Source organism: Leucoraja erinacea, chromosome 33 (assembly GCF_028641065.1).
Source record: "Leucoraja erinacea ecotype New England chromosome 33, Leri_hhj_1, whole genome shotgun sequence".
In the NCBI taxonomy this organism is placed as follows: domain Eukaryota; kingdom Metazoa; phylum Chordata; class Chondrichthyes; order Rajiformes; family Rajidae; genus Leucoraja; species Leucoraja erinaceus.
The window spans coordinates 4,274,817-4,563,174 of record NC_073409.1 but is presented as its reverse complement, the minus strand read 5'-3'; the positions used below and the strand labels follow the sequence as shown (position 1 = coordinate 4,563,174).

General features: G+C 42.9%; 2 protein-coding genes across 5 annotated transcripts; one reads left to right on the top strand and one right to left on the bottom strand.

Moving 5' to 3' along the window:
- Nucleotides 1–50,084: 50,084 nt before the first annotated feature.
- On the top strand, nucleotides 50,085–220,767 carry mef2aa (myocyte enhancer factor 2aa). The gene is given in 12 exon segments (XM_055661052.1): nucleotides 50,085–50,208; nucleotides 121,974–122,162; nucleotides 128,719–128,922; nucleotides 186,003–186,134; nucleotides 193,221–193,394; nucleotides 193,396–193,447; nucleotides 195,748–195,801; nucleotides 206,426–206,595; nucleotides 207,989–208,012; nucleotides 211,040–211,145; nucleotides 211,689–211,815; nucleotides 215,367–220,767. Coding segments are annotated over 11 exon segments (1,410 nt in total). The 5' UTR covers nucleotides 50,085–50,208; nucleotides 121,974–122,108; the 3' UTR covers nucleotides 215,680–220,767.
- An 11,098-nt stretch (nucleotides 220,768–231,865) lies between these two features.
- lysmd4 (LysM, putative peptidoglycan-binding, domain containing 4) lies at nucleotides 231,866–249,910 on the bottom strand. Of its 4 annotated transcripts, none has more exons than XM_055661051.1 (3): nucleotides 249,783–249,910; nucleotides 236,756–237,042; nucleotides 231,866–233,855 (listed from the first exon to the last, which is right to left on the bottom strand). In XM_055661051.1, the coding sequence occupies exons 2-3, from the start codon at nucleotides 237,029–237,031 to the stop codon at nucleotides 233,295–233,297; spliced, it is 837 nt and encodes a 278-aa protein (XP_055517026.1). In that variant the 5' UTR covers nucleotides 237,032–237,042; nucleotides 249,783–249,910; the 3' UTR covers nucleotides 231,866–233,294. The 4 variants fall into 4 exon arrangements, with proteins under 4 accessions (XP_055517026.1, XP_055517024.1, XP_055517022.1 ...); XM_055661049.1 differs by having other exon boundaries at nucleotides 249,696–249,854; XM_055661047.1 differs by lacking the exon at nucleotides 249,783–249,910 and adding an exon at nucleotides 240,148–240,256.
- Nucleotides 249,911–288,358: the final 38,448 nt, after the last annotated feature.

Genomic DNA, 288,358 nt, shown 5'->3' with positions numbered 1-288,358 from the left:
TTTCGTAAATCTTTTCTGTACCCTCTGTGCCCTTTCCAACTTGACAACATCTCTCCTATAACACGGTGCCCAAAGCTGAACACGATATTCTCAATGTGGACTCACCAATGTCTTATACAACTGCAACAAGGCTCCCAACTTCTGTACTGAGTACTCTGGTGTTTACTGATGGGCCTGTGTCACAAGAGTCCATTGGATGCCTCACCGTCTCCTCTGCTTCTGTCAAAGCCTAAAGTTTTTAAAATTTGTAGTTGTGAAATGTAAACGTCTCATTAACCTAAGACTTCATTCTTGGTGACAAGTTTGCCGGCACCATCACTTCGAAGAAACTGGACCATGTGATGAGATAACTGTTGCTCCCACTGGCTGCTGAATGATCTGTTGTTCTTTGATAATAACCACACGTTTTTCAGGTTTTCACAAGGCTTGCTAATCAAGGGGAGCATCTCTGTGTCGGGCTGAATGTGAAACAGCCTCGTAGAACATTGAACAACACAGCACACGAACAGGCCCATTGCCCCACAATCTCCATGCTGAACAGAATGTGAAGGTTAACGAGTCCCCTCTATGACCTATATCCCTCCATTCCCTACATATCCATGTTAAAATTAAATTTGTATTTCAAAGGGCAGCACGGTGGCGCAGCAATAGAGTTACTGCCTCGCAGCGCCAGAGATCCGGGTTCAATCCCGACTACAGGGGCTGTCTGTATGGAGTTTGTACCTTCTCCCCGTGACTGCGTGGGTTTTCTCCGGGTGCTCTGGTTTCATCCCATGCTCCAAAGATGTACAAGCTTGTTGTAAATTATTTCTTCCCCAGAGGTGCTGCCTCACACGCTGAGTTACTCCAGCATTTTGTCGCCTTCTCTCTTCTTTGTGTCTCTCCTGCACCCCAGCTTACACACATTTCTCTCACTATCCAGCCCCTCATGCCCCCCCCCCTTCCACACGTATCCCTCCCTCTTTGATAATTAACTCCTCTTCTCCTAACCGGACACCCTTTTGTCTCCTTCTCATCTCTCCCTCTGTGTTCACACATCTGCCAATCAAAAAGCCCCCCCCCCCCTTCTCCATCTATCACTTGCCAGTCTTTGTCCTGCCCCCAGCTTTCTCTCTCTCTCTCCTCCGCCCCGTTCCCCACTAAAATCAGTTCCGACCCAAAATGTCACCCATCCCCATCCTCCACAGATGCTGCCCGACCCACTGAGTTACTCCAGCACTGTGTTTTGCAGCATCTTGGTCAGCATCGGGAGGTTGGGCCGAAGGGCCTGGTACTGTTTCCATGCTGTACGACTGCAGTTCCTTGCATCTTTGCTCCTCATTGATGTTGTTTTGACCTCCGACCAATGCTCACAAGCAAAAGAGGAAGTTCACTTGCCAGCCATATCCAATGACTGCATTCAGACGATTTAACTAAAAAGGGTAACTTGGCAACTTGCCTCCTGAGCAGGCCGAGGATAAGGCAAGTAACGTTTCATACTTACTGTTAAAAGGTTAGACACAGTACACCATTTACCTACTTCCTTTCTTGGTGGTTTGGCACTGTGTCGCTATTCATCGTGGTGGTCAATGAGAAGATATTTCACTGCCTGCATTTGTATATTTTATTTCCAAAGCACTTGAGGGAATGAGGCAACCTGGAACATTCATCAGATTCCAAGAACCTTTTCCACAAGCTTTCTTTCTGTGTGTAATAAAACTCAGACTTTATAAAACTCAGCTTTAGAAAGCTTACTTTTAATGCTCTGTTTTATTTATGTTCTTTTTATTGGCAAATCCGTAAGTACAAGAGAGGCTACAAAAGACATAAGAGGCTGCAGGAATCTTGAGCAAATAAAAAAAACCCCCATCGTTTAGGAGGAACTCGGCAGGCCAGGCAGCATCTGTGGAGGAAAAAACATTTTTCACCCAGAGAGTTGTGAATCTATGGAATTCTCTGCCTTCGAAGGCAGTGGAGGCCAATTCTCTGGATGCTTTCAAGAGAGTTAGATAGTCTTAAAGATAGCAGAGTCAAGGGATATGGGGAAAAGGCAGGAACGGGGTACTGATTGTGGATGATCAGCCATGATCACATTGAATGGTGGTGCTGGCTCGAAGGACCGAATGGCCTATGCCTGCACCTATTGTCTAATGTCTATTGTCTCTTGTCTAATGGCCAGATAGCATTTTCAACTGTAAATGCAAGAACTCACAGTATGAATTCAGGCCAAATGCTACTTTCCATTGTCACATATTATCAAACACAATCTTTCATAGACTTTTGAACCTCACAGAATATCCACACGATTGTTAACTCATTCGCATGTGCCCCTGTGAACACAGTTCTAAGTAATAATGATAGCGGGTGACAATTTTTCTCGTGAATGTGTGTTTGTTTGGTTGACCTGGTAAATGGTAAACTTGTAGGTTAATTGGCTTGGTGTAGATGTAAATTGTCCCCAGTGTGTGTCGGATAGTGTCAGTGTGCGGGGATCACTGGTCGGCGCGGACTCGGTGGGCCGAAGGGCCTGTTTCCACGCTGTAACTCTAAACTAAACTCTTGATTCTTGGCTCGTGACACTGGGTCGAATTTACAGTAAACTCCACACGGACAGCACCAGAGGTCAGGGTTGAACCTAGAATCTTACTGCACGACTCCAACTATCGCAACATTCGCCTATTTCCTTCGCTCCATAGATGCTGCTGCACCCGCTGAGTTTCTCCAGCTTTTTTGTGTAACCTATCGCAACATTCATCTGCGTGGCTTTCTGTGAAATGTATGCGGCCCTTTTAATTTTATTTTTAAGGAGGCAAACTGCAGCACCAAACACCGCTGAAAGTATTAAATTATTGCACAAAGATAGCGTTAACACATTTTAGTTTCTCTCCAGGGTGAAGCTGTTTGTCACTCCTTGTTTAACTATTTTTGATAAGAAAACTGGAAACATCACATGGTTTATTTGAATGTCTGCACTGAAAGCTAAGATGTTGTCAAGTTTTTAAGTCTTGGTTGTGATCCAGGCTTTTATGATTCGGTCTCTAGTGTCCATATCTTGAGAGCATTATTGATCGGCTTGGATAAAGTACCTATAACTGTGCCAGTGAGTGAGCCACACAGAATATTCAAACTCGAGGGACTGCATGGTGGCACAGCGGTAGAGTTGCAGCTTTACAGTGCCAGAGACCTGGGTTTGATCCTGACTATGGATGCTGTCTGTGTGGCGTTTGCACGTTCTCCCTGTGATCATGTGGAGTTTTCTCCGGGTGGCTCCGGTTTTCTCTCACACTCCGAAGATTAATTGCCTTCGGAAAAATTGTAAATTGTCCCTAGTGTGTGGGATAGTGCTTGTGCATGGAGTGATCGCTGGTCGGCACGGACTCGGTGGGCCGAAGGGCCTGTTTCTGCGCTGTATCTCTAAAGTCTTTCAATTCTCAGTATTGCGTTAATCCATTTTTTGTATTTTGGGGGAACCTCTTTCAGGAATATACATGCAGTCATTTTGGCTGTAGTTGCAACCTAGTATTCTTGGTTAAATGGAGAGTAAAACACTTTTGGCAGTGTTTAAATAAATAAATAAACCATTTGTCCCTCTATGCACATCATCATAAAATCCTTGCATTTCCCTGTGTTTTGGAGAAGATATAATGAGAGGAAAGACTTGTTTATTAACGTGTTAACAGAGTGGAAATTACCTGTATTTCGAGAGGGACAAAAAGTTAATTCAGTTATTCATAATCTGCCATGAAGCATATTCAAACTATAGCTATTCATTCTGTACAGAAATGTCCAAAAGTACCATCACTTAAAACCAGAACCGAGTTTTAAAAACCAATATTCGAGTGTCAAAACACATCGCTGGTCTTTGCATAAACACCATAAAACTTTTACTGCTAACTCATTTCACTAACCACATCAACAACAATATGCTGATAAGTTGAATGACACTATTCTTAACACTGTCAAACATTCTGTTAAATGTGTCAGCTTGCAAAAGCCAGAAGGAACTTTCAGGCTTTTGCTGTTATCTGCTTTAATGCAGAAATTTGCGAGTAAAAGGAATCGTCTCAGCAATGCCAGTAAATGGCGCTTTAAAAAAAAAAGTGACACGCGGCGGGAAATTTGTCGTCAGTTATCAGCCGACTTTCAGGGGGGAGAAGGTTAACATTTCAGCCGGTGGAATTAAAATCAAAAAGAATTGTGAGCCAAAAGTTGCAGAATCCCAGCTCCTCCAGAGTAAGTGGAGAAAGAGGAAAAAACACAAAGTGCTGGAGTAACTCGATACATCAGGCAGCATGTGTAATTAAGAAACAAGAATGAGGGGTCAGCCATTTAGGACTGAGATGAGTCCCACACACAACTGGGAACACCATTTATTAATTCATTAAAAACAAATTCAGTTTAAGTTTAGTTTAGTGACACGGCGTGGAAACAGGCCCTTCGGCCCACCGAGTCCGCGCCGACCAGCGATCCCCGCACATCAACACTTTCGTACACCCACTAGGGACAATTTTTACATTTACCAAGCCAATTAACCTACAAACCTGTACATCTTTGGAGTGTGGGAGGAAACCGAAGATCTCGGAGAAAACCCACGCAGATCATGGGGAGAACGAACAAACTCCGTACAGACAGCACCCTTAGTCGGGATCGAACCCGGGTCTCCGGCGCTGCATTTGCTGTAAGGCAGCAACTCTACTGCTGCGCCATCGTGATCATTTATTGCCACGTGTACCGAGGTACAGTGGAAAGCTTTTGTTTCGTGCTAACCAGTCAGCGGAAATAAACTCATTAGCACTTTCATTGATTGGCATGAAGTCTCCATTAATGTCAGAGCTATTAGTTGGCAGTAGAGAATGGATCAAATTCAGTGAAATTGCAAATAACTTGTGCAAGGATAAATATTTCTCCTGATACCTGAAAAAACAACAACAAATTCGATGGAATAATTCTCTCAGCTGATAGTACAGATAGCACATAATACAGAACGAGTCCGAAGAAGGGTCTCAAACCCGAAACGTCACCCATTCCTTCTCTCCAGAGATGCAGCCCGTCCCGCTGAGTTACTCCAGCATTTTGTGCCTGCCTTCCATTTAAACCAGCATCTGCAGTTCTTTCCAACACATAATAATTAGTACACTCCGCTGGAACTTCCAGGTAAAATAACTTTTTCAGAGAAAGTACCTTGAGGGTATAGTACAGAAAAAAATAAGGATGCAGATAGCTGTGGCGCAATTGAGATAACTTCATCAATAAAGTTTTGGACTTTGGTAGAACATCACCCAAAATCGTTAAGATAATAGTTTCAAGGTTTCAAAGTTGGTTCATTGTCACATGTATCAATTAAGGTTTAGTGAACATACACAAAAATGCTGGAGGAACTCAGCGGGTGCAGCAGCATCTATGGAGCGAAGGAAATAGGCAACGTTTCGTCCCGAAACGTTGCCTATTTCCTTCGCTCCATAGATGCTGCTGCACCCCGCTGAGTTTCTCCAGCATTTTTGTGTACCTTCGTTTTTCCAGCATCTGCACTTCCTTCTTAAACACAAGGTGCAGTGAACATTGTGTTGCCATACTAAATGAAAACAGCAAGACGCACAACCACATTACAGTTAACAAAAACATCCACCACAGTGGATTCCACTTTCCTCACTGTGATCGAAGACAATATAGTTCAAGTTCGTCGGGGTGATCGAAACCCCAGCGTCGGGGCGGTTGAAACTCTCTCTGCGGCTTGGAGCTCCCGAGTCGGCCTCTACATGTCACTGCCGATGTTTTTTTTCCATAAGTTCCTGCAAAGATTTGCGCAAATCTCGCACTGCATTCGGATGATGCCAATCAGATGTGTGTGACAGGAAGCTCAAGGCTGTCTTGAGGGGAATGTCAGAACATCACTAAGTCGGGCTGGAGCTGAAACCAATTAAAACCCAGAATGTGTCTCGGTTACAAGCCCTTCTGCTGAAAGCACTTCCCAAAATTCTGCGTTGTTCACGAGTTCAAGTTATAAGAGTAAAATTAGGCCATTCGGCCCATCAAGTCTACTCCACAAATCAATCATGGCTGATCTCTCCCTCCTAATCCCATTTTCCTACCTTCTCCCCATAACCCTTGACACCCCGTTCTAATCAAGAACTTGTCTATCTCTGCCTTAAAAATATCCACCAACTTGGCCTCCACAGCCCTCTGTGGCGATGAGTTCCACAAATTAACTACCCTCTGACTAAAGAAGTTCCTTCTCGCCTCCTTTTTAAAAGAGTGCCCTTTAATTCTGAGGCCATGACCTCTGGTCCCAGTGGAAACATCCTCTCCACATCCACTCTATCTATGCCCTTCATTATTTTGTAAGTTTCAATGAGGTCCCCCCCCCTCGACCTTCTAAACTCCAGCGAGTAGAGGCCCAGTGCTGTCAAATGTTACGTAATGTGTAAGTATATTTTCACAAATAAATTTCAAACTTTGCAAATGTGATCATTCTGAATAATGTAATAATATATATATACTTATGTGGTGAAATTTGAGTGTCCAACAGAAGTCAAACACTTATACAGGAAAAATTATGCTGCAAGATTTTGATGTTGGAAGATTATTACATTAGTTTTGTTTGGAGATACAGCATGGCAACAGGCCCAAGGCCATATCGATCACCTGTACATTGCTTCTATGTTATCTCAGTTTTGCATCCTACACACTAGGGACAATTTACAGAAGCCAATTAACCTACAAACCCAGTACAAACCTACAGACTCTGGGATGTGAGAGGAAACTGGAGCACCTGGAGAAAACCCACATGGTCACAGGGAGAGCGGACAAACTCCCACCAGACAGCACCCGTAGTCAGGATCGAACCCGGGTCTCTGGCGTTGTGAGGCAGCACTAACTATAATTACCAATGACCAGTGCTGCACTAACTATAATTACCAATCTAAAATGCACTTTTGTGGAATATTTCATTTCATTCTGTATTAGAGGTCGCGATTTATTCAATCTGGTTTCCTTTACCTTAATTTCTTCAGAGTGAAAATTCGTATACATACTGAAAATCATACTGGATAAAAAACCATTTTCTGGATCTTCGAATCACTGTCAAAGATGATGTTTGTCAGACTTGAGATGGTGGTTGTGGATCATTGAATCATTGTTGACTGTGTGGTGAAAATATGTTAGGTAAGGATTTCTCAGGATGTTAACCCAGTTTTGAGGGAAGTCTGACAATAGACAATAGGTGCAGGAGTAGGCCATTCGGCCCTTCAAGCCAGCACCACCATTCAATGTGATCATGGCTGGTCATTGACACCTGTTCAAATCAGGTTGTGAAATTTATAAAGAGGCAAAACGCAGAATGCTGGAGGAACTCGGGGTCAGGCAGCATCTGTGGAGGCTATGGATGGATGACGCTTCAGGTCAGAACCCTTCTTCAGGCTGGAGAAGGATCCCGATCCAAAATGTTGCCAGTACATTCCATCCACAGATTCTGCCTGCCCTGATGAGTTCCTCCAGCATTTTGCGTTTTGCTCAAGATTCCAGCCTCTACAGTTCCAAGTGTCTCCAACTTAAAAACGACAGTATGTACTGCGCTGATTTAGGTTGAAGCTTCAGTGTGCTGCCACAATAAATCCACCACTGAGTTTGTGTTTTAGCCAGAGTGTTCTGGTAGTGGGGGGAAGTGGATGTTTAATATTGTTGATGACTGCCAATAAAACACTTCCACTACACTTCACGCTGCCTCGGCAAGGCGAGCAGTATAGTCAAGGGCCAGTCTCACCCCGGTCACTCCCTCTTAGAAACATAGCAAATAGGTGCAGGAGTAGGCCATTCGGCCCTTCGAGCCTGCACCGCCATTCAATATGATCATGGCTGATCATCCAACTCAGTATCCAATCCCTGCCTTCTCTCCATACCCCCCTGATCCCTTTAGCCACAAGGGCCACATCTAACTCCCTCTTAAATATAGCCAATGAACTGGCCTCAACTACCTTCTGTGGCAGAGAATTCCAGAGATTCACCACTCTCTGTGTGAAAAATGTTTTTCTCATCTTGGTCCTAAAAGATTTCCCCCTTATCCTTAAACTGTGATGCCTTGTTCTGGACTTCCCCAACATCGGGAACAATCTTCTTGCATCTAGCCTGTCCAACCCCTTAAGAATTTTGTAAGTTTCTATAAGATCCCCCCTCAATTTTCTAAATTCTAGCGAGTACAAGCCGAGTCTGTCCAGTCTTTCTTCATATGAAAGTCCTGACATCCCAGGACTCTACTCCCCTCTCCCATCAGGCTAGAGGTATCGAAGTGTGAAAACACAGATTCAGGGACAGTTTCTTCTCAGCTGTTATCAGGCAACTGAACCATCCAATCTCCATATTGTACATATACAGGATAAAGGGAATAAAACACACATATAATAAACATAATACCATAAATTAATAAATCAGCAGTTTTAAAATGATGAAAGTACTTTCAATTCCAATGGCAAAAGTCTAAATATTCAGTATCCGAAAAAAAAATTCACAAGCAAAAATGTAGTTTCCTACCGGGCATAAGTCGAATGAAAAACTCAAAGACACTTGGAGAATAGTGCTTTAGAATGAAAATAAGATTTGTCTTAATTGACAAACCAGAATTATTTGTTAGAATATGGTCTCCATTTATTGAATTCTTGAAAAAGTGAATTGGTTTAACACAAGATCAGTGTTGAAGATTGAGTTTGGGAAACAGTTACACTTAACATCTCCTGGATCTATCTCCACTATTTTGTTATTTGTAATTTCTTTATTCGTCTACTTGTTCTCTTTATTAGTTTATAGTTTCACTTATCTTTTTCTCTCTTTATCTTTATTCTTTAAAAAAAAATTCCCCCCAAAAAATATGAAGCTATGTAAGAACTCTGTAATTAAATTGTCGTTTGCTATTATTTGTACACATGCTTAACCATATAACATATAACCATATAACAATTACAGCACGGAAACAGGCCATCTCGGCCCTACAAGTCCGTGCCGAACAACTTTTTTTTTCCCCTTAGTCCCACCAGCCTGCACTCATACCATAACCCTCCATTCCCTTCTCATCCATATGCCTATCCAATTTATTTTTAAATGATACCAATGAACCTGCCTCCACCACTTCCACTGGAAGCTCATTCCACACCGCTACCACTCTCTGAGTAAAGAAGTTCCCCCTCATATTACCCCTAAACTTCTGTCCCTTAATTCTGAATTCGTGCTTCTAATGAAAATTTTTTTTTTTTTTTAATAATAATAATAATTTTTTAAACAAGGTTTGTGGAGTGACAAGAAACATGACCATTGTGTTGAATAGTAACTCAATGTATTGAAGACGTTACAATTAAAGGAAAGCGCTAATATTTCTTACATTGAATAGTTAAGTGACTGAGGCAGTGCATCAATGTTGTATAAACTTCCCATTTTATTTTCAAGAGTGAGTGGGGAGAACAATAATTTTCCATGCAGATTGTGAAATCTGCCAAGTCCAAATGTTCTCATCCTTGAACATATTTTCCTTATCAAATTATTTCCACGGTGTTCCACTTCCTTGTTTTGTACTGCTCCCTAAATATAGTACAACGAATGATGTCATTCACATCCCTCCCTTGTGCCTCAAATAATCCACTGTCCTTAAATAATTAGATGTCAGAGCTTTTCGGTTTCCGCGCACGTTCCAATACTTTTAACCTGTGTTGCCATTTAAGTCAAAAATACTTTCTGGTAAACAAATAACATCAGCCGTCACTGTCTGAAGATTCGAGGTACAAACTCTCGTTCTGTGTAATTAGTGGAAGTTTTTGACATAATTGTATCTTTGCGCTGCACTCGCTTGTCAGGGAAGGGAATAAAGAAGGTAGACAAAAATGCTGGAGAAACTCAGCGGGTGAGGCTGCATCAATGGAGCAAAGGAAATAGGCAACATTTCGGCCTGAAACGTTGCCTATTTCCTTCGCTCCATAGATGCTGCCTCATCCGCTGAGTTTCTCCAGCATTTTTGTCTACCTTCGGTTTTCCAGCATTCCTTCTTAAACAAGAGAATAAAGATGCTGATTCTGGTACAATGTTGTGGAGTCTTGACCTATAGCAGCATTCCACAAGGGGGGAATGACGGGGGACCTCATTGGAACTTGCAGAATAATGAAAGGCTTAGATAGAGTGGATGTGGAGAGGATGTTTCCACTGGTGGAAGAGTCTAGGACCAGAGGTCACAGCCTCAGAACTAAAGGGCGCTCTTTTAGAAAGGAGGTGAAGAAGAACTTCTTTAGTCAGAGGGTAGTCCATCTGTGGAACTCATTGCCACAGAGGGCTGTGGAGGCCAAGTTGGTGGATATTTTTAAGGCAGAAATAGACAAATTCTTGATTCGAACGGGTGTCAAGGATTATGGGGAGAAGGCAGGAAAATGGGATTAGGAGGCAAAGATCAGCCATGATAGAATGGCGGAGTAGACTCGATCCATCACTCTATCTACACCTTTCATTAAGTTTCAATGAGGTTCCCCCCTCAACCTTCTAAACTCCCGCGAGTATAGGCCGAGTGCTGTCCAGTGTGCATCGTATGCTAGTGTTGAGGGTAGTTTTACGCCCAGGAGCAGCAGGGGCCTGGGATTCCCACGTGATGGACACAAGGACACTGTCAAAGCCCCATCCTGCTGCTGCTCCCTTAGAAGGAGATAAGCTCAGCTGCCCTGTGGCGGACAGAAACCAGTGTGATAGATTGGCCCCCTGCTGACTGGGATACGTGACGGCTATCGGCAGCTGCAGCCTGGGCAGATACCGTGGTGTGAAACCCAACACCATTGTGACCTCTACTTCAATCACAGAGAGGGACTGGTCTTGCTGTGTGGTTGCAGCTGTGCCCGTGGCATTTGGCAGATTTCTCTGACGACCCGCTTGGTGAAACATGACCTCCCTAACGACTGCCCCTCAATTAGATCGAGCGATTAAATTTCCACTGTGGATTGGGCCCTGTGTTCAGGTGTCTTCTCTTCCCCCTCCCCTAGTTTAGGTATACAGGGTTGAAACAGGCCCACCGAGCCCGCGCCGACCAGCGATCCCCGCACATTAACACTATCCTATAGCAATGTTACAAAATTTTGAGATTTTAAAAATCAAGTCTGCAATTTATCCCATCAGATAAAGCATAACAATAAGTTTAATTTGACACCAAATTCACTTTTATATCTCAAGTATTAAAAATGTTATGGCCATTTTCATACTCGGAAATTAGCATCTTGTTCCCTATTGATTTTCAATGGACATTACAAAAAAGCGGTGATCTTGGATAGTCAAAAGCCCATTTCTTAAGGAAAGATTAACATTTTTAAATAGCCTAAGTGTCCAAAGATTATTCACAAATAATTCACAATATAACATGATTTTTATATCTAATTTACATTAATTTATAGGCCAAATGGAAGGAATTTAGTGTTCAATTGCTGTAAATAAATGCCCATTTAAATCGGCTTTCTAGTGGGTTCATGTGAACACGCTGGTTTAGAACGTTGACATCGCGCTGGATTAGTGCCCTCAAATGCCGAGAAAAATACTGCGGGATATAAAAAGCCCAAAATGAACTACTCGCTATAGATAACTTGATATATAGGGTTATATATATGCCCCATTTAATGTAAAAATAAGGTACATACCTTTAATTGTTTGCTTTATAAAACCCTGGGGCTGCGAGAGGTTGCGGAGTGAGACAGTAATTTTAAAACTATTATAACTATATTATCGAGGCCTATAAAACTAATAATACCTTTTGCGACCGGGTCTTGCAGCGATTTTTCGTTAATGATTTACTAGGCTGAACATCTGCGATTAGAACAGCCTAGTAAAATTCGTGTTTTAAACCCGCCCCCTCCAAACAGCGCCAAAATCGCAGACATGGCTGTGGGCAGATTCCCAATGACGATTCAGGTAGGTTTTATAACATACCTATATCCTACACACACTAGGGACAATTTACATTTATACCAAGCCAATTAGCCTACAAACCTGTACGTCTTTGGGGTGTGGGAGAAAATAGAGGATCTCGGAGAAAACCCACGCAGGTGACGGGGAGTATGTAGGGTAATGTTAATGTGTGGGGATCGCTGGTGGGTGCGGACTTGGTGGGCTGAAGGGCCTGTTTCCGCGCTGTATCTCTAAACTAAACTAGACCAAACTGAGGCAATCATTCTTGCAATCCTCCTCTGGATCCCCTCCAATGGCAGCACATCCCTCCTCGGATATGGGGCCCAAAACTGCTCATAATACTCCAAAGAAGGGTCTAGAACAGAGACCGTTACTATGATCTCCAGGCTTGTGGCCTGATCTGCTGAGTTACTCCAACACTTAATTTCTTTCTTTGCTCAAGATTCCAGCATCAGCATTTCATTTCTACACACTCCCAGTCTGTGCACAGTTTACAAGCTGCACTACCCAACTGACTGGTTACAAAGAGTGGTGCCTAAAGTATGTCCTCCTGTTATCATTGAAACTGCAGGCATTTTCTCACTCAGCATGCTGAACTAAATGTGGATACCATTCCATATCAACCCTGCCCCAACCTGATACATAGAGCATGGATATATGTTCTTCAAGCAGAAATAGGCCATTCAGCCCATCATATCTACTCTGCCATTCAAGCATGGCTGATCCCCCCCCTCTCTCCCTCTATCTATCTCTTCCTCTCACACCCAGACATGGAACAGTCACAATGTTTGTGCTGAATACAATGGCAAGATCAACTAATCTGCAGATACCAGATATTTCTGAGTATGTTTCCCAGGGACCAGCAAATGGCACACAGGTAGCAGAGTCTGCCATGTTAGTACATGCAATAATGGTCATGAACAACAAGTAATATATTAAGGGTGTTGTTCTTTTAAGGATTGAATCATGCTGCTAACTGCTGGGGCTATAATGATGGGGGATAAAAATCAGTGACAAAAAATCAGGGCAGCACAACGGTAGAGTTGCTGCCCCACACCGCCAGAGACCCGGGTTCAATCCTGATCACGGGCGCAGTCTGTACGGAGTTTGTACATTCTACCTGTGACCGCATGGGATTTCTCAGGGTGCTTTGGTTTCCTCCCACGCCACAAAGACGTGCAGGTTTGTTGGCCAATTGGCTTTGGTAAAACTCGAACTAATCAAGAATCTATCTATCTCTGCCTTAAAAATATCCATTGACTTGGCCTCCACAGCCTTCTGTGGCAAAGAATTCCACAGATTCACCACCCTCTGACTAATAAAATTCCTCCTCATCTTCTCCCCAAAAGAACGTCCTTTAATTCTGAGGTGGTGGCCTGTAGTCTAGACCCTCCCACTAGTGTAAACATCCTCTCCACATCCACTCTATCCAAGCCTTTCACTATTCTATAGGGGTGGAAGATTGCAACCTTCACGTGGTTTCGACTAATGCAATCAACTTGACGTGCACATATGGAAGATTAAATAGAAGAAGTTGTCCAACGACTTTAAGTTGTGCACGCTACACGAAAGAAGAAGAAGTCTATTCTATAGGGTCCTTCAGAGGTGACGGCTGCTTGAATTTGACACCAGAGTGCATTCCATGCTTTGTGACCTGCAGTGGCGAAACTATATTTGTGAAATGGAAACATAGTTGGCAAAGGGTTAATTGCAAACACTCCTTCTGCCTCACTGAACGAGGAATCAGCTGGTTTTGTTTGTCACTTCATATTCCGGAGACTTCAGGAGAATTCCCAATTGCATTTCTCCTGTAAGAACTTCTACTTGTGGGAGCACAGTAAATAGAGATCTCTAACCAAGTGATGCAGTTGTATATCGTTGGCTGAATTCCAGACAGATCTCAGTGGAATTCTGTGACCAGTGGAGTATGCCGTTTTATCAAATGTACAGCTATGTACAGAAATTCCACTAAGTGGTTTGCTTAAATCTCTGCCAGTGCAGAATAATGTTCAGCAGCAGAATCAGACAGATTATGTTTAACAGATATGTTTACGTTTTGATGTCCATTAAGATCAAATACATTTTCAGATGACTAATAAAATATCCACTATATTTATTATTCTGATTCCATGTTTTAAAAGGAAAATAGGTGATGGCGAGGACTGGGGATGGTGGCAGATACAGTGGTGGCATTGTAGATATTTTCGGATTAACTCATGGATATGTACAGAATGGAGGTATATGATTATGTGCAGGTAGATATGGGGTTGGTCTTGGCATCATGCTTGGATCGGGTATTGAGGGTTGAAACATAGAAACATAGAAAATAGGTGCAGGAGTAGGCCATTCGGCCCTTCAGCCTGCACCGCCATTCAACATGATCATGGCTGATCATTCAACTCGGTATCCTGTACCTGCCTTCTGATGCCTTTAGCCACAAGGGCCACATCTAACTCCCTCTTAAATATAGCCAATGACCTGGCCTCAACTACCTTCTGTGGCAGAAAATTCCAGACAGAGATTCACCACTCTGTGTGAAAAATGTTTTGAAGAGCCTGTCCCTGTGCTCAACTGTGTAGGAAGGAACTGCAGATGCTTATTTACACTGAAGATAGACACAAACAGCTGGAGTAACTCAGCGGGTCAGGTAGCATCTCTGGAGAATAGGAATAGGTGACGTTTTGGGCCAAGACCCTTTTTCAGACTGCGAGTCAGGAGAGAGGGAAACGAGAAATATGCAAAGGTGCATAGAACAAATGAACGACAGATATGCAAAAGGACAAATCAAAGCCAGCATGGATGATCAAGGAAAGGTGGAGCCCACAATGGTCTATTGTTGACTGTGGGGAAGGTGATAACGAGTGATACAAATGGTGAAACTCAGCAGCACAACAGTGAAACTAGTCTGATGACTAGTGTGGGGGTGGGACGGAGAGAGAGGGGGTGCCAAGTCAACTTTACTTCTCAGATACACATACAAGATGTACAGTGAAATGAGAGTGGCAATGCTTGTGGGATTGTGCAGAACAACAGAACAGAACAGAACCAGTATTTACATTAAAAAAAAGAAGACACAACAGTATTTACGCCCTGGTGAGATCGGAATTTACAGTCCTGATGGCCTGTGGGAGGAAACTCCGTCTCATCCTCTCTGTTTTCACAGAGTGACAGCGGAGGCGTTGCCTGACCGTAGCAGCTGGAACAGTCCGTTGCTGGGGTGGTAGGGGTCCCCCATAATGTTGCTGGCTCTTGATCTGCACCTCCTGGTGTATAGGTTGTGCACAGAGGGGGGGAAGTGTAGTTCCCGTGGTGGAAACTACACTACTCCCTGCAAAGCCTTCCTGTCCTGGGCAGAGCTGTTGCCAAACCAGAGAGAGATGTTTCCAGTTAGATGCAAAGGTTACTTGAAGTTCGAGAAATCAATATTCATAACAATGGGTTTTACGCTGCCCAAGCAAAATAGATACTAGGTGCAGGAGTAGGCCATTCGGCCCTTCGAGCCAGCACCACCATTCACTGTGATCATGAAATATGAGGTTGTATGTTGTATATTGTGTGATAGACATTTATCCGTCTAATCATGTTCCATATCATTGCAACTTCATGCTCTGCAGCTTCCTCCCCAACCAACATCCCATCTCCTCAACCTTGCAGAGCTTATTTAGTAAGTTTCAGGTCTTTCTCACCTTTAATAGTTTTTTCTATATAATTGAAAGATGGTGATTATTCCTAGCCACTGATTGGATTAATAGAATGATGCAACAGGGAAACATATTTAGTTTAAAGTATTGTGCGCAGTTGGGTCATAAGGTAATAAGTGATAGGAGCAGAAGTAGGCCATTCGGCCCATCGTCTGCGCTGTTTAATCATGGCTGATCTATCTCTCCCTCCAAAGTCCATTCTCCTGCCTTCTCCCCATAACCCCCGACACCTGTACTAATCAATGAGTTCTGGTTGCCCCATTACAGGAGAGATATGAAAGCTTTGAGGAGGGGTGCCGGTTTACCAGAATGCTGCCTGGATTTGGGGGTTTAACCTATGAGAGTGGTTGGACATGAGGTTAGGGGGATATCTTCATATCCCTCCGGGCATCTTCTATTTCCAGCGACAGTGATATTCTTAGCACTCTTTGCGTGACATGGAAACGCCGGAACTTTGGTGATGTTAGACTTTGTCCACCAGGCACTGGACTGCAAATATTCATTTCTCCAAGGTCCCTGAGAGCCAGCACATGGATGACTTTCATCTGGTCAGAAGTTAATCCCAGGTCCCTGAAGCAAAATACCAGCATCCGTCCCACTGCAAGGTTTAATTCACCCAGCACTTAGACAACCATTGTTTACAAAGAGATTAAATGATCCAGTTGTGGTGACTTTGCTTTGAGTTGCACAGCATCGAGACACTGCATTTATAAATAGCAAAGTAACTGTCTAAAAGTATGCAGCAAATAGAAAACATTTCAAAGCCTTTAATGTGGAAAATCCAACAACATCGACAATGTCTGAGCCAACATGCAGCTTTTTTTTTAATCACTATAAATAAATTTAATTTGTAATAAAAAATATATATCAAATGCAAAATGCTGCAAAACTCTTAATACATTCTATAAATGTCTGTACATTTAATATTATTTTTACAAGTCTGTACATTCAATAATGTCCATACATTCAATATTGCTTCTCCTCACGGCAGTTTGTTAGTTTTGGAGAAACTGTGTGGAAACAGGCCCTTCGGCCCACCAGGTCCGTGCCAACCAGTGATCCCCCCGCACACTAGTGCCATCGTACACTTTAGAGACAATTTACAGAAGTCAATGAATCTACAAACCCGCTCGTCTTTGGAATGTGGGAGGGAACCTGAGCAACTGGGGAAAACCCACGCGGTCACAGGGAGAACGTACAAACTCCATACAGACAGCGCCCGTAGTCAGGATCAAACCCGGGTCTCTGGCGTTCTAGGGCAGCAACTCTACCGCTGTGCCACCGTGCCAACCTGGAGAAGCGAGAAATTTAATTCTTGCTCTTTGTCGTAAGTTGGAATTTGTCGTAAGTCTAGTTTCAAAGATACTGAAGAATTTTGCTTTGTCATTTGAAAGTAAAATCAGAGAGGAAAAGTAAACACATGTATTCAACCTCCTTTATAGTTAGTTAAAAATGGTCGCCACACTACAAATGCAGGCAATCTGAAATTAAGATTCATGCTGGAAATATCAGCGACTGAGGATTGATTTGACTATGGCTGCAAATGGCTGCCATCTCATGCCCATGACTGCTGGGGAGAGATAGATATGGATGATGAGGATTAAATCATATCAGTTTTATTATTATTTGAACAAGTTCAAGAATAAAGAAATTACATTATTTTATCACTTTTTCTGAGAAGGATAAAAATATGTTAAAGAAAGTTGCAAATTAAAATTATTAACCAGATAAGGGAGGCATGTTGGCGCAATGGTAGAGGTGCTGCCTTACAGCGCTTGCAGCACCTGAGACCCGGGTTCGATCCTGACCACGGGTCCTGTCTGTATGGAATTTGTACTGCCCATGTGGATATTCTCTGAGATCTTGTCTTTCATCCCACACTCTAAAGACGTGCAGGTTTTTAGGTTAATTGGTTAGGTGTTTGTGTAAATTGTGTAAAGACTGGTGAGTCTCTGGAACTCTGCCGCAGAGGGTAGTCGAGACCAGTTCATTGGCTATATTTAAGAGGGAGTTAGATGTGGCCCTTGTGGCTAAGGGGATCAGAGGGTATGGAGAGAAGGCAGGTACGGGATACTGAGTTGGATGATCAGCCATGAATATTGAATGGCGGTGCAGGCTCGAAGGCCGAATGGCCTACTCCTGCACCTAATTTCTATGTTTCTATGTTTCTATGTCCCTAGTGTGTGTAGGAGAGTGTTAATAGGCAGGGGATCGCTGATCAGTGCAGACTCGGTGGGCCGAAGGGCCTGTTTCCGCGCTGTACTCTTTGCTCTATTCTAAAGGATAAATGACCAGTGTAAGGCTATAGTGCTATAGTGTACTAATCATTGATTATAATTGTATACATTGATTTATCTTCAACATTGTGTTCAGAACAACATCAATAATTTGCTGTTCGTTAAACAATTGGAAACGTTTATTTCACTACCTCCAGACACCATTTTGAAAAATTCTGTCCAAATTATTTCAGTAATGATGCAGAGCTCTTGACTACATCTATAATTCAGTGTCTTGTGAAACAATGGCCCAGATTTTCAGGCACAGCCCTGCTGCCCCTAATAGCAGCCTGAACTCAAGTGGGTCAGATGCAGTGGGCTTAACTTGTTTGCCAAAAACCTTCTGCAGTTTAGCCATGAGAGAGAGCTTTGAGGAAAATCTGTAGATGCACTGACTCGCAAATGTCTGATGGGTAGTCAGACAGCATAGAAACAGGCCCTTCGGCCCAATCATCCATACCAACAAAGATTCCCCATCTACACCAATCTCGTTTGCATACACCTGACTCGTATCTCTCCAAATCTTTCCTGTCCATGAATCTGCCCAAGAAGGAGCTGCAGATGCTGGAAAATCGAAGGTAGACAAAAGTGGCCAGTGAAGAATGGGCTATTGTAAAATAATGGACTCTTACATTGCTGCTGTAACTCAAGGGGTCAGGCAGTGTCTCTGAAGAATAATGACTAAGTGACGGTTCAGGTCAGGACCCTTTTTCCCCTTGATTCAATCACCCCCCCCCCCCCCCCCCCCCCCTCTCACCTGTAATGGAATTAAACGTTACACTATCATCAGTAAACTGAACACACACTTCTAACCTCATGGCGAGAGGAAGGTCAGAGAATGATTTACAGGGAAGTGGACATGTAAAATACTTCTCATTCGTTTGGAACAAGATCAAAATAACCAAAGACACACAAAGCTGACCAGGCAGCATCTCTGGAGAATGTGGATAGGTAACATTTTATTTCGGTTCCACAGATGCTGCCTCAGTTACTGCAGCACTTTGTATATTTTTTGGTAAACCTGCCTTTACCAAAAAAGAAGCAGTTTCTTGTTTCAACATAAAACAAACAAATATGTGCATTACTGTTGATTTAATCAGGCCATCAGTCACCCACAGGATAACAAGGTGCCTGGGCTACTCAGCCACTATCTATCACACAGAGGAAACCATCAAGTGGTTAAGGCAGTTCACCAGCAAGACTGTAAACAACTAATACGCACCTCCTCAAGATTCAAGATAAATCAGCTTCCAAATGCAAGAGACTGAAATCTGATTGAACAGTGGCAGAATAACATTCTTACTCTCAATTCAGCAAGAACAAGGAGCTGAGTGTGTGGGAAGGAACGGCAGAAGCTGGTTTAAACCAAAGATAGACACAGGAAAGCTGGAGTAACTCTGCGGGTCAGGCACCATCTCTGGAGAAAAGGAATCGGTGAAGTTTTGGGTCAAGACCCTTCTTCCGACTGAGCTGTTTGTTGGGGAAAGCTGAGGATCCACAAATCTGTCTTCATTGACGGGCTGGTGGTGGAAAGAGTCAACAACTTCAAATTCCTGGGCGTGCATATTTCTGAAGGTCTGCTCTCGGCCCAGTACATTAACGCGATCATAAAGAAAGCCCACCAACACCTCTCACTCCTTAGAAGATATAATAGATTGAGTAGATAGACACAAAGGCTGGAGTAACATCAGCGGGACAGGCAGCATCTCTGGGGAGAGGGAGTGGGTGACGTTTCGGGTCGAGACCCTTCTTCAGACTTCAGTGGATTGAGTATGTTGACGAACACGCTCTTCCACTTCCACTGGTGTATGATGAAGAGCAGACTGTCTGGTTGCATCAAGGCCTGCCCTGGCAACCTGAATGCTCAGGAATGAAGGATTACAGAGAATGGTAGACACTGCCTGGTCCATCACAGGTATTGACCACGAAGGGATCTATAGGAGATGCTGCCTCAAAATAAATAGCCAGAATCATCAAAGATCCACACCATCCTGATCACGTTCTCCTGTCACTCCTACATTGGGGAGAAAGGTACAGGATTTAGAAAACCATGACCACCAGGTTCAAGAATATCATCTTCCCTAATAACTAGCAGACAACACTGATCAACACTAACCTCAACTATCTTTAGTTAAACTTAAGAGCCTGTTCCATGTAGGCAATTTTTTTAGGCGACTGCAGGCAACTAGGCTGTGGCAACATGGTCGCCGGGTGTCGCCTGTACGGTCGTGAGTCGTCTCCTCAGTCGCCCAAAGAGTCGTATCGTCTTTCTGGTCGCCGCTGTTCATGGTGAAACATTTTTGTAGACAGTCGGCAACAATGGGTTTGACGCCAATGAGCGAAGCTTGGTAGGCGGCGCGGCTCTGGCCAGCAGCAGCCTCTGCAGCCTGTCCGCGTTTTATTATTTTTTTGTCTGTGTTTTTAATGTAGTTTTTTTGTTATTTTATGTTGGTCGCCGTGTGGGGGGATGGGGGTGAGGGGGGGGGGGACTTTTTGAATCTCTCCCTGCACTGGAAACATTTTCTCGTCGGGTCTCAGACAGGTCGGCCTCCAACAAGCGGGGACTCTGGTGGACTCACCGTTTGAGCTGGCCGCCAATGAGCGAAGCTGCTGACTGCTGCCGCCGCTGCTGCTGAGTCGTAGGTGCTGTTGCAGTTGCACCGGGAGCCCAGGTTAAGACCGCTTTTCGGGGCTCCTGCAACGGCGAATGCTCCCGCCCGAGTTGCGGGGTTTTCCTGTTGTTGCCTTAAACTGCCCCGCGCGGGGCTTCCAAAATCCTGCACGGGCGGCGATCCCTCGCCACCGGCGGGGTTGAAGGATGTGGAGCGGGACTTAATGATTCTATTTCAAATTTTATGTCGAACTCGCACCACCCGGCGTGGCTTTAATGGCCGGGGACAATCGCCATCGTCGCTGGCTTTGACTTTGACTTAACGGAGAGAGTGCAGTGAGATAAGACTATTTGGCCAGTCGCACAGCTATGTGATCGTTTATCTAAAAAAATAGTCTGGGGTCTATTTGTGTGTATTGTATGGCTGGAAACGGCAGACCCTTAAGGACTTCACTGATGTAGGTGCTGTTTCGCCAGGTTAATGTTATGATTCTAATGTCGAAGGGGGGGGTCCAGTCGCTGGTTTTACGGTGACCTGCTACGACTATGACAGTAGCCGGCAATCGTCTAAACATAGCCTAAGTGGGACAGGCCCTTAAGAACTTCACAATTTTGTTATGAATTGGTATTGTGGTTATTAATTTATTGAATGATTGTTAATTATATATAATACAATAATATGAACTCAGATGCTTCTGTGAGTAAGATGAGTAATTCCTTCCCTTAAAGGGATGTAGATCTTGTTATTTCTCCACACTGGTGGAAAGTGGAAAGCAGATTGAGCTATGATCTTATTGCCCGAGGTATTTTGGGGTCCATTCTTGCTGCTATTTCAGTTTAGTTTTAGAGATATAGTGCGGAAAACAGGCCTTTCGGCCCACCGAGTCCATGCTGACCAGCGATCCTCCACACTTACACTATCTCACACACACTCGGGACAATTTACAACTATACCAAGCCAATTAACATACAAACCTGTATGTCTTTGGAGTGTGGGATGAAACTGGCGATTCCAGAGAAAACCCACGCAGGTCACAGTGAGAACATGTAAACTCCGCACAGACTAGCACCCGTGGTCAGTATAATATTCGGGTCACTGGCGCTGTAAGGCAGCGACTCTACCGCTGAGCCATCTAGCCGCCTCAATTTCCTGTGTTCTTAATTAAAATTGTCTCTCTGATCACAGCCTCCCTGATGATATTTTCCGTGTAAGATCATCATACTCCCTAAAAGAAATTTGCTGCCATGTCTAAGGTTGCTGCATCAGGGCAGATTATCTGCAAGAATGCACCTGGGTGCATCTGTCAATTCAATGCTGAGCATCATTTTCATGAACGAAAACATTGTATGAACTTGTTTTTGCAAATGCTTTGAAAGCAACCTATCAGAGCATGGAAACAGTTCTACACAAGTCCCACCTGCCTGCGTTTGGCCCACCTCCCAAATCTGTCCTTTCCATGTACCTTACATTTTATCTCTATTTGCTTTGTTGCTATCTTCTCCCAGCCACCGATGATCGATTCTACATTTTCCTTGATCACCATTCCCTTTTTTCCTGTTTTCACACCTTACACTTTCTTATCTCTGTATCTCCCTCTCCCCTGACATCAGTCTGAAGAAGGGTCTCGACCCGAAATGTCACCCATTCCTTCTCTCCATAGATGCTGCCTCACCCGCTGAGTTACTTCAGCATTTTGTGTCTACCATTGTTTATCATTGTGGTCTCACAAGTGAATTGATGTTAATTTAACTTGATACGTGGCCTGAAGCATGTTGGAATATCAAATTACTTCTGGGGGGGTCATGCAATATCCTGAATATTACAGCTTGAATTAACGAGCAACTTAACTCTCTTTGAACACTTTGACATATAATCTGACAAGATGTTTGCTCTTGTTAAGCTGAAAGACAAGCAAAACATGCTGGAAGCAGTCGACTCTATGGGCAAATGGGCCTGGCTTGGATGGAGCATCCTGGTGGGCATTGTCGAGCTGGGCCGCAGGTTCTGTTTCCGCCTGGTGTGGCTCCATAAATGGGTAGCCAGTATCAGTTGTGCGAACAGACGCAAATGTTTCCTGTAAGTTTATTTGGAAGAGGAGTAGGAAGAGATCTAGTCACCCATTGGACTTGTGCTGTATTCCATAAGGTCGTGGCTAATCAAGCCTTGGCTTCTAATCCACTTTTCCAGACTGAGGTCTGAAACATCACCTATTCATTCTCTCCAGAGATGCTGCCTGACTTGCTGAGTTACTCCAGCATTTTGTGTCTATCTTTGGTGTAAACCAGTACCTTCAGTTCCTTCCTACACATTTTGTCTACTTTTCCATCTCTATAATCACTGATACCCCCAGACTCCATAGAACTAAGGAGCAAGTGCTGGAAGATAGGGATGGGTGTCCATGGGTCAGCATGGAGATAGTGGGCCGAATGGACTGTATCTGTGATGTTCGGCTCCAGGAATCAATTTCAATAACAAAAAATCTCTTTATTCTGCTTCTCGTGGGTGTGTTTGAACTGCAATATTGTTTTCTTTCCATTGGAATAAAAATATGAAAGTGGGAAACTCAAAAGTGGATCAAGCAACGCTTTTAACAATGCACAACTCAGCTTGAACTTCCACTTGAGTGAAGCACCGTTACTTTGTCGCTGGCTAGATTCAGGCACTGAAATGTCCAGTGATTGACAATGCCACCTGCTCCAGGCCTCAAAGACACACCAGTGTCATACAACGAATGCTAGAGATGCCTGGTTGTATTTAGGACAGCCACCTATCTGTCTCTCTTGCTATAATTTATCCTAGCTTAAGTACAGAAGACAGTGAATCGGGCCTTAGTTTAGTTTAGTTTAGAGATACAGCGCCGAAACAGGGCCTTCGGCCCACCGGGTCCTCGCCGACCAGTGATCCCCGCACATTAACACTATCCTACTCACACCAGGGGCAAATTTACATTTGCAACAAGCTAATTAACCTCCAAATCTGTACGTATTTGGAGTGTGGGAGGAAACACATGCAGGTCACGGGGCGAATGTACACACTCCGTACAAGCAAGCACCCGTAGTCAGGATCGAGCCCGGGTCTCTGGCGCTGTAAGGCAACAACTCTACCCTTACGCTATCGTGCAGCCTTAAGGGAGAAAGGCTCCATTCAAAGCCAGCTGGCTTGGCATTGAAGGGGAATGCCTAGGCACCTCACACAGCAGCGCCACATCAATCAGCATTTTCGTGAGGGAAGGTACAGGCGAACCATTTTTATGCTTGTATTGTAAAATACTAAGAAAAAAACAGATCATTAAGATCTGATGGCTGTTTGTCGGGTTGGAGGCAGGTGACTAGTGGGGTGCCTCAGGGATCTGTGTTGGGTCCTTTGTTGTTTGTCATGTACATCAATGATCTGGATGAAGGTGTGGTAAATTGGATTAGTAAGTATGCAGATGATACCAAGATAGGGGGTGTTGTGGATAATGAAGAGGATTTCCAAAGTCTACAGAGCGATTTAGGCCATTTGGAAGAATGGGCTGAAAGATGGCAGATGGAGTTTAATACTGATAAATGTGAGGTGCTACACCTTGGCAGGACAAATCAAAATAGGACGTACATGGTAAATGGTAGGGAATTGAAGAATACAGTTGAACAGAGGGATCTGGGAATAACCATGCATAGTTCCTTGAAGGTGGAATCTCATATAGATAGGGTGGTAAAGAAAGCTTTTGGTATGCTAGCCTTTATAAATCAGAGCATTGAGTATAGAAGCTGGGATGTAATGTTAAAATTGTACAAGGCATTGGTGAGACCAAATCTGGAGTATGGTGTACAATTTTGGTTGCCCAATTAGAGGAAGGATGTCAACAAAATAGAGAGAGTACAGAGGAGATTTACTAGAATGTTGCCTGGGTTTCAACAACTAAGTTACAGAGAAAGGTTGAATAAGTTAGGTCTTTATTCTCTGGAGCGCAGAAGGTTAAGGGAGGACTTGATAGAGGTCTTTAAAATGATGAGAGGGATAGACAGAGTTGATGTGGACAAGCTTTTCCCTTTGAGAATAGGGAAGATTTAAACAAGAGGACATGACTTCAGAATTAAGGGACAGAAGTTTAGCGGTAACATGAGGGGGGACTTCTTTACTCAGAGAGTGGTAGTGGTGTGGAATGAGCTTCCAGTGGAAGTGGTGGAGGCAGGTTCGATGGTATCATTTAAAAATAAATTGGATAGGCATATGGATGAGAAGGGAATGGAGGGTTATGGTATGAGTGCAGGCAGGTGGGACTAAGGGAAAAAAGATGTTCGGCACGGACATGTAGGGCCGAGGTGGCCTGTTTCCGTGCTGTAATTGTTATATGGTTATATGGTTATGATGCAAAATTAGAATGATAAAAGCCACTGACCATATTGGTGCAGGAATAAAATATTGTCATATACAAAATTTAATTCTGATCTTAATCTAATGTATCGTTTCTAATACTTCACAACTTTATACGTTATAGGAACAGAATTGGGCCATTCAGCCCATCAAGTCTACTCCCCCATTCAATCATGGCTGATCTATCTTCCCCTATCAGCCCCATTCTCCTGCCATCTCCCCATAACCCCAACACCATTACTAATCAAGATTCTGTCAATCTCCGCCTTAAAAATATCCATTGATTTGGCCTTCACAGCCGTCTGTGGCAAATGTCCAGTTTTACATCTAACTGGCACAGATGGATGATTATATTACTTTCTAGCTCTGCAGATTATGTATTCATATCACTTTGCAATATTTTAGTAAACATACATTTTAAATTATTAAAAGTTTTACATTTTGTTACAAACAAACGTGGCAGTATGCAACTCGGAGTGGACCAATAAAATTAACAACAGAACATATTATTATATATCCTGTGTAGTGTTTGTTCACAATTTAGTTTCCTGTGTTCACACTACAGCAAAGCAGAGCCTAAGCCTGGAGCTTCAATGCCATCTCAGAGGAAGATTTTAAACTGTTGTCTGTGTGTGTAGGTTTTGGTGTCTGTGAGTGAGTGAGTGTGTGTCTGTCTGTATGCATGTGTGTCTGTGTGTCTGTCTGTATGCATGTGTGTCTGTGTGTCTGTATGCATGTGTGTCAGTGTGTGAACATGCACCGAGTTTGTTCATATCTATGTGCATGTGTGTGTCTGTGTGTGTCTGTGTGTCTGTGAGATGATTCAGTCCAGGAACTGATGTCATTTTCCCCATGAATAACCAATTTACATTCTGGTTTAATGTTTGACCTTTTAAGTAGAAGTTCAACGACTTTGCAGTCTTTCATCATTTACTTGTTTTACAAAAGATTCAAGCTTGAATTGGACTATCTTTGTCTCTTAGATGAGACAATGTCAACATTTACATGCATTTTCCCATACAACCTGCGTAACTCTTATTTGGATGTCCCTGCTTTGTTATTTTGGTATCCCCGTTTTATTTATTTGTAATATAGCTGAACAAGTGGCAGAGTTGCTGCAGCGGTAGAGTTGCTGCCTTACAGCGCCAGAAACCCGGGTTCCATCCTGACTACGGCTGCTGTCTGAATGGAGTTTGTACGTTCTCTCTGTGACCGCTTGGGTTTTCTCCGGGTGCTCCGGTTTCCTCCCACACTCCAAAGATGAACAGGTTTGTAGGCTAATTGGCTTGGGAAAATTGTAAATTGTCCCTAATGTGTGTGGGATAGTGGTTGTGTGCAGGGATCGCTGGTCAGAGTGGACTTGGTGGGCCAAAGGGCTTGTTTCCACACTGAATCTCTAAACTAAACTAAACTAACCAAGATCAGCAAAATACTGCTGTTGTATTGTTTACTACAATAAACCATACATCAGTGGCCATGCCATATTTTAGTATGAATAGAGATGTCTAAGTAATTTTCTCTTGCCTTCACTTCTTAGCTTCTTCTTCTTGCGTATGACGTGCACAGCCTAAAGGACTTGTTCTATTTGAGAAGGAACTGCAGATGCTGGAAGATCGAAGGTACACAAAATTGCTGGAGAAACTCAGCGGGTGCAGCAACATCTATGGAGCGAAGGAAATAGGTGACGTTTCGGGCCGAAACCCTTCAGGGTTTCGCCTATTTCCTTCGCTCCATAGATGCTGCTGCACCCGCTGAGTTTCTCCAGCAATTTTGTGTACCTTTGTTCTATTTGATCTTATTTGTACATGCCAGGTTGATTGCATTCGTTGAAACTTCCTAGCTCCAAGACTGTAAAGAGCTCACATTTGTTTCTTACATGCTGTTGCCTTTATCACCATCTCCTCTTTCCTCTGGCACTAATCTAACAATGGTCTCCCATACATTATTTCCCTTTCCTTGCAGCCCCCCTCCACAACACTCTTCTTGTCCTGTTCATCTTTAAGATTCACTTCCTGCTTCTTTGACCCACTCACCCCTTGACTTAACTTAATTTCCTGGCCCCATGATAGCTGACGCAGTTAAAAGCTTCCTTCCACATGCCCAGTTCCCTCTCCTGCCCTGAAGTCTACTTCAACATTGTCAATTCTGCCTTCTTCCTCACGCATCACTCTGGGTGAACAAGACCATGTCGAAACCATAAAGCATTGTTTGACCCAAAACATGGACTTCAAAAACCATCTTCCGTCATTCATCAGAGCTGCTTATTTGCTGCGTGGTCTAACCCTCTGTTAATCGAGTTTCTCCAGCATTGTTGTGTACCTTCTATTTTCCAGCATCTGCAGTTCCTTCTTCAACACCTCTCTTAATCTTATCATCTTTGGAAATGTTTATCCATAGCTGCACGAAATTCCGATATCGAGTTTGTTGATCTGACGACGATTGAGAGACAAATTGAAAACCGGGGAATAAATAAATAAAACCCCTCTCAATGCCAGATAATGCAACAGCAATCAACATGTAGAAACAAAGAACTGCAGATGCCAGTTAATACACAAAAGGACACTGCAACTGCTAGAGTAACTCAGCAGGTCAGGCAACATCTCTGAAGGTCATGGTCTGTGTCAGAACCCTTCTTCAGACATCAGAGTTTGAAGAAGGATCCCGACCCAAAATGTCACCTCTCCATGTTCTGGAGGGAGGGAGAGATAGATCGGCCTGTGAATGGCGGAGTAGACTTGATGGGCCGAAGGGTTTAATTCTACTCCTATCACTTATGATCTTTGTGACTACACTGAACCAACATTGTACCAGTGTACACACAGCCTTTGGTCAGAGACGGGACTACTGCCCTGCCAACAAGTATACAACCAATATGAATATCTGACTGACTGTAATGGTCCATAAGAGAAGTGAGCCCATAAACCTGCAGCTCTTAAGGATGATTACTGTCAGAGTAATGGATCATTGCTGTCAGAGGGTGAGAATCCATATAATATTTGCAGATGAAGAAAGATCCTGACACAAAACGTCGCCTGTCCATGCCCTTCATAGATGATGTCTGACCCACACTGTGTTGGAGTTACTCCAGCTTTTTGTTTCTATCTTCAGTTTCATTCATCACCTGCAGTTCCTTCCTAGACTTTGTGCGTTGCTCCAGATATATTCAAAGGTGGTTGATATTTTAAGGTAAGCCATAACTGTCCCGTTTGCCCGATTCAATAGGCTATTTTTAAAGGAATTGCAGGACAACTAAACCAGTGGCAGCTGTTTATTTCATGCCCATTTCTGTCGTCACCAGGAGGTATTTTACCGTGCAACCTGCCTGCAGCCGGTCAAAGGGTGGTCAAAGCCACACTTCTGCTGCAGTGAAAGCGGTTTTGACAGAAATTGTAAAAGGGATGTTCTATGTGGTTTCCTACTTGCAGAGGAAGCAAAAGATGATTTAGTTTGAGCTTTAGTATACTTGTCTGCTACCTAAAAAGAATACACCATATTCTGAATATTTAACTTTAAGTTTATTAAGGGCCTGTCCCACTTACGCAATATATTCGGCGACTTGCCGGCACCCGACATAGTCGCAGCAGGTCGGTGAAAAATTTCAAAATGTTGAAAATTCCCCGGCGACCAGAAAAAGGTACGACTCTTCGGGCGACTACTCACAACCGTACAGGCATCACCCCGCACTCGGGTGAAGATCTTCTGTGGCGTTCTGTGCTGAATCTTGGTGGTACCAGTCTGTTGCTGAAGGTGTTCAAGAAGGAACTGTGCAGATGCTGGAAAATCGAAGGTACACAAAAATGCTGGAGAAACTCAGCGGGTGCAGCAGCATCTATGGAGTGAAGGAAATAGGCAACGTTTCGGGACGAAACGTTGCCTATTTCCTTCGCTCCATAGATGCTGCTGCACCCGCTGAGTTTCTCCAGCATTTATGTGTACCTGTTGCTGAAGGTGCTCCTCAGGTTGACCAGTGTGTCATGGAGGGGATGAGCTGTATTGTCCAAGATGCTCTGCAGTTTGAGGAGCATCCTCCCCTCCAAGACCATCTCCAGTGAATCCAACTCCATCCCCAGAATGGAGCCAGCCCTCCTGATGAGCTTATTAATTCTGTTGGCATCCGCGGCCTTCGTCCTGCTATGTGATATCCAGGCAGATCAAACCATAGATAGCAACACGTAGTACAGAAGAGAAAGTAAGCAATTTTACAGCTACTGGGAAAGCGCAGATTACAAAATTGCAAGGATTGCTACGAAAATAGATCAGGAATACATCCTTAGCATATGAGAACTCTCCGTTGAAGAGGCTGATAACAGCAGGGAAGAAGGTATTCCGTTTGGGGAGCCTGCATCCTGGGGGCATGAACATCGAATTCTCCCAATTTTGTTAGTCCTTGCTGTCTCCCCCCCCATCCTCAGTCCCCCTGCTGTCTCCTCCCATTCCCCAGCCTTTGGGCTCCTCCTCCTTTTTCCTTTCTTGTCCCCACCCACCCCCGCCCCCGATCAGTCTGGCGAAGGGTTTCGGCCCAAAACGTTGCCTATTTCCTTCGCTCCATAGATGCTGCTGCACCCGCTGAGTTTCTCCAGCTTTTTTGTGTAACCAGGTATTCTTGAATCTGGTAGTATGTGCTTTCATAGCTTCTTTCTGATGGGAGAGGAGAGAAGAGAGAATGACTGGGCATTGATTATGTTGGCTGCTTTCCTGAGGTAGAGTATAGTAATTACCTGTGTGGTAATACGCATATCACTGTACCCTAATTGGTACATGTGACAATAAAAGACCTTTGAAACCATAGGAACATAGAAACATAGATGCAGGAGTAGGCCATTTGGCCCTTTCGAGCCAGCACCGCCATTCAATGTGATCATAACTGATCATCCCAAATCAGTACCCCGTTCCTGCTTTCTCCCAATATCGCATGATTCCTTTAGCTCTAAGAGCTATATCTAACTCTCTCTTGAAAACATCCAGTGAATTGGCCTCCACCGCCTTCTGCGGCAGAGGATTCCACAGATGGTGTAGATGGAGTCGATGGGGGAGGCTGGTTTGCGCGAGAGACTGGCCTGTGGTCACTACTTTCTTCAGTTGCTTGTAGTCTAGAGCAGTGCCGTTGCCACACCAATTGGTGCTTTCAATAGTGCATCTCTGGAAATTGGTTGGAATCATTGCCAAGTCTCCTTTAATCTTCAGCAAGAATATGTTATAGCACGTTGTTGCAATGATCTGAGTGCAATGAAGTGAGTAGCTATCATACTCTAAAACATTAATCATTTGCTTGTAACAACTGTGACAATATAAGCATAATCTCTTGGCTCCGTTTTACAGTATTTTCTTTAAATACAGTGAAAGCAAGTAAATTACTTTAAAGGTAAGCATTACAGTTTATTATCCGAGTCGAGTCTTTTTACATTTGTGCACAGTGATTTTAATCATAAACTTCCGAAAGACATTGACTATGACATCAAAGTCATTGTATTGATCAGTAATGTGATAAATTGATTGATTTAAATTAAACAGATTAGCGTTTGCAACTTTGAAAATCACTGTCATGTTGGTACTTTATATACATGACATGGGCGGCTGGCATTACTTTGGGGGGAAAAGGTGATTTTTCGTCCAGAATCTGTTCTATCATTGAGAACTACGGTGGATGTGTTTGGGGAAAGCACAAAACAGCTTGAATAAACCTATAAAAGGAATGAAGTGAATCACATGGTTGGGATGTGACTGGTTAATGGACGTTTGGAAATGAAATATGGAAATCCTATTTGAAGTCTGAGGAAAAAAAACAATGGCAAGAATGTTGACAGTGGGATTCAGGACCGAGCCGTCAAAGGGAATGGATGATAAATGCTGGTATTAAGCATGGCCGGCTTGAACTCAGTGGGTCAATGGGCCCGTTTCTGTGCTATGCCTCTAAAGTCTAAAACAGTGCTTAAGCGGCAGGCCTGTTATTAGTTAAATTTAACTCAAATCAGCCTCTCATTTGGAAGCTTTGCGAATGTGGAAACTAATCTTGGCAAATTTTCACCACGGAAACGCTTTGTGGCCTGGCTTTGACCAAACAATATTAAACAGTCATCTTTATTTTTGTTAATGCTTGTTGCAAGTTACTTGATTATATGTGAACCAAACACAAAGTGATGGAGGAACTCAGCAGGTCAGGCAGCATCAGTGGATGGGACGGATGGGCAAATTTAGAGTCAGGACGCTCCTTCACACTGATTGTAATAAGGGGGAGAGAAAACTGAAAGGAATGATGGGTGGATACAGGTGAGGGAGGGTTTGATTGGTAGATTGGTGGAACAAGGCGAGAGATGAAAAAGGGATAAAAGGTGTCGGATAAGGAGAATGGAGGAATGAAACATCAAGCCAGTGGGAGGGATATATTTGGAAGGGGTGGGGACAATGAAGAGGAGGATAGAAGGGTAGGATTTTGGGAGATGTTTGATGGCACCAGGTCTATATTCGCTGGAGTTTAGAAGAATAAATGGGGACCTCATTGAAACGTACAGAATAATGAAAGGCTTGGATAGAGTGGATGTGGAGAGGATGTTTCCATTAATGGGAGAGTTGAGAACTTGAGGTCATTGCCTTAGAATTATGGGACGTTCTTTTAGGAAGGAGATGAGGAGGAATTTCTTTAGTCAGAGGGTGGTGAATCTATGGAATTCATTGCCACAGAAGGCACAGTGGATATATTTAAGGCAAAGATAGGTAGATTCTTGATAAGTGCGGGTGTCAGAGGTTATGGGAGAAGGCAGGAGAAGGGGTTTGGGAAGGATAGATAGATCAGCCATGATTGAATGGTGCAGTAGACTTGATGGGCCGAATGGCCTATTTCTACTCCTATCACTTATGAACTGATGACCTAAGTGGGTGGGTACTGGAGTGGAGATGGATACAGAAAAGGTAAAGTGGGAAGAGGGGTATTACTTATTAAATTGTTTACAATGATATATGTCATCTCCAGACTCCCATAATGTTTCGAATGCTTTGATATTGCAACGTCCAGCAGAACTGCTAAATTAGCACTAAAGATGCCTTGAGCCAGACATCTCTGAATTCAGCTGTCCGTACCTCAAGCTGGTATTCTAACACTAAAAGACCCTCTCTTTTAATTCACTCCTTAACTCTTTGACAAAGCTTTTGATCATCTTGACTCGAATTTACGTGGATTTATAACAATTTTGGTTTGTTAAAATTCTTAAAGAAAGTGGGAACATTTAACTTAATATTAAAAGGCGGCACAGTGGTGCAGAGGAAGAGTTGGTGCCTTTCAGCACCAGAGACCCTGGTTCGATCCAGACTCCTGGTGCTGTCTGCACAGAGTTTGTGCGTTCTCCCTGTGACCACGTCGGCATTTTCCGTGATCTCCAGTTTCCTCCCACACTCCAAAGACATGCAGGTTTGTAGGTTAATTGGCTTTGGTAAAATTGTAAATTATCCCTAGGGTGTAGGATAGTGCTAGTGTAGGGTGTGGATAGCTGGTTGGTGGGCCGATGGGCGTGCTGTTTCTCTGAAGTCTAAAGACTCCATCCAAACCCAAGTTATTTTATTTTAGCAGAAGCAGCACAAAAAATACTGGAAGTGAGAAATGAATCGGGAAGTTACTGGTGAAAGAACAACCCTTCTGTGATCTTCCTTCTTTGAAACTGCTGTTGGCTTCTAGGAACATGTAAGATGTTTAAAGAATTGAGTGGGTGGGTTTGGCTGCTTTGTAGTCCTGGCTGGGGCAGCATATGCTTGACTTGTTCCAGTCTCAGCAAAAAACATTGCAATAAAAATGCACATGCCATCCATCAGGTTGCAGCTGCTAATTTTACGTACTTGGCTCCAATGTTCCTGTTGCACCGGTGACGGAGATGTGGAGTTGCTCTAACCCCTGGGGTTCTTGACTTTCAAAGTTTTCCTTTCTCCCAATGTTCTAGCATCCTTGTATGAGAAGAGGCACATGGGTGTGCGGGGAATGGAGGGATATGGATCACGTGCAGGCTGCAGAGATTAATTCAACCTGGCATCATGTTCGTCACGGCCATCGTTGGCCAAAGATCCTATTCCTGTGCTGTACTGTGCTCTGTGTATTACACAGATTATACGGGCCATGCATAGTTAGTTTAGTTTATTGTCACATGTGCTGAGGTACAGGGAAAAGCATTTATGTTGCATTCTATCCAGTCAGTGGAAAGACGATACATGATTGCAATCAAGCTGTCCAGAGTCTACAGATACAGGATAAAGAGTTTAGTGCAAGGTAAAGTCCAATTACAGATAGTCCGAGGGTCTCAATGAGGTAGATAGTAGTTCAGGACTGCTCTCTAGCTGGTGATAGGATGGTTCATTTGCCTGATAAGAGCAGGGAAGAAACTGTCCCTGAATCTGGAGGTGTGTGTTTTCATACTTCTGTACCTCTTGCCTGATAGGAGAGGGGTAGAGAGGGAATATCCAGGGTGATGCTGATAATTGCTCATTCCCAAACTTCCCCCAGTCTAGTTTCTGTAAAAACACTGAATCAGGCACTTGAAACAACTAAATTTTATTTTACCAAAAGTGCATCACATATCACACATTGTACCTATCCCACCGCGGGTTAGATCCTCGCGTCTGCCTGTTCAAGCCCTCTAGGCCTCACTCAGACAGAGACTCTCCAGAAGTTTACACAGCCGCGAGCTTTCTTCCAGAAGATCGACGCTGAGCCTCGTGGTCGCGGACTTTTACATGTCCCGAGACCTCAAGGGGCCGAACACATGGGGGTGGTCTCTCAATCACCCAATTACAGATATCGATTAACCCCATACATAACAGCCATTTCCCTAACCCAATGATACAACAGTTCAATACATTGTATTCACAACGGACTTCGAGATGACGTCAACTTGGAAACATTTATCCTGACTAACAGAATACTCAGACAAGGGTCAACACCTCATCCAATCTACACTTGGCAAAGCCAGACTCGGCAACATTATTTACAACTATTTACAAGGTGTATGTCTGGTTTGCAGCCATCCAATCCATTCTATGCACCAGATTGACATTTTGCACCAGATTGCACCAGATTGACAGGGTTTGTAGAGCTTCCCGTTCTTTGCTTGCAAATTGTATCTAAGCTCCAGACACTCTGGCACCTCTCTGCAGCTTGTCTCAGCTTTGCAGAGAGTAATTCTAATTTGACCAAATCTCCCAGCAACCCTGAAACTTAACCCCATTTTGAAGTCCTAGCTGCACCAATTTAGCCAGGATGAACAATGTTGTAGTTGGTAGATTATCTCATGGCATTTGCTGGCAAGGACGAGAGCACCCCAGCCACTCCCTCTTCTCCCCTCTCCCATCAGGCAAAAGGTATAGAAGTGTGAAAACGCACACCTCCAGATTCAGGGACAGTTTCTTCCCAGCTGTTATCAGGCAACTGAATCATCCTACCACAACCAGAGAGCAGTGCTGAACTACTATCTACCTCTTTGGTGACCCCTTGGACTTGCTTTGATCGGACTTTGCTGGCTTTACCTTGCACTAAATGTTATTCCCTTATCATTTGCACTGTAAATGGATCGATTGTAATCATGCATTGTCTTTCTGCTGACTGACTAGCACGCAACAGCAACCTCAGTACACGTGATAATAAACTAAACTAAACAGTTGGCCCAGACTTTCTTTCACTTACACCAGCAATATCATGCTGACTGAGAGTGGTGGATTCTCATAATACCCAGTCAGGCATGGAGGCGTTGATGGACTTGACTGGTTAGTATCAGTCTCACCTGAGTATGAAGATTATGTACATTTCAGCTTTGCTTTCGATTTCCAAGCGTGAAGCCAAGGCTTGTATTTCTCTGCAGCACTGAGAGAGGAGTGCTCTGTTGGGTTTGGCAAATTCCAAGGAGGGCTTTAAAATTGGGCTCTGACTACACTCTTAGTTAAACATAAAAGATTCCACCAAGAACACCAGGGAAGTCGCATATCGGATCCTATGGAAAACTTTCCTCATCCACCAATTAAAGTAGAAATGTGCCTGTTTACTACTTGCTGCTTGGCCACTGTGATACGTGCAAATTGACGACTGATATTCCTGTGGCATAGATGGCGACACGTTCAGAAGTATTTATTTGACTGCGGCTATCTCGAGGTTATGTAAGGTAACGTATAAGTTTAGGTTATTTCTATCAGTGGAGGGCAGTTTTAGATTACGTTAAGCCCTTCACTTGGCTGGGCTAAAAAGTACAGATGTAGACCGGAGATGATGAAAAACAAACAAATATTGTCCGTGTGATTCAGGGCTGCATGGTGGCACAGCGGTAGAGTTGCAGCCTTACAGCGCCACAGACCCGGGTTCCATCCCGACTACGGGTGCTGTCTGAACAGAGTTTGTACATTCTCCCCGTGACCTGCGTGGATTTTCTCCAGGTCCTCCTGTATCCTCCCACACTTGAAATAGGTTAATTAGCTTCTGTAAATATTGTAAATTGTCCCCAGTGTGTAGGATAGTGCTAGTGCACGGGGATTACTTGTCGAAGTGGACTCGATGGGCCGAAGGGCCTGTTTTCCTACTGAGTCCACACCGACCATTGATCACCCACTCATACTGGTTCTGTGCTATCCCACTTTCTCATCCACTCACTCCATATTAGGGACAATTTTCTTTGGGGATGTGGGAGGAAACTGGAGCCACTCCGAGGAAAACCACAAAGTTGCAGGGAGAACGTGCAAACTCCACATGTACAGCACCCAAAATCACGACCAAACCCAGGGATCCAGCTCTGCCAGCTGTGCCGTCTTACACAGTTTAAGGGCCTGTCCCATGTACGCATTTTTTTTGGCAACTTGTCATAGTCGCAGCAGGTCTCCGAACATTTTCAACATGTTGAAAATCCAGTGGCGACCAGGAAAAGGCACGACTCTTTGGGCGACTACTCACCACCATACAGCGTCACATGTTGACATGTTGCGGGTGATGCCTGTATGGTCGTGAGTCGTCGGCCAAAGATTTGTGTCATTTTCTGGTCACCTTTGGATTTTCAACACGTTGTAAATTTTCGGCGACCTGCTGCGACTATGACGGGTGCCGGTGAGTCGCTGAAAAAATCGCGTAAGTGGGACAGGCCCTTGATAAAATTTAATTTCAACATGCGCTGCACATTCATTTCAACTGAAGATCGGTGGCAACCACTGAAAATCCACCCAGGTTCCCTTAACAGCTCCTGACAGATTCATCTTTTGTTCCTGGAAACCCCAGGATATTCTGGGAAGCTTGGAAACTCACATTCCCTCATGATAGTGTTGATCTTTCACGCTCTCTGAGGTGGCCGGCCAGACCCGACAGCTGGTAAAACGAACGGCAACCGGAGATTCATCTACACCTTCTGGAAAACAACAAATGGACAATGTTGCCATTGTATTTGCATTGCCCCTATCCAGTTGAAACAATATGGGAATGAGCAAATTCCAGTTTGGTTAAATATATATTTTACTTATACACTGTAGTTTATGAAGGAAATGGCAAGGGGAAATTAGCAGGAGATGAGCGACAGGGTGATAGAGTCATACAGCATGGAAACAAGCCCTTCGGCCCAACTTGCCCACACTGTCCCGATTCTCCATCTACGCCAGTCCCACCTACCTGCGTTTGGCCCATGTCCTTCTAAACCTTTTCTATCCTTGTACCTGTGTTGGAAGGAACTGCACTGAAGATAGACACAAAAAGCTGTAGTAACTCAGCGGGTCAGGCAGCATCTCTGGAGAAAAGGAATAGGTGACTTTTGGGGTCGAGACTTGAAAAAGGTCTGGACCCGAAACATCACCTATTCCTTTTCTGCAGAGATGCTGTCTGACCCGCTGAGTTACTACAGCTTTTTTGTGTCTATCTATCCTTGTACCCGTCCAAAGGTACTTTTAAATCTATTATACTACCTGCCTCAACTACCTCCTCTGGCATCTCGTTCCATATGCCCACGAGGTTTTGAATGGAAAAAGTTGCCTCTCCGATTTCTATTAAATCTTTCCCCTCTCACCTGAAACCAATGTTCTCTGCTTCTCACTTTCCCTATTCTAGGTAAGTACGTTCACCCTATCTATCCTTCTCATGATCTTATACACGTCTATAAGATCACCCCCTCATCCTCCTGCGCTCCAAGGAATAAAGTCCTAGCCTGCTCAACCTCTCTATATAGCTCCATATAACTCCATATAACTCTGGCATCTCGAGTGCTGGAAACATATAAATGGACTGGACAAGCTAGATGCAGGAAAAATGTTCCCAATGTTGGGTGAGTCCAGAATCAGGGGCCACAGTCTTAGAATAATAGGGAGGCCATTTAAGACTGAGGTGAGAAAAAACGTTTTCACCCAGAGAGTTGTGAATTTGTTAAATTCCCTGCCGCAGAGGGCAGTGGAGGCCAAATCACTGGATGGATTTAAGAGAGAGTTAGATAGAGCTCTAGGGGCTAGTGGAGCCAAGGGATATGGGGAGAAGGCAGGCACGGGTTATTGATTGGCGGTGATCAGCCATGATCACAATGAATGGCGGTGCTGGCTTGAAGGGCCGAATGGCCTCCTCCTGCACCTATTTTCTATGTATAACATTCTTGTCACACCCACTAATATTTATTAAAGGCAGAGAGACCGCAGTTGTTGGAATCTGGAAGAAGAAAAGGAGAGTTGCTGATGGAACTCAAAGGGTCAGGCAGCACTTGTAGAGTGAAATGGACACTTCATCTGGACTGAGATAGTTGCGACATAGCCAATAAACAGAAAGGGGCAAGAGAGATGAGCCAAAGGTTGGCATTGTCGGTTGTCTCTTATGGTTTTTAATACAGTTGGGATTGCAAATAGTGCTTGGAAAGGTCTGGATGGACTGAAGGAACAGATATTTCGAACTCTTGAAAATACTGGGGCGGGTAGTTTCACCAAAGTTGTGGGATAGAAAGATGGAGGTAGGTGAGGGTGAAGTGTGAATGGCCGGGGTATTGCTGTATCTGTAATTATGGAGAAAGGTGCTCTTGAGATACTAGTTCTGACTGTGGAGTGAAATTTAGCAATTCGGTGAAAACTCCATCTGCCAGAGAGTGGTTCTCTGTGGAACAAGGAGTTACTGATGGGCACAGATGCTCAGAACAATTTGGGAAGTCAAAGAAAGTTGAAAGAGATGTGAGTGGGGGAGTAATTACAAATACTGCCCTATTTAGATGTATGGCCTGCTTCTGTGTTGTAAAACATGACTTAATATCATGTTAACTCTTCTTCATTCATCATTTTGATTTTGAAACCAAATTACCACACAGAATTAATCATTATATTTTCGCTAATGCATTTAGCAACTTTTGATTTTATTGTGTCTTTGATAAATGTCTCAATTACATGTGATTGTGAATTCCACATGCTAACCTAACCGCTTCTTGGGTGAGGGAGTTTATTCTGTAGTCTTACTGAATTATTTGGTGACAACCCAATATTTATGGCCTCTAGTTCTCTACTCCGAGTGCAAATATTTTCACCAAATCTTCCCTTTGAGATGTATTTCAGAATTCTCCCAGTGGGATTATAATTGAAGAGTCTTGTAAGTAATTCCAATTCATAAACTGGCCTGTCAGCTCATTTCTATGTGAAGCCTTGTCTTGCAAAACGTATTGCAGCCTTTGCCTAAACAGTCATTGCACTTAGTTTGAATAATCAAATGAAGCACCATTTTTTGTGTTTAGTTTAGAGATACAGGGTGGAAACAGGCCCTTTGTCCCACTGAGTCCGCACCGGCCATCAATCACCCATACACTAGTTCTATATTATCCTACTTTCACATCCTACACATTGGAGGCAATTTTACAGAAGCCAATTAACCTGCAAACCTGCATGTCTTTAGAATGTGGGAGGAAACCGGAGCACCCGGGGGAAAACCTGTTGGTCACAGGGAGAATGTACAAACTCCGCACAGACAGCACCCTTAGTCAGGATCAAACCCAAGTCTCTGGCGCTGTGAAGCAGCAGTTCTACTGCTGTGTCACTGTGCCACCCCAATTACATCGAGTCATTTCTCAGAGGTACATTATGATAATGAAATTCAAATCTTTGCTTCTATCATAATTTTGGAATTTGAAGTGTGTGATAACTCAGATTTAAACATGATCATCCAATTGCATTGTGCATAAAACAAGCAGAGTATGACTGAGAAATTCAAATGGAGGTAAACCACTGCTAGAAAAATGTAGAAAGTAAGGTAGACACAAAATGCTGGAGTAACTCAGCTAGACAGGCAGCATCTCTGGAGAGAAGGAATGGGTGACGTTTCGGGTCGAAACCCTTCTTCAGACGGATGTCAGGGGAGTGGGCGGGACAGAGATAGAATGGAGTTGTAGTAGGACTGGTGGGAGAACTGGGAAGGGGGAGAGGCTGGAGAGAGAGGGAAAGGAAGGGCTACTTGAAGTTAGAGAAGTCAATGCTTATACCGCTGGGGTGTAAGCTACCCAAGCAAAATATGAGGTGCTGTTCCTCCAATTTGCACTGGGCCTCACTCTGACAATGGAGGAGGCCCAGGACAGAAAGGCCAGATTGGGAATGGGAGAGGGAGTTAAAGTGCTGAGATCAGGTAGGTTAAGGATGACAGAGCAGAGGTGTTCAGCGAGACGATCGCCGAGCCTGCGCTTGGTCTCGCCGATGTACAGAAGTTGACACCTGGGCCAGCGGATACAGTGGAGGGTGCAAGTGAATGGTCTGTCCCACTGTACAAGGTAATTCAAGAGTTCTCCCGAGTTTTCCACTGATTCGAACTCGGAGAATGCCGGTAGCGGGTATGTAGGAGTTCGTGGATGTCCCGTAGCGGCTCGTAATGCTAACGGTAGGTACTCGGGAAATCCGGTAAACTCGTGACGTTTTTTCAACACTGTGAAAAATGTCCACGAGTAAAGAAAATACTCGTGATGAAAAAAATTGTTACTTTTTACTCGTACGAGCCGCTACGAGACATCCACGAACTCGTGCGGACCCGCTACGGACATTCTCCGAGTTCGAATCAGGGGAAAACTCGGGAGAACTCGTGAATTACCTCGTACAGTGGGACAGGCCCTTAAACCTCTCCTCTAAAGTATATTCTCTTCCAAGTAATATTAAAACTAGTCTATTAAGAAGATAAAGAATAAGAAGGCACCATGTTTCCTATTGTAGAAACTAGTTTGAGACCCAAATATTTAAAAAAATTGAGACTTGCAATACACACTGAAAAATATATATTTTTTGATACAATTTTATATTACACCCATTCGTCAAAAGAGTCAAAAGTTGGATGCTTAATAAGTTTTCATTGATATTGTGAAATAATTTAAAGTTGTATCAATAATCCATTATTGGAAGCTTCTCATATTTTAAATATTAAATTCTATTACATTTCTCATACATTTGAAGGAAAAATCATTATTCCAGTTTTCTTTCCACTTCCATTATACAAATTCATATCAGTTTCTGAAAATTTAATTTTCTTTTATTTCTGTGACTTGCTCCCACAAAAAAAAACATTGAAGTTGTTTGCATGTTGTGTTTTATGCTTACAATACCAATAGTAATTTAAAATAAAGACAGAAGGTGTTGAAACAGTCAGCAGGTCAGGCAGCATCTGTGGAAAGAGGAACAGTTAATCTTTCAGGAGATAAAAGATACTGCAGAATATGGAATATTTAAGAAAGAACTGCAGTTGCTGGTAAAATCGAAGGTAGACATGAAATGCTGGAGAAACTCAGTGGGTGAGGCAGCATCTATGGTGAGAAGGAATTGGAGAAGGAATTTCGTCAGACTGATGGGCAATGAAGGCAAACTCAATGTCATCATTTATTTCAAGAGGGCTTGTTTACAAAAACAGGGATATAACGCTGAGGCGCTGCTAAGGCCACATTTGGAATATTGTGAGCAATTTTGGGCACCATATCTGAGTATGTGCTGGCTCTGGAGAGGGTCCAGAGGAGGCTTACAAGAATGATAGACACAAAGTGCTGGGTGATGTTTCGGGGCGAGACTCTTCTTCAGACTGATTCTTTCCTTTGCAAGAATGATCCCAGGAATGAGTTTGTTAACCTATGTTGAGTGTTATCGGCATCCAGCCTGTACTCGCTGGAGTTTAGAAGAATAAGGGGGGGGGCCTCATTGAAACATACAGAATAGTGAAAGGCTTGGATAGAGTGGATGTAGAGAGGATGTTTCCACTAGTGGGAGAGTCGAGGACTAGAGGTCATAGTCTCAGGATTAAACAACGCTCTTTTAGGAAGATGAGGAGAAATTTCTCTAGTCAGAGGGTGGTGAAATTCTTTGCCACAGAAGACTGTTCTGTGGATATTTTTAAGGCAGAGATAGATACATTTTTGATTAGTACAAGTGTCAGGATATGCGGAGATAGCAGAAGAATGGGGTTAGAAGGGAGAGATAGATCAGCCATTATTGAATGGCGGAGTAGACTTGATGGGCCAAATGACCTAATTCTACCATGAATTACTCCAGCATTCTAGCTTTTTGTGTTTTCTTCCACTTAAATGTAGTCTTTATCCTTGTCCAGTGAGTACAAACTCTCAACCTTATGTACACTTACTGATAATGAATCAAACCGCAGACACATTGTTGTATATTAAAACCTTCTGCAGTTCAGATTTCACAGTCTGGGCCGTGTTTTGAGTGGTGAAAGGGTTAATACTGCAGCCTCTGGTATGCCACAATTAAACAGAACCATTTTGTCCCCTTTCAAGGATGTTTACAAACTGAGAGCTTGCAATGAATTCCTGCTTTCACTCAGGAATGAATCTGAATTAAAGGTGAATGCAAGTCAAAATATGATTCAGAAAGTGTTTAATTTACCCAGTGTATAAACACAGTACCTGTAATTAGAACTATATTTACATTAGTGCAGTGCAGGAAAGCACATTGGTCTGGGAACTAATTCAGAGATTTTAGGTCACTGGAAAGTTCTAAGTTCAATCCTTACCAGAAGGTAATGTTGTCTTGCTTTGCTATTAGTTCATTTAATACCCAATTTCCCCTCTGTTCCTTTAAATTACTTCTGCAACACTGAACAGTTCACTGTTTGTGATGAGGTGCAGAGACATATATAAAAGGTAAAGCAACCCCAATGCTACAAAAGCTATCAATGTTCCAATGGCTTACTGCTGGAACTCAGTAAGACTTCACAACATTTTTTAAAAATTCCGTTAAGTGTGTCTCTTTGTAAAGAACTGATCATTCCAGATTGAATTTGATAAATTGCCCATATATAATGTTCCACTCATCTATTTATAAATATTTAGTTTTTAGAGCTCTAATATGAATTTAAAGTTAGTTAGCAAGTACTGTCTAGTTACAACAGCCAGCGTGTGAATTCAAGGATCCCAAAACACTAAATCGGACTTACTACCGAGCATCTGAAGCCAAGCCAAAGGACAAATTTTAAAATGAAAAAATTGAAAACACATATTGAGAAGAGCTTCTTCACACAAAGAGTGATGTGTTTGGAATAACCTGGTGGTCAGAGTGTAATGGAAAAAACACTGAAGGCATGAAATTGCAGCTGGATCCTCCAATGATTGAGTTGAGCTGCAATGGGCCAAAAGAGTTTTCCTAACCCTGACTTCTGAATCATTGAGAAGATTGTGTGAACTTTTAATTTCCTGGGATCCCATGTAGTTTAGTTTGGTTTATTGTCACGTGTAGCAAGGTACAGTGCAAAGTTGTTTGCTAACCAGTCAGTGGAAGGACTATACTGTACATGGTTACAATCACGCCATCCACAGTGTACAGATACAGGGTCTGAAGAAGGGTCTCGACCCAAAAGGTCACCTTCCTTCTCTCCAGAGATGCTGCCTGCCTCCCTGAGTTACTCCAGCATTTTGTGTCTATCTTCAGTTTAAACCAGCATCTGCAGTTCCTTCCTACACAGATGTTTAAGAAGGAACGGCAGATGCTGGAAAATCGAAGGTAGACAAAAATGCCGGAGAAACTCAGCGGGTGAGGCAGCATCTATGGAGCGAAGGAAATAGGCAACGTTTCGGTCCCGAAACGTTGCCTATTTCCTTCGCTCCATAGATGCTGCCTCACCCACTGAGTTTCTCCAGCATTTTTGTCTACCTCCCTACACAGACCCAAGATAACAGCATTAATGTTCAGTGCAAGATAAAGTCCAGAAAAGTCTGAATAAAGATAGTCCAAGGGTCTCCTATGAGGTAGATGGGTCAGGACTGCTCTCAAGTTGGTGATAGGATGGTTCATTTGCCTGTTAACAGATGGGAAGACACTGTCCCTGAAACTGGAGGTGTGCGTTTTCACACTTCTGTACATCTTGCCTGATGGAAGAGGGGAGAAGAGGGAGCGAGACTCATCCTTGATTATGTTGGTGGTCTAGCTGAGGCAGTGTGCGTGTGTTGAGATTCATGCAATGTAACTGTGTTCAGTTGGTGTGTGCTCCTTGGTATGAAGTTGAACACCCCATGTGACTATAGTCATGTGTAAGGATAAATAATAGTTAATTTTGCTTGTTATATTTACTGTTATTTACAGCTAAAACTATCCAGTCAATTTGATATGGTGCTACATGGCAGGCTGTTCTGGAATATTACATGGGACCCAGAGTCCCCAATTTTCCAGCTTTTTTCTCCACTCCCCCCCCCCCCCCCCCCCCCCCCTTACAAACAGTCTAAAGAGGTGTCCAGACCCAAAACTTCACCTATCCATTATTTCCATTGATGCTGCCTGACCCACTGAGTTACTCCAACACTTGTGTCTTTTTTTTTTAACTGAATATAAAATTGGCTTGATGGAATGATGCAGCGGGTGGTGGTGGTGGAAGGGTGCTTGTGACTGTGATGAGTGATGTGCTTCAGGGATCGGTGCTGGGCCCATTGCCCATATCCCTCAATCCCCTGCACTTCCATGTGCCTATCTAAAAGCCTCTTAAATGTTGTATCTGCCTCCACCATCACACCTGGCAATGTATTCCAGGCCCCCGCCACTCTCTCTGTTTAAAAACTTCCCCCGCACATCTCCATCAAACCTTCCCCCTTTCACCTTGTAGCTATGCCCTCTATTGTTGGACATTGCCACCTTGGGATAAGGGTTCTGACTGTCTACCCTGTCTATGCCTCTCATAATTTGATTTCCATCTTAGATCTATCACGTCTCCCCTCAACTTCCTCAAAACATACATTCTAATCAATTCATTCTGTGCACGAGATTAGGTCAAGAGTGTTTAATTGTCATATGTGATATGATAGTGGTATTTAAGATGCTTTTAGATAGGCACATAGATATGCTGGGAATACAGGGATCTGGATCATATGTTGGCAGAAGAGATTGGTTTAACCAGGCATCATGTTCAGCACAGACATTGTGGGCTGTGCTGTTCGATGCTCTATATATACCGACAGTGGAACAATTAAATTCTTAATCGAATGAACAAGTTCATTATTCATAACATCGTAACATCTGTGTGAATCTTGCTGGCTAATGCCTGGTGCTTCCCACGGGATGTCTGGCCTTCAGCTATCCCAATGTAAGTGCTCTCAGGCTGCTGGGACAGCTTCAACATGTTCAACCCAAAATGTTGGAGTAACTCAGCGGGTCAGGCAGCATCTCTGGAGGAATAAGATGGGTGACGTTTCGGGTTGAGACCATTCCTCAGAGTCACTCAACCTTTTTCTCCAGAGATGCTGCCTGACCCGCTGAGTTACTCCAGCACTTTGTGCCTCCCTTGATACAAACCAGCATCTGCAGTTCTTTGTTCAACAAGTGTCAGACTCCATTGACAGACACCAACAATGCCCAATCTTGCTCAGATTCCGCAGCCAAGTTGGACAAGGATCATTAACCTTCTTTATTGCATTGAAGAGAAAATAGGGAAGGCAAATTTATCTGTCATTATTTTACTTCAGTATAATTTTTTAAAATGTACTCTAATTTGCTTTTAATTAAAAATTCTAATCTTTTCAATAATTTAAAAATTGTAGACATTTACATCAATTTTAATAGTTTTTACTAGTCCCTAAATTTCAGACGTACAAAAACTGTTTAAAAAAAAACCTAACAATGTTGTCAGGAGCCAGTGCTTTAAGGGCCAGTCCCACTTGGCCGTCACGCAGATGGCGAGCGAATCCCAAAATCCTGGGGCACCTCGCGCGACCACGCGTCACTGCCTACGCTACCACGCCTCACAACGCGCCGTGCGTGCGTAATGCACGCCATCCGCGCATCACGTGCACGTCACGACGCGTAAATGATGTCGCGTAAATGACGGGCAAATGACGCCGAAGTGGGACAGGCCCTTTAGCTTCTGTCGATATTTGTAAGTCGGTCTGGGATGGATCCTCGAGGTCTGGTTGTTGAGTTGAGGGTTCAGAGTGAAGACAAATCTGCCTTGAAAACGCCACCAACATACTGTAGTCAAGGGCCATTTTCACTTCAGTCATACCCTCTTCTCACCTCTCCTGTTTGACAAAAAATGCAAAAGACTGAAAGCACACACCACCAGATTCAGGTATAGCTTCTTCCCCACCCATATCAGATTAAACGGTCTTCTGATGAGGGTACACAAAAATGCTGGAGAAACTCAGCGGGTGCAGCAGCATCTATGGAGCGAAGGAAATTAGAAATCTTCTGATGAGGTTGGGTGTAGTGTTGATCTTCCAACTTGCAACATTGTCGATGTTGACTTTTACTTTGTAACCAAATTGTTACAAAGCTATATTCTGCATTCTGGTATTTTTCTCTCTGCCATGCACAGCTACCCACTGTACTTGAGTGCACTCATGTACAGCATGATTTGACTGGACAGTATGCAAACAACGTTATTCACTTTATCTCGGTACACGTGACAATAATAAGCCAATATCATTACCACATACTGCCAAACTAACTTTGGATGGACGGGTACACTGCCTGAGTCAAGGAAAGTCCAGCCTACGTGTGTTTTGCCCACTCACTTCCTAATATTAAATTCCTAATTATCTAAATTAATTGGACAAATCATAACTTGGCTCGAGGCTGATGTAATTTTGGCCTGACTGAAACCTCCTGCATGACACGAGCATGTCCATGAGCATATTGTGTCTCCATGATCAAATAACACTTTTGTCCCACCTATTCCTCTTACATTATCCCTTCATCCTGAGGTCATAAGGAATAGTAGAATGAGGCCATTCGGCCCATCAAGTCTACTCCGCCATTCAATCATGGCTGATCTATCTCTCCCTCCAAACCACATTCTCCTTCCTTCTTCCTGTAACCCCTGACACCTGCTACATCCTGCTCCCTTCCCCTGGCTCTCTTGCTTGCTGTTTCTATAATCCTCTCTTTCTCTGGCACTACTCTCCACTCCAATACATGCCAATACATATGACAATTAGACACACTTCAATTAGATACTCTTGACTCAAGTTCTTCATGAAACCAATCTACCTTCCCCTCTCACCAATCTCTGCACATTAATTCTTAGTGATTTATTCTGGTTCAAGACACTATTTTCTTTTCTCCTTTAATTCTGCCACTTTCCCAACATTATTTCCACCTAAAATCTCTTACCTACAATACCTACAAGTTTGAAAAAGGGTTTCACCCACACCTCTTCTCCAGAGCTGCTGCCTCACCCGCTGAGTTACTCCAGCTTTTTGCGTGTATCTGCAGTGAAAACCAACATCTGCAGATCCTTCGTACACATCTCCTACCTGCATTCACGTCAAGTCCCCTTGCCAAACAACCTCACTTGACCACTCCACTCACGGGACTTTGATCACGTGCATTAAAAAAATGACCCTATCCTTCAATGTGAATCTTTCTATTCTCATCCACCAACCCTTCCAATCTGTTCCTGGAATGAATAATCCAACCACACAATTTCACTTTCAAATTACAATCTGTCTCGATTTTGATCTGTCATTTGGTTCTCTCATCAATCTGGAGAAACTCAGCGGGTGAGGCAGCATTTATGGAGCGAAGGAAATAGGCAACGTTTCGGGTCGAGACCCGTCTTCAGACTGATGTATCAGGATTTCATCACTGGCCACATCTTCCCATCTCCTCCCCTGTCTGCTTTCCGCAGAGACCGCTCCCTCCGTAACTCTCTGGTCAATTTGTCCCTGCCCACCCAAACCACACCCTCTCCTGGCACTTTCTATGTTCATGTCTCCACTAATTTTTACTCAGGATTCAACTTGCACATGACTGAACTCCTGCTTCTTTGATTCTCAAGATCACACAAGACATCTACTTGGCACATATCCCAGCCAGCTTTATAATGGCTCCTGTTTTGAAACATATATCATTGAAACATAGAAGATTGTTAACGGCTTGTACACGCTAGAGGCAGGAAACATGTTCCCGATGTTGGGGGAGTACAGAACCAGGGGCCACAGTTTAAGAATAGGGAGTAAGCCATTTAGAACGGAGACGAGGAAACACTTTTTCTCACAGAGAGTGGTGAGTCTGTGGAATTCTCTGCCTCAGAGGGCAGTGGAGGCAGGTTCCCTGGATGCTTTCAAGAGAGAGCTAGATAGGGCACTTAAAAGTAGCAGAGTCGGGGGATATGGGGAGAAAGCAGGAACGGGGTACTGATTGGGGATGATCAGTCTACTCCTGCATCTATTGTCTATTGTTTTCATTTCTTCACTCCTTCCTTTTAGAACAGACATTAAAAGCCTTCATCTCAACCCCCACATAGCATACCTGTCTTTGTAAACACAGATGCCGTCATAAACCTGTTTCCTTTTCAAAATCCGTGAATATTAATACATTTTAAATCTTTCCATGTTTCTCACCAATGAATGTTTGCGAATCCCCAGTTAGGCTTCCAAACCTGTCACAATAAGAAAATGTCGCAATCAAAGTTACAAATGTCATTACAGAGGTTGCATTTTCTTTATTGACATTTTTTGCCTTCCATCACAGTGGGTTCACTGTGATGGATGTTTGTGTGAATTAAATTGTGTATATGTCTGTAGGAAATTGTCTTTGTTTGTATGGCTGTGGAAACGGAATTTCGTTTGAGCCTCACTGAGGCTCAAATGAGACATTTTTGACCCCGCCACATCCATTCAATATTGTTCCTCTGTCTATCTCAGGAAGAGTGTCTTTCATAGCATTCAGATCTGTAGCTTCATCTCCAGCAGTGACTCTCTTTATAGTCCAAACAGCTTATCTCCAAAGTCCCAACAAACCATCTCTGCCCTTACTTAGTCTTATGATACAAACCTTCACAATGGCACCCGAGGATATGGCATCGACACCTACAGATACACTAATGCTGGATCTCCCATCCTTCCACCACCACTCACATTCTTCCACCTGTTCTGATGAAGGGTCCCAGATATGGGGTGGCACGGTGGCGCAACGGAAAGAGTTGCTGCGTTACAGCGCCAGAGAACCGGCATCGATCCTGACTACGGATGCTTGTCTGTACGGAGTTTGTACATTCTCCCCGTGGGCTTTCTCTGGGATCTCTGGTTTTCTCCAACACTCCAAAGACATACAGGTTTGTCGGCTCGGTATAATTGTAAAATGTCCCTAATTTTGTAGGAAAGTGTTAGTGTGCGGGAATCGCTGGTCAGCGCGTACACAGTGTTCCGAAGTGCCTGTTTCCGCGCTGTATCACTAAACTAAACCTAAAACATTAACCTTTTCTCTTTGCAGACATACTGCCTGCTCAATATTTCTAAATCACTATTTGCCTCAGAGTTAATAAGCGCATGTTGATGAGTGCAACAATATGTTGTCTATCCATAAGTTCCTAAGTTCTAGAAGTAGTATTAGGCCATTTGGCCCATCAAGTCTACTCTGCCATTCAATAATGGCTGATCTATCTCTCCCTCCTAACCACTTTCTCCTGCCTTCTCTCCATAGCCCCTGACACCCTTATTAATCATACATTCATAAGTGATAGGAGCAGAATTAGGCCATTCGACCCATCAAGTCAACTCTGCCATTCAATCATGGCTGATTTATCTCTCCCTCCTAACCACTTTCTCCTGCTTTCTCTCCATAACCCCTGACACCTGTACTAATCAAGAATCTACCTATCTCTGCTTTAAAAATATCCATTGACTTGGCCTCCACTACCTTCTGCGGCAATGAATTCACCAGATTCACCACCCTCTGATCTCCTTTCTAAAGGAACGTCCTTTAATTCTGAGGCTATGACCTCTGGTCCTAAACGCTCCAACTAGTAGAAACATCCTCTCCAAATCCACTCTATCCAAGCCTTTCACGATTCGAATTATTATTAATCAAACTATCATGAACACACACAGAACCCCCAGAGATGCTGTCTGTCCCGCTGAGTTACTCCAGCTTTTGGTGTCGAACTTTTCGGTTTAAACCAGCATCTGCAGTTCCTTCCTGCACACACACAAGCATGGATGAGAAGATACATTAAACCTAGTATCAAGGAACAGCCTGAGATGATTTAATGTAAAGATATATGAAGAATAAATGTCAGTCACCCTCACCCATCCCGCCCTCAATGTAAGGCGGGATCTGTCCACCAGCTTATGCAAGCCCTTCGGCCATTGGTTTTCCCAATACGTCCCGCCCCTATTTCAGCCCAGTGACAGGTAAATACAGCGAGTTATTGGTGAATGTAACCGTCACTCAATCAACTCATCAGCCAGCCAGCGAATGGGGTCCCTTGTCTCATCGTGTCGCGCATTGTGGGCGGGGAAATGTCAGTTGTGATCCGGAAATGTTATTATTTTTGGGTGTAAAGTGGACAAAAAGCGGCATGATGAGTGCAGGGATGGGGGCCATGCGTGAAGTGGGCACTTGGTGGCAATCTGTAGTTGGCTTGGGACTCACGGCAACGCCAATTGCAGGCGTCGTGAGCCGGAAATGTTATTTTTGGGGGGGGGGCTTTAAGGTGGACAAAACGAGTGTAAGAAAAGGGGGGCGATGTGGGAATAGAGGGGGGGCGGTTGTCGCCTCTGCTGCAGGGGGGTGTTGTTGGTGTTGATGGGGCAGCGGCCGTTCTCTCTCCGGACAAGGACCAAAGCCCCAGAACCCGCCCGCCTTCCACGTCCAAATGCCAAGGGTGGCGTGTGCCACTGCGCGGCCTCTTCGCCCCCCCACACAGAGCGAAAAATAGATCCCTGCTTCTCAAACTCCCAGCGGCTCCAACAAGCCGGCCAAAGTGTCAGGACAGAGTGTGTGCCAGCATTAAAACCCCAGGTCCAAGCAGCAGTGTGTGTGTGTGTGTGGGGGTGGGTGGGGGGTGAGGGTGGGGGGGGGGGGGTGAGGGCATTTAGCCTTGGTGGCGGACGGATACCAAAGCCCGCCTGCTGTAAGCAAGCGGAGGGGCAGGTCCATCCGAGGGAGACTAAAAATAGCAACATTGTATCTTTTTTATACAATTATTCATTTCGCGGCTGATACTGTATCCACTGACTGGTGAGTAAAAATAGCAACAATTCTGCTTCCCCCGAATGTATCTGCTTGGCAGCGAAATGGGAACATGTTTGGACTAGATATTTTATGCCTTTCCTGCTTCAGAGTCATTACAGCTCACGACAGCAGCACAGCATCTGGGTTCCGACTCTCCGTACAACAGCGGCAAATAATTATATATATATATGTATTTTTTTTTATAAAAGAAAAAATATATATATACATATATACACACAGATTTTTTTTTTTTTAATATTGAGTGAAGGAACAACGTCTCGGGTCCCCGCCCCTCTCCTCGGGCTCATTCCTGAGGTGATGTTTCAGTGGGAATGAAGTCTGTTGTGTGTTAACCCGGAAATATTCTGGCATGTTTGTCTAATTTACACCCTCCCTCTCCCTCTCCTCCTCCTCCTCCCCCCACCCCCCCCCCCAAAAAAAAAACTCTTGAAGGATTTTTTTTATTGCCTGATAGTTGAGGAGAAAGTGAATGGTTGGTGGTTTGCTGCGAATACTCAAAAGGTTTAAAAGTTTGCAACAGAATTGTCAGGGCCGCCGTCAGAGAGACAGGAATCAGTAAGTCCAGCTCGGCTACTTTTTATTTACTGTGTTTTGAAACATTTTGGGTGGTGGTGGAAGGGAAGGGTGGGGGGCAGAACCTTAACTCTGTGTCTTTTTTTAATAAGATGGGACATTTGATTTTTTTGGGGGGGGTGTTGGTGATTATGTGAATTTGTTTGTTCACATCCACTATCTGCGTGATCAGTATATGGGCAGAATCGCTCTGTTGGCTGTCACTTATTCTTTAGGGAGACGCGAAAATTGCCCTGTTATGAAGTAATCCGTCCACTTTCCAAAACATTCAGTTACGCGTGCGAGTCGGATGCTCTCATTCAAGGCATTAATTCACTTAGTGTTCCAAACGCAGCCTCTTAAATCTCCGCATCGCATTATTGTAATTGGGCAGCGAGGTAGATGAACGTCCTGTACAACTTAATAGCTTGACAGCCCAGCTCGAATCGTCACAGGATTTAATTTTACCAAGAAGCTCTCGTAATCAGATCAATGCATGGATTCTGCAAACATAAGGGTCTGATCAATGTTACTTGCTACAAATAATATGTACATGCACCCTGACATGTAGCAAGATATTGGAAAGTAATTGGCTTCGATTTTTTTTAAAGGAAAATTATCAATATAGAACCAGTGTTTTTTGTGTGTGAAATTGGTGCTAATAGTTGATTTCGACAATTATATATGTTTTTTGTGTATGGATCTACCCTGTTGGTGAACTCGGTTTTGCTTAATTCCATAAAGACCCTATTATATCTGGACCCACATAATATGTCAAAAATTCCATAAAAGGTTTAATTTTGCGTGCATTGGCTGTGAGCGTATGCTTCTCCGATTCTCCCCTCCTTGTTGTTCGCGATTGCCGAAACAAGTTCTGTTTCATCTTGCAATAGTTTAAATAAAACAGTAATTGATCACTTAAAACAAAAACAATATGGGCTGACTAAAAATTGTTTTGGGTTCTTGATAGATGATCTTGTGGTCATACTTGTTAAAAGTCATGTTTGTTACATGATGTATAGCAGATTTGTTTTGTCATTTGTAATGTAATCCAATATTGTGAATTTAATGATCAAAGTTAGTAAGACAGCTCCTTGGCAGGTAATAATCTTAAAGCTTTATTTTAAAAGGGTTATTCAGTGAGATGGGCTACATTACATTAATATACAGTGGAAATATCTGCTGCTCTAATAATATTTTGATGTGTGTGTGAATGCTATATTAAGTTTTTATGTATTCTGCCTACTAAATGCTATCAATTTATAACTTTGTAAAATGCATTGTATTAATTGTATCTATTGTATTAGCCATTTAAATATATGTTGGATAAAAAATCATGTTTTAAATATGCTTGTGCTTCAAGACTATGGTGTCAGTCATGAATTCTTTGAATTAAATGCTCCTGAAAACATTAAGAATGCAGTTTATTTATTATCCTTAAGAGTAATTCTTGCACTCATTTGGAATAAACCCAGAATAATGTTCCTCGTGAAGCGAAGTAACTGGTGAATTCCAGTCATGTACAGATCAGTGGAAGCAATCTGTAAATATAAGGAAAGACACAAAATGCTGGAGTAACTCAGTGGGACAGGCAGCATCTCTGGAGAGTAGGAATGGGTGATGTTTCGGGTCTGAAGAAGGGTCTTGACACAAAAGTCGCCCATTCCTTTTCTCCAGAGGTGCTGCCTGCCCCTCTGAGTTACTCCAGCATTTTGTGTCTATCTTTGGCATAAACCAGCAGCTGCAGTTCCTTCTGACACATTTTGTAAACAGAAGGGTTTGTTCAATGTCAGTTCATGCAACGATCTGCACAATCATCCTGTCTTCTAACCAGAAATTGGGAAGTAATTGGCTTCGATCTTTGAAGGGAAAATAACGATTTGAAACGTGAAACACCAGAGGGTAATTTTTTTCTTGTGATTTTTTTTTTTTTTTTTTTTTTTTTTTTTTTTCAAGGAAAGTTACAATATGCAGGAAGAAGTTAGTGTATTATCAGAATAGCTCGTTATGCCTCTGGCCCATCTTTTACATGGAATCTATTTACTGAGAAAAAAATATTAAAGGTGGGACCATCTGTAGCAATGTTAACACTTTTAATTGCAGTCTTAAAGGTACTGATAATCCTTTATTCCAAAGTCAAAAATGTTTTTGTGTGATTTAAAAAAAAAAGAGTTGATTGAATTTTAATTGCTGTGCAATAGACTGACATTCTTGAGAAGATTTTGAATTTCAACAGTGTAGTAATCCTAAATTATGTTCCTGCTGATGTAAATAACATATGACTGATTATCTTACAACTTGATTGTTGTATATGGCAGCTTCGGTTGTGAAACCTTTAAGAAGACCTGACGTGATGGGTGCCACATATATGTAAATCTTGACTTCAATTTGCTGTTGAATATCCAAACTTAGAAGTACTTTCTAAAATTTTTTTTAAATTCAATATAGAAATTTTCAGGAGATTGAAGTTGTGTTTATAAATGTATAATTTTAGGAGATGGTGCAATTTTGCTGAATTGATGTTTACATCATCTGGAAAAGTCAATTATTTTAAGTAACTAGCATTCTGGCAAGTCTAAAATCGATATAAAGACAACTCAGCATTGCGTAAATCAGCATTTATTACACTTTTCAAACCAGTTCCAAATGAGGCTTCTATATCAAGTAGACACAAAATGCAGGAGTAACTCAGCGGACCAGGCAGCATCTCTGGAGAAAAGGAATGGGTAATGTTTTGGGTCGAGGCCCTTTTTCAGATTGGGAGCCAGAGGAAGGGTCTCGACCCAAAACATCACCTATTCCTTTCGTCCAGAGATGCTGCCTGTCCCTCTGAGTTGCTCCAGCATTTTGTATTTATCTTCCGCATAAACCAGCATCTAAAGTTCCTTCCTACAGATTCTATATTAAATGTACGGTTGTAATGCGCAATGGAACCACCATTAACACGGGGAAGTTCATATACTTGTAGCACAGCATGCGTCTTTTATTGCACGTCCTGGCAGGAGGTTTAACTTTCTGCACCTGCATCTGGGGTTTCCGAATTGTACATTGTGGTGAGATTTGTAGCTGCCAATTCCTGTCAGAATTCAGGCTGTGATCTAAAATGATACTGACTTAAAACTGAGCTTTATTTTGTTCCCTCTTCATTTTGACACTAAGCTCTGCTGTGAAATAAACCGGCTGAAAAGCCTCATTAAATTACTTCCAAGTCCACATTTGCTTTTCATGTTCATGGCACCTTGTTCAAATGGATTGAGCCTGAATACAGAGGTTTCGCAATACTTTTCTTGAGAGGCAATCAATTGTGTTTGTTTTGAAGGATGCAGAGATGCTTAGCCGTCATACCTCCTTTCATATCTTCAGTAATATGGCAAAGTGCAGCTTTGAACCGGCTTCTAAATTGGTTTTGTTAAGCTGCAAGGTTGATAGGTTAAATCTTTTGAGATTTCTGTGAAATGTGATCAGGGACTTAAACAAATAATATAGTGAGGCAGCATTTATTACCAAATAACAGATTGTCTTCTGGTAAAGTAGGATTGTCTACCTCAAGTAGGATCCCACTTACTCTGATATCTCTGAGACGTGTGGAAAGGGAAACTGGGGATTAAGAGTTTAATTCAAATGAGATGCAAGGAATACTTTCTAAATAGGATAAACAAGCTTGCCCTACAAGCACAATGAAGTGTTGAGAGGAAACGGGAAAAGGAAGGACAAATTAAGGAATAGCTAACAAAAATTAACTCTAGGACAAAGAAAGGTTGCGGCAGACAATGAAAGGCGGGCTTTTGTGTTTGTTTTACTTACGTGTATGTAGATTGTATGAAGGAGTTTTGTCCATTAATGGCATTGGGCAGAGTTATGGATAATGAGGTAATGACGACCCACCCCGACTAGAAGTACAAACATTTGTGATTATTTTTAGACATGTTTTCGTCGCTGAAGTGGACAAGTCCGGAAACCGGGCAAATCCACCTTCACGTTCTGCTGATAAGCTAGTGACAGGCAATTTAGTTTAGATATACAGTGCAGAAACAGGCCCTTCAGCCCACCGAGTCCGCACCGACCAGCCATCCCCGCACATTAACACACTTGGGGCAATTTACACTTATAATAAGTATCCAAACCCAAGCCAATTAACCTACAGGTCAGTCTGAAGAAGGGTTTCGCCCCAAAACGTCTCCTATTTCCTTCGCTCCATAGATGCTGCCTCACCCGCTGAGTTTCTCCAGCATTTTTGTCTACCTCCAATTAACCTACAAACCTGTGCGTCTTTGGGGTTTAGTTTAGAGATACAGTGTGGAAACAGGCCCTTCGGCCTACTGAGTCCGTGCTGATCAGCGATCCCCGCATATGAACGCTATCCTACACACACTAGGGACAATTTTTTTTTTTACATTAGCCAAGCCAATTTACCTAAAAAAAACCTGTACGTCTTTGGGGTGTGGGAGGAAACTGAAGCTCTTGGAGAAAACCCACGCTGTCACTGGGAGAACGTACAAACTCTTTACAGACAGCACCCGTAGTCAGGATTGAACCTGGGTCTCTGGCGCTGCAAATGCTGTAAGGCAGCAACTCTACCACTGTACCACCCAATGTTGTACAAAACGATCAAGTATATTTGCCTAATTTTCATTTTTCAATATAACTAGATTCCCATTGTCTGCCCAAAATAAAATCAGTGCAGAATTTAAAATGAAGATTTGTTTATTATTATGGGGTTATCACGTGGATCATTTTACTTAAACTTACCAAAATGCTTGTATCTGGGAAGATTTTCATTGGAACAACCTTTAAGAGTATGTTGTGCACAATGTTGGGCCCGAAACGTCGCCTATTTCCTTCGCTCCATAGATGCTGCTGCACCCGCTGAGTTTCTCCAGCAATTTTGTGTACCTTCAATCTTCCAGTATCTGCAGTTCCTTCTTGAATACTTTATTTGTGATGCTTTCAAGTTCATAATCCTACATTGATGCACCATTACCAGTGTCATACTGCAAGGGGGAAGGTATGTGTGTGTGTGTGTGAACAACCTTTTCAGTCCCAGACTGTAAGTACAACATTTGTGATTGCTATTGCTGGACATGTTTTCATCTCTGAAGTGAACAACTTCATGAAACTTGACAAATCTACCTTCACTCTGTGCTGAAAACCCAGTCACAAACAATGCTTACAATACGAAACAAATCATATCTGCTTGTCGAGATTTTGTGTTCTTGAGTGTTTGATTTCTATTTACTCGCTATGTCCCGTTGAACTAAATAAATTACTAATTTGGAAATTAGTGTCTAAATTCTGGAATTTTTAGTGGCATAATAACTAATATGTAATAGCACATTTCTCAGAAGACCATAAAGAGATCTGACTTAGAGATTTTAAAAGCAAGGCACATTTAGAGGAATCTGTTGGCTAAATTGAAAGTCTTAAACACATCACACCACCCACAACAATTTACAGTATTTCCTGTCCATTAATAGATAAACACTCTACAACAATGCAACTTTCCTCTAGTATGTTACCCACTATGGTTCTTTGGTCTAACTTGTTTTCGAGTCACCACCAGCATTTCAAAATAATTCGATGGGCTTATTTTCTGTTCACGGGAGATTGCTGTGAGGAATCGACTGCAGTTTTTTGCCTCGGTAAGTACGGTTAGTCATTGGCGGTGAAGCACGCAGAGATCTCCTCACAGAATGAATGTGAACTCCTTTCTTTTCGCTCTTACTCATTCCCCCTCTGAGAATTACTCCGCTGCGAATAGCTGACTTCAAATGTGGGAGCACATTTTATCTGAAGCTGGCAGTCAGTTCAGTACAATCCTGAGGTTGGGTCGGAAGTTCTATGGGTGAAGGGAAGCTGGAGTAAGAGTTTCCATCATGGGGTTTGTTGCAGGTGCTTGTAGATAGTTGGGGGCGGGATAAAGGTTGAGGTTGGAAGGGGAGAGTCAACATGGTCAGTGGGATGGGATCTGCAGTTGATGTTGCAAAAATATCTCGTCAATATTGTGGATGAAGTCTGTGTATCAGATGGCAAGGAGAGGATTTTATTAAGGAGAAAAAACATGTTATTATGTTAGCAGGTGCTTTTGTAAGTACTTGTGTTGTTTAGTTTAGAGATACAACGTGGAAATGGGCTCTGCGGCGCACCGACCAGCGATCCTCGCACACTAACACTATCCTACACACACACGACAATTTACAATTTTTACCAAGCCAATTAGCCTAAAAACCTGTACGTCTTGGAGTGTGGGAGCAGAACCAGAGATCCCGGTGAAAAGAAACGCGGTCGCAGAGAGAACGTACAGACTCCGTACAGTCAGCACCCGTGGTCAGGATCGAACCTGGGTGCCTGGAGCTGTAAGGCAGCAACTCAACCGCTGCCCTTCCTGTTTTATGTTGAAATCTGATTGTATAATGTTGACCTGAAGGTGCAGGAACATTCAGGAGATCTGAATACCACATTATTGCTTTGTTTACTTAGATGGTGGCAACCCATTTTGCCTAACTCAATAAGTAGTGAATACCTACTTTTCCTTTTCAAATATGTTATTCTATCATTTTAAAAATACTCTAAACAGGTAGGGCCACTGGAAAGTATGGTAAGTTTCCACATATTCCCTGTTCTTTTTTAAATTACATATTTCAGCAAGCAACAACTGCAGAAAATATATTGTAAATTTTGTTGCCAAAGCCTTCTGATTCAGTATTATCAAGAGAAAAGCTTAATGATTGCTTTAAGCATGGTGACAATAGTGAAATAAAATGACAATGGAACTCTTTTCAAAAGGAGCGAGTGTGTGATTAGTGAATGTAATGACTGGTATTAAACGGGGTTACTGGGACGGATGTAGTTAATCATTTCAGTCCAAAGATTTTACTTTTACTGAGATGTATTTAATTGAAAACTTGTGAATCTTGAATTGAATATTGCAGTCCCAAAGTCAATAAATTCACAGCGACGCAGCTAGAAAAGCCTGATCTGTGGTGCTGACTGTGTGGAGTTTGCATGTTTTGTCTGCGACCACATGGGGGTTTTCTTCCGGTTTCCAAAAGGTAGCAGGTTTAAGTGGTTACTGTAAACATAATTTCAGTGTGTATACGAGTGGTAGAATTGGGGAGATGCTGGAGAAGGCGGGTTACAGGAGAAATCGGGGGTGGAATAGGATTCTTCTGTGACATAGACTCTATGGACTGGCCTTCCTTCTACGTAATTTGGAAGCGAATGTGGATTATGTTTGCTGCAGGTCGTATTGTATCCAGGCTTCAGGTTTAGAACCCCTCTTCCCCCCTCAACTACTGAGCTGCTTCCACCCCTGCAATAACCTTCAGTGCTAAATAGCGGAGGTGCAGCCTGCAAGCGCTAGTATGGCGAATCCCTCAAGCTCTCAAAGGCTTGCACATCATTCATAAGTGATCAATCCTATCCATATACCTATCCAAATATTGTTGGAAGCAAAAGGTGTGGCACAGGGGTAAAGTTGCTGCCTCACAGCATCGGAGACCCGGGTTTGATCCTGACCTCGTGTACGGTCTGTGGAGTTTGCATGTATTCCCTGTGACCGCGTGGGTTTTCTCCGGGTGCTCTGGTTTCCTCCCACACCCCAAAGATGTGCAGCTTTATAGGTTAATTGCCCTCTCTAAATTACTCATTGTGTGTCATAAAGTGGATGGGGAAAATGGGGTAACACAGAACCAACGTGAGCAGGTGATCAATGGTCGACATGGACTCAAAGCCGAAGGGCCTGTTTCGGTGGTGTCGCTCGAAACCTATTTTTCTAATTCTGAAACACTGAGGCTATTTTTGTCTTTGGAATGTGGGAAGAAACCAGAGCACCTGGAGGAAACCCACCCAGTCGCAGGGAGAACGTGCAAACTCCACACAGACAGCACTTGAGGTCGGGATCACATCCTAGTCTCTGGTTCTGAGGCAGTAGATGAGCCACCAGATGTGCCACTGTGCTGCCTACCCATTGTGCATTAAAATATATTTGTATAATTTAGTTTTGGTTTAGATGTACAGTGCGGAAACAGGCCCTTCGGCCCACTGAGTCCGCGCCGACCAGCGATCCCCGCACATTAACGCTATCCTACACACACGAGAGACAATTTCCACTTTTATACCAAACCAATTAACCTACACACCTGTATGTCTTTGGAGGTACACAAAAATGCTGGAGAAACTCAGCGGGTGCAGCAGCATCTATGGAGCGAAGGAAATAGGCAACGTTTCGTGCCGAAACGTTGCCTATTTCCTTCGCTCCATAGATGCTGCTGCACCCGCTGAGTTTCTCCAGCATTTTTATGTACCTTCGATTTTCCAGCATCTGCACAGTTCCTTCTTAAAAACTGTATGTCTTTGGAGTGTGGGAGGAAACCGAAGGTCTCGGAGAAAAGCCACGCGGTCACGGGGAGAACTGTATAGACAGCACCTGTAGTCGGGATTGACCTCCGGGTCTTTGGCACTGCAAGAGCTGTAAGGCAGTAACTCTACCGCTAAGCCATTATGCCTCCCTAACATAGATAGAAAGGTTGAGAGGACACTGGGCTAAATGCAGGCACAGTGGATGAGCATGGATGGTTATTTGTTTGAAGGACCAGTTTCTGTATGAACGGATGATTCCATGATGAATGGTTTCAGGACTGCAATGGAATAGGGCAGTAGACATTGACATTTCACAATATAGTGGGTATGAGAAGAATTGAAGAGGGTGGTTATTTTTGCAGTAAGTGATTCAGCACGTTACTCTGCAAAACGAATGAACGGTTCTCCAGAACAAGTCAGGGTGATAAGATACTCTTCACTTGCCCACATGAGAACAACTCCAAAGATACTTGAGTTTACCCAGGAAGAAAACTTGACTTCCATCAAAAACACTCTTCTAAATGTTTGCTGTCTCTGCTGTGATGGTACAGGCAGGCAGTGACTGTACGCATGTAGAAGATGAACTCCTGCAATTTTCCAGGGGTTTTTTTTCGGCAAGGTTTAGAGGGATATGGATGAAACACAGGCAAATGAGATGAGCTTAGATGGAGCATCTCGGTCAGCATGGACGCGCAGGGCTGAAGGGTCTCTTTCCATGCTGTACTTTATGACTGCAAGCACATCCCTAAACCGTGACCTCTACAAAATATGGATCTTCTGACAGCTGCAAGATTGCTGAGTACGCGTACGTTATCCTGACTTGACCATTTATTTTGCCTACTTCATTGGGTCAGAATAAAGGCATCTCCTGTGTTGCACGAGTGAAGCACTTCACTGTGAGGGATTCCAGCCATTCACAAAAAAACAGTGTATTGCAATGTTGCCAAAGACAATTAGGGATGGTTACTAAATTATTTCTTTGGCAGCAACTCTTCCTGCTCAATAGTGGAAGTAGGCATTAGGGGGCTAATGGATCTCCAAAGGAGTAAAACCTAAAATTATTGTGCAAAATCATGAGAGGAATAGATCGAGTAAATGCACATATAGTCTCTGGGCCATATTAGGGGAATTGAGAACCAGAGCACATGGGTTTAAGATGAGGGGGGGGATGATAGGGGATATTTTATAGGAACTTGAGGGATAACTTTTTCACACAAAGGGTGGTGGGTGTATGGCACGAGCTGCCAAGGGAGGTAGAAGAGGCAGGGACTATCGCAGTGTTTAAGAAACAAATTTTCGACAGATACATGGATAGGATAGATTTGGAGGGATATGGGCCAAACAGGCAGGACTATTGTAGATGTGACATGTTGGTCGGCGTGGGCAAGCTGGGCCAAAGGGCCTGATTTTATTCAGCATGACTATTCTGTCATTACCAGATAAATACGTAATCCCTCGGGTGCAGTTGCTCATTCCTGTTCACTCTTAGCAAAACTGTCTCTTGTACGCTGACCTCATCCGCTCGAGACAGATTGAGTTTCTTTATTTCATTCCAGCAGTAACACGGATGACAACCCTGCTTTGGAACAAAAGCAACAGACGCTGCAAACCCGAAACAAAAATAGAAAATGCCACAATCGCGCGGCTAGTCGGGCAGCATTTGTGGAGAGTAAAACAGTCTGAATGAAGGCTCTCTGATTCTGATTTTTGTTTCTTCCCCAGATGCTGAATAACCTGAGTATTTTCTGTTTCTATTTACAACCCTTTTTAATTTGTTTTAGTTGAACCATGTACAAATAGCTTTATTCCCCATTTATCTCTCTAGTGGCTGCATTCCCTATTCGATGATCTTGTAGATGATTATAGTTACAGGGGCTATTTGAAATTGCAATTAGTACTAGTGTCTTGTCTGTGATTGTCAGCATATGAATAGGACTAGAAAGTGTGCAAAAGCACACTTCCAGATTCAGGGTACACAAAATTGCTGGAGACACTCAGCGGGTGCAGCAGCATCTATGGAGCGAAGGAAATAGGCAACGTTTCGGGCTGAAACCCTTCTTCAGGCATCTGCAGTTCCTTCTTGAATATTTCCAGATTCAGGGACTGTTTCTTCCCAGCTGTTATCAGGCAACTGAACCATCCTACCAACAACTAGAGAACAGCCCTGAGCTACCATCTACCTGATTGGAGACCCTGGGACCATCTTTGATTGGACTTTACTGGACTTTATCTTGCACGAAACATATTCCCTTTATCCTGTATTTGTACACTGTGGACGATATGATTGTGATCATATGTAGTCTTTCAGCTGACTGGCTAGCATGCAACTAAACCTTTACCTCGGTATACGTGACAATAAACTGAATTGAGAGGAGGCCATTTTGCCCTTTGTCCTCTTGTATTCCATAAAACCATCAGTAATCCTCTCCCAGCATCTCTTTCATGCACTAGTTCCAAACCTCTTGACTCCCTTAATATCTAAATATCTTTTTTGCCTCAACCTTGCATGTAGTTGCCATGTCCAGAGTGAATGTGTTTATTTGTCACACGTACTGGCAACAGAACAATGAAATTCTTACACACTGCACCTCTACAGTCTCATTATTGCAATCATGCATAAATGATTAATTTAAATTTTAAGACATTGTAATATGTGTTGCATTTACAGACTATTGAGTTGCTGCAGGTAAGAATTTAATCGTTTCATTTTTGGTACGAATGACAAGTAAACACTCTTGATGAATATACAATAATCAATTGTACAATAAATTAATAATTAGTAACTAGGCCATAATGGTGTATAATGGTGCATCTGCATCTACTGGGTGAGGGAATCTCCAGGTTTGCATATATTCTGGGAGAAGAATGTTACTCTTCATGGACAGAATGGGCAAAAAGGTTGGCATGAATGTAGTGGGCTATTTCTATGATGTTTGACTCTATAAATACCCACCTGTTTCCTTTGTTTCTGTTACCCTGGTCCCTTTCCTGCTGGACCTATACAGGAAGAGATGTATCAGCAGAGCCATCTCCATCATCAAAGACCCTTACCACCCATCGCATGACATTTTCTCCATCCTGCCATCTGGGAAGAGGTACAGGAGCATTAGCTGCAAAACCAGCAGGATGCTCCTCAGCTTCTTCCCACAGGCTATAAGACTGCTAAATGGACTTTGTCCCCTGCCAAGTTTCGCGCACCAACCACCAACCTGGACACACTGCAGCAGAGCCACTGTTGTGCCGCTGCTGATCGGAACGCCTGTTGAATGTTTAGTAGAGTGTTAAATTGTTCATGATACATGTATTTTTATTTCTATTTATTTTTAATGCACACTGAATGGACACTGGTTGAGCAACGTTTTTTTGTTTCCTCTGGGTATGTGATTACTCAGGAAATGACAATAAAGATATACAATACAATACAATAGATACTTTGGCTAAAATAAATATAGAAACATAGAAAATAGATGCAGGAGGAGGCCATTCGGCCCTTCGAGCCAGCACCGCCAATCATTGTGATCCTGACTGATCATCAACTATCAATAACCCGTGTCTGCCTTCTCCCCATATCCCTTGACTCCACTTGCCCCTAGAGCTCTATCTAACTCTTAAATCCATCCAGTGACTTGGCCTCCACTGCCTTATGTGGCAGGGAATTCCATAACTTCACAACTCTCTGGGTGAAAAAGTTTTTTCTCACCTCAGTCTTAAATGACCTCCCCTTTACACGATGAGCCGCCCACAGTGTGCAGATGCACAATAAGGAATAACATTTCGTGCAAGGCAAAGTCCTTAACTTTTACGGTTAAAAGATGTGACAGCATTTTTGCAAACAACAATCCCTAAATCTCACATAAATCATAGTTATCAATTAAATTGCCCTCCCCCCCCCTCCCCCCTCCGTGGAAGAAAATTTACCATTTGGGTGAATCATTTTTATGATGTACTAAATCACAAGTTCACACAAATATATTATGTAATGAATGTGCAGCCCTCTTTTGCCTGATTTTCATCAAACCCAGCTTAGGCGTTTACACTGACAATTGGTTCTTGGCTCAATGCCTTAGAACCCATTGAAGCATAAATCCTAGTAATAAAATAATTCTGCTGTTGGGAAAGCTGGCTTGGCTTGCGATTCATTGAGAAGTGTAGTCTTATTTCTATGTATGTACGCTGGTTGCGAGATCTGGTTTTCTTTTGTGGGGTAGACATTTTTAGACCACCCGTTCTAAAGTGTGCCTTCGGGGAGACCTTAAAAACAGCAGAGAAAAATGTTGGCGTGTGAGTGAAGGGCTTGCCTGAAAGGCCCCACTGTGTGGACTTTGACAAGCTGTGACTTTGCTGATGCAGGTGAAATTGAAGAGCACGGCAATGGTTTCTCAGCTGTTCGACCACTAGTAAGCCATCAATAGCGCTCCTTACAGCTGTCTCCATTTTTCAAATGGGGGTGAGGTGTCTGCTGGCCAGAGGCATTTGGTGCTTCACTCAGCCTCGTGATAGACTGCAAACAGTTGGCTTGAGCGAGTTCATCACACAACAGTTGTTTTGCAACCCCTCGTGACTGGGAGGGTCGACGGATTCAAAGTGTTTCGGATTTATTCCTGACTACGTTAATTTAGGTAAAAATCGTGTTTCTTTCAAGGCTGTGTATGTTGACCGAAATTCTTATTAAATAGGGAAAATAATCTGGTGAGTGGTTTGCGTTGGGACTTTAAAAAAAAAAAAAGCTAATGTAGGTAAACACACTACTGTACAGAATTCAATCTTAAACTGCTGGTTTGTTTAGTCGTAGAAATGTGTTTTCCTTTGGGGTTTTATAACTGCTTATATTTCCACATTTTCCTTAGCTGTACATGACTGTTCCAGTGGGAAGAGTGAAGTTTTCAACCCAAGGTTCTGGGTTTGTTAGGTTTGTTGTTAATTGGAGTAAGATTGCAAGGATTTTTTTTGTGAATGACACATCTTGAGAAGCAAAGTGTAACTGATGCATAATCTAACTTTCTCTTTTTTTAAATCACAAAGTTTTTAATCGTAAGTTATCAATGGTATCTCACTTTACAAAAAAAACAATGTGAATATAAATGTGACTGGGCATACGAAACAGAGAGAAAATGCTTTTATTCTAGGTGTGTTATTGCAACATGAAGAGATAATGGCCTTATCTCTCTTTGGCAGTTTTTCATGGTGACGCTAAACCTTTATTTACTTGTACATTAGCAGAAATTGGTGGAAATTTTGCCTATTGAACTTGCAAGATATATCTCAACTGCACAAATAGAGTAAAGCAGGGTGGGAACTGTGTGAAAATACATTTAAATAAAATTGATCATTGATTTCCACTTGGGTTTCTTAAAGTATTCATCTCATTTTATTGTTGGGGTTAGATTATTAATTAGAGAAGAACTTCTCAACATTCACTCAGTTTTGTCTTATTATTTTCATTCCTTTCTCGCGTTTATTAGATTATTGGAACTTTAACAAAGGTGGCCAGTTGCTTGAAACAAATCTACCATTGACAGATTATATGCTGCTGTAAAAAAAAATATATATAAATATTTAAAGCACTTATTTTACTGATTTTATATTTTTGCAGTTCCTTTTAAAGATGCCTTTAACCTTTGTTTGCATTGTTTTGTTACATTGTTGTTGTTCGTGACTCAAGTTGCAATAAGAATTTGTAACTGTGTAGCATCTCTTAGCATGGTAGATCATCACAAAAGTGTGAGCAAATAAGATCTGACACTGGGTCACAGAGATGTTAGATGAGATTACCAAAATCTTGGTTGTTGCTCAAATTTCAGTCTAATTTGATAAAAACGTTCCAACTTGAATCTTTCGGGAAGAAATCTGAATTTAAATAATAATGCATTCTGACTATTAGAAGGGGAACCTGGATAGATTGTACTCTGCTGACATTTTAAATCTGATGTTATGACCCGCTGAGTTACTCCAGCTTTTAGTGCCTCTCTTCGGTTTTTAACCAGCATCTACAGTTCCTTCCTCCATATAAATGATTGAGGGCCATCCTTGTGAGGGCCATGCTAAGTCACAGATATTCTGCAGTAGTCTGCTGAGAGACTTTCCCTCTGAAAGACTCATTTTGTGATCATGGAATGTCTGAGACAACGCTTTTAATCTCTCTCAATCTCATTCCAAATATTTAATCTAATTGTCAGGCTTTCTCAATGCCTCTGAACTGAAGAAGGAACAGCTTTTTCTGTATGGTTAGAAAGGAGTGGCGTGTGAACAGGCAGTTTATTCTACCTGATCTAGAACACCATCATCGAGACTATGAAGTTCTCAAAATCTGCCTTGAGAGGTATTTTAATTAGATCGGTTGGGTGGGGATTTCAGCTTCAAGGCAATTTTCTATTGTTATCTAAGCATCAGCACCACCAGTATTTGGTTTATAAAGTGGGCCTGGAACTTCCAATGCACCTCCTTCCCCAACCTCTCCAGCAAGCTTTGCACGCACAATGTTGGGATCACATTGAGTGTTGAGCCCGCGGGACTGTTATAACATCGCCCGGGGGGGGGGGGGGGGGGGGGGGGGGGGGGGGGGGGGGGGGGATCGCCTCAGCGCAGAGGGAGAAGAGGAGGGAAGAGACTGCAGACCAAAGACTTTTGCCTCCATCACAGAGAGGAGATGTTGGGTGGTCTCACTGTGGTGGATGTTAATATGTGTTTAGTGTTGTTTTTTATTGTATGTATGGCTGTTTAAATTTAATTCAGACTTCGGTCTGAATGACAAATAAAAGGCTATTCTATTCTATTCTACATGTGCTACTCTTACTTGGGAACCAGGCCAGCATTTGTTAGTGCCTGTTCTATTCTCACGGGTGGGATATGGTGAGAGGAAGACATCAGAGCCCTATGATGCTCCAGAATGGGGCAAGATGGGCAACAGAATCGACTGGGGCAATTGAGGGGGATGGGAGTGAGTGGGGGAAGTTGGAGGAAAGAATCAAAACCTGGTGCCGTGATCAGTTGGGGTGGGGACTAGTCATCTTTCCGCGACTTGCGCTGGGTGGAGTTTGGGGGTGGGCGGGGGGAAGCAGGGGAAGGTGGAGGAAGCAGTATAAACTTGGTGCTGTGGTCAGTTGGGGGAAGGGTGAGGACTAGTCAACTTTGAGATTTATACTGGATGGAATTTGGGGGTGGGGGAGAGGCCTCGAGTGACTGTCTTGAGTTGGGTGAAGATTTCCCAAAACTGAAAGCTAATAAAACTAAGGGCATTGGATAGAAAGAAGGATGAAGGATTTGTATTTGAGGAGGGGGAAAACAGACGGGTGGAATTGGCTGAGTATTGGGCCCAGGATTCTGGACTGGGAAGATGTCGGTGGCAAAGGGACGATTTGTTTTTTTTTTGTTTTTTTGGAGACTTGTTGCTGGTTTTTGTTTGGTTGGGACCTTGACTTCAGAACAGGGAAATGGTATAGGGGGAGTACAGAATAAATGAAGTAAGGGATGTGGCCAATCCGTCAGTAATGGGAGGACCTAGTTTAGTTTGGGATTAGTTCCAGGATCAGTTTAGTTTATTGTCACGTGTACTGAGGTGCAGTGAAATGCTTTTGTTGTGTGCTAGTCAAGAGTGTTTTATTGTCTCATGTCCCAGATAGAACAATTAAATTCTTCCTTGCAGCAGCACAACCGAGTATGTAAACGTAGCACTCTAAATAATATAATATACGAGAGAGACAAGAAAAAATATCTATATATATGGACTGCGCAGTGTTCACAACTTTTTACAGTCTTCTTTGCTCCTGGGCATTCAAGTTGCCAAACCAGGCCGTGATGCAACCAGTCAATATGTTCTCTACTGTTCTTCTTAGGCCCCACTCGGTCATGGCTGACCATGGGTGTCTCCAGGGTTGGAGGATGCCAGGGCGTGTCTTGGTTTAACATGGGGAGACTGGTGCACAGACAGCCACCCCTTGGTCCTTGACAGATCTGGGTCAGGATCCAGTGGCGTGGAGTCCAAGACGACCGGAGACCCTTTTCTGCTGCAGCCTTCATCCGCCTTCCCAGCCGTTGTGACGCTCCACTAAGGTCAGCCATCGTCCTCCGCCTGTTCCACCGTTGAGGTCTTGGTTGGATTGCTCTTTGTCAGAGACCTCCCCCTCGACCTTACCGCCATGGGTGGCCCTACCTGGAGCACAGCTCCAGACGGCATCGCTCTCAGGATCTTGGGACCACACAAGCTTCTCCACCACGACAAGGGGACAATCCACGGAGAAGTATTGTACTGTACACCTGCAGAAATCATGCTAACCAGTCATGCAGCGATGCAACTAATGCAGTGCTCCTTCTGCAATGCTCCTCAAGGATTATTGCACAGAAAATTACTCCATCTGTTAGATTTCTGACTCTGGTCTGGATGCCTGCTTGCCTTTCTGGCAATGCACAAGGAATTGGCTGCTATTGCATTTCATTTAGGCGGAGGGGTGGTGGGGGAAATTGATTTAATTTGCACGGCACTGAATAACATTCGCTGTGCAATTTAATTTCTAGGCACTGCTGCTTTGGAGAAGTTCATTAATGACTTCTAGTCGGCAGCCACTGCATACTATTTTTAAACGTAAGAATGTAATTGGAATGAATCCTCTCTGGATTTCTTGCGAAACTGATGAATAAATTTTACCCTGCTTGTTCTGAGTGCTCTTTTAGAAGACTAACCCTGTAAAGGACAGTCTTCTGATGGACTTTGTCCCTTGATAGTTGTCTTGTTTCTATAACTCCATAACTCTATGATGATAAACCCCACCTTGCCAAAGTTCAGTATTGGTTTTGGAGACACAGCACAGAAACAGGTCCTTTGCCTCACCAAGTCAGCGTCAGCCAGTGATCCTCACACACTAATGCCCCTGTCCCACTTAGGAAACCTGTACGGAAACCTCTGGAGACTTTGCGCCCCACCCAAGGTTTCTGTGCGGTTCCTGGAGGTTACAGGTGGTTGCCGGAGGTTGCAGGTAGTGGAAGCAGGTAGGGAGACTGACAAGAACCTCCGGGAACTGCACGGAAACCTTGGGTGGGGGGCAAAGTCTCCAGAGGTTTCCGTTCAGGTTTCCTAAGTGGGACATGGGCATTACACTATCCTACACACACTCGGGACAATTGACTATTTTACCGAAGCCAATTAACCTACAAACCTGTACGCCTTTGGCGTGTGGGAGAAAACCGGAGATCCTGGAGAAAACCCACGTAGGTCACGGGTAGAACGTACAAACTCCGCACAGACAGCACCCGTAGTCGGGATCAAACCAGGATCTCTGGCGCTGTGAGGCAGCAACTCTACTGCTGCACCACCGTGCCGCCCTTTCATACTAAAAATATGGAATGACACAGGAACATGGTCCTCACAAAGTCAACTGGCCAAAGCGACGCTTAAGATAAAGCCACAGAGATTTTACATGGCTGTCCTGATGTTAAAGCAATATTATGTTGGCTTCACTGCAACTCCACGGGCTGATCCCAGGGATGCACTGAGCCGGATGCCTGCTGCTGTGGGAAGGTTACCAGCTCATTGAGAGATGCCCTCACTCAGACTGCCCAAATCCTGCTGGTCTTCTGCAGGTCTGTCCAGGGCTGAATGTTGCAGACTGGCACATTCCAAGCCATGGGAATGCGTGCTGCATCTCGCACAGAGGTCGGGTGTAACCAACACACGGGCGTAGGAAAGAAGTCCACAGTTAAAATCCTTCTGCCGTTGCTCACTGGCAACTGGAACCCGTGTAAAAAATTCCTTGCGTGTTAGGTCATGGAAATTACGTAAAAGGAAAATTTGATGACTCGTCATAATAATTTGAGTCCCGTGTGTCAGTGGAATGCTCTGTCTTGTCACATTCAATCGTGACATTTGAATACACAGCTCAAAAATTAGCACGTTTAATGAATAAAGTGGGGAGAAGATTGCAGTCATTGCAAAATCTCTCCTCGTATACGTGGGAGGCACGCTGGACATGGCCAATTTGACAATGAGTGATGAATATCCGGTAACAGCTGAATCTTAGAAACAAGGAACTCCAGATGCTGGTTTACCATGGATAGACACATAAAGTGCCAAAGTTACTCAGCGGCTCATGTGGCATCCCTGGAGAACATGGGTCGGTGATGTTTCGGGTCAGGATTTTTGTACTTTGACATGTACTTTGCAGAAATCACCCCCTCCCCCCATTGCCTGTGTTTACCTATGAAGGCAGGAATGGGGTACTGATTGTGGATGATCAGCCATGATCACAGTGAATGCCAGTGCTGGCTCGAAAAGCCAAATGGCCTACTCCTGCACCTATTGTGTATTGGCCTGGCATGCTTTGTCCTGCCCTCCACTCTTTCCTCCCATCCTTGCAATCAGTCGAAAGACAGGAGATAGACACAAAATGTTGGAGTAACACAACAGGACAGGCAGCATCTCTGGAGAGAAGGAATGGGTGACGTTTTGGGTCAAGACCCTCCTTCAGACTGGTTAGGGATAAGGGAAACGAGAGATATAGATGGTGACGTGGAGAGATAAAGAACAATGAATGAAAGGTATACAAAAAAGTACCAATGATAGAGGAAACGGGCCATTGTAAGCTGTTAGTAGGGTGAAAATGAGAAGCTAGTGCAATGGGTGGGGGAGGGATAGAAAGAGAGGGAATGTCAGGGCTACCTGAAGTGAGAGAAATCAATATTTATACCACTGGGCTGTAAGCTGTCCAAGCAAAATATGAGATGCTATTCCTCCAATTTGCGTTTAGCCTCATTCTGACAACGGAGGTGACTGAGAACAGAAAGGTCTGTGTCGGAATGGGAAGGAGAATTAAAGTGTCCAGCATCTGAGAAATCAGATTGATTCAGGTGGGCTTAACGAAGGTGTTCTGCCAAATGATCGCCCAGTCTACGTTTGGTCTTGCCGATGCATAAGAGTCCACATCTTGAACAATGGATACAGTAGACGAGGTTGGAGGAGGTGCAAGTGAACCTCTGCCTGACCTGAATGGACTGCCCTGGGGTCCCTGGACAGAGTCGAGGGAGGAGGTAGATGCACATGTTGCATCTTCTGCGGTTGCAAGAAAAGACACAGAAAAGCTGGAGTAACTCGGCGGGACAGGCAGCACCTCTGAAGAGAAGGAATGGGTGGGAATGGGTGACATTTTGGGTGGAGACCCTTCTTCAGACTCATGTTACAGGGAATCAAGGGAGTACAATGTGCTTGACAATAAATATATTGTAGCATGCAGTGGCAGTTTATCTTGCCCTGTATTCTTGTATTCTGCTTTGAGTGGAGCTGCAGATTTGGTAGTTAGGATATCTGTACATTTAATTTGTTGGCTGTGTAAGTTAAATTAACTCATTTTAAAACCGCTTAGAACAAAATCTTAACATTTGTGGTACTTAAAGTCAAATTATTGCATTCTTATGCATACTACTTGATTTGAATTTAATAACACCGATTAAGGTGGGACTAGTGTAGCTGGGACACGTTGGCCAGTGTGAGCAAGTTGAGCCGAAGGGCCTGTTTCCACACTGTATGACTCTATGACTGAAACAAATCTTTCAAGATGGTTTTAGGAATGAATTCTGCACAAATTTGAGTAGTTGTAATTGTCTTCACTGCTTTTCTTTGACATCGGTTTGTGACCTTTATGCTGGCATTTTAAACTATTCTTTGCAACATTCTGCTTTAGTTTGCTCTTCAGCAATGTATTTGAATATAAATATTACCAATCTAGTAGTATTCATCTCGCCCCTCCCCCAGGCCCTGTTTATTAAAATGTTGTGTATTTTTGTGGGCAGAACTTAGTTTGGATTTACACTTTTTCTCTAAATACAAATGATCTTCGTGGTTCTTTGGGGAGTGGTGATGAAAGACTGGGTGTGGTAACCAATAGTTGGCATTGTCTTACCCCTCCTGGCAAAATTCTAAGTCCTGTATCATCACTTCTCTTACTGATTTCTTTATCTTTTGATTTAATACACTCCACTGGTTACACCTTGCATTCTTTGATTTGTCTGAATCCTGATTTACAGCTTTGCCTCTGTTCAGAATTCTGAAGGAATCGTACTTCTATCTTACAGAACTGTGATCGGAAACCACCGTGACACCTTCCTCCCTGCCTTCAGATATGTTCCGTTCCCACAATTTAGCTCCCACCACCTTAAAAACGTTGGGAGTCGCCAGGAACTGCAGAAGCTGGTTTACAAAAAAAGACACAGTGCTGGAGTAACTCAGCAGATCAGGCACCATCATTAAGTCAGGACAGATCAGATGCCTGACGGAGAGAATTTCACCTATCCATGTCTTCCAGAGATGCTGAATGAACTGCTAAGTTCCTCCAGCACTCTGTGTCTTTTTTTGTTATTTGTTAACCTTCATTAGAAGCATTTTGGAGGGAGGTACAGGTTAGTTCTGCTTTAACATTTGTTTTTCATAATCCAAATTGCATACAACACGATTGATGAGAATGAACCTTCAAACATAATAGTGTTATTCATTCTCTGACCTTCTCCAGCACCCATTGCTGGCAGTGAATAGACAATAGACAATGGGTGCAGGAGTAGGCCATTTGGCCCTTCGAGTATTATGCAGGCTGAATTGGTTATAATGATATTTCAATTAGGAACTACCCTCGAAGTAATCAGACACCATTGTTTTTTCAAGAGCATTGAGAAACCATTGATGTGAGTTCTTAGAAAATTGACAAGATCGCTTGTTATTGACACTTGTGCAATGGTATCCTATGAAAGATTATATGTACGCTGGTTAATATTTTTAGCTTATTAGAAACACTTATTTTTGAAAATCCACCAGGAAAATATAGTATTGTTTTTGTGTGTCAGAAACACTTAAGCCGCAAACTCCCTTTTTCTCGTTGACACCATTGCTTTTGTTAACAAGATTTACTATAACACGATGTGTAGGAAGGAACTGCAGATGCTGGTTTAAATCGAAGATCTCAGGGATGTTTGTGCATTCTCTGTTGCTTCCATTGGAATTTTGTAAGTGTAAGTAGACCAGGGTCATGGCCTCCAAACCAATGGATGAGGCCCAAACTTTCAGTCAGGATTTTATTTTGACTATTCAAAAATTTAAAGGTTGAATAACAATTTTGAAGCTGTAACATAGAAACATAGAAATTAGGTGCAGGAGTAGGCCATTCGGCCCTTCGAGCCTGCACCGCCATTCAATATGATCATGGCTGATCATCCAACTCAGCATCCCGTACCTGCCTTCTCTCCATACCCCCTGATCCCCTTAGCCACAAGGGCCACATCCAACTCCCTCTTAAATATAGCCAATGAACTGGCCTCAACTACCCTCTGTGGCAGAGAGTTCCAGAGATTCACCACTCTCTGTGTGAAAAAAGTTCTTCTCATCTCGGTTTTAAAGGATTTCCCCTTTATCCTTAAGCTGTGACCCCTTGTCCTGGACTTCCCTAACATCGGGAACAATCTTCCTGCATCTAGCCTGTCCAACCCCTTAAGAATTTTGTAAGTTTCTATAAGATCCCCTCTCAATCTTCTAAATTCTAGAGAGTATAAACCAAGTCTATCCAGTCTTTCTTCATAAGACAGTCCTGACATCCCAGGAATCAGTCTGGTGAACCGTCTCTGCACTCCCTCTATGGCAATAATGTCCTTCCTCAGATTTGGAGACCAAAACTGTACGCAATACTCCAGGTGTGGTCTCACCAAGACCCTGTACAACCGCAGTAGAACCTCTCTGCTCCTATACTCAAATCCTTTTGCAATGAAAGCTAACTAAAATAAAATAAAATAAAAAATAAAAATATTTTTGAGCCTCATTGAAGAAAAGGGGAAAGAAAGTACATTTGCTAGAATATTGCTTTTCACTGAGTTTTATCTGTCCATCTTAAGAATTCTGGTGCGTGACGTTCTACTGCTATGGTTGTCAAAAAATGTATCTTATAACAGAAGCTTTGTACTTGTGATGTTGGGGTTTGCATCAAGCCATTTAGATCAGCTTCTTGTTATCAAGTTGCTTCATGGCTTTGCAATAATGAAACATATAAGATTGTTCAGGGGTTGGACACGCTAGAGGCAGGAAACATGTTCCTGATGTTGGGGGATTCCAGAACCAGGGGCCACAGTTTAAGAATGAGGAGTAAGCCATTTAGAACAGAGACGAGGAAACACTTTCTCTCACAGAGAGTGGTGAGTCTGTGGAATTCCCTGCCTCGGGTTGAGGCAGGTTCTCTGGATGCTTTCAAGTGAGAGCTAGATAGGGCTCTTAAAAATACAGAGTCGGGGGATATGGGGAGAAGGCAGAAACGGGGTACTGATTTGGGATGATCAGCCATGATCACATTGAATGGCGGTGCTGGCTCGAAGGGCCAAATGGCCTACTCCTGCACCTATTGTCTATTGTCTATTCACTGCCAGCAATGGGTGCTGGAGAAGGTCAGAGAATGAATAACTTGTTCAAGAAACTGTCGCTGAGCAGGGACCTGAATTAACCAAAGGCACACACGGTGTATCTAACACTTGCTTATGCTACTCTCGCTGCTATGGAGTGAATGGCAAATGTTCAATATGATGAATGTATTGGGGTCATTATATAATTTACTAGTCAACTAGAATGCAGCAATGGGACGACATGGGGATGGGGTAAGAGTACCTAAAATTATTAGTTTTCTCACCAAAGCACTGGTTGAATATGTACACTTGGATCAGTTCTCATAACGCACATTCACACTTTAGGGTCAGCCTGTCAAAGCAAGCTATTTGCTTAATTATAGACACAAAACGCTGAGTATCTAAGTAGGTCTACAGCTTAGATAAGGAGAAAAAGAATAGGTGATGTTTTGGTTTGAGACCCGTCTTCAGGCCTGCAGAGATGCTGTCTGACCCGCTGTGTTACTCCAGCTTTTTGTGTCTATCTTTGGTTTAAATCGGCATCTGCAGTTCCTTACTACACAATTTGCTTGAAGCACTAGTAATCTTTGTGTTAGAGTTGATTGGCTTTCTGTATTGTCAGGAAGGAACTGCAGATGCTGGAGGATTGAAGGTAGACAAAATTGCTGGAGAAACTCAGCGGGTGCGGCAGCATCTATGGAGCGAAGGAAATAGGCCATGGGCCTATTTCCTTCGCTCCATAGATGCTGCCGCTGAGTTTCCATAGATGCACCCGCTGAGTTTCTCCAGCAATTTTGTCTACCTTTCTGTATTGTCAAATGCAAGTTGATGTGATCTGGCATTAACATCTTGGGCTTGGTTGGGTCTAATCTGGTGATGGGGGAAATAAAGTACAGACACTTCTTATCTTTCTTAGTTATACAAGTACAAAGTGAAGGTTTCTTTCTATTTGATTACAAAATCTGAATTGTACCTCCAGGTAACCAGATTTGCACTAAAGAAAAAATAATATTGTGGAATATGACGAATTAATTGATAGAATCCAATGAATATTTGCTCAGAAACTTGGTATATTTTTTTTGTTTTGCTCTTTTCCTTTTCTTTCCAATTAAAATCAGTGTTGAAAGTTTGCCAATTCCTCCATTGGAACGATCGATTGATGCTGGTGGTCAATAATAATCTCACTGGGATGATGGACGGAATTTAGCCGCTTGGCTCGAGGTATCAAGGAATTGAATGTTGGTTGTCCTTGACATTTTTTCTCTGTTGAAGGATGGAAAATCCTAGGCAATGCACCTGTGATTTTGTGATTATTTATGGTTGGCAGATGAGGCTCCCTGTTGTGAGAGCGAATTTGAAAAATTGCCTCTAGTTCTCTGCGTACCTAATACGTGAAACTGCCGCAGTTCGAGGATTGGAAGGTTAATTAATATTTCCCCCCCCCCCATAACAAAATTGATCTTGCGTTGGTTGGTGAGCTTACTTTTGTACATCGTCTTGTGAAAGAGGTGGCATTCCTCTAGGCAATCCACTGCAGCTTTGAGACCTTCCTGGCAGTGTCAGAGGTGCTGCGAAAGCATTAAATCAAAGCCCCGTTCACCCTCTCAGACGGACGTACAAGATCCTCTGTGCAGGAAAGAACTACAGACGCTGGTTTAAATCGAAGAGAGACTCAAAGTGGTGGAGTAACTCAGCGGGACAGGCAGCATCTCTGGAGAGAAGGAATGGGTGACGTTTCAGGTTGAGACCCTTTTTCGGACAAGTCAGGTTCCATATGAATTTTGCAAAAAAAAAATGTGTTTGTTTGTGAAAATGTCCCAACTATTCGATTTAAATGTGAAAGCTAATGATTTTATCCGTTTTTTGTATGTTTGAACTGGATACTGTTCTGGCAGTGAGTATGGTTTAAAGTAATGGCTATTTTATAATTACTCAACGTTCGTTAATTTTCATTAGTATTTAGGAAACTGCATTAAAATAAAAAGTACAGTTGTCTTATAACTGGTAATTTAGACTTTAGAAATACAGCACGGAAACAGGCATTTGAGTCCAAACCGACCAGCAAACATTCTTGGTTCTTGATTCTTGGTTTCTTGGTCCTCCAAAATATTCCAAATGGAATTTAAACTGGAGGTGGTGACGGGAGGGCTTAAGCCAGAAAGGGTTATTGGGAAGAACGAGCTACTTTAAATTTAGTTGCATCTGGTTGGGTAACTATAGTTAGGTGGAGATTATTCCTTGCTTTAATTGTGCGGGGGAAGAACGAATTGCTGTACACATCTGTCTTTGTAGCTGCGATCACAAATTGGATCGAATGCCCTCGTCTGCTTGTCGGTAGCTTGATGTCGACTAGGTGGTAGATTGTTGTAGCTTGTCGTAGACATCCCATACACAATTTACAATTTTACCAAAGCCAATTAACCTACAAACCTCTATGACTTTGGAATGTGGGAGGAAACCGGAGTACCCGGAGAAAACCCACACAATCACAGGGAGAACATGCAAACTCTGTACAGAAAGCACCTGAAGACAGGATCGAACTCGGCATTGAACTCTATTTGAAATGTTCAAAACTTTTTGCCGACTGTGGGCTTGTCGTAGCTTGTCTTCTCCTGTCGTAGGTGCTATCGCCGGTTGTCGCCAGGATGAGGCAGGTTGTTGCCAGGTGACGTTGGTTGTTGCCGGGTGCTGAACTTGGTGAATTCCATTGGCGACTACCTACGTCAACCGGCGACAGGTACCGGCAGCTGAATTGTCTTCAGTTGCCTTCAATTGTTGCTGACAGGGTCGTTGGTTATCGTAGCTTGGACGTAGGTTGACTTTGGTTGTCACCTGTGTGGTCATAGGTGGACGTTCTAATGGGTCGCTGATTGTCGTAGACATTGTCGGGGGGGGGCGTGTCCACTCGCCGTTTTTCAGCGACCTGCTAAGACTGACAGTCGCCGAAAAAATCACCCAAGTGGGACAGGCTCTTAAGTCTCTCTTGAAACCATCCAGTGAATTGGCCTCCACTGACTTCTGTAGCAGAGAATTCCACAGATTCACAACTCTCAGGCTGAAAAAGTTATTCCTCATCTCAGTCCTAAATTGCCTACCCCTTATTCTTAAACTGTGACCCCTGGTTCTGGAATCCCCCAACATTGGGAACATTTTCCCTGCATCTACCATGTCCAATTCTCGAAGAATTTTACATGTTTCTATAAGATCGCCTCGCATCCTTCTAAATTCCAGTGAATACAAGCCCAGTCCTCGTTTCTTCTCCCCCTCTCTCTCTATGTAAGTCATTTAAAAACTTATCATTCTGATCTTTCTGTTAGCTTGAATATCGATTTAAGCAACTCATGGTTGTGAAATGTTCCTGTGAAGACCTGTGGGGCTGAGTTCTATCATTTAATGGTGCTGTAAAGATATGAGGTGTAAGTATGAGTGACTGTGGCTAAGTATGATAGATGTGCATGATGGAGCAGGAAGCAATAAACAGCTTAATGAGTTTGCAGCCAGAATGTTACACAGAATGGTACAAAAAAATTGTTGTTCTTGAAACTGAACCGGTGATATACCAGTGATCAGGTCAGTGATAACACCATTCACTGCAGATTCACATGCGCGATATCTCAGGATTAATCTCCACATACTGAGGATGGGATTTCACATTCACTTGATTTGAAAGGTTGCAAATTCAAGCTCGGTTTACTACAGCACAGAACACCCAAGGTCAACGGGTCTTTGTGGCCAGCTGCGGCTGGGACTGTAAAATGGCACGTAAATTCCGTGCGGTTCCCAGAGGTTGCAGGTGGTTGCCGGAGGTTGCAGGTAGTGGAAGCAGGTAGGGAGAGTGACAACAACCTCTGGGAACCGCACAGAAACCTTGGGTGGGGCGCAAAGTCTCGGCGTTCATGTTTCCTAAGTGGGACAGGGGCATTAGGATCTCATATGTTTGAATAAGGTCGACTCTCTTGTTTCTAAACGCCAATGAATACAGGCAGGAACTGTGTAGTCGCACTTGGGATGGCAAATTGGCATGAGATCTTTAGTTTCCTTTTATTGCACTGTTTGCTATTTATAGTCATCCTGTTAAAAATACAAGGCAGCGTCAATGACTATGGAATCCTATTTTTAAGATGGAAATAACATTTAATCTTAGTTCTCCCTTAAATTATTTTGTATGATATTTGCTAACTTCCTCACATGGATAAACCCTAAAACTATACTGAGTCATTCAATATTTTGAGGCTTTTCTTTAAATCAGGAAAGAATCTGAATGGACCTTCCTTGGAAGTAGGAGATAATATTTATTAAGGAAGGTAGACAAAAGCAGCATCTATGGAGCGAAGGAAATGGGCGACGTTTCGGCCCGAAACGTTGCCTATTTCCTTCGCTCCATAGATGCTGCTGCACCCGCTGAGTTTCTCCAGCACTTTTGTCGACCTTCGATTTTCCAGCATCTGCAGTTCTTCCTTAAATAATTTATTAAGGATATGTGTTTGGCAATCTACAGTTTGTCATTACTTAATTCAGATTTGCTTATTTTTAACTTTTTGGAAAGCCCAAACACTATTAATTGTTCAGCCATGATCATATTGAATGGCGGTGCAGGCTCGAAGGGCCGAATGGCCTACTTCTGCACTTATTTACTATGTTTCTATGTTTCATATTTTGGGATCTGGGCAGTGGCAAGGAAGACTTTTTTTTTTCCCCGACTTAATTGCCTTTAGAGTCATAGGGTGTTACTGTGTGGAAACAGGCCCTTCAGTCCAACTTGCCCACACCGGCCAACATGCCCCACCTACACTAGCCTCACCTGTCCACATTTGCCCCATATCCCTCTAAACCTCTCCATTCCATGTACCTGTCCCAAATGTTTCTTAAACACTGTGATAGTCCCTGTCTCAACTATTTCCTCCGGCAGCTCGTTCCATACACCCACCACTCTTTGTGTGAAAAAGTTACCCTTCAGATTTCTATTAAACCTTTCCCCCTTCACCTTGAACCTGTCCTTTGGTCTCGATTCCATGACTCTGGGCAAGAGACTCTGTGCCAGATGACTTGAAGGGACATTTCAAGGTGAATCATATTGATAGGCCAGGAGTTCCATAGGCCAGACCTCATCACCACAAGATGGTTTTTTTATGTCCGTCTGTGTCATTTTGATTCATTATTGCCACTGAGAAAATTGCTTTAAATACGCCCTCCTTCCATGGTGGGATTTGAACTCTTGGTCTCTGCATTGTTAGTCCTAGCTTCTGCATTGCCAGCCTGTAAATTTAACCCTTGAGCTTCCATCGTGTTCTGGTGTTGATTTCACCCGATTCGAGAACAACAGCAAAGCTGTTTTTATTAACGTGATCATGAGTGCCAGACTCTGTTCCTTTGCCTTTAACTGGTAGTTCTCAGGGAAATGGCTGCTTATTCTTCCTTGTCATTCAACCCTGATTACTTCACCTGCACAATGAAACACAAGCACTGGAGGACAGATCCCGCTGAGTCACTCTTCTGACCTGATGTACTTTTCTATCTGGCATGTCGGCTTTCGTGGAACTTGGGTTAGATTATATATTATTTAGTTAATTTAGTTTATTGTCATGTGTATCGAGGTATTGTTGCGTGCGATCCAGTCGACAGAAAGCCGATACATGATTACAATTGAGCCATAAAGGGAATAATGTTTAGTGCAATTAAAGATGGTCTGAAGATTTTCAATGAGGTAGATGGGAGCTCAAAACCTTCTCTAGTTGATAGGGTGGTTCAGTCTCCTGATAACAGTTGGTAAGAAAAATTCCCTGAATCTGGAGGAGTGCGTTTTCACACTTCTGTACCTCTTGTTTGATGGGAGAGGAGAGAAGAGGGAGTGGCCGGGGTGAGACATGGTATAGAACCTTACATCACAGGAACAGGCCCTTTGGCCCAAAATATCCATGCCGAACATTATACTACGATAAACTAATCTCATCTGCCTGCACGTGATCCATATGCACCCATTCCCTGCATATCCATGTACCTGTCTAAAAGCCTCTTACACGATAACATCCTCTCCGCCTCCACCATCCCCTCTGGGAATGTGTTCCTGGCACCCACCACTCTGACTGTCTGTCTCTGTCTGTCCCTGTCTGTCCCTGTCTGTCCCTGTCTGTCCCTGTCTGTCCCTGTCTGTCCCTGCCTGTCCCTGCCTGTCCCTGCCTGTCCCTGCCTGTCCCTGCCTGTCCCTGCCCGTCATTTACACCCTGGGGGGATTTTAATTTACTATATACCCTGGCTATACCCCTCATTGCTTGATATTGTTCTGTCAGGAGTGTTACCTACATATTTTGCTATTTTACTCCAGTCAGTCTGGGCTTTGGCTAATAAACGGTCTACAGCTGGCTTTTTACTTTTTTAATCACAGTAGCAGGTAACTCCGCATGCCTTCTCCACGTGTCCACCAGGGGACTTTCTACATGATACAAAATAAGTCCCCAATACAACAATAGCCAATAGAAACTAAAATTAATATGGGGCGCGACTGACTCGCAAAAATCTTATACTGTATCAACAATTAGTAGTCATATGACGATAACTATAGCAACGATAACAACATTAATACTTTTCTATGTAACAATTCAAGTAATATTACTGAATTAGACACAAATTGCTGGAGTAACTCAGCGGGTCAGGCAGCATTTCTAGGGAAAAATAAGAAATGTTTCAAGTTGGAACCCTTCCTCCAAGCTAACGCGCGTAACAAAACGTCACCTATTCTTCTTTTTCCAGAGGTGCTGCCTGACCTGCTGAGTTCCTCCAGCATTTTGTGTCTATCTTCAGTATAAACCAGTGTCTGCAGTTCCCTCCTACACAATATTACAGAATTATCCATATGTTGAAAGCTAGATAGATAGATAGATAGATAGATATGTATTATTGTAAACTGTACAAAAATAACTCAGCAGGATAGGCAGCATCTCTGGAGAGAAGGAATGGGTGACGTTTCTGGTCGAAATGAGTTACTCCAGCATTTTGTGTCTACCTTTGATTTAAACCAGCATCTGCAGTTCTTTCTTATGCAATGTAATAAACTTGGATTACACATGTATAACTGAGGATATAGTCGAATTCAGCTGAGAGCAGGCCCCATTCATTTAAATGAACTTGAAGTGCAGGAAGTGCTGGAGGAACTCAGCAAGTCAGGCAGCATCTGTGGAGGGAATGGACAGATGACATTTTGGGTCAGGGCACTTCTTTGGCATTTTTGGTTTGTGAATAACATTCTAGCATCTTCAGTTTTGTGTAGAGTCTGAAAGGTCCCGATACATTGTCTGTCCATTCCCCCCACAGATGCTGCCTGACCTGCTGAGTTACTCCACCACCTTGCATTTTGTTCACATTTCCAACTTCTGCAGGTACTTGTGTAATTTTAAATAAGCTTACTGGCTGTGAGTAAAATGCAGATGTAAGTTCAACTCTTTATTTACACGGTTTTCAATTAATTTCTAAGACTTAAAATTAACCGAAAATTGAGTACATTTATGTTTTTTAATTTTTCAACAATGCATTGCAGCAAGTCTGAATCTGAATCTGATTGCAGCAAGTCTATTTACAAAGCTGCCCCTCAATATCTACATCAGCTTAATGCAGGTGTGTGGTGCTGTGAGCAGGGAACCTGGGCAGTAGGACAGATCCAATCCAGATGTTCACATCCTCAACAAAGTTAAAGTTAGATGGCTGTTGTCTTGTTATGTTCACCTTGTTCACTGAACAAAATACTTTATATTAAAGTGATTTGTATCTTTTATCCTGAAGGCAGAGTAAGAAAATGGGGTAAGAAAAAATACTGGTGATAATTTGGATTGAATGCAATTCTTCCAATGCTTCGGAAGGAATGAGATATTTTGAAACAAAGTTAGAAACAATTGAGAAATTGCTTGTGGTTTATTTTTATTTGCATTGATTAAAGTCTGATCCAGGCATGTTGCTTCCCTGGAATCTCGTGAAAATCTGTTTTGAATATTAAAAAAAAAAGAAGATTAATTTCTTTTCAGGACAATAAAAGGAGCAAACGAGGGATGGAAGGAGTTGTGGGTTGTTGAACATGACATTTAGTTTCCCCCTCTTGTGCTGAGGTCATACTATGGCCTGATGTTTATTTGGTGACTTGGTTTGGATCTTTTGCCAATCTTTTCTCTTCCCTCCACAAACCACTAATTTCCACCATGAATCAGTGCTGCCTGCCTTTAATGTGGCTTGTTTGGCATCTGATGTTTCACTCTGTTAGCATAGAGAATGGGGTGTATCGTTGTACTTGAAGCAGTATATTGTTCACCATGAGTTACTGTGCGAAGGGCTTAAAGGTAGAGGTGGTGTCCAGGAACAATCTTGGATAACTGCCTTAATTTCCTAGAACATAGAAGAGTACAGCACAAGGTAGACGCAAAATGCTGGGGTAACTCAGCGGGACAGGCAGAGTCTCTAGAGAGAAGCTGGTGACTTTTTGGGTTGAGACCCTTCAGTTTGCAGAAGGGACTCCACCTGAAACGTCACCCATTCCTTCTCTCCAGAGATGCTGCCTGTCCCGCTGAGTTACTCCAGCATTTTGTGTCTATCAATTATTTATTTGGATTATTTAACAATAATAAATAATAATTTTATTTATAGAGCACTTTAAAAACAAACATAGCTGCAACAAAGTGCTGTACATCACTAATCATTGACAAAAAAGTTAATACACACCAAAAATAACAATCAAAAGAAATAGTAGGAAAAGACATGTAAAATAAAGAAACATCAAAAACACCACAAACAGAAGCAAAGCCTCAGGCATGGTCAAAAGCCAGGGAGTACAAATGTGTTTTAACACTGGATTTGAAGATGGACAGTGAGGGGGCCTGTCTGATGTGCAACGGCAAGGTAAAAAAAATAAGAAGGAAGCTTTATAAGAAGTTTAGTTCGGGCACAAGTAGAAGTACACTTTTTTTTTAGGAACATTAGTACATCAAGATGCAATGCCATAATGTTATAACATATAGCCGGAAATCATGGTCTGTGGATTTTCCTGACATTGGATCACTGTTTTGGCAAAAACTCATCAGCTGAGCCAAAGAAAGGGCAGACATTTGCAGAGGGCTCAACTCTCTACAAGATCCAAGTGAAGGCGATCATAACGTTATAAGTGATAGGAGCAGTATTAGAGACCATCTAGCCTATCAAGTCTGCTCTGCCAGTCAATCATGGCTGATCTATCTCTCCCTCCTAACCCCATTCTCCTGCCTTCTCCCCATAACCCCTGACACCCATACTAATCACGAATCTATCTATCTTTACCTTACAAATACTCATTGACTTGGCCTCCCAAGCCTTCTGTGGCAATGAATTCCACAGATTCACCACCCTCTTACTAAAGAAATCATTCCTCATCTACTTCCCAAAGGGACGTCCTTTAATTCTGAAGCCATGACCTCTAGTCCCACCAGTGGAAACATCCTCCCCACATCCACTCTATCCAAGCTTTTCATTGGGCTCCAACTTGATAATGTGTGCAAGGCAATGCATTCATTTCCTCCCAGCCACTGGCCCCTGTATAACTATGGGAGAACTTGCAAGATAATATATTTGTGGGCAAGTTCTCTTTGTTGAAGTTTAAAATGTCTCTCCAGTATTTTCTCGAGCAGATGTTTCTGTGTCAAATTAAAATGCTAACTAGTGATGGATAATCTTCTGAGGATATCGAGCTTCCATTCCATGTGCTACATTGGTGGGAGGGGACAGATGGTATTTTTGTATAACCTCTAACAATGCATTTTACTGTAGATTATTAACTTTCCTGAAAATGTAACTTGTAAAAGGTTTATGCTGTGGTTATTTGGACTTGGGTTTATCAGTAGCAGATAGGTGGGTAATTAACGAATGGAGACAAAGCCAAGTGAAATAAAATACAATGAGGGATGCTACGATGAGGATATATGACAAGGAACAAAGGGCAAACTGTGTGCTATTTCACAACAATGGAAAAATAACAGCTGCATTCCATTCATTGAATCCAAATCCAGCCTTGCTAAAGAGGGATCTATCTCCACTCGATACTTGACACTAAATTGGGTTTAGGCTCAGCACCGTACTAAATGCTGGAGTAACCCAGTGGGTCGGGCAGCATTTCTGGAGAAAAGGAATCCAACTATGACGAAGGGTTCCAATCCAAAACGTCACCAATTCTTTATCTACGTTTGCTGCCTGACCTGCTCCAGCACTTTGTGTTTATCTTTGGTATGAATCAGCATCTGCAGGTTTTTCCTACACACTGCACTACAGTATATTTGTGTGGGGAGGAACAGGAGATGCTGACTTATACCAAAGACAGACACAAAATGAATAGGCCAGGTTTGGAGGGATATGGACCAAGCACAGGCAGGTGGGACTAGTGTAGCTGGGACATTGTTGGCAAGTTGGGCCAAAGGGCCTTTTTCCCCACACTGTATCACTCTATGACTCTATGACAAAATGCTAGAATAACTCAATGGGACAGGCAGCATCTCTGGAGATCTCTTCACACTGAAGAAGGGTCTCGACCCAAAATGTCACCTATTCCTTTTCTTCAGAGATGCTGCCTTGACCGCTGTAGTACAGTATTTTGTCCCCTTTCTAAAACTTCTTCCTGTTTTTATTTCCCTTGGGGTCGAGGAGAAATGCGCGTTACCTTTTCTTTTCCTGTCAGTGTGCCGAGCAGCCTGAAGGATTTGATATCGCCAGCAATGACTCTAGCTGTGATGTTCTCGTGTGTAGGCAGTAATAGTGGACCAGTGATGTAGGGAGTGAGAGCATAAATCCCACCATGTTAAAATGGGAGCAGTCAAAAATGCTGGAGGAACTCAGCGGGTGAGGCAGCATCTATGGAGCGAAGGAAGAGGTGGCGTTTCGGGTCGAAACGCCACCTCTTCCTTCGCTCCATAGATGCTGCCTCACCCGCTGAGTTTCTCCAGCATTTTTGTCTACCTTTGATTTTCCCAGCATCTGCACAGTTCCTTCTTAAACATGTTAAAATGGGGAATCTGACTTTAATTAATCTGGTAAATTGTAGACTTGTCATACATCGAAATAATATTCTCCAAGGAGGGACCTGTTGTCCTCTCTGCTCTGGCCCACATGTGACTCAGATGTTGCAACACGACTCATGGGAAATAAAAACTCTCTTGACAAACGAATAATTAAGCACAAGCACTTTATGCACGATTTTGTATTTTTAGTTGTTTGATTGCGGAAAGCATTTCAGCGGTGAACTTTTTTTTTATGGCAAGTTAGAAGTTGCCCTAAGTCATTCCATGACCAATGGAAGTTGTAACGGTGCTTTTATACAAGACTGTTAGTTTGTCTTTTACTTTTTTAATTGAACAAAAAACAAAAATAGTTGTGGATTAATTTTAAACACAAAATGCTGGAGTAACTCAACGGTTCAGGCAGCATCTCTGGAGAGAAGGAATAAGTGACGTTTTGGGTTGAGACTCATCTTCAGACTGAGAGTCAGCAAAAGGGTCTTGACCCGAAACATCACCTATTCCTTTTCGCCAGAGACACTACCTGATCCGCTGAGTTACTCCAGCGTTTTGTGCGTATCTTCGGTTTAAATCAGCATCTGCAGTTCCTTCCTACACGGATCACCAGCTTAGCCCAAGCAATATTATATTTAGTCAATATTATTAATGACACATTTTGACAGCACCCGAGTCGAGCATCAGAAATGGGTGCAGAATCCCAAACAGGTGGGCGTATATATTGTAGTCGTTGACTTAGCGAAACTTGTTGGTGGAAATACTTCTTGGTAAAGATGAGTTTACTTTCCAGTGTGTTTGACTAACTGGAAGAAATCCATTCTTTCAGTATTGCTGGGCACACCGAACATGCTTAGCTTGAAAGGAAACTATTTTGATCATTCATTTTGTACTACGGGGAAACATCCAGGTTATAGAACAACACATGGTTAATTTGAACAGATCCTTTACCATTGTTATCACTTGAGTACGCTTCCATATCACTTGGGGATAAAATGAGGGGCAGCAGTTGACTTCCATTGCCTATGCCATGTACTAATGATGGGTGAACAGACGCAAGGGGATAAGTGGAGAAACGAGGAACTGCAGATGCTGATTTACAAACAAAAGTCACAAAGTGCTGGAGTAACTCAACGGGTCAGGCAGCATCTCTGGAGACTCAGTGATGATTTGGGTTGGGATCCTTCTTCAGACTTGAGTGGATAATTGTTTGAACATTGAATTCTCCAATATTAGTTAACTTCAACCCTCCGTATCTCTCTGTGTTCTAATTGGACTTGCACATATTTCTCTCTTCCTCCCTTTCACCCACATTCCTTGCTCTAACTTCACAGTTTACAACTCATGAATCCTTTTGTCTCACACATACTGTCTGTTCATCTCTGGCTTTGTACATCCACCTGTCCAACACCCCCTCACCTGCATCAACATATTACCAGATTAGTCTGAAGAAGGGTCTCGACCCGAAACGTCGCCTCTCCTTCTCTCCAGAGATGTTGCCTGTCACGCTGAGTTACTCTATCATTCTGTGTCCATCTTCGATTTAAACCAGCATCTGCCCTATTTCCTACACCAGCCAGGCTTTGTCCTGTCCCTCCTCTCTCTCAGCATTCCTCACAACCCCACCCCCTTTATAAATCAATCTGAAGAAGGGTCCCGACCTGAAACATCACCTATCCATGGTCTCCAGATACTCTCTTGCAATGTTATCTGCCAAGCTTCTCCAGCCCTTTGTCTTTGTTTGTAAAGTGTTTTTTATTAATTTCCTTTTTAATCTTGGAGAAGAAAAACTGCTTGCAGACGAGAAATGTCAAGGTGTGCAATGATCAATTGAAACGGTGAGATTTGATTAGGTAGCATGCCAGGAAAACCCAGTGCCCAATGGGCAGAATTAATTCTTCCTGTGTTAGAACCTGCTAATCGAGGATAAACCTTCATTGCTTTTCCAATACTCAAGGCCCAAGCTTCTGAAAGAAACCCTGTAAAATGATTCTGACTGATATTCATGAATTATATTACTAAGCACAAGTTTCCAAGACCATTTTTATCCTCCCACGTTAATCTTTGCATTCACATCTTTGCTGGCATTAGGAAATAAAAGAAAGAAGTTGGCTATGTTATGTAATCCTGTTACAATCATCGCAGATTACCATCAAAACACCCGGTAAATGCAATTTTATTTTTCTTGCACAGAGAGGTCAGTTTATTAAAGCCTTGTGGAGATTAATCAATTTCTCCTTCAGCAGTGAGTTATCGGCAAGGCTATCAGACGACCTGTGAATGAAGATCCTTGTCTTTTGAGTCATTGCAATTGGGGAAAATTCTCTCTTGGAGTATAATTGCTCCTAACATGGCCCATGTTACCAACTGCAGATACAATTTTTAACTCTGTCACCCATATATAAAACTCTCTATACAACAGCTGCAGGTTGCTTTTGAAGAAATACCGAAACACAGTCATTAAGGGCTGCTTCTTGAAAATTGGCGCTTGTTCACAAAAAGACAGACTTCAAAAAAAATGTATGTATCGGTTAGAAGTTTTTGTGAGAGAGTATTGGTTTCTAAACTTACACCAGAAGATACAAAACTGACACACACACACACACAGAGAGTGCACTGCAGGTGGATATATTTCATTAACACAGTCCTGGCAGCGTTTTTTGCCTTGAAGTGTTTTAAAAAAAATGCTATCTAGTGTAATCCTATGGAGTAATATTTCCAGATTTCCACACTCCACATGAGAATTTGATGATTAAGTAAAAAAAACATTTGTCAAAAGTGAACTATTCTTAAATGACTATGATTTTTTTTTAATCGGGAAGTACACTGAATTGCAGTCAGTGATTCTCTTGATAGATACAGCTCAGGAACATGGTAAAGAAGCTGCAGATGCAGATTTACACAAAAGTACAGAGGGGGGGAAGCTTGAAGAGGGAACAATGTCAGTGGTGAACCTGATGCCAAGATAATGTAGTTTCACCTGCCTGCACATAATCCATATTCCCAGCATATCCACAGTGATATAAATGATGGTAAATATGTAATCATTTTCAAACAACTGAATGCAATAACTTTGAAATGTTGCTCTGACATCTTGAATCACTGGTTTTTCTAGTGTAGGTACATCCACTGGTGGATAGGCAACTCCACGATATGGAGCTGGTGATAAAGCAGGAACAGCGATTCATTGACAAATTTAGCTGGTGTGAATGTGGATGAAGTCATACTGGTGTTAGTCATGGTGGTGTTGCCATATCATGGTGGTGTTGCCATGTGTGAATAAGATCTCCTATGTGGAAACCATATTGGGGTCTTCATACACAGACAGTTGGTGGCCCCCAACTTTTTTTTATCTAACAGTTTACTTGACTTTCACCCCTCATGTGGTTGGTTCCTGTGAGCTTGATCCATGTGGCTAGACTGCAGTTAACTGTCCAGTAGAAGTGTGATGTTAGTTGCTGTGTCCATCTTCCATGTTTCAAATGTTGACCTCGCTGTCATCGTCCATCCTGAAAAGGACGCAGGCTTCCGGCGACAATCAGTGGGAGCCATCACTTGTTGCAGTAGATGATGGTGGTAGCAGAAATATCTCGGGATACTTCCAGTTCCCAGCCCCGTGACATGGACACTTCTGCTATGGGGCCACTGAATCCTCAGAAAGTAGGCATTGAACATGGAACTTACTTGCAAAAAATATAACATTATGCCTTAGACTGAATTGCAGCAATTGTTTATATGGCATGTCATTGTGTTGACCTTTAAGTCATTTTTATTTTTTGATTAAAAAAAACAAACACTTTATGTAATGAAAGTATTGGCTTAAAAAACCGTCATTAGTTCATAAGTTAGCGTGATAGATATCCCAACCCGAAATACCACATGCCCATTCCCGTCTCAGATGCTGCCCAACCCATTGGGTTCTTCCAGCTCAGCTTGTTTTTTGCTCAAGCCTCCAGCATCTGCGATTTTTGTGCCTGCCTTAATTCAAATGTACATTTAGATAGAAACTGTCATATTCTGGTAGTCTAAATATTTGCCAAATCGATGCTTTGATGGAATGCCATTGCATTGCATGGTTTGCTCTTCAAACTTTGTTAATTTCTGAATAAATGTATTCCTCATATTAGGAGGAATCGTATTTGACAGGGGTGGGAGATTGCAACCTTCACGTGGTCCGCCATGTTTCGACAAATGCAATCAACCTGGTGTGCACAATCAAATAAGATCAAATAGAACAAGTTGTCCTACAACTTTAGGCTGTGCACACCATACGCAAGAAGAAGTATTTAACACACATGAACATTTCAATTGCTGTTAGCGTAAAGAACAAAGCAAAAGCGGGTATTTGTTTTGTTTTTGCATCAAACCTGCGATCTGCTCACATTTATTTGTGCCATGGAAAATTACTGATCTACCCAGCAGTAATACCCTTGGCACTGTGAGTGTTATTGGCTGTTGTAATTACTCTTGACATTTAGTTGATCTTGCTGGAAATACTGCCTTGTCTTCTTTTGACTATTGTCTCCGTGGTTACCAACACATGGCAATCAGCGTGATCTTTGGGCAGGAGCAAAGGTGCGTCATGCAAGTTTCTGAAACTGACAATAGCGATGGAATTTAACAAGTTAAAACTTTTGTTTCCTTCGCACAACTTTTTTTTTTCCTTGTGCTTACTTGTAAAACAATTGCCTTGCTCTGGTGTACATGTTTAGAGTGTAAAATGAAAATGCCAATGGGTTCAAATTGTGCTTGTTACATGGCTAATCAAAAATACTTCAATTGAACTGAAATCCTTAGCCGATTCAGTGTTCCGTGATAATATTGCAAAGTTTTTAAACAATATGCCCCTGAACGCATTGTCAAAATCAATGTTTATGCCATGTCAAAATATCAACCTTTAATTAATTTTTATTTTTTGAGTAAAAAAAAAAATTTAGTGACCTGAAAGTATTGGCACTAAAAAAACCGTCATTAGTTCATAAGTTAGCGTGATAGATATCCCAACCCGAAATACCACATGCCCATTCCCGTCTCAGATGCTGCCCAACCCACTGGGTTCTTCCAGCTCAGCTTGTTTTTTGCTCAAGCCTCCAGCATCTGCGATTTTTGTGCCTGCCTTAATTCAAATGTGCATTTAGATAGAAACTGTCATATTGTGGTAGTCTAAATATTTGCCAAATCGATGCTTTGATGGAATGCCATTGCATTGCATGGTTTGCTCTTCAAACTTTGTTGATTTCTGAATAAATGTATTCCTCATATTAGGAGGAATCGTATTTGACAGGGGTGTGAGATTGCAACCTTCATTGGTCCGCCCCGTTTCGACAAATGCAATCAACCTGGCGTGCACAATCAAATAAGATCAAATAGAACAAGTTGTCCTACAACTTTAGGTTGTGCACGCCATACGCAAGAAGAAGAAGTATTTAACACACATGAACATTTCAATTGTTATTAGCGTAAAGAACAAAGCAAAAGCGGGTATTTGTTTTGTTTTTGCATCAAACCTGCGATCTGCTCACATTTATTTGTGCCATGGAAAATTACTGATCTACCCAGCAGTAATACCCTTGGCACTGTGAGTGTTATTGGCTGTTGTAATTACTCTTGACATTTAGTTGATCTTGCTGGAAAGACTGCCTTGTCTTCTTTTGACTATTGTCTCCGTGGTTACCAACACATGGCAATCAGCGTGATCTTTAGGCAGGAGCAAAGGTGCGTCATGCAAGTTTCTGAAACTGACAATAGCGATGGAATTTAACAAGTTAAAACTTTTGTTTCCTTCGCACAACTTTTTTTTTTCCTTGTGCTTACTTGTAAAACAATTGCCTTGCTCTGGTGTACATGTTTAGAGTGTAAAATGAAAATGCCAATGGGTTCAAATTGTGCTTGTTACATGGCTAATCAAAAATACTTCAATTGAACTGAAATATTTAGCCGATTCAGTGTTCCGTGATAATATTGAGAGTTTTTAACCACAATATTCCCCTGGACGCATTGTCAAAATCAATGTTGCGTGCCAAAAAAAAAATATCAACCACAGAATTAATGATGGAAATTAGTCTTGGTGAAAATGTAGTGACCTCACAGAATCTTGGCACTCGTTATTGTTTTAATGACACCATGAAAAATGACATCAAGGCAGTCTTTCCTGCTTCTCTGTTTTGGCAATTTGTTTGTGCCAACTATCTCACCGATATTTGGAGGTGGGTAACAAGTGTGTTCTTTGTGTGGTGTGGGGGGGGGGGTGTTTGAGCAAGATGTTTGCATGTCTCCACCAGTAATAATACAGATGGGAAGTGCAACTTTGGTTTTCTGTTTACATCAGTTAACAAATACCATTGGGACTGTGTGAGTGAGTACGTACTGGAGTAGAGTTTCCACTTTGGGCCAATTCAGCAATGCTGCTCGCCCCATTGCACATTGGTGAGGGTGAAGCCTGCCTTTTATTATCCAAATGAAGAGGATCCTTAATAGATTGGGGAGAAACATAGAAAATAGGTGCAGGAGTAGGCCATTCGGCCCTTCGAGCCTGCACCGCCATTCAATATGATCATGGCTGATCATCCAACTCGGTATCCTGTACCTGCCTTCTCTCCATACCCCCTGATCCCTTTAGCCACAAGGGTTGACAGAATGCTGGTGGATTGATACAGCTATTGATTCAGTCTGAAGAAGGGTCTCGACCCGAAACGTCGCCCATTCCTTCTCTCCAGAGATGCTGCCTCACCCGCTGAGTTACTCCAGCATTTTGTGTCTACCTTCAATTGATACAGCTATATTGGGTTTAACTCAAAATAATGGTAGTTCTAGCAGCCACAGTCAACATGATTTTTTTAAGTTAATGAAACATTTTCAAAAATAATCCAAAACTGTTTTCTAGTTGGATTGGGGCTGTTTTCAAACAGATTTTAAACCTTCTGTAGGTGCACCTGTTGATATTGTTGTCACCACAAGATTCGACTTTGGTAATATAGCGCGGAAACAGACCCTACGGCCCATCGTGTCCGCGCCGACCTCCGATCACCCCGTACACTAGTGCACCCGACACACTACAGACAATTTATAATTTTACAGAAGCCAATGAAATTACAAACCCGCAAGTCTTTAGATTGTGGGAGGAAACGGGAGCACCCGGAGAAAACCCATGCGGTCACAGGGAGAAAGTAGAAACTCCGTACAGACAGCACCCGTAGTCAGGATCAAACCCGGGTCTCTGGCACTGTGAGGCAGCAACTCTACCGCTGCTGCCTCCCAGTGCTTGTGTACTTTAGTAAAGGCCTGCACTTCACAGTAATGGGCAATGGGGATTAATACCCAGGGGGAGGGAGGGCAGGATCTAACCCGTGATGGTCCAGTCCAATATTTTTACCAATAACCCCATAATATTGCATAAAATCGAGTGTGATTAAAATTGCTATTTTCACAAGATCTATTTACTCTAAACTCATTTCTGTCTTATTTTCCCTCTCAAAGGTTTCTGTGTTTTCTATGATTTTTTTCCTTCACATTCAAGAGATAATTGAATGTAGTGATTGATTCAGCTTCAGCTGATGATTATAAGGTGTTTCCTGACAACTTTCAGCAGAAATAAACAAATTCTCTAATTTCCCTTTTCAATGTTTCTGATGCTGATGTGCTTTAATTCAAATACTGAAGTATTTTGTAGAGTACGTTCACAATTCCTAGGAGCAGTATAAGGCCGTTCAGCCCATCCAGTCTACTCCTCATTTCAGCCAAGGCTGATCTATCTTTCCCTCTCAACCCCATTCTCCTGCCTTCTCCCCATAACCTCTGACACCCGTGTTAATCAAGAATCTGTCAATATCTGCCTTAAAAATATCCATTGACTTAGCCTCAACAGCCTTCTGTGGCAATGAATTCCACAGATTCACCACCCTCTGACTAATGAAATTCCTCTCATCATCAGGTATAATTTTCAGGCATGCATACATATGAATTAATCATTATACATTTGTAGAAAAACATAGTTAAGTGTTCAGTATTAAGTATCCAAGGATTCTGATTCATATTTAATTTGCGGTTGAATATAATCCTACCACTTAGTTTCTTGAACATATGCTGTTTTGTAATGTGGTTTCATCCACATGGCACCTGCGATCTACTTGCAAGTCAAATATGAAGCTACAAAGATGCATCTTTGTGGGCTTAAGTAAGTTTCCTGCAAATTGACAAGCCCAATACTACATCTTTGAAGAAGGGTCCCGACCCGAAACGCCATCTATTCATGTTCTCCAGAGATGCTGCCAGACAAGCTGAGTTACTCCGGCACTTTGTCTTTTTTTTGTAAACCAGCATGTGCGGTTCCTTGTTTCTCCATCTCTTGTGTCCATTTGTAAAATTCCTCATTGGAATGAGTCGCTTGCATGAGACTCTCAAATGAATTGCAAGATTCTTTAATGCATTATTGGATTTTCAGGTGCAAGTTAAAAGACTTTCTACCTATTACAATCTTTTGAATGTGCTAGCAAAATGTTTGCGAATAGTCCGACCCAAAATGTTTGTCTGTTCATTTCCTCCATGGATGCTGCCTTATCCACCAAATTCCTCCAGCACTTTGCTCAAGATTCCTGCATCTGCAGTTCCTGTGCAAAAATGAAAATAGTCCTAGTGCCCAACCTCTACTTCAGCTTGCGTTCACACTGCAGTTTGACTGTTGTAGTGATGGTTCTTTCTACTTTAGAGATACAGCTTGGAAACAGGTCCTTCGGCCCATCGAGTCCATGCAGACGAACGATCACCCCGTACACTAGCACTATCCAACACACCACAGATAATTTAACAACTTGCTGAAGCCAATTAACCTACAAACCTGTACGTCTTTGGCGTGTGGGATAAAATGAGAGCACCTGGAATAACCTAGGGTCACAGGGAGAAATACAAATACCATTCTAAATGTTGGTAGTTTAGGGTAGGGTGTGGAAATGGATTCTTAGCACCGTGAGACTAGGGCCCAATTCTGTGCGGCTTCACAACTCTATATGTTGTTCCGTTAGATGGCCAGCATTCAGTTATGACCATATTTGACACGTTTTTGAAGTGCAAAATTCTGTTTAATATGCCCGTGCCTTTGGTCACAGCGGCTTGTATTTTGAGACTGGAATAGCATTTGAGTTGTCCTGTCCGAGGAATGATAGTGGCAACTCTTCCTTAGGGAGTCAGATATAGAGGCATGACTGTCCAATTCCAGTTAGCTCCTGTTGAACACGATCTGGGCAAGTGCATTGGTATTTGCACACGGACGCTGCCGGCTGGAAGTATGCGGATTAAGTAGATCATGACATCATTCAGCACACAACACTGATATGACACAGCTGCCATTTAGGAGCTAATTTTTCCAAATGAAACCTGGTCTTACGCATGCACGGAGGAATACATGTCCAACAGCAGGAGAGAACTAGCACCGGCGCTATGTAAAGGAATCCTCCATTTAAAAAGTTATTTAAAAAACTATCAGGTTTTTGAACTGACCTGCACAACCCTAATCCTACGTCAGCAATGGGACATTACAGTCCACCTCTTGCACAACTAGGAACTCGTTTTCTCATTGTCACACAGCATGGAAACAGGCCAGTCGCCCCAATTTGCCCATGCCACCCAAGATGCCCATCTACACTCATCCTACCAGCCCGTGTTTGGCCCATATTCCTCTAAACCTTTCCTACTTGCTCAATCGTGTTTCCACTATCTCTTATTTTTGAATTTTCTTTTACACTATCTTGTATAATTTATGTATCATTCATGTTTTGTGTGCTGTCTGAAATGTTGCTGCAAGCAAGATTTTAATTTAATCTGCACCTTGCCAAACATGTGTAGATGACAATCAACTCAACTTGCCTTGACTGATTGCAGCAATGCTGTGTGGCCCTGGTGATACTCTGACATTTGGTGGCTGTTGCAAGAGCTATATTCATGCCAGGGACGTCAGCCATCAATCATTGCATTGTGGCAATTTTTATAAGTATCAAGTTGAGTTGGCCACACTTAGCTTGCTGGAAAGATTGGGCTCTGAGCTCTTCACAAAGCCCTGTACCCAATTGATCCACAACCCGTCTGTTCTGCTTGGCACAGATCACAGACTTGCTGGCAGCATTCCCATTGCATCAATCCTTTCATTGTCCTTGGCCTTTAACTGGAGCCTGCTCCTCCAAGGTCCTCCAGTGAGATGCCGCATGAACCAGCCTTGGCCACTGCTCTGGCTGCAGGCCACATGTGCCTCGTGTTTCATTGCTGACAGATTCCACTACTTCTGCGGTCCTGTCAATTGATTGAAAAATACATAATGGAAACAGGCCCTTCAGCCCGCCGAGTCCAGGCCAACCATCGATCATCCGTTAATGATTCAATGAGTTCTATGCTACCTATTTTCAGTACTCCCTGCACACTGGGGGCAATTTTGTGAGGTTAATTAACTTGCAAGCACGCGCATCTTTGGGGTGGGGGAGGAAACCGCAGCACCCAGAAGGAACCCACATCATCACATGGAGAACGTGCAAGCTCCACACAGACAGCAGCCGAGGTCAGGATTAAGCCTGGGTCTCCAGCTGCTCTACCACTGGGCCAGAGCGGCGGTACATTTGCTGCCGTACAGCGCCAGAAACCCCATTGAGATCTCAAAGGTTCTTTGATGTCACGTGCGCGCAGACGTGCAGTGAAATTTTTTTTTTAAAATACTTATTATTGAAATTATTATTTGAAATTATTTTTTGCATACATTTCAATACAGCATCGCCGTCCCTGAGCAACAATCCCCGATTAGTACAAAGTGTATAGAAATGGTCCATTGAGGCCACATGCATGAGTTGCCAGGTGTTGCCGCTACATTCAAAGTCTAGTTCCACTTGCGAGATCGGTCTACTGGAGCTCCGCCTGATCCAAGCGAGCCCCAGGCTGCGATCGGGCCTCCAGCCATCACCTCCATCTGGAATGTCCAGCAAGCCGGCGTTCCTCTCCTTGTCCGGCCACTTTAGCCTTTGTACCCTGGGACACCTCCATCAGCTGACGTTGGCCTGACTACATGTGCTCCTTCTGCAGTATGCCCTCCAGCCCTCTATACATTGGGCACCTCTCTTGTACCATCACCTCAAAGGCTAATAGTGCGACATCTTGACACTTGGAAATTGTTCCCTTCTGTGTTACTTGGATTGGATTGGATTGGGGTTACACTTGTTTTGTTGTCAGCCTCATGCACTGGATGGTTGCCAGCACCAGGCAACAATGATACCCTTTCCTTTCATTGACAGGTGCCACTGTAACCTTTGTCATGCCAATACATCCGGACAATCCTAAATTAGCACCGGATGCAACAATCATAATCTTTATAATCTGCATGGCTACTTCATACGTGCCTCTGACGTAGAGGGCGATGTTACTGAGTTCACGCCAGCTTGCAGAACCATTCTATTCCTCTACTGAAGTTCTGTTTCCACCACAACCTGTTCCCTGCGCATTCCCATCAACTCCCCCTTAAAATCCTACCACTCATCGAAACACAAGGCTCCATTTACAGTGGCCAATTGACAGAGCATCAAAGATAGACACAATTGCTGGAGTAACTCAGCGGGTCAGGCGGTATCTCTGGAGAAAAAGGATGGGCAATGTTTCGGGTCAGAACCCTTCTTCAGACTAAAAGTGAAGGGGAGGGAATTGAAGGGCTAGAAAGGCCAGAACAAATCTGGGCAGATGACAAATGACCAATGGAGGGTGGAGCCCATAATGGCCCACAGTTGACTGGGGAAGAGGTGATAACGAAGGGATGCACTGATATAAACAGTGGCGTAGTAGGATGACTAAGGTGCGGGGGGAAGAGAGGGACTGCTGGGGTTACTTGAAATTGGAGAAATCAGGCAGACATTGTGGAAGGAATAAGTAGGTGACGTTTTGGGTGGGGACCGTCCATCAGACATCTTGTGAGGTGAGATTCCTTGGATTGATCAATTATTTATTTGTCTTTAAGATATTAATTTATCTAAGTAATGATTATAATTGGGGCACAGCATGTTCTTTGTGCAAACATGTTTTTGTAATCCTGTCGTTCGTGAATATAAAGTTTTGAATGGTTCACTTGTACATATTTGAACACTGCAGAATTCTTATTTTAATGTTTCTTCGATGGAGGTGAGGTGTTGGGCATGTAGATCTAGTCATAAGCAGATATCTTGGTGTTGGCCTTCGGGCCATGACACATTGAGGGGTTCAAATGACGCTGACAAACCACGAGAGGAAGCCTCAAACAGCTTATCAATATTATCTAAGCCTGGGGTTGTGTTGTTACCTGGAAACACATTGTCTATGATCTACAGTTTTCTCCCACACTCCAAAGACATACAGGTTTATAGGTTAATTGGCTTGGTATAATTGTAAATTGTCCCTAGTGTGTGTAGGAAAGTGCCAGTGTGCGGGGATCATTGCTCAGCGCGGACTTGGTGGGCCGAATGGCCTGTTTCCTCGCTGTATCTCCTAATGAAACTAAACAAATGTATAAAGTTTAGGTTTCTGCAACGAATTGCAACTGAATTGGGAATGGAGTGCTGGAGGGAACTCAGCATCTGTGGATGGAATAGACAGCATCATTTCAGGTCGAGACCCTTTCTTCAGACTGATTGTAGTCAGTGGAGTAAAGCTGGGAAAGGGGAGTGGAGGAGAGACAAAACCTGGCAAGTGATAGGTGGATAGTGGTGAAGGGGGGGGGGGGGTTGCTTACCAGACGGGTGGAGTAGGTGCCAAAGGCCAAGACAAAAAGGAGATAAAATGGTGTCATATAATCTCTGTATTTACATTCTTCATTACCACCCATTTTGTTTTACTCTTTTGAATTCTGTCATTTGCCCCCGAGTTACCACAGAGGTCAAACATTTGTACATTCAGTTGTGTGGCCATAAATGGGATGTCAGGAATCTGTGCAAAATCCACATTGTAAAAACTGCGGTCTGACGGTCAATGGGGAACGAGAACAACATTAGTCATTTTCATCAATTATTTTTAAAGTATCCCTCATAAAGTTTGAGTGTAGTAATTCTTGTATTTACACATTTTAAGAAGAACCTGATCTTTCAACAGGATTTCTGTCACTTAGAATTTATTTTTGAGAAAGTTTGGCTTAGCAAATTAAAAATATATATATTTTCTGAAGTGTGTCTGGGAATTTGAATACAGATGAGTGTGTGCCAGCTAAATTGTTCTGTCTGTTGAATTACAAGACCGTGGAATATAATAACTGCTGTCAACATAGTAATACTGCATGGAAACAGGACGTTCGGCCCATCTCGTCCATGCTGCTCAAGGTGCCCCATCTAAGCTAGTTCTATTTGTCTGCGTTTGGTCCATATCTTTCTAGCCGTTTCCGACACATGTACCTGCCAGAATATCTTTTAGATGTGATTATTGTACCTGCCTCAACTACCTCCTTTGGCAAATAGTTCCATATATCCACCACCCTCAGTGTGAAAAAGTTGCCCTTTCATTTCCTGTTAAATCTTTTCCCTCTCACCTGTGCCCTCTTGTTCTTTGATCCACTATCATGGGAAATACATTGCATTCACCCTATCAATTCTCCTTATAATTTGATACATTTCCATAAGATTATACCTCAGGCATCCACCTCTAAGGATTAAAGTTCCAGCCTGTGGCTCGGGCTTTGGGGTCCTGGCAACATTGTTGTAAACCTTCTTTGCACTCTTTCCAGCTTAAGACTTGTTAGGAGGTTTCCCTTCCATTTTTAATACAGTCTAAAGGATCATTAATTCGAATGTTAACATTTAGTCTGAATGGCTGAATGTTTGTATTGTACAAGAATTAGTATTCTTAAACTTTGCGATTTATGCCTCATTGGACAATATCTTCCCAACATTTCACAACAAATATAATTGCATTTTGAGTAGTAATTCTCAGAAGTGAAACTACTCCTCCTTGCCCTTTGCCTTTCAACTGCTGATTTAAACTGTTCATTGGGTTCTTGCATAACTGTAGGAATCCCATTGTTAAATCATTAAGTTTCAGTTGAAATAACTTTGTTCGAGAGATACCAAAATATCTTGGCTTTGTTTTTATGTTTGAAAAAACTTGGGTATACAGATTACAGTTCCACAATTCTAGTGGGCCATGATCTGAAATGTTAAGATTGAAGGGATGTAGTGTGATGTCAGTCTTGTCTTATGGTGGGGAAAAGTACAGCCCATTTTTATGGCCCCTGCATATTTTGGAAGAAATTATTGATTCTTTCATAAAGCAATAATGTATTTGCATTGGAGAAGGTAGCCCTGGGTTTATAATCATTAAAGTCCTGATTTACCAATCTATTTGAGCAAGGATTTGAAACTGCATATCAGTTTAGTTTAGTTTCAGTTTCATTTATTGTCGCGAAGAATGAGAGGGATCCTCATTGAAACGTACTGAATAGTGAAAGGCTTGGATAGAGTGGATGTGGAGAGGATGTTTCCACTAGTGGGACTAGAGGTTACTAGGACTAGAGGTCATAGCCTCAGAATTAAAGGACGTTCCTTTAGGAAGGAGATGAGGAGGATTTTATTTTTAGTCATAAGGTGGTGAATACAGTGTGATACAGTGTGGAAACAGGCCCTTTGGCCCAACTTGCCCATACCGGCCAGCAATGTCCCAGCCACACTAGTCCCACTTGCCTGCGCTGTCCATATCCCTCCAAACCTGTCCTATCCATGTACCCGTCTACTGTTTCTTAAACGATGGGATAGTCTGTGGATCTGTGGAAATCTTTGCCACATAAGGCTGTGGAGGCTGTCAATGGATATTTTTAAGGCAGAGTTAGATAGAATCTGGATTTGTACGGGGGTCAGGGGTTATAGGGCGAAGGCAGGAGAATGGGGTTAGGAAGGAGAGATAGATCAGACAAGATTGAATGGCGGAGTAGACTTGATGGACATAGGACATAGTAAACATAGTAAAAGCAGAAGTATTATCTTTGGAAACTGACTTGGGTGAAATATATCCAGGGTTATAAAATAGTACAGGTGGAAAATAGCATTGACGGCAATTTTTCCAATTCTGTATGGCTAACCTTGTACTGGGGTTTAATCCGGAATAAATAATTTACTTTTCAAGAGGGTGTTAGATATATAGGTCTTAGGGCTAACGGAATCCAAGGGATATGGGGAGAAAGCAGGAACTGGTTACTGATTTTGTATGATCATATTCATATTGAATGGCGGTGCTGGCTTGAAGGGCTGAATGGCCTACACCTGCTCTTATTTTCTATGTGTCTATGGATAGATTGGTGGAATTCATTCTTGGATATTGCATACATCTTCATTTATAAAGATACTCAGGGCCAGGAAAGCTGAAGAGCTCTCTTTTCCTCCATAGCCATGGACTTGAACAACCTTTCATGTTGATAATTGGAACTTTTGGATCTTGATGGGTTGGCAGGGGAGCAATGTAGATGAAATTGGAATGCAGTGGAATACAATGGCCTAATTCTGCTCCTATCACTTGTGACCTTATGATTTGTACCGAGGTACAGTGGAAAGCTTTTTGGTGCTAACCAGTCAACGGAAAGACAATAAATAATACAGAGTGTGCATATTATATATTCTTTCCCCCACACATCTAGGACACTGTCGGACATTTGAAATAAGTGGATAAACATTAAAATAGGAACCCGTATTAACACGGGCAACTTAGACTCAACAGCTGTACATTAATGCCCCGGGTGATGAAAACCTATAGAGATCCAGGAAACTACAGGTGCTGGAATCTGGAGCAAAATCCAAGCTGCTGGAGGAATTCAGTGGGTCTGTGAAGGGAATGGAGGAGCAACGTTTTGGGTGGGGATCCTTCTTAACTCTGAAGAAGTGTCCCCAACCTGAAACATTGTCTGCCATTCCATTTTTCAATATTTACTTGATTAACATAATTTAACATTTTAACCTACAGATAAAACGGGCAACACAGTTGCACAGCGGTAGAGTTGCTGTCTTACAGCGGCAGAGACCCAGGTTCAATTCTGACTATGGGTGCTGTCTGTACAAAGTTTGTACGTTTTCCCCGTGACCATGTGGGGTCAGAGTTTTCTCCCACACTCCAAAGACCTAGGTTAATTGGCTTCGGTAAATTGTCTCTTGTGTTGGAACTAACAGATTAGGGTCTGTTTCTGTGATATATCACTGAAGCAAACAAGGGGAAAGATCTTAACTAGTGTTGTGATAGCTTCCACAAATGTGGGAAGGGTGGATGCTCATGTTCTTGCTGAGGAAAGTGCAAAACAATGGACATAGTAAACATAGTAAAAGCAGAAGTATTATCTTTGGAAACTGACTTGGGTGAAATATATCCAGGGTTTTAAAATAGTACAGCTGGAAAATAGCATTGACGGCAATTTTTCCAATTCTGTATGGCTAACCTTGTACTGGGGTTTGATCCGGAATAAATAATTTACTTTTCAAGAGGGTGTTAGATATATAGGTCTTAGGGCTAACGGAATCCAAGGGATATGGGGAGAAAGCAGGAACTGGTTACTGATTTTGTATGATCATATTCATATTGAATGGCGGTGCTGGCTTGAAGGGCTGAATGGCCTGCTCGTATTTTCTATGTTTCTATGGATAGATTGGTGGAATTCATTCTTGGATATTGCATACATCTTCATTTATAAAGATACTCAGGGCCAGGAAAGCTGAAGAGCTCTCTTTTCCTCCATAGCCATGGACTTGAACAACCTTTCATGTTGATAATTGGAACTTTTGGATCTTGATGTGTTGGCAGGGGAGCAATGTAGATGAATTTGGAATGCAGTGGAATACAGGGATTAACAGAGCTGCACTTTACCCCCTGAAGAAGTGACTGAGAGAAGTATGAAAGGCAGTGAAGGGGTAGCAGTAAACTGCTGATTAGATTTCACCAAGGACAGATATACAACAAAAAATAAAGATCGCTGGTTAAACATCTCAATGTGGAAACCAGGAAATGCTGATGGTGGTTTACAACACAAGGACGCAGAGATCTGAAGTAACTCGGTGGGTCAGGCAGCATCCCTGGAGAATGTGGATAGGCAAAGTGTAGAAAGGAACTGCAGATGCTAGTTTATAACAAAGATGGAAATAAAATGCTGGAGTAACTCAGTGGGTCAACCAACATCTCTGGAGAAAAGGAACAGATGATGTTTTGGGTGGGAACCCTTCTTCAGACTACTTCTGAAGTCTTCAGTCTGAAGAAGGATTCTGTCCAGAAACGTCACCCATTCCTGTTCTCCAGAGATGCTGCCTGACTCCAGCATTTTGAGTCTATCTTCATGGATAAGTCAAGGTTTTTTTTGACTGGCAGATTGTTGGATAAAAGCCAGAGATAGAAAATCAAGATGCGACAAAAATCCGACATCTCCATATTGGACCGATACGTGGATTGGAAGTGTTTAGGGGGCCAAATGCAGGCAAATGGGACTAGCCCAGTATGTCAACTTGGTCGGCTTGGACTAGGTGGACCGAAGGGCCTGTTTATAAGTTCTAGCAGCAGAATTAGGCAAGTCTGCATATCAAGTCTACTCTGCCATTTAATCATGGCTGATCTATCTTCCCTGCCTTCTCCTCTTTTCCTGCCTTCTCCTCTTAACCCCTGTCACCCGTGCTAATCAAGAATCTGCCAATCTCCGCTCTTAAAAATATCCATTGACTTGGCCTCCACAACCGTCTGTGGCAATGACTGCCACAGATTCACCACCCTCTGACTAAAATAATTCCCCCTCATCTCCTTTATACAATACAATACAATACAATTTATTTGTCATTTGAACCTCGTTGAGGTTCAAACAAAATGTTGTTTCTGCAGTCATACACACAAGAAAAAGAACCAAGACACAACACAATTTACGCAAACATCCATCACAGCGCATCTCCTCCTCGCTGTGATGGAAGGCAAAGACTTATCTCTCCCCTGCTCTCCCCATTCCCCTCCCGATGTCAAAGTTAAAGCCCCCGGAGGGCGATGGTATGTGTCCCGCGGCCATTCAAAGCCGCGCCGGGCGATGATGTAAGGCCTCGCTCCAGGCACTCTTCAACCCCGCAACTCGGGCGGGAGAAGTCGCCGTTGCGGAAGCCCTGAAAAGCGGTCTCCCAGCAGGGACCCGCGGGCTCCCAGTGTTACCGTCTACCAGAACTGCGGTAAGCCTCCGAATCTCCAGGGTCGGGTCGCAGCCGAGCGCCACCACAGCTCCTCCCGCTCCGAACTCGGCCAGCTCCACGATGGTAAGCAGGTCCGCAGCTCCGCGACTGGACCCCCAGGTCATTCCGGTTGGAGGCCGCTCCACGGTGTTTGGCCCCAACGACAGCGGAGACCTGACAGAGAAAAGGTCGGGTTCTCCTTACAGGGAAAAGATTTTAAAGGTTTCCCACACACATACGCAAAAAATAAAAAATAAAAACTGCATTCAAACGAGATTAAAAAAAAAAAATAAAAAGACAGACGGACTGTAGAGGACGCTGCGACGTGAGTCGCGCCGCCCACCGGAATAAAAGTACGTCCTTTTATTCTGAAGCTGTGGCCTCTAGTCCTAGACTCTCCCACTACTGGAAACATGCTCCCTACATTCATTCTGCCAAGGCCTTTCATTATTCAGTAAGTTTCAATGAGGTCCTTCCTCATCCTTCTCAACTCGGGTGAGTACTGGCAGAATATGGGAGTTTATGGACTCTTGATATTTAAAGAACTTAAAAGCAGTTAGTGTCGCATCAGTAAACAGTAGGGTGTGAGTGTACGGAAGGGCGGAGTAGTTGGTGAGAAAGAACTCGGCGTATATTTAGTTCAGTACATGGTCTCTCACTGCCTCTTTAAACTGATCAAAGGCTTTGTCACTGGATGCAGCAATGCGAATGTTGTTCATGGTATTAATGCTTTGGAACTCCATGCAATGGCCAAGTGGCTGATTTTGAATGATGGAGAGGGGTTGGTTGTGGCGGAAAAGGCAAGAATATTAAAGGTTGCTCGATTACTTTTCGGCGCTGGTGTACTCGATAAATTGTTCCATTGGGCGATTGCAAAATAGGTGTGAAAGGCTCCGTGACTTTACGTCAGTGTGAAGCATTTTGACTATGCATTGTTGTAATCTAACTCGGGTTGGGTTACAGCCTGACTGTGGACATGGTAACGCTGAGAAGAAGCATGCCTCTTCTCCAGAAGATGGCAAGTCATGCCAATGTGCTTAGGTCATTGAAATGATCTCCCTTCCAACATGAGGTTAGTACTGAGCAGTCTGCCTATCAAACAAGCCTCCCTCACCTGTACCCACCTATCACTCTCCAGGCTTTGCCCTGTTGAACCTCTCTTCCAGCTTTCTCTCCCCCTCCAACCCCCACCACAGTCAGTCTGAAGAAGGTTCCTGACCTAAACGTCACCTATCTATGTTCTCCAGAGATGCTGCCTGACGTGCTGAGTGTCTTTTTTTGTAAACAAGCACCTGCAGTTCCTGTTTATTCCCTTGCCAGCAATGTTGTTTTGTGTAAGGGTAGAATTTTAGTAGCGGTGGCCCGCCTTATAATTGAGTCTCGCTGGTTGCACTTCTTCAGACTGCCCTTCATGCTCTTAGACTACCAACATAACACAATACAACTGGCACGAACATGCATTGTTACAGGAAAAATATCAAAAGCTGAAGCAAGGTATTTGTTTCCTCATGAGCCAAAGTTACATTTCAAAGGATTTGGCAATGGTCTTGAAGATACCATAAATGGTTTAAAGTATAAATTCATAGGAATGTCTTGTGCTAAATTATGAATTTATTGAAAACCAACTTGGATTGAGTTATAGGTAGCAGTACAAATTAAATATAATTTACAGTTGTTTTGCTGGCAACACCCAATAAACACAGTTGCCCGGGCAGCTTATAACCCAGCGGTATGAACATTGATTTCTCTAATTTCAAGTAACCCCTGCAGTTCCTCTCTCCCACCTCTGCACCCACCCTAGTCGTTGTAATAGTTCCACTGTTCGCATCCCTGTGTTATCACCTCTACCCCAGCCAACAATGGACCATTGTGGGCTCCACCCTTCCTTGGTCATCTGTTGCCAGCCCTGATTTGTTCTGGCCTTTTTCTACCTCTAGTTTCCCTCCCACCTCAATCTGAAGAAGGTTCCGACCCGAAATGTCACCTATCCTTTTTCTCCAGAGATGCTGCCTGACTTGCTGAATTACTCTAGCACTTTGTGTCTATCTTTGGCATAAACCAGCATCTGTAGTTCCTTCCTACACAACATAGTTGCTGTTATGCATCCAAATGAAGAACTGTTATTTTACAAAGAATTTAGAATTTAGGTTGAAATTGTGGAATTTTCCAAAGAACATCGTTCATTCTCTATAACGGAAACCAGGTCTTAATTGGTTCCCTGAAATCCACTGAAGGTAACTAAAATGTGAAAGGAGAATTTTTTTTTCCTCTATGAACACATTGGCAGGGTCACTTAATTGTAATACTTTTGGACTTTGTCAAACCAGATGGTGTGTTAGTCCTGAATTTCAAAGAGGAAATTTTCCGCTTCACTGAGACGGAGGTGGAGAAAGGAGGTGGTGTGCATAGTTTATCACCAAGATCAGTGTAATTGTTAGTTGCCAAGTGTTCCATCTCCTTAAATAGCGATATTTGTACGTTGTTCTAACAGAAACAACTAATCAATTAGTACATTGATTTTGCAATATGGTTGAATTTTTTAGCAAGTTATTTTTTTGTGTTGGAATAGGAAAATTAAATATAAATTTGCCTATGAATAAATCATCACATTAAAGGCTGGAATGATATGATGAATTGTGTATCGTCATCAGAATCCCATAAGTCCAGTTGGAATCCAGGGTTTTTCATAAATGGAACTCAAATTGTCATGAGTTAAATTGATGAATGTGATGCGGTTCTCAGAGAGTGGCTTTAGTGGGACACTGGGACTGGGAGAGTTTAGAAGAATGAGGAGGGCCCATATTGAAACTACCGAATAGTGAAAGGCTTGGATAGAGTGGCTGTGCAGAGGATGTTTCCACTAGTGGGAGAGTCGAGGACCAGAGGCCATAGCCTCAGAATAAAAGGACGTGCCTTTGTGAAGGAGTTGAGGAGGAGTTTCTATAGTCAGAGGGTGGTGAATCTGTGGAATTCAATGCAACAGAAGACTGGAGGCTGGATGAACTAGGCAAGTCAGGCACCATCTGTGGAGGGAATAGACACAACTTTTCTGGATGGGACCCTTGGCTCCTGACCCGCAATGTCACCTGTCCGTTCCCTCCACAGAAGCTGCCTGATCTGCGAGGTCCTTCAGCCATTTGTCTTTTGCATGTTACCCGAGGTTTGGCAGACATGAATCACTGGAAGAGATGAAACAGAAAAGTTGACACCCTTTTAAAATATTACTTGGAAACGCCATAGAAGAAGTTTGACTCTGGCATTGTCAAGTCAAGTGAGTTTATTGTCATGTGTCCCTGATAGGACAATGAAATTCTTGCTTTGCTTCAGCACACAGAACATAGTAGGCATTGACTACAAAACAGATCAATGTGTCCTTATACCATAATATAAATATATACACACATGAATAAATAAACTGATAAAGTGGTGAAAATTGCCCAACGCATCACCGGTTCCTCGCTCCCCTCCATTGAGTCTGTCCAAAGCAAGCGTTGTCTGCGGAGGGCGCTCAGCATCGCCAAGGACTGCTCTCACCCCAACCATGGACTGTTTACCTTCCTACCATCAGGGAGGCGCTACAGGTCTCTCCGTTGCCGAACCAGCAGGTCGAGGAACAGCTTCTTCCCGGCGGCTGTAACTCGACTCGACAACGTACCTCGGTGACTGCCAATCACCACCCCCCCCGGACACTTATTATTATTTATTCAAATCATTTGCTATGTCGCTCTTCCAGGGAGATGCTAAATGCATTTTGTTGTCTCTGTACTGTACACTGACAATGACAATTAAAATTGAATCTGAATCTGAATAACAGATAATGGGTTATTAATAATCATTTGTCCGAGCCAGGTTTAATAGCCTGATGGCTGTGGGGAAGTAACTATTCCTGAACCTGGTCGTTGCAGTCTTCAGGCTCCTGTACCTTCTACCTGAAGGTAGCAGGGAGATGAGTGTGTGGCCAGGATGGTGGGGGTCTTTGATGATACTGCCAGCCTTTGTGCAATGTAGATTGGAATATTTTCATTGGAGGTCCTTTTGCCAATGAAACATCTGCTGGTTTAGTGTCTATCCCTGAATATTCTGATATCTAACTCCACAAGCACATAGAAACAAAAATGTTGTGATTTCTTGGTAACTGGCAGTGTTTGAATGAGCATGGTATTGCTCCACTTCATGATAGAGATATCAGATCATCTTTCAAAATGATTCTACTTAAGTTATGGGAAAGGCCTGCTGTAATCTTGTTTGTTGATGATTATGGAATGTGTAAGTTTTGTTATCAGAGCAATAAGCTGTTTTTATGTTCAAAAACCGCTAATCTCACATAGAATGATTATTGATGCATTGTACGGTCATGTTAAATTGAGAGTTGCTGACTTAAATAAAGGATTCTCCAGGTTTGTAGTTCTACTTCTATTCCTTTGCTGACACAAGCAGCAATATGGTATTTAAGAAGGAACTGCAGATGCTGGAAAATCGAAGGTAGACCAAAAGTGCTGGAGAAACTCAGCGGGTGCAGCAGCATCTATGGAGCGAAGGAAATAGGCAACGTTTCCTGGGAAACGTTGCCTATTTCCTTCGCTCAATAGATGCCGCTGCACCCGCTGAGTTTCTCCAGCACTTTTGTCTACCAGCAACATGGTATCTAGATGTTCGAATGTACTGCAGTCTTATAGTGAGCAGGGTTGGGGTTTATTTCCTCACTCTCCTCCAATTTTCACAGGGATGTTGCTTTACTTCTGCTGTGATGCTGACGGTATATTTAATTGAAGGTAGCTGCTGGCCTAATTAACAGGATCATTGAGAAGGTCACGAGTGCGTTGGTGCTGAGCCTTTCAGCAGATAGTAATCTTCCTACCGAATGTCTAAAATAAAATCTCTTTGAATTTCTGTCCATTTACACAACACCATGGGGGGGATAAAATGCTCTCCATACAACAAGGTAATGTCCCTATGTTTACATTTTAAAGCGTCACTCTTTCACATCAGTGCCTATTGTAATTTAGCCACTGTTGTAGTGGTGGCTTATATTGATAAACCTGTAAGTAGACAAAATGATCTGTGTAATCCCGATAATCCATTGGTAATTTTATTGCATGATCCCTTTTACTTGTCCTCTTCCTTGAATAAGTTGCGCCACACTTGCTGAATTAACACCAGTGGAGGTTCAGCAAATAAAGAGAGTGTCTGAAAGAAATCAAAAAAATATTGGGGGTTTTTTCCCCCCTTACAATATTATGCTGTTTCTAAGTTGTAGGGGCAGATTAGGCCATTCGGCCCATCAAATCTACTCCGCCATCTCCCTCTCAACCCTATTCTGCCACTCTCTCCCCATAATCCCTGACACTCATACTAATCAAGAATCGTTTTAATGTGCTGCAATGGCAATCCACATTTCACTACACCAATTGGTGTATGTGACAAATAAAGAACCTTTAAATCTATCAATCTCCACCTTAAAAAAATATCCATTGACATGGCCTCCATATGGCAATGAATTCCACAGATTCACCGCCCTTTGACTAAACAAATTCCTCCTCATCTCCTTTCTAATGGTTCTTCCTTTTATGCTGACTGGTTTTAGACTCCCCCACTAGTGGAAACATCCTTGCCGCATTCACTCTAACCAGGCCTTTCACTATTCGGTAAGTTACAATGAGGTGCCCCCTCATCCTTCTAACCTCCAGCCGCTGTATTGAGCTTCAGTGCAGTTTCAGTGCAAGGTGATGTGATTGTACATTGTGACTCATCTTAGTCCTGATCTCTTCATGCTGCCGATGGTGCCACTGTTCTTGAGCAAGTGCAGGGCAAAGCAATCAAGTTTATTTCTATTTCTCATTGTCTGAAACATTGAACATAGAAGATAGAACAATACAGCACAGGAACAGGCCACTGTCTATGACAAATAGACAATAGGTGCAGGAGTAGGCCATTCGGCCCCTCGAGCCAGCACCGCCATTCAATGTGATGATGATGGCTGATCATCCACAATCAAAGCTGAGCATGATTCCAGGTTGAACTAATTTCTGACTCCACATCAATGCTATTGAATTAATTAACATTTTAAATCTTGCAATGGCTGTGGCACGTTGATGGGATTCTGAAAAAAAGTGGTTATAGGAAGATTTGGATCATTTAAACACCTAATGACTCTTGGAGTCTAATAGTATTTATGCCGTTCCAATCAGTTGTTATATAGCAATAACTGACCTAAAGGTTACAGGGAGAAGACGGGTGAATGGGGTTGACAGGGAAAAATAGATTGGCCATGATCGAATGGCAGAGCAGACTCGATGGGTCAAATGGCCTAATTCTGCTCCTATGTCTTATGTTCTAAAGGATAGTTAAATACAGAAGCCGGTAATAATTGTTCACGTACTTGGAATATTTTTTTCAGAATAAGCTTAAAACTTTGAATAATATCAAAACTAAAATGAATGAAGTCAAGTCATTTTCCATAACATGGTACTTTAACCAGCAGGATTGTGAAGTGTTGACTGAATAATCAGCTTATTGTCATGGCAGATTAAAGGAGAATAGGATGGAGAAAGATGCCCTGGTTTCTGGATGTGGCTGAAGGTCAGTTTATTTATCAGGGGCAGACAAGAAGGCCAGTTTTAAAGCGTTGTGGACAAAGAGGTGAATTAAAAAAAAACCTGAATTAAATAATCTAGACTTGATGTTTGTGAACAAGCAATGGTTACATCATGAAATTGTATTAAAGTCACACTCTTAAGGAGCTGGGGAACTGAAGTGTCAAATGTACAACTCACGTGTTGCATTTTTCAGTTTCAAACAAAGTAAAGTTTGCATCAAGAGATTTCATATTGTCTGCAGTTGTGTGTACTTCAGAATCTATCCGAGTTTTTTTGTTACCACATAGACCTCAAGATTTATTCTACTATGGATAGATCAGTGGCACCCGCTGTTAGGGCTTTTGCTGCAAAGTTTTATTGAACTTGGTTTGATCCCTAACTTGGGTGCTGTCTGTGCGGAGTTTGCATGGTCTCTCCATTCACGCATGGATTTTCCCCAGGTGCTCACGTTCCATCTCTCATCCCAAAGATGTGCTGGTGGGTCACGACGAATTGCCCAGAGTGCAGGTGGGGGTAGGAGAACGTGGGAGTTTGTGGATATGACAGCAAATAGGTTAGTCATAGAGTGATACAATGTGGAAACAGGTCCTTCGGCCTAAATTGCCCACACCGGCCAGCATGTCCCAGATCCACTAGTCCCACCTGCCTGCGTTTGGTCCATATCCCTCAACCTGTCCTATCTATGTACCTGTCTAACTGTTTCTTAAAATTTGGGATAGTCCCTGCCTCAACTACTTCCTCTGACAGCTTGTTCCATACACCTACCACCCTTTGTGTGAAAAAGTTACCCCTTAGATTCCAATTAATCTTTTCCCCTTCACCTTAAACCTATGTTCTCTGGTCCTCGATTCACCTACTCTGGGCAAGAGACTCTATACATCTACCCGATCTATTCCTCTCATGATTTTATACACCTCAATAAGATCACCCCTCATCCTTCTGCATTCCAAGGAATAGAGTCCCAGCCTATTCAACCTCCCCTCCCATAGCTCAGACCCTCTAGCCCTGCAACATCCTTGTAAATCTTCTCTGTACCCTTTCCAACTTGACAACATCTTTCCTGTAACATAGTGCCCAGAACCGAACACAATAATCTAAGGTTACAGGGAATTAAGTGGAAGAAAGGGATTGATGGGAAGAACAAGGTTTTTAATTACCTGAAGAGGTGATGTGTAAATGTACAAGTAATGCCTTGTATCGTTCTCATAAAGTGTCCAGAATTAGTGCTTTCCCCCATTTCTCACTAAACTAATTAAATATACTGATGCTCTATTCTGTCACCATAGACATCATTATTAGTGCAAATGAATCCTGAGGTTTTCTGAATTTTTCGAAGAGCTGTTAACTCCAGAGATTGCACTGATTTTGCATAAATGTTGAACAAGATGTTTTCACAAGAAACACTTGAGAACATTGCGGCATGTAGGGCTCTTAAATTCAAATACTTAAATGCTATAATTACTCGAGTGATAGGCCTGCTGTGATCACTTTAGAGATGGTCCTTTCTTTGTCAAAACCAGAATGTCTTCTGATTGTCTTCAAAATGTCATCTCTTCAGAAGATAAGGAAAATCAATTTTTTGTTCTGTGCTAGGAAGAGTTGTGATCTTAGCTGCATGTCAGAAAAAACTAACGTGGCCTTGAATTGCCTCTGGCACTACCGAAGAGAATTTTGTCTTCAGACCCATTCTGCTAGTTTTCTTTGGATTCTGATTAGAATAAACTCAAATAGGTGGAAGTAATTGAAATTAAGGAGAAATAATTGAGTTTGCTCCATATATTTCTTTCGGGGTCTTAATTGGGGAGAGATTTTTAATTTGTGAAGTCCTTATGCTGATGACATGAAGAAGTGGGGCAGATATCGGTAATGGGAAAAGCGAAACAAAAAATCACAAAGAACAAAGACCAGAAATTTTTTATTTTTATTTTCTGCTGCTTCTGGTGGTAATATGAACAGATCCTCTGAGGAACCATGGCAACGGGAAATAAGAAAAAAGGTTCTGCAACTTGGGAGCAAGACTATTTCTGCAACTTTTTTTTTGTTTAGTGTGGAGATACAACGAGGAAATAGACCCTTCGGCCCATCGAGTCCGCGCTGATCAGCGATCACCCCGCACACTAGCACTATCCTACACATTAGGAACAATTTACAAAGCCAAATAACCTACAAGCCTGTACGTTTTTGGAGTGTGGGAGGAAACCGGGGAAAACACAAACGATCATGGGGAGAATGTTCAAACTCCGTACAGACTGCACCTGTAATTAGGATCGAACTCATGTCAGGTCAACAAAATAGAGAGAGTACAGAGGAGATTTACTAGAATGTTGCCTGGGTTTCAGCAACTAAGTTACAGAGAAAGGTTGAACAAGTTAGGGCTTTATTCTTTGGAGCACAGAAGGTTAAGGGGGGACTTGATAGAGGTTTTTAAAATGATGAGAGGGATAGACAGAGTTGACGTGGAAAAGCTTTTCCCACTGAGAGTAGGGAAGATTCAAACAAGGGGACATGACATGAGAATTAAGGGACTGAAGTTTAGGGGTAACATGAGGGGGAACTTCTTTACTCAGAGAGTGGTAGCTGTGTGGAATGAGCTTCCAGTGAAGGTGGTGGAGGCAGGTTCGTTTTTATCATTTAAAAATAAATTGGATAGTTATATGGATGGGAAGGGAATGGAGGGTTATGGTCTGAGCGCAGGTATATGGGACTAGGGGAGATTATGTGTTCGGCACGGACTAGAAGGGTCGAGATGGCCTGTTTCCGTGCTGTAATTGTTATATGGTTATATGGTTATATGGTTATGTCTCTGGCTGCAACAGTGGCACCCACAATTATGGGATGAGATGCATTTTGGTGAAAGGATCTGTAGGTCACTATAAAGGATTCAGGCCATGTAGACTTTGTCTAAATGTATAAGCAGGATTGTTTAGGCTGTATATTTGTTTTGTTTGCATTTTGCAAAAATCGCACGGTTTATGCATAAATACTTAAATTCCGGGTCCCTGTAAGTGTAAGTGATTGCATTCACTGAAAAAAAAAAGCTGTTATCACAAAGTGTTCCAATAAAATGCATTTCCCAAGCGATGTTCAGTTAAGAGAAACAAGGGAGCATGAAATAATGTCATAAAATCCTATTTGTTCATATCAGTCAAAACATAATTGCTTAAATTGGCTATATCAATCTTATGTTGCTTTGAACTTTGCATCCAATGTATTATCAAAACAAATTGTTACAGCCAATTCCTTTGCACAAAGTTTTTCTCTTTATATATTTTAAACTAAGCACACAACTTGCCTTGGAGACAAGGAACTGCATATGTGGGAATCTCGAGTAAAACATAGTGCTGGAGTAACTCAGTGGGTCAGGCACCTCTGGAGGACATGGATAGATGATGCTTCGGGTCGGGATCCTTCTTCGGAATGATTATATTAGGAGTCAGAGAGTTGGTAAAAAGATGGGGACAGGACCAAATCTGGCAAATGATAGATGTATTAGCATGGGTGTCGGGGGTTATGGGGAGGAGGCTGGAGAATGGGGTTGAGAGGGAAACTCTACCACTGCGCCACCATGCCGGCCATTTTCAGTCTTGGTACCAGTGGATTCATTTGAAGAGGTGCGCTACGCTTGGGAGGATTCTGCCCGTGGTACACAGGTGTTGGTATTGCTTTCATTAGCATCTGGGGAGCATGCGTGTGGCGGAGAGGGAAGGCCCTGAGCCCTCCCTACATCAGTCAGCAAATGCAGTCACGCAGGCTAGCTCTCAAATGCTGAACGTTAAAGTGCTGACACCCAAGAGAAATGTATCCGTGTTGGCGAAAGGAAAGAATACAAAAACATTTTTAAACCAGTCGAAGAAATACAAAAAAAAGTTGTAGGTTAATTGGCCTCTGTAAATTGTTTTTTTTTTTGGCGCCATTTCTAAAGTCCAGTCAGGTCTGCATGCCCAGTCTCCTGATGCGTTCAGTGGTTTGTTAAGAACATGAAAAGGAATAGATTTATTGGAGGGTTAGGTTTACATTATTGGACTTTATTAACCTGATTAACTTATTGTTACCCATTCTTCTTCAGAGATGCTTTCTGACCCACTGATTTACTTCAGCAGTTTTATTTTGTTGAAAACTAGCATCTGCATTTATTTGTTTCTATGTTTTCTGAACGTTTTTTATTAAACACTCGCTCCTTGGCAAACAGGTTCTGCATAAAACAGCAGCCCCCCCGAGTCACGTGACCGCGGCTTCCGAACGCCGGGTTCAATATCTGCGTGCGCCAACAGGCGCCGCTACAGTTGTCTTTAGAGATACAGCGTGGAAAAAGGCCCTTCGGACCACCCAGTCACTGGCAGCCAGTGAACACCCATACACTAGTTCTATCCTACACACTAGGGACAATTTACAGAAACCAATTAACCTGCAAACCTGCAGGTCTTCAGAGTTTGGGAGGAAACCGGAGCACCTGGAGAAAACCCAGGCGGTCACAGGAAGAATGTACAAACTCCGTACAGACAGCACCAGTAGTCAGGATCGAACTCTGGTCTCTGGTGCTGTGAGGCAACAACTCCACTGCTGCATCACTGTGCTGCCCTATGTACTAGTATCACATGATGTGGTCTTCTGTTTAGCCGGGGGTGATTCTAATATTAATTGGCTAGCTATCCCTTTGCATGAACTGGTGTAAAACATATGGTCAATGAAAATAAACAATGCAAGATAAATCATTAACACAATCATTGCCACAAAATGTCCTAGAAGTGTGTGTGTTTTTAAATAAATATTTTAAATGATTGATTTGTGCTTGTCCAGGCCTGTTGTTTCAAGCGTGGAAAGGGCCTTTCAGCCCAACTTGCTCATTCAGACCAACATGTCCCATCTAGACCAGTCCCACCTGCCTGCTTTTGGCCCATATCCCTCTAAACCTGTCCTATCCATGTAGCTGTGTAAATGTTTCTTAAACGGTGTGAGAGTCCCTGCCTTAACTACCTCCCCTGACTGATGTATTGAACTAACAGGTGTTTTCTCCGTCTATTTGAAATCAAAGATGAAAGGCTGTAAAGTTACTGGATGCCTGCCGCCAAGATATACAGAGTTACTGTTGTGTGCCGAAAATCATTTGGATGTTGTTGCCTATTAACTTGGTTGAATGCAAATTTGTACCTAGGCTATTCAGGCTGGTGAAAGTGTTTTAAAACTAATGGGTATGGAGTGAAATGGATGGATATTAATCACATGCAGGCAGATGATATTAGCTTATCTTGGCATGTTCGGTATGGGCCTCGTGGGCCAAAGGGCCCGTTCCTGTGCTGTACTGTTCTATGCTCTAATAATCTATTAGGTAGGAACAGATTCTATTCCATTAGATGTGATGAGCAGCTATTTGCAAATACATTCAGTGCATCCTGATGGTACAAATTTCTTGGACATGTATTCTTTGTATTGCTCAAACCAAATTTTTGAGTTTGTAAGAGAAACTTCCATATTCTTCCATCGACTCAATAGACAATAGGTGCAGGAGAAGGCCATTCGGCCTTCTATGTGATTATGGCTGATCATCCCCAATCAATACCCCGTTCCTGCCTTCCCCCCATATCCCCTGACTCCACTATTTTTAAGAGCCCTGTCTAGCTCTCTCTTGAAAGCTCCCTTGACTCCATTTATACATCATGTTGCCTCGGCAAGGTCAGCAGCATAATCAAGGACGAGTCGCACCCCGGCCACTCCCTCTTCTCCCCACTCCCATCAGGCAAAATGTATGGAAGTGAAGACGTACACCTCCAGATTCAGGGTCAGTTTCTTCCCCGCTGTTATCAGGCAACTGAACCATCCCACCACAACCAGAGAGCAGTCTTGAACTACTATCTACCTCATTGGTGACCATCGGACTATCTTTGATCGGACTTTACTGGCTTTACCTTGCACTAAACGTTATTCCCTTACCATGTATACACTGTAAACGGCTCGATTGTAATCATGTATTGTCTTTCCGCTGACTGGATAGCATGCAACAATATCTTTTCACTGTACCTCGGTACACGTGACAATAAACAAAACTGTAACTGTAATAAAGATGAAGTGGAAATGAAAATAAATGAATGTTAAGACAGGTTGTATTTGTCTGTATCTCACGTGATATATTTGACCAATTACTCTGACAAGTTATTGGGTTTATCTGAATATAAATTAATTTCAATTGATTAACCATCTGAACCAACCTACTCTTGTACCGTGTGTGTACTTATTATCAGGGCTTGGTTGCTTTTGTGAGGTATTTGATTTGTAATTGAGGGCAATAGTAGAACAATATAAAATTGTTCATCAATTATTTACTTACGTTGGGAAAAATGCCCAAACCAATTAAATAACCTGTTTCTGGCTCTGTGTCCACATTGTTGTTTGTGCCAAAATCAATTTCCAGTTTAGAAAAATGCCTTTCTTTGTATATTAAGTTTCTGTTCCCCTTCCAGCTATTCTGACACTTTTATTTTAACCCTGCCCATATTCCCTGACGTACATTTTCTTTTCTCACAATGAGTGAGTGTTAGGATTGAACAAAATGTGCCCTAGAATTATTCCAAAACCTCTCTCATTAAAATAAATTTAATTTGAACTGAAATTCAACAAAATCACCAAACGGAGAATAAGTAGAAATACTTACAAAGCCATGAAATCTTTTGGAAATGCAAGGAAGTTCTGAGCAAAACACAATGTGCTGGAGAAACTCAGTGACCCTCTGAGTTCCACTAGTACTTTGTGCTTTGCTGTAAATCCTTTGGTTGAAGTTATTGGGGTAGAATTAGGCCATTCGGCCCATCGAGTCTATTCCAAAATCAAAGGTAGACAGAAATGCTGGGGAACTCAGCGGGTGAGGCAGCATCTATGGAGCGAAGGAATAGGTGACGTTTCAGGTCGAGACCCTTCTTCAGACCCTGAAGAAGGGTCTTGACCCGAAATGTCATCTATATTTCTTCTTCATCTCATCTAACATTTGAGCATTTTTATTTTGCATGGTGATTGAGTAACTGCCCAAAACTGCCATCCTTCTAAATTAGGTTCTGGTTCACATTGCCACCTTGCAGAGAGTTTAGATAAAGTGAATGCTCGGTCTTTTACCCAGGGTGGAGGATTCCAAAACTAGAGGGCTTAGGCTGAAGGTGAGAGGGGGGAGGGTTAAGAGGAACCTTTTCACTCTGAGAGTAGACTGTATCTGGAATGAGCTGCCAGAGGAAGCAATATAATGACCATTTTTGAAAGGCTTTCGAACAGATACATGAATAGGAAGGGGTTAAAGGGCTAGGGGCCAAATGCAGGCAGATGGCATTAGCCCAGTAGGCCAACTTGGTCAACACTGCCCTGTTTCTGCATTCTCTGTGGCAAAAGGAAGTCGGGTCAAAGGTTTGCTTTGCATCTTGACCTGGACTCGTGGATAAAATGTATCTTGTCTGTTAAAATGACAGTTGTTCACAATCCCATTGTACTATAGTTTATTAACATCACAGAAATGTGGTGTTGCAAGCGTGCCGTTGAGATCGACAGCAGTGAAGAAGTCCCTGTGACGTAGTTATTTTTTGTTGCTGCTTATTAATAAATGTCAGTTGAACTTGCTTTGGCTGAAGAAGCTGATGAACAGTGAAAAATAAAAATGCCCATTGGGTTTCTCGTCAGTGCTGTAGAAACAAGGAACTGCAGATGCTGGTTTACACAGGAAAGACAGAAGCGGCTGGAGTAACTCAGTGGGTCAGGCAACATCTCTGGAGAACCTGGGTAGGTGACGTTTAGGGTTGGGACCCGAAGCGACTTGTTTGGTAGGGTCCCGACCTGAATCATCGCCTATCCATAGGCAGACACAAAATGCTGGAGTAACTCAGTGGGTCAGGCAACACTTCAGGAGAAAAGGAATGGGCCGAGACCATTCTTCGTACCGAGGGTCAGGGGAGAGGGAAGCTTCAGGTATGAAAAGATGCAAAGAACAAATAAATGAAAAGAATAAATTAAAGCCAACACTGATGATATTTGTTCTTTGATTGAAGGAATAGACCACGTTTCGGGTCGAGACCATTCTGAAGGGTCTCAACCCGAAACGTCACCTATTCCTTCACTCCATAGATGCTGCCTCACCCCCTGAGTTTCTCCAGCATTTTAATCTACCTTTTTTCCAGCATCTGCAGTTCATTGATTTGTTCTTTTCATACCTTTCTTTCATTTGCCCTCCTGTTTTTTTTGTCTTCTCTTCAGTGTTGCTTTTTAATTGGAAGTCCCACTAGTTATCCTTTTGGAGATGTACTTTTTTATACACAGATGTAGTTAGTGCATATTGAGAATATCCAAACATCAGGGGGAGGTTTCAGCTGTGGTAGAGTTACACCAAATACTCAGGAATAGAGATGGAAATCGGGTAGGATTACAAGGTTTGGCCACTCCAGTACTTCCCGAGTTTGCACTGTGTGTTAGTACTCAATTACAGTGTATAAATGTGAAGGGAGGAACTGCACATGCTTGTTTAAACCAAAGATAGACACAAAAGGCTGACGTAACTCAGCAGGACTTCAGGTCATGACTTCAGAATTAAGGGACAGAAGTTTAGGGGTAATATGAGGGGGGAACTTCGTTACGCAGAGAGTGGTGGCGGTGTGGAATGAGCTCCCAGTGGAAGTGGTGGAGGCAGGTTCATTGGTATCATTTAAAAATAAATTGGATAGGCATATGGATGAGAAGGGAATGGAGGGTTATGGTATGAGTGCAGGCAGGTGGGACTAAAGGGGAAAAAAAAAAAAATTTGTTCGGCATGGACTTGTAGGGCCGAGATGGCCTGTTTCCGTGCTGTAATTGTTATATGGTTATCTGGTTAGGACAGGCGGCATCTCTGGTGAGAAGTAATGGGTGACGTTTCGGATCGAGACCCTTCTTCACATCTCCACCCGAAACATCACCCATTCCTTCTCTGCAGAGATGCTGCCTGTCCCGCTTAGCTACTCCAGCTTTTTGTGTCTGCAGCGTATAAATAATCAACTCCACAAATGCCATTCAGAAACCCACTGATTTTTAAAAAAAAAACATGAACTTATTTTTAGAAGCCAAATAATCTGGTTCAGTTTATTGAAGTGAAGGCTAAACTGAACTGTGAATGGAGGCAGCGGGGGTGTGAGAGTGGAACACTTTCTGCTGTGTCAAAAGTTCAGGGCTTTTCCTCGCACTTTAAAGATTAGAGATAAATCTCAAGTTGCCGTTTTTTTTTCCTAAGAGGCTTTAAGTTTATGCTCTTTTGCTCTGCAGGCAGGTGTAACAGATTCTGTGGGACTGTTTTGAGGGGAAAACATGACGGAAGTATATGAAACTATGAGAGGCACAGATAGGGTGGACAGTCAGAACCTTTCTCCCAGGATGGAAATATCAAATACGACAGAGGATAGATTTAAGAATGGGGGGAGGGGTACAGTTTAAAGGAGATGTGCAGAGTAAGTTTTTTTTTTTTAAAGAGCGGGCGATGGGTGGCTGAGTGTACGGTGGCAGGGTGGTGGTAGAGGCACTTGATAAGGTGGCGTTTCTGAGACTTTTAGATAGGCATTTGAATATGCAGGGAATGGTGAGATATGGGTTATATACAGGCAGATAAAGAGTTGGTCTTGGCATCGTGTTCAGAACAGACATTGTGGGCCAAATGGCCCGTTCCTGCGCTCAATGTTCTAAGCCCAGCAGAGTAGCCAAAGTGCCCTGAGCAATCTAATAACAAGGAACTGCAGATAGAAACAAAAAGCTGGAGTAACTCAGCGGGACAGGCAGTATCTTTGGAGAGAAGGAATGGGTGACGTTTCGGGTCGAGACCCTTCATCAGGGAACTGCAGATACTGGTTTATACCAAAGATAGGCGCAAAATGCTGGAGTAACTCGGCGGGTCATGTAACATTTCTAATGCGGAAAGTAGATAGGTAAAGTTTTGGGTCAGTCTAAAGAAGGGTCCCGACCTGAAACATCACCTATCCATGTTCTCAAAGGATGCTGCCTGACCCGTTGAGATACTCCAGCCCTTTGTGTCCATTGTTGGTGTCCTGCCCTATATTTATTATACAATCAACATCTAATTCTTTCTGACATCTGCAGCTTTTTATTTTTACGTTTCACTTTCTGACTCGGACTTCTCCTTTTGCATTGCTGTTTGCTGACAGAAGTCGGATGTAGGAAAAGCCCTGACGCTCAGCAGCTTTGGTGTCATGAATCATACTGAGCAGGTGTATTAAATAATCCTGCTCCACCATGCCAGGAAGGCAGGACACAGATGTAAATTAATGCTCCCAACATTTTACAGGGTGCAAAGAAGAGATTGAAATGGCCACACATGAAAAAAGAACTGGAATATCAGAAAACTGCGGTTTAGTTTATAGATACAGCGAGGAAACAGGCCCTTCGGCCCATCGAGTCGCAACTGACCAGCGATCCCTGCACACTAACACGCTCCTACACACACTAGGGACAATTTTTACAATTTTTATTTTAAAAATTTTTTAAATATTTTATTTTATTAGAAGTAAGTACAGTCATATGGCACCAAAGTGCCTAATATATATTTTCATAATACATTTTATGTACAACTTTTTTTTTTTTTTACATTGAAAAAAGATGAGAATAAGAAAAATAAGTTAGATAGTAAAGGATAGAAAGATGTGAAATATATAGCGTGTGAAGAAAGAAAAAACGAGAAAATGAAGAAAGTTGAGAGAGAAAATAGAGAAAAGAAAATAAAATAAAAAAGAAAAGGAGTTCATCGTATTTTTACAATTTTAACGAGGCTGATTAACCTGTACGTCTTTGGAGTGTGGGAGGAAACTGAAGCTCCTGAACAAAGCCCACGCAGGTCGCAGGGAGGACGTGCAAACTCCGTATAGACAGCAGCCGTAGTCAGGATTGAACCAAGGTCTCTGGCGCTCTGAGGCAGCGACTCTACCACTGCGCTTCTGTTCCTTCTGTTTCCAACTTCAGTTCAGTTCTTTGCCTTAAAATCACATAAAATATGCTTATGGAACTAATGTTTGGAAGTATACTAACTAAGACGATAGAAGATTGCACTCCTTCACAGCACCAATGATGTCAGTATTCCACAGTCTTTACCTCCTTACTTATGAAGTGTTGTCAAGGTTCACGGAAAAAGATCATGGAGAAAGAACTCTTGATAAAATGCACTTTTGGTAAAAGGCAGCAATATTTCATGCCAATATATTTTCAATCAAATTTCAAACATTAACATTTCTTAAATGTTGATACTGTTTTTGCTTTAGTTATTTCCTCTGTTTGGAGATGAGGGCGAACGTCTTTAGTCTGAGGGTGGTGAATCTATAGAATCTATTGCTACAGAAGGTTGTGGAGGCCAAGTCAGTCGACATTGATATGGTGGAGATAGATAGATTCTTGATTAGTAAGGGTGTCGGGGTTATGGGGAGAAGGCAGTCTGGAAAATGGGGTTGAGATGGAAAGATAGATCAGTCATGATTGAATGGCGAAGTAGACTTGATGGTCTAATTGTGCTCCTATAACTTATGAACATGAATTTCATACCTATTGTTTAAAAAAAAAGCAAACTTCTTAAGCTTTATATCCTAAATCATCCAAGGCTTCAATCCCCTCATTTGGCACTTTCCAACATCCAAACAGATTTGTTTCCAAATCCTTTGTAACAATGTTTTAATTATATAAATTATCTTTAAATCTTCTCTGCTGCAATCTAACACCTTCAGTTATTTTATTGATGGTGTTCCATCAAACCAATCCTCCCGCATCTGCGTTACCTCAATACCAGCACATCAAAGCAATCATAAGGAAAGCTCGTCAATACTGCTTTTCTCTTCTTGAGGAGATCTGGTATGTTGCCAAACACACTATTGAACTTCTAATGGTAGCTGGCAGGGAGCATACGTTGCATCACGGCCTAGTTTGGTTACTTGAAAGCCCAGAACAAAGAAGGCTGCAAAACTTGGTCAACATTGCCCAGTCCATCACACGTACTGACTTCCTCACTATCCAAGGGAGCTACAGGACGGCAGCTTATATTATCACCAACCCACATCACGCAGGCCATGCTCTCATCTTGCTGCCACCATCGGGAAGAAGGTACTGGAGCCCGAGAACCGTTCCTCCAGCTTCAAGAACCAGCAACCATCAGGCTCTTGAACATAGGTCAACACTGACCATAAATCTATCCCAGCATCTAGCATCTACTGTGGGGGTGGGAGATTGCAACCTTCACGTGGTCCGCCCTGTTTGGACGAATGCAATCAACCCGGCGTGCACAATCAAATAAGATCAAATAGAACAAGTTGTCCTACAACTTTAGGCTGTGCATACCACACACACAAGAAGAAGAAGCATCTACTGTGGACTTAGTTTTTACTTTGCGCTATTATGGTCTGGGTACCTTGTATTACTGATTATTAACTTATTACATTATTGGTTATTGTATCTTTAATGTGTGTGAATGTCCCTGTAAAGCTGCAGCAAGTGAGAATATAATTGTTGCATTGCCAGTGAATGTGGCAATTAAACACTCTTGACCTGTGTTTATAGCTGGTTTATTTTCTCTGCCACTGAGCATTCATTTCAGATTTAATATGTTCTGTTGTCCATAAAATTAATAAAAAGGGCTGTAAAGTTTCTTGAAGTAAGTTGGCACTGTAAATATTTGTTAGTAAGTCAGCATTGTAAATATCTTTTCAGGTGAATGCATGCATCATCATTGTTATTTTTGTTACTTACATTAGGCTTTAAAAGAGGAAATAAGCTGAGCACGTCTGAAGGAAGATAGTTAAGGAGAGAAGGTTCTACCATGCACTAGAACATTAAGTACTGACAAAGCCAAGATTTCACGCTGATATATTGGAAAAGGAACGGTGAAGATGGGGCGGAAAAAGATTCAGATTACAAGGATCATGGATGAGCGCAACAGACAGGTAAGAACACGGGTTGTGGAACTGTGTGGTATGGGTGTCCGTATCCTTCTAACCTCGTCTTCCAAGTCACCCAACATCCAAACTTGAACACACATTGTTGTCACTTCAGTCGCACAATATACAAAGTGCTGGAGGAACTCAGCGGGTCAGGCAGCATCTGTGGAGGGACTGGACAGATAATGATTTGAGTCGGGATCCTTCCACAGTCAGAAGAAGGATCCCAACCCAAAATGTCATTTGCCCGATTCCTCCGCAGATGCTGCCTGACCTACTGAGTTCCTCCAGCACTTTTTTGTTTTGCTCAAGATTCCAGCATCTGCTGTTCCTTGTGTCTCTGATGTCATTTCATCCTCCTGGAACTCTAAAACTAATGGCTACACTCACGGAGAGTTGCAGGGGGGTTTCTGAAGGTGGCTCACCAACACATCCCAAGAGCATTTAGGGATGAACAGCAAACGTTGGCCTTGTCGACGTGGATCTAATGCCATGAATGAACTTTAAAAAATGAAAAGGTGATACTGGGCTGGTAAATGTGGCTCTTATATCATCAGTGGGTTCATATTCATGTTTACCATGCCACCACACCTAGCAACCAGAGGAAATATTTCCACTGATCTTTTAATAGCTGAAATTCAATATGGCGTGCGTCGCTAATGATAACAAATTGATATTGCGTTATGCCTTATTCCTACCGGTACTTGGATTTAGAGTCAGGCTTGCTGCGTTTTGCTCCTATGTACACAATCTCAAATAGACACAAAATGCTGGAGTAACTCAGCAGGACAGGCAGCATTTCTGGAGAGTCTCGACCAAAAACGTCACCCATTCCTTCTCTCCAGAGATGCTGACTATCCCGCAGAGTTACTCCAGCATTTTGTGTCTACCCTCGGTGTAAACCAGCATCTGCAGTTCCTTCCTATACACAATCTTAATTCTGGTTTCTGAAGTGGTCTCAATTTCAAATTCATAGTTCAAATCTGATTTGTGACTGCAGTGTGTGTGCCACTCCATAAGTAAGTTGTTTTTTTTGCCATCAATTTGATTAAGTAAATATATATTCACGTTTTTTTAATAGAAAGCTGTCCAGGGGAGTTGTGCACCAGAATTAACTCTGTAAATCTTCTTATTGTGCCAGTACACAATTTAATATACAAGCACAGAGCTTCTTAATTCTTAAATACGGGGCTGCAACAGTACATCATTAGCTTTATTCGTCTGCTGGAATAGCTGTACAAACCACACTGAATTTGTGTACCTTTCACCTTTCCTTCACCAACTTTGTATTGTGAACTGTTCAAGAAGAAACTGCAGATGCTGGAGAATCGAAGGTTTGACAAAATTGCTGGAGAAACTCAACGGGTGCGGCAGCATCTATGGAGCGAAGGAAATGGGCAACGTTTCGGGACGAAACGTTGCCCATTTCCTTCGCTCCATAGATGCTGCTGCACCCGCTGAGTTTCTCCAGCAATTTTGTCATACCTTGCATTGTGAACTGTTATGAGTTGCACCGCTGAACATTGAATACAATTTTTTTTAATTATCCATTTTGAAAATAAAGTGCTCCAAATGCTCCAAAATGTATTAAGTGTTAACCTTCCCTGATAAATTGGCACATGTTACACACTGCACCATTGTTGCATTCCTTTGAAATCTGTGTTGGATTGATTGATTTTTTTGTTACACGCACCAAGTTACCTTTTCTCCAGAAATGCTAATGGCATCTGTTTCAGATGGATGCTAAATCACATCATAGGGACATTGTTCTGTAGGTGAAATTAAATCGGAATTAAGTCTGAAGAAGGGTTCCGACCCGAAACGTCAACCATCCTTTTTCTCCAGGGATGCTGCCTGGCCCGCTGAGTTACAGCAGCAGATATAAACCAACATCTGCAGTTACTTTCTTCTAAATTAAATTTGATTTCTGACAGTGGAACTCGGTTTAGATGCTCAGGATTCCGAAGCTAGAGTCAGAGGTGTCCTTTAACATAATTGATGAAAGTAACATTGAAATACAGATGTATCTATTTAGAGTTGATAGAAGCAGTCAGGATACCAGCTGCAAAATCAATGGTGTTCAAAGGGATCTCGTCTTCTTGTGATGATCAGAAAATGACTTTCAACGGCTGACTATTTAGTTGTAAATAACTGTCAAAAACAAAGCAAGTAGATAGATGCAGGAAAATGTTTCCCGATGTTAGGGAAGTCAAGAACAAGGGGTGACAGCTTAAGGATAAAGGGGATATCGTTTAAAACCGAGATGAGAAGAACTTTTTTCATGCAGAGAGTGGTGAATCTCTGGAACTCTCTGCCACAGAGGGTAGTTGAGGACACGTCATTGGCGATGTTTAAGAGGGAGTTAGATGTGGCCCTTGTGGCTAAGGGGATCAGGGGGTATGGAGAGAAGGAAGGTACGGGATACTGAGTTGGATGATCAGCCATGATCATATTGAATGGCGGTGCAGGCTCGAAGGGCCGAATGGCCTACTCCTGCACCTAATTTCTATGTTTCTATACGACTGAATATGTTTTGTATTTTTAAATCCTGAGCGCCTAGACCGAGTTCCACTGTATTGTAGACTTTAGGCAAGCAGAATTAGGGAGGCGCAAGAAACTGCAGATTGAGCAGAAAACAAAAAGACTGGAGCTTGACACAAAGCTGGAGTAACTCAGTGGGACCGGCAGCATCTGTGGATGGAAGGAATGGGCATTGTATCGAGTCCAGACCCGTCTTCAGATTGAAAAAGGGTCTCGACCTGAAACATCACCCACATTCCTTCTATCCAGAGATGCTGCCCATCCCGCTGAATTACTCCAGCATTTTGTGTATCTTCAATGTAAACCAGCATCTGCAGTTCCTTCCTACACAAAAGACTGGAGCTATTCAGCAGGTCAGGCAGCATCAGTGGGGGGAATGGACAGAAAATGATTCGGGTTGAGTTCCTGATGGTGTAGGAGGGAGAAAGCTGGAATAGTGAGTGTCTTTGGTTTGGATAGACACTGGCTTTGTTACTACTAACTAAACAATGTTTTTAATGCATAGTTTCTTCAAAGACTATTTCAGCAAAGATTAATGTCTGTCTGAACCCAATAGCTAGTTTGATGAAAGTGGAATCTGAAGAAGGGTCCCGACCTGAAACGTCACCTATCCACTTTCACCAGAGATGCTGCCTGACCCGCTGAGTTACTCCAGCACTTTGTGTCTATCTGCGGAGACAGGAAACTTGAGCTTGCATCTTGGTGACGCAGCAGCATGAATTTCAAGGGGCAGTGGCACAGAATGAGAGGGAGATTGGGAGGGTGGCCTTGCTTTTTTTTTTACTATAGAGCATGATATCTACGGGACAACATTACAGAATGTCTAGAAAGTGAAAGGAGACTTGTGGTGAACATCTAGCCCCAAACGTTCCCAGGCAGTGCCATTTTTAAAGGTGCAAGGAGCAGATGATACAACTCTGCACTTGGTATTTGTTGACGTAAAGGAAACGTCAGCAGCTCTGGAGATTGACTGCTGGCCAAGTCTAGCTCAGATCACGAACGTGGGCGTGAAGGGACTGACAGTGTGCCTGGCTCGCCTCCATTTTTTTTCCCTCTTTCTTAAAATAAACAAAGGCGGGGGAATTCCCACTGGGAAATCCAGAGACTGAACAAGATGGACATTCCAATGGCAAATCAATAACCATATGCCAGAAATAACAAATTAAAGCAAAATAGTTGGGAACAAGTTTGGATATGTGTGGGATGCTGAATGAGCAGAATCCTGACCAATTCATAAAATGGACATCATATGACAATAAATTATGTGTAAGACGGAACTGCAGATGCTGCTCTACACTGGAGATATACACCAAATGCTGAGTGGCTCAGCGGGTCAGGAGCTCAGTCTGATGAAGGATCTTGACCCGAAACGTCACCTATTCCTTTTCCCCAGAGATGCTGCCTGACCCACTGAATTACTCCAGCATTTTGTGTCTATTGATAATAAATTATACTACTTTGAGAGAGGAAAAATTGGTTTCCAGAATAATATGATTGATCAACCTGTTTTGGGGAAAAATAGATTAAAAGATAGTTGGTGAGGGAAAGGGAGCCTTTATTTCTGACTGAGACACAAAACACTGCAGATGCCTGAATCTTGAGCAAAACACAGCAGGTTAGGCAGCATAGACACAAAAAGCTGGTTTAACTCAGCAGGACAGGCAGCATCTATGGAGAGAAGCAATGGGTGACTTATTGGGTCGAGACCCTTCTTCATTCAGGCAGCATCTCTGGAGAATATGGATAGGCGACATTTTGGGCTGGGACCTTTCTTGTGACCTTGGTACCAACCTGAAATGTCGCCTATTCATGTCCTCCTGAGATGCTGCCTGACCTGCTGACTTACTCCAATACTTTGTGATTTTTCTTTTCCATACTCATTCATGACTTTTCTGTTTTGTGACTTTTATTTCAAGAAGAGATTTTTTTTTTTTTTAAACACAAATTACATCCGCTGGAAAGGGTTAACTAAATGCCAGTGAGATCCCGATGACAATGCTATGATGAAGTGTCAAAACTGGTTGAAACCATGTCCTGACTATAACAGGATAAGCTAGGCTTAAGTTGGATCTGGAATTCAAATTCAAAGATTAGTATTATCGGACTTGCCATGGTTTCCTGTGAGCTCCCACAGAAGGACACTTGAAACGTCATTTACACTCACTATGTTACGGGCTAGTTCGCCCACCAGTCTGGATAAACCATGTGATGTCTGCATAACTATAATTGCATCCATTACATTTTGTTATTCTTAACATATTTTGAAGTTTTATTTATTGACTGGATTAATTGGTTTAATTCATAAGGGATGCAGTTGTGTAATTTTGCTGCAGATGATTTTTGACCATCTGGCCAAGCTGACACGACGGAGTGAGATTTATGCTGATCTGCCAAATTTTATTAAAAATATCTATGCGTTTGCAGTTTGCTCAGTTTTCTGCCTGTTTTAATCTGCTTATTGCAATTTGTTGGTCTACAAGAGTTCCAAAATGAGCGTAACACCAGGAGTTGGGTGAATTGTGGAATTTGTTAATTAGTGTGTGTGTGTCTGAGTGTGTGTCTGAGTGTGTGTCTGAGTGTGTGTGTGTGTGTGTCTGAGTGTGTGTGTGTCTGAGTGTGTGTGTGTCTGAGTGTGTGTGTGTCTGAGTGTGTGTGTCTGAGTGTGTGTCTGTGTGTGTGTGTGTGTCTGAGTGTGTGTGTGTCTGAGTGTGTGTGTGTGTGTGTCTGTGTGTGTGTGTGTCTGAGTGTGTGTCTGAGTGTGTGTGTGTCTGAGTGTGTGTGTGTCTGAGTGTGTGTCTGAATGTGTGTGTGTCTGAGTGTGTGTGTGTCTGAGTGAGTGTGTGTCTGTGTGAGTGTGTGTGCTCGAGTGTGTGCTTGTGTGTGTGTCCAAGTGTGTGAGTGTGTCTGAGTGTGCGTGTGTGTGAGCGTGCTTGTGAGTGTGCGTCTGAGTACCGGAGCCAGTGTGTGTGTGTGTGTGTGTGTGTGCATGCCTAAGTGTGTCAGTGTTTCAGGGCTGCAGGATACCTGGTTGCATTTCCTGAGTGCTTGTGATCAACAGAAACACCCATAACTGTGCTCGCTTTGGAAACAAGGGCTTTGCACATTTCTTGGCCAACTTGCCCCTTCTTTTTAAAGCACTTGTTGCTGTGTAACTAAATGAGTCATGTTCTTATATTTTTTTTATCCACATGACCTAATGGAACATTTCAAAATTTTGATGAAACTGGATAAACGTGATCTAGAAAAAATCTCTCAAAAGCTCAAAGCTTAGCTTGGGTATTAGGAATGTAGCGACTAATTATATTTAGTCAGATGGACCATTTCATACAAAATTTAATGTACATATCAGACACTATTGATAAGGCTGATCAATCAAAAATGCTGTCTAGTTCAGCTTGTATATTTCTGCAGAAAGAAATGACCATAGATATGTTAAGGAAGCCATTGAAACCCTTAATTAGCGGAATGATAGTTGGGAGTGATGCCAATTACTGCAGAATTTATTTTACTTTTGCGATTTGTTTTAGATCATTTATGTACTTATGGCTGATGTATTTTTCTATTGATGTTATCCAAAACGAAATTCGGATTGAATTTTGAAACAATTGCTTTCATCTATAGCAACATTTATTGTTACAGATGGCAAGGAATAGTTTATGTAAGGCAGTACTTAAATTCTTAAGGGCCTGTCCCACCTAAGCGATTTTTTTTTTCGGTGACTTGCCGGCACCCGTCATAGTCGCAGCAGGTGGCCGAAAATTTTCAACATGTTGAAAATCCAGTGGCGACCAGAAAAAGGTACGACTCTTTGGGCGACTACTCATGACCAAACAGGTGAGTCGACACGTGACGCCTGTATGGCCGTGAGTAGTCGCCCATAGAGCGTTGAACATTTTCGGGCACCTGCTGCGACTATGACGGGTGCCGGCAAGTTGCCAAAACAATCGTGCTAGTGGGACAGGCCCTTAACACTATAAATCAAACATAATGTTGTTTTCTGTTTGTTTTTCTCCTATTGCAGGTCACATTCACAAAGAGAAAATTTGGATTAATGAAGAAAGCCTATGAACTGAGTGTATTGTGTGACTGTGAGATAGCTTTGATAATATTCAACAGTTCAAACAAATTGTTTCAGTATGCTAGCACTGACATGGACAAGGTTCTCCTGAAGTACACTGAGTACAATGAACCTCATGAAAGCAGAACCAATTCGGATATTGTTGAGGTAAGTGCCTTTTAGCTATAATTTAATTTGAGTTTTGTGCAAGGCATTGATCATTTGTTTGCAGCATGTGTCCATTTATTTGGTGGTAAAAGTAATTTTATCGGATATAGATCTTAACAAAATATTCAGCAATGGCAAATATTACAGAATTAAAATTCAGATACTTATTGAGATGTTGCTACAGCTGGCTGTGGCTCTAACGGCAGGTTTTATATAGAAAACAATTAGGTGTAGTTAACCTTGGGACTGATGTGGGTGTTATTCGTGAAAGTTGAGGCTATTTTGTGTTCAACGTCTAGCAAGCGGGGAGGTTCAGTCTGTTAATCTAGGTTACTGATGGTGTTGTTCACTCACTGGCCCTTATGCACTTTCCTTAAACACTAGGGAAGTTATGGCAACCAATAAACAGAAGTATATGCCACGACTTTGAAATAACAGGAGTGTTGTAATATTGGAACTAGAGAGTACTGAGACCCTTGGGCAAATGTTACAGAAGTTCTTCTTGACTGAATGTGGTCGGAGTCTGTGATGAGGAAATGCCTTTACGAAATGTGAAAAGTATAGATTTACAAGCTATTTAAGTCCACCACATCTATTATACTCTGTCGAAGATCACTGCTGATCTGTGATGTGACTCCACATATCCGTCTTCAAAAGTGTTTAGAAATGTATATCTTTGGTGAATAATACCATTCTCGGGTTCCAAATGAGCAATGGGCTTGGTATCAGTTGTTAATTAGAAAAGAGAATTCCACAAAGGTGGGGAGAGGAAGGAAGCTTGGATATTTAAACTCATTGAAATCGATAGAAATGGGAATCATCTCCCTTTACCATCTTGGACACCTCAATAAGACCACATCTTCTTTTCCAGCACAAATTCTAGAGAATACATTCTTGCTTGGGTAACTGCCCCCTGGAGTCCAGGAGTCATTCTGATCATTATGTTCTATGCTCCCATGTATAGCTGATAAACTACCAAGGATCTGGCGCCCAGAATATTTGATACTCTTGTGCTCACATCAGGACTCTATTGACATAACACCATAAGACATAGGAGCAGAATTAGGCCATTCAGCCCATCGAGTCTACTCTTGCCAATTCAATCATGGCTGATCTATTTTTCCCTATCAACCCCATTCTGCCGTCATCCCCCCCATAAACTTCCTAATCAAGCATCTATCAATCTCAGCCTTAAAAATACCCCATGTCTTAAAAATAGCCCCTGCTGCCGTCTGTATTAATGAATTCCACAGATTCACCACCCTCTGGCCATAGAATGTCCTCATCTCCAATTTGAAGGTACGTCCTTTTATTCTGAGGCTGTGCTCTCTGGTTCTGGACTCTCCCATTACTGGAACCATCTTTTCAACGTCCATCTAGCTTTCATGAATCAGGCCCTCATTCTGCTGAAAACATTCAAGGTGTTCGATTGCTCAATTCTAAATTATAAGCGCTCCAATTCCTGACCACAGATGCAATGTCTAAACGTTCCAAGTTTCCATACCCTAAATGTTGGAGACCATTGTGCAATGTTTCAACCTGTAGACGTGGATTTGGGGAACGCTAGATATCGGGTATATTATCTTTGTATCAGTGAATAGACAACAGAAAGGAAAGACTTTAGATAATCTGTGCTTATTTTAAATGGAAACTTGGCCATGAAACTGGATGAGCTTGTGTGGGAATCAGGGGCATGGCAGTCCTGTATCTGAGTGATATTTTAATGGTGTGTGTGTAAACATAAATAAATTGTGCAAAGAAGCTTTGTTTTTGTCGCTCGTGTAGCATAGTGCTGCAGTTGGTGGAGCTGCTGTCTCTCAGCACCAGAGACCAGGGATTTAATCCTGACTTTGGGTGCTGTCTGTGCAGAGATTGCACGGTTCCTTATGACCGTATTGGTCTCCTCCAGGTGCTCCGATTTCCTCCAACATCTTAAAAGCATGAGGTGGTTGTGTTAATTGGCAACTGTAAATGGCCTCTAGTTTGTGAGTGAGTTGTAGAATCTAGTATATTTGTATATGGGGGATGGGATGTATGGGGGGCAGTTGATAAGGGTTTGAAGATAGTGTGCGGAGAATATATGAAACATGGTTAATGCCGGATTGATTGGTAATTGATGGTCAGTCTGGAGCCGATGTTTCCGTGCAATGTCTCTCCGAGTCTGTGACATAAAAACGTGAAAGTATGTGTTATTCTGTCTGCATCTTTTCTCCTTGGGAGAACCCAATGAAAAAAGAACTGACAATGTTCTAGAATGCATTGAAAACAGATTTTATTATTCTTGTAATAATATTGTTGCCAATCCGGGTTTTGATCATATCAATTTACACCTCCACAAGAACTCGTCAGCGCTAAACAATGTCTTTTGCGTCAGAAACAAATGTTATGATCGTGCTGTAGGGATGATCTGGAAGGAGGAATGCTGTTGGTTAGAAAACTTCTCGGAGAATGTGTGATATTATCTCGTGAAAGGACAATTTGGTGCTTTCACAAAGCGAACTATGTCATCAGGGTATCTGTTTGGAAACAGAACTTCAGAACTGCAAAACAACTTCCCAGTGGCGTAGCTTATTGTACTAAGATTCAGGCCACCGAATCTGGTTTGCTTGCGTCAATGTTATCTTCTGCCACCAGTTTCTAAAAATACTTGGAAAACAAACAAACTGCGGACGCCAGTCAGTGGTAAGCATCCACCAGAATTATTTAACGTGATGCACAGAAGGTTTATTCCTCAGTCGTCATTACCCCTCAACTCCCTAGTTATTTTGTTGAATCTAAATAAATGTTTGGTGTAGAACATTGCAATTAAAAGAACCGTGTGCCTTATTTTTCAATTATCTGGACTGTAATTCTACTGCATCCACTTCCAAATCTGAGGATATTGTTTTTATTTTGTTTTGTGTCTTTCTCCATTTGAAGTGGTTTTTTTTTTCCCTGTAACTTTATCACTGGACCTTGCTGTAGCAAGATAGAAACCATTTTGCCCAGTTCTAGGTTCTTCCAACTAGAGAGCGGTCCTGACCTATCATCTACCTCATTAGAGACCCTCGGATTTTCTTTAATCGGACTTTATTGGACTTTATCGTGCACTGAACGTTATTCCCTTTGTCCTGTATCTGCTTGCTGTGGACGGCTCGATTGTAATCATATATAGTCTTTTGGATGACTGGATAGCATGCAACAAAAAGCTTTTCATTGTACCTTGGTACACTTGACCATAAATTAACCTAAACTCCTTCAGAGACCAAAGAAGTGGAAAGGAGTAAGTTGTAGCAAATTCCTGGTTGATTTATCAATCCCTTTTTGTGCTTTCAGCCATCTCTCCGGTTCTGGCTCTGGCTCTTAAGTGTGTAACTGAAATTGTAAACTTGTCAAAAGATGTTTTTTGTGCAATCCCTTTCCTATGAGACGCATGGATAGGGAGACAGTCGGAACATTTACCCCAGCATTGAAATGTCAAAAACTAGAGGGAATAGTTCAAGGTGAGAGGAGTATGGTTTAAAGGAGTTGTGCAAGACAAGTGGGGGTTTTTGCACAAAAGGTGTGGGTGCCTGAAATAGGCTGCAAGGGGTGGTGGTGGGGGCAGATAAGGTAAGCATTTAACAGGCTTTTACATAGGCTGATGGATATGAAAGGAATGTAGGAATATGGATCACGTGTTGGCAGAGGAGATTAGTTTCACTTGGCATCATTGTTTGGCATGGACATTGTGGGCCAAAGGTCATGTGCATTACTTTTCTATGGTCTATTCTATCATAAATTGCATAACATATGCTGTATACATTTCACCTCCACTGTATACATTAAAAACAAAAAAATCCCAATGAATTTATTTGCTAGGCTTGAGTTTAAAAAATGTTTGCAGAAATTGAGCCAAAAATATTGAGCATTGATTTTTTTTAAATTAAATTTTCTGACTCATACTCTTCATTAGTTTGAATTCTTTTAACAAACGTTCAAGATTCTCACGGGGAAGTTGTTTTTTTTTTGGATTCTACGTTAAAGAAAGACAACGCAAGAGATGACGATATATCAGGAAACCAGCCTTTGAACTTTGTCTTCAAAGATGTTTCTCTTGTGAAGAAAACAAATGTAAAAAAAACCCCACGTGTGTGGAAAACGTAAAACAGAAACAGAAAATGCTGCAAACATCTCCGCAGAATGGGCAACGTCCATGGGTGTAGGGAAACCGAGCCAATGTTTCGGGTTGAAGATCCTTCATGAGAGATGTAAAGAAACATATTAGTTTTAATTTGCAGAGAGGGTGGATAGGACAAAGAGATGGATAGGACAAAGGGAAAACTTCTGAAAGGGTGAAGGCAGGATTGCTATAGAGTTGAACTTTTGAATTTGATGGATTTATAAGCGACGTTGGAGAGAGAAAATACATGCCTTTGCTTCTTTTGGGAAATCTCTGCCTTTTGCATTGTCCTTATTTCTCAGAATTGTTTAACCACATTTATCTGTTTCCGAACTTAACCTCATTGGAGGTTTCCCACCTTAACCACAATGAAGAACGAGGAGCCATGAGGATCAACGTTAGTTTAGTTTGGAGATAATATCGACGGACAGCACAGTGGTGCTGCTTTAGAGTTCCTGCCTCACAGCGCCAGAGAGCTGAGTTTGATCCTGACCGCGGGTGCTGTTTGTATGGAGTTTGTACATTCTCCCTGTGGCCGCGCGGCGTTTGTCTGCGTGAAGGGCCTGTTTCCACGCTGTATCTCTAAACTAAGTTAAAGCATTGGAAACGGAGTGTTTGGCCCACTGAATCCCCAACGGATTCACACAAAGTCTAAGGTAGACAAAAGTGCTGGAGAAACTCAGCGGGTGCAGCAGCATCTATGGAGCGAAGGAAATAGGCAACGTTTCGTCCCGAAACGTTGCCTATTTCCTTCGCTCCATAGATGCTGCTGCGCCCGCTGAGTTTCTCCAGCACTTTTGTCTACTTTCGATTTTCCAGCATCTGCAGTTCCTTCTTAAACACACAGAGTCTATGTGATTCCACTTTCGTATCCACTCCCTACACACTAGGAGCAATTTACAGAGGCCAATTAACCGGATGTCTGTGGGATATGGGAAGAAACCATGGGAAACCCACACAACCATAAGGAGAATGTGCAAACTCCGCACAGACAGCACCCGAGGTCAAGATCGAACTCGGGTCTCTGGCGCTGTGAGGCTGCGGCTCGACCAGCTGTGCCACCATGTCGCTGATGTATTGATTGAATTATTTTATTTACAGAAATCTTCATTCAATTTGCTTTGCAAGCAACTCTGGGGTAATACCTCTCCCATTCCTTCCTACGATGAAACTTAATGGCATTGTCGTCCACACTAATTACCTCTGTTCTGGAACTACCATGTGGAGCCTTTAAATGCTTTATACCGCATGTTCCTTTAATTAAATCTTCTGTTCCGTCTTCAAGCCGCCCACGTTAGTTCAGTGCCTGTTCTTTGCTCTCTCTGTCAATTAGCAGCTGCAGTATAAATACAATTTGATGCCTCCGTATTGCCAGAGAAATTTGCACAGATTCCATGCTTGGGCAGCATCCAAAATCTAAGTGTGGCAAGATCAATAGCTCCACTGCTCCAGGACATAGGTTTCAGGTGGGAGGGGGTGGGGGGAGAAGATTTAATAGGAAGCTGAGGGCCAAGTTTTTTTACACAAAGGGTGGTGGGAGTATGGAACGAACTGCCAGAGGAGGTAGTTGAGGCGGGTACTATCACAACGTTCTAAAATAATGAGTGGGTTTAGCATATGATGAGCGTTTGACAGCACTGGGCCTCGACTCGCTGGAGTTTAGAAGGTTGAGGGGTGACCTCATTGAAACAATTAGAACGGGTGTCGAGGGTTATGGGGAGTAGGCAGGAAAATGGGATTCGGAGGCAAAGATCAGCCATGATTGAATGGCGGAGTAGACCTGATGGGCCATATGGCCTAATTCTACTCCAATAACTTGTGAAGTGAAAAGACATTTGGACAAGTACATGGATAGGATAGGTTGAGAAGGATGGGTCAGATACAGGCAGGTTGGAACTGGGTAGATGGGGCATGTTGGTTAGCATGGGTGAGTTGGGCCAAAAGGCCAGTTTCTATGACTCTTTGTCTCTATGTCTCTATATAGTGATTGTTGCTCTAATACTCATTGTGGTGGTTTTTGTTACGACCTGTTATTGAGTGGCCGAGTCAAATGACGTACTTCCTAGTTCTTACGCTGAATAGCAAACGATCGTTTTGAGAATTAATTAAATTCCATGGATCTCGAGAGGCAGGTTTTCTTATCAACGTGCCCGTTGAAGCTCCCCTTCACCTGTTGTAAAAGACAGGACTTAAATGATATTGTATTTAGTTAATAAAAACAACAAAATATGTTGGAAACATTGCAACGAGTCGGCAGCTTCTGTGGGAAGATGAGCAGAGATAATATTTCCAGTCAAAAACCCTGGAAACATTTCGAGTTTGCAGTTGCAGTTTTTAAATTTTTAATCAAGGTCTTTTGAAGAAAAGTGCCCTGGTTAGAATGAGCTTTCATCATGTTCTTCAAAGTTCATTCAAAGATTTCAGGCTGTTGTGACTCACTACATACCAGTCTAGATCTGCTCTAATCAAATCCTTATTGATTTTATTGTTCAGTATCCTTGCTGAGATGCTAAATAAAACTGGGTATCATCAGCTTTCCAGACCAAGGCTTTGGTTCAGAGCTTCCACTTGAAAGCTGAGAGTTTAACCCTCTTAATTGGCATCAAACTCTGGAAGCCCATGGATGGACTCAAGTACCACACTCCACTTTATAGGTGTTGGCTTCTCGAATGCTTTCACCAATGAGTTCTTCATGCAGTTGAAAGGAGAGGCTGCAAGCACCTCAGATTTCCCATCTGAAATAGTGTTCATTGAATCTTTTGCCAGGTTTGGTGGCCATGTGGTACTTAGAGAGGCCCTGTGCAAAGTGGGTCACACTAACCAATTGGGAGACAACCCTGGAGAGGACATTTGTACATGGGTACGCAGTGGTAGAAGAGAACAGATCATCAGTGAGGGATGGAGGGAGGGGGGGTGTCCGAGGTGTACATTGACCAGCAGAAGATCCATACATTGTCCAGCAGCACACCACTCGCATTAACCCCCCGACAAGGTCCATACTGACGAACAATAAAGTGATTCTCAAACACATTTTCAGGAGTTAATAAACATAATTTCTCATTTGGTCGTGGAGTCATACAGCACTGCAACAGGCCCTTCGGCCCAACTTTCCCATGCTGGCCATGATGCCCCCATCAATTGCAAAGTGGTTTATTTGACAGTCAGATCCTTTTTTTTCCCTAGGGTGAAAATATCAAAGACTGGAGAGCATATAGTTAAGGTGCTTCAAGAGAATTTATTGTCATGTGTCCCAGATAGGACAATGAAATTCTTGCTTTGCTTCAGCACAACAGAATATAGTAGGCATGACTACAGAACAGATCAGCGTGTCCATATACCATTATATAAATATATACACACATGAATAAATAAACAGATGGTGAGGGAGGCAAAGTTTAAAGGAGATGTGTTGGACAAGTTTACACAGAGAACGGTGGGTGCCTGGAGGATGCTGTCATACAGTAGTAGGTGGTGGTGGAGGCAGATAAAATAGTGGTATTTAAGAGGCCTTTAGCCTGGCACATGGATTTGCAGGGTATGAGGGATATGGACCACCTGCAGGCAAAGGAGCATAGTTGATAGTAGTATCTTGCCATTATGTTTGGCAATGGCATTGTGGTTCCAATGCTGTACTGTTCTATATTGTAATACTGAATTTCAAGGAATGGTGACATTGTGGAAGCTGGTGCTGATCATAAGGCACTGGAGTAACTCAGCGGCTCAGGCAGCATCTCTAGAGGACATTGATATGAGACGTTTTGGAGCGGGACCCTGAGAGCTGTATGTTTTAGTTAGAATGCGATGAATATGGCAATTAGCCATCCAAAAATGGCTCCAGGTGCATTATCATGACTGACAGTATCAGACCAAACATCACTCGATGGGGTCCATCATCATATTCCATTACCTTATTTTTCCTGGAATCTCTCATCTGAGCATTTGGGCAGCTGATGGGGCGAATTTACATGGAATTGTGAAGAGCAATCATTTGTGACTCATCCAATCGAGAAAGACAAATGGAATAAATTTGCAATATAAGTGATTAAGAGCACGAGGAATTCATGTAGCGACATAACTAAAAGCCTGTGACACCCCCACAAGGAGAAATAGAAAACCTAATTAATGGTGATCTATATCTTAAAGCAACAATTGGAATTGAGATCCTTTTGGTAAAGCAAATACTTTGTCAAAGTCTGGTGTACTTTATTTAAGAGGGAACTGCAGATTCGAAGGTTACACAAAAAAGCTGGAGAAACTCAGCGGGTGCAGCAGCATCGCGAAGGAAATACACGTTTCGGGCCGAAACGTTGCCTATTTCCTTCGCTCCATGCTGCTGCACCCGCTGAGTTTCTCCAGCTTTTTTTGTGTAACCTCTGGTGTACTTTAGTTTAACTTAGAGATACAGAGCGGATACAAGCCCTTCAGCCCACCGTGTCCGCGCAGACCAGCGATCCCCGCACACTAACATACACACACTAGGGACAATCCACATTTATACCAAGCCAATTAACCTGCAACCCTGTCTGTCTTTGAAGAGTGGGAGGAAACCAGAGATCCTGGAGAAAACCCACGCAGGTCACTGGGAGAAGGTACAAATCCGTACAGACAGCACCCGTACTCGGGATCGAACCTGGGACTCCGTCGCTGTGAGGCAGCAACTCTACCGCTGCGCCACCATGCCACTTCTCTTTGTTACAGGCATAAAGTAACAAGAGAGAAATGATGAGCTTGGGGATGGGGGGGGATATAGTTCAGATTGACCAGAAGGGAGCAGGATTTGAAGAAGATGAGATTCATAAATCCATTAGTTTAAATGTCCGAGGGGAAGGTTGTTGAAAGTAATAAGGAGATTTGACAGAACATTTATAGGGACAATTTGTCCTCTCGAAGGAATTCGGAACAAAGTGGCGCAATCCTAAAGTTCCTTTGGCAGCAAGATTTGCTCACACTTTGATTACACAACTGTAGTGGAAATCTGAAATATGGTTCTCCTAAAGTCATGGATTTTGGGTTAAATGATTTGGAATTTTAGAATTTGGATTTGACGGATGTTTAGTTTATTGTCACGTATACTGAGGTACAGTGGAAAGCTTTTGTTGCGTGCAAACCAGTCAGTGGAAAGACAATATATGATCACAATCGAGTCATCCACAATGTGCGGTTACATGATAAAGGGTATAACGTTAAGTGGAAAATAAAGCATGGAAAGTCTTACCTCTTTCTATTGTAACAGGCTCTTCTGCCCAACTTGCTTGTGCCGACCAACATGCCCCATCTACACTAGCAGATCTTTAACGAGGCAGATAGTAGAATAGATCAGGTCTTTAATGAGGTAGATGGTAGCTCAGGGCCTCTCTCTAGTTGTTGATAGGATGGTTCAGTTGCCTGATAAGAGCTGGGAAGAAACTGTCCATGCAACTGGAAGTGTTAAAGAGGAAGGCAAGAACTGGGAGCAGGACCAGGACGTGTGACTGCCATTCAATATCACATTGTACAAAGATCATTGCATAATGAATACCAAGGAAGCACCAATTGCCACCATTCAGGGGGATTTACACCAATGCATCGTATTGAGGCACAGAGGAACCGTGATATCAGTGCGTGTCTACTCAAGTTTAAAAGGCTCCAGCCCTTCACATTATGTTAGAAGACAGGGAAAATGTTTGCGATGCTAGATATTTCTGTGCAGGAAGGAACTGCAGATGCTGGTTTATACCGAAGATAGAGACAAACTGCTGGAGCAACTCAGCGGGACAGGCAGCATCTCTGGAGAGAAGGAATGGGTGACGTTTTGGGTCAGAACCCTCCTTCAGACTTAGTCTGAGTCTGAAGAAAGGGTCCCGACCCAAAATGTCACCTTATTTATTTTCTCCAGGGATGCTGCCTGTCCCGCTGAGTTACTCCAGCATTTTGTGTCCAGCTAGACACTCCTTCTTGATTGATATCAGAGCAGATATATCGAGGCGGAAACTGCTCTGCCAGAATTGTTGTGTGTTATTTACAAAAACAATGTCATAATTTTGTACTGATTTAATTAATTGCATATTTAGTCATCTGCAACCATGTGTCATCTAACTCAGGAAAAGCAACTTGAAGAACAAGGGTCTCGACCCAAAATGTCGCCCATTCCTTCTCTCCAGAGATGCTGCCTCACCTACTGAGTTACTCCAGCATTTTGTGTCTACCTTCGAAGAACAACTAGGTGATTATCTAGAGGTTGGAGAAAGGAGAGAGAGAGAGGGAGCGAGAGAGAGAGCAAGCATGTTAAGCAGTAGCTAAGCCTGTTTTCATTGTTAATGCAGTTAAAAACCAGAGTCTGAGGAAGGGCCCTGCCCCATCCCTCCCCAGAAGCTGCCTGACCCGCTGTGTTTCACCAGCACTTTGTGTTTTGCTCAAGACCGCCCTGCTTTCTTCTGTTTTCCTCAGTTTCCCCTGGCCTCAGAGCAGGTGCGATAATTTTTTTTTTACTGTTCGAAGGGGTGCAAAAACAATATATTCCCAGGCATCATCGTGCAGCCAGAATCCACATCGTTTGGGTAATTGTTCTCTTGTTGATCTCCGTCCCCTATGAGGAAGCACCTGACCTCTGCTCTGGGTTTTCCATGGAGCCCAGTGAGAAGTCACATCCTGCCATTCTGCGGTGTTACAAGAAGGTGTTTCACAGTGCGTGCCGTGTCATCTGCTTGGCCAACATACATTTTTAAAATTACATTTAAGGTGTATTATATCATCTCTGCCTCCAAGGAGCAGGATAAATTTTGTTCGAGAAGTCATACCACCTGCTCTAACCCAGCTGTTTACAGCTGTCTCCACATCAGCTGGAGATGTGATAATGAGACTAAGGCATCTGCTGTCCCAGTGGCAAATGGAGATGCAAGACATGTTCTGAATGGGTGATATTGTGAATCTACAGAAACGCAGTCTGTTCCTGTTTAAAATGGCTGCTCGCATCTCTGAGTTTATTTTCTAAGGTGAGCTAAACACAAAGAGCTGGAGGAACCCAGCAGGTCAGGCAGCATCTGTGGAGGGAACGCACAGGTGTTGTTTCGAGTTGGGGGCCATTATAGATTCATACGGTGCAGAAACAGGCTCTTCGGCCCAATTCGCCCGTGCCGACCAACATGCCCCATCTACACTAGTCCCACCTATCTGCGTTTGGTCCATATTCCTCCAAACCCATCCTATCCACTGCACCTATTTAAATGCTTCTTAAACGTTGCGAAAGTACCTGCCTCAATTACCTCCTCTGGCAGCTGGTTCCCTATATCCATCACACTTTGTGTTTAGAAAAGTAACCCCTCGGGTTCCTATTAAATCTTTCTAAACCCATGTCCTCTCATTCTCGATTCCCCTACTCTGGACAATAGACAATAGGTGCAGGAGTAGGCCATTTGGCCCTTCGAGCCAGCACCGCCATTCAATGTGATCATTAGATTAGATTAGATTAGATTCCTTTATTATCATTCAGACCTTTCGGTCTGAACGAAATTTCGTGCCTGCAGTCATACATATAATAATAAATAACAAAACACACAATAAACACAAATCATGGCCCAATCAGTACCCCGTTCCTGCCTTCTCCTCATATCCCCAAACAATGCTATTTTTAAGAACCCTATCTAGCTCTCTTTTAAAATCATCCAGAGAACCTGCCTCCACCACCCTCTGAGGCAGAGAATTCCATAGACTCACCACTCTCTGTGAGAAAAAGTGTTTCCTCGTCTCTGTTCTAAATGGACAAAGACTTCTTCAGGCTGCTCCTCCGGCACTTCATGTTTTGCTCATGATTCCAGCATCTGTGCCTCATTCTATTCTTCACCAGCTAGTTGATGATTTAAGGTTCTTCTTACAAGTGAAGGATTGGGTGTTTCCGCACATGGCTGCCCACGTTGCAAGATTGTGCTGCCACAAGCAGCTACACAACAAAGACCAGACACTTCCTTGCAGATGGGGGAAAGCAAAACACAGGGTTCCGCTCAGCCTCTCATGTAGACGACTTGCCCGCTTAACCAGTCTGCTGTAGGTGGCACTTAAGAAGCTGGAACACAGTTCTTGCCACAGACAAAAATCTTTCAAGGAAGCCTTTCTTGAATAATGGGGAAAGCAATTTAGTTAAAACTATTGTGTTTAAGAAGGAACTGCAGATGCTGGAAAATCGAAGGTAGACAAAAGTGCTGGAGAAACTCAGCGGGTGCACCAGCATCTATGGAGCGTAGGAAATAGGCAATGTTTTGGGCAGAAACCCAAAATGTTGCCTATTTCCTTCGCTCCATAGATGCTGCTACACCCGCTGAGTTTTCCAGCACTTTTCCTACCTTAGTTAAATCTATGTTGGGAGGAACTGCAGATGCTGGTTTACACTATCGACTCAAAACGCTGGTGTGACTCAGTGGAACAGACAACATCCCTGGAGAGAAGGAACGGAGTGGCGTTTCGGGTCGAGACCCTTCTTCTGACTGAGAGTCAGGAGAGAGGGAGACATAGAGGTATGGAAGAGTAAGGTGTGAAAATGACAGATCAAAAGACGATGATCAAATGTAGAATGGTTCATTGTGAGCGGAGGGGAAGGTGACGATTAGTCAAGATTTAAATTTATAGTTAAAGTTCTGCAGTTGTATAGGGCTCTGGTGAGACCACATCTGGAGTATTGTGTACAGTTTTGGTCTCCTAATTTGAGGAAGGACATCCTTGTGATTGAAGCAGCGCAGCGTAGGTTCACGAGATTGATCCTTGGGATGGCAGGACTGTCATATGAGGAAAGATTGAAAAGACTAGGCTTGTATTCACTGAAGTTTAGAAGGATGAGGGGGCATCTTATAGAAACATATAAAATTATAAAAGGACTGGACAAGCTAGATGCAGGAAAAATGTTCCCAATGTTGGGCGAGTCCAGAACCAGGGGCCACAGTCTTAGAATAAAGGGGAGGTCATTTAAGACTGAGGTGAGAAAATATGTTTTCACCCAGAGAGTTGTGAATTTATGGAATTCTCTGCCACAGAGGGCAGTGGATGGATTTCAGAGAGAGTTAGATAGAGCTCTAGGGGCTAGTGGAGTCAAGGGATATGGGGAGAAGGCAGGCACGGGTTATTGATGGGGGACGATCAGCTATGATCACAATGAATGGCGGTGCTGGCTTGAAGGGCCGAATGGCCTCCTCCTGCACCTATTTTCTATGTTTCTATGCTTGTATGGTACAGATATTGACGACACATTTGGCAAATAAGTAATTCCTGTAGAGCAGCTCTGATGCTTTAAGTTGTTATATTTAAAGCAGACTTTGCGTGAAGACTGTACAAAACTGCTTTGACAAACAGCGTTTTCCGTGATGGTTGAGAACTGATGAGATATTATTCTGGGATTTATCTCCATTGCTCCCTTGCTTCCAAAAATAGCAAGTGGCAGTAACACGACACCCACATTTGTTCAGCAGCCGAGTTGGAACATATTGTGTACTGTGGGATGTTACTTACAATAGTTGTCAAACGCTCGTCTTTGATAAAAGCGGCTTAGTTTGATTCATGTGGAACTTTCACGCGGCTTCGGTGGATGTTAAATGAACAAAATAAGATTTTGGTTTGTGGAAAACAAATGGAGAAAAATTATTGTTTGACTTTAAATAAAAGAGAGAGAAATATTGTCCCAGTGTGAGATGCATGGGGGTCATTGTGTCTGTATGATGGTTTAACATGGAGAAAAGTGTACAGCATATAATCCTCCTACATTTTCGCCACCTCCAACCAAGGGGTCCTTAAGGATAAGGGGGATCCCACTATGAGGGCCAGACATCTCTTCTGCCACTCAGTTCACCCCTTTCTGGCCCTTGTTCCACAGTACAGGACCGTAAATGGCGGTGCCTCCGCCGAACTACTCCCTGGTCAACTCGTCCCTTCCCTTCCCACCCAAACCACCCCCTCCCCAGATACTTACCCGTGCAACTGCAGGAGATGCAACACCTGTCCCATTACCTCCCCCCTCGACTCCATCCATGGACCCCGACAGTCTTTTCAGGTGAGGCAGAGGTTCACGTGCACCTCCTCCAACCTCATCTATTGTATCCGCTGTTCCTGGTGTCAACTCCTGTATATCGGCGAGACCAAGCGCAGGCTCGACGATCGTTTCGCTGAACACCTCCGCTCAGTCTGCCTTACCCTACCTGATCTCCCGGTGGCTCAACACTTCAACTCCCCCTCCCATTCACAATCTGACCTTTCTGTCCTGGGCCTCCTCCATTGTCAGAGTGAGGCACAGCGCACATTGGAGGAATGGCACCTCATATTTCACTTGGGTAGCTTACACCCCAGCGGTATGAACATTGACTTCTCTAACTTCAAATAGCCCTTGCTTTCCCTTGCTCTCCATCCCCTCTCTCTCCATCCCCTCCCCTTCTCCCCTCCCCTTCCCAAGTTCTCCCACCAGTCTTACTGTCTCCGATTACATTCTATTTCTGTTCCGCCCACTCCCCTGACATCAGTGTGCAGAAGTGTTTCGACCTGAAACGTCACCCATTCCTCTCCAGAAATGCTGCCTGTTCCGCTGAGTTACTCCAGCATTTTGTGTCTACCTTCGATTTAAACCAGCATCTGCAGTTCTCTCCTACACAACGCATATTGAGAGCCTGTTATACAACTCTTCTAATTCTATGGTATTCTATAACTGACAATCAGCATTATGTCATCCAGATATATTTGAGGCAAAGATGGCTTAGTGGTTCCTTTGGTTTGTGACCAATAATCTCTTTCACAAAGACTTGATCATTATTTCTCTTTGAATTATTTTTATATGTTTTTAAAAGCGAAGGACTTGGTTTGCAAAGGCAATCTTTTCATATGCTTATTTAATTTTATAAATATTTCGGTCAATGAATTGCCATTGGGAATTTGTCCCTTATTTTGACCTTTTGTCTCTTATTTGGGAGTGAGAAAGTTGGCAACCCGATGGGAGAGTGAGCAGGGATGGGAAGAGAAAGGGCACTGACTCAACGAGTACATCTGCTCAGCACTCCCAGCTCCGCTCAGCTCCACCCTTCGCTGATTGTTGCAGTTCTGGGTGGAGAGGTGCGGTGACTAAAGGCATGAGGAAAGGCCCTGTTCAAACCGGGCAGAAGTGTCCATAGCAGCCAGCAAATCCACCTGCTGGTCTCCCAAATGTTTGTTCATGTGTAGTTTGGAGATACAGTGTGGAAACAGGCCCCTTCGTGCCAACTACTTTGCGCTCACACCTACTTTAGTTCTGTCCTGCACACTAGGGAAACGTTTACAGAAACCAATTAACCTACAAATATGTACGTCTTTGGAGGAAGAACTTGCGGTCACAGGGAGAACATACAAACTCCGTACAGTCAGCACCTGTAGTCAGCCTTAAATCCGGGTCTCTGCCGCTGTGAGGGAGTAACTCTACCGCTGCGCCACCGTGCCACCCTTAAATTGGGAATAGTAACATGGAGAGGTTTTTTCACTGGATATTGCTAACAAACTTCTGTTGAGAAGATGAGTGTAAGATCGGTTAATAACCAGCAGTGAAGATTAAGCCGAGCTCTGTATATCCCAAGAACAATCTGTGGCTTTGACCCCAACCATCGATTCCTGAAGAAGGGTCCCAACTCATAAGGCCACTTACCTACCTCCTCCACAGATGCTGCCTGACCCACTGAGTCCCCCCAGCACTTTGTGCTTTTCTCAAGATTCCAGCATGCGCTGTTCCTTGTTCCTTTTCCCCCTTTTTAAAATCTCTTGACCTGTAGAATTAACTCTTGTTTTCTGATCTACGCAGTTGCTGCCTGAACCCCTGGGTATTTCCAGTACTTGTTCTAGTGTATGGGGGTGGGGAGCTCTCTGGGGAAGTGAACAAGATGTCCATGTTCATTATTTGTAGGCCTCGGCAAATGGAAAGTTTACTCAAAGGAGCTGTCGTCACCTGCTTTGTGCCTCAAGTTTTGCTACAAAATGCTGGAGTAACTCAGCGGGCCAGGCAGCATCCCTGGAGAGAAGGAATGGGTGACGTTTTGGGTCGAGATGATTCAGAATGCTTCTCTCCAGAGATGCTGCCTGCCCCGCTGAGTTACTCCAGCATTTTGTGTCTACCTTCAGTTTAAACCAGCATCTGCAGTTCCTTCGTAAACATGAAGTATGAGATTCATGCTCCAAGCTTTGAAAATGGACTTTTATGGTAAGTCTAGTATCACCAGTAACTGCTGTAATGCCAGCAAGATTTCTGCGGGCTTGGGTAATGCTTTCTGGTCCAATTTCTCATGTTTGTTCAAATTATAGATAAAGTTGCTGGCGTTTCAAATCTCTGGCAGTGTGGCACATGGAGTGTGTACAGACCTCTGTGGACGAATGCACAAAATGGTGGTTCATCCAAGCCTCTGAACTTTAATTGACCATTTATTTCCTGTGAATAGTATATATTAAAACATTTTTACACATCACTTTAAAATGTAATTTTGTTTTAACTTTCCAACACCAAAATTACTTTATCGAGGTCTGTGTAACTAAGGCCTGATTGAATTTGCAGGATCAGTATCTGTAAATCCTTTGAATAATCGAAGGTTTATTTTGCACATCTGTATTTCTTTGCTGCATGAACAGTTCCTAATGGCTCAGTCAGTAAATCTGCAACGGCTAAATGGCATCTGACGTTTCCTTCAGCAACCCTGTAATTTTTATGCTGGAGATTTTTATGCACCATGTGAGCTTGTTTCTGGAGACTCCGTGTAACTATAGCATGTGGGGAGCAATGTAGAGTTTAGTTTTAGTATAGTTTAGAGATGCAGCGTGGAAACAGGCTATTCGACCCACCGAGCCTGCACCGACCCGCGATCACCGCACACTAACACTATCCGACACACTAGGGCCAATTTTACATTAACTTACAAACCAAGCCAATTAACTTACAAACCTGTACGTCTTTGGGAGGAATTCGGCAATCATGGAGAAAACCCACGCAAGTCACGGGGAGAACGTACTCCCCGACACTCAGCACCCGTAGTCAGGATCGAACCCGGGTTCCTTGGCGTTCCCAGCCCATACACTAGTTCTATCCTACACAATAGGGGAAATCTACAGGCCAAGTAACCTACAAAGCCGCGCGTCTTTGGAATGTGGGTGGAAGGCACGCGATCATGGGGAGAACGTACAAGCTCCATACACACAGCACCCATAGTCAGGATGGAACCCGGGTCTCTGGCGCTGTGAGGCAGCAACTCTACTGCTCCACTGTTGGTGCCGATGTTTTTCTCTGATAGATCTTCACAATTACCAAGATACAGAACTGTCAGTCTTTCTTGTACTCAGCAGGACTGCTGTATATCAATAACAATCTGAAGTGTAATTGGAGAATTAGAATCATGTTTATATTTTTGATTATATAAGGTCGAAGAACATCCTCTCCCACAATGGAGGCATTGGGTTCAGTATGTTGCCATGCAAATTTGTCATGTCCAAACATATATGCTGTACGCGATTGTCCTGTTTCAAGGTTGCAGAATAATTTATATCCTTGGTCTGTAGACTACAGTGGGGCCTGCATTGGTTAAGTCAAGACTGTTTAATGGCCATTTCATTGGAAATGTAATGGTCGCTAGAATTTAGAAGATTCAGGGGGGATCTTATAGAAACTTACAAAATTCTTAAGGGGTTGGACAGGCTAGATGCAGGAAGATTGTTCCCAATGTTGGGGAAGTCCAGAACAAGGAATCACAGTTGAAGGATAAGGGGGAAATCTTTTAGGACCGAGATGAGAAAAACATTTTTCACACAGAGAGTGGTGAATCTTTGGAATTCCCTACCACAGAAGGTAGTTGAGGCCAGTTCATTGTATATATTTAAGAGGGAGTTAGATGTGGCCCTTGTGGCTAAAGGGATCAGGGGGTATGGAGACAAGGCAGGTACAGGATACTGAATTGGATGATCAGCCATAATCATATTGAATTGCGGTGCAGGCTCGAAGGGCCGAATGGCCTACTCCTGCACCTATTTTTTATGTTTCTATGTTTCTATAAATTCATCAGTCATAGGAGCAGAATTAGGCCATTCTGCCCATCAAGTCTACTCCGCCATTCAATCATGGCTGATCTATCTTTCCCTCTCAACCCCATTCTCCTGCCTTCTCCCCATAACCCCTGACGCCCTTACTAATAAATCTGTAGCAACAATGGAACATTAAAAGCAGTTGAACGCGCCCTTATACATAATCCAAACACACAAGAAAAATGATGAAAAAAAAAAAAAATAATAATCGTAATACTAACACAAAAAATATGAGGTCTGTAATCCCTCTCAGATGAAATGAATGAAGCAATTCTATTGCAGGAGTTTCTGTTAGTATACTGTGGTTGTTTTTGAAGTGCTGCGTTATGTAGCTGTATTACAGAGAAACAGATTGATATTTCATTCTGGGAATACAAAATAGATCACAAGGCAAATATCAACCTCAAATTAATTACTCTCTGCGTCTTTTCATAGAAATTTACAAGTACTGTGTCTACATTCATAATGTAGTCCAACCCACTCCTGGCTCGAGTCCAAAATACTTGGAGCTTTCTAATATTAACCATCATTAAATCTCAAAGTGCTACACTACATCACGAAACCTCCACATATTACACCTATGTGTGAGAGGTCTATTGAGTAAAATGGTGTGCAGTCTTTTTTGTAACAGGTACATTGGAAATTAAAGTGATCTGTGTAGTCAAATATTTGTGTCGTCACATATTTAAGCCTAATTGAACAGATAAAGTATTAGGATAATGAATATTAACCTTGACCTTCTTAACAATAATGCGGAAAAAGTCTATGAGTGGGCCACTCCTATTTTAGGATAAGGAGATTCCATTTTATCATTCCGAACATGCCACTTTGAAAGCTACTAAACGTGTTTAAGGAATTATGTACGAATGATGGGGAAAAACTAAAGGGAGGGCTTGAGTTCCGTTGTGAACAGCTTTACCCTTTAGTACAGGATACGGAGTTTAGCTTGTTGGTATCATTTATACACCAACACTGACACAGCAGCAGGAAATAGCAGATGGGTTAACATATGATGAGTGTTTGAAGGCACTGGGCTTGTACTCGCTGGAGTTTAGAAGAATGAGGGGGGGGGGACCTCATTGAAACTTACTGAATAGTAAAAGCCGGGGACAGAGTGGATGTGGGGAGGATGTTTCCACTAGTGGGAGAGTCCAGGACCAGAGGCCGTAGCCCCAGAGTAAAAGTACGTACCTTTAGTAAGTGGATGAGAAGGAATTTCTTTAGTCAGAGGGTGGTGAATCTGTGGAATTCATTTGCACAGGCAGCTGTGGAGGCCAAGTCGATGGATAATTTTAGGGAGGTGATTGACAGATTCTTGATTAATAAGGGTGTCTGGGGTTATGGGGAGAAGGCAGGAGAATGGGGTTGAGGGGGAAAGATAGATGGGTCAGCTATGATTGAATGGTGGAGTAGACTTGATGGGCAGAATATCCCAATTCTGCTCTTAAAACTTATGAACCTTTGAACGATGCAAACTTTAAAGACAGATGGATTCTGTCCGCCATGGGAGGTTTGTAGGTTTATTCTAACATTGCAGGTCAAACTGGTTTTAGAACATCTTTGACATTCATTCCAAGTATACTTTAGCAGAGTCAGAGAAGGTAACCTTCATCCAGGCCCCTCCTTACATTGTTGAGCGTGGATGCTGCCATGGGCAAGTTGTGGCCATGTGTCGTCATTACACGCACCACTTTCAGATTGCATTGGATCGTGCAGAGCCATCTGTTAGTCTTATTCCCATGTTTTGCAAAAGGTCCTAGGCACGTTCCCAAGCATACGTCTGTTTATCTATCGCAGGAGTCGGCAACCTTGTTCTGCATAGGGGCCAGGACCCATGTCTGTAAGCGGATGGCTGACCACATCTATCGCTGTGGCGTAACACTTGGTGTTGTTTTTCGCATTAGTTTTCACGTGTTTTTCAATTAGTTTTCTGCAGTTCCCAGGTCTCTTGCATGCCCCGGGACTGGCTACAGTTCCCAGGTCCAGAAGACTAATTGAAAAACAAAAAACGCCTGCGGGCCGGATGATTTTGGGTTACGGGCCGTGGGTTGCAACCCCTGGTCTATAGCCTTGGTATGTTCTATGCTTCTCACCACTGGCAGTACAGCACATTTGAAGAAAACAGAATTGTGATAAATCAGTCAGAGAAGGACTAATAAAATGCCAATGCCGCGTGTAGCAGAGTTCTGCCCACTTAATTACTATGTTGACACAAGGAATTACCAATTTAAAAAAAATATACAAAATGCTAACTCAGCAGGTCAGGCAGCATCTCTGGAGGATATGGATAGGCACATTTCAGGTTGGGGTCCTACTTCGTTCTGATGAGTTACTCCAGCACTTTGTGTCTTTTGATGTCTCTATGATGCTTGGGGCCTGTTATTCAGTTCAGCCTATGAAGCTTGGGAACCCAATGCCAATGGAAATCAATTGATGCGGATATTAGATGCCAAATATCACTGTGTTGACTGGAAATTATTTTGTGCAGTTGCTGAATACCTTGTGCCAACTAATGGATCTTTGGCTGCCAGTCACGGTTTAAACCTGCCGTGCTTTTCTGTGTGTTCCCTCTCCATCATCTCGCAAGCTGTCAGAACCAATTGGATTGATTGCTTGAGCAAAACACAACATGCTGTAGCAATTCAGCAGGTCAGGTGGATGGAATTGTAGATGGAATTGGCAGATGCTGATCAGCACGCAACAAATGCTTGTTGCTGGACCTTGGTTCACGTTATAATAAACTAAACTGAAACTGAAACGGAAACATTTCAATTCGGGACACTTCACTCAATCAAATGGTCCTGACCCGAAACATCATCTGAACATTCCATTCACAGAAGGTACACAAAAATGCTGGAGAAACTCAGCGGGTGCAGCGGCATCTATGGAGCGAAGGAAATAGGCAACGTTTCGTCCCGAAACGTTGCCTATTTCCTTCGCTCCATAGATGCTGCTGCACCCGCTGAGTTTCTCCAGCATTTTTGTGTACCTTCGATTTTCCAGCATCTGCAGTTCCTTCTTAAACATTCCATCCACATACTCTGCCTGATCTGCTGATTTCTTCAAACACTTCACAATTCCAGCATCAGCAGTTCCTTCTGTCACCGTGATTTGATTGCTTGCTTGTTTGAGAAGCAGATTGTGCAGCTCTGCCATGATTCCTACAGGCCTCTCTCTGCTGATGGAATTATTCATATTAGTTGGAAGAAATTAGCACAGTTGGTTTGTTGGCCTGCTCAGTAATGTGGTATCATTCTTTTCCATGAGTAAACCGATATCTGTTCTCGTGGAATGTTTACTTTAGTGATGCACACCATTTATGTGCATCAGTTGTATTTCATGGCATGCTGGGTTTGATAGAACACCATTCCTTGCTCTTCATAGGGCAAGAGTGATTCATTATCCAATGTACTGGCAACAGAACAGTGGAACGCTTACGCAATTTTTTTTGGGCGACGTCATAGTTGCAGCAGGTTGCCGAAAGTTTTCAACATGTTGAAAATCCAGCGGCGTCTAGAAAACAGTATGACTCTTTGGGCGACTACTCATGACCATACGGGAGTCACCCCATCGCGGTTGTGCATTCTGAAAACTAAATGACACAGGACCAGATCTAAATCCCTGGACAGTGATGTCAAACATGCTATTTATTAGTGGCAATGTGTTATATTTTGTCTCTGAAATTCCATTCCCCTGACTCCAATGTTGAGCTAGTTCTAAGAAGCATGTCCCAGAACCACTGATGAATTTTGGGCAAACATATATTGTATATTGAAGATCTCATTTTGATCCAATGCAAAATAGCATCATGCATCCCACAGAACTAACTGCTTATATTTTTGAGTGGGTGATTAATTTTCCGCAGATAGTGTAATCGCTCATCACAATAATCATCTTCACCTTTCTATGATTTGTTCAACTCCAATAAAAATTGGATCAATTAGCACACACTTATTGTGTGGGAGAAAGAATTGATTTTAACTGTAAACAAAGCTAGCTATCGTTTCTTAGTGAAATTGCATCTTCACTAAATCGGAGGCCCTGTTCAAGTTTGTGCTTTGACAAGTTAGTGAGGCTGATGTGGACTAGGTGTCAGATATCAGCTATCTATTGAGGACAGTAGTTTTAGAGATACAGCACCCTGTAGCCCACCGAGCTCTTGCTAACCATCGATCGCCCATCCATCCTGGTTCTACTTTATCCCATTTTCTATTATCCCATTATCCTCTCCCTACGGACTAGGGGGAAATTTCCAGAGGCCAATTAACCTACAAATCTATACATCTTTGGGATGTGGGAGGAAACCGGAGCACCGGGAGGTCACAGGGAGAACGTGCAAACTCCACACAGATAGTACCCGAAGTCAGGATCGAACCTGGTTCTCTGGGGCTACGAGGCACTCTACATGGGGAAAATGATTTTAATACTTGTACAACACCCTTGCATAAATTGGAGCTCTAGGTGCAAACCTATAATCTGACTACAGGTACTAGAACACTTAGCCTTATCACTGGCTCTACAACCTATAACTCCTGTGACACTGGCAGTCCAATCAGGAACACAATTCACTGCTCTGCTGCAATTATCATTACTTAAAGAGACATCATGCTGACATTGGGAGAACTGACAGGGTAGTTTTTGAATGCATTACAAGTCGTTCAAATACCAAAATTCACAGTATGTCAAAATTAATAGCATTTGTTCTCTCCAGCTTTTAGCTGCTGACGCACCACTCATTCCATGGAAGATAGACACAAAATGCTGGAGTACTCAGCGGGACTTTTGCGTCTGAAGAAGGGCCTCGCCACGAAATGTCACCCATTCCGTCTCTCCTGAGATGCTGCCTGACCCGCAGAGTTACTCCAGCATTTTGTGTCTATCTTCAGTGTAAACCAGCATCTGCACAGTTCCTTCCTACCCAGACTCATTCTATGGTTGTCCCAGTGTTGACACGTGATTAGCAGTTTCTCCAAGTGTCAGTTTTGTGCTCAGTTGTGTTCAGTTTTGGTCGCCATGCTATGGGAAGGATGTTGTGAAGCTGGAAAGGGTGCAGAGAAGATTCACCAGGGTGTTGCCAGGACTCGAGAGCCTTAGTTCTAGGGCGAGGTTGAGCAGGCTAGGACTTTATTCCTTGGAGCTCAGGAGGATGAGGGATGATCTTATAGAAGTGTACAAAACCATGAGAGGAATAGATCAGTTAAATGCAGTCTTTTTCCCCAGATTAGGTGAATCGAGAACCAGAGGACATAGATTTAAGGTGAGGTGTGGAAAGATTTAATAGGGACCTGAGGGGTAGCTTTTTTACACAAAGGGTTGTGGGTGTATGGAACGAGCTGCCGGAGCAGGTAGTTGAGGCAGGTACAATGGTAATGTCTATCATGCCTGACGTGCAGGCTGAAGAGATTAGTTCAACCTGGCATCATGGCATCATGTACCTGTGCTGTACTGTTCCATGTTATTTGCCGGATATGTTATCTTTCTATCTTGAATTTCCAGGATTATGAATTATTTTTTCCACTCACGACTCTGTTTATAAGCATGTCGTTGACCAGTGATGGTGCAGACAAAGCTGATACAGCAATAACAAAGTTACTTTATTATCAGCTGGATAATGCCATCACGCATTAGTTCTTAGCAAATAAATGCTTGGTGCAAATGAATATGAACCCGAGTATGTAGTGTTTATGAATATCATTAGCGCTGCCACTTCATATTTTGGTAATGAATGCAAATGGGACCCAGCTGCAATTACAAGCCAGCTACACAAACCTTCTTATTACATTGATTGATGATATACAGCCCTGGACTTGATATGAATAAGAATTAGATTTGGGCATCTGACAAGTTGCTGAGCTCAGCAAAGGAATTTTAACAGACTATCTGCTTCCCAAGAAGTGCCCAATGAAGATTGGTAAAAGTTGGTAAAAGTGCAACGTGTCAGAATTGCCACACGTACTTACAGACTTGTGCTGTCGGCCGGCCAGCCAGGGGGGCAAGCGGCTATGGAGGTTGAGTGATGCCTCTTCATATTTGGGAAAAGCCTGGCCAGGAGAGAGAGAGTTAACACTAGATAGGCACAAAATGCTGGAGTAATTCAGCGGGACAGGCAACATCTCCGGAGAGAAGGAATGGGTGACGTTTCGGGCCGAGATGTCGCTAGTCAACACTAGCCTATTGTCATGTAACTAGTCTTTGCTTTGATAGTATATTATGGTACAGGCACTCCCTGACTTGTGTTATTGGCGACATATGTACACCCGCACTTGTGTAAGCAATTGTTCATGGCCACTGCTTTATTTCTGTTGCATGTCTCGATAGCAGTATGCGACTGCCGTCGTATGCGACTGTTTCCGCAAGCTAGTCAGCTGTTCTCGTGGATGCTGCCTGCTAGTCTCCATGCTGGAGCTCCCCCCGTGGTCTCCACGCTGGAACTCCCCCCTAGTCTCCACCTCAGAGCTCCCCCCTGGTCTCCACCTCGGAGCTCCCCCCTGGTCTCCACGCTGGAGCTCCCCCCCTAGTCTACACCTTGGAGCTCCCCCCTAGTCTCCACCTCAGAGCTCCCCCCTGGTCTCCACCTCGGAGCTCCACCCTGGTCCCCACCTCGGAGCTCCACCCTGGTCTCCACCTCGGAGCTCCACCCTAGTCTCCACCTCGGACCCTAGTCTCCACCTCGGAGCTCCACCCTGGTCTCCGCCTCTGAGCTCCGCCCGTGGTCTCCACCTCGGAGCTCCACCCTGGTCTCCACCTCTGAGCTCCACCCTGGTCTCCACCTCTGAGCTCCTCCCGTGGTCTCCACGCTGGTGCACCCCTGTGGTCTCCGCGTCGAATAGCAAAGTTACACATGTGCAGCAGCACTTCAGTTTCCAACGTGCGTAACATCTGACTTGCGCGAGGCTCTAAGGAACCCAACCCTTACATAAGTCGTGGAACGTCTATATTAAATGTTCTCTTTTTCCTGACAACAACAATCTCCAGCGATTACATCAGTCTTGGTCTTTGTTAAAATGTCAATAGTTATCTTATTTGCCTTTCCCTCTAAACTTGAATTGGAATCCAAAATTCATCCATGCCATAAATCTGCCCCCTTTTAATGAATTGTATGTATGTAACGTATGTTCTGTCAGGGATGATCAAGACTAGAATAATCTTTGATCTGAAGAGGCTCAACCGATGCTTGTGTCTAAATCAAGGTCAGGACACGAGAACAAATCAAGTCGTCGAGTTTCTTGTCATATGCACAAGTGTGGTGATGTGGAGCTGCGATGAAAATCTTGCTTGCAGCAGCATCACTATCACTTCGATTCAGACAATCGCATAAATTATACAAAATCCTGCAAGACGACCGACAGAATTCTGTCTCCAGTGTTGCAATCCTCACCATCCATGCTCATTCATCTTACGCCAGCTTTACTGATCATTGTTACATTTGAGGGTGCCAGAACCTCGGTTAATGTGTTTAAGAAGGAACTGCAGATGCTGGAAAATCGAAGGTAGACAAAAATGCTGGAGAAACTCAGCGGGTGCAGCAGCATCTATGGAGCAAAGGAAATAGGCAACGTTTCGGGCCGAAACCCAAGGGTTTCGGCCCGAAACGTTGCCTATTTCCTTCGCTCCATAGATGCTACTGCACCCGCTGAGTTTCTCCAACATTTTTGTCTACCTCGGTTAATGTCCCTGACCACATGGACAAACGCCTCCATGGCCTCTGCTTTCACTTGCTCTGCAACATCTTCCTGTCCTTAAAGTCGCCAGGATGACGGTACATTTGAGAAAATTATTCTCCTATATTATCAGCTCTCGTTGGCATTGTGCAGTTGTGTTTTAAGGCTTTGCATTAGGGCTGCACAGTGGTGCAGCTGGTAGAGCTGCTGCCTCACAGCGCCAGAGACCCGGGTTCGATCCCGATCTCGGGTGCTGTCTGTGCGTGTGTGGAACTTGCATGATCTCCCCGTGACCACATGGGTTTGCTCCAGGTGACAATAGACAATAGACAATAGGAGCAGGAGTAGGCCATTTGGTCCTTCGAGCCAGCACCGCCATTCAATGTGATCAAGGCTGATCATCCCCAATCAGTACCCCGTTCCTGCCTTCTCCCCATATCCCCTGACTCCGCTATTTTTAAGCCCTATCCAGCTCTCTCTTGAAAGCATCCAGAGAACCTGCCTCCACCGCCCTCTGAGGCAGAGAATCCCACAGTGCTCTGGTTTCCCTTCACATCCCAAAGATGTGTGGGTTTGTAGGTTAATTGTCCTCTATAAATTGCCCCACATTTGTGGGGGAGTTGGTACGAAAACGTGATAGTGTACTTTGCTAGCTTTACCTTGCACGAAAAATTATTCCCTTATGGTGTATCTGAATGTAAATGGCTCGATTGTAATCATGTATTATCTCTCCGCTGACTGGATAGCACGCAACAAAAGTGTTTCACTCTACCGCGATATACGTGACTATAAACTACACCAAGGACTAACGACTAACTGGCAAGAACAGGGGATTGATGGTCAGTACGACCTCGATGGGCCGAAGGGCTTGTTTTCATGCCGTAGTTCTAAAACTAAAACTCAACTAATTGCTGCCTACAACAACACCTTTCCTGGTGGGATTTTTAAAAATAGTTCCGATATACCACACTGAAGTGTAATATCCCCAGGAACATTCAGTTCATAAGCAGATTCTTGCCAAGGCACACACTTCAGTAAAATGTGCAATTTAGCCAACTTAAAAATAGATGATTAAAATCAGTGTGCATTGCAGTTGGTAAAGCAGAAACAGAGAAAAATGTTTCCAGTTGTACTGTAAAGTTAACCACTCTTCAATGAACTTAAATTAATTTTATACATGGTCTTCCCTCTCTCTCTCTCCATCCCTCCCCCATCCTGGTTCCCTGACTAGTTTGACTGTCCTCCTGATTAAATTTTGCCTTGTGTGCCTCGTTGTCCACTTCCCCAGCTAACAATGATCCATTATACATTTTCCTTGAACTTCGTCACCTTTGATCTCTCGTTTTCGCACCTTACCCTTCCATTTCTCTCCTTTCCCTCTCCCCAGAGTCATAATCTAAAGAAGGGTTTTGGCCCGAAACGTTGCCTATTTCCTTCGCTCCATAGATGCTGTCTCACCCGTTGAGTTTCTCCCGCAATTTTGTCTACCTTTGCTGCTTGTCCCGCTGTTACTCCAGCGTTTTGTGTCAATCTTCTTGTAAACCAGTATCTACAGTTCCTTCCTACACACTTAAGATCCATTAGTTCTGTGATGTTTCCTGTTGCTCTTAAATCATAATTACTGATTTATTAAGTGCAGCAGCTACTGAAGGTTCTGTAATAATTGAATTATGTGGCCTGCTGTTATTATTTTTGATTCATTTATGTATCCGTTTGATGTAGATGAGTCTTGAGACTGAATTGTTCCGTATTTGATCATCGTTCAAATATCAAAAATGGTGCAAATTGATCTGAGTGTGCAAGGGATAAATTGGTTGTTAAGTCTAATTTAAACTCCCTTCCCCGCCATCGTTTGATTGAATCTTCCATTGATTTAATAAACGAGGAATTTTGAATCGTAAAATTAACTATAGGATTGGTTTCCTTTCCCATCTAAGCCAAACAGTTGGCAATAGTTGTTGATTACAAGCTTGATATGCTCTCAACTTTTATTTTTCATTGTATTCTTCATTTATTTTGTGGGAAAGCACATGTGATTCACTAAACCAATTAGTCAAAGTCATGGAGAACCAATTAAGAAATAATCAGGATGGTTAATTCAATTGAAGAGTAGAAATTGCATCATAATTGAGATAATTTTGAGTTGATTTATTTTCCCTTCGTCTTTGCGCCACTGTGTCCCCGAGTGGATTAACTCCTTCCACATGGAATGACCGGGATTCATTTCAGGAAATCTTGGCTGCCTGACCATGGATCTCTAGAACTGAGTCTGGAATCCTCCTTATTTGTGTGGATCAGCTGCTAAAGTGTTCGCAAAGCTAAATGGTGCGTAGTTTAAATACATGATGTAGAAAGTTAGTGTTTTACAAACGTCAATTGTCATATGTATCAAAAAGGAATAATGAAATTCGTAAGATAGGCACAAAATGTTGGAGTAACTCAGTGGGACAGGCAGAATCTCTGGAGAGAAGGAATGGGTGACGTTTCAGGTCGAGACCTTTCTTCAGACTGACCATCGGGGGAGAAGGAATTACAAACATAAGGAAGCGTAAGAGATCAAAAAAGATGAAGATCAAGGAAATTTTATCAGAAATTATGTGGAGAAAGCGGGAGAATGGGGTCAGGAGAGAGAAATAGATCAGCTATGATTGAATGGCGGAGTAGACTTGATGGGCCGAATGGCCTAATTCTACTCCTATTCCTTATGACTTTATGAGACCATTGTTAGCTAGGAGATGGTGCCAACAAAGCAAACAGAGATACAATGTAATCATGGGGACATTCAGACTGGTCGGAGAACTGGGAAGGGGCAGGGATGGAGAGAGAGGGAAAGCAAGGGTGACTTGACGTTTGAGAAGTCAATATTCATACCACTTGGGTGTAAGCTGCCCAAGCGAAATTCTTACTTGTGGCATTATAAGTGTCCAGTAGACATAGCCATAAACAATACCATGTTTGGTATTCGACATTGTTAGCCAAGTATTAGTGGAAGATCTCCATTTCATTCGAGGTTGTTGAAGGACTGACTGCATTCTATGAACATGATGCTTGAAACCTTTGGCATTGTGAATGACTATAATGTAGATTCCTCTCTATTAAAGCCCTCCCTGTTCATTTTGGGCACACAAAATGGCATTCCTTTGGTGAAAGTTGAGTAAAGTGGCAACCAAATAGTGCAGTTATATCCCTTGCACTGTACGCTCTTCATAGGTTGGCATGTCTGGTATGCTATGTCGCGCTTCCAGGGAGATGCTAAATGCATTTCGTTGTCTCTGTACTGTACACTGACAATGACAATTAAAATTGAATCTGAATCTGAATCTTTATACTTGACGTGTGATTGTCTCATCATTTTCCTGAACCAAGATTTTCCAGATATAATTTCTGGAAATTTACCTTAAAAATCTGTGGGATGTGATAAAGATATGTGATAGAAAATAGGTGCAGGAGTAGGCCATTCGGCTTGAAGGGCCGAATGGCCTACTCCTGCACCTATTTTCTATGTTTCTAAGATCTAGTTACCTCTAGCTAGGCTGAGGTAGATACGAATGCTGGAGAAACTCATTATCTAAATCATTATCTAACATATCATTATCTAACTAGAAAAACATTATCTAGCTAGTCTGAAATGAGTTTCGTAAGATGGACACAAAAAGCTGGAGTAACTCAGCGGGTCAGGCAGCATCTCTGGAGAAAAGGAATAGGTGACATTTTAGATCGAGACCTCTCTTCAGTCTGAAGAAGGGTCTCGACCCGAAATATTACCTACTCATTGTCTCCAGAGATGCTGCCTGACCTGCTGAGTTACTCCAGCATTTTGTGTCTATCTTCAGTGTAAAACAGCATCTGCAATTCCTTAATGGACACAAAATGCTGGTGAAACTCAGCGGGACAGCTAACATCTCTGGAGAGAAGGAATGGGCGACGTTTCAGGTCAAGGCCCTTCTTCTGAAGTTACTCCAGCATTTTGTGTCTATCTATGGTTTAAACCAGCATCTGCAGTTCCTTTCTACACATGAGTTCTGTGAGGACTTGAAAATGTACCTGGTGTATCACATCACATATTTTTGAAGGATAATTTGTTTTTGATTTTTAATTTTCTAGTCTTTAAAATGCCTTCTATTTATATGTCTGTATGACTTACCATGAGACCTAGTACCCTGGCATGTTTCGTGACCTAAAGATGAAAACTAATAAGTATAAATCAGGAAATTGTTGACTTGGGGAGAAGTAAAATTAAAATGATTTTATTTTTAAACAGCCAGCAAGTGTCAATAAAATAATCCAATTTTTTCGTGATATTAGAAATTGGGTCAGAATGTACCACATTTAAAACTTGAAACTTTTCCAAAATCTATTGTAAGTGGAAAGCAAGCAAGCAAAATTAAAATTGGAAATGCAGTGACAGCAGAACTTATAATGTCTCAGTGGATGTCGTAAGTTAGTTTCTAAGATTAAAAATATGAAAGAAATAATTCTGTTTTATCCCCACTGGGGAATAACAAGTGGCACTTGTGTTTCTCCTGTAAATTCGTCCTCGCTGTACTCTGGGACACTTGAACAAATATTACAGATTACATGCAAAAGCTCGGAGTGGGCATTTTAATGAGAGATTGGGGAGAATGAAAAATAGCTTTTAAAGTTTTAGTGCTGATTTACACTGCAGCAGGTAAGGACGCACCAGTGGCTTCTCTTTGCCGCGCATATTCTGTGAGGAATTATTCATTTGGAGAACGAATAACTGGGTTTGGTTCAAAATAGGAATTTGCTGGGCTCTGGGGAAAGAGCAGTAGAATTGAACCAAAGAACTAGCGGCACGGTGGTGCAGCGGTAGAGTTGCTGACTTACAGCGCTTGCAGCGCCGGAGACCCAGGTTCAATCCTGACTACAGGTGCTGTATGTACAGAGTTTGTACATTCTCCCCCTCGGAGACCCAGGTTCGATCCCGACTACAGGTGCTGCTTGTACAAAGTTTGTACATTCTCCCCGTGACTCCGTGAGTTTTCTCGGAGATCTTTGCTCCACATTCCAAAGACGTACAGGTTTAAAGGTTAACTGGCTTGGTATAAAAGCCCTGTCCCACTGTACGAGTTCATTCAAAGAGTTCTCCCGAGTTTGCCCTGATTCGAACTGGGAGATTTACAGTAATGGCCGCTCGTCGGTACTCGGGGCTCTCGTGGACATTTTTCAACGTGTTGAAAAATCTTCACGAGTCTTTCCGAGCTTACCGTGTTTCCCGAGTACCTGCCGTTAGTGTTACGAGCCGCTAAGAGACGTCCCCGAGCTCCGACGTACCCGCTACGTTCATTCTCCATGCTTACCACAAGTTTGATTTTTTTTTAAACTCGGGAGAGTTCTTGAATGAACTCGTACCGTGGGACAGGGCCATAAGAGTAAAATTGTCCCCAGTATGTGTACGTAAAATAGTGTGTGGGGATTGCTGTCGGTGCAGACTCGGTGGGCTGAAGGGCCTGTTTCCGCGCGGTATCTCTCTAAACTCTAACCTAGCACGGGCATATGAGGTTGAATGGTTTCTTCTCCGTTCCAAGATGTGTTGAATCTATGATTTAGAATTTCATAAAAGGTTCCAAGATTAATTGTGTCCTAAAATGTTCTCATCATATTATTGTAAATTTGGAACATTAGCCTTATACAGGTTCCATAAGCATTTGCATTTTGGCAGAAAAAATATGTTGCGTGCCGTGTACCCAGTGGATGTTTGCAGGTCTTGTTCCTCTATATCCTCTAACTCTTTCAGTAAATATTTATCAAGGGAAAATAGCTTTAGGAACATTTAGAACCTTACTGTGGAACCCAATTGGCCCACACCGGCCAACATGTCCCATCAACACTAGTCCCATCTGCTTGCATTTGGCCCATATCCCTCTAAATCTGTCCTATCCAAGTACCTGTAAATATTACTTAAACTTTGTGATAGTACCTGCCTCAAATACCTCCTCTGGCAGCTCGTTCCATACACCTACTACCCTTTGCATGAAAAAGTTACTCATCAGGTTCCTATTAAATCTTTCCCTCCTCATCTTAAACCTATGTCCGCTGGTTCTCGATTCTCTGACTGTGGGCAAGAGACTCTGTGTGTCTACCCGATCTATTCCTCTCATGGTTTTGTACACTTCTATAAGATCACCCCTCATCCTCCTGTCCTCCAGGGAATAGAGTTCTAGTCTGCTCAACCTCCCCCTGTAGGTTTTGAAAATAAAATAAATTGATATATACGTGCCTATTACATCTCGCACACTATACCCCTCAAATTTCTCTCTCCACCTTTGAGGAGCCAAGGGGAAAGAAAGACGGAGCTTCTAATGAGCAAGGAAAAGGGATGTGTAAATGTTTCTCTCATCTGCACATTAGCATTTAAATGGGCATACAGGCTGTAACATTGTCTACAACACTCTCCGTCTCTATGGTTAACATGGTACATTTGGAGTTTTCTTGCTTCACTAGAGCATTATCCAGCAAATCAACGTGACGCTGATCCATGTTAGGAGATGGCTGAGTGGATAATCAACAGCTTGGTCGAAGCTGCCTGTTTAATGATAAGAGATTTGGGGCGATTTCAGGCTAGATTTGGAACAGCACGGATATCTCGGGTGCCAAAAGTGTCGGAGGAGACTGCAAAGGTGGGGAAGGAGAAACCCGTGGAGCGATTAAAAAAAATAGTGACAAGAAGTCTAAACTCACTGCCAGTTTTGGTCAACGAGCTGAAGGGTGATGGAGGGATAGAACTTGGCGTGCAGCAAGATTAAATGTAGCAGAGTTCTGGATAACCTTGTGTACAGAGATCAGGGTGAGGGACGTGTATCAGGGGTTTGTGGGAAACTATGAGTGTGGAGCATGGAAATGGGCCCTTCGGCAACCAACATTTCCTTGCCAGCCAACCTTTCCCATCTAAGCTTGTCCCATTTGGCCCATGTCCCTCAAAACGTTTCCTATCCATGTCTCTGTAATGGAACTAATCGGGTGGATGAAGGTTTCAACAGCAGCTGCAACTTCTGAGGCAGGGGTGTAGTCGGGTGGTGTTAGGCGTGGATTAGACAGTCATGGTCATTGGCACGGATACAAAATCCAAGATTTCACTCTGAGTCGGATGTGACACCAGGGTTGTAAAGAACCTCGTTCATCTTTTGATGCTTGCCATAGAGAGGGATGGAGTTGGTGGCTTATGACAGGGGTTAAAGCTGGCTTCTTCTGTAATCAATATCTAATATTTAGCTGATGATAAATGTAAATTTAACCAGTTCACTGGCAAACCTGGCCTTACAAACCAGAGTATAAACTCCCTTTACTGATCTGACAGAATTTATTTTCAGAACAAATTTGAACAAGATCTTCAGTGTTAAGTGTTTCTGCCTTTTTGAGGTACATTTTGTTGACATCAAAGGCAAGGACTAGACCTAGAAAAGAACTGGTTTAAGGGCCTGTCCCACTTGCCGATTTTTTTCGGCGACTGCCGGCGTCATATCAGCGTCGCCAAAAGATTTTGAACATTTCAAAATCCAGCGGGGACAAAAATAATGTAGCGACGCGTGAAAAAACACCGCACGTCAATGCGTTATCACGCCGTGTCACACCGCAAATTTTTCAGTGACCTGATACATCAGTCAATGATGCTGGCAGTCGCCAAAAAAATCACCAAGGGGGACAGGCCCTTTTGAGTTTTACAAGTACAGCGTGGAAAGAGGCCCTTCAGCCCCCCAATCCCATACTGACCATCAATCGCCCTCACACTAGTTCTACATTGTCCCAGTTTTGCACGAGGAGTAATTTACAGAAGTCAATTGACATCTAAACCTGCGTCTTTGGAATGTGGGTGACAGTCACAGGGAGAATGAGCAAACTCACAGAGGCCGAGGTCAGGATTGAACCTGGGTCACTGGCGCTGTGGGGCAGCAGCTCTGCCGCTCTGCCTCTGTGTGGCTGGTGTTGTGGAACATAGCAGGAAATTAAATTTGCTTGTGGTAGTTAGATTTTGAAGGTTCGGACCTCATGCCAACCTTGCTTTTAGTAAGTGTCTCCATTTTGGTTTTTATTTATTATGCACATGGTTTTACAATGTTTTACTGGTTTGACATCAAACAGATTCATTGTTCGTTGAAAAGCAAAAAAATTGAAGCTACTGAATCAACAAAGAGATTGTCAGCGGGTCAGGCACTGGCACGGTGGTGCAGCTGGTGGAGCTGCTGGCACCAGGGACCCAGGTTCGATCCTGACCTCGGGTGCTATTTGTGTTTGGAGTTCACCCCGTGACCGTATGGGTTCTTCAGTTTCAAAGATTCGTACAGCAGGGAAACAGCCCCTTTGGTCCAACTTGTCTGTGCCGATCATGATGCTCCATCTTTGTTGGTCCCATTTAACGCAGAGCCAATAGTCAATTTAATTGTCATTTGGACCCCTTGAGGTCCAAACGAAATGCCGTTTCTGCAGCCATACATTACAAACACATAGACTCAAGACACAACATAATTTACATTTTACACAAACATCCATCACATTGCTGTGATGGAAGGCCAAAAAAAACTTATTTCTCCACTGCACTCTCCCCTCCCCCCGATGTCAGCCTCCGAATCTTGAACTTATGGCTCCTACCGGACAGCCCTTGTCCTGTCCATGGAGACCTCCCACAACTCATGGACATACAAGTTAGTTGGTTAAATGGCCTCTGCAAAAATTGCTCCCAGTGTCAAGTAAGTGAAAGTGGGTTAAAACTAGTGTAAAGGGGTGATCAATGATCAGCGTGGACTCAGTGGGTCACTGTTACCCATTCTTTCAGTTCATCAATCAATCTGGGGAGTGAGATAAAACAGGGAACATTTCGAGCTAATGACATTTATTAGGATCCTTTATTGACAGGCCCCAATTTTCACCAGAAAACCATCACCTGTTCATGACTTCAGATTTATGATAGCCCCTGGGTCACTGAGCGGTAACATTTCAGAGACTATTCTTTGACAGCACTGTGATGCTGTAAAGATGATAGGATTGGAAAGATTAGTTTAGATGACGCAACAAGGGTTTTAGGGACTTTGTTTTGGGATCAATGCCATCTAGTGGATGAATGCACAACATAAAAATGGCTTCTATAGAAAGCACCTTGTGTCAAAACTGCTGAATCGTTGACTATGTTGGTCAATTCCATAACAATATTTAAGAGTATAGAGTCATTTGTGATTCTGGAAATACCTTTGGGAAGGCAAATGGCAGATAACAAGGTAGACAAAAGTGCTGGAGAAACTCAGCGGGTGCAGCAGCATCTATGGAGCGAAGGAAATAGGCAACGTTTCGGGCCAAAACCCTTCTTCAGACTCAGGCAGATAAGAACATGCTTTTGTCTCTTAGCAAAAAAAACAAACTGCTGGAGGGATTCTGAGAAGATCTGAAGGGTTTCTACCCGAAACGTCACATATCCATGTTCTCCAGAGATGATGCATCCAGCAAATGGGGTTGAAGGGGAAGATAGATCAGCCATGATTGAATGGCCTAGTAGACTTGATGGGCCGAATGGCCTCATTCTGCTCCGAGAGTACCTATGCCCAGGTGACCAAAATATTTACATGAAATTCTTACAATTTTGACTCTACTGCGCCCGGCGTGGTTAATCTTCTCACAGTGTTGACAGCATATCATTTCTCCTAGTTTATTTTCATTTTGATATGCCGTGAACGAGATGGATTTTGACTACTCGCTTATAACATTTCAATCTATTTCAATTAATAGAATTTAAATTTAGCAGCTGCTGTGGAAGGATTTAACTTCTGTTTCCAGTTCATTAGTCTCATACTCTGAACTACCAAGGCAGAAACATAATCATTATTCTCTGCATCAGGTATCCAGAGAAAATAGTGAGCGCTCATGTTATTGTTATGATCTCTTGATTAAGTCTCCTCTTAATGTTCTCTTTTACTGTGCTGTTGATCAAAATTGTTTGTGTCCAATTGTTCAAACCAGTGATTCATTGCTGAAAGTTTGTGCATGGACAGAGTAAGCCTGTGGAATTTAGTTGAGAAAATATAGAAATAAAGAGGTACGGTGAAGATGAGGGAGTAGCTTGCTTGCAGAAAGTACAGTATGTGTAGGAGGGAACTGCAGATGCTGGTTTAAACTGAAGATAGACACAAAATGCTGGAGTAATGGGCAGCATCTCCGGAGGGTCTCGACCCGAAACGGCACCCATTCCGTCTCTCCAGAGATGCTGCCTTTCCCGCTGAGTTACTCCAACACTTTGTGTCTATCTTGCAGAAACTACAGCTAGATTAACATCAGGGATTCCTATTCAACCAGGAGGCACATAAAGGGAATGTACTTGGGGAAAGTAGATAAAGATATAGCTTGTAAAAACACTATGAGTTTAGGAGCAAGGAGGTCCTACTGCAGTTGTACCTGGTGAGACCGCACCTGGAGTATTGTGTGCAATTTTGATTTCCTAATTTGAGGAAGGACATTATTGTAATTGAGGGAGTGTAGCTTAGGTTCACAAGGTTAATTGCCGCGATGGCGGGACTGACATATGATGAAATAATGGTTTGACTGGGCTTGTATTCACTGGAATTTAGAAGGATGAGAGGAGATCTTATAGAAACATATAACATTCTTAAGGAATTAGACAGGCTAGATACAGGAAAAATGGTCCCGATGTTGGGGGAATCAAAACAAGCAGTCACAGTTTAAGAATAAAGGGTAGGCCATTTAGGACTGAGACAAGAAAAAACTTCACCCAGAAAGTTGTGAATCTATGAAATTCTTTGCCACAGAAGGCAGTGGAGGCTAATTCGCTGGATGTTTTCAAGAGAGAGTTAGATTTAATTCTTAGGGCTAAAGGAATAATGGGATATACGGGGGGGAAAAGCAGGAACGTGGTTCTGATTTTAGATGATCTATGATGATATTGAATGGTGCTGCTGGCTCGAAGGACCGAATGGCCTATCCCTGAACCTTTTTTCCAATGTTTCTACTTAATGATAGATTGAGTACGAACTGCCAGAGGAATCTATATAGTTAGGACTTTTAAAAGGCTTTTGGCAGATATATGGAAAGGAAGAGTTCAGATACACAGTGGCGTAATGGCAGTGTTGCTGCCTCACAGCGCCAGAGATTTGGTTTCGACCATAACTACGGTGCTGTCTGTACAGTTTACACGTTCTCCCTGTGGGTTTTCACCAAGTGCTCCAGTTGTAATCCTCGTCTGCAGTTCCTTGTTTCTTCAAACACATTTGCTTGTTAGCAAAAGCAATTTATTTGTCCATGAAGGCTCAGGGTAAATAGTGCTCAGAGCTTCCATTTATTATGTGGAGAATTGGAAAGGCTTCACCAGAAGAAAAATGGTACTCTGAATACTTGCTTAAGCTTGCAGGAAAGTGATAAAGGATTTTTATTAAAGTTACACAAGCTCATAAAGATCTGGAAACGAGCCGTGAATCCAGCAATTGTAAATCATTCCAAAACATCACCATCTGATGAGCTAAAAAAGAAGCCATAATGTTATAATCTGGCTCCTCACTGCTGAGTTTAGAAAATGAATAATGATTGCTGACTACAAGTTGTGCTCAGAAACAAATCTGTGCATCTCAATTGAGGCAGCTTCTCTTGACTCCAGAAGAAATTGATGATGTGATGCCATCCCATTGAAAACATGACAGCAATTCCATTTAGATCTACAAGGTGAAAGTAAATTGGACCCAATACCTGAGTGCTCTGTGCTGGAGCTCTGTGTGGAGTGTTTTATCTGATCACCACTTGATTTATTTACTTAGCTGCTACTAGCCAAGTCAAACGATATATTTAAAAAAAACCATATATATCATTTTGGAATTACATATTTTCTCCTCTTATGTGGCTGAAATAATGACTGAAATAATGAAATATCGCTATTGTCAATTTTTTTTTCAATTGTATAGTTTTTTTGGTGTGTTGTTGGATTATCGTTAAAATGTCATCATGGCTGCTTGATCAAAATTGACACCAATTAAGATGTAAAACAAAGCTGTGGATGTTATTTAAACCTGATGTTAAGATATCAATCCTCTGAAGAAGGGTCTCGACCCGAAACGTCACCCATTCCTTCTCTCCAGAGATGCTGCTTGTGCCCGCTGAGTTACTCCAGTTTTTTGTGTCGATCTTCAATCTATAAGGGGGTTGCACGTAAGGTCATAGGGCTTGACGCACGGAGCCGCTCAATCCATCTGGAGGACATCCGTCACTTCCGGTATATGTTATTAATACAAGAAACGCGTACTTTCCTACCTGTTAAAAACTGCCAAAATGTTGAATTTTTTCGCTGAAAAAATTTGTGGGAGCCGGGGTAAGTGTGAGAGACATGTACCCAACTTTAGAATTCTAAAAGTGAAGCGAAATGAAGGTATAGAGAAGCGAGAACTGAAGGGACAACAACAGCTAAAGTGCATGACGAACATTGGCCGTGCAGATATCGGAATTGAAACTATTGGAAATTATCGCGTTTGCTCACTGCATTTCATCAAGTAAGGCATTATTTGTGTTTTTTCTTGATTCCTTTTGGTATCTAAAAAGCCTCAGAAGGGATAAATCTGGCTGTAAATGTTTCTTCAGGTGCGTTTTCTTTTTGTATGTAAAAACCCACTTGAGAACCATGGGCGATTTAAAAAATTTACAGCCAGATTTATCACTTCTGAAACTTTTTAGATGCCAAAGGAATAAAACCCCCCCCACAAATGATGCTTTATTGTTGATGAAATGCAGTGAGCAAACGGCCAATGTTCGTCAAGCACTCTGGCTGCTGTTGTCCCTTCAGCTCTCGTTTCTATCTATCGTCATTTCTCCTCACTTTTGGAATTCTGAAGTAGTTAAATGTCTCTCACGCTTATCCCGATTTCCATAATTATTTACAGCGCAAACATTGACCATTTCAGCGGGTTTTAACGGGCCCGCTACGCTGGAAACAATGGTCAGTGCTGACCTGCAGTTCATCGCGTGTACTCCAGTTGGCGTAGCATCGCAACAGTAGGGGTCATGGGTCGTGACCCAACTGCCGTGAAACCTCCCTATACTTGATTGATAGATGATATCTGAATCAAAGATGGGTTCAGAATAAGCAGGATAAATGTTGGCTCAAAATAATTATCAATATAAGGGGAATATTAAAGCTGGCAGTGACTCAGAAAGAACAGGTGCCCTGAGCCAAGAAGAATGTTTTAACATGATAAATTCAAAAACCTCAGGATGTCTGTCCTTGAGTGCTCTAGCCAGTGAATTTCCAGATGGTGAGATGAATGACTAATTTCTGCCATGCATTCTACCATGTTAAAATCACATTTGCTTTAAAAGGAGCATTCTATTGGTTAAGAGTTTAAGAAATAACTGCAGATGCTGGTAAAATCGAAGGTAGACACAAAATGCTGGAGTAACTCAGTGGGTGAGGCAGCATCTATGGAGCGAAGGAATTGGCGATGTTTCTGGTGTTGTGCCTTGATGTTTTATCTTTGAGCAGTTACGGCACTTGGCTTGCTTTTTATTATGGACAAAAAAAGCCAATACACAATAGTCATATTGTCCCTTACTGTCATGTTAGTGACCCCTGGAGGATCATTGTCCTATAAGCGTTTCAGCTGCCATATTTACACACAAACCCCCAACACAATTAATTTGCATTTTTCATAAACATCTCACATAGCTGTGGAAGGCCCAAAAAAACTTATCTCTTTGCACTCTCCCCCCATATTGTCACTCTCCACACATATTGTCCCTTACTTTCTAAGTGTCTACGTTGTATCATTGTCCATAAGCTTTGCTGATTGTTGCCTGACTGCTTAATATAATAATAGCCCAAACGTTAGTCATCTATTTTGTAATGTCACTTTCTAAAATCTAGTTGTAAACATTTTTTTTTGCCGATTAGCCCAAATGTGAGTTAAATTTGAGAAACTTGTATTTTTTTAATTTGAATTTCCACTAATTTAATTAATGCGTTTTACTTTTAATGTTTAGTATTTTTTTTGTAATATTGAACATTCTAAAATCTAGTTTTAAACTTTTTACATGAGACGTTTAGTCAAAAAACGTGTTGGTACGAGAGAGAAAAAATGTATCTAATTTTGGCCTCTTCAATTATTTAAAAAAAAATCCTATTAGATATTGCCTTCTTCAATCTCATTAGCTGCAAAGCCAGGATTTATAACGCTGTATGTCTTACACAAGTCAATTTAGATCAATTTTAGTTTAGTTTAGAGATACAGCGCGGAAATAGGCCCGTCTGCACCAACCAGCGATGCCTGGATATTAAGGGATTGGACACGCTAGAGGCAGGAAACATGTTCCCAATTCCAGAACCAGGGTCCACAGTTTAAGAATAAGGTAGGCCATTTTGAACAGAGATAAGGAAAACCTTTTTCACCCAGAGAGTTGTGAATCTGTGAAATTCTCTGCCTCAGAAGGCGGTGGAGGCCAATTCTCTGGATGCTTTCAAGAGAGAGTTTGATAGAGCTCTTGAAGATAGCGTAGTCAAGGGATATGGGGAGAAGGCAGGAACCCGGGACTGATTGTGGATGATCAGCCATGGGTCGGAGGGCCGAATGGCCTCCGCCTGCACCTATTGTCTATTGCCCGCACACTATCTTACACAGATTAGGAACAATTTACATTTATACCAAACCAATTAACCTACAAACTTGTACGTCTTTAGGGTGTGGGAGGTAACCGAAGATCTCGGATAAAACCCATGCAGGTCACGGGGAGAACGTATAAACTCGGTACAGACAGCACCCGTAGTCGGGATCGAACCCGGGTCTCTGGCGCTGTAAGGCAGTAACCCTACCGCTGCGCCACCGTGCCAACCAAATTGTTTTCAGTTTGCATAATTCTAAATTTTCCCTGCTTCTTTTTCTCATTCTTTGGGAATAAATAATGAAGGAGGAAAAAGAGTTCTTCACCTCATGTGCATTCAATTAATGCGGGATTCATTAATATTTCTTCTCTGGGTATTCTATGGCAGTACTGACCGTTTTTAAACAACTGTTCCATATGTATAGGATTTCCCATAGTTTACAGGATTTCTGATTTCTGATTCAAAGATAAGGACAAGGACTTCCTGAAATTGTCTGGCCTGCAGGATTTCCTGTGAAAAATAAAAGCTATGACACTTCTATGGCCACTGAGGATTGAAATTCCCTCTCTTTATATCACAATGGGCCTTCATTAGTGTTGATCTTCTTGCCAGATGCCTTTGTAGACATTTTTTCTTTCAAGCTATGTTAGTACTTTGTGCTAAATGAACTGTAGGAGATGGGCAGCTTATGACCCAGCTGTATGAATATTGATTTCTCTAATTCAAGTAGCTCTTGCTTTCCCTTTCTCTCTGTCCCTCCCCCAACCTAGTTCGCTGACTAGTTTCACTGTCCTCCTGATTAATTTTTCTGATTGTGTGCCTCGTTGTCACCTTCCCCTCAGCTAGCAATGAACCATTCTTGAGCATTGTCTGCTGTGATCTGTTGTTTCAACACCTTCCCCGTCCATATCTCTGGTCTCCATCTCTCCCGACTCTCAGTCTGAAGAGGGTCTTGACCCGAAACGTCGCCCATTCCTTCTCTCCAGAGATGCTGCCTGAGTTACCCCAGCATTTTGTGTCTATCTTCTTGTAGGGGATAGGTGTGCAGTTAATATCAGAGGATGGGCTGTTCAGAATACCTGGTAGCAACGGAGTAATGAAATTGAGTTTATTGTCGTAAGTGAGGTACAGTGCAAATCTTGTTTGCATCATTTCAGGCCCATAGACTCCATCAAATTACAAGTGCTATCGCACCGTTTAAGAAATATTTAGACCTATACATGAATAGGGTAGATTTAGAGGGATATGGGCAAAAAGCAGGTAGATTGGGCTAGTGTAGATGGCACCATCTGGATCGGCATGGGCAAGTCGTGGACTCGTCTTCTTGAAGGATGCTCTGACGTTGGCCTCTAAGACTGATCTCAGGGTCTGTGGGGGCTTACGTACTTCCATCTGGACATTAGGGGAAAGTGTAAAATGAACAATATTAGTTCAGATTCAGATTCAATTTTAATTTTAATTGTCATTGTCAGTGTACAGTACAGAGACAACGAAATGCATTTAGCACCTCCCTGGAAGAGCGACATAGCAAATGATTTGAATAAATAATAATAAGTGTCCGGGGGGGGGTGGTGATTGGCAGTCACCGAGGTACGTTGTTGAGTAGAGTGACAGCCGTCGGGAAGAAGCTGTTCCTGGACCTGCTGGTTCGGCAACGGAGAGACCTGTAGCGCCTCCCGGATGGTAGGAGGGTAAACAGTCCATGGTTGGGGTGAGAGCAGTCCTTGGCGATGCTGAGCGCCCTCCGCAGACAGCGCTTGCTTTGGACAGACTCAATGGAGGAGAGCGAGGAATCGATGATGCGTTGGGCAATTTTCACCACCCCCTGCAATGCCTTCCGGTCGGAGACAGAGCAGTTGCCATACCATACTGTGATACAGTTGTGATGTAGTTCCACTGCCAGTTACGTCTGATTTTAATTTCCAGTTTTTTTTTCATGCCAAAATTCAATATATTTATCGAACTGACTCAGTCATAACATTCACATCACAGAACTGTAGGGTCAGAAGAGCATGGTAGTTTAAATTATTGGATCTCATCCAAAGGGCTGGACTATTGATGTGGAGGTCTGTGTATAATTCCACTGCGGCAACTGAGGAATTTAATTTAATTAAGCAAATTGGGAATCTAGAATGGAATCACTAACTGTGCCGTTGAGCCTATGTGTATCAATACTGCACCATCTGACTTTTGCTACAGGTTTAGGGCTGCAATGTTGTTGGTTCTTAATCATCTTACAAAATAGTCCAGCAGACTACGCAGTTAGTGAAGGGAATAAATGCTGAGCTTTTCTACTGATCCAGTAGGAAGTATTCACAGATGCAATGTTTCCTGCTAAAGGACATACTCCTTTGTCTCTTCTACATTGTTTTTCTTTGAATAACTCGTACTTAACACTGCTTGGACACATCTGGCACCATTTATTCAATAGGTGTTATAGTTATCCTCTCATGCTGTTCTTGATTTGAGATTCTTCTCAGCCAGAAATGCCCAGAGTTTTTCTGGGGAATTAGTTTTGTGCAGATCGTAGTGTGTGAGTTACTCTTATAACCTTCCAGCACCTTGTGGCACACAACGACATGCTGAGCTTCTGTAAAGCACAGGAGAGGACAAGGGGATATCTCAGCCAAAGACGAACACAGGAAATACACCAATTCAAACGCTGTCACTGAATGTGGAGGATATCCAGGGAACATGCAAAAGAAAAACAAGGAAGTGAAAACAGGATGTGGAATGATGAGCGACAGTTTGTCAAAGGGGTTGAAACTGAAGTGCAGGAAGTAAACAATACGTGTTGATCCTGTTCGAGTAAAAGACGTTACTCCATGGAGTAACCCCTCTGGTCAGGCAGCATGTCTGGAGAGTAACCCCTCTGGTCAGGCAGCATCTCTGGAGAACATGGATCGGTGATGTTTCGGGTCGGGACTCTTCTCCAGATTCCGAAATGTCACCTACCCATGTTCTCCAGGGATGTCTGCCTGATCTGCTGAATTACTCCAACACTTTTTTTTGTAAACCCGCATCTGCAATTCCTTGTTTCTACATGAAGGTCCTGTATATAATCAGCAAACACTTAAACTCAACTGGAAGTAAATCAGGATTGGCATCACATGCACAAGATACACAATAGACAGTAGATGCAGGAGTAGGCCATTCAGCCCTTCGAGCCAGCACCGCCATGGCTGATCATCCCCAATCAGTACCCCGTTCCTGTCTTCTCCCCATATCCCTAGACTTCGCTGTCTTTAAGAGCCCTATCTATCTCTCTCTTGAAAGCTCTCTCTGAGGCAGAGAATTCCAAAGACTCACAACTCTCTGTGAGAAAAAGTGTTTCCTCGTCTCCGTTCTAAATGGCTTACCCCTTATTCTTAAACTGTGGTCCCTGGTTCTGGACTCCCCCAACATTGGGAACATGTTCCTGCGTGTCCAAACCCTTAATAATCTTATGTGTTTCAAAAAGAACCACTCTCATCCTTCTCAAATCCAGAGTATACAGTTCCTTGAGAATTGTGTCACAGGTGAAGGCTTGCTTGACTTCATCGATCAGGGCATTGAGTATCAGACATTGAGGATGTCATGTTACAACTGTATAAGATGCTGGTGAGACCACTCTTCGAGTATTGTGTGCAGTTGTGGTTGCCTAGCTATGGGAAGGATGTAATTGAGCTGAAAAGTGTGCAGGAAAGTTTCACAAGGATGTCATCGCGACTGGATAGATTACGGCATTTCACTGTGGATTGCAGGGGGCTGAGGGGTAAGAAAAAGAATAGGTGATATTTCTGATCAAATCCCAATTATGATGGGAGATACTGTGCCCATTTTCCTGACAAGGACAACTTCATCAGGAACTGCGCACCAGCACTTTAAAATAAGTGCAAGAAGATTTTTAGGCGTGATTTACACATTGCAGCAGACCCAGGTGTTTTTAGTTATTGGACAGAGGGGTTCAAGGAAAGAGCGTTAATGTCGCGGCCCTGTTTCCACCAACCTCTCCACCACCACGTACAAGAAGCACAAGTCAGAAACCATTATGTGTAGATGCTGAGAAGTGTGTTCAGCTGGGGCTGAACAATTTCTAATCTTGTGTGTGCTCAAGAAGAAGAAGAAGTTTTCGGGCATAAGTTCTGTTTCAGACCATGGAAACTAATGGGGTTGTGCCACAAGAGCTTTTGTCTAATGGAGACGAAACACATGTACTATGTGGAAGCAAACATGTTGAGAATTTGTTTGCTGGCTCAAAGGGCCGATTGGCCTACTCCTGCACTTATTGTCTATTGTCTATTGAATCTGTGGAATTCTGTGCAATTCATTATCACAGGTGGCTGTGGAGGCCAAGTCAATGGATATTTTTAAGGTGGAGATTGATAGGTTCTTCATTAGTTAGGGTGCTAAGGGTAATGGGGAGAAGGCAGGAGAATGGGGTTGAGAGGGAAAGATAGATCAGCCATGATTGAATGGCGGAGTAGACTTGATGGGCCGAATGGTTTAGTTCTGCTCCTACAACTTATGAACATTCTGAAATGATGAAGAGGCCAGGAATGAAGACAAAGGTTAGGAAGAGCATGAGAACTGAAGGCTGGAACCAGCTGTCCAGCGCACCCTGGGAGTTAGAGGTCTCTGAAGAGCAGCAGTTGTCTTGTAGATTAACTCAGTTGCTTCCTCTGTTTGTCTTATACTTATTGAGCGTTTTGGGAAGATTGAATCAGGAAACTGGCATAGGAGCTAACACTGAGGAGGAAAAGCTTTCTGGACAGCAAACTGAAGATTTTTGTCTTTACAAGTTTGGAAAACACATCCTCCAATTCAAGGAAAGGCATCTTGCGGGACTCCAGCATATTGATGAAAACTCGACTATTAACTCTACATTGTCATCTGAGGAGGAAAATTATTGAACATGTTTTAAACTTGACTTGGGTAGCATAATGAATTGGACGATAACATAATTGTTACATTAGTTTTATTTATGAATGGAAAATATACGTCGCTATTTATATTGCCCAACTGTAATTAATTTACTCTCATCTAATTATCAATTTTGTTCTACAACATGGGTTGTGTGGTCTGTGTGAGATGAGATTAGATAGATTGTGAATATTTTGTTGTCTTCAAAAGTGGAACGTAAAACTTTACATCATTTATAATTTATTATTAAAGAAATAGTAGCAGCGCATGTCAAAAACAAATTAATGACAGGATTGTGCAGGATTGGTGTGGGTTTACAAAAGGGAAGTCATGTTATCAAATTCAGTGCAGAGGTAGAGTTGCTGCCTCACAGCGCTTGCGGCACCAGAGACACGGGTTCGATCCTGACTACGGGTGCTGTCTGTACGGAGTTTGTATGTTCTCCCCCTGACCGCGTGGGTGGGAGGTGGGGGAGGGGATAGGGTGAGGATGAGGGGGGTGGGTTGGTGAGAACCAGCCAACATAGTGGATTTGTCTTGAGGAAGGTCTTTGATGCCACAGAAGAGGTTACCAAATAACGTTAGGGTGACAGATAGAAAATGTTGTGGGAATAAACAAGTCATTTCACATCGAGAGGCTGTGACTATTAAGGTGCCACAGGGATCTATTGCGTTTACAATCTATATCACTGATTTGGGTGTTGATGCTGGAATCTTGAGCAGAACACAAAGAGCTGGGGGGGTCTCTACAGATCAGGCAGCATCTGTGGAGGGAATAGACAGATGATGTTTCATGTCGGGACCCTTCTTCAGATCGAGTGGAATAGGGGGAGAAAGCTGGAAAGAGAGGTGGGGCAGGACAAAGCCTGGCAGGTGATAGGTGAATACAGGTGAGGTGTGGGGGTTCATTCACAGTATATTGTTTGAATTAGTCCCATTGTTGAAACTCCCAGGTGGAAAGAGAAATAAATATTTCTATCTGTAGAAAGTGAAGACAAAAGTGACTTATATATAGACCCATCATCACCCATAAAGGTGGGTTTCTGTTTTAGGTAATGTTTCAGTTTATGCTGCTGGCCTCGTTATTGGTATGATGAACATGTGTAGTGATTGTTTTCTGGTCTGTTCTATGTTGGCAAAGATGTGGAACAAAATCACCAGCTATGGTGATAAATCCAGCTAAAATAAAAACCACTGTGTCGCCCTGAACATTCCTGCTGAACATTGTGGTTCCGTTGTGTAATACCAGATTCTCAACATGGATTTAAAAACCGGATTTTCAAAATGGATTTTAAAAACCTTAAGTCCAGTTGAGAGGAAAATGTGATCTGTGCCGCACTCTAGTTGAATGGAATATTCACAAGAGCATAATCATGTGATGTCGGGTCAGATGTTTGCTATTCCGCGGCATGACGTGTACGTGGTATTGTGTTCCTCATTAATTACAACATCTTTTGAAGGAGTTTGTTGTTTTGATAGGAACTGCACAGATACAGTCTGATTAAACCGAAGATAGACACAAAAAGCTGGAGTAACTCAGGGGGGACAAACAGCAATAGGTGATGTTTCGGGTCGAGTCTCCAGGGATACTGTTTGTCCCGCTGAGATACTCCAACTTTTTGTGTCTATCTTAAGTTTAAACCAGCATCTGCAGTTCCTTTCTACACGTACAGTCTGATGAAAGCTGGACGTGCTGAAGTACAGATCTTGGCTCAGTACTCCCATACATGGCTGTAACCTACTTTCATCCACGCTGCTGTGACCACCACTTCCCATTAACCCATTTCTCTCATCATGAATGCCCGTAATCTCTCAATCCCGCCCTCACATCAGATGTATGGAATTCCAGCTGCAGGCACTCTAGTGCAGGCCAGATGTTGGTATACTGGGCATCGGAGCAATTATATTGCATTACTTTGCAATATAGCAGGGAATTATGGTTGGGGATTTAAAAAAAAAAAAAAATCATAACACAGTTCTTGATTCACAACGTTGCCATGACAACATGCCACCATTTATGAAGCCATCAACAGTTTGAGCTTCATTTTATAATTTGACACTGTTCTATTTATTATATTTCGATCAGTTATTTATTCACCATTTGTTACATGTGATTTTCCCCATTTAACTTGTTATTTCTGGCAATGAGCATCTTAGCCTCGACAAGGGGTGCCAGGAATGTGTGTTAAGTGAGAGGCTGGAAGATGAGTGAGAGAGAATATGAATTTTTTAAATTCTATTTTATTTTTATATTATGAAAGATTTTAATTTTCCCATTGCATGTGTCATTATCACACAGTGTCCCACATTAAAGGGCCTGTCCCACTTACTCGATTTTTTCGGCAACTTGCCGGCACCCGTCATAGTCGTAGCAGGTTGCCGGAAATGTTCAACATGTTGAAAATCCAATGACGACCAGAAAAAGGTACGACTCTTTGCGTGGGGTGACTCCTGAATGGTCGTGAGTAGTCGCCCAAAGAGTCGTACCTTTTTCTGGTTTCTGCTGGATTTTCAACATGTTGAAAATTTGCGGGGACCTGCCGCGACTATGACGGGTGCCGGCAAGTCACCGAAAAAAATCACGTAAGTGGGACAGGCCCTTAATGCAAACCGTGACACATAATATTAATTTATTCACTGTTCCAAATCACTGCATAACATTCTTCCACATGAGCGGAAAGAAAAGCAACTTATTTGTAAAACGTATGAAATAGTATCTGAGCTCTGGATCATTCTGAGCGTTGTGCGTGTTATTTGAATTTTTTATCACGGTGAAATTTATATTGCAGTGCAATAATCCACAGGGAAAATAATTGACGTTTTTTCATCAACTGGATGCTTTCCAAGTTCGGCTCGTTGGTTGTATTTTTTGCAATACAGCATATGTCTGAACGCACCACGATAATCGTGGAAGTTATAGATCATATTAAAGTCTCAAAATGATTGGGATCTATATTCAGCAGGAATATTGTATAACACTGAATTAGTGATCATTGTGGGAGTCCTGAAATATTTCATTTCATTTTAATGTCCTTATACAATTGTTTTTCAGGAAGTGTGTAGTCAGGAAGGCTAGGAGGGTGATATTCATTTCAGTCTAATATTCTAAATATTATCAGCTGGATAGATAGACACACAGTGTTGGAGTATCTCCGTGGGTCAGGCAGCATCTCTGGAGTAAAAGGATGGATGATGTTTTGGGTAAAGAATGGTCCCAACTCTGAAGACTGGAGTTTGAAGAAGGAGTTCCGACCCAAAACAAAACCGATTCCCTCTCTCCAGAGATGCTGCTTGAACGGCTGAGTTACTCCAGCACTTTGTGTCTATTTTCAGTGTATATCAGCATGGAAACATAGAAAAAAAGGTGCAGGAGGAGGCCATTTGGCCCTTCGAGCCAGCACCGCATTCATTGCGATCAAGGCTGATTGTCCCCAATCAATAACCCATGCCTGCCTTCTCCCCATATCCCTTGATTCCACTAGCCCTTAGAGCTTTATCTAACTCTCTCTTAAATCCAGCCAGTGATTTGGCTGCCATTGCCCTCTGTGGCAGGGAATTCCACAAATTCATATCTCTCTGGGCGAAAAAGTTTTTTCTCACCTTAGTCTTAAATGGCCTCCCCTTTATTCTAAGACTGTGCCCCCTGGTTCTGGATCTGCAGTTCTTTTCCACACATCAGCTGGGTAGCTTGCTTTAATATTGTTGGGATTATTCTGTACTTCAGTTAATGCAGAATCACTAATTTAGGTTCAGTTTGTGACATTATGCAGGATAGGACACACTTGATGGAAATATACAAGCCACCTTTTAAGTCCATTGTGCCCATATAGTTTATTTGAAAGCATTATTAAATTAGTCTCTCTACCTTCTGCTTTCCCTACAGTCCTGCAACCATTACCTTTTAAAATATTTATTCAATTTATTTTTTGAAGGATGTTACTGCTTCCCATTCCGCCATTTTTAGAAGGGGCATTCAAGATCGGAATAGCATGCTGTATTGAAAAACATATTTTACCTGATTCATTTATTAATTGCCTAAAATGTATCCCCTGACTGCCTGTGGAAATCGATTCTCGTACTTTTTTACCTCTTGAACACTTTAGCACATCCCTTATTAACATTATCTGCTGTACAGTGAACAAATGATTCAGACTTACCCTTTCTCATTAGTGTCCTGCTTGGTATCATTCTATTCTATTGCCTGCACGCCCTCTCCAGGGCCTTTGTAATGCTCGAAATTGGACAGAATGCTACAACTGGTATTACCATGAATAAGCAAGACCTTGCATCTATATTGCAGACTTCCTACAATTGCAAGGAAATTGCAAAGTGCAAATTTTGAATAAGGACTCCAAAATGCTTATTCTGTATTATGTACTAAAGTCACAAAATTGTAAATGGTTATTACCTAAGTTGCTAAGCATTTTCATTATATTATTAAGCTAGTATTTGTAGCTGTGCTCCGTTTACACTTAGCCTTTTGATATCCATTCAATGTGTTGGCATAGGGCAGTACAGGGTGTGACGGGTTGAATTGTAGTCTTGAGGGCCTGTCCCACTTTCACGACCTAATTCACGAACTTTTTTACTCGTGGACATTTTTCATCATGCTAGAAAAAACGCCTCAACCTACTTGATGCCACGAGTACCTACGACTAGCATCACAACCTGCTACGACTTACCTACGACCTCCTGCGACCTTGTGACGATCATGCAGCGAGTACGAGTCAAGGGCAAACACGGCAGAGGTTGTGAATTAGGTCATGAATAGGCCCTTTACAGCGCCAGAGACGCAGGTTCAATCCTGACCACAGGTGCTGTCTGCGCGGAGTTTGCACATTCTCTCTGTCAGTTTGACGAAAGGTCTCGACCCGAAAAGTCACCCATTCCTTCTATCCAGACATGCTGCCTGTCCCGCTGAGTTACTCCAGCATTTTGTGTCTATTTTCGGTGTAAACCAGCATCTGCAGTTCCTTCCTACACATTCCCTGTGACTGCGTGGGTTTTCAGTGCCCTTCACACCCAAAAACAGGTCAGTTTTGTAGGTAATTGGCTTCCGTCAATTTGTGGATGTAAAAGTGGGATAAAGTAGGACTGGTGTGAATGGGCGATCGATGGTTGATGTGGAGTCAGTGGGTCAAAGGCCTTGTTTCCATGCTGTGTCTTTCAATGTTGCAGGATTTGTCTGTGGAAATACATGTTATATTAGTTTCGTCAAGGTAAAAAAGATTGATCACTGGACAGCATTACATGACTCTGTTCTGTTTCTTGGGTGCAGTATTAAAAAAGGCAGAAAAACACAAAATGCTGGAGTAACTCAACGGGACAGGCAGCATCTCTGGAGAGCAGGAATGGGTGACATTTCGGGTCCAGCCCCTTCAGCTGACCTAGACCAGCAGGAGGCAAACGGGCAGTATTTCTATTTCTGATTTATTTTTATTACTAGTTTATGAATTTGTGGCTCTTATGGAATGTCTTTGATTGCAGCACTCGGGGCTTTTTTTTGCATTAGTGTTGTGGTTATTGATTTATTGATATTTTGTTTATTATATTTTGCTGCTGCAAGTAGGAACATAAGATGTAAGAATTTCATTGTTCCTTTGTTGGCATCTATGACAATTAAACACTATCGACGCTCCTGACTCTTGACTTTTCTGCTTGCACCTCTGTGAAGTGGCCTGGGATTTAGAATGGTGCAGCGTAGATGTCTGTTGTCATTGCTAATCCTGAAGAAATAGCTGTGTGAAGGAGGTCCCTGAGCACTTAAGATGTATGGCATTGGATTCCCATGTAAATTAGTGACTTCAGAAGAATGTAGGAATAAGATAAAATAAATGAAATAACAAGCAAGGTACAGAAATAGTACCAGTCTACAATATTCTGGGAGAATAATAAAACATGAATGACCGGTCATTGATATTAAAGTTGACTCCAATTAGTTTATATCCCCATAATCGTGACTAACAGTCCTGATTTTCAAACCTTTCCCACTTAAGCTTGAAGTGCAGTGAATTCTGCATGTTATTGAAGCAGTCAGCCCTTTGTGTTTGTGATGGCTTACAGCTATACTTTGACTTTTAAAAAATATCTGATTTTCTCAACAAGTAGAATTGTCATTATTTCATGACAAATTCAGCTTAACGGCAATGAGAAAGAATCCGCAAATGATTTATTTTTTGTTTAATAAATTTAACCAAACACGTCTTGTGGAGTTTTTTTTCTTCCGTGAACCACTCTATAAGTGAGCTGCAGATTTGACGAGCACCAGCTCTGTGTTTCTTACTGAGCACTGCTCTTATCAAAGGGAAAAAAAAAAATCCCAGCCTCTGAGCAAATGGAGGCTGGTATCTCTTGCGAAGCCTCGCCGGGCCTTGTTAACAGATTACAGCATTCCAGATGTACTCTTGTGCACGGAACAAGGCTCACGCTATTGTGCGACTGACTAATGATACAAAAGAACAGAATAATTTCATGGCTTTGGGGCTGAAAGCTGAAGCTGAAGTGGTGATAAGGTGACAGGACTTGGATATCGGCAAGGCGGCATGGTGTGTTATCTTTTAATGGAGTGCTGTTGCTTGCAGCTCCCTTGTGTTGACAACAGCCCCTCCCGAGTCCAATCGAGTGGCAGCTTCCAGAAGTGGTAGCACAAGCCTGTGTGCTGAGCTTTTTTCCCAGTGGAGGGTGAATATTTGCTTTGCTCGTATCAATGCTGGGAACTGTCTGAGTTGGCAGCAGGAAGACACTGGGCTCGAACTTCATGACCTTCATGGTACCAAATAACAGAACCATGTAAGGCCATGGTGAGCAGAGTGCCCTGCCCATTGGCTGGGGAGGGAAGATCAAGGCCTTGAACTTCTGACAGGTGTTAGAGATGACAGCGCCTGTTTACCATGTGCTGATTTAGTGACTGTCCACAGAATAGTGGATGTTCGGGCAGAGTTAGCACATAAGAGGCACAACCTCTGTCAAGTTCTTCCCCAAAACCGCAATCCTTCTGCTTCAGATTAAAAAAAAATTCAAATCTCTGTGAAACTGTGTTTCTGTCGGGTGAAACAGTAGTTTAGTTTAGGAGATATAGCGTGGAAACAGGCCCTTCGGCCCACTGAGTCTATACCAATCATCGATCACCCATACACAAGTTCTATGCTATCTTACCTTCGTGTCCTACACATTGGGGGGAATTTACAGGAGCCAATTAGCCTACAAACCCGCACGTCTTTGGGATGTGGGAGAAGATCAGAGCACACGGAGGAAAACCCTGTGGTCACAAGGAGAGCGTACAAACTCTGCACAGACAGCACCTGTAGTCAGGATTGAACCTGGGTCTCTGGCACTAAGAGCTTGCAGCTCTACTACTGCGCCACTGTGCCGTACATGATGATGACCAGGTAGCGAGGTATATTCCACGTTTGAAGAAGTGTCTCGACCCGAAACGTTGCCTATTTCCTTCGCTCCAGAGATGCTGCCTCACCCACTGAGTTTCTACAGCATTTTTGTCTACCTTCGATTTTCCAGCATCTGCAGTTCCTCTTAAACATTCCACGTTTGAATGTTGTGCAACTCAGAAGGGAGCCTTCAAGTGGTGGAATTCACACGTTCTTGCTTTGCTTGTCTTTTTTCTTGGTGGGCTTCCCATCTTTGGGAAGTGTTCTGGAAGAAGCCTGATTGCATCTTGTAATTGTACTCCTAGAGGCCCTGTGGAAGAGCGAGTGGATGTTTAAGGTGCATCTGGACTACTCTGACCTGGGTGGCGTTGAGTTCCTTGGATATCGTAGAGTCATAGTCACATGACATGGAAATAGGTCCCTCAGCCCAACTCCTCCATGCCGATCAAGATGCACCTTCTAAGTTGGTCCCATGTGCTCACCTTTGGCCCATATCCCTCTAAACCTTTCCTATCCATGTACCTGTCAATTCACTTCTAAACATTGACCACTTTGACTGATTCATGTATCAAATGAAGATGAGATTCATCTCTCTTGTAATGGTGTCGATGATGAAAGAGCCCAGCTATACTTTCTCTGCACACTCACAGGTGTGAAATGACTGCTTCAATGTGATATTTGTTCCCCTGTGAGGAATTGCACATGAATATGAATCACCTTCTGTGGAAGAGTGAAAAATGACCAGTAGAGGAATAGAAAGCTGAAATAAAAGTTAACAGATTAAACCAATATGGGGTGATGAAAATCTGGGAATAGAGGGATAATTCGCTATTTTAAAAGTTAGATGTGGCCCTTGTGGCTAAAGGGATCAGGGGGTATGGAGAGAGGGCAGGTACAGGATACTGAGTTGGATGATCAGCCATGACCATATTAAATGGCAGTGCAGGCTCGAAGGGCCGAATGGCCTACTCCTGCACCTATTTTCTATGTTTCTATGTTTCTATTAAGCTGGTGGAAAATGTTAGTTGCAATTATTCAGAGGCTGTTTGGTGGTGCTCAGTTTCGTGGTGGATTTATAACACTGTTGGGACGACAGGTTGTCTTGGTTGTTGCCCCAACAATTGCCTTGGATCAGGAGGGTGACAGCAACGATGGTCCCCAATCATGTTCCCATCCTGTGCTCTTCCCTTTGATCTTTTACGCTTAGGACAATGGGGAGGTGGTCTGATAGCCTGCCATCTTCCTGTCCCTACCAATACCACGGTGGGCCAAAGGAAATGACAACCATGCTACTGAGCACCCTGTGGAGATAGAGGGTGCAGTGAACGTTGGGGTGATATGTCCCCATTATATCCTGACTGTACTCGTGGAATAAACCCTGTAAATTGTAAATTGGCCCTGGTGTGGTAGGGAGTTGTTGAGAACGTGGGCTAACATAGGACTATTGTCAATGGGTGATCAGTGGTCAGTGTGGAGTTGCCCCTGGTGTGGTCGGGAGTTGTTGAGAACGTGAGCTAACATAGGACTATTGTCAATGGGTGATCGGTGGTCAACGATGGACTTGGTTGGACTAAGGGCCAGTTTCCATGTCGTATCTCTCAATCAATTCAATCAATGAACTCCCCAGTTGCCTATACCAAGCTTCACACCAGTGCTAATCTTGGAGTGTGTAGTGGTCCAAAATAGTTGTGAAAGTATTCCAGATGTAATGGTATTGAAACCTACAGTCACATACAGCAAATGCATGAAAGGCAATTACAGTCCAATGCCTGTTGTGTTATACCTTTAAAAAAAAAAAGGTTCATAATAAACTGAGTCCAAAACAGTTGAAGAATCTGTAAACAGGAAATGGGTTGGAAGAGAGACCAAGTCGATTCAAAACCACAAATAAAACTGCACCTTGTGCCCTGATATAAATAAACAGTAATGTGTGCTGTACCTGGAAAAATATAAATGAAGTACTGTATATTGTGATATTATCTCTTTTAAATTAAACTTCACGTTTCCAGCAATAGTTGTGAGAAATAAACATTTCAAGCTGAGCAACTGGCCATTCAGCTCATTGATTGCTCTAACTTGCAATGGAATTCTCACTTGGAACTATGAGTTAGATATTTTTCAGCACGTTATGCAGTTTAGAAGATCACTACACAATGAGTCAAGAAAACGCTATCTGCTTTAGTGTTAATTATGCTTCCTCCAAGGGTGAGTTCACACTCTGCAAATTTTTTGTCTGTACAAAGCTTCACACCAGTGCTAATCTTGGAGTGTAAATTGGGTCGTGTGGTCCAAGATGGTTCTTAAGCAAAACAGATGAGCTACCTCCTAGGGGGAGTCTCACCGAGTTTCCTTCTGGTGTCAAATCAGCACTTGATGCAAGAATGCAGAACATTTGCAGTCTAACTGCACCGTTGGTGTAGAGTCAAATCACTTTGCACTAATGATACACTTTGATTGCGACTGCACCTCATTGTATAATTATTTACATAAAGTAAGACCTTTTTCAAAAATTACAATTAAGCCACATTGCTGCCGATCAAAATGTGCTTTATATTAGCGTCAGATCATAAGATCAGAATTAAGCTAGTCGGGCCATCGAATCTGCTCCGCCATTCGATCATGGATGGCTCGATTGTAATCATGTGTTGTCTTTCCATTGACTGGAAAAGCACGTAACGAGAAGCTTTTTGCTGTACCTCTCCCTGTACGTGTGACAATAAACTCAACTTCAAGCCTATTTCCTTCCCTTTCGGGTTTCGGCCTGAAACGTTGCCTATTTTCTTCGCTCCATAGATGCTGCTGCACCCGCAGAGTTTCTCCAGCACTTTTGTCTACCTCCAAAGTTTAAAAAGATGTGGGGACAAGTTTTTTTTTTTTAAACAGAGGGTGGTAGGTGCCAAGAATGCGCTGTCAGGGGTGGTGATAGAGTCAGATACGATAGTGGCAAGAGTATTTTCGATAGGTGCATAGACATGCAGAGAATGGTGGAATATGGATCAAGTGCAGGCAAATAAGGTGAGAGTATCTTGACGTCATGGCTGGCAGAATATTGTGGCTGAAGGGCCGTTCCTGTACTGTTCTGTTATGTGCACGAAGGAACTGCAGATGCCGGTTTAACCCGAAGATAGACACAAAATGCTGGAGTAACTCAGCGGGACAGGTGGCGTCTCTGGAGAGAAGGAATTGGCGACGTTTCGGGTCGAGACCCTTCTTCAGACTTCAGACGGGAGTCTGACCCAAAACATCACCCATTCCTTCTCTCCAGAGACGCCACCTGTCCCGCTGAGTTAGTCCAGCATTTTGTGTTTGTTCTATGTTATCGTTGCTTGTCCAGAGCTCCAAAAACGCCAGCGTTGGTATCGCATCAGTCTTGAATGGTGAATGATGTCGTGATGGACCTGCCCCAGCCTGAGACTGATGGATGGTCGCTGTGGCTTGGGGATGAGTGGGTAGCGATGTGTGCGTGTCCACAGCATGTGCTCACTTAGAGTCCTGCCGACTCCAGTTACTCATGGAAGCTATCGAGCATAATTTAACACCCCGCTACGTTTTGTGGTCGGTGTGGGTGTCATTACTTAATTATCTATCAGTAAACAGTTATTGCCACAGTAGGTCTGTAGTTTTATGTGAATTTTCCAAGTGTATTCCTTCACACAGCTGGTGGTCCCATGTTTAGGTTTATTTTTGTCATGTGTACCAAAAGCATTGTTTTGCATGCTATCCAAACAGATCTGATGTATTATTATACACAGTGGCGGACTGGGTCTAAAAATATTGGTTGCCAGCAGACAAAGGTGGCCCACTTCATCAGGGGCCCACTTCATCAGGGGCCCACTTGCCATCGGGCAAGCTGACACCCAGGCTAGTCCGCCACTGATTATACATAAATACAATAAAGTCAAACTTAAGTACAATAGGCAAAGCAAGGGGGGAAAGGTACAAAGTGCAGAATACATTAGCATTGTAGTGCATCAGTTCCAGAGACCAATGTCAACATCAATGGAGAAATGGAAGGTACTCTAGCTTTCTGCAAAGTACTGTTCAGAAGCCTGATAACTGAGGGGAAGAAGCTGTCCCTGAGTGATGTGTTCCTTCAAACCTCTGTACCTTTGGCCCATCAGGAGCAAGGAGAAAAGCGTCTTTTTAGCGCTGTCTAAAACTCGGTTGTCTTAAACCCGTTTACAAAAATAAATTCATAGATTTGATTTTAGCGAAGATACTTTCATTGAAGGGTGGAGAGGCGTAATTCTGCACCCCGGTACGTTTGGTGGTGATGGTGGGTGAGGGTGTCATGACGTGATTATCTGTCAGTGAACGGTTATTAACACAGCAGGTTTGTAGTTTTGTGTGAATTTTCCAATTGTATTTCAGACCTTAAGAAAGAAAGGACATAATGACTGTGATAGTCCTGAACCAGATGATTCTTTTGAGCACAGTCCGCTCATGGAGGACAAATACAGAAAGATTAATGAAGATAATGATGTAATGTTCAAGCGATATGGTGTAAGTACCTTCATCTGGTATTCTTTCTGTTGATTCTTTAAATCTGCTAGGCACTTAACAAGAAAGAACACAGAGGCTGCGACAGTCCCGAACCTGACTCCTCATACGTGCTCACCCCCCACACAGAGGAGAAATATAAAAAAATAAATGAAGAGTTTGATAACATGATGAGGAATCATAAACTCGCAGTAAGTAGATCTCGGCACGTGGTGCTCTTGCTTGAGAGGACTTTGATTACCTTGCTGCGTGACTGCCTGCTCGCTGCTGAAGCCTGCATGTGGGCTACTGAGCATAGTGAAGGCACACCAAGAATGAACACCTGCCTACCTCATGTAGCAAAAGTGTACCTAACCTCATGGGCTGATGGAGAACTAACTTGGCTAAGCCACCTCGAATCACCTCTTTCATAGTCTTTGCACACCTCTTGACTTTCCATCTCATCACCCTGATAATTGTGTGTTGTGTGTTGTGTGTGTGTGTGTGTACGTGTGTGTGTACGTGTGTGTGTACGTGTGTGAATTAATGAACACAATAACTTGCTTTAACATTTGGCCTTTGGACATTTTGTGTGCTCTAAGCTGTACCAAAGTTTTCTGAATGGCGTATTTGAGTGTGTGTGTCTGTGTATCTGTGTGTCTGTGTGTCTATGTGTCTGTGTCTCTCGTTTTCACTTTGGAACTGAACATTTGTAACGTTGGTAGACAAAAGTGCTGGAGAAACTCAGCGGGTGCAGCAGCATCTATGGAGCGAAGGAAATAGGCAACATTTCAGGCCGAAACCCTTCTTCAGACAAATCTCCATTTGTAACTTTCTAATGTGTTAGAATTAGGAGTAGTACAGCACAGGGACAAGCCCTACAACCTGTAATGTCTTTGCTGAAAATGATGCCAAGTTAAACTAATCATCTCAAGTGATCCATGTTCCTCTATCCGCTGCATATTTATGAGCTTATCCTAAATCCTCCAAAAGTCATTATTGTATCTGCCTTCAACACCACGTGTGGCCGTGCATCACCATCACCCACCACCCATTGTGTGTGTAAAACAAAAAGCACTTGCTCCGTACATCTCCTTTATGATGTGTTGGTTTTGAAAAATGTAAATGCCCGCTGCCCATCGATTACTTGGCCAAATAGGTTCTGACTGTCTACTGCGTAAATGTGCCCTGTCTCGAACCAATCCACCCCCACCCCCACCGCCTCCACTATTCAGGCACTGCGCTTCAAACCTTAGCCCCTGGCTGAAAAAGAATCCTTATCTCTTCTCAAATCTTACACCCGATTCTTCTGTTTATGTGCTGCAGGTTTTTAGGCCCCTCTGCAAGTGGAAATGTGTAGTTGTTATTTTTCTAGGTTCTTTGTTATTTTATATACCTCAATTAAGTTTCTCTTGGACAGCTCTATTACACACACACACACACACACACTGGAATGGAAACAGTGTGTTCATGTTCATAAGTTCAGAATTTACATGAGCCAAATTAGGCCATTCGGCCCATCAAGTCTACTCCGCCATTCAATCGTGGCTGATCTATCTTTCCCTCTCAACCCCATTCTCCTGCTTCTCCCCATAACCCCAGACACCTGTACTAACACATTTTATTTGTTACTAGACCAAGTGGGACCCGTTGGGTCCCTGTCACATGGGAGGCCTGTTTCCCCAACGCAACCCGTTCCCCCAACACAATGTTCCACCCCTAACCCCCAACTGTACAGGTCGGCTCTCCCTCATTTTAAACTTTAAAAAAAATGCAATTGCACTAACATTTTATTATTCTTTAATGTGATGTAGGTGCCACCGACAAGGCTATCTTTTGTTATCCAAATCTAGTCATTAAACTTTCAATTTAGAGAGCAATTAAAATGCTTTGCAATCACATATGTGCTGGGTAAGGCTGGCAGATTCTTCCCCTGAAGGACATTTGCTGCCAAGGAATCCCGGGTAGGGCTACAATCCCATTGTGACATCATAACTGCTAGCTGCCAGCGCAGATTTGAAGAAATCCTTTCCAAAGTGAGATTTTGTAAAGCTAAAAATGTTTAATAACTTATAAAATATAACATCAATCTGAATGAAACTTGACACAAACCACCACAGGACAATTGTGAGTAAGGTGTTGCAAAAATGTTAGCACTATCATGTACCGTTTTGCCGTAGCTCCGGGATCACACTTTCGCATAGATAGATAGATAGATAGATAGATAGATAGATAGATAGATAGATAGATAGAAACAAACAAGATGAGAGTTTTAATAATATACTAGACCAAGTCTGCTCCCCCAATGGTGTGATCCCCCAACCCAATATTCCACCATGCACTCGTCTCCTCCAACGGAACTGAACCCGTTCCCAAATGTAAGATTCCAGCACTCCCCTGCCTCCCTCAGCAGTGGATTTAAAAAAAATTCCAATTGCACCTCCCCTGCCTGCTGCAGCAGTTCCAATTGCAATACCAATTGGCCCTCCCCCTCCTGTTGAAGCACTTGCTGTGATATCCCATTGAGGTGAAAAGTTCAGAGTGTTCCTGTCTTGCAACTTTGTTTTGAAGTGTGTTGGAAGCTGATAGGAAGGAGCAGCCGTCCATGTAAATGGATCCATTCTGATTGGACATCTGCGAGTATTGGGCATTGGAACGAATCAAAAGGCAGAAAGGCAGCCGGACGCCAGGCGGCAGGCGGCAGCCACACAGTTTTAATATATAATAGATAGATATTACAAATTTGGATTACAAAAGTGCTAACATGGTCTCACTTTGTTATATATTTCCTTATTCCCTTATGACCTAGAAGGGGCCATTCAGCCCATTGTGTCTCCCCTTTCTCCTGTAATTTTTCCTTGAACATTTCCACAGTAGATCAAGGGAAGATCCACCTATTTGGTAGCTCTGGGAAGGAAATTAGGATTTAGGCCCCAAACCTGCTCCTTAGCCTTTCTTTAGTTAATAAATCCACGGACACAGATTATGGATTTAACATCATCCTTAGCATGCGTGGGAAAATTTGATCTTAAGTCCTGTAATGATTCTTGTCTTGTGAGTGAGGATGTGTGTGGGCAGAGGTGTAAGAGCTGTTAACACCCACTGCCTGGCTTGCATGTGAAGGAGTGAACAATTAGACCCAGATGGACACAAAATGCTGGAGTAACTCAGCGGGACAGGCTGTCCCACTGAGTTTCTCCAGTATTTTGTGTCTACCTTCGATTTAAACCAGCATCTGCAGTTCTTTCCTACGCATTAGACCCAGGTGGTTGCTTGTAAACATGCCACCCCAGCATGACTCACTTTCTCGGGACAAAGCAGTGAGGGAATTTGTCAATGGTCACTCCACTAAACACACGTGGGAATGTTGCCTGCTGTGCTCTCCTCCACGTATTTGAGTTTGTTTGACAAACCTCCGGGCGTATACCAGTAGAATGAGCAGCTGATGATCTCGAATGTATCCCCAAAGACTTGTGTCTCTAAGTGTCTGTGCTCTGCGAGTGGAAATTGCACCAGAGACCCGGAGATGCCGATCTTCACTGAATTATAATATCAAATCTCCGGATACACGTGGGTGGGTATTTTCCGATGGTCACACCTGTTAAAAAAAAATGGTGTCGTTCAACATGAAAGGCCATGTAATAAAAACGTTACCACGAAACACAATTTATAGCTGTAATTACATGAAGTTTAAACATGTTGCCTGCTGAGCCCTAGTGAGACCACACCTGGAGTATTGCGTGCAGTATTGGTCCCCTAATTTGAGGAAGGACATTCTTGCTATTGAGGGAGTGCAGCGTAGGTTTACAAGGTTAATTCCCGGGATGGCGGGACTGTCATCTGCTGAGAGCATGGAGCAGCTGGGCTTAGAAGGACGAGAGGGCATCTCATTGAAACATATAATTCTTAAGGGGTTGGACAGGCTAGATGCAGGAAGATTGCTCCCGATGTTGGGGAAGTCCAGGACAAGGGGTCACAGCTTAAGGATAAGGGGGAAATCCTTTAAAACCGAGATGAGAAGAACTTTTTTCACACAGAGAGTGGTGAATCTCTGGAACTCTCTGCCGCAGAGGGTAGTCGAGGCCAGTTCATTGGCTATATTTAAGAGGGAGTTAGATGTGGCCCTTGTGGCTAAGGGGATCAGAGGGTATGGAGAGAAGGCAGGTACGGGATACTGAGTTTGGATGATCAGCCATGATCATATTGAATGGCGGTACAGGCTCGAAGGGCCGAATGGCCTACTCCTGCACCTAATTTCTATGTTTCTATGTTTTTATAAGATTGTTAAGGGTTTGGACACACTAGAGGGAGGAAACATGTTCCCGATGTTGGGGGAGTCCAGAACCAGGGGCCACAGTTTAAGAATAAGGAGTAAGCCATTTAGAACGGAGATGAGGAAACACTTTTTTACATAGAGAGTTGTGAGTCTGTGGAATTCTCTGCCTCTCTGGATGCTTTCAAGAGAGAGCTAGATAGTGCTCTTAAGTCAGGGGATATGGGGAGAAGGCAGGAATGGGGTACTGATTGGGGATGATCAGCCATGATCAGATTGAATGGCGGTGCTGGCTCGAAGGGCCGAATGGCCTACTCCTGCACCTATTGTCTATTGTCTATTGTATTTTCTGGGACATTTGTCACTTTTTAGATGTTTGATTCATGTTTCTGTTCAGTTAAATGACCTGCAAACTGTTTGCAAAATTAAAACTCAAAATGACACAAGCAAGTAGGCAAAGTAAAGTTAGTTCCAGTTCAACAGATTGGAATTTTTCACTTTTGATAATGCACTTCTTAGCATTTTGAATCTCTATTTCTCTACATTTTCCAAAACCTACCAAATAGAAGAATGGTCGCCACGTAAGAATTTTAAAATTGGTAACCTGATCCAGAATTATAACTCTGCCTGCAGCTTATTTTTAAGATTCTAACGATATCCAATCCATATTTTTATGTCAAATTTTGTTAAGATCAAGGAAAAATAGGTGCAGGAGTAGGCCATTCGGCCCTTTGAGCCAGCATCGCCATTCAATTTGATCATGGCTGATCATCTAAAATCAGTCCCCCCTTCCTGCTTCCCCCCCCCCCCCCATCCCTTGATTTGTTTAGACTTAAAGGCTAAATCTAATGCTCTCTTGAAAACATCCAGTGAATTGGCCTCCACTGCCTTCTGTGGCAGTGAATTCCACAGATTCACAACTCTCTGGGTGAAGAAGGTTTTCATCATCTCAGTCCTAAATGGCCTACTCCTTATTCCTAAACTGTGACCCCTGGTTCTGGACTCCCCCAACATCGGGAACATTTTCCCTGCTACCTTTCTACCTTGTTAAATGAACTTGTATGTCCAATGGATCTTGGTTTCAACATTTTATTTCTCCACAAATCCCTGCAAATTCTACAATTTAGAATATCATTTTTGCATATGTGCAATATTACTTCTTATTAATAATCTTGCCTTTTGCATATGTGCAATATCACTTATTAATAATATTCTTGCCTTGGTACACTGGATTTGTATTTTATTAGATGACATAATTTTAATACAATGTACACTATTCTACTCTTTCATTGTGTTGCTTGAGAAATATGCTTAGCTGTGGTGTCATGTTGCAATAATGTACTAACATAAATGCAAACTATCTTCTAATGAGTTCTATTCATTTGGCTAATGCACAGTTTCATAATTCCGCTGGCTCTCAAGTTTAATTCTACTTGCAAATATAACCTTTTTTGTTTACACTGAACTGTGTTTATATATCCACTTCTCTTTGCACTGTTTGGACTTCGAACACATTCTCTCCAAACTCCCATAACAAAGGAAACTTTAAGGAAAATCCTAAAGTGCATTTAAAGGAAAATAATGATTAAAGATTTAAAAAGCTTTGTAATTTTATCCAAGATATTTTGGGGGAATTAGTTATAAATAGCTCTTGAAAAATAGATGGTACAGTAAATACTGTGATCTTCAATTTCTCCAGTTTAAATCGGCACTCTTGTCTGCTTGCTTGTAGTTAATTACATTAAATTGCACAATTACCTGGATTTTTATATTTTACCACCTTTAAGTCACCATTAAAGAGTTATCATTCAGCTTACTGATATGGCAAAATGCAAAACAAGAGTTTAGAAGGAGGAAGCAGTAGAAATTATAGTGCTTTGTTCCATGCAGAAAGTTACTGAGTAGATTTCCAGCATTTTCATCGAGCATCCATCGGCTCACTCATCGGGGAAAATTACAATCTCCTGCGTTAGTTTCCACCATTGTTGCTCTTTAACTCGAGAGGCCATAAAACTGCCCCCTGTGTGTTTGGATAGTCAATGTTAGTACCAGAGTGAAGACCTTCATAACACCAAATTAGAGTAGTATCGAACAGGAACAGCATTCATTTATCAATATATTTAATTTTTCCCAAGGAAGCAGAATTTACAGAGATTGAACAAATCAAAACTGAAACCAAACTTCTGGTATCATAATTATTTTGGGAATATATTGAGAATAATAATAGTCTTTGAAAGACAAAACGACTGAATATATTGACTTGGTTTTAGAATCATACAGCACAGAAACAGGCCCTTCGGCCCAACTCTTCCATGCCAACCAAGATGCCCCATCTAAGCCAGTCTGTCTTTGGCCCATGTCCCTCTAAACCTATCCATGTTCACATACACTTGTGCCAAGACTGTGCACATGTGCTCGGCATATGTAGATCAGTATTGACTGTACCATTTTGAGCAATGCAGGTATACGGTTGTAAGAATCTAATAGCTATTAGGTTGAAGATAGACACAAAAAGCTGGCGTAACTCAGCAGATTGGATAGCATCTCTGGAGAAAAGGAATAGGTGACGTTTCGGGTCGAGACCCTTCTTCAGACAAAGGGTCTCGACCCAAAACGTCACCTATTCATTTTCTTCAGAGATGCTGTGTGATCCACTGAGTTACTCCAGCTTTTTGTGCCTACCTGCGGTTTAAAGCAGCTTCTGCAATTCCTTTCTACCGATTATGTTGAGTTCTTCCGATCAAGAAATTATTTTTGCAGATTGCAAAAGTCAATTATTTGCAGAACATTCATTGTATTGAAAAATTGTTGACTGCAATTTTCTTCCTTTATTTTAGCCTGGTTTGCAAACTCAAAACTTTGCGATGCCTGTGGCAGTACCCGTGAGCAACCAAAATACGCTAACCTACAGTCACCCAGGAAGCTCTCTTGTCACCCATTCATTGGTAACGACATCGATAACGGACACCAACATGCTCTCTCCACCCCAGGCTACGCTGCCCAGAAAACGTTATGTCACCGGTCACCCAACAGAGACCTCCGAGCACTGGTAATGCGATTACTTGTGTTTCCATTGCAATGGTACATTGGTGACTCTCTGTTAACAAGATACTATACATTGACATAGATGGACACAAAATGCTGGAATAACTCAGCGGGACAGGCAGCATCTCTGGAGAGAAGGAATGGGTGTTGTTTCGGGTCGAGACCCTTCTTCAGATGTTGACATAGCTGTTTTTGTTGTGGGAGCTTGCAATGAGAATATCTTTTTACTGAACCTCGGTAAATGTGACAATAATAAACTAAACTAAATGGAACAAATCAGAGATTCAGGGCGTCTACAATGAAAAGCTTTTTGTTTCCATGCTACTCACTCAAAGGAAAAACTATACGCGATTGCAATCAAGCCGCCCACAATGTACAGTTAGAGGGGAAAGGCTACAACATTTAGTGCAAGAAAAAGTCTGATTAAAGATCGTTCAAAGGTCACGAATGAGGTAGATGGGAGTTTAGGACAGTACTCTAGACGATGAGAGGATGGTTCAGTTGCCTGATAACAGCTGGGATGAAACTGTCCCTGAATCTGGAGATATGCGCGATTTCTTGCCTGACAGGAGAGGGGAGAAGAGGTCTCTGAATTGGCATGATCACGGAAAGGAAATGAACCTATAACGTGACAATAACATTTAAATAGAAATGCAATTGTTTTTTTTTCAAAGTACACAACGTGAATCAAATATCTTAATATTAATTTGACAAAATGAAAGCAAATATTAATTACCTTTCGATCTTCTACGTTGTGATGTTTAAGCTGCAGTTTTCAATTAATATGTATGAAGGCTCAAAATAGCTGTAGTGTACAAAAAAAATCAGCAAGTACTCTAGGAATCAGAGGAACTAATTCCACAGTTCTTCAAATGAAATTTTTTTAATTGAGGCGGTATTTAGAGCTGAAAAGACCAGACAAATGTATCAAAACAATCTGTTTGCAACAGCAATTTTAATTTGCTCTGTGTTCATGGGACATGCACAGTTCTTATCAAATTACTTCACCCTCAATTTTAACTTAAAAAAAAAAAATTGGTTACTGCCTATGTTAAGACTTTGTGCAGGGTAGTCATTCCTCGTTGCAAGGTTTGGTCCTATTTGTATTTTGTACAATGGTCAAGAGTGTTTTATTGTCATATGTCCCAGATAGAACAATTAAATTCTTAGTTGTCTAGAGTGTGCAAACATGGTACACTGTAAATAATATAAGAGAGGAGAAAAAAGTGTTTATGCGCACACACACACACACGTGTGCACAAACATAGACATAGATACGCGCAAACACACACAGAAATAGATGCGTCCACACACACACACAGATTTATATATATATATATATATATATATACATTACATACACATATACTTATATACAGCATGCAATACACACACACACACACACACACACACGTGCACACACACACACCCACACACACACACACACACACACACACACACACACACACACACACACACACACACACACACACACACACACACACACACACACACACACACACACACACACACACACACACATACACAGTACACAACACACACACACACACACACACACACACACACAAACACACACACACACACACACACACACACACACACACACACACACACACACACACACACACACACCAAGTTGAGTTGGCAGCTTTGCTCTCAGGGTCAGAAGATCAAATGACAAAAATAATCTCTTGCCTCTTGACTATTTGCCATACACATTCAATAAATAATCATAGCGATATTTAGTGGTATAAATTTCCTTCCCCATGTGCAATCAAGGTCGTAGTTTCATAAAAAATATGTGAGCTGGGTGTCAGTGTATGTTGCAGTAGCTAATACTGACCATTCTCCTTTTCAAATTAATAATCTGTGATTTTATTGTAAAATGATCATTATCTTTATTCTATTTTAAAATATTGGCCCGATGAATTGATGGCTCTTTAATAGGCAATGTATAAAAAGCATCTGATTTTCAGAATAGATTTTTGATGAAAAAGCCACGCTTCTTCCTGTAAAGAAATGTAAATGATCATAAATGTAAATTAATGTGACGCTCCACCTAACAATGCAATTCTGATCCATTATATTGTTGCTAACTCAAGTTCAAGTTCAAGTTCACATTTATTGTCACATGTGCCAATTGGTACAGTGAGATTTGAGTCGCCATACAGCCATACAAATAAAAAGAACACAAAACACAATTGAATTTGACATAAACATCCCCACACAGCGGAATCAACGTTTCTCACTGTGATGGACTTTGTTTTAAGATTGGATTTCTCTGTTGTTTTATTTCAGGTGGAATGATGGCAGACCTCACGATGCAAAATGGTGTAGGCACCAGCCCTGTGGGTAAGCTAAATACCTGTTCTTAATTCAATACTTTGTTAACCCTCCACTCACTGGAATCTGAAGATTATTTAGTTTAGTTTAGAGACACAGCATGGAAACTGTCTACCAAGTCCACGCCGACCATCGATCACCCATTCAGACTAATTCTATATCAAGGGTTCCCAACCTGGGGTAAATTTCGCCCACCCAGGGGGTAAATTTGTTGATTCTGGATTTGTACATATTTTTTCTCATTGGCTGACTGAACATGTTCTGGTATACTGGTACCGGTTCATCATTATAGCCCTGTCCCATGGTACAAGTTCATTCCAAGAGCTCTCCCGAGTTTGCCTTGATTCGAACTCGGAGATTTACGGTAATGGCCGCTCGTAAGTACTCGGGGCTCTCGTGGACATTTTTCAAAATGTTGAAAATTCATCACGTGTCTTCCCGAGTACCTACCGCTAGCGTTACGAGCCGCAAAGAGACGTCCCCGAGCTCCGATGTACCCGCTACGTTCATTCTCCATGCTTACCACGAGTTTGATTTTTTTTTAACTCGGGAGAGATCTTGGAATGAACTCGTACCATGGGACACGGCTTTTAGTTCATAAATAAGTGAAATAACATTGTTATGGTGCTATTAAAGTTCCCTGGGGTAAACGGGACTGAAAAGGTTGGGGAACCCCCTGTTCTGTGTTATCTCACTTTTTCATCCACTCCCTACACGCTAGGGGGCAATTTACAGTGGGCCAATTAAACCTGCAAACCCGCAAGTCTTTGGGATGTGGGTGGAAACCGGAGCACCCGGATGAAACCCCCACAGTCACAGGGAGAACGTGCAAACTCCCCACCGACAGCACCCAAGGCCAGGATTGAATCTGTGTCTCTGGCGATGTGAGGCAGCTCTGCACCACTGTGCTGCCCTTGGAGTGATTTTAACTACTCAACAATATATAATGGATGAGAGCACGAAATGTGAAACTCGTTGCTAACTTGTTCTTATCTGCCTGCATAATGTTGATAGAAAACATCGCTCAATTATTTTAACTCTACCTATAACCATGTGACTATGGTGGATTAGTCACTGAAACATTTTGCTTTTAATACCTTTTTTATGACACTTTTGTCAGATGTATTTCAGCTTATTTTTGTGTAATGGGGATTGGTATTGGGTGAAATTGGGATAACATAGAACTAGTGTGAACAGGTGGTTAGCATGGACTCGATGGGCCAAAGGGCCTATTTCCTCGTTGTATCTTTAAACTAAACTAATTGAGAAAGGTCCGAGGGTATATTTCCAACTTCGGGCTTTCTAATTTCAGTCTTAAACGGTTGACTCCTTATCATGGACACATCTCTCCAGTTTAATCAGAGGCAACGGCTTCATGGCTACCAACCTTCAATCTCTCTCAGAACCTGATATGCCTAAATGAGGTGGCCTGAATGGCACGGCGGCGCAGCGGTAGAGCTACCGCCTTACAGCGCCAGAGACCCAGCTTCTGTCTGTACGGAGTTTGTATGTGACCCGCGTAGGTTTTCTCCGAGATCTTCGTTTTCCTCCCACACTCCAAAGACGTACAGGTCTGTAGGTTAATTGGCTCGGTATAAATGTAAATTGTCCCTAGTGTGTGCAGGATAGTGTTAGCGTGCAGGGATCGCTGGTCGGCACAGACTCGGTGGGCCGAAGGGCCTGTTTTCGCGCTGTATCTCTAAACTAAACTAAAACTAAAAACTAAAAGGCCACCACTATATATGCCTTCCTGGGATGGATATCCATCATAGAAACATAGAAACATAGAAAATAGGCGCAGGAGTAGGCCATTCGGCTCTTCGAGCCTGCACTGCCATTCAATATGATCATGGCTGATCATCCAACTCATTATCCTGTACCTGCCTTCTCTCCAAGAGAAGGGGATTTGATTCACCGCATTTGGCATTGTGTGATCATTAAAGAAATAACAACCGTATTGTAAGGAACTAATGATGAAGTTGGCACTTTCAGAGATGCATGACAGATGGTGCAAGTTCCAAAATTATCCCATCTCCAAAGTGACATTTAGTAGATCAGCAATGTTTAAAGATTGGCACTTGGAACCCAATATGTATGTTTTGATTGTTTCATGATTATTCCGTAAATCTTTTGTGCTCCTGTTTTTAAAGTCTAGTTCAACTTTGCAAAATGTACATTAACCACGGTATGTTTGCAATGTGAGCTGAACTGGGAAGTAATGGTGATGAAGTCTGAGTGTACTGATTCAAGGGCAAATGTGTGGCAAGATGTGTCATAAGTCTGAACTCAACCACCAAACAGGGCATAGTTTGAGTCTGAAGAAGTGGTCTTGACTCGAAACATCACCCATCTTTCTCCTCCAGAGATGCCGCCTGACTCGCTGAGTTACGCCAGCACTTTGTGTCTATCTTTGGTATAAACCAGCATCTGTAGTTCTTGGTTTCCTCATTTGTCACTTTGCTTGTTTGTGGGATCTTGTGTGTGTAATTTGGCTGCCACCTTCCCTACAACTGTGTCTACAGCTCACAATGTAGACACAGTTTATCGACTGCATATTTTTCTGGTGATGAGAGGTACTAAATACATTTTTATCTATTCTTTAAGCTAAAAATTGATTCCAATTTCACTCCAGAGCTTTATTCTGAATATCAAGATTACACATCATTGTATATCAACCTTGCTAGCAAGCTTTATGCCCCATAACACTAAAATTAAATTTATAATGTAAACAGGATACGAGTCATTCCTGATTGTGTTTACTGTTTCAATTCATTCTCTATTACATTTTTTATTGCAAGGAACGCTTGGTGACTGAATAAACACATCACAGTAAATAATATTTAAGAAAGAATTGCAGATGCTGGAAAAATCGAAGGTAGACAAAAAGGCTGGAGAAACTCAGCGGGTGAGGCAGCATCTAACCCAAGGGTCTCGGCCCAAAACGTCACCTATTCCTTCCCTCCATAGATGCTGCCTCACCCGATGAGTTTCTCCAGCATTTCTGTCTACCTGCAGTAAATAGTGTGAAGTCTTTTCCTCAAGCACTCAGCAACATTTGCTTTAAGGGCCTGTCCCACTGTACGAGGTAATTCAGGAGTTCTCCCGAGTTTCCCCTGATTTGAACTCGGAGAATTAAGGTAATAGCCGCTCGTAGGTACTTGGGGCTCTCGTGGACATTTTTCAACATGTTTAAAAATATTCACGAGTTTTCACGAGCTTACAGCGTTTCCCGAGTACCTGCCGTTAGCATTACGAGCCGCTAAGAGACGTCCCGAGCTCCGACGTACCCGCTACGTACATTACCACGAGTTTGATTTTTTTTTTAAACTCGGGAGAGCTCTTGAATTACCTCGTACAGTGGGACAGGCCCTTTACTCAAATGGCAGTTTCAAATTGGAGTTGGGGAAGATGAAGCCTTGTATTAACGGCAGAACCAGTAACGTAAATGCTGAAGGTAACCCCAAAAAGCTGGAGTCATTCAGCGGGAGAGGTAGCATCTCTGGAGAGAAGGAACGGGTGACGTTTTGGGTTGAGCCCCTGCTTCAGACTGATGGTCAGGGGAGAGGGAAACGGGATATGGAAGGGTTCAAAGAACTGTGTAAGGTGTGAAAAGAACAGATCAAAGCAGACGATGCAGGAAATATACAATGGTTCATTGTTGGATGAGAAGGAGGTAATACATACGCTGAGCAGAACCTCTAACATCTAGCAGGCATTTGGGACTATGTCATCATAGCATTTGGTTCCTGGTACACAATAACCTGCCAACTAACTGTGCCTGTTATATGTTGTGTGATGTAGAACAGCAGGTGCACATTAAGGATGAATCCTGGCACTGGGAGCCCAGTGAGGTCCTGATGGATTATCAGCTGTTGTTTTTACCTCCATGATGAATGGGGGAGGCAGGATTTGCAAAGGCTCAGTGTGTCAGCATAGAGGTGCGTTTCACATTTCTGGCAGGCGTCTGGCTGCTGCCAGTGATGTTTGGAGATGGAACTTGGGTCAAATGCCCAGTGTTTAAAGGGGAAGAATGTTGAGTAATAGAACTGGGAGCAGAACAGCACAGGAACAGGCCCTTCGGCCCTCAATGCCCATCTGGCCAACATGTGGCCAAGTTAAACTAATCTCCGAAGACAGACACGAAAAGCTGGAGTAACTCAGCGGGACAGGCAGCATCTCTGGAGAGAAGGAATGGGTGACGTTTTGGGTCGAGACCCTTCTTCTTGAGTCTTAAGTTGCCATTTATCTTGGTAAAGATTCCCTTTGCTGTTTTCACGGAAGTGTGATGCTGCCATGTCATAGCCCGGTTCCCATTACAGCCGGACCTTGCGGCTGGCTTGAAAGCGAGCTGATAGATGAAATGTCTGCAGTGAGATCGGCAACAGAAATCCGAGAAGTGAACTATTGGTACTGTTTAAAAAGAGCATGTCACTAGATCAACTTACCCGGTTGCTTACTTGCAGAATAGTACATTTTTAGTAACGTCCGTAATGAAAACATCAATCATTTCCCCTCTGCTACCACAGTTCCTCCATCACATTCTAGTTCTGCAGTAGTTAAGCTGCTGCAAGTAACAATTTCATTGTTCCATCATCGGTACATTAAATACACTTGATGCTTGACTCAATTACTACTTTCAATGTGTAGGAAAGAACTGCAGATGCTGGTTTAAATCAACGGTAGACATAAAATGCTGGAGTAACTCAGCGGGACAGGCAGCATCTCTGAAGAGAAGGAATGGGTGACGTTTCAGGTCTGAAGAAGGGTCTCGACCCAGAACGTCGCCCATTCCTTCCCTCCAGAGGTGCTGCCTGACCCACTCAGTTACTCCAGCATTTTGTGTCTACCTACTCCTTTCAATGTTTGGAAGAAGGTGCCAGACCAGAACCATCACCTATCCATGTTCTCCAGAGATGCCGCCCAACCAGTTGAGTTACTCCAGCACTTTGTGTTTTTCTTTGGTTAAACCAGCATCTGCAGTTCCCTGTTATTACTACTTTTATATTGATCTGGCCAACATCAACTTCCACCCTGCCCTCAAATTCCCTTGGACTATCTCTGACACCTATCTCGTCTTTCTTGATCTCTCTGCCTCCATCACAGGGGACAGACTATGTACTGATGGACAGTCCGAAGAAGGGTCTTGACCCTAAAGGTTCCCTGTCCACTTCTTCCACAGAGTTCCTCCAGTGTAGGGCTGATAATAGCACACCTTGGGTCAAGCAACTAATGGTGGGGGACAGAAAGAGATGAGATGGGTATTAGATATTTAAGAGTCAGGTTCGTTGGACAGTGAGAAACTCAGACTCCCTTGTAGCAAGAAGACCTTTAACTCTTAGGCACTAACCAACATTGGTGGTATTGTCAGTTTTATCAACATGATATTTCATTGTGCAAGTGACATTAGGGTGACATCGAGGTGCAGCAGTAGAGTTGCTGCCTCACAGCGCCAGAGACCCGGGTTTGGCCCTGACTACGGGTGCTGTCTGATTGGAGTTTGTACCTTCTCCATGTGACCGCTCCGGGCGTTCCGGTTTCCTCCCACGCTCCAAAGACATACACGTTTGTCGGATAATTGGCTTTGGTAAAATTGTCCCTAGTGTGTGTAGGATAGTGCTCGTGTACTGGGTGATCGCTGGTGGGCGTGGATTCGGTGGGCCGAAGGGCCTGTTTTGGCGCTGTATCTCTAAAGTCTCAACTGGTATCATGTTCTCTTAAAAACCAATGACAGATCACACACAGCAGAAATCTGCAGCCACAGTTGTAAATGGTTCTCTGGAGAAAGTTTTGGGCAATCTGCTGTGGAACAATGTTTTGGGTTAGTTTAATCCCTGGATCAGTACACTCCATAGAATGGCTTGCAAATAACATTATCATCTGTCCAATTAATTCCTGTTACAACGTGAGTATTAGAAAACAAAAATGTTGCTTGGCAGATTGGACATATCTCTAACTTGTTTGTTTAATGGTTTTATAGCAAGTTATTTTAAACTCATTAGGCTAGTCGAACAACTGCAATGGAATCCATTTATAGTGGAAACAGGACTAGTGTTAATATGAAGAGAAGTACACAATGTATGCTGTCAATAAATTAACGACCAAGATAATACAAGAAAATAGACAGATTTGTTTAGATCTCCTGGCATCAATCATCATTTCTGAAGCTTATTTAGAGGGGCTGGCAGAAATAGAGGAACATTTGCAAGGCAGACGATTCTCCTTACTGGAGCTGCATGTAAGGCAAATGCAAGAGAAGCCAGCATTAAGTGCAGGATAGTTACAGGAGTATTTCTTGATTAGTGTGGATGTCAGGGGTTATGGAGAGAAGGCAGGAGAATGGGGTTGAGAGGGAAAGATAGATCAGCTATGATTGAATGGCGGGGTAGTCTTGATGGGCCGAATGGCCTAATTCTGCTCCTATCACTTATTAATTTAGGCGATTTATGGTTAAAAGGATTTACTGAAGCTTGCGTTCTTGTTTTGAAACTGATCTGCATTCCTCTGACTCATTGTGGAGATAATTGTAATATCCAACTGACACAAGCAGCGAATAGAATTTTGTGCTTCCATTCAGATTACACAATATATGTTATCATTGTATTTGGATCAGATTAATTCGAAAGGAAGCCTTAAAGATATTTCTCAGAGATCTGAGTGTTCTTAGAGTAGGAAAGGTTTAGAGAGATGCGAGCCCAAACGCGGGCAGGTGGGACTCACGGTAATGGATCAGCATGGGTATGCTGGGCCAAAGGGCCTTATTTCTGTGTTCTATGACTCAGCCAGCCGTTCTATGACTGTGTTCTATGACTCAGCAAGTTGTATGACTTTGACTCATCTATATTCACGCTTCACCTCTGAATTTCCCAGCCTTAACTATACAGAAGAATTTTCATGGCTAGATTTTTGTAATTATGCAAAAGGCACACACTCGCACGATTCCAGATACATTATAGCTCCTTGTGTTTGAACCATCACCTATAAAGTGAGTGTTACATTTAAAAATAGCATGTTCTAATACGATGATGTTCCATTGTGCTCTTTGATGGCAACACATTGATTTAAGTAGGTAGACGCAAAATGCTGGAGTAACTCAGCGAGTGAGGCAGCATCTCTGGAGATAAGGAATGGGCAATGTTTCTGAAGTCTGAAGTAGGGTCTCGACTCGAAACATCACCCACTCTTTCTCTCCGGAGATGCTGCCTCACCCGCTGAGTTACTCCAGCATTTTGTGTCTACCTTCGATTTAAACCAGCATCTGCATTTCTTTCTTACGCTCTTTGCATTTAAGTAGGAAGGCCACACAAGATACCGCTGAGGTGTCTGGATATAAACCTTTAACTTCAATGATCCATTAACAGAGGTAGACTCTCTGCTGGCAAACTAAAAGATTTATGGGGTGAACATTGAATAATAAAACTAACCAGCCATAGAAAATATACTCCAATCCCTCTGATCACCAACTATGAAAAGATCAATAAATGTTCTACTAATTGGTTTGATGTTCCTTATTGCTGTTTTATTCATGATGTATTAATAATTGTTTGACTGGCCAGAATCCTAATTAATGAATCTTGAAAGAGCTAAGTCTTTTTCCTGTATCTCCGTTGACTTCTGTGTCATGTGGAAACCATTGGCCATAGAATGCCATCTGCCATTCACTAAAGCAGCCAGCTCCTTGTTTGCTAAGGTTCATGTGATTCTCAGGTACCTGTTACTACTCTCTTGGCCCAAACCCTTCCTGATATTGTCAGGATATTGTTACTACCTGCGTTATCTGTCAACTGGTGGTCAACTCTTGGAGCAGGCCAGACCCATTTCCTAATTCCTCGTGGAGACACAAGGAACTGCAGATGCTGGACTCGTGAGCAAAACACAAAAGTGCTGGAGGAACTCAGCGGGCAGGCATCATCTGCGGTGGGAATGAATAGAATAGGTAATGTTTCAGGTAGGGCATCTTCTTTGGATGTTTCTGAAGATGGGTCCTGACCTGAAATAGTGCCCATCCATCCCTTCCACAGAGGCTGCCTGACCTGCAGTCTTGCATTTTATGTTTTGCTCCTAACTCCTTGTCTTGGGGTGCCTATGATCTCCAGGTCATCCACTACCTCCAGCACCAACCTATTGCCTACTATCTGGTCAGGCCATCCATATGCGGCACGTCCTCTGACCAGTCCCAGCAGATAGCGTTAGACTCTAATGAGTGCTTTCACCTCTCTAATCCATCCTTTTTGTAACTTTTGGCAGCAAAGTATCATTGAATCATTCCCAAATCTGCTGATTTCCAGCCATGAAGCCTAATCACTGCTATTTTTTTTACCCGGATTTTATTCCAGCCCTCGTTTAAAATTAAATCAGGATGAAATATAAGTGTTGGTAATGTTTGTAATGCCTGCCCAAGAATTTCCACTGCAGTCTCAGAAACATGGCACAGAAACAGGCCCTTCAGCCCACCTTGTCCATACTAAACTAGTCCTATTTGGTCCATAGCCTCCTAAATCCTTCCTTTCCATATATATTGGTCCAGACGTTTCTTTTTAGAATCATAAAGGACTCTGAGAACAAGCTCATTAAAACAAAACATGCTTACTTTAAAAATCATTGTTGATCCATAGAGGTACATCTGTGTTTATTTTTTGTCTTGTTCAATGAATAATTCACGAGATAATTATCTGCTCGAGTTGCAGCTCATTCTCAGTTATAATCTCGTCATAATTAAAACTTTAGTTTTCTTCTTTATTAGCTCACTTCAGTTTGTTTGCACAGGAAGGTTATTACATGAACCTAGAACATGGAACAGTACAGCACATGTCCAGGCCCTTTGGGCCACAACGCCCGTGCTGAACGAGATGCGGCAAGGTGGCGCAGCGGTAGAGTTGCTGCCTCACAGCGCCAGAGACCCGGGTTCGATCCCGACTACAGGTGCTGTCTGTATAGAGTTTGTATGTTCTCCCCGTGACCGCGTGAGTTTTCTCCGCGATCTTCAGTTTCCTCCCACTCTCCAAAGACGTACGTACGGGTTTGTAGGTTAATTGGCTTGGAATAAATGTCAATTGTCCCTAGTGTGTGCAGGATAGTGTTAATGTGCGGGGGATGCTGGTCGAAACGGATTCAGTGGGCCGAAGGACCTGTTTCCGCGCTGCATCTCTAAACATAACAATAAACAAGGTAAATTAATCTCCTCTGCATGACCATGATCCATGTCCTTCCATCCCCAGCATCTCTCTGCGTCTGTTCAAAAGTCTCTGAAATGTCACCATCGTATCTACCTCCACCACCACCCCTGAGAGCGTGTTCCTGGCACCCATTACTCTCTGTGTAAAAAATAACATGCCCCGTAAATCTTTAAATTTTGCCCCTCTCACCAACTTCCAAAACTAACAGGGTTAAACCGCGGCACCTTAAATGTACTTTATTATTTGTTTCTTAATCAATCGATGAAATAATTATCGCTGTTTTTTAAAGTCCTGCCAAGTGAAGTTTGATATCAACAGTGGCACTTAACTTAAATTAAAAAATAAATTTAACAGAGGTCTCATAGAATCTTGAACACGTTTCTATTTATATTTGGCAATCTGATCCATCAAAATTAATCCATTTGTTTTATTTAGTTCATTAGCTTAACTTTATAGAAATAATCTAACAAGGCATTGTGTTGACTGGAACTTGTGCGATGTAAAATTACTCACGAGGACCTTGTATTAGTTTGTGCTGCATGGTTAATGTAAAATACGATGCTGTGATCGACGTGGAACTTGTTGTTTTATCTCAATTGTGGCATTGAATAGTGTGTGCGGTAGTTAATGATGGCACGATGGCACAGCGGGCTACCTCACAGCGCCAGAGATCCATGTTCCATCCTGACCTCTGGTGCCGTATGTTTGGAATTTGCACACTCTCCCTGTGACCGCATGGGTTTCCTCAGGGTGTTTTGGTTTCTGCCCACATCCCAAAGGTGTGTGGGTTTGTAGATGAAATGGCCTCTGTAAATTGCCCTGAGTGTGTAAGGGGGTGATGGAAAAATGGGGTGACATGGAAAGGGTCATCATTGTTCGGCGTGGACTCCGTGGCCCCAAGGACCCAGTTCTATGCTTTATCCCTAAACTAAAACACTGGGATAAATGGGACTTTATTGTCACATGTACCTCAGTACAGTGAAGTTCCTTTTTTTGCATACAGTTCTGTAAAAATCTTAATATACATAGGCATGATCACAAGTGTGTAAGAGTAGTACATTGCACTGAGGCAGTACACAACAGTCGCTGTGTTTCCAGCACCAACTTGTATCCTTCAATTTCAAAGCTGTTAAAAATGTAGAGTCTTAACTTGGCCATAAAGGCCCATTGTCTGTAACAAGGAGATCCTTGCTGTAACATAGATAGACAAATTCTACATTAGAACGGGTGTCAAGCGTTATGGGGAGAAGGCAGGAAAGTGGGATTAGGAGGCAGAGATCAGTCATGATCGAACGGCAGAGTAGACTCGATGGGCCAAATGGCCTAATTCTACTCCTATAACTTGTGAACATGTGAAGAATGAAATGATTTAGAACAATTGACAAACTGGGTTGCAAATGTCATTAGAAACAAATTTGCGAATGCATTTTTTTAATACAATTCTTCCAAATTGATTGCAGGAAATGGTTTTGTGAACGCACGAGCATCTCCCGGACTGCTCTGCTCCACCGGCAAAGTCATGCCCACAAAGTCCCCACCCCCTCCTGGTGGCAACATCGCAATGAACAATCGCAAGCCTGACCTTCGTGTAGTGATCCCACCGACCAGCAAGGGCATGATGCCACCTCTGGTGAGTCCTTCATGTAACAATGTAGCCTGGACTAGATCAATGGGAGCTTCACCGTGTCGACATAACTCTGTTTTAGTCAACAATCTGAGACACTGTTAGCAGGGACCTTCTACAGAAAGTAGCACTGGATGAAGTGGATGTGGAGAGTCCAAGGCCAGAGGTCACAGCCTCAGAAGTAAAGGATGTTCCTTTAGGAAGGAAATGAGGAGGAATATCTTTAGTCAGAGGGTGGTGAATCTGTGGAATTCATTGCCACAGCCATTTTTAAGGCAGTGATAGATAGATTCTTGATTAGTTGAGTGTGAAAGATAGATCAGCCATCATTGAATGTCGGAGTTGACTTGATGGGCTGAATAGCTAATTCTACTCTTATCATTTATGAACATGAACAATGTGTTGTCCTGGTGTGTTTGGAACAGCACAGCACAGGAACGTGCATTTTGTCCACCGGGAGGAATGATTATGGGAAGATAAAAGTATCCTGTTTAAAAATTACTCAATATATTAACAAAATCATGCACTGTTACATGGGAGTAAAAAGTCCAGTCTTATATATATATATATATATATTTTCCAGCAGCTAGTTGTCTGTCACCTCCTTTAATCCAGACAAAATTACAAGAAGGCACGAGATCCGCCTCTGCAGTTTCCCCCAAAATATGGCCCCGAGGCCAGGTAAGGTGGCCAACCTCGACCTCATCAGGACATCCACGGCCGATCAGCGGGTTGAATTAACCGCCTGCAAACTCATGTGCGAGAATGCCATTGAAAAACGATCAGTATGAGTGTTTTGGGCAGAACTGACACAGGGTGGCGCAGTGGCGCAGCGGTAGAGTTGCTGCCTTACAGCGACAGAGACCCGTGTTCGATCCTGACCACAGGTGCTGTCTGTACGTAGATTGTACGTTCACCCTGTGACCGCGTGGGCTTTCTCCGGGCGCCCCGGTTTCCTCCCACACTCCAAACACATGCAGGTTAGTGGGTTCATTGCCTTCGGTAAAATTGTAAATTGTCCCCAGTGTTGTGGACCGTGCTAGTGTATGGAGTGATCGCTGGTCGGCGTGGACTTGCTGGGCCAAGGGTCTATTTCAGCACGGTATCTCTAAGGTCTAAAAGTCTAAAGTCTGACAGAGGAAGAGGCTGTTGGAGGAAACTAATGAAAAAGAGAAACAATGGGGATTTGACAATCAAGTTTGTACAATGAGAATCTTAAGGACTTACCCTGCCTCAATGCCATTGTGTGCTTTCAATATAAACATTATTCAGTTCAGAATGGAAGCATAGAATTAAGGAGACATTTAACATCTATATTTATGTCAACCGGTTCTGAGTAGTTTCACGATCATTTCCACCTAGTAACAGAGTGTGTTTATTTTGTATCTGCTTTCTGCAGTCAGAGGAGGATGAGTTGGACATGGTAAGTCTGAACCTAGCTTGGAATAAATAGTGTGTGTGCTTCTAAAAGGTGTCAAAAGAAGTTTGAACTAATACTTATTTTCGGAAGATAACCGCGATTTACCAACAGTAGTATTGCATGCCTTGTGTCTGGAGAGGGAAGTGCTTTCATTTTGAAGGAGGGTGACCTTGCTTGTACTTTAGTTGGTTAAAAAAAATTCCACGCAATGTTTTTGAAGTTGCTGCTCACTTAGAAAAGCATGAAATCTTCAAATGAGACTCTTCAGATTGTCGAGCCCTCTTCCAGACTCTCAAACACTTGAGAACTCCTGCAATAATAATCACCCCCCCTTCGCATTCCACTCCCCCGCTCAATGTATAAATAACTTTCACTAACTTGACGGAGATACAGAAAGATTTGATTACTTCCAGACGTGATGTAACCTGCCTTGAAGTAATACATGAAAGTTCACCTCATACCCAGTAGTAATGTCACCAGATTATCGCTATCCAGTCCCAACAATTTAGTTAGAATCAAAGGGGCGGATCGGTAGAGCTACTGCCTCACAGCGCCAGAGATCCCGGGTTCGATCCTGACCACGGGTGCTTGTCTATACGGAGTTTGTAAAATCTCCCCAAGACCTGCATGGGTTTTCTCAGAGGCCCTTGTGACCATTTAGCCCCAAATCCAGTGCTTTGTTAAAATGGGTGCCATAAACTCCACACTGCATTTGGTACAATGTAACGTTTCTGCATGCTTTTGCGATGGCTATTTGTTGGTGGTTATTTTTAATCTAAAGATATTTTATCTAGAATCAATAAGCCAATGCATGTTGTAGTGAAGTATGTGCTTAATAACCTACAACTTTGACATATTTGTTGGTATTTTACTTAAATGTTCATTTTTGAATGTGCATTTTTTACCAATACTAGCAAGAGGTATCTTCTATCACTATTGTATCAAAACCTATGTATTGTCATCTGAATCTTCCTTTCTCTGCCCTCTTTCCCAAGTTGCCCCTCATTCCCCTCTATTGGATACTTGACCTGTTCAAACCAATCTTTGGTAGAGAAAACTAAAGTTAGAAAAGTGTTCACGCAACCCACTGAAATGTAGTCCTGTTGAAAATTAGTTTAATCCAGAATAGAGGAATATTGTGCACAACTCGCGTTTGGTATCTTGACACTAAATATTGACAATCCCACCCCTCCCCCCCCCTCACAGATGATGGTAAATACGTTCAGTTCTTCCAGAGTTCCCCCCTCTTTCCCCTCCCACCTGTCCCATTCCACCTATATCCTCTCCCTCACTGCATTTCACTCCTCTTCTTATCTGATACCCTTTTGTCTTCTTTTCCCCTCTAGTGTCACTTTATCTATCTAACTATCCCCTCTCACCTGTATCCACCTATCACTTGCTAGGCTTTGTCCTGCCCACATCTTTTTTTCCCCCCTTTCACTCCTCCCCCCTTCTCCAAAAAGTCTGAAGAAGGGTCCCAACCCGAAACACAGCTTGTCCTTCCCCTCCCCAGATGATGCCTGACCCGTTGAATTTTTCCAGCGCATTGCGTTTTTGCTGGTGTTCCTCCAGCAGTTTGCCCTTTGCTCCAAAATCTCTCTCTCTGCCCTGCTACATCCTTATGACCCTGTATCGTCCACTTTCAGATATTTATCCACCATTAGGGTCGCTGTGTGAAAGTAAATGTAGTGCTGGACTGAAGGGAGATGTCCGGCTGTAGACACAAAATGCTGGAGTAACTCAGCGGGACAGGCAGCATCTCTGGAGAGAAGGAATGGGTGACGTTTTGGGTTGAGGCCCTTTTTCAGACTTTCCATTTCCAAATCACTCCATCTGGTGGTCTGTTCACAGAACTAGCAAACATCAATGAGCTGAATTATCAGGCAAATGTTGGCGACGTTCCTTTCAAGCTCCTAAGTGCTCTGCCTGTTTCAGTAGCTGTTAAATCGAATTGCATACCTAAGCAGAACTGAAGGACTTCTCGTTGAATTCCTTCACCAAGTGGAGGAAACAAAACATTAAAATATTAAAACCTCAGTTTTTCCTCAAATGCATTTTTCAAATAGACAGCAGATGGCTCTAGCACATATCATTTTACATAATTAATCATTCTCAGTCATGTATGTTCATTATTGTAAATCTGACCTGCTTTTAGCAAAAAAAAACAGCTGCATTGTGCAAAATATTAAATTGGGCTCCCATTTTTGTAAGAAAAATCAGCCATCCCAGTGAATTAAGCATATAAATGAAATTTATATTTTACATTTTAAAACTGTACAGAATGGAAATAAATTATTTTCCAACAGTTCCTGTCTGACGTCAGTAGCAACTCTAGTCTTTGATTTATTATTTCCGTGACCTATTTAGTTTAGAGATGCAGCACGGAAACAGGCCCATCGGCCCAACCAGTCCGTGCTAACCAGTGGTCCCCGTAGACTAACACTATCCTACACTCTCTAGACCAAACCAATCTTTACTGAAGCCAATTAACCTACACACCTGCACGTCTTTGGAGTGTGGGAGGAAACTAGAGATCCCAGAGAAAATCCATGCCGGTCACGGGGAGAACATACAAACTCCGTATAGGCAGCACCTGTAGTTAGCATCAAACCCAGGTCTCTGGCCAGGTAAGGCAGCAACTCTACCGCTGCGCCACCATGCCGCTCCATTGTTAACCACGAGCAGTATCTTTCTCCTTGAATTGTCTAACGACGACGGCACAGTGGCGCAGCTTGTCTGTACGGGATTTGTACATTCTCTCCGTGACCTGTGTGGGTTTTTCTCAGTTTATCCGGTTTTCTCCCACACTCCAAAGACGTACAGGTTTGTAGACTAATTGGCTTGGTATCATTGAAAGTCCCCCCAGTGTGTGTAGGATAGTGTTAGTGTGCAGGGGTCGCTGGTCGGCATGGACTCGGTGGGCCGAAGGGCCTGTTTGTGCACTGTATCACTAAACTAAACTAAGCAGAGATTTTGTACATATATATGCTTATGCTAATTATCTTCATCTTTTATTTGTGAAATGTACAGAGGATAAGCAATGCACAATCAACACAGGCTCTGGCAACTCCTGTCGTGTCTGTTACATCTCCAAGTCTACCTTCACATGGGCTCTTGTACTCGACGTACAACAATGGTAATCAAATTGCATTCGCACTTATTGTTATTGGTTCATTGGAAAATTGTTCTTTTACTTGCCCAACCTGTGACATCTAACATTAAACATCATTTTTGAACGTAATCTAGTGTGGGAATAGATTTTTGGTTATATCGCCTATTGCCCTCCTCACAGATATCATATATGTGGTATTGAGTCACGATACAAATGAAGGTGTCATTTGATTTGGGATTTATGCTGATTTAGTGCAAAATGAATCAGATTACCAAAATCAATTTCACATCATTATCAGAATGCTTAGACAGGTACATGGATTGGACAGGTTTAGAGGGATATATGGGCCAAACGCAGGCAGGTGGGACTAGTATAAATGGGACATGTTGGCTAGTGTTGGCAAGTCGGGCCGATGGGTCTGTTTGCAAGCTGTAAGTGTATGACTATCACAGTTGATAAATATTAGAGTAGCTTGCAAAATAAATGCGGGAAAAAAACTGCAGATGTTGAATATCTGAATCGTGTAAATCTAAATGGAAATGTTTCTTCCCCCATTTGGTCTTACAGATTATTCACTAACCAGCGCTGACTTATCAGCACTACCAGGATTCAACTCGCCAGGGACGTTGTCATTGGGGCCCATGTCGGCCTGGCAACAGCATCAGCTGGGACAAGCAGCTCTCAGCTCACTAATGTAAGTCATGAGCTCTCCCAGAGAAAGGTAAAGATCATGAACAAGACTGCTGTGGAAACCAGCTGACATTCACCTGCATCGTTCATCTCCAGAGTAGCAAAATCACTCTGACCACCAAGTCTGATGTTACTCTAAATGCATGTAGACACTTTCTCCACAGACTCATAAATACATCTGACTTATTGTTAGTGCCCCAGCAAATAAACTAACAAGAAACTGCAGATACTGGTTTAAACCGAAGATAGGCACAAAAAGCTGGAGTAACACAGCAGGACATGCAGCATCTCTGGAGAGAAGGAATGGGTGACTTTTCGGGTCAGAGTCAGGGGAGAGGTATGGAAGGATAAGGTTTGGCTTGAGAATACTGTTGGCTTCAGGCAATGTCCTCAACTTAGATACAGGCAGTTACCACGGTGTGAATGTAGAGTTACTCCAGCATTTCAGGGTGGCACGGTGGCGCAGCGGTAGAGTTGCTGCCGTACAGCGCTTGCAGCGCCGGAGACCCGGGTTCGATCCCCACCACAGGTGCTGTCTGTACGGAGTTTGCACGTTCTCCCCGTGACCAGCGTGGGTTTTCTCCAAGATCTTCGGTTTCCTCCCACACTCCAAACACGTACAGGTTTGTAGGTTAATTGACTTGGTAAATGTAAAAATCATCCCTAGTGTGTGTAGGATGGTGTTAATGTGCGGGGATCGCTGGTGGATGTGGACTCGGAGGGCCGAAGAGCCTGTTTACGCGCTGTATCTCTAAATTAAACTAAACTAATTTTCGTGCCTATCTTCGGTGTGAAAGCAAAGTTGTCTGGACTGGCCTTTAGGTCTTTATTCTCTGGAGTGCAGAAGGTTAAGGGGGGACTTGATAGAGGTCTTTAAAATGATGAGAGGGATAGACAGAGTTGATGTGGACAACCTTTTCCCTTTGAGAATAGGGAAGATTCAAACAAGAGGAAATGACTTCAGAATTAAGGGACAGAAGTTTAAGGGTAATATGAGGGGGAACTTCTTTACTCAGAGAGTGGTAGCGGTGTTGAATGAGCTTCCAGTGGAAGTGGTGGAGGCAGGTTCATTGGTATCATTTAAAAATAAATTGGATAGGCATATGGATGAGAAGGGAATGGAGGGTTATGGTATGAGTGCAGGCAGGTGGGACTAAGGGGAAAAAAAATTTGTTCGGCACGGACTTGTAGGGCCGAGATGGCCTGTTTCCGTGCTGTAATTGTTATATGGTTATATGGCCTGGGGAAAAAGGTTTGATGATAGATCAGTGGCAGGTATGTAAATAACTAGTTCATATCACACAGCAGAAATTTATCCCAATTAGACAGAGAGACCGAGGGATAAGAGACGACTGCCTGATGTTAACAAAGAAGGCCAAGGAAATATCAAATCAAAGACTCGAACATCGGAAGAATCAAGTACTGGGAATATTGCAAGGATCATGAATGATAGACGAAAATAAATTATCAAAATTAATTCTTTGAAACTTTGAAATGTTTGCATTGGACATTCAGTGAAAGAGGTTCACAGTGACAGATTTTTACAAACAGTTTTAACGAGCTTTTGCAGGAGCAACTGAATTATTTTGTGACTGAATACTTGCAAGTTTTGGCACCACACAATAAATTTAATGACTATTTGCATTTACTTAAGCAGAATAAAAGGCATCCTTCTGAAAGTGCCCATTGAGAGGTCAGATGGCTGATTGATTTGCATTGCAGTCTCGTTTAGATTAATTTGGTTCTTGGCGTTTGTGGGAGTCTGAGTGATTTTTCATTCCGTGTTTCGTGCCGAGACGTTGTTAGCTCCCTTGCTGGGGCACTGTGTTCAGGCGTATTTACGAGACTGTGGCTGTGCATTAAATTGTGCGGCACGGTGGTGCTGCGATAGAGTTGTGCCTTACAGCGCTTGCAGCGCCGGAGACCCGGACTGGGTCCCGACTACAGGTGCTGTCTGTACGGAGTTTGTACGTTCTCTCCGTGACCTGCGTGGGTTTTCTCCGAGAACTTCGGTTTCCTCCGATACTCCAAAGATGTACAGATTTGTAGTGTAATTGGCTTGGTATAAATGTAAATTGTCCCTGGATAGGGTAGGATAGGGTTAATGTGCAGGGATCGTTGGTGAGCCGAAGAGCCTGTTTCCGTGCTGTATCTCTAAACTAAACTAACCTAAATTTACAGCCATGTCAGACTTGGTGGTCAGAGTAATTTCACTACTCTGACGATGAAAGTTGTCGGTCGCTTTCCACATGAGTCTTCTTCATGAACTTTACCTTTCTCAGAGAAACATTGCTGAAATCCAATCCCTTCCATTGACTTCCCGGCTAAAGGATCAGTAAGAGCATTACGATTCCCAAACACACTGCAGCACGGTGGTGTAACTGGTAAAGCCACAGCCCCTCACAGAGCAGGGACCCAGGTTCAATCCTGACCGCGGGTGCTGTCTACGTGGAGTTTGCAGGTTCCTCCGGCTACACATTTTCCTCCCACATCCAAAAGACGTGCAACTTTGTAGATTAATTGACTTCTGTAAATATTCCCTAGTGTGTAATTGAATGAGAACTGAGGCAGTGGAGTTGCTAGCTTGCAGCGTCAGAGACCCGGGTTCAATCATGACTACAGGTGCTGTCTATCTGGAGTTTGCATGATCTCCCTGTGACCATGAGAGTTTTGTCCTCCCGCTCTCCAAAGATGTGCAGGTTTGTAGGCTAATTGTTTCAGTAATTTATAAATTCTCCCATGTGTGTTGGATAGTGCTTGTGATCGTTGGTCAGCACGGACTTGATGGGCCAAACGACCTCTTTCCACGCTTTAACTTCAAGTGTAAGGAAACTGGAGGAAAGCCACGCGGTCATGGTCAGAGCGTGCAAACTCCACCCAAACAGTACCCATGGACTGGAGTGAATTCGGGACTCCGCCGCTGCGAGGCAGCAGCACTATCAGCTGTGGCACTGTGTCGCCCTGTAATCAGTGCGGCATTGCTGAGGTTGAATAGCAAGCATGATTGTGTCCCCAGTATTGAAGAAACACTGACCATTCAATGTGAACTCAGGGCAAAGGACCTACCTTCAGGAAGGAGACGAGGAGGAATTTCTGTAGTCATTGCCACAGAAGGATGTGGAGGCCAAGTCAATGGGTATTTTTAAGGCAGAGATAGATATAGATATAGATATGCCATTTATTGTCACTATACATGTACAGTGAAACTGAAAGCTGCTCGTACTCAGTGCATACATACAATTTTACACAAAAAACAAGAAACAGAAAAACAAAACAGAAGGGAGATGGGGGGGGGGGGAATAGGTGCAGAGATAGATAGATTCTTGATTCATATGGGTGTCAGGGGTGATGGGGAGTAAGCAGGGCGAATGGGGTTGAAAGGGAAAGATAGATCAGCCATGATAGAATGGCGGAGTAGACTTGATGGGCTGAATGGCCTAAATCTGCTCCGATCACTTATGAACTTACTTGAGTATCGTATTATTACTAATCGTTTTTACCTGAACGTACTCATTGCTTGTCGTATTATTTGCTTTCCCCCCCCGTTCTCTGCAGAGTTAACAGCCAGTCGCTTCAGGGTTCCAACCTTTCCGTCAACACCAACCAGAACATCAACATCAAGTCGGAGCCCATCTCTCCGCCCCGGGACAGGATGACCCCGTCGGGCTTCGTGCAGCAGCACACGCGGCACGACACGGGACGCTCGCCCGTCGACAGCCTGAGCAGCTCGAGCAGCAGCTACGACGGCAGTGACCGGGAGGAACCGCGGGCGGACTTCCACTCGCCCCTCGGGCTCCCGAGGCCAACGGCAGACGACCGGGAAAGCCCATCCGTAAAGCGCATGCGGATGGACACCTGGGTGACATAGAGCCGCCTGCTGCAGTCTCCTTTCGTTTTTTGTAGTAATCTCTTTTGTTACAAGAGAACTGTCCTTACATATCTAAGACAAGGACATGGAAAATGTATAAGTTAATCAGGTACTCTACAGTGCAAATTAATTGTCTATTTGCAGGTGTCCCACATTTAAATTGTAGTCACTGTTCCAGTCAGGCACTTATTTGTATTAGCTGTTATATTATACTGGTTTGCAAAAAAAAATAATTATATTCTACCCTATCATGCTTGCAGAAACAAGACAAGTTGGTTGTCAATTCTGACAGTGTGTGTATGTGTGTATAAAAATGGTGTGGCTAGTTAAATCTTCTGCTTAGTATCATTGAAGCTGTAGAAAGAGACACAAAAAGAGAGCAATACTGTACATAAAATAAATCTATGATATTGAACCTGGCATGGGTCTCCGTCTCTTGAAGGAGTGTGTTTAAATTGCACGGTGTATAGGACTGAGGTGAGCAGTTCTCTCTGCAAGTGCAAAAACGGGTTGTAGAAGTGGCAAAGCAATTTATTGAGTCCATTGGAGACATGCATTGAAAGTACCCGCATGAGAAATGAGGCGACTGTAAGTGAAAATATAGCATTTAGAGAAACTTAATATATTAAGTTATCATTGGAATTTGGTTAAAGTTCTTTTATGTTGTTTTCTGAAATCCAAATTAGATTCCAGATCACTTATATATATTTTTATTAAAAGAAAGCATAATACCCTGACTTATTATTGATTATATAGAACTGTATAATTTTAAACACATTCAGCTATGAAATTATTTATATATGCCAAAGTTGCATGTTGATGCTCTCTAGATATGGTTTATCTTGTTACCTAGGCTTGGATTTGCTTTTTTTAAATGCAGGCTAAACCGTAAAAGCCGTGAACACTTGCTAACCTATATGTAAAGAGAATTTGAGCCAAATGTTTATGTAAATAGCATCCTAAACATATCTCCTTTGGTGTACAATGTATTGTATGTTCACCAGATCAAAGTATATTTTTGTGGATTATCTCCAGTTTGACAGGGCAAGATCCTTATGTGTAGATCATCCACTGGCATTTACTATTTTGTTTAATATGTTGTACTTCCTTGGTTTTAATTATATATGATATTTGCAGAAAGTAGTAAGAGTTTTATTTTCCTCCATAGCAGTGAATGTGGACAATAATTGTCAATTGTGCTGTATGGTATCCCTTTACTATACATCAATCCCAATGTTATATTTGTCATGCACAAAACTTGAATACAAGTTCCTTATATTGTAGACTGTTGCAGTTGGAAGGTCACTGCTTTATTCAATTATACTTTTCTGATATAAGCTGCCTTTTGTGATAATTCACTGACAGTAGACACGCGTGGTTCATTAAAAAATAGCCTGTAAGAGAGTAGTGCGGGTGAGTACCTTTTGAGAGTAATAAATACAAAAGGTCTTTTATATATTTAAAATAGAGGATTGTTCAGTGATGCGTGCAATAGGTGATTTGACAATCAAAGGGGCAGGCCTGAGTGCACACTTGTAGAGATAGAGTAAGGTTTGACCCCCTGGACATGACTGACCTGATGACTCCCTCCAGAGTCAAGGTTGATTGCACCAAAGGGAACAAATTCCGTTCATGTATTTTGTCCAGTACACACATGAAATAACTTAGTGATTGTGATAACATGAAACAAAGATTAAACGGGAACGACGTTGACATGAGCTTTGTCAATCGGTTCCATTGACGTTTCAATTCATCAGCCATCTGCTTTCCACCCCTCAAAGTCAAGAGGTGTTCTGCATAGGAATAATCATCCATTTCAATCAATAAGCAGTTTGACTTTGACAACCTTTTGTAGCTCAACATCCATAACCAGAAAAAAATGTTTGCAATGGGATACACCCCGCACTTCATGGTGGGTCTCCCATTCCTTGCTGAGGTGTGTGTAACCTCAGATAAACACAACCTCAACTAGGTAACTCAACCTTAACTAGGTAACTAAACCTAACTGGCTCTGGAGGTTTATGCCAGTGTTATCCATTCTGCTTAAGCTGGAGTTACAAGCGTTTTGTATGACTTGTGTTCTTCCAAAATGTACTCATGATGTGATCATTACAGCTGTTTGGTTCAATTAACAATAAATATGGGCAGAATTTTCTCCTTTGATTTTTCTTTTAGGAGTGTAGAAATCTGACCTTTTTCCCTTTAGATAGTGATAGAATATAAAATATTTGGATGTATTCAAAATATTGTTTCATTGCTTTGTCTAATGTATATATTCAACTGACTGTACATTGCATGCACCTCCTATAGAATTAACATTTAACACACTCAACTCAGCGTAGGGTTTTTTTCACATGTTCCCTTTGTTTCCACATATTTAATTTGTTGAAAATTGTGTTCAGATTGACAAAATAAGGCTAATGCTACTGAAATGATGGGAAGAGTTATAACTAGCTTGCTCACTGCTGAATAGACCACTTTTATGCTGCAGAGTAGCAGCTGAGTTGTGTACTCTGCAAAATGGAAAAACATATTGCTTTCTTGAATTTTGCATGTAAGTGAACATTTTTTTTTCTGTACATTTGGTGAGAAGTTTGCTTCATATTTACTGTGTCCCCTTGTGTGCAAAATGCCTTATGTGGTGGCATCATTTTTCCCTTTTTATTCTCCAGTAAATGTCCAGCATTGTGGACATTAACTGTAGTCAGAGGCAAACACTGTTTAACGAAGGAACAGCTTTGCTGATTGTTGATAATATTATGTCTGCGTTAAGCAATCCTCACAAGTTCAACTTGACCATAATTTAAGACAAAAATAATTTTCAGATGCATCTTTTTCCTTCACAGTGCCCATCACACCACATAACATATCTCCAAGCCTCCATAGCATTCTGAAGAGTTTGAGATAAGACCTCCTTTGTAATGTAACGATTAATGGACTGCCTAATGGTAAGGGCTCACCTGAATGACATAAAATCCTGTAGTTAACTACTTATACAAGCAGTTAATCTTTGCCGAAACACTCTGCTACACCCTCTATGCCAATGGCCAATATTTTTGATAGATAGTTTGCAGAATTGAATTGTGTTAGGTACTGCCATCATTCCACCTGGCACCACACAATACCTCAAGCTATTATCATAGCAAGTTGCAGCTATCTGCTGCATTGTGGCAAAGTGACAACGTGTGAAATAATTTACCAGGAAATTATCGAGAGAACACATAAAATAATGACATTTGCTATTTAACTGAACCAATGTTGCATGAAAATGATGGTGTGCTTAACTGGCTTATCTCTCCATTATAACTAATCCTTGAGATTTCTAGATTCGTCTTTTATTTCGTGCCAATACTGAATAATTTACCTTTGGAAGGGGGTTGAAGCAGAGTCTTGAACTCACTTATCCAAACGCATAAATTGGAGCTGGTAGATGCAATAGACATTTGGCAATATTTCTTGCCTTTGGACCTTGTAGACAAGGCGTTCCCCAACCTTTTTCGTCCCGTTTACCCCTGGCAACTTTAATAACACATGGCAATGTTATTTCACTCATTTATGAACAACTAATGATGAACAGATACCGGTATACCAGAACTAAACACAGTCAGTCAAATCTGCATAAATCCAGAATCAACAAATTTACCCCAGGTTGGGAACCCTTGTTATGGACCTTCTAACTAAAGGTAAAGAATAAATCCCAAAGTCCCAAATCTCCCTAGATGTACAGGTGCGTAGGTTAATTGGCTTGGTATAATTGTAAAATTGACCCAGTGTGTGTAGGGTGGGGTAGTGTTAATGTGCGGGGATCGCTGGTCGGTGCAGACTGGGCAGGCAGAAGGACCTGTTTTTTTCCCTGTATCTCTAAACTAAACTAAAGTAGACAGATTTCCAGATGGAAAAAGACAACCTTGTACTATTCGTTATATCCTTGAGGTGCAGGAGAAGGTAAAAGCATGTTGGCATTTAGCATTTGAAGCAATTCCTAAACCAGAAACGATGTACAACTCCAACTAATTTCCTACCATCAATACGAATAAGGAGTACAAATGTCCGGTGACTTGCAAATGCAGTCTGTGAAATGGAGTGAACACGTTAAGTTCAGAAGGCAGCAGTTTTGAATGTTTGTTGAATACACGGCTCCTGACAGGAAGAGAAAATTCAATAACGCCAGGAGTTGTCATCCATGACATTTTGATTTAGATATCACATTTATGTCATGTATCAAAATACTATGGGCAGTAACTCTCAGGGTTAATTCTAAATAACATTTAAATACCTTCTCAAATATGTATTACATATCTTCTATACCTCCTCACTGGTATGATCCCATGGGCTTAAATTTACAATAATTTTTTTTAAAGTTTATATTAAAATCAGCTGCCTAATATGAAGGTATTGGTAAAAAAAGAGCACTTTTTTCATTAGTCACAAATTAATTGATTATTAACATCCAGGTCTGGTTTCTCTTCAAAAGCTATTTTTTCCGAATCTTAATTGCAAAGATGGTCAGATGCCTTGCAGAGTATCGCGCAGTGTGAGGTGGTCCCAATGTAATCACTTTATGCAACGTTTAGCTGTGGAAACCAGGGATATATATATGAGGGTGATGTCCATCTGCACACAAGAGGCAGTAAACTCGAACTCAAACTTCTCTGTCTCTGGACACTGTTTATGAAAAAATAAACAAAGTATGCAAAGAGAAAGGGAATAAAAACGTTGTTCTTCTACTTTTGCACAGTCTTTCTACCCTCTGCTGCGCAAGACACTGCTTTGCAAAAATATTTAAAATTGCTTTTTTTTAAAAACTGATGTATTTGGTAATTGTTTGTTACTTGTAGAAATCACCGGAGCTGTTCACGGTTTAAATTTTAAGCCTGTTGGCAGCACAAGCTGGACTTTGTTGCCATCATTGAAACAAATGTTGATGAGACTTTAAGTTAACCTGCGATTTCCCTGAATGTGTTGTTTTACTTCAATATACAAAGATAAGTGAACTTTTTATCAGATGATTACGATTATGCTAGAGATTGTTGTAAAAATTTGTACCCTGCACTCACTTAAGTAAAGATATTGGCTTTTACTGTGTAATGGGAGTTCATGTCAATTATTCGGTGTAAAGTTAATAACAACAAGACTGATAATGAACCTAAGTTTACATTCAGCGCACAAATACCTGCTGGATCACACATTCATTGCACCATTTCATGTCAGTGTGTTCATTTCAGGCACAGAATTACAAAGAGAATATGTCTGGGATGCAACTCTCAATTGTCCTAGTTTGAATTGTTTTGAGTTGGAGGTTAGTTCATTGTCACGTGTACCGAGGTACAGTGTAAAGCTTTTGTTGCGTGTTATCCAGTCAGCAGAAAGACAATACACGATTACAATCGAGCCACCCACAGTGTATAGGTGCATGATAAAGGGGGATAGAACGTAGTCGGAGACAGTAAGACCAGTGAGAGAACTGGGAAAGGGGGAGGGAATGGAGAGGGAGAGAGAAAACAAGGGCTTGCTAAAGTTCGAGAAGTCAATGTTCATACTGCTGGGGTGTAAACTACCCAAGTGAAATATGAGGTGCTGCTCCTCCATTTTGCACTGGGCTTCACTCTGACAATGGAGGAGGCCCAGGACAGAAAGGTCAGATTGGGAATGGGAGGGGGAGTTGAAGTGTTGAGCCACCGGGAGTTGTCATGTGTACCGAGGTACAGTGGAAAGCTGCTTTGTTGCCTGCTATTCTGTCAGTGGAAAGACTACACATGATTACAATCGAGCCATCCACAGTGTACAGATACAGGATAAAGGGAATAACATTTAGTGCAAGGTAGAGTCTGGTTATTGACAACTGTACGTTCATGTCAAGCAATGCTGTGACTTGTATAACATTCACTTAATTTCACCTACACCAGCCTAAACTGGAGCCTTAGCCCCAGACTGTGACTGTGGTGGGTCAGTCTTAGTGCCTCCATCACACCAGCTTGATGCTTTTCTCACTGTCGATAGAGGCACTCTTTAACCTGTTATATTACCACTGCAGAAAGATAAATGCCCTAGGTTCATTTAATAAACAAATATCGGGCCCCGTATATAATCATACTGTGCTTAAAGTCCAGTTATGTTTGATTTTAAAGTTCATGAATGAAACAATTAGATGCTACAACCAGAAAACTAATTAAAAACATAAAGTACTTCATCCTTAATTATTCTTGTCAATGAAATAACAAACTGTACTGCTACATTTATTTTGATATTAAATTATTGGAAACCATGCTCGTTCATCAATGCAATTATTAGGTCCTTTTCATCAATTATATCCGTCAAATGTAGCCAAGCCAAATACACCAAATGTTCTTGTCCGCTGAAGACCAAGCATTGTTCCATGCCTGAGTACTGACCTGGGTATTTTGCCCATTGTTTTGATGTCTACTGCAGCCCACCTTACACCCACCGGTGTCTAATGTTATGTACCAGGGATGAGGAGTCTATCTCATAGCATCAACACTTTTAGACTTTACTTTAGAGACAGGCCCTTCGGCCCAACGAGTCCTCGCTGACCAGTGATCCCCGTACACTTGCGCTATCCTACACACTAGGGACACTTTATAATTTATTATACCAAAGCCAAATAACCTGCAAACCTACTCATCTCTGGAATGTGGGAGGAAAGCGACACACCAGGAGAAACATACAAACGTACAAACTCTGTACAGACAGCACCCCTAGTCAGGATTGAACCCGGGTCTCTGGCGCTGTAAAGCAGCAACTCTACCGCTGAGCTATTGTGCTGCCCCACAGCCTCTAGTCCATTTTTGTCCAGGATTTTTCCAGCTGCCAACAATATGTTGGGAAGGAGTTAAACGCAAGAACAGTTGCAATTTTCACTCTGAAAACGCAAACCACGGCAGCCAACATTTGTGGCGAGATTCATTCTTTAGCCATCGATGGAACAGATTATTGGTTATGTTGCTGAAATATAAAGAAAATGCAGCACAGATGGTGCAGCGGTAGAGTTGCTGCCTCACAGCACCAGAGACCCGGGCTCGATCCTGACTACGGGTACTGTCTGTACGGAGTTTGTACGTTCTCCCCGTGACCTGCGTGGGGTTTTTTTCCGGGAGCTCCGGTTTCTTCCCACACTCTAAAGCCATACAGGTTTGTCGGTTATTTGGCTTGGTATAATTGTAAATTGTCCCTAGTATGTGTCGGATACTGTAAGTGTGAGGTCGGCGTGGACTCGGTGGGCCGAAGGGCCTGTTTACACGCTGTATCTTTAAACTAACAGAGAACAACACGAAGCACTGGACAGTATTTGGCATAATTTCTGGAGCCATGTTTCACCATTCACTGTTAAAGCTACAACTTATTCTGCCTGGGTACACAAAAATGCTGGAGAAACTCAGCGGGTGCAGCAGCATCTATGGAGCAAAGGAAATAGGCAACGTTTTGGGCCAAAAACCCTGAAGGAAATAGGCAACGTTTCAGGCCGAAACCCTTCTGGGTTTCGGCCTGAAACGTTGCCTATTTCCTTCGCTCCATAGATGCTGCTGCACCTGCTGAGTTTCTTCAGCATGTTTGTGGACCTTCGATTTTCCAGCATCTGCAGTTCCTTCTGAAACAACTTATTCTGCTTTCTCATTTCCTGCCTGTCACAAGGCATTTTATTATCTGTCTACCCCACGACAGAAGGGGGAGGAGTTGTACAGTTTGATAGCCACAGGGAAGAGCGATCTCCTGTGGCGTTCTGTGCTGCATCTTGGTGGAACCAGTCTGTTGCTGAAGGTGCTCCTCAGGTTGACCAGTGTGCAACGGTCCATTCGAGACTTGAGGTACTGAGGCAACTTGTTTTATTTTCTCTGAGATAATGAACGCTCTTTAGGTGGGAAATTACCTAATCAGCCACACTTCATTGAACGGGGAATCCAATGATTACTCCTCGACTTCTCCCTCATTGCTTCAGTGGTTTATGTGATCACAAACATTTTAGTGAGTTGGATAGTTTCCAAATTGAAGACTTGATTGTGTTTCAAATGTTATCTCATGAGTATCTTGCAAGATAAATCTAGCAAGAATAATTTATTGGGTTAAAAGTGATAACTTTAATCATGAATCTAAACTACTGTTTCACAAATTGTTTCTGTCTAGTCCAATGGAATAACTTCTGCAACATCATTTGCAAAAACTGGCCATCATTGCACCGTTTATATCACATTCATTTTAACAGCAAATGAATATTTGTGTTAATTTAATGTAAAGGAAAGCACAGGGAGTTTCAGCTTCTTGTGGAAGTTAAGGTTTTCTGCTTTTGAATTATCTAGTTCTTCTCATAAAAGTGACTAAGAAATATTCAAATGAAATGGGGAAATAAAATAACTCAAAAAGCTGGAGTAACTGAATGGGTCAGACAACATTTCTGGAGCAAAGGAATAGGTAATGTTTCGGGTCGGGACCCGTCTTCAGAAAATAACCCTTTCTTTTATATTCTGGGAGACATACAGCATGGTCCATGAGGTTACATTTTAATTTCCAGTAGCATCGGAATAATCCCAGTAACTTTGTACATATAAGATGATTATTATGATAGCATTTTCATTTAAAGTTGTAATTTCAGTATTGGCCACTAGGTTGCTCTGTGGAGCAAGTTTCTGAAACCTGCCTGGGAAGGAACTGCAGATGTTGGTTGATGCCAAATATAAGACACAAACAGCTGGAGTAACTCAGCGGGTCAGGCAGCATCTCTGGAGAAAAGAAATAGGTGACATTCCGGATTGAGACCCTTCTTCGGACTGAGAGTCAGGGGAAAGGGGAACGGGAGATACAATTTCACTGTACATGTATAGTGACAATAAATGGCATATCTATATCTATATCTATATCTAGATATAGAATAAATGAATGAAAGATATGTGGGGCTGGGTTAAAACGTGGTTGTTGATTCGGAAAGAAGGAGGAAACACAGAGGGGGAACAGTGAGAGAGGGTGTTGCAGAACCCTCGTCGGGGAGAGGAGGAGAACTTTTTCACAGTAGGCAAACCTTGAGGAGATTTTGCAGTGGAGCAGCCAAAAGGTGTAGGAACGAACTGCAAATCTCCCAGTTATCACTGACAAATAAATTCTTCCTATCATTGAAAATGGCAGAATCAAATTGTATGCTCTAGACCAGTGGTTCCCAACGTGGGGTGTACGCCCCACAGGGGGGCAATTTGATTTTTAAGGGGGGCAATTGAGCTCGACTGAGGAGGTCTGGGTCCAAATTTTCGATTTTTCTTTTTTTGGATTTTCCATCAGGTAAACATATGTAGTTTATGTTTTAGATGTTATTTTGAGTAAATAATTTTTTTGGGGTAAAAAAGGTCTTTATTGTGTAGTTATTACATAATCACCGCGCCTTCGCCTTCAGCTGAAACGGAGTTCACTTTTTAAATGATAAGAATTATATATCACCACATGGGGGGGGGGGGGGGCATCAGGATTTTAGAGGTGATTAGGTGGGGGCACACATTAAAAAAAAGGTTGTGAACCACTGCTCTAGATAGTCAATAAAGTATTAGATACAAAACCATAGGAAGGGTGTTATAAGCTGGGAATGGTGCAGAGATTTACAAGGATGTTGCCAGGACTCGAGGGGCTGATCTAAAGGGCCTGAAAGATTGGGCAGACTAGGACTTTATTCCTTGGAGTGCCGGAGGATGAGGGGTTATCTTATAGAGATATATAAGATCATGAGAGGGATAGATAGGTGAATGCATGGAGTTATTTATCCGGGATAGGGGAATCCAGAACCCGAAGATATAAGTTTAAGGTGAGGGGGGAATATTTAATAAAAATCTGAGGGACAACTTTTTCACTCATTGGTGTGTGTATATGAGTAGACCCAGTATTCATATGAAGAAACATCTCATTGGGGAGAGCTTTGGGCATTGAATTATTCATCAGATAAAATGAGCTGGAGAAAAATATACCTGTTCAATTGTCACCTTGGTGTACATTATAAAACAAATATCAAAAAACTCTCATGGGTCAATACCCAAACGATGGGCCGAATGGCCGTGTTCATCTTGTGTATTTAGAAATAATTATTGAAAAGCCAAAAGTGTTTATAAGTTGTCGGAGCAGAATTAGGCCATTCGGCCCATCAGGTCTACTCCACCATTCAATCATGGCTGATCTTTCTTTACCTCTCAACCCCATTCTTCTGCTTTCTCCCCATAACCCCTGGTTCAATTTAAAAAAGATTCAGAAGCAGAGTTCTCCACATTGGGGCTTTGCTTCACGTGAAGACCGGGTCTATTCCAGACTGCCAGAGATTGGTTGACATGGTGACTGTTGACTGTTGCCTCGTACATGAGTGCTGAAGCCCAGCTGTGTGGACACTAAAAGTTCTGTTATGCTAAATAGACCAGCAAGGTACTTTGACATTGCAGGAACGTTGTTTACAGTCCTCAAACCCAGCTGAGTTTGCTTTAATTTAGAGTTGGCACAGTGGTAGGGTTGTTGCCTTACAGCGCCGGAGACTCAGGTTCGACTCTGTCTGTAGCGAATGCTCTCTGTAGGGAGGTTTGTACACCCTGTGACCAGCGTGGATTTTCCATGGGATCTCCGGATTCTACCCATACTCCAAAGACGTACAGGTTTGTAGGTTCAGCGGGTGCAGCAGCATCTATGGAGCTCCATAGACGCTGCTGCACCCGCTGAGTTTCTCCAGCTTTTTTGTGTACCTTCGATTTTCCAGCATCTGCAGTTCCTTCTTAAACACAGGTTTGTAGGTTAATTGGCTTCGGAAAAAATTATAAACTGTCCCTAGTGTATAGGATAGTGCTAGTGTACGGGGATCACTGGTCAGCAAGGACTCAGTGAGCTGAAGGGCCTATTTCCACACTGTATCTCTAAACTAAACTAATTGCAGTGCAAGCAGCAGATGGAGCTAGAACCCAACCATTACAAACCCTGTGTAGACTTCTGCCAGAAAGCTTTGGCTTTGACCCATTGAACCTGCAACATTCTGGGGCCATTTTCAAAATAGTCAAAACCATTCATGTTTTATCGTAGGAATTTCTTATTTAAAATAAGGCAACTAATAGGGGAGTTAAGTATCTAGTGCACTGTAAAATTCATGAGCCGGGACTACTTTGTAGAAATATGGACTGTAAAATCTAAAATGTTTACTTTGAGCAGTGAAAGCTAAGGAATTTTACTTTTGTGAATGATTAATTCACTGCATTGATATTAACGTACATTGACGTACAAAAATAATGAAAAAGGTTATGAATTAATCAGTGACCAATGGCACATTTATTTTTAACAAGATTTTAATCACAAATATGAAAAAATACAAAAGTATGACAAAGTGTACTTGTGTTACATGCAAATATTTAACCAGGGCTCAAAGATCAGATTCCTCTGCATTTGGATCCAAAGGGGTAACGTCCCACGCCCAAAGCAGAGGCCGCCAGGGATGACGTTAATTACTGCAGCCTCTGTAAATCTTCTGCAAAGTACCATAAATAACATTGTGTGGTGCCCTGCAGAACTTGACTGGGGGTGTTCTACTTGGACAGCAGCTTTGCCTTACGACAACCTCCTCCGAATAACAATCCAACAATAAGTTTTATTTTACAATTTTCCAAGACATAGAAACATAGAAAATAGGTGCAGGAGGAGGCCATTTGGCCCTTCGAGCCTGCACCGCCATTCATTGTGATCATGGCTGATCATCCACAATCAGTAACCTGTGCCAAACAACAGTAAGAGGTAGATGGTACACAAAAATGCTGGAGAAACTCAGCGGGTGCAGCAGCATCTATGGAGCGAAGGAAATAGGCAACGTTTCGGCCCGAAACGTTGCCTATTTCCTTCGGGGTTTTCGGGCCGAAACGCTGCCTTCGCTCCATAGATGCTGCTGCACCCACTGAGTTTCTCCAGCATTTTTGTGTACCTTCGATTTTTCAGCATCTGCAGTTCCTTCTTAAACAGTAAGAGGTATTTGACTGGAGCTGCAAGCACCAAGACAAACTGAACTCACCACGTAATCACATCCGTTGGACTTCAGACTGGACCTTTCAGGGGGATCAATCTTTGGCAAAGTGGGAAGAAGTACGACTGAGGGCACGTTGTTTTGAATGAGTAGCTGCTGGTCATCCTAAAACCAGAGGTATCCAGTTGGGCTGCAGGTCAAAACTAACCAGAACCAACATGGATGGCCAGGAGCTGTGTCCTTAAAATTATATTTGGAAATATCAATTTGCAGAGCAAAGGTTCAAGCTACTCAAACCAGGACAGGCGTTGAAGACACTGCTAACGCGCACACACATAGCCTGAGAATAAACAGATGTACATTTAGAGGAGATGAGGAGGAATTTTTTTAATCAGAGGGTGGTGAATCTGTGGAATTCATTGGCGCAGACGGCTGCGGAGGACAAGTCGATGGATATTTTTACAGCGGAGATTGATAGATTCTTGATTTCTACGGGTGTCAGGGGTTATGGGGAGAAGGCAGGAGAATGGGGTTGAGGGGGAAAGATAGATCAGCCATGATTGAATGGTGGAGTAGACTTGATGGGCCAAATGGCCGAATTCTGCTCCTAGAACATGAACTTCCCTGGCAAGCTGCTGTGTGAGTGACTGCCCCCCCTCCCTCCCCCCAAAGTGTTTCCTCCCATATCCCAAAGATGCGCTGGTAGATTATTAGTGTCTCTTGGTGGTGAGGGCCCCAAAGGGTAGTTGGGGCATGTGAGAGAGGACAACTCACAGGGGAAACACAGAAGGAACACTCAGATGTTAGACACAAAGTGCTGGAGTAACTCAGCGGGACAGGCAGCATCTCTGGAGTAATGTTTACTTCATGAGTAACATGAAGAGGTGATGTTTCGGGCCGGGACCCTTCTTCAGCACTGATCATTCTGAAGGAAGGTCCCGACCCGAAACATGATCTATCCATGTTTCTCGGGAGATGTTGCCTGACCCGCTAGGTTACTCCAGCACTTTGTGTCCTTTTGGGTAAACCAGCATTTGCAGTTCCTTGTTACTACCTTCATTTTCCAACCCTGACCACTTGTAGACGATCAGCCATCGGTTGTGTGGGAAGGAACTGCAGATGTTGGTTTAAATACAAAATGCTGGAGTAACTCACCGGGACAGGTAGCAGCTCTGGAGAAAAGGAACGGGTGACGTTTCGGGTCGAGACCCTTCTTCAGACTGAGAGTCAGGGGAGAGGGAGACAAGAGACATGGAAGGGCAAGGTGTGAAAACGAGATGCCAAAAGGAACAAAGATCAAGGATGATGTAGAATAGATCATTGTTATCTAGGGGAAGGTGACAACAATGCATACAAAGATAAAACTTAATCTGGAGGACAGTCAGATTGGTCGGATAACTAGGATAGGGGGAGGGATGGAGAGAGAGGGAAAGCAAGGGTTTCTTGGAATTAGAGAAGTAACCTTGGTGCAAAGCAGCATCTGCAGTTCCTTCCTACACAAGGAACACTCAGTCCGCCTTGGCCAACGTTATCTCCCAGATGCCAAACATTTTAACTCCCCTTCCCCTTCCCATACTGGCCTTTCTGATCTGGGCCTCCTCCACTGTTGGAGTGAGGCCACATGCAAATTGGAGGAACAGCACTTCATATTTCTCTTGGGCAACTTACAACCCAGCAGTATGAATGTTGATTTGTCTAATTTCAAGTAACCTTTGAATTTCCTTCCTCCCCCGTCCCCACCCCAGTTGTCCTACTCGTTCCACTGTTCGCTTCTTTGCATCCCTTTGTTATCACCTCTTCCCCAGCCAACAATGGATCATTGTGGACTCCACCCTCCCTTAGTCATATGTTGCCTGCCCTGCTTTCTTCTGGACTTTTCTTACCTCCAGTTCCCTCCCTTCTACTTTCAGTCTAAAGAAGGGCCCCATTCAGAAACGTCACCCATGCTTTTTCTCCAGAGTTCTCCCAGATCTGCTGAGTTACTCCAGCACTTTGTGTCGATCTTCAGAGAAAGAATAGTAGGCCTGTTTGGCTGGGAATTGTTATGAACTCAAAACGTTAAAAAGTGTCGCAACAAGTAAGTTGCAGACAGATTCTCTTTGATTGGAATTCCATGCAACATTTTAAACAGGAATCCTTGGATTAATGCTTGTTATTTTTTGCTCATTTTCCAATCTATTATTTTGCGGTAGTATAGCAAGATTTATAAAGAACTCTATAGCATCACCCCACCTCAAGTATTTCCTGCTTCCTATGAGATGGTTCCTACTAGAACCTGTTAGATTTTCCTTCTTTCCCTCTCCCATCTCCTTACACTGCTAACTCCGACAGTGAAGGAAGATGTTAAGTGGAACATCTCCAGTTAAAGTAATTGGATAGAGATTTCAATTATTCTCACTGCCCCTTTGCAATGTGGACTGAATAGCTCAGGATCTGTTGCAATGTTCCACCATGAACTAGTGTTCTGGTATGTATAACATTTTAAACTGATTTAACAGCTGCAATGTTTTGAAAAAAAAAACCCCGAACATTTATACATCTGACAAAAATTCTGAAGCCTAAAATGTTAACTGTTCTCTATCCACAGATGCTGCCCGACCTTCTGAAGGTTTTCTGTAAGTTGTGCTTATATTTCAGATGTTGTTTCCGCAGTTCAGTGATTTTCTTTTTTGTTTTACATATTGGGCTTATTATTTATTATACATAAGCATCTCAGCTTATAGTGAAAAGGCCTGGCTAGAGTGAATATGGAGAGGATGTTTCCACTAGTGGGAGAGTCTAGGACCAGAGGCCATAGCCTCAGAATAAAATGACTTATCTTTGGAAAGGAGATGAGGAGGATTTTCTTTAGTCAGAGGGTGGTGAATCTGTGAAATTCGTTGCCACAGAAGGCTGTGGAGGCCAAGTCAATGGATATTTTTAAGGCGGAGATTGACAGATTCTTGATTAGTACGGGTGTCAGGGGTTGTGGGGAGAAGGCAGGAGAATGTGGTTGAGAGGGAAAGATAGATCAGCCATGACTTGATAGACTTGATGGGCCAAATAGCCTTGTTCTGTTCCTTGAACCTATGAACTAACCATCTGATTTTTGTAGTAGGTGAGAAGAGAGGATAATGCCCAATAATTCCAGAGAGCTCGAGTTACCTGTAGCAAAGAAATCCTCAAATCTGTGATTGAATTGAACCAGAACTCTGAACACACTAAGAACCAGATTTCCAGTTTGTCATTAAATATGGTGGAAAATGCAACTGTAATAAATGCAGCCAAATTAAATTGATTAACGATATACACTAAAATGCCAGGAAGTCTGATAATTTTCTGACAAACAGTATCTGTGAATGACATTGCTATTTCCCATGTCAAATGGAATTCTGAAGACATAATATATATTTTTGCAATGCACTGTCACAAAAATTAAGTTGGTCCACACGTACTTAAAAGCATGAGCTAGTATATGGCTGCAATACCCAAAAGGTGTAAGTGAGACAAATGTCTCTGCAGAGCTGAGGGTTAGGGTTACTTTAATAATGAGTGTTCCTATCTGAATGAGGGAACATCCCTTCCCCCCACGTTCACCCATCCGTATCATTAAAGTTAACATCTAGCAATGCCCAATGCAGATTTCCCATTTTCCTTGACAATTTTCATGAAACCTAATCAGGGATGAAGCTCTACTTTCAGATCCACACTGACCCTTTCAGGTGTTAGTTTAGAGACATAGCGCGGAAACAGGCCCTTCGGCCCACCAAATCCGCATCGACCAGCGATCCCCGCACATTAACACTACCCAACAAAAACTAGGGACAATTATTTACATCTTATACCAAGCCAATTAACCCACAAACCTGCACGTCTTTGGAGTATGGGAGGAAACCGAAGATTTCGGAGAAAACCCACACACGGGGAGAGCGTACAAACTCCGTACAGGCAGCAACCGTGGTCAGGATGGAACCCGGGTCTCTGGCGCTGTAAGGCAGCAACTCTACTGCTGTGCCACCGTGCCGTCCTTGCATTTCCGTTATTGACACTGGTAATTATGCTACAAAGGACATGAGGTTATGAGATCTAGCACTCAATAGGCTTGTCGCCATCTCCTGGACCTTTCGGGCCACTCTTAAGCCTCCATCCATTCAGACTTTTATCTTTTCACTGCTTCTAAAATTCAGTGAATAATGCTTACAATTAAATATAACACTTTGTACGAATTAAATACATTCCTGATAGTTTAATACAGAAAAGTACCATCCAGGGGAAACACTGTTCCAAAATCTTCTGCAAAAGCAGAAGGTAGCAGCAAAATATAAAAAATTACAAATTGTAATTATACATGTGACGTGCATTACCAAATCCTGCCCCAAATAAGTTAGATTTAATGCATAAACAATATTTGTTTTGTTTTTTGTAGTAAACAAGTTTTTAATCAGCAAGAAAAGAAATCCAAGAAATTAAATGCAGTTGCAGTGCACTGTGCAATGCAGTCTTTGTATTTCAGAAGGTAGAAAACTTATCAATGACGTTTTTAATGGTTTGACGTTTGTTTCATCGTCAATGTGCTAAAACATCCCTTTTACTTGCAGCTTTGCCCTTTTTTGTTGAGGAAATACTTAAGATAAGTTTTGTTTGCACAGCAGTAGAATACCTCAATATTACTGCTGTTTGGGTCTCTCCTATTTACAGCCCCATCATCCAAATATTAATTTTATCCATGGGAATGATACAATTCCAAAGCTAGTACAAAAAATGAATAAGGACCGCTAAATGTCCAGTTACAAACAGTACAAGTTTATCTACAGGTAACTTGAACACAGGGTCAAGAACTTTAATAGTTGCATGTTAAAAGGTGATACATGAGAAGTGCAGATGCTGGTTTACAGAGTGGCCCAGCGGATCAGGCAGCATCTCTGAAAAACATGGAGAGGTGACGTTCAGACCCCCGCCCCCCTGAAACATCTCCCATCCATGTTCACCAGCGATGCTGCTTGACCCGCTGAGTTACTCCAGCACTTTGTGTGTTTTTATAGTTACATGTTAGTCAACTAGCAAATAATTTATAAAAACTGTAATCTAGGTTGTCTTACAAAATGTGCCAAGATTCAAAAGTTGGAAACAGTAAGGACAAAATTAGAGGATTAGCATTATTTGATACTGGGAGACAACGTCTAAATTGTGATATTAACTTAATTCTATTTATTAAAATAATTTGATAATAAATCTCAACAGTGCATGGCACAGCTGGCAGTGCCCATTGCACTTTGCCTGGTAACACCTTGTTGAACAAGAGCTGGCTTACCAGCAGTCAATCACTTCAAAGAAATGGCAATTACTTTTTAACTCCTGATAGCATGGTCAAATACTCTAGAATTAGATCATTCCAATACATTTTCCTTAAATTATCACCCGTGATAAACACCCTGCAGTCGTACTACAAGAAGTTGCAAAACAATTACAGAGAATAACAGGGAAAGTCCACCTCCAAGTTAATTGGACCAACACAAGCGACGTTGCAATCACAGTGAAGGTCTAACGATGGAATAGACATCGCTGCACTGGTACAAATACATCTCCACTGATCCAAAAGCAAATGTTCCAGCTAGGTACTGCGTCCAGTTTATCAACTAATACAAAATTCATGTAGATTTTATCCCATTCATCCATTTGAAACTGCTGCGGGATTTGATTGCACAGTAGTTGAGATCGTACCATTTGACCCAGCTGCAGAATGAGTCAACATTGATGGGTCCACTGGATTTTCAGGTTCTTGAATTTTAAAGTACACTATGTAAAATATTGGAATAATAACACCGATTAAAAGCATGATTACCACAGCATTCCACCATCGCATACCCCAGTCCGCACCGTGATGTGAATCCTTTGGAGACAGCGCCCCCAAATTAAATCCATTGGACTTCTGACAGTAAATCACTTCTTCCAAATGATCTTTAGACTGATCTGTAGACTGGATTAACTTCTCAATATCCTTGTCAATGTCTTCAAAAAATCCACTCAGTTTGTTCTGCTCTGTGCCTTGGCCCTCTGCAGCGCAGGCCACCAGGCACGGATCGGTTCTGCTGGTTGCAGCCTGCCGCCGTTTTGCCTCTTCCTGCGCCTCTGTCAACAACCCGTGCTTTTTCACCGGAATTTTTATCGTCTTTAAGGCAAAGAAGTCTTGATCTTTGATGAGATTGTTCACCCGCTTGAGGTCTGCAACCTAACAGAAGGAAAAGTTTAATTCACTGTACTGCATTTGGATACCTTAATAATGTAAGTTATTTATGGAGTCACAGAGCAGAGAAACAGGACTGATCATCTTATCAGATATCAAAATCAAATGTAATATAGGTGCATCATTTATCAATGACTTAAATAAATTAATATCCTATTTATTCCACATTTGTACCATTCACAAAATAAAGTCTTAGAATTAAATCTTAAAGATGTGCAGTGGAATATTTGAAATCCAATGTTAAGCAGACTTCTACTTGCAGTAAGGCAGTGACATGTTATTAGTTTCTCCTGCTACATCTGGTATCATTTCATGATGGAATTCAAGGGAACGGAGCCAAGAATGTTCAAGGCATTTTTGGCAATGGGCAGTGTTAGAGAGGGAGGAGTACACAATCACAGCCAGAGAAATGAAGAGTGTGGTTGGAGGAACTTAGAGGCAGGAGAAAGCCAGGTCTGGAGAGGATTTAAACGGGGGAATGACTATTTTAGATTTGACGCACTAAGAGACAGAAACACCCAGAAACAAGCAACAACAGGCTAAAGAATTATGGGAATGCCACAGGTTAGATGTTGCAGAGTTATTTAGTTTAATTTAGTTGAGAGATACAGCACAGAAATAGGCCCCTTGAGTCCATGCCGACCAGCGATCACCCCATACACTAACACTATCCTACACTCTAGGGACAATTTACTATTCTTACCGAAGCCAATTAACCTACAAACCTGTTTGTCTTTGGAGTGTGGGAGGAAACTGGAGCACCCAGAGTTGATGGTGAGAACGTACAGACTCCATAAAGACAGCACACAAGGTCAGCCTGTTGTTGCTAGTTTCTGGGTGTTTCCGAATCTTAGTGCTTCAAATCTAATATAGTTATAACCATGTTTAAATCTTCTCCAGACCTGGCTTTCTCCTGCCTGGAGCTTCCTCCACCCTCACCTGTCATACAGAGCCGGGTCTCTGGCGCTGTATGGCAGCAACGTTACCACTGCACCATTGGGCCGCTGCTTATGTGTAGTGTTTCAAGGAGGGTAGAATAGAGGAGATTAATGATGGTACATTAAAGCCCAAATTGATAATTGATAACAGAGAAAGTGTGCAAACTCCACACACACTGACAGCAGTGGCGGTCAGGAGATACAAGGAACTGCAGGTGCTGATTCACAAAAAAGGACACAATGTGCCGGAGTAACTCAGCTGGTCAGGAAGCATCGCTGGAGAACCTTGCTGGGTGACGTTTTGGGTCGGGACCATTCAGTAGAGGCCAGGTTTGAATCTGGGTCACCTCTGCTATGAAACAGCAGCTCTAACCGTTCTGTTGGGTGTTGCATTTTGTTAACACTTGACACAGATGGCACAGTGCACGGATGGTCCTCTAGCCAAAGTGTATTCTGTTGTTTAGCATGAAAGGTCGATCACTCATCAGCTCAGGAACTGGAATAGGTGACAACTAACAGGTTGGCTCATCAATGCTTAGCGTGATGCCAGTGTTCATTGGGCCTTGATGTCCACACAATGGACTTCCAAAGCCATGCTCCTCGATTGTAAACCAGAGCACTGATCCAGTTGGCAGGGCATAGAGTGCCCAAGGACAATAACAGGCGTCTGGAACACTGCTGGAAGGCATGAGCGTGCAAAGATGAATAGGTGAGTGAGACGTGTCTGGCTCATTTACGAGTCAGGCCTCTCCATTCTGACGTCCTTGAGATGCCAGCGTTAATTGGGCGAGATGAGTATTTGTTGATTGTTATATGTGATCTTTCATTAGTTTAGTCTGCTTTTCTAATGATTTCATACATTTTAAACGAGCTCCCGGGCCAATTCAGAGAGCAATTAAGAGTCATCTTCATCAGCATATCAGATTTGATAAAGACCAGGCTGGGCATGAGCTGGAGATATTCTTTCTGAAGCATATTAGCCGAACCTACACTTAACATGCTAGTTGTAAGTAAGTTGTAAACACTAATAGCTCCTACAGAGGTTTATAATAGTATGCAAAAGATGCAACTCTGCAAGTCTACAACAAAATTACCTTCTCAGTAAACTGTGTTTGTTTCTCTGTAATTACTGCCTCAGTGTTAGACACAATATGCTGGAGTAACTCAGCAGGTCAGACAACATCTATGGAGAAATCGAATAGGTTGACACCAGTCTGAAGAAGGGTTTCGACCCAAAATGTCATCTATTCCTTTCTCGCGAGAGATGCTGCCTGTCCCGTTGAGTTACTCCAGCAATTTGTGTCTACCTCTGATTTAAACCAGCATCTGCAGTTCTTTCCTATAGATTTTCCTTGAAATAATCTCATGGTGTGTTGCTAGTCCATAAGATCATTAGAAATCTGAACCATTTTCCTGGATCAGGGTTTACTAATCACCCACTACAGCACCTTGTTAATTCCTGCTTCCTTGAAGAAGTCTTTAAGAAGGAACTGCAGATGCTGGAAAATCGAAGGTAGACAAAAGTGCTGGAGAAACTCAGCGGGTGCAGCAGCATCTATGGAGCAAAGGAAACAGGCAACGTTTCGGCCCGAAAACCCTGAAGGAAATAGCGAAGGAAATAGGCAACGTTTCGGGCCGAAACCCTTCTGGGTTTCGGCCTGAAACGTTGCCTATTTCCTTCGCTCCATAGATGCTGCTGCACCCGCTGAGTTTCTCCAGCATTTTTGTGTACCATCTACCTCTGCCAGTTATTTCCAGGAGGAGATTTAAAAGGGACAGAAATAATTTTGCATACAAATGAGTGGTGGCACAATGAGCTGGAAACGACACTCAGCTACAATTTCCAGCCAGGGCAAAGAGATAAAATGTTGTTTGACACAAAGGATGAAACTTTGCAAATTCAAGCCAACGAGAAAAGAACCATAATGACTGTTTGTTAAAACTTACCGTACAGCCGTACTGCAAAGCAAACGTATTGAGGTTGTCACCATCACCAACCTCTCGAACAAGAAACACTGTACTGTTGAGCTTCTCCACATTAATACTGGACCACTGACACTCACGACCTCTCAGCCGCAGTTCAAGACTATTCTTGTCCTCGTCTGATGATTCATCGGATGACGCTACATCACCTCCAAATACATAAAGCTGACCATCTTGCGAAGTGTGGACATCTACGGGAGCTTGGAAGGATCTTGTCGGCCCATCTCTCAGCCTCATCATACTACTGACACCTGGAACAGAGAATTACATTTAGATTAGTTTGGTTTAGAGATATAGCGTGGAAACAGGCCCTTTGGCCCACCGAGCCCGCGCCGACCAGCGATCCCCACACATTGACACAAGCCTACACACACTAGGGACAATTTACATTTATACCAAGTATACAAACCCAAGACAATTAACCTACAAACCTGTACGTCTTTAGCGAGTGGGAGGAAACTGAAGATCTCGGAGAAAACCCACGCGGTCACAGGGAGAACGTACAAACTCCGTACAGACAGCACCCGTAGTCGGGATTGAATCAGTGTCACTGGTGCTGTAAAGCAGCAACTCTACCGCTGCGCCACACAACAATACTCCAAGTTCTACTGTGATAATACCATGGTACACACAATAATGCTGACAGGAAGAAGCACTTTCTATTCTTAAACAACAGCAACAACATAATCTAAGAGTTGAATGATAATCATAGGGTGACATGTTTTTCCATATTTAATACATTACACCACATGCAAAACAGACTAAGAAATGTAGTAATTTCACATCAACCCGTTCCATGGGAACCACTCTACCAAGGTTGGTAGACACAGTGAAACTATGAAATGTCTGTTCTGAATCATCGTCCTCTGAATAGAATTATGGTTTTGTAAAATCCGAACTGTTATTTAAAGTCCTTGCCAATTAAGATAACGGTCACTGCAAACCAAGGATGTGGGTTACACATGCCTCACCTCAATTTATATTATCAAACGAGCATACTGACAGTAAAACAAATGTTAGCGTTCTGACGCAATAACTTTTAAGTGGAATATCTAGAAAGTGGTGATATACAAATACTACTGAACCAGGAGAGAACACTGGAGAAATGTGAACATGCTCATGATCATATTGAATGGCGGTGCAGGCTCGAAGGGCCGAATGGCCTACTCCTGCACCTATTTTCTATGTTTTTATGTTTCTATGCACGCAGCATTCAATTAACACAGAGGTAACATTCTGTTGAACAGTAATAAGTGGAAGCACCTTGCGTAAAACCAAACGAGGGGAGAAAACTGTCCATTAACATCACTGAGAACACTTGAAAGTGAAACGAGTGAGAAGCCAAAAGTCAACTTTGAAGAAGGAAGAAGTCTCATCTTGACAGACGCCAGCAAAGCAGACAGATCTAGTGAATCTGCATGTATACCACTGCATATATATTAATAAGATGCTGTGCCTTATTATAATTGATCCCCTCATCAGAATGACTACTGTGGTTAGGGTAGTCCAGCACTAATCACTGCAGCTCCCACTGAACAGGGTACTGATTGTGGATGATCAGCCATGATCGCATTGAATGGTGGTGCTGGCTCAAAGGGCCGAATGGCCTACTCCCACACCTATTGTCTATTGATCACAGTCACCCAACCTGACATTTATTCAGAATAATGCCATTACAATCTTCACACCGTGACACTCTACCACTCCAACCCTTTAATTACGTTTTTATTTGGCTCATTATTAAAATCCTGCCAATAGTCCAAATTACGATTAAAACTTGTGCTATAACTCCAGGATAAGTGCTCAACTAAGAAAACCAAGCTCAAAGCATTATCTAACTATCCAAATGGATATGACAAAAATAACTCTGAATGCAAAAAATAGGTGGCTACATGTTAACTCGCAGTAAAAAACCCCCAGATCATATAGATTATCAAGTGGGCACCTCCATTCATAGGTGTTTCGTTGAGTTAGGCCCACAAAACGTCAGGAAGGCTAAACAGCTGGTTCTGGTATAGAAACATAGAAAATAGAGGCAGGAGTAGGCCATTCGGCCCTTCGAGCCTGCACCACCATTCAATATGATCATGGCTGATCATCCAACTCAGTATCCTGTACCTGCCTTCTCTCCATACCCCATGATCCCTTTAGCCACAAGGGCCACATCTAACTCACTCTTAAATATAGCCAATGAACTGGCCTCAACTACCTTCTGTGGCAGAGAATTACACAGATTCACCACTCTGTGTAAAAAATGGTTTTCTCATCACGGTCCTAAAAGATTTCCCCCTTATCCTTAAACTGTGACCCCTTGTTCTGGACTTCCCCAACATCGGGAACAATCTTCCTGCATCTAGCCTGTCCAACCCCTTAAGAATTTTGTATGTTTCTATAAGATCCCCCCGCAAGCTTCTAAATTCTAGCGAGTACAAGCCGAGTCTATCCAGCCTTTCTTCATATGAAAGTCCTGCCATCCCAGGAATCAGTCTGGTAAACCTTCTCTGTACTCCCTCCATGGCAAGAATGTCTTTCCTCAGATTAGGAGACCAAAACTGTATGCAATACTCCAGGTGTGGTCTCACCAAGGCCCTGTACAACTGCAGTAGAACCTCCCTGCTCCTGTACTCAAATCCTTTTGCTATGAATGTTAACATACCATTCGCTTTCTTCACTGCCTGCTGCACCTCCATGCTTACTGTCAATGACTGGTGTACCATGCCACCCATGTCTCGTTGCATCTCCCCTTTTCCTAATCGGCCACCATTCAGATAATATCCCAGAACAACCCTGCTGAATACAAACAGTTTGATTACATCAGATTTGCTTACGTCAAAACAAAAATCTCAAGTATGAACTCCCTTTCATAAATACATACCGACTCTGCCCAATTCTATTAATATGTTCTCAGTGCCCAGCAACCACTTCCTTCATAATTGTTTCAAGCATTTTCCCCGCTATTGATGTTAAACTAACGTCTAGTTCTTCAGATAGAAGCAAATTGCTGGAGTAACTCAGCGGGTCATGCAGCATCTCTGGAGAAAAAGGATGTGACAATAAGGCAACGAGTCTGGGTTAAAACGTGGTCATAAGGTTATGTGATAGGAGCAAAATTAGGCCATTCGGCCTATCAAGTCTACTCTGCCATTCAATCGTGGCTGATCTATCTCTCCCTCCTAACCCCATTCTCTTGCTGTCTCCCCATAACCCCTGACACCCAAACTAATCAAGAATCTATCTATCTCTGCCTTAAGTCGCAGATTGGAGAGCAGGAGGAACCACAGAAGGAGAGCAGCGAGAGAGAATGCTGCAGAACTCTCATCAGAGAGAGAAGAAGAACTTTTTCAAAGTAGACATACCTTGAGGAGGTTTTGCAGTGGAGCAGACGAGTACACCAACATATTGTAAATGTGGCAGTAAGATTCTGGCACTTAAAATGTCCAGACCTCCCATTTCCTGATTCACAATAACCTTTGGCAACTGCAACCAATGAAGTTACCCTTGATTACCACAGGCTAAACAGAAACAAAACATGACTGGATATTGCCTACGACACAAAAATAGGTGGGAGGACACGTTGCAATCAGGATATTTGGACTCTGCAACAGGATATGGATAGGTTGAGTGTGTGGGAGAAAAGGTGACAAATGGAGTTTATTATGAGAAAGTGTGTGATCATCCACCTCAGTTAAAGGATTCTATAGATAAGACACAAAAAGCTGGAGTAACTCAGTGGGTCAGACAGCATCTCTGGAGAAAAGGAATAGGTGACATTTCGGGTCGAGACCCTTCTTCAGGCTATCTATAGATGTAATCTCCAGATGGATTATTATCTAATTGAATTGAATACATTTTATTAGCCAAGTATGTATACATACAAGGAATTTGCCTTGGTGCTTTGCTTGCAAGGATAACAACACAATAAACAGTAGGCAGTTAAATTAAATTATAAAAACATTATAATTTAAACATGTGAAGAATAAAATAAAAAGCTGTTTTTATGTCTGGCTGTGGCGGCTTTGACAGTCCGGAGTCGCCTTCCAGAGAGAAGTGATTCAAAGAGTTTGTGGCCAGGGTGAGAGGGGTCAGAGATGATCTTACCCGCTTGCTTCCTGGCCCTTGCAGTGCACAGTCCGTCAATGGTGGGGGGGGGGAAGCCAATGGAAATTAGTGAAAGACGGCTGGTGAATGGAGCCTCAAAGGAACCCAAGTGCTCTAATATATGAATCTCAAACAAGTTAACAGGCAGGTGCAACAAGTGTATTGTAAAGTAAATGGCATGTTGGCTTTTATTGCAAGAGTTGCAGCAGTTTAGAAAGTGGGAGGTTTTGTTACACTTGTACCTGGCGAGGCAATATTTGGAGCGGCGAGCACAATTTTGATTGCCATATTAAGGGTGTACAGCAATGAAGGCAGTCCAAAAGAGATTCTCTAGGCTGATTACGTACACGAGAGGATTGGACTATCATGAACGGCTAAAAAATTATTTCTACATTCTTTGGATTTTTGCAATATGAAAGGTGAACTTATTGTGATGTACATGATCCGAAGGGGGCAAGGTGGGTAGGGAGAGATGTTTTCAACAGTGGGCACATGGTGGAACATAGTTACAAGATGAGGGTTGGTCATTGAAAATTGAGGTGCACAGAAATGTTTTGAGGCCGTGGTTAATCTAGCCAAGATTAGAAGGCTTCTCTGTAACAGCTGTGAGGTGGTGGAATGCCGAAACGCAGAGATTAGATAAGAACGTGAGCAAAGGGAGAGTGACTTTATCTTCCTAAATAACAGAATAGCACAAATCTGACAATTATGAATTCCTCAAGGGTGTTCACAACAAAATGTCCTGGAACAAAGCAAGTGAAAAACAATATTGGATTTAGCTAAGGTTCACTGGTGTGTGAATATCTAATAGAAATCACACCTCCAGATTCAGGGACAGTTTCTTCCCAGATGTTATCAGGCAACTGAATCATCCTACCACAACCAGAGAGCAGTGCTGAACTACTATCTACCTCCTTGGTGACCCTCGGACTATCCTTGATCAGACTTTGCTGGCTTTACCTCACTTTTCCCTTATCATGTAAATGGTTCGACTGTAATCATGCATTGTCTTGCTGCTGACTGGGTAGCACACAACAAAAGCTTTTCACGGTACACGTGACAATAAACTAAACTGAACTGTAATCATAATACAGTATTTGAAAGCTGAAACTGCAAAAAAATAATAAACTATCCGATACAGTCACACACTGATTTCTAATCTACTGGAGTCAAAGGCCAAAAATATTTGCATGAGGTTTACTCTGTCAAACCCAAAACCACAGAATAATGTTCTCATTTCCTGCATTTTAATTAAAGAAAGATTATTAGCTGCTTCTTGTTTGGTATCAGTGAGAACAGAAACTAGGTCGAAATTCAGCTTTTTTGTTTTCATAGATGATTACTTAATATCCTAGCGTGGTTAATGTGTGCTTTATTGGAGTGGTGCGCTGAAATTAGATTATATATCACTTCCTCTCCCAAAATAATATAGGTATCGTTAGGCCAGTGGTACAGAAGAATCAGTTTTGACCATTCTAATCAGAGTTTGATTCGTAAGGGTGTCAGGGGTTATGGGGAATGGGCAGGAGAATGGGATTAAGAGGGAAAGATTGAATAGCAGAGTAGACTTGATGGGCCGAATGGCCTAATTCTGTTCCTACCACTTATGAAATGCAGCTATTTACCACACACACTAAGTTGCATGATAGAAAACCAATCTATACGAAAGTCTAGGTTTCATATACTTTACACTGACAACACTAAACTGGGTGGCACTGTAGAAATAGTTTAAAAAAACTTGTATTGACATGGCAACTTCTGAATCACTTTCAGATTATTACAGTGTTCCTACGCCCAGTCATTTACTTTCAAGTGCAGCCACTATCTGCAGGAAGTTATAATCAAGTTGCACATTGCAAGATTTCAGTGAATGGTCAAACGATCTGTATTTTCGCAAGACTTCATTCACAAAAAACTGAAATTAAAACGAAAAATACTGGAAATGCTCCAGGGAAACATGCTACATGTTCATTTGGTGTTACGCATGTTATTGGAGTCAATGTTCCTGTGATAATGCCACAAATAAGATTTTCATTATAATTATTTCCCTCCATACTAGTGCAGATGACAATAAACTCATCTTGACTTGTGACCCGTGGAGAAACAGAGTTCATATTTCAGGTCAGTCACCTTGTGGTATCAAACCTTACAACTCCTCTCCCTTCTGTCACGGGTGTAGACTGAGACCGACTCTCTTCCCCCCTCCCCCTCCCCCACCTCCTCAATCTTTACACATCCCCAATGCCTTTCCACATCACTTTAATTTCACCTTTCATGTATTTTGTGTTTTTTATGATTGTTGGCAAATTATTTTCCCACCTGGGATAAATAAAGTTCTATCGTATCGCAATGTAGAGTCATGCACAATTATTAACCAGCGTGGAACTTGCGTGGAAATAGTTTCATTAAGTGTTTTATGTTCATAGAGTCTTAGTTTATGGTGTCAGAACAACAACCTTGTTCTCAACTTCAGTAAAACCAAGGAACTGACTGTTGACTTTAGAACATGAAGGCTGATGATCCACAAATCTGTCTTCATCGATGGGACAGTGGTGGAGAGAGTCAACAACTTCAAGTTCCTGGGCGTGCATGTCTCTGAAGATCTATCCTGAACCCAGCACGTTGATGTAATCATAAAGAAAACCCATCAACTCCGCTACTTCCTTAGAAGTTTGGGAAGATTCAGTATGTCCATGAATAGTCTCTTGAACTTCCACAGGTGTATAGTAGAGAGAATATTGACTCATGGCTTCATCTCGAACGCCCTGGAATGAAGATTATGTGGTGAACGCTGCCCAATCCATCACGTGTGCTGACCTCCCCACCGTCGAAGGGATCTATAGGAGGCGCTGTGTCAAAAAGGCAGACAGCATCAGGGACCCACACCACCCTGGCCACTCTCTCATTTCACTCTTGCCATCGTGAAGAAGTTACAGGAGTCTGAAAACTGCAAAGTCCAGGTTGAGGAGCAGCTTCTTCCTAACAACCATCAGGCTCTTGATCACCACAAACCTCAATTGAACTACAAACTAACTTAGTTGCACTAGGGATATTGGATTTTGTTTTGCTTGCACTACATTTTTTAATTTGTTGAATTTTTTTTGTTTGTTTATGATGTTATCTAGTGAGTACTGTGTTTACAAAGCTGTTGTACTGTTGCAAGTGAGAATATTATTGTTCCGTTTCGGTGCATATGACAAAGGATAGAGCCGCATATTGTTCCCAAACTGATTACCTTGCAATACAAATTTGTGTAACCATGGTTGATTTTACACCAAGTTAACGTTCCTAAAAGTAACGTTTATAATCAGTATTATCAAAACGAAAACATTACCCAAACAAAAGTGCATTCACAAATCTACAACCACATAGTTACAAATTGCAACAATATGACAGTTACAACTTTGAACATACTGATGTTTTATTCACCAAAATCTTTTGTATACAACACCAACAAAGAAGAGAGCCAAAATGTTGGAATAACTCAGCGGGACAGGCAGCATCCCGCGATAGAAGGAACGGGTGACGTTTCGGGTCGAGACACTTCAGACTCTCAGTCATTCCTTCATCCATTCCTCCTATCCAGGGATGTTGTCTGTCCTGCTGAGTTACTCCAGCATTTGTGTCTATCTTCGGTGTAAACCAGCATGTGCAGTTTCTTCTTACACCATAAAGACGCACCTCTTCCAGGAGTCAATTGCAAAACGGTATTCAGAGAAGTGTTAGTGCAATAAATCCTACATGAATTTAAATTAAATCAAACAAATCTTCTGAAATTTACTGACTCGATACGTGCTCTGACACTTTTTAATGTACTATTTGATACGTTTTGTACAACAATGAACACTTGTGAATACTAGTATAGAAGGAGAGGCTGCCCCACTGAATTGAACACTCCACATCCATGCAACCACATTCAAATTCTGGCATACAACGATCTTTGTAATATGTGCAACAATGAAGGGAACATTGCAGAAGCCAACAAATGGTGTACGTTTCAGTTCAGTGGAGAAATGGGACTTTGTTTTCAAGCTAGCCAAATTAGTTAGAATTAACTACCTGATATTCTGTGTCTCGTTATTGTTTCAAGTTACAGTACGACAAGGTTGTCAGTTAATAATGTCTTTATAATAATGGCTATGAATAAATAGCTCCAGAACTGAACTTGCCAGGGTTTTTTTTTTACCATTCAAGCAGCTGGATAGCTCCACTTAAAATACAAAGCTACACATTCCCATTTTATCTATTACAAATTCAACTGTTAAAAGCAGAAGTCAGAAACGGAAAATTATGATTCTTGATGCACCGCCATTCAATATGATCATGGTGATCATCCAAAATATCCCGTACCTGCCTTCTCTCCAAATTTGCAAGGTCTTCCCTCTTAAATATAGCCAATGAACTGGCCTCACTACCCTCTGGTAGATTCACCACTCTCTGTGTGAAAAAAAGTTCTTCTCTGGTTTTAAAGGATTTCCCCCTTATCATTAAGCTGTGACCCCTTGTCCTGGACTTCCCTAACATCGGGAACAATCTTCCTGCATCTAGCCTGTCCAACCCCTTAAGAATTTTGTAAGTTTCTATAAGATCCCCTCTCAATCTTCTAAATTCTAGAGAGTATAAACCAAATAGCAGTCTTTCTTCATAAGACAGTCCTGTCCCAGGATCAGTCTGGTGAACCGTTTTTCTATGGCAATAATGGGAGACCAAAACTGTGCAATACTCCCGTTGGGTCTCACCAAGAGTACAACTGCAGTAGTACCTCCCTGCTCCTATACTCAAATCCTTTTGCAATGAAAGCTAACATACCATTCGCTTTCTTTACTGCCTGCTGCACCTGCATGCCTACCTTCAATGACTGGTGTACCATGACACCTAGGTCTCGCTGCATCTCCCCCTGGGATACCCTGCTTGTTTTTATGGATAACCTGATTTTCCACATTATATATTGATTTGCCCAATGCAAAAGTCACCTTGCAGTCTCCTAGCATCCTCCTGTCATTGGTAAGTGTCATCCGCAAACTTGGAGATATTGCCTTCAGTGAATATATATGGAGACCTGGGGAGCACTGAGCCTTGCTGTACCCCACTAGTCAATCCTGCCATTGTGTGGGACTCTTTGCTTCCTGTTTGCCAGCAGTTAGTTTCCTGAAAGCCTTGTCAGGCCACATAGGTATGGATTCAGGGAAGGTAAAGAGAGCACACAAGGCTGGAAGGTTAGGACAAATGGCATGATTTTGTCAGACATGACATTGTGTACAGGATCGGTTTGAACATCATGTTATAGTTGTACTTAGTATTTGGTTAGACTGCCAATGGAATGCAAAAGTAGGTGGCGTCATTGGTGCCCTGGGGAGTATTGCTGAAAAGAGAATCCTGGGTGGGACATGTACATAGTTTCCTGAAAGTGGCCACGTAGGTAGACAGGGAGGTAAAGAGAGCACAAGGCATGCATGATTTTGGCAGACATGACATTGTGTACAGGAGTTTGAACATCATGTTATAGTTGTACTTAGTATTGGTTAGACTGCAAATTGAATGCTGTGTCCAGTCTTGGTCCCCATGTTATTGAAAGTAGTATGTGATTAAGCTAGAGAGGGTGTAGGAAGCATTTACCAGGATGTTGACTGAACTGGAGGAATTAGAAGGAAAGATTGGATCGGGTGAGACTGTGTTCCCTGCATCGAAGGAGGCTGAGGGCTAACTTTCAAGTTTCTAAAATTATGTGGGGATTCGATGGGGTAGATGGTTATAGTCTTTTCTCCTAAGGTAGGACAGTCGAAAGTAGGGAATAGGTGGGGTCTGAAGAAGGGTCTCAACCCCAAATGATAAAAAGATACAATTTAAAGGGGATCTGAGGGACATTTCTTTCCCCCTCGCATAAGAGTGGTGAGTATATGGAACAAGCTGCCTGAGTGCGTGGTAGAGACAGGTACATTTACAATGTTTTAAAAAATCACTTGGACGGATATGTAGATAGGAAAGGTTAAGAGGAATATGAACCAAATGAAGGAAAAAAGGATAGGCTTAGACAGACATCCTGGTCAACATGGACAAGTTGAGCCAAAGGCTCTGTTTCCATGCTGTATGAATTGATGAGATCTCCAGGCTGGGTACAGTTTATGAATGCCAGACAATATTCTTTCCTGTTAGCTTTTTAGAGTGATTTTTCCGAGGGAGAAGAAAATGGTCACTCAAATCAAGCAAATCTACATGGATTTATATCCAGATTTTGTATTAGAATTCATTTAATGGACCACAGATTCCTGAGATAAACGCTAGTTAATGTACACACTTCAATTTGGTAAAACACAAATGTACTGCAGGGTTTGACAAATTTCACTGAAATTGTACTCATTCATACTTAGTCAATTGTTGTTGACATTCAATACAATTTTTCATGATTAAACTGAAGGAATCTGCTGAGATAGAATGCACTCAGCTACACCATGTACAAGATTCATGCACCTATTCTACAACTGGCAATTATACAAAGAGCATAAAGATAAAGACATATCATTACTTGGATTATTCAAAATTGGTTGGTGCAGTGCTGGAGAATGCCCAAACACTGTTTGAATAGAAAATTATTTATCATTTACACTATTCCCTTGTCATGTATCTGTGCACTGTGGATAGCTTGATTATAGTCAAGTGTCTTTCGGCTAACTGGTTTGCACGCAACAAAAGCTTTTCACTGTACCTCGATACATGGGACAATAAACTGATTGATTAAATACATCTCTTGATGCTCCTGAACACATCATCAGTGATGTAACCTGGGGTCATTGGGTGTTTCGGATCTTTCAACATCAGACACCCTCACCCAGGCGACCCAGCCTTGGTTGATCAGACCACGACTTGTGTTCAGGTGGCATTCGCTCCTCCCCACGGACCTTCTCTCCTGATCCAGAGCCATCTCGAGGCTTTCTCCGCTGCCTCTGTGGTGTTCTTATGGCTCTTCTCCTCTCCATTCCAAAGATGCCCAGTGCACTCAAGGCTTTGGAGAGCGATTGCCCTGCAAAACCTCTGCAGCCAACCTCAACTAACTAAACTACTCTGTTTTAGAATTTGTATACTATTGCTGTATTGTATTTTTGTACAGTAGCTTGTTTATGTACAGATTGATTGTATTTATGCATAGTATTATCTGACGAGTGCAGAGCATGCAATAACAAATATTTTCACTGTATGTCTAAGCACATTGCAATAATAAAACTAATACTGTATTGTATTGCATTGTATTGTGCAGGAAGGACCTGCAGATGTTGGTTTAAAACAAAATGATAGACACAAAAAGCTGGAGTAACTCAGCAGGACAGTTATGTACAGATTGATTGTATTTTATGTGTAGCATTATCTGACTAGATTACATAGTAAGCAGAACCAATGGTTTTACATAGATACTTAGACAATAGGTGCAGGAGTAGGCCATTCGGCCCTTTGAGCCAGCACTGGCATTCAATATGATCATGGCTGATCATCCACAATCAGTACCTCATCAGTCTGAAGAAGGGTTTCGGCCCAAAACGTTGCCTATTTCCTTCGCTCCATAGATGCTGCTGCACCCGCTGAGTTTCTCCAGCATTTTTGAGTACCCCCGTTACTGCTTTCTCTCCATATCCCTTGATTCCTTTAGCCCCAAGGGCTAAATCTAACTCTCTCTTGAATACATCCAGTGAATTGGCCTCCACTGCTTTCTGTGGCAGAGAATTCCACAGATTCGCAACCGTCTGGGTGGAAAAGTTTCTCATCTCAGTCCTAAATGACCGAACCCTTATTCTTAAACTGTGTGACCTCCTGGTTCTGGACTCCCCCCAACATGGGGAACATGTTTCTTGTCCAAGCCTTTAAGAATGTTATATTTTACAGAATCAGATTTCCTCTCATCCTTCCACATTCCAGTGAATACAAGCCCAGTCGACCCATTCTTTCATCACATGTCAGTCCCACCATCCCGGGAATGAAGCTGGTGAACCTACACTGTACTCCCCCAGTAGCAAGAATGTCCTTCTCTCAACATAGAAACATAGAAATTAAGTGCAGGAGTAGGCCATTCGGCCCTTCGAGCCTGCACCGCCATTCAATATGATCATGGCTGATCATCCAACTCAGTATCCCGTACCTGCCTTCTCTCCATACCCCCTGATCCCCTTAGCCACAAGGGCCACATCTAACTCCCTCTTAAATATAGCCAATGAACTGGCCTCAACTACCCTCTGTGGCAGAGAGTTCCAGAGATTCACCACTCTCTGCGTGAAAAAAGTTCTTCTCATCTCGGTTTTAAAGGATTTCCCCCTTATCCTTAAACTGTGACCCCTTGTCCTGGACTTCCCCAACATCGGGAACAATCTTCCTGCATCCAGCCTGTCCAACCCCTTAAGAATTTTGTAAGTTTCTATAAGATCCCCCCTCAATGTTCTAAATTCTAGAGAGTATCAAGAGTAGAGTTCAAGTTCTGCCCTATTTGCCCTCCTACGGTACAGGAGCCTCAGGTCTCGCACAAGTAAGCTGAGGAACAGCTTTTTCAACAACACCATTACCCTGCTGAACTCACAGTCCCTTCACTAGCTATCTTTTATACTCTCCCCATCTGTATACATTTATTTGCCTTAACGCACCAGTTTGAATAGAAATTCACCCACAGTGCACACACATTGTTCAACCAGTATTTGTATTTCTACTATAATCTTGCACTACGAATGACCAGACGCTAAACTGCATTCCGTTGTACCTGTACTCGTATTTGTGCAATGACAATAAAATTGAATTGATTTGAATTGAATGATGTGTAGTTTTCACTCACCCCTTGACAATAATAAGCCTGGAATGAAGTTTGTATTGTGGAGTGAGAGTGCAGCGGGCGGGCGGGCTGCGGGTGTTAATGACTCACCGCAAGCCCAGCGCCCATCCAGGCGGGCTCTGCTCGGGACCCGGGACCCAGGGCCCGTTGCCGGGGGCGACGACACCCGCTCTCCAGGCTCCGCCGGGGCCCACCCGCTCACTGCGCCTGCGCGTCGCTGCCCCTCGCCCCGCCCTTCCCCCTGAGTGACGGCCCGCTCGGCCAATCAACCCGCGGGGACGCCGAAGGGGGGCGGATCCAGCCAATAGACGGCCGGGGCTGAGGCGTGGGGGCGGGACTTGGCATCCAGGTCGCTGCCGACGTGTCCACAGCTGCAAACTATGCATTGGCATGCAGCTGTGTGTGTGTGGACATGCAGCTGTGTGTGTGGGCATGCAGCTGTGTGTGTGGGCATGCAGCTGTGTGTGTAAACATGCAGCTGTGTGTGGACATGCAGCTGTGTGGGTGGGAATGCAGCTGTGTGTGGGTGGGAATGCAGCTGTGTGGGAATGCAGCTGTGTGTGGGCATGCAGCTGTGTGGGTGGGAATATGTAGCTGTGTGTGTGGGAATGCAGCTGTGTGTGTGGGCATGCAGCTGTGTGGGTGGGCATGCAGCTGTGTGGGCATGCAGCTGTGTGGGTGGGCATGCAGCTGTGTGGGTGGGCATGCAGCTGTGTGTGTGTGGACATGCAGCTGTGTGGGGCTGTGTGTGGACATGCAGCTGTGTGTGGGAATGCATGCTGTGCTGTGTGGGAATGCAGCTGTGTGTGTGTGGGCATGCAGTGTGTGTGGGAATGCAGCTGTGTGTGTGGGCATGCAGCTGTGTGTGGGCATGCAGCTGTGTGGGTGGGCATGCAGCTGTGTGTGTGGGCATGCAGCTGTGTGTGTGTGTGGGCATGCAGCTGTGTGTGTGGGCATGCAGCTGTGTGTGTGGGCATGCAGCTGTGTGTGTGTGGGTATGCAGCTGTGTGTGTGGGTATGCAGCTGTGTGTGTGTGTGGGAATGCAGCTGTGTGTGTGTGGACATGCAGCTGTGTGTGTGGGAATGCAGCTGTGTGTGTGTGGGAATGCAGCTGTGTGTGTGTGTGTGGACATGCAGCTGTGTGTGTGGGCATGCAGCTGTGTGTGTGGGCATGCAGCTGTGTGTGTGTGGGCATGCAGCTGTGTGTGTGGGCATGCAGCTGTGTGTGGGCATGCAGCTGTGTGTGTGGCATGCAGCTGTGTGTGTGCATGCAGTGTGTGTGTGTGGGCATGCAGCTGTGTGTGTGGGCATGCAGCAGCTGTGTGTGTGCATGTGTGTGTGTGGGCATGCAGCTGTGTGTGTGGGCATGCAGCTGTGTGTGTGGGCATGCAGCTGTGTGTGTGGGCAGCATGCAGCTGTGTGTGTGGGCATGCAGCTGTGTGTGTGGGGCATGCAGCTGTGTGTGTGGGAATGCAGCTGTGTGTGTGTGGGGCATGCAGCTGTGTGGGATGCAGCTGTGTGTGTGGGCATGCAGCTGTGTGTGTGTGTGTGGGTGGGGCATGCAGCTGTGTGTGTGGGCATGCAGCTGTGTGTGTGGGCATGCAGCTGTGTGGGAATGCAGCTGTGTGGACATGCAGCTGTGTGTGTGGGCATGCAGCTGTGTGTGTGTGGGCATGCAGCTGTGTGGGAATGCAGCTATGTGTGGACATGCAGCTGTGTGTGTGTGGCATGCATGCAGCTGTGTGGGAATGCAGCTGTGTGTGGGTGGGCATGCAGCTGTGTGTGTGGGCATGCAGCTGTGTGTGTGTGGGTGGCATGCAATGCAGCTGTGTGTGTGTGGGTGGGAATGCAGCTGTGTGTGTGGGTGGGCATGCAGCTGTGTGTGTGGGAATGCAGCTGTGTGGGAATGCAGCTGTGTGGTGTGGGCATGCAGCTGTGTGTGTGGGAATGCAGCTGTGTGTGTGGGCATGCAGCTGTGTGTGTGTGGGAATGCAGCAGCTGTGTGTGGGCATGCAGCTGTGTGTGTGGGCATGCAGCTGTGTGTGGGCATGCAGCTGTGTGTGTGTGGGCATGCAGCTGTGTGTGTGGGAATGCAGCTGTGTGTGTGTGGCAGCTGTGTGTGTGTGGGAATGCAGCTGTGTGTGTGGGAATGCAGCTGTGTGGCTGTGTGGGCATGCAGCTGTGTGTGTGGGCATGCAGCTGTGTGTGTGGGCATGCAGCTGTGTGTGTGGGCATGCAGCTGTGTGTGTGGGCATGCAGCAGTGTGTGTGTGGGCATGCAGCTGTGTGTGTGGGAATGCAGCTGTGTGTGTGTGGGCATGCAGCTGTGTGTGTGTGGACATGCAGCTGTGTGTGTGGGCATACAGTTGTGTGGGAATGCAGCTGTGTGTGTGGGCATGCAGCTGTGTGTGTGGGCATGCAGCTGTGTGTGTGGGACATGCAGCTGTGTGTGTGTGGGCATGTGTGTGTGTGGGCATGCAGCTGTGTGTGTGGGCATGCAGCTGTGTGTGGGGCATGCAGCTGTGTGTGTGGGCATGCAGCTGTGTGTGTGGGCATGCAGCTGTGTGTGTGGGCATGCAGTGTGTGTGGTGGGAATGCAGCTGTGTGTGTGGGCATGCAGCTGTGTGTGTGTGTGTGTGTGTGGGCATGCAGCTGTGTGTGTGGGCATGCAGCTGTGTGTGTGGGCATGCAGCTGCTGTGTGTGTGGGCATGCAGCTGTGTGTGTGTGGGCATGCAGCTGTGTGTGTGGGCATGCAGCTGTGTGTGTGGGCATGCAGCTGTGTGTGTGGGCATGCAGTGTGTGTGTGGGCATGCAGCTGTGTGTGTGCATGCAGTGTGTGTGTGGGCATGCAGCTGTGTGTGTGGCATGCAGCTGTGTGTGTGGGCATGCAGCTGTGTGCAGTGTGTGTGTGCAGTGTGTGTGTGGGCATGCAGCTGTGTGTGTGGGCATGCAGCTGTGTGTGTGGGCATGCAGCTGTGTGTGTGTGGGCATGCAGCTGTGTGTGTGGGCATGCAGCTGTGTGTGTGGGCATGCAGCTGTGTGTGTGGGCATGCAGCTGTGTGTGTGGGCATGCAGCTGTGTGTGGGCATGCAGCTGTGTGTGGGCATGCAGCTGTGTGTGCAGCTGTGTGTGTGGGCATGCAGCTGTGTGTGTGGGCATGCAGCTGTGTGTGTGGGGCATGCAGCTGTGTGTGTGGGCATGCAGCTGTGTGTGTGGGCATGCAGCTGTGTGGGTGTGTGTGGCATGCAGCTGTGTGTGTGGGCATGCAGCTGTGTGTGTGTGGGCATGCAGCTGTGTGGGAATGCAGCTGTGTGTGTGGACATGCAGCTGTGTGTGTGGACATGCAGCTGTGTGTGTGGGAATGCAGCTATGTGTGTGAGGGCATGCAGCTGTGTGTGTGGGCATGCAGCTGTGTGTGTGTGGGCATGCAGCTGTGTGTGTGTGGGTGGGAATGCAGCTGTGTGTGTGTGGGTGGGAATGCAGCTGTGTGTGTGGGAATGCATGTGTGTGTGGGAATGCAGCTGTGTGGGAATGCAGCTGTGTGGGAATGCAGCTGTGTGTGTGGGCATGCAGCTGTGTGTGTGGGCATGCAGCTGTGTGTGTGTGGGCATGCAGCTGTGTGTGTGTGGGCATGCAGCGGTGTGTGTGTGGGCATGCAGCTGTGTGTGTGGGAATGCAGCTGTGTGTGTGGGAATGCAGCTGTGTGGTGTGGGAATGCAGCTGTGTGTGTGGGAATGCAGCTGTGTGTGTGGGAATGCAGTGTGTGGGCATGCAGCTGTGTGTGTGGGCATGCAGCTGTGTGTGGGCATGCAGCTGTGTGTGTGGACATGCAGCTGCTGTGTGGGCATGCAGCTGTGTGTGTGTGGGCATGCAGCTGTGTGTGTGTGGGAATGCAGCTGTGTGTGTGGGAATGCAGCTGTGTGTGTGTGGGAATGCAGCTGTGTGTGTGTGGACATGCAGCTGTGTGTGTGGGCATACAGTTGTGTGGGAATGCAGCTGTGTGTGTGGGCATGCAGCTGTGTGTGTGTGTGCAGCTGTGTGGGCATGCAGCTGTGTGTGTGGACATGCAGCTGTGTGTGTGGGCATGCAGCTGTGTGTGTGTGGGCATGCAGCTGTGTGTGTGGGCATGCAGCTGTGTGTGTACATGCAGAGGTGTGTGTGCGGATGCAGCTGTGTGTGTGGGCATGCAGCTGTGTGTGTGGGCATGCAGCTGTGTGTGTGGGCATGCAGCTGTGTGTGTGGACATGCAGCTGTGTGTGTGGACATGCAGCTGTGTGTGTGTGGGCATGCAGCTGTGTGTGTGGGCATGCAGCTGTGTGTGTGGGAATGCAGCTGTGTGTGTGGGCATGCAGCTGTGTGTGTGGGAATGCAGCTGTGTGTGGGCATGCAGCTGTGTGTGTGTGGGCATGCAGCTGTGTGTGTGGACATGCAGGTGTGTGTGTGGGAATGCAGCTGTGTGTGTGGGCATGCAGCTGTGTGTGTAGGCATGCAGCTGTGTGTGTGGGACATGCAGCTGTGTGTGTGGGCATGCAGCTGTGTGTGTGTGGGCATGCAGCTGTGCAGCTGTGTGTGTGGGCATGCAGCTGTGTGTGTGGACATGCAGCTGTGTGTGTGGGCATGCAGCTGTGTGTGTGTGGGCATGCAGCTGTGTGGGAGGGCATGCAGCTGTGTGTGTGTGTGTGGGCATGCAGCTGTGTGTGTGGGCATGCAGCTGTGTGTGTGGGAATGCAGCTGTGTGTGTGGTGCATGCAGCTGTGTGTGTGGCATGCAGCTGTGTGTGTGGACCTGCAGTGGTGTGAGCATGCAGCTGTGTGTGGGAATGCAGCTGTGTGTGTGGACATGCAGCTGTGTGTGTGTGGAATGCAGCTGTGTGGGAATGCAGCTGTGTGTATGGGCATGCAGCTGTGTGTATGTGGGCATGCAGCTGTGTGTGTGGACATGCAGCTGTGTGTGTGGGAATGCAGCTGTGTGTATGGGAATGCAGCTGTGTGTATGTGGACATGTAGCGGTGTGGACATGCAGCGGTGTGGGCATGCAGCTGTGTGTGTGGGCATGCAGCTGTGTGTGTGGACATGCAGCTGTGTGTGTGGACATGCAGCTGTGTGGGAATGCAGTTGTGTGTGTGGACATGCAGCTGTGGGAATGCAGCTGTGGGAATGCAGCTGTGTGTGTGGACATGCAGCCGTGTGGTCATAGAAACATAGAAAATAGGTGCAGGAGTAGGCCATTCAGTCCTTCGAGCCTGCACCACCATTCAATATGATCATGGCTGATCATCCAACTCAGTATCCTGTACCTGCCTTCTCTCCATCCCCCTGATCCCTTCAGCCACAGGGTGACATAAATACAAATAGTTGCTGCTGTGTCAAGCAAAGACTGCTATCAGAACACAGGGTTCATCTCAATCATATGACAAAGTGTTTTAGTTGATTGGATTTTGTGGACAATGACATTCTCTACATTTAACAGAGCGTGCAAGCATGGTCAAGTATACTCAATGATATTTATTGAAAGTGAAAAAACTCTGGGTCAAATGGGTCAAGTTTTGAGATTTAAACTGCGCTCTCCATTTTAGAACATTACAGCACAGGAATAGGCCCTTCGGCCCATAATGTCTGTGCCAAGATAAACAAATCTCCTCTGCCTGCACACGATCCATATCCCTCCATTCCGTGTATATCCACTTGCCTATCCAAAAGCCACTAAAATGCCACTGTCATATCTGCCTCCACCACCACCCCTGGCAGCATATTCCAGGCACCTACCACATATGCACGGCAAGATCTTTAAACCTTGTCCATTGCATCTTAAGGTACGTCCTCTAAGTTTTCTTCAGGGGTAACCAGGAGCAAATTCTGTTAAAATATTCTACAACTTGATTTACATCAACAAAACTCATTGAGAGAGTTTTGTTTATGAGTTTTGTTTAATTCACTCTACAGTACTGCATATTTTTCTGTTATTATACAAAACCCGAACAATTTTGAAGAAAATTGGTGGCATGTAAAATTTGCTGTACAACATCAATTAGGGCGATATAATGAAACCAAAAATTCAGTGTAAGCTTGTTGAAACAGGTACATAGTTAATTAGAAAGTAATTAGAAAGGCATGTCGTAACAAATTACATTAAGGTTTTTGAGAACTTATCTTTTGCAGGTCATGCTATCTGAATAATTCAAATGTCTTAACATGAATATGAAACACATTTTAACATATTTATAGCATAGTACCATTCTTCTGTTTGACTTTTGCATTTATCCAAACAAAGACCATATATTTTGGTTCTGGAAGTGGATGTATTTCATACCCAATTATCATTTTACCAGTGCAATGAATAGTGTTAAGATCAACCAGGGGTAGGAGCGAGATATGTTCTTTCCAATGTTGGAGAAACTCGGCAGGTCAGGCAGCATCTGGAGGGGGAATGAACAGGCAACATTTCTGGTTGGGACCCTTCTTCAGACTGATTGTAGTACGGAAGAGACGGCTGGAAAAGAGAGGAGGGGGTAAGACAAAGCCTGCCAAATAAAGGCATAAGGGTAGACACAAAATGCTGGAGTAACTCAGCGGGCCAGGCAGCATCTCTGGAGAGAAAGAATGGGTGACGTTTCCGGTCGAGACCCTTCTTCAGACTGATTACTCCAGCATTTTGTGTCTACCTTCGATTTAATGCAGCATCTGCAGTTCTTTCCTACACAACGCCATAAGGGTGTCAGGTCAGTGATAGGTGGATACAGGTGAGAGGCGTGGGTGGTCGGCAGATGGGTGGAGTAAGCTGTCAGAAGTTATGGGGAGCAGGCAGGAGAATGGGGTTAGGAGGGAGAGATAGATCAGCCATGATTGAATGGCGGAGTAGGCTTGATACCAAAGAGTTGTTGGCCCCCCTCAGTCATGACTGACCATGGCTGATGCATCCTAGTTGTTGGCTGCTTGCTCCAAACCTCGGCTGGAGCAGCGTCGCTTGTGGCTGAAGAGACCAATGCGGGGGTGACAGTCTCTGTGGCAAATGTCACATTTGTGTGTGGTCTCTGGTCTGTTGAAGTTGCCGCGCTCCTTTCTGCGCGCCCGCTTGTCTGCCGCTGCGTGGAACAGTTTCTCTTACCCCGTTTTGAGATGTGGGTTCAGGGTACCTCTCCACCTCGTGCGGTCAGCTGCAACGCTCTCCCAGGACTCCACATCGATGATGTGCGCCTTCATATCTCTCTTGCAGACATCCTTGTGATGTAGCTGGGGGCGGCCGATGGTTCTCCTCCCAGATGTCAGCTCTCTATAGAGGACGTCTTTTGGAGTACTGCCATCCCCCATGCGGTGGGCATGGCCCAGCCACCGCAGTCTGCGCTGCCTGAGTAGAGTGTACATACTGGGAAGGCCAGCGTGAGACAGGATCTCGGCGTTGGACACTCTGTCTTGCCAAATAGTAACACAACACAAAATGCTGGAGTAACTAAGCGGGCCAGGCAGCATCGGTGGAGAGAAGGAATGGGTGACATTTCCGGTCGAGACCCTTCTTCAGACTGAGGTGAGTGGGGAAAGATTTAATAGGAAAATGAGGGGCAGCTTTTTACACAGAAGGTGGTGTGGTGATGGTTGTGTGGAACGAGCTTCCAGAGTAGGTAATTGAGGCAGGTACTGTCACAACATTTCAATGACATTTGGACAGGATAGGAAAGGATCTGGGCCAAAAGCAGGCAGGTGGGACTAGTGTAGATGGGGTATGTTGGTCAACATGGGCAACATACCCACACTGTATCGTTCCAAAACTCTATCAAATCGAATTAAAATAATGCATGCAACCAAACAAATTACGGGATTTGCTTTCAAAATACAAAACAAATGGCAAATGGCAAAATATAATCATTTCCAAATTTGCAGCTTAAGAAATAATCATAGATGCATTTGCTTATTACCATCCACGTGAGATGGCAAACCGGATTTAAGCAAGGAACTACACTAGAATTGTCTCCTTGGTCATTAGCGATAGCTGACAGTAATTAAACATTAACTGGGGCACTTCCTGCAGAGTTGGTGATGTTCCACGTTGCTGAATGGTGATTTACTAAATTTAGTAAATTAATTAATCATGCATTCATAAAGCACAGAAACAGGCCCTTCGGCCCAACTCGTCCATGCTGACCAAGTTGCCCCGTCTCAGCTAATCCCATTTCCACTGCAAACCTTTCCTATCCACGCACCTGCCCAAATGTCTATTAAATGTTGTAATAGTACATGCCTCAACTGCCTTCTCTCGGTCCATGTACACACATACTGTTGAACTAAAGTCCCATTCTACCCTTCCAAATGCCACCAGATTCAAGGACAGCACCTTCTCTGCTGTTTAGCAGACTCGTGAATCCCCTTCCTCCTGTATCCACCTATCTCTCACCTGGCTTTGTCCTGCCCTTCCTCTTTTCCAGCTTTCTCCCCCACTACCCGATCACAATCAGTCTGAAGAAGGGTAGGGTCCTGACCCAAAACGTCACCCATCCATGTTCTCCAGAGATGCTGCCTGACATGCTGTGTTACTCCAGCGCTCTGTGAAACGTCACCTATCTGTGTTCTTCAGGGTTTCGGCCCGAAACGTTGCCTATATCCTTCGCTCCATACATGCTGCTGCACCCGCTGAGTTTCTCCAGCACTTTTGTCTAACTAGTCAATATGTACAGCTGTCGAAGTCCAAGAGAGTATATCCTTCTCATGGGCAATAGCAATAACCAACAAATGCTGGGTTTGTTGTTGAATGCCAAAAAAAAAATCATTCTCCTCTGATAATTTTTAAGCCAAATCTAATTTTTGAAATGCAGTTGTGGTATAGGATTAAATTGAATAGAGAGGAATCAAAATAATTTTAATTAAAATATAGAGTTGTCAAGGAATAGCCAAGAATAATGCCAATAGAATTGCTTCTAGTTACAAAATCTATTCCCAATGTACGTCACGTTGCTCACACTAATACGTTCTGGCCTTCGGACGTTTTTGACAAAGAATGTCTCTGGCCATGCACCGTTGAGGCATTAATGCAGGTTTGCTGTTGAAAGGAAAAGCTGCAATCAACATGATGTACCACAAGGGGTCAGTGTTGAACCATTTTTGATGCAAGATAGACAGAAAATGCTGGAGTAACTCTGCGGGTCAGGCAGCATCTCTGGAGAGACGGAATGGGTGACAAGGGCCGCGACTCGAAACATCACCCATTCCTTCCCTCCAGAGATGCTGCCTCTCCCGCTGAGTTACTCCAGCTTTTTATGTCTATCTTCGGTTTGAACCAGCATCTGCAATTCCTTCCTACACATTTATGATGGAAGTTTATCACTTATTTAACTGCAAAACTGCAACACAGTTTCTCCTCAGCTGTTTTCAGGCAATTGAACTGTCCTCTCACCAGCTAGAGATGAGCTTCTCCCATTTAACTCATTGGAGAACTTGGAACTATCTTCAATCGGACTTTATTTTGCACTCAATGTTCTACCAATTATCCTGTATCGTCTTTTCTTTGACCAGATAGCACACAACAAAAGTCTTTCACTGTACCTCGGTACACATGACAATAATAAACTAAAAGAAACTAAAACTGGAAGCATGCAACAAATCAAAATACCAGAAAATATTTAGAAATATAACCAGTAACAAGAGGTTTAAGAAGGAACTGCAGATGCTGGAAATATCGAAGGTGGATAAAAATGCTGGAGAAACCCAACGGGTGAGGCAGCATCTATGGAGCGAAGGAATAGGTGACGTTTCGGGTCGAGACCCTTCTTCAGACTGATGTGGGTGACCAGAGGGATGAGTTTTAGCCACATGTAGGTGTGAATGTTTGATTCCTTCTGTAACAGGATGGGATAGCATAGAGCTAGTGTCTGGGTGATCGATGGTTGGCACGGACTCGGAGGGCCAAAGGGTTTGTATCCATGCCACACTACTGAACTAACCTAAACTAAAAGTACATCAATCAGTTGAACCAGTGTAAGATTACCTTTCCTGCAGTGGTTCTCACCCCTACAATCAGTCTGAGGAAGGGTTCCGACCCGAAACGTCACATTTCTTCAGACCCACTGCCTGACCCACTGAGTTACTCCAGCATCTTTTTTTTATTACATTTAAAACAATTTGCCTCCAGTTTCCTGTGATTCCCATTAAACCTGCCCTTACTGTGAACAGATTTACTGGCAAAAATGTCTTATTAAAGCCACCTCCAGTCCAATTAGCGAGATGCTGCACTGCGCAACATTTGCGATTGTCGATTGCACAAAGAATTGTTTTGAGAACTAGTGAACCAAATCTCCAGGCTGTGGCCGGCGTTACTATTGTTCAGGAAGTCCAGAAACAGTCACAAATATTCACACATATTTTTTTTGCAGTGCAGCCTTTCAAATAATGATTTGCCAACATGATTTTACATAATTGAAGTTGTAAGCTTTAAACATTTAGATAAAATTGGAACGATTAATAGCAGAAGAAAATGGGAACCAGCGTGGGGGGGGGGAGGGACTACATTGAGCACTTTGTACCTTTGTCATCGCCCTTTATGTGGTGACCATTTGCATACCTTGTGTATAAGGTGCAATACAAAGAATTTCACCGTGACATTTCACATGTGAGAATAAAATATTCATCAATCGTTCAATCAATAATTAATTGATTGAAAACAAAACTCAGCTTAAAATTTAACATGAAGATAGACATCATCTTTCTATCAACCCCTTTATCCCCATCTTATTAAGCTGTAGGCAGCAGCCCACTTTATGGTTGGTACAAGACAATGGTAACATATCAGATGCTAAATTCACTGCATGGAAATATATAAAATGTTTATGTACCCCATCGTTATAATGTTTCTGTTTCCTCTTCTGTGAAGTTTTAACACGTTAAAACTAGAAGGATCTTCCTGCTAATGAACAGCCTGTTAATGTCAAGTCAATTTCATAAATTGCATTCAGTGCACTTGAGTAAACGCAGAGTATATTGGAAAATTGATTCTCTTAATGTTGTTTAAAGTGGGCTTAATTAAGTTTAAGTAACTTTTCAAAGCCAGACTATAAACCTCTTCCTGGCTAACTGGGTGAATGTGTGGTGTGGTATGAGGTTTGTGCAGTTGGAAGGGTTCAAGGTTGACTTCCTGCTCTGTCTTCAGACAGCCAAGTTCAATCAAGGCAGAGCACCTCACTCTTATACCTGAGGTGAAAGGTAGAAATAGACATATATGTGTGCGTGTGAGGGGGAGAGATGTGTTTGGCTTTGCTCTCAGGAACTTGACAGAGATGTGGATAGGAAGGGCTGAGAGGTTGTGGGTCAAACGCAGGTGAATGGAACTTGCCCAGAATGCCAACTTGGTTGTCATGGATCAGTTGGGCTTGAGTCGGGGCCACCAGTTGTTCCCATGTTGTATCGCTCTATGACTCTCTATACAACTCTACAGGACAGCACAGTGGTGCAGCGGTAGAGTTGCTGCCTCACAGCGCCAGAGACCCGGGCTTGATCCTGACTACCGGTGCTGTCTGTATGGAGTTTGTACGTTCTCCCCGTGACCTGCGTGGGTTTTCTCCGGGAAGCTCCAGTTTCCTCCCGCACTCCAAAGACGTACAGGTCTGTAGGCTAATTGGCTTGGTATAGAGGTAAATTGTGTGTAGGGTAGTGTTAGTGAACGGGGATCGCTGGTCGGTGGGCCGATGGGCCGGTTTCCACGTTGTATCTCTAAACTAACCAAAACTAAACTGACTGACCCCATCTTTGTACAAGGCGAAGGTGCGGCATATTAGCCGCGGTGGTGAGGCCCAGTGTCACAGCAAAGTTTCCCAGATCAGTCACAGTTCAGGTCAGTCACATTGGTGGGACAAAACGAGGGAAGGGGAACGAGGGATAGATGGTACTTAGGACAAATTAAGAAAGTATTGACACTGGATTTAACCACATGCTGGACTCCACCAGCTTCAGCGCTGGCAACATGTTGCTAGTTTTGACATTTGCGGAAATGTTTAATTGGGCAACAATTCAGTGATGCCCAGGATCATGGAATAAGGAAATAATTTGAGATGGAGCACAAAGCTGAGAAGTAAGAGTACACAAAGTGCTGGAGTAACCCAGCGGGTCAGGCAGCATCTCTGGAGAAGAAGGATGGGTGACGGATCAGGTTAGGACACTTCTTCAGACTCGATACATCACCCACCTGTATCTCTGAACTAAAAAATGAACTCCTCAGCCTCCTCAGGCTAATTGTGTTCATGTTGCAAGCGGGTTAAATCAGCTATTGTTAGCAGAAAACCCTGAGGCAGACTAAATGTGTAGGAAGGAACGGCAGGTGCTGGTTTAAACGGAAGAACTCAGTGGGACAGGCAGAAGGGTCTCGATCCAAAACGTCACCCGTTCCTCCTCTCCAGAGATGCTGCCTGTCCCGCTGCGTTGCTCCAGCTTTTTGTGTCTACCCCTGAGGCAGACTCTTGTGCTCCCTGCAAGCCGTGGTCAGCATCATCTCCAGAACTCTGCAAACCTCATCTGCCACCCTGTGGAACCATCCGACTCCTTAGATCCGGTGAGAATTTGCCATCACAAGTAAATGGGGATGATTCAGATCAATCCTAGTTTAACGATGTATGATATTCTCTTATTAATCTACCGACTGCACCTGTTATGGTCTGAATTGTGCATCAGTTCAGGCACATTCTGTTTACTTCCATCCTCTACCGCTGGAGTATCTGCAAGAACCCGGATTGTAGTAAACACTCTACTGTGCATTGACACGGACTGCCTGTTTGTTGGCTTTGTTCTGTGCTGCACGGTAAGATCAACATTCAGTCACAAAGGATGGCATAGTACAGCTTAGAGATCACACACACACACACACAGATATACACAGGGAAATAAGCACACAGAAACACACACACAGAAACACACACACACATGAACACACACACACAGAAACACACACACACAGACAACACACACATGCAGAAACACACACACACACATGAACACACACACACAGAAACACACACACACACACACATGAACAGACACATGCAGAAACACACACACACATACACATACAGAAACACAGATATAGAAACACACACACACTCCCACACACACCCACATACATGCCGTGACAACCACGCACGCGCGCGCGCACACACACGCACACACACACACAGATAGAAACACACACACACTCCCACACACATGCCGTGGCAGCCACGCACACGCACACGCATGCGCGCACACACACACACACACACACACACACACAGATAGAAACACACACAGAACCACCTACACACACACAGACTCTGACACACAGACACACACGCACAGAGAAATAAACAACCACATACACACAGACGCAGATACACAGACACACACACAGACGCAGATACACGGACGCAAACACACAGACGCAGATACACACACACTCGTTCCCCATCAGGCCTATCACTTGGGAGCAATGTCTGTTTGAGGCTCATTAAATATGGAAATGCAGATGGGGATTAACATACAAAAGGACACTAAGTGCGGAGTACCTCAGCAGATCAGGCAGCATTCTGGTGAGCATGGATAGATGATGTTTTGGGCTTTCATTGGACATTGTCAATGGAACGGATGCGTTACTGTTGTGAGAAAGCGGCCGACATAATCACGGACCTTCTTCATCCTGATCTCTCTCTCCCATTGGAGCAGCTTCTGATGAAACGCCTGCGAAAGTTGCAAGAGGTGAGGTTCTACAAGTAAGAAGTTAATAATAAATCAGTTGATCTATTTTTGTTAATGTGTTTGTGAAAAGAGTGACAATGTCTTCTCGATCTCCATGGACTTCAAGTAAAGTCTTGAGTCTTTATATGGAGGCCTTATCCATCTGCTTATGGAGATGTCATTGTCCATTTAAGAGTTGAGACCTGCCATGGGCAATGTGCTAATGTACCAGGCTAGATGGTGTACATGATTTTATAATAGGGCGTCAATTTACATCCAATAGGTCAAACTATTGTGGAAAGGACTGCTTGCCCAATAAGTATCTCAGCTAGATTTGTGGGTATTGTATAGAAATGTAACAATAGACAATAGGTGCAGGAGTAGGCCATTCGGCCCTTCGAGCCAGCACCGCCATTCACTGTGATCATGGCTGATCATCCCCAATCAGTACCCCGTTCCTGCCTTCTCCCCATATCCCCTGCTAGTTTTAAGTGCCCTATGTAGCTCTCACTTGAAAGCATCCAGAGAACCTGCCTCCACCGTCCTCTGAGGCAGAGAATTCCACAGACTGTTTGGACAACAGTTGGACAAATAGGAAGGGATTTAGATGTATATGGGCCAAATGCAGGTAAATGGGCCAAGCCTAGTATGCCAAACTTGGTCAGCATGGACAAGGTGGGCTGAAGGGCCTGTTTCCATGGTATGAAGCTCTATGATCCCACCCATCTGTAACTGTTGCAGAAATTTGCACCAACCTAAATCAAACCCATTTAGGTTTTAAGGAAATGTTATTGAAATCTTTGTTAACTATTGGCCTGGACATCCACTTCTCCCATGTATTTTTAAGGTTTATTATCTAGCGTTCCATCTTCTAACTGCCAATAAACCACAGGATTTAAATGGAAGCAAATCCCTGAGCTGCGGGATATTTAGAACCTTTCAATGTTAATCTTCCCCCATTTCATCACTTTGAGCAAGGTTTGCAAAGTTCACTGCACTTGACAGAATTACTTTATTCTTTGTAAAACTGGGCCTGTTGACCTTGAATTGGCAGGGGTCAGCAATATATTTAACTATGCAGCTGACCCAGGGATAAATGCATTAACATTGCAATCTCTCTTATAAACGCTGATGGACTTAGTCATCCAAAAACTGACTGCTTGACAATTGATCTCTGATGAAGTGAAAGGTCACGGGGCCAAAATCTCTGATTGTGGTCTAGTGACCTTTCACTTTGAACTTTGTTAATTGAACCATTAGCTATTCCTGGGCAACCCCCATGTCAATTAGTGGCAGGCACACCTGATTACAGTTGAAATAAAAACCGCAGCAGTTAGTAACGTTGGCCAGCCAATGTTGATGAGCTACAATAAAAAGATTTTTCATCGATCATGTCTTCCAGAAGTTGAGAATAACTCTTCGTCAAATTTGGCATTTTAATTGGCATTTGCTAAAATCTATGAATGGAGAATGAAATACATAAAGTGCTGGAGTAACTCATCGGGCCAGGCAGCATCTCTGGAGGATACGGATAGGTGACGTTTCAGGTCAGGGCCCTTCTTCAGACTGCCTTTTCATTTTGTAAACCAGCATCTGCAGTTCTTTGTTTCGACACCATAAATTGAGCGTGTGCCACAAAATAGTTGGGACGTTTTTAATTTCTTCAATGATCTGCATGGAAACTATCTTGAAAACAAGAAGATCCTCCACTTGGCCCATCAAGTCTACTCCACCATTCAATCATGGCTGGTCTATCTTTCCCTCTCAACCCCATTCTCCTGCCATGTGTAGATATATAGGTGGCAATACTATGGACAATAGCATCATACAGCAGGAAACGGGCTCCTTGGCTCAACTCATCCATGATCAAGATGCCCCATCTAAGCTGGTCCCATTTGCCTGCTCCTGCCCATATATCACTCTAAATCGTTCCTAGTGATGTACCTGTCCAAGTGTCCTTTAAATGTCATTGTACCTACTTCAATCATTCAATCATGGCTGATCATCCTGAGTTGGATGATCAGCCATGATCATGTTGAATAGCAGTGCAGCCTCGAATCCAAGCCTAAGGAATGTGTTGGATCAGTTTTGCAAATATTCGTTACCACAAAATGTGATTGCAGATAATCTAACGAGGCAAAGGGTTGCTGGTATAATTATCATGGAGTCATAGAGTCATACAGGCCCTTCAGCCCAACTTGCCTACACTGGACAACATGTCCCATCTACACTAGTCACACCTGCCCGCGTTTGCCCCACATCCCTCTAAACCTGTCCTATCCACAACAGGTGCGACTGAGGAATGTCATTCTACCCTGGTATACATGACAATAAATTAATCTGAATTTAGAAAACATTTCACCCTTAAATAAATCACTCAAATAAGTATTATCTGTTCAGCGTCACATCTTTGTTGGTGAATATTTGCTCTCATGTTCCCTGCATTAACACAATGATTATATTTCAAATCTCTTTTCAAGTAAGGTGACAAAAGCCACAAGCAATAGGACATTTTCACCGTCAATAAGTCGAACGCTCAGGCAGTGGTACACAGTGGCCGAGCTGTAGACACAGCCCGGTCTATCGCAGGTACTGACCTCCCCACCAGTGAAGGGATCTCCAGAAAATGCTGCCTCAAAAAGGCAGCCGACATCATCAAAGACTCACACCACCATGCTCTCATTTCGCTTCTGCCATCGGGATGAAGGTACAGGGGCCTGAAGACCGTGATCAAAAGGTTCGACCAGATTCTTCCTGGCAACCATTAAGTTCTTGATGCCATCAATCACAGGGTGGCACGGCAGCGCAGCGGTAGAGCACCAGGCTCCCGGGTTCGATCCTGACTACGGGTGCTGTCTGTACGGAGTTTGTACGTTCTCCCCGTGGGTTTTCTCCAGGTTCACAGAGACATGGAGTCACACAGCACAGAAACAAGCCCTTCGGCCCAATTCATCCATGTTGACCAAGATGCCCCATTTAGGTCACGCCCCTTGGCCCGTGTTTGGTCGATATCCCTCTAAACCTCTCCCAAGTGTCTTTTAAATGCTGTTGTTATGTAATGCCGTACCTTCCTCAGGTTTCCACCCTTTATCCTTTCAGAAGTTCATAAGTTCTAGGAGCGGAATTAAGCCATTCGGCCCATCAAGTCTACTCCACCATTCAATCATGGCTGATCTATCTGCCAATCCCATTCTCCTGCCTTCGCCCCATAAACCCATTATCTGAACACTCTGGCCGGCTTGATTATATTCATGTCTTGTCTTTTCTTCGACTGGATAGCACACAAGTAAAGGCTTAATGCCCCGTCCCACTTAGGAAACCTGAACGGAAACCTCTGGAGACTTTGCACCCCACCCAAGGTTTCCGTGCGGTTCCCGGAGGTTTTTGTCAGTCTCCCTACCTGCTTCCACTACCTGCAACCTCCGGCAACCACCTGCAACCTCCGGGAACCGCACGGGAACCTTGGGTGGGGCGCAAAGTCTCCAGAGGTTTCCGTTCCAGTTTCCTAAGTGGGACAGGGGCATTACACTGTACTTTGGTATACGCGACATTAATAAACTAAACTCAGCTCAAATAGCTCCTCTGGCAGCTTGCTCCATTTACCCACCCAACCTCTGTATGAAAATATTACCCCTCAGGTTTTTTCAATATCTATCCCCTCTCACCTTAAACCTATGTCTTTCCTCTGGTTCTTGATTCCCCTACACTAGGCAAAAGACTTTGTGCATTCACACTCAATGTCTCTTTGAATATAATACCACTGGCGCAAGATACATTAAGAACATATGACATGTTTCAAAACCATAACTCAGCATTTAAAAAGTTCCATTAAGTACTGTTAAACAAAATTAATCTTTACAAGAGATGAAGGCCATTTCCTCTCCTCTTTGCATGCTGCTATTGATTTTGATTTGTGAGATATATTAAGGTTTGTAACATCATTTGGTTATTATAACATGCAGTAACTCAGCTGTCATGCTCATAAAATGATCCAATCATCACTGTTAATTACAGGCCTAGTCCTGGTTGCAACAGCCCTGTCGTTTTGCATCAACCACACTGAACTTAACGAGTCCAAGACAAGATCAGGGAATGGGTCAGTTGCTTTAATAGAATTCAATTATTCGCGGAAAGAAACTAAAATAGGAACCAGCACAGATGATATCGCAGTCACTAAACCCTGAGAGTGTTTGGATAGTTTCAACGGAGCTCAAAGGAGCTGGCCATTTTGATGAGCCGACTCCCAGATGGAACAGCCCTTTGAGTAGATTACTCTGTTTCATATGGCTTGGAAAAGCTGGGATCATCGGATAAGGCAACTGATTAGATTGATGACTGGGCAGTAAGGTTGTGGGGTGGCACTTCTGTGGCGCGGTGATAGAGTCGCTGCCTTACAGCACTTGCAGCGCCAGAGACGCGAGTTCGATCCCAACTACGGGTGCTGTCTCTATGGAGTTTGTACGTTCTCCCCGTGATCTCCGAGATCTTTAGTTTCCTTCCACACTTCAAAGACGTGCAGGTTTGTAGGTTAATTGGCTTGGTATAAGTTCAAATTGATGACCCTTCTTCATGTACCTACGAGCGGCTATTACCGTAATTCTCCGAGTTGGAATCAGGGGAAACACGGGAGAACTCTTGAATTAGCTCGTACGGTGGGACAGGCCCTTTACTCCAGCATTTTGTGTCTATTTCCTTGTCCCCGATACATTTGGGTCATGAACCCATCCTCCATTCTACTGCAGTGACAATGAAGAACAATGATCAGCATGATTGTTATTAAATCACCTTTGTTCCATGTTTCTCCCAATTCCATGAATTATACCGTGTCCAACACTACAACCTCTGCTGAGAGGAAGGAGCTACAGACTAACACTAGCGTTGCTTTCTGTCCCATTGATGTTTCTTGACGCCATCCCAACCCGTTCCTTACATTTGCAAACAAGACTCCTGTAGAGTCCAGCATGCAGCTTGCTCCACTGAATGATTATGAATCTTCCAAGTATTGAGTGTCTATAAAAGCCAATTATTTATACTGTCACTGTTGCCATTAAGTATAAGTTATTGGCAATTTAAAAAAAATGCACAGACAAGTCTTTCCCGAAAATCTGACATCGGCATGCTGGAAAATTTGGCTAACAGAGAAAATCTTTGTAAGTAGCAGTAATAAATATCTACAAACAGTATTCAAGAAATGATGCTCGTGAATTTCCAAGTTTCAAAACTAATATATTTTCTGTTTAAACACTGCAAAGCTTCAACAGATAATGTGAACTATATTATCTTCTAACAGGCTGATGGATATAGTGTTTAATCTACACACTCTGTGTTAGTTACTTGCAGTTCAAAGACATTGGATAAATGTACATGAGGATTACTGCTCATCTGTTTCATGGATTATTGATTGTAGAGCATTAGCACGGTGACACGTTGCTCTTAATATTTGAGCATTCATAAACAGTTTAAGTTCAAAATGAAAAATGATTCCCGACTTCATGCATAATGATAAATAAAAGATAACTCACTGGGATAAATACCGAGGGCTAACTTCATATTATCCTAATACTGAGAGTTAACATTCAACAGTGTTTGTTTATAGCTATGAATTAAAAGGCACTTGAAATCCTGGGCTTTTAAAGAATTTGTCAAAATAGTTCTGAGCAAAAAAATGTATTTTTAAATGAGCCAGGGTTTGATGCTTGGAAAATATCTGTGGCTATTTAAGTCCCTCGTAATGTTACAAACCCTGTATAGAATATATAACATATAACAGTACAGCACAGGAACAGGCCCTTTGGCCCACAATGTCCATGCTGAGCCTGATGCCAGGTTAAACTAATCTCTTCTGCCTGCATGTGATCCATATCCCTCCACTCCCTGCATACCCATGTGCCTATCTAAAAGCCTCTTAAATGCCACTGTCGTTTCTGCCTCCACCATCACCTCTGGCAGCGCGTTCCAGGCACTTACGATCCTCTGTAATATAAATCTTGCCCCACTGAACTATTTCAATGTTTAGAAAGTGGGGGGTGGGTGCAATCATCACTGTTAATTACAGGCCTAGTCCTGGTTGCAACAGCCCTGTCGTTTTGCATCAACCACACTGAACTTAACGAGTCTAAGACAAGATCAGGGAATGGGTCAGTTGCTTTAATAGAATTCAATTATTCGTGGAAAGAAACTAAAATAGGAACCAGCACAGATGATATCGCAGCCACTAAACCCTGAGATTGTTTAGATAGTTTCAACGGAGCTCAAAGGAGCTGGCCATTTTGATGAGCAGACTCCCAGATGGAAAAGCCCTTTGAGTAGATTACTCTGTTTCGTATGGCTTGGAAAAGCTGGTATCATCGGATAAGGCAACTGATTAGATTGATGACTGGGCAGTAAGGTAGTGGGGTGGCTCTTCTGTGGCGCGGTGATAGAGTCGCTGCCTTACAGCACTTGCAGCGCCAGAGACGCGAGTTCGATCCCAACTACGGGTGCTGTCTGTATGGAGTTTGTACGTTCTCCCCGTGATCGCCGAGATCTTTAGTTTCCTTCCACACTTCAAAGACGTGCAGGTTTGTAGGTTAATTGGCTTGGTATAAGTTCAAATTGATGACCCTTCTTCATGTACCTACGAGCGGCTATTACCGTAATTCTCCGAGTTGGAATCAGGGGAAACTCGGGAGAACTCTTGAATTAGCTCGTACGGTGGGACAGGCCCTTTACTCCAGCATTTTGTGTCTATTTCCTTGTCCCCGATACATTTGGGTCATGAACCCATCCTCCATTCTACTGCAGTGACAATGAAGAACAATGATCAGCGTGATTGTTATTAAATCACCTTTGTTCCATGTTTCTCCCAATTCCATGAATGATACCGTGTCCGACACTACAACCTCTGCTGAGAGGAAGGAGCTACAGACTAACACTAGCGTTGCTTTCTGTCCCGTTGATGTATCTTGACGCCATCCCAACCCGTTCCTTCCATTTGCAAACAAGACTCCTGTAGAGTCCAGCATGCAGCTTGCTCCACTGAATGATTATGAATCTTCCAAGTATTGAGTGCCTATAGAAGCCAATTATTTATACTGTCACTGTTGCCATTAAGTATAAGTTATTGGCAATTAAAAAAAAATGCACAGACGATTCCTTAAATTATAGCATTTCCCGAAATTCTGACATCGGCATGCTGGAAAATTTGGCTAACAGAGAAAATATTTGTAAGTAGCAGTAATAAATATCTACAAACAGTATTCAAGAAATGATGCTCGTGAATTGCAAAGTTTCAAAACTAATATATTTTCTGTTTAAACACTGCAAAGCTTCAACAGATAATGTGAACTATATTATCTTCCAACAGGCTGATGGATATAGTGTTTAATCTACACACTCTGTGTTAGTTACTTGCAGTTCAAAGACATTGGATAAATGTACATGAGGATTACTGCTCATCTGTTTCATGGATTATTGATTGTAGAGCATTAACACGGTGACACGTTGCTCTTAATATTTGAGCATTCATAAACAGTTTAAGTTCAAAATGAAAAATGATTCCCGACTTCATGCATAATGATAAATAAAAGATAACTCACTGGGATAAATACCGAGGGCTAACTTCGTATTATCCTAATACTGAGAGTTAACATTCAACAGTGTTTGTTTATAGCTATGAATTAAAAGGCACTTGAAATCCAGGGCTTTTAAAGAATTTGTCAAAATAGTTCTGAGCAAAAAAATGTATTTTTAAATGAGCCAGGGTTTGATGCTTGGAAAATATCTGTGGCTATTTAAGTCCCTCGTAATGTTACAAACCCTGTATAGAATATATAACATATAACAGTACAGCACAGGAACAGGCCCTTTGGCCCACAATGTCCATGCTGAGCCTGATGCCAGGTTAAACTAATCTCTTCTGCCTGCATGTGATCCATATCCCTCCACTCCCTGCATACCCATGTGCCTATCTAAAAGCCTCTTAAATGCCACTGTCGCTTCTGCCTCCACCATCACCTCAGGCAGCGCGTTCCAAGCACTTACGATCCTCTGTAATATAAATCTTGCCCCACTGAACTATTTCAATGTTTAGAAAGTGGGGGGTGGGTGGTAATTCTGATCTCACTCTTTGTCCCCTCAGTGTCCGCATTCAATACCAGAGTTTACAAAGTGGCGATGCAGGTAGACAAGAATATATTAGTGTTTAAGAGGGAACTGCAGATGCTGGAGAATCGAAGGTTACACAGAAAAGCTGGAGAAACTCAGCGGGTGCGGCAGCATCTATGGAGCGAAGGAAATAGGCAACGTTTCGGGCCGAAACCCTTGGGTTTCGGCCCGAAACGTTGCCTATTTCCTTCGCTCCATAGATGCTGCTGCACCCGCTGAGTTTCTCCAGCTTTTTTGTGTAACAATATATTAGAGATTGGGGGGTCTTGACCCAAAGTGTCACTCCAGGGATGCTGCCTTCTCTCCAGAGATGCTGCATGTCCCACTGAGTTACTCCAGCACTTTGTGTCTATCTTCGGTGCAAACCAGCATCTGCAGTTCCTTCCTAAACATTTTGAAGACATTTGGACAGGTACATAGATAAGAAAGGTTTGGAGGGATAAGGGCCAAATGCGGGCATGTGGGACTAGTGCAGGGCCAGGGCTTGTTGGTCAGCATAGGCCAGTTAGGGTGATGGTCCGGTTTCCGTTCTGTATGACTCGATGACTCTTTGACAGGGTGATAAAGTCAGCTCTTGTTGCGCTTGCCTTCCTGTTCCACTCTTTCCCAAGTACATTAAGTGTCCTGGAGAGAAGGAACTCATCAGTCTGAAGAAGGGTCTCGACCCCAAATGTCACCCATTCCTTCTCTCCAGAGATGCTGCCTGTCCCGCTGAGCTACTCCAGCTTTTTGTGTCTATCTTTGGTTTAAACCAGCATCTGCAGTTCCTTCCTACACTTTAAGTGTCCTTTTAGGTAATATATTTGTGTCTGACCTGTAGATGGCAGTGTTGCACCATATTGCATTCATATTATCTTGTCCCATCCTCCCCAATATATATTCACACACAATACTTTCTTCCCAATCACTGGGGTCTACATCTTAAGTTAACCAAACTGGATTCCTTGATGAATAACATCACATTCCTTATTTATGTGATTCTTTTTTTTCCCTCCCTTTAGTTTTCTATTTTAAAAAAATGCAAATTTAGTTTGTCATTTCTATGTGAAATTGCTATTTTTCTGTAATATTTCTGGCAATTTGAGTATAGGTAAAAAATTGTGTTACAGGTGAAAGTGTATTAATATACACAATTATGTAATTTTACTTTCAGATTTACTGCAATTGAAAACACTGCAATTAATAATCTTTTCCTTTCAATTACAATCTTATCTATTCTATTTTGACAATGATCTGGGAGGGGACATGAAGGGGACATGACATGAGAATAAGGGACTGAAGTTTAGGGGTAACATGAGGGGAACTTCTTTACTCAGAGAGTGGTAGCTGTGTGGAATGAGCTTCCAGTGAAGGTGGTGGAGGCAGGTTCGTTTTTATCATTTAAAAATAAATTGGATAGTTATATGGATGGGAAGGGAATGGAGGGTTATGGTCTGAGCGCAGGTATATGGGACTAGGGGAGATATGTGTTCGGCATGGACTAGAAGGGTCGAGGTGGCCTGTTTCCATGCTGTAATTGTTATATGGTTATATGGTTATATGGTTATCTGGTTCAATTTATATTATTTCCAATATGAAAAATCAGTTCATACAAAGCTCACAATTTATGAATACTCTGTCTTGATGCTGTGCTGTCTAAGGAGCTGAGACATGATGATTATTGAAAACCCTGCTGTTTCAAAATAATTATGGTTTAATGTACTGATGAGGAAGCACTTTTAAAAGATGTTACATCGAGAGCAACCATTTTACAAAGGAAATTGGTTCTTTCATTTATTTTTAATGGTGGCCGGAGTGGATGACTTTTCAAGTGTATGGTGAGATTGCAGGTGCTACCATGCGTCAATGAGTGAGGCCCAGCGCAAATTGGGGGAACAGCCCCTCATATTTCACTTGATAGATGCAAAAAGCTGGAGTAACTCAGCAGGTCAGACAGCATCTCTGGAGAAAAAGAATAGGTGACGTTTCGAGTCGAGATCCTTCTTCAGAGTCTGAAGAAGGGTCTCGGCCCGAAACGTCACCTATCCTATTTCTCCAGAGATGCTGTTTGACCCGCTGAATCTGAAGAAGGGTCTTGACCCGAAACGTCACCTATTCCTTTTCTCCAGAGATGCTGCCTGACTCGCTGAGCCACTCCAGCTTTTTGTGTCCAACTAAACCAGCATCTTCAGTTCCTTCCTACTCATAAGTTGCTTGGTGTGCAGCAGGGTGAGGCAGCAGCTCTACAAACTACACCACTGTGCCATCCAGGGTTTTTATTTTTTCCCTTTTTCTCTAAACTTAATCTAAATAAGTTTATTTTTTGGAACTTAAGTTTATAGTTACTGCTATTGGTATACCTGGTATACTGAAAATATTTCTCAAGCTTTTAATTAAAGAGGGTTAAAACTCTACATAATTCTGCTTGAAAATAATTCTGATCTTTCTACCTTATCCTTGGGGATCAGACCATGTGCTGACAAACCATTCTGTGTACAGATTCATCACATGGAGATCAGAGCAAGCAGAAGAAAAATGTTTACTCCAGGTTAAACCAAATTTCTGACTTGGAGGCACATAAAACTGCAGATGTTGCAGTCTCTAGATATCTCACGCTGCCTCGGCAAAGCCAGCAGCATAATCAAGGATGATTCGCACCCAGCCCACTCCCTCTTCTCCCCTCTCCCATCAGGTAAGAGGTATAGAAGTGTGAAAACGCACACCTCCAGATTCAGGGACAGTTTCTTCCCAGCTGTTATCAGGCTACTGAATCATCCTACCACAACCAGAGAGCAGTCTTGAACTATTATCTTTGATGTCCCTCGGACTATCCTTGATCGGACTTTGTTGGCAGATACATGATAAGGGAATAACTTTCAGTGCAAGGTAAAGCCAGCAAAGTCTGATCAAGGGTAGCCCGAGGGTCACCAAAGAGGTAGATAGTAGTTCAGCACTGCTGTCTGGTAGTGGTAGGGTGGTTCTGTTGCCTGATAACAGCTGGAAAGAAACTTCCCCGAATCTGGAGGTGTGCGTTTTCACACTTCTGTAACTTTTACCCGATGGGAGAGGGGAGAAGAGGGAGTGGCTGGGGTGCGAACCGTCCTTGATTATGCTGCTGGTCATGCCGGGGCAGCGTGAGATATAAATGGAGCTAATAGAAGGGAGGTTGGTTTGTGTGACGGTCTGGGGCCACGTCCACAATTCGCTGCAATTTCTGGCGGACTCTTGTGAATATGATCTTAGAAACATAGAAACATAGAAATTAGGTGCAGGAGTAGGCCATTCGGCCCTTCGAGCCTGCACCGCCATTCAATATGATCATGGCTGATCATCCAACTCAGTATCCCGTACCTGCCTTCTCTCCAATCCCCCTGATCCCCTTAGCCACAAGGGCCACATCTAACTCCCTCTTAAATATAGCCAATGAACTGGCCTCAACTACCCTCTGTGGCAGAGAGTTCCAGAGATTCACCACTCTCTGTGTGAAAAATGTTCTTCTCATCTCGGTTTTAAAGGATTTCCCCCTTATCCTTAAGCTGTGACCCCTTGTCCTGGACTTCCCTAACATCGGGAACAATCTTCCTGCATCTAGCCTGTCCAACCCCTTAAGAATTTTGTAAGTTCTATAAGATCCCCTCTCAATCTTCTAAATTCTAGAGAGTATAAACCAAGTCTATCCAGTCTTTCTTCATAAGACAGTCCTGACATCCCAGGAATCAGTCTGGTGAACCGTCTCTGCACTCCCTCTATGGCAATAATGTCCTTCCTCAGATTTGGAGACAAAACTGTACGCAATACTCCAGGTGTGGTCTCACCAGACCCTGTACAACTGCAGTAGAACCTCCCTGCTCCTATACTCTTCCCAGTTATCTCAATGTTTTTGCACCTTGCGATTCTATGATTCACCATTAAAACTCCCCTGCAGAAACTTTTCTCGTCGTGCCTGCAAACATTTGCTTTTAATAACGTGATTGCAGATTCTGATCCGACGCTGGGCCCCGTGGAATACACAGGAATACAAGCTCCCTCACAGCTTTATGTTTAAAAAAATATTCGACTGATTCAGCGCAAAACCAAGGGTGCACATTTTGCATTAAAGGTCAAACTGGGTCAAGTAACAGCAGGAAGGCAACAGAAAATGCTGCACTCAGGGTATCGCAGAGCTATTTTTGAAATTGGCTCAGTCAGTTAAAGGAGCCTGTAGTTTATAATGAGGACAACTTGCAGTGTCAAGTAGGAAAGACTGTTAGCAGACTTTGTAAATGGTCTCTGGTGATTCCTCAGGGTCACTTATAACAGGGATCTTGGTGCATTTTTGAATGCAAGAGACCTTAAGATTATTAGACATAGGAGCAGGACTGTCTGTAGCCAAGGGAATGCTCATTGACTGATTTTCTAGTTTATTTGTATGTGATTTCTCAGTTTAGTTTAGTTGAGTTTAGTTTAGTTTAGAGATGCAGCGTGGAAACAGGCCCTTTAGCCCACCGCGTCTGTGCCGACCAGCGATCTCCGTACACTAGCAGTATCCTACACCAGTGATTGGGGCCATGGTAAATTTCAGGGGGGGCCACAGAAATATTTTGGGATTTCGGGGGCCACAGGTTCAATGAAGGGGGCCACAGAGCTACCACCCTGTTGCCTCCTAAATTTCAGTTCTAATAAATTTAAATCTATGTAGTTGAAATATATTTTTAATGAATGATTATAAATGGTTGTTTTATTGAATCCACAAAATATTTTTGATGTTTGTGGAATAGAATAAAAGAGAATATATGTGCAATTAATAGACACTGATATTTTTATGGAAGGTATTATAATATTGAAGTACTTTTTTTCCGCTAATAATGTCAGGGGGGGCACAGAAAAATTAAATGATCCCCAGGGGGCCATGAGCTAAAAAAGGTTGGGGACCACTGTCCTCGACCATAGGAAACAATTTCACAATCTTTACCGTGCCGCTCAAATTTCTTTCCATTCTTTTGTTTATTTAGGCATTTATAATAAATATACCATGAAGACATTAGACTTTAGAGGTACAGTGCTACACTGAGTCTGTGCCGACCAGCGATCGATCACTCTGTACACTCGCACTATCCAACACACACTGGGGACATTTAACCTGCAAACCTGCACATCTTTGGGATTCGGGATGAAACCGGAGCATTCGGAAAAAACCCCACGCAGTCACAAGGAGATCATACAAATTCTGTGCCGACAGCACCCATGGTCAGGATCGAACCTGGGACTCTGGCCGTGACCATCGACTCCTCGCCTCTCCCCTGGTGACCAGCAGGCCAGGACCGGCACCTCACCTGGATTCCAGGCCCAGTTGCGAACCGAGACGCTGAAGAAGGGTGTCGACCCAAAACGTCACCTGCCAATGTCCTCCAGAGATGCTGCCTGACCCGCTGGCTTACTCCAGCACTTTGTGTCTATTTGCCTATTGAGCAGCAACTGCAGTTGTTTGCTTTTACTATTGATACTATAGAATAAAGGGGAGGTCATTTAAGACTGAGGTGAGACAAAGCTTTTTCACCCAGAGAGTTGTGAATTTATGGAATTCCCTGCCACAGAGGGCAGTGGAGGCCAAGTCACTGGATGGATTTAAGAGAGAGTTAGATAGAGCTCTTGGGGCTCGTGGAGTCAAGGGATATGGGGAGAAGGCAGGCACGGGTTATTGATAGGGGACGATCAGCCATGATCACAATGAATGGGCTCGAAGGGCCGAATGGCCTCCTCCTGCACCTATTTTCCATGTTTCTATGTTTCTATGATATAATAATACCTTAGATAGACACAAAATGCTGTAGTAACTCAGTGGGACAGGCAGCATCTCTGAATAGAAGGAATGGGTGACGTTTCAGGTCGAGACCCTTCCTCAGACTGTCGGTGGGGGGGGGAAACCGGAGCACCCGAAGGAAACCCACGAGGTCACAGGGAGAACGTGCAAACTCCACGCAGACAGCACCCAAGGTCGGGATCAGACCTGGGTCTCTGGCGCTGTGAGGCGGTAGCTCTACCAGCTTCCTTGGAAGTGCAAAGTTCTAGTTTGATATTGGTTTCAATAAGTGATTGCTGTTTTCCGTTTGACAGCATTAATGCAGGAGATAAATATGTTTTAAAAAAAAGCACCAATTCTTATGGAGGATTAATTATATTTTATGAACACTGTTGAAATATCATTATGTCTGATGTAATTTTGCATCATTAAATTCTGTTAAACAGTACGATGTGTTAAAGTCTCCCTTGGCTCAAGTATTTAGGCAGCTGTTGGGAGGGGAATATAATCTTGAGGTAGAAACAATGAAGGGCGTAGTTGTTCTTATGTTAAACTCATTTAAAAGATGAAGAATCTTCAATTAGCACAGGAGCTTAATTTCATGAAAGAGAATGAGTGGTGCATGGTTATGGTTTGTAAAGAGGAGAACTCAACTGTAAAAATCAGGGTGGATCTTGCACTAAACGTTATTCCCTTTATCCTCTACACATTGTGGATGCTGGATCGCAATTTAGTTTAAGAGGATTTTCGATCGACACATGGATATGTGGGGTATGGAGGGATAGGGATCGCGTACATATAGGGGAGATTAGTTAACCTGGAGTTGGATTCATAGGAGATGGTCTTGGATGGGAGGATGCTCCTCAAACTGCGGAGCATCTTGGACAATACAGCTCACCCCCTCCATGACACACTGGTCAACCTGAGGAGCACCTTCAGCAACAGACTGGTTCCACCAAGATGCAGGACAGAATGCCACAGGAGATCCTTCTTCCCTGTGGCTATCAAACTGTACAACTCCTACCTATTTTGTCGTGGGGTAGACTGACCTCTCCCCTCCCCCCCCCAACCTTTGTACATCCCCGAATTCTTTCCACTCATCACTTTAATTTCACTTCAGTCTGAAGAAGGGTTTCGTCCCGAAACCTTGCCTATCTCCTTCGCTCCACAGATGCTGCTGCACCCACTGAGTTTCCCCAGCATTTTTGCGTACCTTCGATTTTCTAGCATCGGCAGTTCCTTCTTAAACACTTTAATTTCATGTTTCATGTAGTTTGTGTTTTTAAGACTGGTGGCAGATCAATTTCCCTCCTGGGTTAAATATCGTATCGTGTCGTTATCGCTTCGTGTACAACATGGAGACTGTGGGCCGAAGGTCCTGTTCCTGTTCTCTGTTCCATGTAGGGGTTGACTCTCTGCTCAGCTTTCCAGGAAATCCCGTGCACTGGACACAGAACAAGAGGCCGAGCCGGTCCTTTAGAATGTTCCCGATCTCCATGGTGCAGGACACACACATGTCTGTAACGTGTAGACTGGAGTGCTTCACTTAGCGGGGCAGCTCTGTGTGGAGTTAGCAACTGCATGTCACTGCATTCTGCTTCAATGACCTTTCATCGGGAAAAGTGATTAATATATCTATAATTAATGCCTTCCTTGGATGAAAGATCGATCACAGCTCTTCATGTATTTTACATAAATCAACTTAAATCAACTTTTTACTTTTATATGATGTAGGTATCAGTGTGATCCTGCCAATTGATTCTAAACACATACAGTGCAAGAAGAACTCAGTGGGTCAGGCAGCATCTGTGGAGGGAATAATATCATATGAGGTAAGAGTAGAATTATGTCTATTCTGCCATTCAATCATGGCTGATCTATCTCTCCCTCCTCACCCCATTCTCCTGCCTTCTCCCCATAGCCTCTGGCACCCTACCAATCAAGAATCTATCTATCTATGCTTTAAAAAATCTCCATTGACTTGGCCTCCACAGCCTTCTGCGGCAAAGAATTCCACTATATATTCCACCAATAGGCAGACAATGTTTGGAGTTGGGACCTTCCTTCAGAATGTTATTAAGCTGGAGAGGGTGCAGTGAAGATTTAAGAGGATGTTACTAGGACTCGGCCTGATCATGCTCACTCACATTGGTCGCTTCGGCTGATTTGGTCATAAGGTCATAAGTGATAGGAGCAGAATTAGGCCATTCGGTCCCTGACACCCGTACTAATCAAGAATCTATCCATCTCTGATTTAAAAATATCCATTGACTTGGCCTCCACAGCCTTCTGTGGCAAAGAATTCCACAGATTCACCACACTCTGACTAAAGTAATTCTTCTCATCTCCTTCCAAATGAAACATCCTTTAATTCCGAGGCTATGACCTGTGGTTGTAGACTCTCCCACTAGTGGAAACATCCTCTCCACACCCACTCTATCCAAGCCATTCAGTATTTGTCGATACCAATGTCAAGTCTTCCACGACTGATCATTTATTCTCAATGAGCCTGCCCTGCCCATATCTCACGTTGCATTTGATGAGAAAATCATTTTTGGTGAATCTGTGGAATTCTCTGCCACAGAAGTTAGTTGAGGCCAGTTCATTGGCTATATTTAAGAGGGAGTTAGATGTGGCCCTTGTGGCTAAAGGGATCAGGGGGTATGGAGAGAAGGCAGGGATGGGATACTGGGTTGGATGATCAGCCATGATCATATCGAATGGCGGTGCAGGCTCGAAGGGCCAAATGGCCTCTACTCCTGCACCTATTTTCTATTTCTACGTTTTTATCCTTTATTTCTAGCATTCTTTCATCTTTCCATTCCTGAGTGAGTTCACCAAATCAGACTCATCTTGTTGCTTTGCAGACATTTGAATGAAACGTCATCTACCTATTCCCTCCACAGATGCTGCCTGGCTCAATGAGTTCCTCCAGCACTGTGTTTTGCTTAAGATTCCCAGCATCTTGTGTGTTAGTGTGATAGACTAATACAGCAGGGAAACAGGCCCTTCGGTCCAACATGCATATGGTTAAATGCAACATCTAAGATAGACAAAAAGGTTGGAGAAACTCAGTGGGTGAGGCAGCATCTATGGAGCGAAAGAATAGGTGACGTTTCGGGTCTCGACCCGAAACGTCACCTATTCCTTCGTTCCATAGATGCTGCCTCACCTGCTGAGTTTCTCCAGCATTTTGGTCTACCTTTGATTTTTCCAGCATCTTCAATTATTTCTTAAACAAGATGCAACATCTATGCTGGTACCACATTCAGACTTTAGACTATCGAGTCTGGTTGGTTTCAATTGGAAACACGCCCTTCGGCCAACCGAGTTTGCAGCAATCAGCGATCTCCACATACACTAATCTACACTAGGGGCAATCGTACAACTTACCAAAGCCAATTAACCTACAAACCTGTACATCTTTGGAGTGTGGGAAGAAACCGGAGCCCCCCGGAGAAAACTCACGCAGTCATAGGGAGAACGTGCAAACTCCGTATAGACAGCACCCTGATTCAGGATCAAACCCGGGACACTGGTGCTGTAAGGCAGCAACTCTACCGTTGCTCACCTTTGTTTACTCCCGCACATGAAATACTGTACGTACAGGGTTGTAGGGTTGTTGGCTTGGTAAATTGTCCCTAGTGTGTGTAGGATAATATTATGGTGTAGGGATCGCTGGTCGGTGTGGACTCAGTGGGTAGAAGGGCCTGTTTCCACCCTGTATCTCTAAACAAAATGAAACTAAACTGAACTAAACTAGACTAAAGTTTATTTTTTGCCTCGGGAGAGCTTTGATTTAATAATCATGTTTTTAGGATTTCAAGTTAGATCAGTCCAGCTTCACACTAACCCAGTGAATGAACGATACAGCCTCTCTGACTTATTTCCGAGACTTGGGTTTGGTTGCAAAGCTAAAAATGATTCCCAAAGTGGTAGAAAGTAGGTATACGAGGGGATTGATGTTGATTGATGCAGAGAATTAGAAATATACATATTACTATCCAATGGAGCAGGCGTCTTTCCAAGGTTGAGAATTAAGAATGGTTGCGATTGAAATGTCAATTGCTTGGAATGCAGAATATTTCCATTTCGAAGCATCAAATCCTCTCAATGTGATGAATATACAAATTCTCAATCACAAAATTATATGAAACACAACATTTTAAAAACAATGTGATAATGTTTGTGCCACTGCCTTATTGTGATTGAGCACTCTGTTAATTAGTTTTATTTTCTGCCAAGGAGATTATAAAGGAGTAATCATACCCTCTGAAAATATACTTATCTCCTCTGTCCAGATGAACCAGGGGTAATTGAAGTTCAAGGGCACTATTGATAGTGAGAGACATAAGGTAATTTTTTTTTTTAAAGTGCCTACTGAGTCCGTTAAATACACTGAGATTGGTAACATGCAGAAGGCAAATTGGAGAGTGTCTTCTAACATAGAGGTCTTGGAGACTTTGATTTTGCAAAGATTATGCAAAAGTGTAATGCAAATATTAATGTGCACAATAGTTGAGTTTAGGGGATACAGTCTGGAAAGAGACCCTTCAGCTCACTGGGCCCACACTGACCATCGATCACCCATTCACACACCGTGTTATTCCACTTTTCGACCACTTCCTGCACACCAGGGGCGATTATCAGGGGGCTGATTAACCTAGAATGCCGCACGTCTTTGGGATGTGAGGGGAAACCGGTCTGACCGGAGGAAACCAACACGGCCACGGTAAGAACGGGCAAACTCCACACAGACAGCTCCCGAGGTCAGGATCGAACCGGGGTCTCAGGTGTTGTGAGGCAGTGGGTCTACCCACTACTATGCCACTGTGCCACCCACAAAGGTATTGTTCCACTGATTTTATTTTGCTGGCATGAACATGGGCCATGGATATAACTACCACTTTGTTGCATTAGTATTTGATGACAGAATAATATGTCACACACATAGTAAAGTTAAACGCATCAATGTATAAGGCAGCATTGAAGTTGGTTTAGTCTGGCTGGTATAAAACAAATTTGTTTTAGTTTAGTTTAGTTTAGAGATACAGTGCTTAGATAGGTCCTTCGCCCCACCGAGTCCATGTGACCAGCGATCACACCATGCTACACAATAGAGTCAATTTAACATTTTAATGAAGCCAATTAACCTTCAAACGTGTGGGAGGAAACTGGAGCACCGGAGAAAACCCACACAGGTCACGGGGAGAACGTACAAACTCCGTACAGACAGCTCCCGTAGTCAGGATCGAACCCGGGTCTCTGGCGCTGTGCCACCGTGTCGCCCTCAAAGGGAGTGATCACCTTTTCTTACCAGAACCACAAAAATAAATTCCCCAGCCACTAATATACTTCCTGTGGAAATCAATAGACAATAGACAATATATAATAGGTGCAGAGTCAGCACCGCCATTCAATGTAATCATCCCCAATCAGTACCCCGTTCCTGCCTTCTCCCAATATATCCTGACTTTGCTATTTTTAAGAGCCCTATCTAGCTCTCTCTTGAAAGCATCCAGAGAACCTGGCTCCACCGCCCTCTGAGGCAGAGAATTCCACAGACTCAACACTCTCTGTGAGAAAAAGTGTTTCCTCGTCTCCGTTCTAAATGGCTTCTCCTTATTCTTAAAATAAGACACTCATAATGTAACGAATAACCACCAAACCTCAATGATGCAGACTTTCATAATGTGAGTGCAATACGACACCATTATGAATCATACACTTCAATGCTATCTTTGGTCGACTAAAATGTTGCTCTGATATTGAGGAGGTAAATGTAGGTATGTTACAAAACCTACCTGAATCGTCATTGGGAATCTGCCCAAAGCCATGTCGGCGATTTTGCCGCTGTTTGGAGGGGGCGGGTTTAAAACGCGATTTTTACTAGGCTGTTCTAATCGCAGATGTTCAGCCTAGTAAATCATTAACGAAAAATCGCTGCAAGACCCGGTCGCAAAAGGTATTATTAGTTTTATAGGCCTCGATAATATAGTTATAATAATTTTAAAATCACTCTCTGCAACCTCTCGCAGCCCCAGGGTTTTATAAAGCAAACAATTAAAGGTATGTACCTTATTTTTACATTAAATGGGGCGTGTATATAACCCTGTTTATAAAGTTTTCTCTAGCGAGTAGTTCATTTTGGGCTTTTTATATCCCGCAGTATTTTTCGCGGCATTTGAGGGCACTAATCCAGCGCGATGTGAACGTTCTAAACCAGCGCATTCACAGGAACCCACTAGAAAGCCGATTTAAATGGGCATTTATTTACAGCAATTGAACATTAAATTCCTTCCATTTGGCCTATAAATTAATGTAAATTAGATATAAAAATCATGTTATATTGTGAATTATTTGTGAATAATCTTTGGACAGGCTATTTAAGAAATGGATAGATGTTTATATCTAGTAATTGAATTTTGATTAAACATGATTTTCTTTTTTAGTATTTACTATTTGTTTTAGCGTTTAACTTTATAATCTCTACCTTTTTTTCTAAAATTGAAAAATTGAGGAAAAACAACGTGTACAGAGTTGCTTATTGGTTGCAGTCTGAGGAGTATGATGATGCTACTGATTATGATATGCCAATGTACCAGCTAGCAGCTGATCTTCTCCATAAAAACTTGGTCTTTTGCTAGAAATTGTAATTTATTTACCTATCCATAACTGACTTACAGCATATTATACAATAATATTAAAGTTCTGATCTTGAGAATATCACATTTTTGAATTTTCAAGGCAGTCTGGTTGTTTATTACCATTTCTGTCACATCGGTCAATTTTGTAATTAGCTACAATTAGGTAATTAGCTAATTATATGCTTTAATTTCATGTCATCCAAGTAAGATTGTTTTATATTTTTTCAGAATGCTTCAATCTATGATAGGTGAACATTTCATTCAGTTCTCTTAATTCTTAAGAAAGTTACGGGCTTTTGACTATACAAGATCACAGCTTTTTTGTAATGTCCATTGAAAATCAATAGGGAACAAGATGCTAATTTCCGAGTATGAAAATGGCCATAACTTTTTTAATACTTGAGATATGAAAGTGAATTTGGTGTCAAATTAAACTTGTTGTTATGCTTTATCTGATGGGATAAATTGCAGACTTGATTTTTAAAATCTCAAAATTTTGTAACATTGCTAGTAAATGCAAGCACAGTTGACTGGCATTTGGTTTGTGGTTTAAAGGGTTTCCGATCCGCGTCTTAGATATGTATCATAGAGTTTTGATTTCAAGTAATCTCTGTTAGGGTCAGTAGACCACATCCTTCGTGCTTTATGAATGATCAGTCTGTCAGTAACATTTGTACACGGTTTTTGTGTGAGTGGAGGCACCAGTTTAAACTTTAGAGATACTACAGCGTGGAAACAGGCCCTTTGGCTCACACACGTCCGCGCTGGACAGCGATCATCGTGCACGCCAGCACCATCCTATACACAAGGGACAATTTACAATTTACAGAAGCCAATTAACCTACAAACATGCACGTCTTTGGAATGTGGGAGGAAACTGGAGCACCCTGGAAAATCCAACGCAGGTCACGGGGAGAACATACAAACTCCATACAGACACCTCGAACCCGGGTCTCTGGCGTTGAAAGCGCTGTAAGGCAGCAACTCCACCATTTTGCCACCATGCTGCATGGACAGAAGCTTATGTGAATTGTTCAAGAAGGAACTGCAGATGCTGGAAGATCGAAGGTACACAAAATTACTGGAGAAACTCAGCGGGTGCAGCAGCATCTATGGAGCGAAGAAAATAGGCGACGTTTCGGGCCGAAACCCTTCTTCAGACTGATGTGAATTAAAGGTTTATGTGAATAAAAGCTCACCCCACGCCCATCAGTCTGAAGAAGGGTCTCGATTCGAAACATCACCTATTCTTTTTCTCCAGAGATGCTGCCAGTTACTCCAGCATTTTGTGCCTTTCTTTGGTGTAAACTAACATCTGCAGTTCCTTTCTACATAGTCCGAAGAAGGATCCTGACCCGAAACATTACCTGTTCTGTCCCTCCACAGATGCTGCCTGGCACATTGAATTCCTTCAGTACTTTGTTTACAGCCCAGAAGTAGTCCTCTGAGGCAATAGAATGATACAATTGTAATACGTGGGTAGGAGTTTGTTTGTAAATGTAGTTTTTCTACTTAGTCCTTTTGCAAACTTTAATTCAAAGGTTCATTGCCATGTGTACCAATGTGTATCAGTTTTTCTGCCATGTGTACCAATTAAGGTGCAGTGAAACTGGTTTACAGTCGTATTCCTTGATGTTCGACCGCAGTGTGGACGGAGAAACGATACGGAAAAAAATTAGCATCTCCGTCGAGGTAAAAGATTTTTAAAAAGTTTCCCCCAACCACCTCCTCCCCCCCACACAGAAAGCAAGGCTAAAGTACACTAAAACATACATTGAACGCAAACTAAAAGAAACAATGAAGAAAAGGACGAGACAGACTGTTGGCGAGGCAGCCACTGGAAAAGGTTCAGTTGAGTCCAGACATCAAAGTCAAACCGAATTTTGTAGTGCATTAATTTATTCTGCCCCCTCTTTTAATATTTTAGTCTTAAAATACATTTAAGATGCAGTTGCATGGACCACACAAATGCTGATTTGTGCATGGTAAAGTCTCCCAAATAGCAACAAGCCAATGCTTACAAAAATCTATTACAGTTGATGGATCAGTAGACCCTCATGCATTTTTAATTAAGAAATGTTGTTTTATGGATGGTACTTTTGAACAAATCAGTTGCAGTAAATGTGTATATCTGCACAAGCAAACTCTGAAGGTTGTTACTTAAAATGGTGACCTTTGAAATACATATATACTTCAATCTTCAGTCTGAAGAAGGGTTTTGGCCTGAAACGTTGCCTATTTCCTTCGCTCCATAGATGGTGCTGCACCCGCTGAGTTTCTCCAGCACTTTTGTCTACCTACATATATAGGTTAGTTAGGGTGGCACAGTGGTAGAGTTGCTGCCTCACACTGCCAGAGACCCAGGTTCGATCCTAACGACTGGTGTTGTCTGTACGGAGTTTGTACGTTCCACCTGTAACCATGTATGCTTTCTCCGAATGTTTCCTCCCACGCTCCAAAGACGTACAGGTTTGTACATTCATTGGCTTTGGTAAACTTGTAAATTGTCCCTGGTGTGTGTAGGATAGTGTTAGTGTACTGGGCACTGATCACTGGTCGGCACGGACTAGATAGGACAAAGGGCCTGTTTCTCTAAAGTCAAAAGTAAAGTCAACAGATGAATAAATATAAATTAATAGCAAATAATTCTATCATTATTAAAAAATGAAAAAACTAAAGCTAACCTGATTACCATGCAATCAAACTGGTATAATCATGAATTTAAATGTACATAATTTAAGGAGACTTAGATTAAACTTAGATTAGATTAGATTTATTTATGTTAGTAAATATAACATTTACATCTGTAAATCACAGTTTAAGGATAAGGGGGAAATCTTTTTTTTTTTTTTTTTTTTTTTGTTTATTTTATTAGAAGTTAATACAGCACAAAACAGTACAGTGGAACCTAATTTTAGGTGCCAACTATGTAATACCGTAATCCATTCTATGTACAACCTCTAGTTTTATGTTATAAGAAGGAAGTAAGCAGGACAAGAAAAAGAAAACAATAGAAAGGGGAAAAAGTGGAAAAATAGATGGCAGAGAGTAGAAAAACGTGAAGTGTGTATATAAAAAATAAAAAAAGGAAGAGAGAAAGTGGAAAGTAGAAATAGAAGAGAAGGCCCCTTCTATCCGCGTCATGAACTGAAATCAGCAATCCTTACGGTACCGCTGCATCACATGATTCCAAAAAGTCGATGAAAGGAGACCAACTCCTTAAGAATTGGTCATATTTATCTATTAGTCGGAGTCTCATTTCTTCAAGGCGTGCTATGTCCATCATATTCCTAATCCACATTTTAACAGTTGGTGTGGTTGTATTTTTCCAAAATTTAAGTATCAATTTCTTTCCAATTATTAACCCATAATTAAAAAAAACATTTTGATCTCTATTTAAATTGGTATCTTCTCCTATTATTCCAAATATAATCCATTCCGTTTTGGAAGGGGGAAATCTTTTAGGACCCTGATGAGAGAAAACCATTTTTTACACAGAGAGTGGTGAATCTCTGGAACTCTCTGCCACAGAATGTAGTTGAGGCCAGTTCATTGGCTATATTTAAGAGGGAGTTAGATGTGGCCCTTGTGGCTAAAGGGATCAGCGGGTATGGAGAGAAGGCAGGTACAGGACACTGAGTTGGATGATCAGCCATGATCATATTGAATGGCGGTGCAGGCTCGAAGGGTCGAATGGCCTCTACTCCTGCACCTATTTTCTATGTTTCTATGTTTCTATCTAGTTATTGGCCACAACTGAACCAAGTGTTGGCGAAACTGCTGAAGTTGAATAATTATGGCGATATTTTTATTCCTCAAGAATGCGATGAATTTAACATTGCCACAGCCGGGCATCTGACTGTGCGTTTGGGAGGTAAACCACTGCAAAAAATCACATCTGAAATAAAACATGAAGCGTGCTGTTGGCAAACCGCTGTCCAAATGAATCGCGGAGATGCTGTATGCTTCCTGCATGTTGTCACAATCCAAACACTCACATCCTTTGCCCTTTAAATGAACTGAAAAGCAGGACGAAGAAATCTGTCTCACCGAGGCCGGCAGTGAAATGGGGCAGTTGTAATCCTCGCAGGATTACATAGCTTTACTATTCCTTTCAATTAAAAATCTCTCTGTGACATAATCCTTGGGACCGGGCGTGACGTAGCATTACCAGCACTTTCAATTGGAAAGGAGGGGATGAGAAATATCAGTCAAATTAAAGGTTAATTGGAGCCAGAAATCTAATATTAATCTGCTGATTTACCCCTGGAGACTCTTTCAGCCTTTTGTAGAAAACCCACAGAGATCACCATACGATGCTAGGGAATATAGAGTGAGATATTAAGCGCCCCTGTCTAAATTTGTTCCTGTGATCAGTGCTAGTTGAGTTTGAGAGACTCTTGGATTTCCCAAGGGAATTAATGACACTTTCCTTTA

Excerpts from the sequence above, each read along its gene's own strand:
- lysmd4 (XM_055661047.1), bottom strand. The coding sequence starts at position 240,241 with ATGGGAGGTCTGGACATTTTAAGTGCCAGAATCTTACTGCCACATTTA. Across the intron at positions 237,043-240,147 it reads CACTGCAAAACCTCCTCAAG|GTGTCAGTAGTATGATGAGG; the intron begins GTATGTCTACTT and ends TCTCTGTTCCAG. Across the intron at positions 233,856-236,755 it reads CTTTGCAGTACGGCTGTACG|GTTGCAGACCTCAAGCGGGT; the intron begins GTAAGTTTTAAC and ends TCCTTCTGTTAG.